General features: G+C 45.1%; 1 protein-coding gene across 7 annotated transcripts; it reads right to left on the bottom strand.

Annotated features, from left to right (window-relative positions):
* Positions 1 to 5,839: 5,839 nt before the first annotated feature.
* LOC137375453 (rho guanine nucleotide exchange factor 26-like) lies at positions 5,840 to 231,664 on the bottom strand. 7 transcript variants are annotated; one of them, XM_068042725.1, is made up of 15 exons: positions 231,265 to 231,664; positions 227,960 to 228,773; positions 200,431 to 200,479; positions 194,471 to 194,637; positions 177,723 to 177,779; positions 175,739 to 175,899; positions 102,296 to 102,448; positions 101,155 to 101,284; positions 96,117 to 96,191; positions 89,908 to 89,997; positions 59,067 to 59,221; positions 34,708 to 34,917; positions 14,993 to 15,063; positions 11,612 to 11,716; positions 5,840 to 6,183 (listed from the first exon to the last, which is right to left on the bottom strand). In XM_068042725.1, exons 2-15 carry the CDS (start codon positions 228,674 to 228,676, stop codon positions 6,041 to 6,043), a joined length of 2,283 nt encoding a protein of 760 aa, XP_067898826.1. In that variant the 5' UTR covers positions 228,677 to 228,773; positions 231,265 to 231,664; the 3' UTR covers positions 5,840 to 6,040. The 7 variants fall into 7 exon arrangements, with proteins under 7 accessions (XP_067898826.1, XP_067898828.1, XP_067898827.1 ...); XM_068042727.1 differs by having other exon boundaries at positions 227,960 to 228,769; XM_068042726.1 differs by lacking the exon at positions 231,265 to 231,664 and adding an exon at positions 231,066 to 231,184.
* Positions 231,665 to 239,857: the final 8,193 nt, after the last annotated feature.

Genomic DNA, 239,857 nt, shown 5'->3' with positions numbered 1-239,857 from the left:
AGGAACACGCTGGTCCTGGATTCAAATCAGCTGACGTTTGAAAGACTCCCACATGTCAGATGTTGATTTACCCTCAAACAGCCGCCCCCAATCTAAATTCTTCAGTTCCTGCCTAATATCGTTATAATTAGCCTTCCCCCAATTTAGCACCATCACCCGAGGACTACTCTTATCCTTATCCACAAGTACCTTAAAACATATGGAATTATGGTCACTGCTCCCGAAATGCTCCCCCACTGAAACTTCGACCACCTGGCCGGGCTCATTCCCCAATACCAGGTCCAGAATGACCCCATCCCTAGTTGGACTATTTACATGGTAAAGTATCCAAAGGTGCTTCACAGGAGCGATTATCAAACAAAACTTACTTCATGCTTTGTGCAAGACCAATAACAGATCATCTCTTTCGTTCCACTGAAAACGGTCACAATTTTTCCCCAGGTTTGTCTTTGGACTTCCTCATACCAGGCAGTGCCGAGCTACACTGCGCTGTACTCTCTCTATTTACCTCAACACCCTTTGTAGAACGGCGACCCTGGAAAGAGCAACTTTGACCCACTTCAAAGGCGAGCCTTTGAGGAAGAACTGTATCTCAATAACTCTGGGTATTTGAATGGTGATCTCAGAGATGGGACATATGTACATCAGCCTGTTGTTAACCTTTTGATAAGAGGCCACCTTCGCCTCTTGAAGCTGCAGGATATTACTTAAGTAATTTAAACAATGGACTTGCAGTTAATTCCTTCATATAAACTCTTCAATGGAGTATGTGTGCATATTTCCAATAAAAGTATTTGGGGAGATGATGGGTTGAGGCCTACATTCAAATATTATCGATTATAAATATACCCTAAGGTAGAATTTTCATAGTGGTTCACCCGTTTTTCCACCATTGCCTCAGCAAGAGATCAGGAAAACCCCTATGACAATTCCACCCCGTCAATTCCGAGATCAGTCCCATCTTTGCTGGTGTGATTCTACTTGGTGTTCAAGGACAGCATTGCCCCAATGCTTCTCAAGGTTCCACAGACAACAGAAAGTTCCTTCATACCTCACTGGCTAGAGTAACGATCTGCCGACATGAATTCAAATCACACCACTGCAACTGGGGAATTTCAATTCAATTAGGGTCATAGGTCGGAATTTTATGTTGGGTGGGAGGCCCCGCCTACTGGCCAAAAAGTCGGGGCGATCCCCGTCTCTGCCGGGCCTGGGAGCCATGCCAGGATTTTATGCTTAATTGGACTTGGGCGGGACTTCTGCCCATCTGAGGCAGGAAGTCCTGCCGAATGGAGCCGCCGGGCAAGCAGCGGGCTAGAAGCTCTCAGTCCCAGCAGCACCACCAAGAACGGTGACCACTGTTGCGACTACACCCAGCCACTGCAGGATTGTGGGTGCTGGTGCAGAGAAAAGGTATGTCTTTGGGGCCTTGTCAGGGACAATTGACCAAGCCCCGGCGAGGCAAGGGGGTGTTGGTTGTGGGTGGGGGGATGGTGGTGGTGGGTAGTGCTGTGCAGTGGGGGTGGTTGGGCAATGGGGGAAGGGCCTTCATGGGGCACAGGGTGCCACATCAAGAGTGGCCCCCTCCCCAGCCTACAGGCTCCTGGAGAGCCTAAGCCACCTGCCCGCCCATGGGTAAAATACCAGCAGCAGTGGGAGGAGGCCCTTAAGTGTCAGTTAATTGGCCACTCAAGGGCCTTGATTGGCCTGGGGAGGGCGGGCTGTTTCTCCCCACCATTGACCAGAAATTGAACTGGAGCAGCCTTATAAATACTGTGGCTACAAGCGCAGGTCAGCGGCTAGGAATCCTGAGGCAAGTAACTCACCACCTGACTCCCCAAAGCCTGTCCACCATTTACAAGGCACAAGTCAGGAATGTGATGGAATACTCTCCACGTGCTTGGATGGGTGCAGCTCCAACAACAGCTCAAGAAGCTCGACACCATTCAGAACAAAAGAAGCCCGCTTGATTGGCATCCCATTCACAAATATTCACTCCCTCCACCACCAACACACAGTGGCAGCAGATACACTGCAGCAACGCATCAAGGCTCCTTGGACAGTACCTTCCAAACTCGCGACCTCTACCACCTAGAAGGACAATGGCAGATGCATGGGAACACCACCACATGCAAGTTCCCCTCCAAGCCACACGCCATCCTAACTTAGAACTATATCACCGTTCCTTCACTGTTGCTGGGTCAAAATCCTGGAACTCCCTTCCTAACAGCACTGTTGGTGTACTTACCCCACATGGACTACAGCGGTTCAAGAAGGCAGCTCACCACCACCTTCTCAAGGGCAATTAGGGATGGGCAATAAATGCTGGCATAGCCAACGACGCCCATATCCCATGAATGAATTTTTTAAAAATTACTCAGTCTCTCACCACAGGACAACCCTCTCATCCCAAGAACCAATCTTATGAACCTTTGCTGCCACCGAGGCAATTACACCCTCCCTTAGATATTGAGACCAAAACTGCACACAGTAATCCAGGTGTGGTCTCACCAAAGCCTTGTACAATTGTAGCAATACTTCCTTATTCTTGTACTCCAATCCCTTGCAATAAAAGCCAACATGCCATTTACCTTCCTAATTGCTTGCTGTATCTGCATGCTAACATTGTGTTCCTTGTACAAGTTCACTCAAGTCTCTCTCAACATCAACATTTAAAAGTTTCATGCCTTTTAAAAAATATGCTGCTTTTCAATTCTTACTACCAAAGTGAACAACCTCATACTTCCCCACATTATACTCCATTTGCTACCTTGTTGCCCACTTACTTAACCCGTCCATATCTCTTTGCGGCCTCTTTGTGTCCTCATAGCTTCCTACTGGCAGCAAACTTGGATATATTATTCTTGGTCTCTTCATCTAAGTCATTAATATAGACTGTAAATAGCTGATGCCCCAGCACTGATTCTTGCGGCACTCCACTTGTTACAGCGTGCCAACTTGAAAGTATCTTGTTAATCCCTACTCTCTGCTTCCTGTCCATTAACTAATCAACCAATCCTCCATCCATCTAATATATTACCCCCAACACCATGAGCCCTTATCTTGCGCATTAAACTTTAGTGTGGCACCTTATTGAATGCCTTTTGGAAATCAAAGTATATTATGTATTAGTTCCCCTTTATCCGCCCAATCAGCTACTTCCTACTCTCAATAATCAGCAAAGTGATGGAAGAGAACATCGAAAGTGATATCAAGTTGCACTAACTCACGAATAAACTGCTCCCTAATGCTCAGTTTGGGTTCCGCCAGGACCGCTTGGCTCCAGGCCTCATTACAGCCTTAATCCAAACATGAACAGAAGATTTCATTTCCAGCAATGAGGAGAAAGTGACTGCCCTGACATCAAAGCAGTATTTGACTGAGTGTTGCATCAAGAAAGTCCTAGTAAAATTGAAGTCAGGGCAAAAACTCTCCACTGGTTGGAATCATACCTAGCACAAAGGTATGATTGCAGGAGGCCAATAATCACAGCCCAAGGATACTGCTGCAGAAGTTCTTCAGGGTAATGTCCTCAATCGAACCATTTTCAGCTGCTTCATCAGTGACCTTCCCTCCAACATAAGGTCAGAAGTGGGGATGCTCACTGATGATTGCAATGTTCAGTACATTCACTACTCCTCAGAGACTGAAGCAGCCCATCTCCATATGCAGCAAGTCCTGGACAATATCCAGGCTTGGGCTGATAAGTGGCAAGTAACATTCGTGCCACACAAGTGCCAGGCAATGGCCATCTCCAACAAGAGGGAATCTAACCATCTTGACATTCAATGGCATTACCATTGCTGAATCCCCCACTATCAACATCCTGGGAGTTACCATTGACCAGAAACTGAACTGGAGGAGCCATATAAATACCATGGCTACAACAGCAGGTCAGAGGTAGGGAATTCTGCAGCGAGGAACTCACCTCTTTTTTTTATTCATTCATGGTATGTGGGCGTCACTGGCTAGGCCAGCATTTATTGCCCATCCCTAATTGCCCTTGAGAAGGTCAGCTGCCTTCTTGAACCGCTGCAGTCCATGTGAGGTAGGTACACCCACAGTGCTGTTAGGAAGGGAGTTCCAGGATTTTGACCCAGCGACAGTGAAGGAGCGGCGATATAGTTCCAAGTCAGGATGGTGTGTGACTTGGATGGGAACTTGACTTCCCAATGCCTGTCCACCATCTACAAGGCACAAGTCAGGAGTGTGATGGAATACTCTCCACTTGCCCAGATGACTGTGTCCCCCACAACACTTAAGAAGCTCAATGTCATCCTGGACAAAGCAGCCCACTTGAATGGCACCCCATCCACCACCTTAAACATGCAGTGGCAGCAGTGTGTACCATCTACAAGATACTTCACTGTTGCTGGGTCAAAATCCTGGAACTCCTTTCCTAACAACATCGCACAGACTAAAGCAGTTAAAGAAGGCAGCTCACCACCACTTTCTCAAGGGAAATTAGGGATGGGGACAACAAATGCTGGCCTTACCAGCGATAGTCACATCCCTTGAATAAATATTTTTAAAACCTCCTGGCAACAGACGAATGTGTTTTCACTCACACACTAAACCGGCAATTCTTGCTAGATCCTCTCCCTGCTGGGTCTAGATATTGAAATGTACATTAAGTTGTTTCTTGTATTATAGGAAGGAAAAATGCCCTGTTCTTCCTCTGGCACATACACTTCTTCAACGGGCTGACATTTAGGGAGCGCGCTTCAATGAGGCAACAGTCTAGGCAAGACTGCCGGTTCCTGTGAAGTCAATGCAAGGCGTCGGGCACTCTGCCTCAGTGAACAGCACTCTGGCAACTGGATCATGGGTTGAAGCCTCTCTCAGAGGCTTTAGATAAAATCCAGGCCGACACGCCCAGAGCAGGACTGATGGAGCGCTGCGCAGGTGTTGTCTTTTGGATGAGATGTTAAACCGAGGTCCCGTCTGCCCTCTCAGGTGAACGTAAAAGATTCCATATCACTATTTGGATCAAGAGCAGGGGTATTTTCCCTGATGACCTGGCTAATAGCTATTCCTCAAACAACATCATGAAAAAAATGATCCAGTAATTATCACATTGCTGTCGTGGAAGCTTGCTGTGCACAAACTGCCTGTCACATTTCCTACATTGCAACAGTGACTACACTTCACTGGCTGTAAAGCTTTGGGATGTCCTGAGGCTGGGAAAATGCTGTATGAATACAAGTCCTATCTTTTTGAATGGGTTTTTGCATTATACAGCAGAGCCCATAGTTTGAAATATATAAAACAGGCTGATTGGAACTTGAAGCTCACTCTCTCGTCAGGAACAATCAAGTGTAAAAGCACCTTAAAAGGGGGCAACAAACAGGGCTGTAAAAACATCAGTAACCTTCCTCCTCCCACACCCTTGGTACAACTTTTCTGTAATAAACTGCATCTTTATTCAGTGCAATGCAATTACATTAACAGTACTACAGAGCAACTCATAGTGGGGTCTTCCCCGTAGGTGCCTTCATTGTTTGGTTTGTATTTAAGAAAAGGTCCAGCAGCAATATTTTGGCTTAAAAAACATCCATTATTTACATGAAGAAATTCCGATACTCGCCCAATCGATAATTGCTGCTTTCAATAAAAAGTGTTAACCTCTTGCTGCTCCATTCAATGGTCCTTGGGGGTATCATTCCTTATTTGTCCTCATTAACAACCCCCCCCCACCCCCCACCAATTCATCACTGGGCAGTGTCAGACATGATTTGCTGAGGTCCAAGTGCAATATCGGACAGGCCATTCATCCTGGGACTTTCTTGACCATGTTTTATTTATGACCCCCCCCCCCCACCCCCACCACCCACCCCCATGGTCCTTTCAAGTGGTGCGGCCCACATTACAGAGAATTCTCTCAGACGACTTTGTCCTAAGACTTGACTTGGACCGGGAAGGCGATGCAAAGATCTGGGACCGACCCTCCGTGAGGCCTCAAGCACGTCCCCTCCTCAGCAAATGGCGGATGGGAGAATGCCGAGACTCTCGGAACTTGTGTCCGCTTCCTCTCCCTTTCTCAGACGTTTGTCTCCAGTCCCAGCAGGCGGCCCATACGTTGCATGTTCTTGCTGATTGTGGCTTGGCAGGTGATGATCTTGGCGCACTCCATCGGAAACCAGCCTATCTCACCGTCTCGCAAACGCTCGCCTTCATACCAGCCTGCAAGAGGTCAAGAGGTACTTTAGTGTCCATTTTTATAAAAATTTTTTGTGCATGTAAGTGTGTATGTGTATGTGTGCGTGTGTGTATGTATGTGTGCATGTGTGCGCGTGTGTATATTTGTGTGCGTGTATGTGTGCATGTATGTGTATGTGTGCGCGTGTGTATATTTGTGTGCGTGTATGTGTGCATGTATGTGTATGTGTGCGCGTGTGTATATTTATGTGTGTGTATGTTTGTGTGTGTATGTGAGGTACCTTAACTTTTTTTCTTTTTCCCCTCTCTGAATATTGACTTCAGAATGGCATCATGGATTATAGGACTGGCATGTGGGACATGAGCAATTGATACAATGTGATTCCAAAGAGAAATGCTCTAAGAATTGGTGGTGGAGGAGGTATCGCTACAAAATCAGAAAGTGTGCTTCCGACAGGGAGAGAGAATGGTTACAGAAATTAGGATTATATGGATATACCAAAGAATATAGGCTGATACAAATCGGTTATTAATTGTACAAGTTTCTCAAAGAACAAGGGAAGTTAGATTTAAACAAACAAGTCAGGATACAGTGGAACCAGTGGAAGGCGAATGTGTCCAGGAGGAACAGACAACACTGCTACAGATAGAGACTCATCACTAGGATAAGGCTCAGAATGCAAAGACTATCCTCTCAGGGAAATCATGTAACCCTACAATACAGAAGACCATTCGGCCCACTGAGTCCATGCTGGCTCTCTGCAAGAGCAATTTAGCTAGTCTCACTCCCTCACCCTTTGCCCATAGCCCGACAATTTTTTTTCTCTTCAGGTGTTTATCCAAATCCCTTTTGAAAGCCATGATTGAACTTGCTTCCACCACACTCTCAGGCAGTGCATTCCAGATCCTAACTACACGCTGCAGAAAAAACCTTCTCCTCATGTCGCTTTTGGTTCTTTTGTCAATCAACTTAAACCTGTAGCCTCTGGTTCTCGACCCTTCTGCCACTCTCCTGCACTGTTTTCCTTTTCAAGTACACATCCAATTTCCCTTTGAAAGTTCCTATGGAATCTGATTCCACTGCTCTTTCATGCATTCAAATTCTGGAAACAATGCTAATTACTAGCATGTAGAGTTCAATCTATTCAATAGGCAGGCTATCTAATGCTCTTTACTTATCAGCAGTCACAGGCATCTAAGCTTAAACTAACCTCAAAAATTTACATCAATCTCAGACACCGTCCCAACCGTAAGTTTACAATCAGGAAGCAATTACTGCTGAATTACTGTGGTATAACTTTGTAACCTCCGTTATTTATTTCATCAGTTAACGCCATCTAGTAATTATTTTGACATTCAATGTTTAAATTTCAAAGCTGCTAACCATATTTCTATGGTTAATAATTGTTAGTTCATAACTTTGTTGTCTGACTTTCTCCTTTGATAACTGGCAAGTAAGGGTTAATTTGATTACTTGGTAGCTTGTGTGATGGGAGGTCAGTGGTATAATGGTTCCTCGAATCTGAACTGGTTGATGTAAAAGCAGATCGACCACATCATTAACACCCAGACACAGACTGGATGGTCCACTCTCGGAGGGTCCCTGACATGGAGTTAAGGTGAAAGGTTGCGGATTACTCTGGTGCCCTTGATCAATATTATTGTCAGTGTTTCAATCGCAATGTTCTTACAGGATGTCATGCCAAGGGTAGTTTGGGCTTTTTTTTTCTATTTGTTCTTGGGATGTGAGCATCACTGGCTAGGCCAGCATTTGTTTCCCATCTCTAATTGCCCTTGAGGAGGTGGTGGTGAGCCGCCTTCTTGAACCGCTGCAGTCCATCTGGTGCGGGTACACCCACAGTGCTTGGTGAGTTGCTGCAGTGCATTTTGTAGATGGTACACACTGCTGCCACTGTGCGTCGGTGGTGGAGGGAGTGAACATTTAATGTGGTGGATGAGGTGCCAATCAAGCAGGCTGCTTTGTGCTGGATGGTGTCGAGCTTCTTGAGTGTTGTTGGAGCGGCACCCATCAAGTGGAGAGTATTCCATCACACTCCTGACTTGTGCCTTGTAGATGGTGGACAGACATTGGGGAAACAAGAGGTGAGTTACTCGCTGCAGAATTCCTAGCCTCTGACCTGCTCTTGTAGCCACAGTATTTATATGGTTGCTCCAGTTCAATTTCTGTTACCTGGTAACTCCCAGGATGATGATTTGGTTGGGGGTGGGTGGTGAGATTCAGCGATGATGATGTCGTTGAATGTCAAGGTGAGAGGGTCAGATTCTCTCTTACTGGGGATGTTCACTGCCTGGCACTTATGTGGCACGATTGTCACTAGATATTTCTTTTATAGTCTCAGAAATGAGATTAGCCAGATATTCAAGACTTTTGATTGATGTACCTTGATGATAAAAAAATGACATGCTGCCAAATTTTCCTTCAGCGGATTAAATGGGTTGTATAGAGTTTAAGATGAAGTAGATTGTCTACAGATTCCTGTGGAATAAATAGGCTTGATTGGCAGAATGGGTTTTCCTTATTCCTTGGGCACATACCCACCCTATACCACACACCATGCAGCAACTGGGAATGTGTATGGGTGACTCCTTTCTCACCCTCTGTTAGTGCTACTCTAGAAACAGCATGGAAGTGGCCTGAGTAAGAATGAGTGAATGCAGGAAATCATGCATCGCCTATTGACTTCAACATGACTAAGATACAGGGAGGAGAAGGAAGACAACATTTTCAGAGCTAAGAGTGTGCAGGAAAAGCAGGCTCAATAGGAACAGGAGAAGGCCATTCAGCCCCTCAAGCCTGCTCTAATCCATCCAATTGGATCACGGCTAATTTGTACCTCAACTCCATTTACTCGCCTTAGCTCCATATTGCTTGATACAGAAATGTATCGAACTCAGTCTTGAAAGTTCCAACTGACCCCCAACTTTCGCAACCTTTATCTGGGGGAGAGAATTCCGGATAAATTGGAGTAAGGGTATAGGAAGAGGGGAGGAGGGTGGGAGTGACACTGGGGACAGGAAGGAGGGGTGGGAGTGAGACTGGGGACAGGAAGGAGGGGTGGGATCGCCTTTTTACCCCGGTTGCTCTCAATGTGGTTGAAACTGGCAAGGTTGCACCTATTGTCCGTCTCTAGTTAACCTGAGCAGTTGGTGATGGGCCTTCAACTTGAACTGATCCAGTTCTTGTGGTGATGGCACACAACAATTATTTTGACACATGACTGGCTTGCCAGGAAGCATTTTTTCACATGACGGGTAGTGGAAGTATGGAACTCTATCCACCATCCCCCCCACCCCGTGCCAAAAAACTGTTGAAGCTGGGGGGGGGGGTCCATTGAAAATTTCAAAACTGAGTTTGACAGATTTTTGTCAGGTGAGGCTATTAGCGATGATGGAACCAAGGTGGGTAACTAGAGTTAAGATACAGATCAGCCGTGATCTAACTGAATGGCAAAACAGGCCCAAGGGGCTGAATGGCCTCCTCCTGTTCCTATACTGGGAATCGCAGGTCAGAAAGGAGTGGCAGTTTCCGTCCCTGAAAGAGAATGAGGAACCGCATTTAAGATTTTTTTGAAGGCAATCTACCGCCTTGTATAAATTACATCCATAGAACTCTGTTGTGACCTTATGACCTCTTGGTGTTCTTGGTCTTACACCATAACTGCCATGCTACCACATGCAAACTTTTTCTCGTATTGTATCCTGCGCAGCATTTACACCAGAACTGAGAGGTTTTAAATATCAGGAAAGACTAAACAGGATTAGGATCTTTTCTCTAGAGAAATGAAGACATAGACACCAAAACCAGGGGCCATAAATAGTGTATAACAGTAATAAATCTAGTAAGGAATTCAGGAGAAACTTCTTTACCCTGTCATGCAGGCCCCCACCTGCCAAGAATGAGGCACATTAATTTTGCCACATGGACATTAAATTTCAAATGGTTGCTGGGAAGAAGAGAAGGCCTGTTACAAGGGATTGCAGGCCCCTGGCTGGAAGGACATTTTTGCATATTAACAGACATTGCTTGGAACAAAGGAGCTATCCCCTGACCCACCCAATACACAAAGCAGTTATACCAGTCATGTGACTACCCTGCTGGCCAACTTGGGGAGTTTTAAATTGCAGAGACAGTTTTTGAACTGGGAAAGCAGAATGCTCCTGGATTGAAAAGACCTGCCTGTCTGCTCCCATCTTTTTCTCACGGAACTCCAAATCCCCTGAAGTCACATGAACCCCAAGAGAGAGAAAAGTCTCCTACAGTGGACAAGGTTTAAGAAGAATACTGGGCCCCAACAAAAAGCAAGACCATATCTTCAATCAAGGACACTCCAGCGAGCTCGAAGCACAGTAACAAAAAAACGCTCCTCAGAGATTGCCTCAAATCTTTCCACTTTATTTTTTCTTCTGCTCTTTTCTGTCCCTATCTGCATGTGTGTATTGCATATGCATGCTAGTGTGGGCGCATCGTGTATCCATAGGCATTAACCGAATTAGAGTTTAAGTTTAATAAATTTCACTTTTCTTTAAACCTAAGAAAGCTTGTTTGTGCTCGGTTCTTTGCCTTATAATTGGAAAGCGGTGAATAAGGATTCATCAAGGGGAGCTCAAAACACAATGTGTTTAAAAATAAAACCTTGTTACGGTAAGACCAGGTGAAGGCTGAGAGGGACCCCTAGACACCTTTCTCACCAGGTCGTAACAACCCAGAGAGTGGTGAGAATGTGGAACTTGCTACCACTGTAGCTGAGGTGAATACCTTAAATGCATTTAAGGGGAAACTAGATAAGCATATGAGGAAGAAAGGAAGAGAAGAATATGTTGATAGGGCAAGATGCAGAAGGGTGGGAGGAGGCTCATATGGAGCATAAACCAGCCCCTGGTGCACATAGGCATGGATCAGTACAGCTGAATTGTGTGTTTCTGTGGTAAATGCTATTTGGTAGGTACAAAACACCGGGAATTTCCTCGGAGATCCTTCTGTTCTGCCAATGCAAGATTGGTGGAAATTTGGAAGAAGATCCCGCCGCGGTATACAGTGCACATTCACCCATCTCCGTGGTCGCTGACCGACATTGGCTCCTGGTTCAGCAATGCCTCGATTTTAAAATTTGCAAACTTCTTTTCTAATCCCTCCGTGGCCACACCCCTCCCTGTCTCTGTAATCTGCTCCAGTCCCACAACCCTCCAAGATATCTTCACTCCTCCAATTCTGGCCCCTTGATCTTCCCCAATTTTAATCGCTCCACTATTAGTGACTGTGGCTTCAGCTGCCTGGGCCCTAAGCTCTGGAATTCCCTTCCTAAACCGCTCCGCCTCTCTACCTCAATTTCCTCCTTTAAGGGGCTCATTAAAACTTAACTCTTTGACCAAGCTTTTGGACAGTAGCCCTCAATCACCCTATATCCACAAGTGCACAGGGTAGAATACTCACCATCCTCTACACTCTGGTACAGCAGGACCACATCAGCTACCTGGAGGGATAGCTCGTCAGGCTGTTTGGCTGGGTACGTTCTGGTGATCTCCACCTGGGTCAAGGCTGCCAGGAAGAGAAAGTAAGTGGTCAGGTTCCATTTGGCTACTGAGTTGTTTAAACCCTTAAATACTCAACTCTTGTGTGGCGGTTTGGACGAAACCGAATCTGGTCAGCTGGGTTAGAACCCAAAAGCAGTGAAGTTGTGTTAAACTTGTACTGACACTTGGTTAGACCACACATGGAGTATTGGGCACAGTTCTGATCTCCTTTAACAAACAGAATATAGAAGGACTGGAGATTTACAAGGATGATACCCAAACTGCTCAGGTAGGTATATCAGGAAAGACTGAACAGACTGGAGCTTGTTTCTGTAGAAAAGAGAAGGCTGAGAGGTGACCTGACAGAGGTCTTTAAAATTATTAATGAGTTCATTAAGGTAAATGTAAAGAGGATAATTCCACTGGTTGGGGAGTCCAAAACTAGGGGCCATAAATATAAGAATAGTCACCAATAAATCCAACAAAGATATAATTCTCTACCCAGAGCAATATACTGTGGATGCTGGAAATCTGAAATAAAAACAGAAAATGCTGGAAATACTTAGCAGGTCAGGCATACCTGTGGATGGAGAAACAGAGTTAATGGGCTGAACTTTACTGCAGGCTTCAGGACCGAGGTCGGGATCGAATGGGGGTCCTGAGCCCTCACTTGACGGCCGCAGGACCTGCTCGGCAAGTTTCCTGGAGGCTGCCTCTGAGTCTGCCCTCCAATTCAGGCTGGCAGCTTTGAAGCCTCAGCAGTGCCAACGAGAGGTGGGTGTTGCTGAGGCAGGTAGATGTAATGAGAAGCTTCCAGTCTCTTCGGAGGCGTGGGTTCAAATTCCACTGCTACCACCATATAACGAGAAGCTTTTTATGTTGTCTGATACAACATTAATGGGATGCGTGGAGTTCAGTTGATTGAAGATCTCAAACAGGTTTATTAACAACTAACAAGTATACACAGTACAGAGCAATCTAGTAACAGGTCTTGCATCTTGGTGTTCCAGGTACAGAATGTGACTGGCATGAGGAAGTGACAAAGTTGAAGACAAAGGGCTGTAGATGTCATATACATGGACTTCAGTAAGGCGTTTGATAAGGTTCCCCATGGTAGGTTGATGGAGAAAGTGAAGTTGCATGGGGTCCAGGGTGTACTAGTTAGATGGACAAAGAACTGGCTGGGCAACAGGAGACAGAGAGTAGCAGTGGAAGGGAGTTTCTCAAAATGGAGACGTGTGACCAGTGGTGTTCCACAGGGATCCGTGCTGGGACCACTGTTGTTTGTGATATACATAAATGATTTGGAGGAAAGTATAGGTGGTCTGATTAGCAAGTTTGCAGACGACACTAAGATTGGTGGAGTAGCAGATAGTGAAGGGGACTGTCAGAGAATACAGCAGAATATAGATAGATTGGAGAGTTGGGCAGAGAAATGGCAGATGGAGTTCAATCAGGGCAAATGCGAGGTGATGCATTTCGGAAGATCCAATTCAAGAGTGAACTATACAGTAAATGGAAAAGTCCTGGGGAAAATTGATGTACAGAGAGATTTGGGTGTTCAGGTCCATTGTTCCCTGAAGGTGGCAACGCAGGTCAATAGAGTGGTCAAGAAGGCATACGGCATGCTTTCCTTCATCGGACGGGGTATTGAGTACAAGAGTTGGCAGGTCATGTTACAGTTGTATAGGACTTTGGTTCGGCCACATTTGGAATACTGCGTGCAGTTCTGGTCGCCACATTACCAAAAGGATGTGGATGCTTTGGAGAGGGTGCAGAGGAGGTTCACCAGGATGTTGCCTGGTATGGAGGGCGCTAGCTATGAAGAGAGGTTGAGTAGATTAGGATTATTTTCATTAGAAAGGCGGAGGTTGAGGGGGGACCTGATTGAGGTGTACAAAATCATGAGAGGTATAGACAGGGTGGATAGCAAGAAGCTTTTTCCCAGAGTGGGGGATTCAATTACTAGGGGTCACGAGTTCAAAGTGAGAGGGGAAAAGTTTAGGGGGGATATGCGTGGAAAGTTCTTTACGCAGAGGGTGGTGGGTGCCTGGAACGTGTTGCCAGCGGAGGTGGTAGACGCGGGCACAATTTTTAAGATGTGTCTTTTAAGATGTATCTAGACAGATACATGAATGGGCAGGAAGCAAAGAGATACAGACCCTTAGAAAATAGGCGACATGTTTAGATAGAGGATCTGGATCGGCGCAGGCTTGGAGGGCCGAAGGGCCTGTTCCTGTGCTGTAATTTTCTTTGCTCTTTGTTCTTTGTATCACTGCATCCTGATACTCAGTTCATTAGCATACTGAGATCTTAAAGGGACATCGCTTTTAAAGGCAGTCACACAACTGGAGATCGAAAGACCTCGGAGTAAGTTAAATAAAAAAATTAGTAACGCCTGGGGGCAGAAGGCCCGCAGGTTGGAGGGGAAAGCCCTCCAGGGAGATTGTTGAGGCTCGTGCAGGAGCTGCTCGATGTGTTTCACCGCTAATTCCTGCCCCACCTCACCACCATCACTGCCGCCTCAATTCCCGGCAACAAGGAGCTGGTAAAATTCAACCCAATGTTTCAGGTCGATGACCTTTCATGAGAACTGGGAAAATTTAGAGATGTAATGGTTTTAAGCAAGTGCACAGGCAGTAAAAAGGGGGAGGCATAGAAGAACAAAAGGAAAGCTCTGTGATAAGGTAGAAGGCAGGGGGGATTAAATGACAAAAGGTTTAATGGTGCAGGATGAAAGGGAGTGGCACTGGGATAAGGAAAGAAACAAAATGGCTGTCCAGAAAAGGTGTAAATGGCAGAATCGTGAATCACTGCCATCGCAAAAAGCAAAAATAAAAACAAAACCAGGGAAGAAAATAGGAACAAAATGGGAGCGGAGGTTACGATCTGAATTTGTTCAGGTGGAATACAAACACCGGCATAGACCTGTTGGGCTTGAATGGGCCAATTGCTGTGCCATTAAATTCTATGTAAAATGTAAAAAGAAATCGCTAATGTGGAGGCTTGAAGAGCTCCAGAATTCCATAGCCTTTCTGGTTTGCTCTCTGATATGAGGTTCAGCTGGGGTATCCCCCGTGAGTTAACTGAGAGCCCCACCAGAAATGTCAACCATTCTCACTTGACAATAACATGTGGCTGGCAGAAATGAAGAAGCTGCAGCTCTCCTGGTGTCCAGCTGGTGGCAGTGCGTGCGCAGCAATCACTGGTTCCTTCTCTGCAATCATTCTCCACCCACCACCTCCCCATCCCCCACCCTTCAGCTCTGTCCCACAACCCCCACCCCCGGCCACTCACTTACTTGTCCTGTCTGGGTGTTGTCTCTCAGCGCTCTTCTGTCCCAGGGCTGTGAACCAACGGGCACGGTCGCTCCTGCACATAACCAACAAAAACAAATGAAATTCCATTCCCTCCCAAGTGACCTTTCAGTAGCTGCACTTCCCAACTTGTTCCTGGGCCTTTAACCAATTTGCACAATTTTCCTAAAACTCATTTGACTTGCAAGCATGCTATGTTAGACAACGATGTATTGTTAAACATCCTCACAGAAAGCTGCCGATCCCTTTAAGTGCAAAACATTTTACGTCATGTGCATTACTCGGTTTAAGAACCTCCCTTTGCCTCAGTTCCTCGTGAATTTTGTTTTCCCATTGTCCTTCCCCTCCCGTTAGTACTGGCTTTGTGCTGGGATATGATAACCCTCATCAACCTGAGAGGCCTGGGTGAGTCTAGGCTGCAAGGTTATTTATTCAACTATGGGGGCATCACAGCCAAGATGATGACAAGTTATTACGATCTGGAATGCGCTGCCCCACAGGGTGGTGGCAACAGATTCAATAGTAACTTTTGGAAACGAATTGGATATATACATGAAAAGGAAAAATTTGCAGGGCTTTGGGGAAAAAGCAGGGTGTGTAGGACTAATTGGATAGCTCTTTCAAAGAGCTAGCACAGGCACAATGGGCCGAATCGCCTCTTGTTGTGCTATATGATTCTATCAATGAAATGGTTCCTGGGAGGGAAATCTGAATATTACGGTAACATGTTCATTTTTCAAGAGCAGGCAAGTTCTCCCCAGTGTCCAGGGCCATTATTTATCACTAAAACAGATTATCTGGTCATTATCACAATGCTGTTTGTGGGAGCTTGCTGTGCACAAATTGGCCGTGACTACACTTCAAAAATAACTTCATTGGTCATAAAGTACTTTGGGACATCCTGGAGCCTGTGCAAGGTGCTACAGAAATGCAAGCATTTATTTTGTGGTCTTACTAAGGTTTTATACAGATTTGCCATTTACATTTTGACTTGTTAGCACACAAGAAATAACGGCTATGAATTCAAGCACAGAACGCCCGTTTCTCAGTTGTTCATGATTGTGCAATGCCCAAAAACATCATGGGTCGTCAGTGCAAGGATGAAATGCTCGGACTCCCATAGTTTGTAGTCAGTCTATTGGAAGACCGGTTACACATTAGTCAGAAAAACAGCAGTGTAGTTAGCTCACTACCCAAGACCTGGGTTGCAATATACAATCACTAACTTTTAAACACAAGAACATACACATACAGAGATACACCACAGACATTTTCTGCCAGTTTCTGAGTGACTGCCCTGTGGTGGGCACCAGGAAAAGCTAACTCAGTATTAACATGTGATTTGATCTCATATATGCTGAGAGTGCATTGGAGGTTCAGTGCTGAACAACATAAAAGTTGATTGTGAAGCCAAGGATTGTACTGTGAGATCGCTGAATGGATTATTTCAGCTCTCCTGCCATTTCTGGGCTTTGAGCCATTTTTCATTCACTTCTTTCCACAGGAGACTCGCCTTGCTGTGGGACTGTGTGCAGATTCTGTCACGCTATGTATCAGAAGGCAAGGGCTTGGTACTTGGAGCTCGCTGGGAAGCTGCAGGCTGCTTTGGCACCTTGTCTTCTCACTCCCAGTCTCTTTACTAATTACAAACAGCATTGTCATACTGAAGCTTTGTAAAGCTGGTGCCTTTTGTGTTCGTTCAAAGTTCTGTATTAAATTACTCAACCCCTCCAATATTTTCCCCTCCTCTTATGTACAAAGAGCTTGCATTTATATGGTGCCTTTCATAGCTTTAGAACATCCCAAAGCGCCTCACAGTCAATGAATAACGCAGGAAACGCAGCAGCCAATGCACGCAGCAAGATCCCACAAACAGCAATGTGATAACGACCAGATAAGCTGTTTTTAATGATGTGGTTTGAGAGATAAATATTCTCCCCAGGACGCTGGGGAGAACTCCGCCTGCCATTCTTTGAAATAGTGCCATGGGATCTTTAATGTCCATCTGAGAGGGCAGACGGGGCCTGGCTTTGACATCTCATCCAAAAGGCAGCACTTCTGACAGTGAAGCATTCCCTCACTACTGCACTGGATTGTCAGCCAAGAGTGTGTTCAGGTCTTGAGAATGGGATTTGAACCCACAACCCTCTGACTCAGGCAAAAGTGCTAGCCACTGTGCCAAGGCACACTGTACCAACTTAAACTATAACTTAAAATGGATAGTTCAGTGTGCTTATTACTTTGGCTGGTACAGAAACTGGAACTATGCACAATGCCAACAGAACAGGAGGTACACTTTAGGGACACTGGCCATACATTTTATGTAAAACATTTTCAGCTACACCCTCTAGTTGGCCCTCATGCACTGGTTACATCACCCTCATTATCATGTGGCATTTTATTGAGGATGAAGGGTTTTAATAGAGCCAATAAGGAGAAACTATTTCCACTGGCAGGAAGGTCGGTAAGCACGAGGCACAGATTTAAGTTAATTTGCAAAACAACCAGAGGAAGAGATGAGAAGAATTTTTTTATGCAGTGGGTTGTGCACCGCCTGAAAGGGCAGTGGAAGCAAATTCACTAGTAACTTTCTAAAGGGAATTGGATAAATACTAGAAGGAAAGAAAATTTTCAGAGCTATGGGGAAACGGCAAGGGAGTGGGACTGATTGGACAGCTCTTTCAAAGAACCGACAGGTGGGACCTGTACAAGAAGGACGGGTTGCATCTGAACTGGAGGGGCACCAATATCCTGGGCGGGAGGTTTGCTAGAGCTCTTCGGGAGGGTTTAAACTAGTTTGGCAGGGGGATGGGAACTGGAGCCACGGGATCAGTGGATGGGGTAGCTGTTGAACAGGCAGATACAGAGTGCAGAGAGTCTGTGAGGAAGGTTAGATGGTTGACAGGGCAAAGTTGCAGCCAGTATGATGGGTTGAAGTGTGTCTATTTTAACGCAAGAAGTGTCAGGAATAAGGGTGATGAACTTAGAGCATGGATCAGTACTTGGAGCTACGATGTTGTGGCCATTACGGAGACGTGGGTATCACAGGGGCAGGAATGGATGTTGGATGTTCCGGGGTTTAGATGTTTCAAAAGGAATAGGGAGGGAGGTAAAAGAGGTGGGGGAGTGGCATTGCTAATCAGGGATAGTATCACAGCTGCAGAAAGGAGGTCGTCGAGGAGGGTTTGTCTACTGAGTCATTATGGGTGGAAGTCAGAAACAGGAAAGGAGCAGTCACTTTGTTGGGAGTTTTCTATAGACCTCCCAATAGCAACAGAGACACGGAGGAACAGATTGGGAGGCAGATTTTGGAAAGGTGCAGAAGTAACAGGGTTGTTGTCATGGGTGACTTCAACTTCCCTAATATTGATTGGAACCTCCTTAGTGCAAATAGTTTGGATGGAGCAGTTTTTGTCAGGTGTGTCCAGGAAGGTTTCCTGACTCAATATGTAGATAGGCCGACTAGAGGGGAGACTATGTTGGACTTGGTGCTTGGCAACAAACCAGGCCAGGTGGCAGATCTCTCGGTGGGAGAGCATTTCAGTGATAGTGATCACAACTCCCTGACCTTTACTATAGTCATGGAGAGGGACAGGAGCAGATGGGATGGGAAAATATTTAATTGGGGGAGGGGGAATTACAATGCTATTAGGCAGGAACTGGGGAGCATAAATTGGGAACAGATGTTCTCAGGGAAATGCACGACAGAAATGTGGAGGTTGTTTAGGGAGCACTTGCTGCGACTGCTGGATAGGTTTGTCCCGATGAGGCAGGGAAGGGATGGTAGGGTGAAGGAACCTTGGATGACAAGAGATGTGGAACAGCTAGTCAAGAGGAAGAAGGAAGCTTACTTAAGGTTGAGGAAGCAAGGATCAGACAGGGCTCTAGAGGGTTACAAGGTAGCCAGGAAGGAACTGAAGAATGGACTTAGGAGAGCTAGAAGGGGACATGAAAAAGTCTTGGCGGGTCGGATTAAGGAACATCCCAAGGCGTTCTACACTTATGTGAGGAACAAGAGGATGGCCAGAGTGAGGGTAGGGCCGATCAGGGATAGTGGAGGGAACTTGTGCCTGGAGTCGGAGGAGGTAGGGGAGGTCCTAAATGAATACTTTGTTTCAGTATTCACTAGTGAGAGGGACCTGGTCGTTTGTGAGGACAGCGTGGAACAGGCTGATATGCTCGAACAGGTTGAGGTTAAGAGGGAGGATGTGCTGGAAATTTTGAATGATATGAGGACAGATAAGTCCCCGGGGCCAGACGGGATATACGCAAGGATATTACAGGAAGCGAGGGAAGAGATTGCTGCGCCTTTGGCGATGATCTTTGCATCCTCACTGTCCACTGGAGTAGTACCGGATGATTGGAGGGTGGGAAATGTTGTTCCCTTGTTCAAGAAAGGGAATAGGGATAACCCTGGGAATTATAGACCAGTCAATCTTACGTCGGTAGTGGGCAAATTATTGGAGAGGATTCTGAGAGACAGGATTTATGATTATTTGGAAAAGCATGGTTTGATTAGAGACAGTCAGCATGGCTTTGTGAGGGGAAGGTCATGCCTCACAAGCCTTATTGAATTCTTTGCAGATGTGACAAAACACATTGATGAAGGAAGAGCAGTGGATGTGGTGTATATGGATTTTAGCAAGGCGTTTGATAAGGTTCCCCATGGTAGGCTCATTCAGAAAGTAAGGAGGCATGGGATACAGGGAAAGTTGGCTGTCTGGATACAAAATTGGCTGGCCCATGGAAGACAGAGGGTGGTAGTAGATGGAAAGTATTCAGCATGGAGCTCGGTGACCAGTGGTGTTCCACAAGGATCTGTTCTGGGACCTCTGCTCTTTGTGATTTTTATAAATGACTTGGATGAGGAAGTGGAAGGCTGGGTTAGCAAGTTTGCCGATGACACGAAGGTTGCTGGAGTTGTGGATAGTGTGGAAGGCTGTTGTAGATTGCAACGGGACATTGACAGGATGCAGAGCTGGGCTGAGAAGTGGCAGATGGAGTTCAACCTGGAAAAGTGTGAAGTGATTCATTTTGGAAGGTCGAATTTGAATGCGGAATACAGGCTTAAAGACAGGATTCTTGGTAGTGTGGAGGAACAGAGGGATCTTGGGGTCCATGTCCATAGATCGCTCAAAGTTGCCACCCAAGTTGATAGGGTTGTTAAGAAGGCGTATGGTGTGTTGGCTTTCATTAACAGGGGGATTGAGTTTAAGAGCCGCGAGGTTATGCTGCAGCTCTATAAGGCCCTGGTTCGACTACACTTGGAATATTGTGTTCAGTTCTGGTCGCCTCATTATAGGAAGGATGTGGAAGCTTTAGAGAGGGTGCAGAGGAGATTTACCAGGATGCTGCCTGGACTGGAGGGCATGTCCTACGAAGAAAGATTGAGGGAGCTAGGGCTTTTCTCATTGGAGCGAAGAAGGATGAGAGGTGACTTGATAGAGGGGTACAAGATGATGAGAGGCATAGATAGAGTGGATAGCCAGAGACTTTTTCCCAGGGTGGAAAGGGCTATCACCAGGGGGCATAATTTTAAGGTGATTGGAGGAAGGTTTCGGGGAGATGTCAGAGGTAGGTTCTTTACACAGAGAGTGGTGGGTGCGTGGGATGCGCTGCCAGCGGTGGTAGTAGAAGCAGATACATTAGGGGCATTTAAGCGACTCTTGGATAGGTACATGGATGATAGTAGAATGAAGGGTAGGTAGTTAGTTTGATCTTAGAGTAGGTTAAAGGTTCGGCACAACATCGTGGGCCGAAGGGCCTGTACTGTGCTGTACTGTTCTAATTTCTATGACACAGACATGATGGGCCGAATGGCCTTCTGTGCTGTATCATTTTATGTTGCTATGAGTTGGAAGAATTTAGATTTGTCTTTTGACATCCAGTATATAAAGTTTCCAGAAATCCAATGATGGGCCAACACTAAATCACTGAACTGGATGCTGAGTGTAAACTGCTGAGGGGCATCCAGAATCCTGTGTTGGGGTGAGCTCAGAGTTTGCGTGACCTCATTAAAAAACAGCAATCATTCCTTCTTGGGTCACATCTGTGTTTGTGCGATTTGGAAACAATTTTACTGCCCTCTGGGACCATTCGACTTCAAATGATCTGAAACCCAGGCATGTACACAGGAATTTAATATCCTGCAAAATCATAAAGAACATGGAAAGGGAGGGTAGCACACAGAAGACTGAGGGGTGACCTGATTCAGTTCCTAAAGATCATGAAAGCATTTGATAGGGTGCACGTAAAGAAGATGCTTCCACTTTTGGAAGGAGACTAAAACCTTGGGGTAATAAATATAAGAGAGTCATCAAGAAATCCAATAAAGAATTCATGAGAAACTTTTTTAAGCAAGAGTGTGGTTAGTATCTGGAACTCACAACCACATGAAGTACTTCAGGCGAATAGCACAGATGCATTTAGGGGGAAGCTGCATAAATACATGAGGTGGAAAGGAATATAACATAGGAACATAGGAGCAGGAGTAGGCCATTCAGCCCAGTGGGCCTGGCCCGCCATTCAATACGATCATGGCTGATCTACCACTTCAATGCCTTTTTCCCACACTATCTTCATATTCCCTTATGTCATTTGCATTTAGAAATCTATCAATCTCTACTTTAAATGTAAAAAGATTTGTCAATTGGGTTAGATGACGTAGGATAGGAAGAGGCTTGTGTGGTGCATAAATACCGGCACAGACTAGTTGGGCCTCTTTCAGTGCTGTAAATTCTATGTAATTCTGTGAATTGCTTTAGCCACTATTAGATAGAAATCCCTATTCAGCACCCAAGCATTAGAGCTTGGTGGGATTTGTCGCAGTGAGTAGCTTGGCTTCTGCCTCAACAAACTCTTACACCTCAACACCTGACACCATCAAAGCTTAAAAAAGAATGTGTTCCAGATTTGACTACACATAGTGGGCTGAACAATTTCTTCACCAACTTAACGTCCAACAACAATTCCTTCCTTGGCTTGCCAAAGCACACCTTATAAATCACCAAGCCCTGGGTTCCAGTTTCGCTCAGCCCGTGCTAAGTTGAACACAAGAAATTGGAGCAGGAGTAGACGATATGGCCCATCAAGTCTGCTCTGCCATTCAATACTATTATGGCTGATTTTGGGCTTCAATTCCACTTTCATGCCTGCTCCCCATATCCCTTAATTCCCTGCGAGACCAATAGTCTATCTATCCCAGCCTTATCGAATGGCGGGGCAAGCTTGAGGGGCCAAATGACCTACTCCTGCTCCTATTTCTTATGTTCTTAAATGTATTCAATGATGAAGTATCTACAACCCTCTGGGGTAGAGAATTCCAAAGATTCACAACCCTTTCAGTGTAGTAATTTTTCCTCATCTCAGTCCTGAATGATTGATCCCTTATCCTGAGACTGTGTCCCCATGTTCCCTGACCAGTGGGAACAATCTCTCAGCTTCTACCCTATCAAGCCCTTTCAGAATCTTGTATGTCTCAATTAGATGGCCTCTCATTCTTCTAAACTTCAGAGAATATAGGCCCAAGTTGGCTTGAGAGGGGGTCATTTTAACATTAACACCAAACAGGAAACCTACAGAATTGGGCAGCACAGCAGTTTTATACTTCAGTGTTTCACTGGAAGCTGCTGCCTGGTTTTTTGAGCTGTTATTTCTGGAGTGAGGACTTGAACCCACAACCTCTGCCTCAGAAGCAAAGTACTACCCACTGAGCCACATCTGGCACCTCACTGCAACGGGCAGGTTTGTGTGAAGTAGGTGGCACAGAGTCATCAGCTCGGCTGGCATCTTCTGATGAGACACACAATGAGCCGTGTATAAAAGTCCGCTAGTGGAACTCGGGACAAACGAGAATTAAGAATTGGTTTGCGTCATGTCCATTTTTCCAGGCGTAAAATAGATGCAGTGTGCAATTCTGGGCTGCGAAGTCTTTGGTCCGATCTGTGCCACTGGTGTGGCTGCCAGCGTATTGGTCTTTTGCTGCTTTGGGCATCCTTCAGAGCTGCCTGAAAGCATGGCAAAGGGTCCTGCACCAGATTCAGGCCCACTCTGCAATATTTGTCAGAAACTAGGCAGAACGGCCACAGAGTCCTTTGGTAAGAAGCTGATTTCTACAAACGTCTAACCTTAAAGGGACTGCCAGAGGCCAAGGTAATCGGCGAGTAAATTTATTTTAACTTACCTTTAATGCGGAGTCAGGGGGGGAGAGCGTAAGTATTAGTTCTGCGGGGTGTGTGGTGAACTGCCTCTGGAGACACAGCATTCCCTGACAACTTGCCACATGCACCAATTACTGTGATGAGGTTAGAGGACCAATTTGCAAGGGGGTCTTTAGACTGCCATTTCTGGGAGTTAACCCATTTTGACCCTACCAGTTAATACCTGGAGCACCACTACTGGGCAACTAGTGCGTCAAGTGCTGTCAAAATAATGTTTTCTCAATGAGAATGCTTCAGGTATCCATTTACTAGGTAGGGCATTGCTCTAATATCTGCCACTGATCACCAGTTAGTTTACATCAAAAGCTTGTTTCAAATGGGTTGCAATTGTGCTGTGTGATATTAGTAATAAAGACTCAGAAAATTGTTCTACTCACTGTTTAACAAAGCGATTTTAGAAAAGGGGAAATTCATGAAAACATGCCAACAGATCATTACGAATATCACAAGGGCCAGTTTCACCCTCAAGGGCACAGACTGAATTCAGCCCTTCATTACTTCATAAATGCACCATTTTAACAAGTGATTAAACATGAACCTTTGTGTGTCAATGAGTGTCCCTGTCCTCTAGTAGAAGAAAAATGAAATGGGATGTCTTGGTTTCCATGGCACTGCAGCAAATAGTTGGATACTGTTGCCTGGTGTTGGAGGCCTCTCTCCAAGCCAGCAAATGGCTGCCCTCAGGAAATAGGGAACATCCACAACAAAAATGCTCATTTCCTGCACAGATGAAATGATAAGAATCTGAGTGTTTTGAATACAAGAGCACTGTTCTGCTTTTGCCAGGAGTCTGGATGTTCTTGCTAAAGCAACAGAACAGTTTGTCCTAGGCAGTGACCAGACTCGGCCTTAACTTGTCTGACTTGTCTGAAGATCACTCAAATCCATCGCATCTACAGCTACAGCGTGTAAGGAAAGCTTGTGCTGAATCTGACCTGAGGGTCCTGCCACTCAAATGGAGATTGAGCCAATGCTGAAGAGGTGTAGTCAAGAATTTCGGGGAATTCTAAGGCTGGTCTGGATCAGCAGAATCTTTCAGTTGTTGCAAACCCCTTTATCGTGTCTGACGCTAAATATAGCCGTGATTTTTTTCCCCCCATTCATTCTCAGGATGTGGGCAGTGCTGGCAAGGCTGCCATTTGTTGCCCAGCCCTAACGGCTCTTGAGAAGGCGGTGGACGACCTTCTTCTTGAACCACTGCATAATGTGGAATTACATAGAACTTTAAAGCAGAGCAACGGGCTATTTATCTCAACTAGCCCATGCCAGGGTTTATGTTCCACAGAAGCTTCCTCCCATCCTATTTCATCTCAGTCCATCAGCAGTATGTATGGTGAAGGCACTCCCATAGTGCTGTTAAGTAGGGAGTTGCAAGATTTAGACCCAATGTAGATGAAGGGATGACTAATATTTGTCCAAATTGAGATGGTATATGCGACTTGGAGGGGAACTTGAAGGTGTTGGTTTTCCCATGTACCTACTGCCCTGGGTCCATCTTGGTGGCGGAGGTCATGGGTTGGGGAGAAACTAAATTAATGAGAGAACAATTTGTGCAGAAAAACACCTCTGACCACAAGTTTATCAGGCAGTGGTCCGCAATTAATATCCTCGGACCACACAGGAAAAGAAGATAGAGGATACTGTCGGATGGTTCCTGGAGCAGACTGTCAAAGTCATTTGGCATAATGCCTAATTGCCAGAACTTTCAAACAAGCAACAAGATGTAGCTTGGCTGGGGGTAAGATGGGCCCTCCCCGTCACATCCTTCATGCACATCTGGAGTCTCAGCACCACCACACGTTACCCTTGAGGCGGCTGCGGTGGGAAAGAGACCACCTCTCACCTCTTTCTGGAATGTGCCTTTGCAAAGGAGGTCTGGAAAGAGATAGTTTAGAGATACAGCACTGAAACAGGCCCTTCGGCCCACCGAGTCTGTGCCGACCATCAACCACCCATTTACACGACACTAATTCCATATTCCTACCACATCCCCACCTGTCCCTATATTTCCCTACTACCTACCTATACTAGGGGCAATTGCTAATGGCCAATTTACCTATCAACCTGCAAGTCTTTGGCATGTGGGAGGAAACCGACGCAGACACAGGGAGAACTTGCAAACTCCACACAGGCAGTACCCAGGATTGAACCCGGGTCACTGGAGCTGTGAGGCTGCGGTGCTAACCACTGCACCACTGTGCTGCCCCTGATGCAGTGCTTTCTTTTGAGGTTTCTCCTGAGCAGCTCCGGAACGCAGGACTCTGTGCTCTATGGGTTGTTCTCAGGGACACACACCGAGATTAACATCAACAGCTGCTGGAGGACCATCAGCTTGGTAAAAGATGCTTTTTGGTCTGCCTGAAACTTGGTCTTCCAGTGCAAGGAGCTGACCACAACTGAATGTTACAAACTGGCACATTCCAAGATGCAAGACAACGTGCTGAGGGACACACTGAAGCTTGGGGCAGCTGCTGCAAAGGCTCAATGAGTCAAGGTAACAATCTAAGGCCCTCCTGCCACAAAGTAAAATCTCAAAATTTGCTGACGACACCAAACTTGGAGGTGCGGCAAACAGTGAGGATGATATGAACTGCCTGCAACATAGATAGGCTAGCAGAATGGGCAGAGATGTGGCAGGTGGAATATAATACTGACAAGTGTGAGATGATGCATTTCAGCAGAAGGAATAGGAAGAGGCAATATAGACTTAATGGCACAGTTCTAAAGAGTGTGAAGGAACACAGGGACCTGGGGATGCATGTGCATCGATCTTTGAAGGCCACAGGACATATTGAGAAAGTAGTTAGTAAAGCATATGGGATTTTGGTTTTCATAAATAGAGGCATAGAGTATAAAAGCAGGAAAGTTATGCTGAACCTTTATAAAGCTCTGGTTAAGCCCCAACTGGAGTATTGCATCCAGTTCTGGTCACCACAGTTCAGGAAGGATGTGAGGGTCCTTGAGAGGGTGCAGAGGAGATTTACCAGAATGATTCCAGGGATGGAGGATTTTAGTTACAAGGCTAGGATGCAAAGGTTAGAACAAAGGAGATTGAGGGGAGATTTAATAGAGTGTACAAGATTATGACAGGCTTAGATAAGTTAGACAAGGAAAAGCTGTTCCCATTAACAAATGGTACAAGGACGCGGGGATACAGATTGAATGTTTTGGGCAAAAGATGCAGGGGGAATATGAGGAAGAACTTTTTTATGCAGCGGGTGTTAATGACCTGGAACTCGCTGCCCACAAGGGGTGATGGAAGTGAAGACAATCAATGACTTCAAGAGGAAGTTGGATGGCCACCTGAGAGAAATAGACTTGCAGGGTTACAGGGATTAAGCTGGGGAGTGGGATTGACTGCATAGCTCTGTGGAGAGCCGGCATGGACTTGATGGGCTGAATGGGCTCCTTCTGTGCCGTAAATGACTCTGTGACCTCTATAATTCAATATCTGAAAGTTGATGTCTGAGTTGTTTTGCGTAAACAGGATTTCTCTGTCTGCCTCACCAATGAAATGTATTGAATGGGTGAAGTTTCAGTATTTACGCAATAGATTCAAATCAAAGTCAGTCTCATTATTTCAATTGTAAATTCCCGTTAAAATATGTGATAGTTGTTAATTACTGTCAATCAACCTCCCTGGTACTGAAAACTAACTATTACAAGTGTGGAGACTCATTCCTTCAGGTATTAATTCTTGTTGGAGATTTTAAAATGTAAAATTTAAAAATGTTTAACTTTTCCTTTCTGTCCCTTCTGCTCTCTATTAATCTCATTATTTCTTTCCCAATCTATCTCTATTTCTGTACCTAATTTGACACACTGAATTCACCCATTCTACGTTACACTTCCTTCTCAGTCCTTGCATGGTTAATTCCACCAACTTCAATCTGATTGGTTAAGGAGAGCAGTTACTTACCCAGCTCACAAGAACACAAGAAATAGGAGCAGAAGTAGACCATATGGCCCATCGAGCCTGCTCTGCCATTCAATATGTTAATGACTGATCTTGGGCTTCAATTCCACTTTCCTGCTCACTCCCCATATCCCTTGATTCCCTGCAAGGCCAAAAATCTATCTATCTCAGCCTTAAATGTATTAATGATGATAGAGAATTCCAAAGATTCACAACCCTGAGATCCTTATCTCAGTCCTGAATGATTGACCCCTTATCCCGAGACTGTGTCCCCATGTTCTAGATTCCCTGACCAGTGGGAACAATCTCTCAGCTTCTACCCTATCAAGCCCTTTCAGAATCTTGTATGTTTCAATTAGATCGCCCCTCATTCTTCTAAACTCCAGAGAATATAGGCCCAATTTACTCAGCCTCTCATCATAGGACAACCCCCCTGATCCCAGGGACCAATTTAGTAAATCTTCTCGGCACTGCCTCCAGTGCAAGTATATCCTTTCTTAAATGTGGAGACCAAAACTTCACACAATATTCCAGATGCAGTCTCACCAAAGCCCTGTACAATTGATTGTAGTAAGACTTCTTTATTCCTGTACTCCAATCCCCTTGCAATAAAGGGAAACATGCCATTTGTCTTCCTAATAGCCTGCTGCACCTGCATATTAACTTTGTGTTCACTCAGGTCCTTCACTGCACTATCATCATGTACTTCCAGCAACTTGCTATGCAATAAATTTAAAACTTAAAACAACATTGTTAGACCCTGCTACAGCAAAATCTGGCCTGAGTTTTTTGCTCAGAGCTATGAATCTTTTGAGTTGAATTTGGATTGTGCATTCTGAGTATGTGCAGTGTAACTAATCTTCCAGGATTAGTCATTACCATTCAATCAGCTCAACTGATAAAATATTGTAACACTTTCTACTGAAACATTTTTCCAAGATTACTTGAATTAAAGCTTGCAGGCAAATTTCAAAATCTTTATATATTCAGGTTTATAGTATTTTTTGTGTGGGTGTGCAAAAATGAACCAATTGCTGCAATGCTCCAATGAAGCTCAATGCAAGCTCGAAGAGCAGCACCTCATCTTTCGACTGGGCACTTTACTGCCTTCTGGACTTAACAATGAGTTCAATCATTTTAGATCATAACCCATGCCCCCATATGTTTCATTTTTCTTTGTTGTTTTAGTTCCTCCTCTCCTTTCTTTCTTTTTTCCATTACTTTGCTTTTGGATGGCAGCGATTCAGAATTCCACCATTCATGCCTCCTCTAAAAGCATCTTTTGTTTCTTTACTTGTCCATTAACACTCCATTTGGCCTTGCATCATGAAACCTTTGTCATTTAATCTCTCCTGCTTTCCACCCTATCACAGACCTTCCATTTTGTTCTTCTTCCCAATGCCCCACCCCCCCCTTTTCACTTGCTCAAAACCTATTACACTTCTAACTTTTCTCAGCTCTGTTGAAGGGTCACAGATCTGAAACATTAACTCTGTTCCCCTCTCCACAGATGCTGCCAGACCTGCTAACTATTTCCAGTATTTTCTGTCTTTATTTCAGATTTCCAGCATCAGCCGTATTTTGCTTTTGTTTCAAATGATCACACATCTATTATTTTTATTATTTATTTATTATTTATTTAGAGATACAGCACTGAAACAGGCCCTTCGGCCCACTAAGTCTGTGCCGACCAACAACCACCCATTTATACTAATCCTATATTAACCCTATATTCTCTACCACATCCCCACCATTCTTCTACCACCTACCTACACTAGGGGCAATTTACAACGACCAATTTACCTATCAACCTGCAAGTCTTTGGCTGTGGGAGGAAACCAGAGCACCCGTTGAAAACCCACACAGACACAGGGAGAACTTGCAAACTCCACACAGGCAGTACCCAGAACTGAACCTACTCCTCACATTCATACAGATACACACACACTCAAGATAGAGATTATAAAGGTAACACGCGTTAGGTCTGATGATTTTTAGAGTTCTCTGTTACATTTGCTTTCCTCCGGGATAAAGACTTGAAATGGTGCAGGCCCCTAATCTTTTCCCTTGCTCAATGAAGAAAGACTTGAGCGATTCGGAAAGGTGGATGAGCTGTTGCGGACTGCAAAATGTCAATGGCGAAGTCCAGGTATGATTTCTCAGGTAGGGAGTTCAAGGCCAACTCCAGTTGCTGCTTACATGCAGTCAAAGCTGGTAATCTCTTTGATGGCATTGATGAATCTCCTTCGTCTGCCCAGAATATACATTTATTAAAGCTCCTTATCAGAAACCTAGTTTCTGTCATGTGACTATAGTTTCTCCTTCCATGGCTCTAAGAAATGGTTTCTGACAGTGAGGCTATTGTTAGACAATGGAGTCTGAGTGTCATTCATCCTCAGCTCACCTTGATAAATTAGGGTTTTTCAAACCTTTGGAATTTGAATTTGGAGTCAAAAAAGCCTGCAACAGTATTGTTAACCCAATCAGTTGGAGAGAAGCAGTCATTACCACAAAGAGCGTCATTTGTATTTTAATGATTTCCCAAGGATGTGTCCAGAAAGGTCATTTGTATTTTAATGACTTCTCCATGACGTGTCCAGACATGAAAATTAACTCAGGGTTCTTGTAGTTCTTTGTGTATTGGCAGTAAAGGAAAGGTCACCTGACCTTAACTCCATTTTGTTTTACAAGTGTCTGTTTAGGGTTTATTGCATAAGTTCACTTAATAGTTCACAAGTTTGGATTGCGTGGGCATGACAACTCAGATTTCCTTCCAGCTGTGAGAGACGGAGGGTGCGAGTGAGAGGGACATGGAGATACCAGTCCAACATGAAAAAAGCATCCTGAAGTTCTTGTACTTCTTTCTCAGTCTCCAACTGCAGATTAGATAGACACAGATACAATGGATTTCAATGCTGCAGTTTGAGGCGCACTGGCAGACATGAGGGAACTGAAAATACTAGCCAACAGCTTGCGATTTTTATCACAGCCTGAGAGTCAGTTGCAAGCAGCATCTTGAAAATGACATATCATTTGAAGAGCCAAGATTCATACCTTGCCTTGTCCTCGCACAGCCAGAAGCTGCTAAATCCTGTGGCTACTGGATCACCTTCCCCACTCCATTCGAAGAGTTTCACCTTCCAACTGCTTCCAGTCCTAATGAAAGGTCATCAACTATTTCTCTCACTCTACTGATGCTGCCTGACCTGCTGAATGATTCCAGCATTTCTTCTTTTTAATCACAGTTTCACCTTATCTGAATAATTACCTGATGGAACAATCTTTCTCACAGCCATCTCAGGACTGGTTTTAAGCTGATACCCTCATATTAACTAGAGATAGTTAAAAATTATACATTTTTGTTTTTAGAAAAAGAGCCCATGACAAAGCACAATTTTATCAGCTACAATCACACAAAAATTCTTTACAATCCATGAGTTCATATATAACGGCAAAAGGGAATTGAATAAATACTTGAAGGGAAAATAAATTACAGGGCTATGGGGAACGGGCAAGGGAGTGGGGCTAATTGGATTGCTCTACCAAAGAGTGGGAACAGGCACAACGGGCCGAATGGCCACCTTCAATGCTGTACGATTCTATGAATAATAGGCTCCATATTTCTAGAGAGTCTAGAACTAGGGCTCATAGACTTTGGATAAGGGATCGGCCATTTAGGACTGAGGTGAGGAGAAATTTCTTCACTCAGAGGGTTGCGAATCTTCAGAATTCTCTACCCCAGAGGGCTGTGGATGCTCAGTTGATGAGTGTATACAGGGCTGAGAGCAACAGAGTTTGGTCACTAAGTGAATCAAAAGATATGGGGATAGGACAGGCGAAGTTGAAGTCGAAGATCAGCCATGATCTCAGTGAATACTGGATCAGGCTCAAGGGACTACTCATGCTCCTATTTTTTATGTTGATTTACGCTCTTGGCCTTACTATCCACGTTGGTCTCAAACACAACACCCTTATCCCCACAACTACCTAAAAGAAGTTGGGTTTCTTGGATAATGCGGGATATTGTGAGCCTCGTCAAAAAGAAAAAGGAAGCATTCATAAGGGCTGGAAGGCTAGGAACAGATGAAGCACTTGAGGAATATAAAGACAGTAGGAAGGAACTTAAGCAAGGAGTCAGGAGGGCTAAAAGGGGTTATGAGAAGCAATTGGCAAACAGGATTAAGGAAAATCCCAAGGCTTTTTATACATATATAAAGAGCAAGAGGGTAACCAGGGAAAGGGTTGGCCCACTCAAGGACAGAGAAGGGAATCTATGTGTGGAGCCAAAGGAAATGGGCTAGGTACTAAATGAGTACTTTGCATCAGTAATCACCAAGGAGAAGGACTTGGTGGATGATGAGTCTAGCGAAGGGAGTGTAGATAGTCTCAGTCATCTCATTATCAAAAAGGAGGAGGTGTTGGGTGTCTTGCAAAGCATTAAGGTAGGTAAGTCCCCAGGGCCTGATGGGATCTATCCCAGAATACTGAGGGAGGCAAGGGAAGAAATTGCTGGGGCCTTGACAGAAATCTTTGCATCCTCATTGGCTACAGGTGAGGTCCCAGAGGACTGGAGAATAGCCAATGTTGTTCCTTTGTTTAAGAAGGGAAGCAAGGATAATCCAGGAAATTATAGGCCCGTGAGCCTTACGTCAGTGGTAGGGGAATTACTAGAGAGGACAGGATTTACTCCCATTTGGAAACAAATGGACTTATTAGCAAGAGGCAGCATGGTTTTGTGAAGGGGAGGTCGTGTCTCACTAATTTGATAGAGTTTTTTGAGGAAGTGACGAAGATGATTGATGAAGTAAGGGCAGTGGATGTTATCTATATGGACTTCAGTAAAGCCTTTGACAAGGTCCCTCATGGCAGACTGGTACAAAAGGTGAAGTCACACGGGATCAGAGGTGAGCTGGCAAGATGGATACAGAACTGGCTCGGTCATAGAAGACAGAGGGTAGCAGTGGAAGGGTGCTTTTCTGAATGGAGGGGTGTGACTAGTGGTGTTCCGCAGTGCTGGGACCTTTGCTGTTTGTAGTATATATAAATGATTTGGAGGAAAATGTAGCTGGTCTGATTAGTAAGTTTGCGGACGACACAAAGGTTGGTGGAGTTGCAGACAGTGGTGAGGATTGTCAGAGGATACAGCGGGATATAGATCGGTTGGAGACTTGGGCGGAGAAGTGGCAGATGCAGTTTAATCTGGACAAATGTGAGGTAATGCATTTTGGAAGATCTAATGCAGTTGGGAAGTATACAGTAAATGGCAGAACCCTTAGGAGTATTGACAGGCAGAGAGATCTGGGCGTACAGGTCCACAGGTCACTGAAAGTGGCAACGCAGGTGGATAAGGTAGTCAAGAAGGCATGCGGCATGCTTACCTTCATCGGTCGGGGCATAGAGTATAAAAATTGGCAAGTCATGCTGCAGCTGTACAGAACTTTAGTTAGACCACACTTAGAATATTGCGTGCAATTCTGGTCGCCACACTACCAGAAGGACGTGGAGGCTTTGGAGAGGGTACAGAAGAGGTTTACTAGGATGTTGCCTGGTCTGGAGGGCATTAGCTATGAGGAGAGGTTGGATAAACTCGGATTGTTTTCACTGGAACGATGGAGGTGGAGGGGTGACATGATAGAGGTTTACAAAGTTATGAGCGGCATGGACAGAGTGGATAATCAGAAGCTTTTTCCCAGGGTGGAAGAGTCAGTTACTAGGGGACATAGGTTTAAGGTGAGAGGGGCAAAGTTTAGAGCGGATGTGCGTGGCAAATTCTTTACACAGAGGGTGGTGAGTGCCTGGAACTTATTGCCGGAGGAGGTGGTGGAAGCAGGTACCATCGAGACGTTTAAGAGGCATCTTGACAAATCCATGAATAGGATGGGAATAGAGGGATACGGACCCCGGAAGTGCAGAAGGTGTTAGTTTAGGCAGGCATCAAGATCGGCGCAGGCTTGGAGGGCCGAATGGCCTGTTCCTGTGCTGTACTGTTTTTTGTTCTTTGTTGTTCTCTTTGTTCTGTGTCATGTGTGCCTTTTCCCTTCTATAACCCTTACTATAAAACTGAAGACTATCCAAAACTTGAATACTGCTCCCATCTCACTGAGCTTCTACTCATGTCGGAAATAAAAAAAGTATTTTAGACTCATCTTGAATCTAGCCTCCAACCTCTTTCATTGCTATAAAGTATTACAAAGCATTTACAGCACAGAAACAGGTGAGTCAGTCTATCTGGTCCTCGGTGGTGTTTATGACCCACATAAGCCACCTCCAACTCTTCTTTACCTAATCCCATCAACATTTCCTATTCTTTTATCCTTCGTGTGCTTATCTCTCGTCTCCTTCAAGTCCCACGCCAGGACTTGAGCACAAAAATCAAGTTTGAGACCCCACTGCAGTACTGAGGGAGTGCTGCACTGTCACAGGTGCCTGGCTTTCAGACGAGTTGTTCAACCAAGGCTTCATTTTCCTTCTCAGGTAAATGTGAAAGGTCCCATGACATTATTCTGAAGAACCGCAGGGGAGTTCTCTCCAGTGTCTAGCCAATATTTACCCCACAATCAGCATCACAAAAACAGATGATCTGGTCATTATCGAATTGCTGTTTGTGGAAGCTTTCTGTGTGTAAATTGGCTGCTGCATTTCCACATTACAACAGTGACTACTCTTCCAAAGTACATTATCAGCTGTAAAGTGCTCTGGGATGTCCGGTGGTCCTGAATGCAAGTCCTTTTTTCCCTTGAATTTCTTCTGTGATAGCTCACAGGGATTATAAAGTCGGCAATCCAATGTGCTGCTCCCCTCACCTCCTCCAGTTGCATTCCAGATCATCATACCTCACTGTGTAAAAAAAGTATCTCCGAAAAAACGTATTGCGAAATACCTTAAATCTGTGTCCTTTAGTTACTGACCCTCCTGTTATTCTTTTGTTTTACGATGGCAGGGTAGGGATGGGGAGCGTGAGGTGGTGGCTTTTCCAACCATTTTCCTGTGTTAAGTAGGTGCGTTGGGGGAGTGGGGAGACAAGACTACCCCAGAATTACGGCCTTAAAAGGTCTCAGCAGAACTCTTGCCGGCTGAGAGTTGCCGAGGCTTCAGAGAAGGTGCCAGATCTTGGGCAATTAATCCAGTTGGACTGGAAGATATCTTAGGCCTCTTCTCTCCTTGGCTGGGAAGGACACTGTGGGTCCTACCTATTGGAGTGATTGGGTGATCCACCTGCCCCAACTAACCAGCCCTGCAATTCGGGTACAGGATTGACAGATGTCACTCTGCATCGCCACACTTGCACAGGGTGAGTGAGACGCTTGAAACTTCTGTTCCATATAAGTGCAGTGCTGTCCTGCACTATAACTTGCATAGTAGTAGTATCTTTAATGCAGTAAAACGTTCTCAGGGCACTTCACAGGAGTGCTGTTTAACAAAATGTGGTACTGAGCCACATGAGGAGATATTACGACATATGACCAAATGCTTCATCAAAGATGAAGGTTAGAAAAGGATGCGAGAGGGGTTGAGAGGCTCAGAGAGGAAATTACAAAATAAAATCCAGGAGGAGTGTACTCACGGCGATTCTGCTCCAAACACCATCACTACCTTCTCTCCGGCATGATTACTGAGCATGGTGAGCCTAAAAAGGTGGTTGACGGAGCTCTGCCGGGAGTATAACATGCCAGAAGCAGTCTTCATGGGTGACAGGTTCAGTTCCTCAGCCTCACAGGGCTCCACCTGTAGCTGATCCCTCATTGCGTAATCTGTCACACTATAACTGTCCTCACTGGAACAACATAACAAAAAAACAAATCATTAGAGGCAAAAAGCAGCAACAAAATATAAAATACAATTTATTTCCCCCTCATTTCCCGAAGTTCCTGACTCTCAATGAGGTGGAAATTCATAGCAGCCTGTTGCTTTCTGATACAACGTCCTATTTAGTTTCCAGTTTGGTTCATTTGGTAAGACACCCACCTCTGACTGAGTAGCAAGTCTGAGGATTGGGAATACTTTAGAAACCAGTAAAGGGCCAAAAAGTTGATAAAAAGGGAAAAAGTAGTACATGAGCATAAACTTGACAGCAATATAAAAACAGATTGTAAGAGCTTTTATAAGTACATAAAAAGGAAGAGAGTAGCTAAAGTAGCCATTGGTCCCTTAGAGGCAGAGACAGGAGAAATCATCATGGGGAACGAGGAAATGGTAGAGGCACTGAACAAATATTTTGTGTCTGTCTTCACAGTAGAAAACACAAGTTCCATACCAGAACTAGGCAGTAACGTAGGGGCTAAAAAGTGAGTAAATTAAGGAAATTGATATCAGCTGAGAAAAAGTATTGGAGAAACTCGAGGGACTAAAATCTGACAAGTCCCTGGGACCAGAAGGCCTACATCCTAGGATTCTAAAAGAGAAAGCTACAGAGACAGTGGATGTGCTCGCTATGATTTTCTAGAATTCCTTAGATTCAGGAATGGTCCCGTCAGATTGGAAGTTGGCAAATGTTATGCCGCCTTTCAAGAAAGGAGGTAGAGAGAAAAGAGGGAACTACAGGCCAGTTAGCCTAACATCAGTCATTGGGAAGATGCTGGAAACTATTATTAAAGAAGTCGTAACATTGCACTTGGAAAAGCACAGTATGATTAGAACAAGTCAGCTTGGTCTTCTAAAGGGAATTCCTGTTTGACAAATTTGTTAGAATTTGTTTGAGGATGTAACTAGTAGGTTAGATAAAGGGGAACCAGTAGATGTAGTATACCTGGATTTCCATTTGGCATTCAATAAGGTGCCACATAAAAGATTAACAGGCAAGATAAGAGCTCATGGTGTTGGGGGAAAGATACTAGCATGGATAGAGGATTGGTTAATAGACAGGAAGCAGAGAGTGGGCATATTCAAGTTGGCAACAGTGAATAGTGGGGTGCCACAAGGATCAGTGCTCAGGCCTCAGTTATTTACGCACTATATTAATGACTTGGCTGAAGAGACAGACAGTAATGTATCTAGGTTTGTTGATGATACAAAGCTCGGTGGAAAGGTAAGCGGCGGGAAGGACATAGAGAGGCTGCAAAGAGATATAGACAGGTTAAGTGAGTCGGCAACAAGATGGCAATTGGAGTATAATGTAAAGAAGTGTGAAGTTGTTCACTTTAGTCGTAAAAATAGAAAAGCAGAATATTTTTTAAAAGGTGTGAAACTGGTAAGTGTTGATGTTCAGAGAGACTTGGGGGTACTCGAACAAGGAACACACTAAGTTATCATGCAGTTGCAGAGGGCTATTAGGAAGGCAAATGGCATGTTGGCCTTTATTGCAAGGGGATGGAATAAAGAAGTCTTACTGAAATTGTACAGGGTGTTGGTGAGACCCCACCTGGAATACTGTGTGCAGTTTTGATCTCCACATTTAAGAAAGGATACACTTGCACTGGAAGCAGTGCAGTGAAGATTTACTAAATTGGTCCCTGGGATGAGAGGGGGTTGTCCTATGATGAGAGGCTGAGTAAATTGGGCCTATATTCTCTGGAGATTAGAAGAATGAGAGACGATCTAATTGAGACATACAAGATTCTGAAAGGGCTTCTTGATAGGGTAGAAGCTGAGAGATTGTTCCCACTGCTCAGGGAATCTAGAACATGGGGACACAGTCTCAGGATAAGGGGTCAATCATTCAGGACTGAGATGAGGAGAAATTACTTCACTCAAAGGGTTGTGAATCTTTGGAATTCTCTACCCCAGAGGGTTGTAGATGCTCCATCATTGAATTCATTTAAGGCTGGGATAGATAGATTTTTTGTCTCGTAGGGCATCAAGGGATATGGGGAGCGGGCAGGAAAGTGGAATTGAAGCCCAAGATCAGCCCTGATTATATTGAATGGCGGAGCAGGCTTGATGGGCCATATGGTCTACTTCTGCTCCTATTTCTTGTGCTCGTGTGTTCAAAATAGGTCATGGATTCACAGCTCATCTCAGGATTTTAGACCAGGGTTTAAGGAATTAAATTAGGACAGGTTGCATAAACTAGGTTTGAGTGTAGGAGATTAAGGCGTTATCTAATTGAGACATTTAGAGAGGAACTATTTCCTCTAGTGGGGGAGTCTACAACAAGGGGGCATACTGAAAATTAGGGCCAGGTCATTGATGTGAGGAAGCACTTCTTCACACGACAGGTAGTGGAAATCTAGTACTATCTCCCAAAAGGCTATCGAGGCTGGGGAACAACTGAAAATCTCAAAGCTGGGATTGATAGATTTTTGTTAGGCAATGGAATAAAGGGTTACAGAACCAAGGTGGATAGATGGAGTTAGGATACAGATCAGCCATGATCCAGCTGACTGGGGGAGCAGGCTGGAGTAGCTGAATGACCTCATCCTATGTTGATAGACAGAAACACCAGTGCAGCACTGAAGTCACAGGTACCTTTCTTCAAATGAGGCCCCATCTATCTGTTCCTCTGCTAAAGATCTGAAGGCAGTAATGCAGGAGTGTCCTACAACTAAAACACTGGGGACACCAAAGCCATTGTCTTCAGTTCCCAGCACAAAGTCCCTTCCCCAGACATGGACCCCATCCCGCTCCCTGGTCTCTGTCTGGGGCTAAACCAGACCCTTTGCAACCTTGGTGTCCTGTATGACCCTGACTGCACTGTGGATGTACCTACACCACAAGGACTGCAACGGTTCAAGGTGGTGGCTCACCCACCACCATCTCAAAGGCAATTACGGATGGGCAATAAAGCTGGCCTTGTCAGTAATGCCCACATCCCTTCAAAGAAAGTTTAAAAAGATGAGCTTCCAATCCCATATCCGCTCCATCACCAAAGCTGCTTACTTCCACTTCTATAACATCAGCCATCCCTGCCCCTGTCTCAGCCCATCTGCTGTTGAAACCCTCATCCATGCCTTTGTTGCCTCTAGACTTGACTATTCCAATGCTCTCCTGGCTGGGCTCCCGCTTTGCACCCTCTGTGAACTTGAACTCATCCAAAATATTGATGCCCGTATAGTAACTCGCACCAAATCCCATTCACCCATCACCCCTGTGCTCGCTGATCTACATTGGGTCCCTGTCCTACAATACCTGGATTTTAAAATTCTCATCCTTATTTTCAAATCCCTCATGTCCTTATCCCTCCTTATCTCTGTAACCTCCTTAAGCCCTACAACACTCTGAGATCTCTGTGCTCCTTTAATTCTGGCCTCTTGCGCATCCCTGGTTTTAATCGCTCCACCATTGAGAACTGTGTCTTCAGCTGGCTGGACCTAATCTGTGGAATTCCCTCTTAATACAATCTTTTTTTTCCCTCTCTTTGTAACCTATTTGACTCCAAATCACCCTCCTTTTCAGTCATTCCTCTGTTTAGTTCTCAATCTTTTAAAGTTATCGGTTAAGGAGATAAGACTGTTGGTTCTGTCGCTCACTAAGATCTCAGTTGCCCTGGTGCCCTTGCAGCACCGTGGTCAGCTCGCAATCCCAGCAAGTTACAGGACAAAAAAATAAATAAACTGAAGGAATCAGCAAAAAGTCTAACTAACCGGGCACACAGTGCGATGCCTCGTTCCATCAAATTCTGGACTAATAGAAACAGAAATACATCAGAAACCAGTTATTACAGAGCTGTAAGAACAAGTACATTTATAGCTGTATCCCATCCCCCCTCCAAATGGTTAAGAACTTTCCAAATCTTTAAAAACACAGCTCGCTGAGTTGGCAATCAGTCTATGTGACAAGAGAAGCCCAACAACATGTAAAGGATGGATGAGCAATTGAGAATCCCAGCGCCTAATTTAAAAGGCGTGCAAACAGTTGAGTGGGTCAGTTCATCCAATCGGCACATCCCACCTAAATTCTACATTGCACCGGACAGGCAGGTTTGCAAGTGCACGGATGGGATGCTGGCCAATTGCTGGACACCCTCACACTAGTGGAAGAAAAGTGGAGAGTTCCAATTGACTATATTCCTCCCTCAACTAATACCGCCAAAACACAGGTTAAACTGGAAACTCATTTCATAGCTGTTTGTGGAATATTGCTGTGTGCCAAATAAAGTTCCCGAAGCACCATAAGCCAGGCCCTTTTAGAATCACAGAATCATAGAATGGTTACAGCACAGGAGGCTGCCAATTAGTCTGTTGTGTCCACGCTGACTATCTGCAAGAACAACTCAGCTGGTCTCACTCCTCCACCCTTTCCCGGTAGCCCTGTAAATCCTTTCACTTCCCTTTTGAAAGCCGATTGAATCTGCCTCCACTCCACACTCAGGCAGTGTGCTCCAGATCATAACCATAAAAAAAGCTTTTCCCCATTTCCCCTGTGAAAAACCTTGGGATACTTGACAAAGGCACTAAATGTAAATTGTTGTTGCTTTTATTAACTGCTTTGGGATGTTTTATAACATTGAAGACGCTATATAAATGCAAACTGCACTGATTGTCACCGACCACAACAAAAGATCATCTCTCAGGTATTTTTTCATGAAGCCTGGGCCACTTTTGAGAAAATAAAATCACTGAATAAACCAAACAACTTCGGCCTTAATTTCTTGTAGTAACACATCGGTTAACTGCTTCATGCAAAACCCCTCAAACACTGTCAATTGCTTATTCATGAACTAAAGATCACTTTAAAGCACTGCACTGATGAGTGGACAAATTAACCAGTGCGTTACCAAAACACAGCTGACCACAGTGCGACAGGGCAATTCCTCCTTTATAAACTTCCGTGTTCACCCACAAAACTGGTAAGTATAAAGGCAATTCACCTCCTGTATTCAACTTAGGACAAAATCAGTGGAGACCCATCAATAATTAAACATTAGGTAAACTTTTAAAAAGTCTAGTGCATAACATTACGTGACAAGTGCGCAGATCAGGTATTTGGGTGTGGAGATCAAGACAGCCATTTTTGCAGCCCACATAATTTTGCCTCCATTGAAGTGTGCTCCTACCACTCAAAGATCTGCATGAGGAACTCTTGTTCATAAAATTTACCCATCGACGTTTTTCGTATTTCAAGGGTCTGAGCAGCGTAAGTCATTTACATTGTCAGCCATAGCTTAGTGGGTCCCGCTCGCGCCTCCGAGAATGAAGATCGTGGCCTCAAGTTCTACTCCAGTGACACGTCAGTGGAGTGCTGCACTGTTGGAGATGCTGTGTTCAGATGAGATGTTAAGCATCTGCCTTCCCAAGTGGACATAAAAGATCCCGTGTCATTATTTTGAAAATGACTTGGGAGTGACCTGAACAATATTTACCCTTGAACTCACTCACTACAACAAATAATCTAGGCATTTATCTTACATGCTATTTGTGGGATACTACTGTGCACAAATTGGCTGCTGTCTCTCATAAGAACATAATAGGAGCACGAGTAGACCATACAGCCCCTTGAGCCTGCTCCGCCATTCAATACAATTATGGCTGATCTTCTGATCAACTCCACTTCCTGTCTGCTTCCCTCGATTCTCTGAAAGACTAAAAATCTGTCCATCTCAGCCTTAAATATACTCAATGATGGAGCATCCGCAACCCGCTTGGGTAGACAATTCCAAAGATTCACAACCCCTTGAGTGAAGTCATTTCTCCTCATCTCAGTTCTAAATGTTGAGACTGTGGCCCCATGTTCTGGATTCCCCAGCCATGGGAAACAACCTCTCAGTGTCTACCCTGTCCAGCCCCTTCAGAATCTTTTACTTTTCAATGAGATCACCTCTCAATCTTTTAAACTACAGGGAGTACAGGCCCAATTTACTCAGCCTCGCATCATAGGACAACCATCTCAGCCCAGGAACCAATATAGTGAACCTTCGCTGAACTGTCTCCAATGCAAACATCTCACACACCGGAAATGTGACAGTACAAATTATGGACTAACTCTGAAGAGTTATGAAAAACTGACTTTGTCTTTTAAAAAAATGAACCTTTATTTTAAAAAGGGAACAATGGTCACAAAAGAAAAAGGGATTGGCTTTTGTGTACTCAAATGGTCTGACAAAGATAAAGGACAAATCTTCAAAGGGAGGTGTCAATTGCACCCCATCCTAAAAACATTCCACAATTGAATGTCTTCTTCTGAAACAAAGAAGGTGTGAAGTAGCCACATCCTGGGCCATTGTGGATCACCATGGGAAAGAGATGAGAACATCTCCTACCAGGAGGTGTGAGGTGACACAGTCTTACCTTTAAAAAAGACAGAGGACAGAGAGAAGCAACATCCTAGTTGCTTGTTCCAACCAAGCCAGAAGGCACATGCCCGGCTGCAGAAACCTACATCTACATTATACAGCAGTGAGAGCTAGAAGTGACCCACCATCTTCAACTGAACCTTCAATCAAGAGAGAAATCTACAATCATCTCAGGCCTGCACCCATCAAGGACTTGATTTCCAAGAGAATCCAACAGGTTTATCGTGGCCTCTCCCCCAATAAAAGTTACCTTCCTTTTTTCCCTCTCTATCTGTCTCTTGTGTGTGCATGCAAGTGAATGCGTGGGTGAACGCAGTTGCGGTAATTCCGGGATAAGGCGTATTGATCAATAAACAATTGATTTTCTGTTTAAAAGCTACAAGAAAACCTGTCGCTGTCTGTTTGTTTGTAAAATAAAACACCAAGGGGCTAAGATCTAATAAAAAATACACTTGCTGCGGTCAGATGGGGAGTTAAGCAGTGGGAATCACCCACGTCACACCATGTAGCCATCCTTAAATATGGAGACCAAAACTGCGCATGGTACACCAGATGTGGTCTCACCAAAGTCCTGTACAATTGCAGTGAGACTTCCTTATTCTTGTACTCCAACTCCCTTGCAATAAAGGTCAACATGCCATTTGCCTTCCTAATTGCTTGCTGTACCTGCATGCTAATTTTCTGTGCTCCTTGTACAAATACACCCAAGTTCCTCTGAATGTCAACATTTAGAAGTTTCATACTTTAAAAAAAATTCTTTTCTATTATTACTAACACTAATAACCTCACACTTCTCCACATTATGCCTCATCTTCCACCGCCTTGCCCGCCTCTTACACTACATCAGTGCGAGTCTTTCTCTTTTTAGGAGCGACACCGAGATGACTCAGTTCTCAGCTAAAGTTCTGCAAAGGAAACCCGACCGAGCCCGAATGCCGGACCCAGAATGCGACCCGACCCGAACCCGACACGTCATCGGGTCCCCTCTGGGTCGAGTCAGGTAGCATCATTACATGGGTAAAGGCCTGCTACTCGACCCAACCCCGAATGGACCCGATGACGTGTTGGTTCGGGTAGGGTTAGTCGCAATTCCCGGTCCGGCATTCGGGCTTGGTCGGGTTTCCTTTGCAGACCTTTACCTCACATATAAGGCTATCCAACAGGGCATTGCAGTCCTTCATTGTCAGCTACACAGACCCCAGGCGTGTTGTGAGGCAGCCAATCTCATCCACACAAGAGCCTCAACGCCCCTTCATTCAAACCACACCACCCAGATTAACAGATTAACTGCTCATTTGCCATAGGGGGACCTTGTTGTGTCAAAATGACTGTGTTTTATACATAACAACAGTGACTCCACTTCAGAAGTAGTTCATTGGCTGTCATGTGTTTTGGAATATCCTCAAGATGTGAAAGTCGCTATATAAATGCCACATCTTCCTTTCTTGACCGCTAATGGAAACAACCGGTGGAATTGGTAGACCAGGCTGGCACCAATGCGACGACTCAGCTTGTCAATCAGTAAGATTTAGAATCAAATGACTGGTAATGGGTTAGGAGGACAAAACTCCCGTCAATATTGAGTCTGTATTTCCACAAAAAAACACCCCATAGGAATAGGAAACACTGTACTTCTATTACAACTACACATAGTGTGCGGAATTTTATAGGGCTGGCAAGGGCAGGCTGGGAGGCTTGGCAAAGGGGGGGGGAATGGAGGAGGTGACGAAAATAGCGAGGGAGTGTGGAGGGTGGCGTGCCCGTCACCTTCCTGCCACTATGGCATTTTACCAGCAGCGGGTGGGCCCTCCACTGCGTGGTGAGACTGCCTGGTGAATCCTTGTGGCCACCCTTCAGGCTGGCGGAGTGGGCTCCCCCCCGCTTAAGCAGGCATTCTGTGGCCCAGGCAGGGGCAACACCCCACCCAGCCTCACCAACCACCACCCCTACCCCCTCGCCAGGACCTGCCTGTCTCCGGTGACGCTCCCCGCACCCCCCCACCCCCACCCCAGCTCACTATCTTGCTGCGAGTCTGGCATTCATTGATGCGTCTCGCAGTTGGGTGCCGTCCCAGCAGTGGCCACCGCTTCCAGTGGCGCTGCTGAGACAAAAAGCTGCCAGTCTTCCGATTGGCCGGCACCTCTTAGAGGCAGTGCCAGTCCCTTAAAGGGCCAGGAGCCCTGACAGCAGCTGCTAGATTGGCAGAAAATCCTGCTGGGGCTCTCCCAAACATGCTGAGGTGGGGTTTCCGACAGCTTTCCTGCCCATTGTTGGGGTCACCGCTGCCCTGGAAAGATCCAGGCCATTGTGTACATTGGCTGCCATGCTTCATGCATTACAACAATGACTACACTTCAAAACATACTTCACTAGCTGTGAAGCACTGAGACATCCAGAGGTAGTGAAAGGGGCTATATCAATGCAAGTTGCTGTTGTTTTCTTCAGAGATGATGATGGAACTATGGGTTTTGCGTACTGGATTTCCCTTTGCTACAGAAATTAAATTGCACCCAACCCATTTTGCTTAGGACCATCACAATGAAGGTTTCTTTTCCTCAATCTTAGAAACTCTGGTCTAAATTTGGGCCGTGGTTCCAGAGGAGAATTTATTGCTCCACTCACCCACACTCCCCCAACGCCCCCGACCCCTGGGTGACATACACCATTTTCCAAACAAGACACCAGTGTTTAAAAAAAACTGCAACCTCCATTCAGCTGTTCCCGCATTCAGCAACTCCTCTGTATGCAAACTGTCAAGAGTTAAAGGAGCTGTCAAATGCTCAGTACAAGACAAACATTGCCACAGAGATAACAAGGCCTCCTTAACAACATTAATTCTCTTCCTGCTGTTGATTTCAGGCAACTGTTGGAACTTCCCTGACACAAAGACAATTCCAAGACTTCAACGCTCACAGACTCACCCTCCATCCCAACCCCCTTAACCACTGCAAGCTGCTTTTAATCAACGCGCGTCTGTTTATGCTCGCAAACCCTCAAGTCATTCTTAATTGATCAAAGAGGCCCAATTACAGGAGTCTGAGCATTTGGAAAGGGACATAGATGAAAGCTTCAGGTTGCTCAAACCAATAGTACATAGAATTTTAAAACACACAGGCCATTCGGCCCATCTGGACTGTGCTAGTGTTTATGCTCCACGAGAGTCTCCTTCCACTCTGACTTCCTCTCACCCTATCAGCATTTCCTTCATATTTGACACCTCAATGGACTTACTCAGCACATTCAACAATTGCAGAATTTATGATGGTCCTTTAAAGGTACAGAGCCACTGAAGAGTGTCAAGTCTGAAACTTTTTACGCCGTTAAATTTATTCAGTTTTTATTTTTAAAAAACTTTAATCCGACATGAGAATGACACACCATTATAAATTCCTCTGCCCGTATTTAAGATGGAATCTGCCCTAATAAACTTGTCCAAGTGTAATTTTGGGAGTCAGAAGGAAAATTTGAATTGGATGCTCAAAATAGGGAATCCTGGCTTTTTGTAGGGGAGGCACCAAGAAAATTCTTTGAACGTTTTTCACCTTCCATAAATGTGAGGTGATCCAACACTCTGCTGTCTATATCCTAACTCGCACCAAGTCCTGTTCACCCTTGTGCTCACTGACCTACATTGGCTCCCAGCATGGCAATACCTCGAATTTTAAATTCTCATCCTTGTTTTCAAATTCCTCCCTGTCTCTATAACTTCTTCCAGCCGTACAAAACTGCAAGATCTCTGGGACCCTCCAATTCTGACATCCTGTGAAACTGCAATTCCTATCATCACTTGACCACTGGTGACGTGCTTGCAGCTTCCTGGGTCTTAAACTCTGGAATTCCCTCCCTAAACCTCTCCACATCGCTCTCCTCTTTTAAGACTCTCCTTAGAACCTACTTCTTTAACTAAGCTTTTGGTCATTCCTCTGTGGCTTGTTGTCAAATTTTGTTTGATAATCCTCCTGTGATGCACCTTGAGATGTTTTACTATGTTAAAAGCGCTTTATCAACACAAGTTGTTTTTGACGTTACCTCAGGGGCTTCCTGTTAGGCCCTGGGGTCGGAGGCCAGCAGAGTAGAGTGCAGGGGGTCAAAAGTGAAGGGGGGGCTCCCAGGAAGCGCAAGAACTCTCAGATAGACCCGCAGGGGAAGATTATTTTATTTTTCAATGAGCAACTCTCCAGTCCCTGCAACAGGCTTCGAAAGCCAACACCAGTCTCCAGCCAGTCACCTCCTGCCCAGAAACACAGCCGGGGTCAATATGGAGGCAGGGAAATGTGCCACCCCTCTGGGAAATATGCCCCAATGAAGGGGGAAACCAGCTATTTGCTAGTTTGCACAAATTGCTTTCTGCACATATTTCAGCTAATGAGAAGGTTAAGGGGACATTTAAGCGAGGCATTTAACATTATGAATAGTTTTGAAAGAGTAAATAAGTAGAAGCTGCTTCTACTAGAAGAATGGTTGGTACCAGAGGACGCGGAATTAAAAGAGTTGACAAAAGAACCGGAGGGGGGGGACGGGACATCAGGAGAATTTTTTTACCCAACGAGTTACGATGATCTGGAATGTGCTGCCTGAAAAGGGGGGGGTGGGTGGAAGCAAATTCAGAATTGGATAAATACTTAAAAAGGAAAAATTGCAGGGCTTTGGGGGAAAGAGCGCGGAAGTGAGACTATTTGGATAGCTGTTTAAGAGAGCCAGCACAGGTCTGTGGGGCTGAATGGTGTGTTTCGGTGCTGTAAAGCCACTATAATCTACATCAGTGACCAGCTGCTTCTCTGATTACTGATCAATCCAGGGCTTGCAAGGACTGTGCAGAAAGCTGGAAACCAACGTAACCTGTTGCAAATGAATCCTTTCAGTTGCGTCGAGACTATATATATAGGGCAGAATTTTCCGTTTGGGGTCGGGACCCCAACATCAGGTTCAAATGTGGGTCTTGACCCTGCACCGTGTCGGGAATAGTAACTGACAACGATTTTTGTCGAATTGGCCAATTAGTGGCCAGGGAGCATGCTCGACGTCCAATTAAGGACGGTGGGTGGGCTCTCGGGGCTGGAGGAGGCCCTTTAGCGATGACACATCAGCAGCCCTGTAAGAGGTGCGAGTTGCTGCTGATGCCTGCAGAGAGAGAGTACATCCACGAAAATTTGATTGAGAAAAGGCCACAGCTGCCGGGCCGTGATTGTGGATGGGCAGCTGTGGTCCAACAGCCATGACGGGCACGGGGTGGAGGTATCCCTAGCGGGATGAAACGCAGCCTCCTCACCTCACCTCCTGCCTGCAGGCCCCTTTGTTTAACTGGCTGTGTTTCGGCCACTGTGTGGGGCCCGCCTGACAACTGGAAAACTCCAATCGGTCTGGGAGAGGAGCCTATAAACTACCCTCTGCTTGTGCCTGCCCATCTCAGTTTCCATCGATATTCGCCTTGGAAAATCCTGCCCATAGCTCCTGAAGAGAATGTCTCTAGGATATTTACCAAGATTTCTGTCTCTCTACATTCTTTTTTTGGTATGTGTAATGAAAATAATCTTCCAACTGTGTGGCATCTATTTCACCAGACTGGCCGTGATACCACGGCATTGCTTGTGAATGGTGTAGGACCCCTGCAGCAGCAGACATGATGTTTAGCTGTCTTCATCTGGCCTGTTTCTGTAACTAGTGGAGTGACACAAGGATCAGTGCTGGGGCCTCAGCTATTTACAATCCAGATTAATAACTCAGACAAAGAGACCGAGAGTAATGTATCTAAGTTTGCTGACGATACAAAGCTAGGTGGGAATGTAAGCTGTGAGGAGGAAACAAAACGGATGAAAAGAGATATAGACAGGTTAAGTGAGTGGGCAACAAGGGCTGGGATTTTATCCAGGCAATGGGGGTCTTGACTTAGGCCTGCTGGATCAAGTGCCAATTAGGCACTTAAGTGGACAGTGTCGAGCCTTTCCCGGGATCAAGAACCCTGGCAACGGATGCCTGGCAGTAGTGTACCACAATTTAATACACTGACAGACATGCCCCACCAATACTATACCCAAGTGTTATACAGTGAGACCTGTACCCCCAGCATTATACAGCAACAGACCTGTAACTACCAGCATTGTAACACAGTGTTATACTGTGACAGACCTGTACCCATCAGTACTGTACCCCAGTGTTATTTCGGAGGCCGGTAGCAGAGGCAGTGGCTGCTGCCAGTGCAGCACTCACCTGAGACGCTGGGCTCAGGCCACAGGTAAGTCAGGGTGGGAGGGGTTTCGCAGGGTGGGGGTCACGTGGGAGCGTGGTTAAAAGGGGCGGCAGCAAGGGTAGGGGGTGTGGGTGGTTATCAGCAGGATCCCTTTTTCCCGATGCCGGGTCCTGCGTTCGGGCAGTAAGTGCCTTTTAATGAGGGAACCCGCCTACCCAACACCACCACCCCCGCCTGACCACACCCAACAAACAACCCACACGGTTTGCTTTGCGTGCTCCCTGTGCGGCAACAAGCCCACTCGCTGCTGGGCTAATTCTGGCAGTGGCAGGATGAGGCCCTTAACTGAGCATTAATTCACAGGCCTTCCTTCCCCAGACTTCATTTGAGTCGAATCGCAAAGGCGGCAGGACCACACCCCCCCCAATTCCACCCGATTACATGCTCTCCCCGTCTCCAAACCCGACACAGGAGAGAGCATAAAATTCCCCCCCCGCCCAAGGTGTCAGATGGATTAGCATGTGGGGAAGTGTGAGATTATTCACTTTGGTCGTAAGAATAGAAAAGCAGAATATTTTTTTTAAAGTGTGCAACTTTGAAATGCTCAGAGAGACTAGGGGGTACATGTACAAGCAACACAAAAAGTTAGCTTGCAGGTACAACAAGCAATTCGGAAGGCAAATGACATGTTGGCCTTTATTGCAAGGGGATTGGAGTACAAGAACAAGGAAGCCTTGCCACAATTGTACGGGGCTTTGGTGAGATCACACCTGGAGTACTGTGTGCAGTTCTGATCTCCATATCTGAGGAAAGACACACTTACATTAGAGGTGGTACAGCGAAGGTTCACTAGATTGGTTCCCAGCATGAGAGTTTTGTCCTATAGTGAGAGACTGAGTTAATTGTGCCTATACTCTCTGGAGTACAGAAGAAAGCAACGCAATCTCATTGAAACATACAAGATCCTGAAGGAGATTGACTGGGTAGACACTGCCTGGGGAATCTAGAACACAGAGGCACCGCCCCAGGATAAAGCGTCAATCATTTAGGATGGAGATGAGGAGTAATGTCTTCACTCAAAAGGTTGCGAAATCTTTGGCATTCCCGACCCTAGAGGGTTGTGAAGGCTCCATCATTGAGCATATTCAAGGCTGGGATTAATTAATGTGTAATTGTTGAGGAAAGTTTCGTTTAGGTTGGTATCTGCTTGCACTGTTGGAGCTGCCATCTTTCAGATCAGACATTAAATCAAGGCCCTCTCAGGTTAAGATCCCATGGCAATATTTTGAACAGCAGGGGAGTGATTGGCAAAAGAACCAGATGCGAAATGGAGATTTTTTTTTACTCAGCAAGTTGGGCTACAAGATAAGAGCACGGGGGTGAGATTAATTGGATAGCTTTACCAAAACAGCCAGTACAGACAGGGCAGGCTGAATGGCCTCATTTCATCCTCTATCTTTCCACGATTCCATGAAGTCCTAGAATCTGAATGGAGATTAAATTTACTAAATGTTATGCAGGGATTTCACAGGAAAGAAAATGAAAAATTGGCAGTCAAGCTGGTTAGACTGATGGTCTTTTCCTGCCAGGAATGCACTAGAATTGCAACAACATAGTTGGAAAATTTATCGATGTTCCCTTTCTTCAGAAAGTGGGACTGTTCCCCTCAATTCAAGCGTATAATTTAGAAACGTTCCCTTAAACTGTGAATGAATTTGCCAACTGATTTTTGATCCTAACTGCAATCTTCAGGATGGAACCCCTGATTTTTTTGTCGTAACTTTGGCAGACCATCTCGCGAAAGGTGTGAAGGCCATTGATGCTTTCACAGAGGTCCCACACTGCCCTGCCCCATGGCTATGTTGGCAGATGACGAAACCAATTTTTAGAATAGAGAAAAATTGGAAAGAAGTAAAACTGACTGTCGACTCGCACAAAGTCAAAACCTACCAAACTGTCTTTTGGAACTTACAGCAGGAAATCTCCAGCAGGAAAACTGCTGACATTTGCTGAGGTCCTCACTTGGAAAGGTTCAAAAACCAATTCTCTGAATGATATTGATTGATTTATGATACCACCGTACAAAAAAAGACAGCAACTCCCTGCTGCCATAACCCCGAACACATTCTACCCAGACACAGATCCAACTTATGCCCTGATGTCTAAGCATAAAGAAAGAACTTGCATTTATATAGCACTTTTCACATCCTCGAGATGTCCCAAAGTGCTTTACGATCAACGAAGTAGTTTTAAAGTGCAGTCACTGTTGTAATGTAAGAAATGCGGCAGCCAATTTGTGCACAGCAAGCTCCCACAAACAGCAATGTGATAATGACCAGATATTCAGTTTTTAGTGATACTGGTTGAGGACATTAGGAACTCCCTTGCTCAGTAACCTCATCTCACCCTATAAACCTCCAAGGACTCTGCATTCCTCCAATTTTAGCCTCTTGCACATCCCCTATTTCCTCTACCCCACCATTGCCAGGCATGCCTTCAGCTAGACACGAAGGTCTGGAATTCACTCCTTAAACCTTTACATAGAATATACAGCATAGGAACAGGCCATTTGGCCAAACCAGTCCATGCTGGCATTCAAGTTCTAGGACAGTGGAAACAACCATTCGCTCTATTGTAACATGGAAAAGATCCCACACAAAGTTTTGCAGGAACTGCTAGGATGCTTTCAAAAACTCTTTCCACTAGATTGGAGTTACACCACAATTTCAGCTGTCATCCAAGATGACAATCTTGTAGATTGTTTCACTTCACCTGGCTTTAGGGTAGAACCTGCTATTTGAGTGATATCATCGCTTTTTCCAGAACTGAGCATTGGAACTGCTTTGGCTCAACACAACAGCACAGTATAACAGCACCCTTCATCTCACTGCATTGCTAGTTGAAGAAACATCTTTACCTGGAGAGTTGTTAGAATGTAGAACTCACCATCACAGGGAGTGTGGAGATGAACAGCGTAGATACATTTAAGGGGAAGCCAGATAAGTACATGACGGAGAAAGGAATAGAAAGATATTTCAATAGGACAAGATGATGCAGGGTGGAAGGAGGCTTGTGTGGACCATAAACACTGGCTTAGAATAGTTGGACCGAATGGCCTCTTTCGGTGCTTTAAATTCAACATAATTCTATAAGTAATGAATGTTTCCTCCTCTCTGTGCTGATTCCGATTAGATTAACAAATGAAGTTAATTATTTCCAAGATCTGAACACAGTTGTATTAGAAATACAGTGTTTCCTCTTCCTGTGGGCTGTTTTTTGTGGAAAGTTGAGACTCAATACTGACGGGAGTTTTGTCCTCCCAACCCATTACTAGTCATTTGATTCTAAATCTTACTGATTGTCAAGTTGAGTCGCCACATTGGTGCCAGCCTGGTCTCCTGATTCCACTGACTCCATTAGAGGTCAAGAAAAGAAGCTGTGGCATTTCTATAGCGACTTTCACATCCTCAGGACACTTCAAAACGCTCGACAGCCAATTAATTACTTCTGAAGTGTAGTCATGTCATTATGTAGGAATACACAGTCAAGGACCCACAATTAGCAAATAAGCCATTAATCTGTTATGGTGGGTGGTGTGGGTTGAGGAAAGGGTGTTGAGTCTCTTGCCTGGCTCAGATTGGCTGCCTTGTATTACACATGGGGTCTGTATAGCTGAGAGCTGAGTCATCTAGCTGTGGTTCCTAAAGAGAGAAAGACTTGCACTAATGCAGTGTAGGAGATACAGCAGCCAACTTGTGCACAGCAAGATCCCACAAACAGACATGCGATAAATGACCAGATAATATGTTTTAGTAATGTTGGTCGAAGGCTTAATATTGGTCCTGGATACTTTATAGTGTTAGGTATCTTTTACATCCACCTGAGAGAGCAGGCAGGGATTCAGTTTAACTTCTCATCTGAAAATATTAAAGTGTACCGCTCTGCTAAGACCAGACAGAGACAGTAGAAGCTTCCTCACTCTCTACATCCCTTCTCCAATTATTGATGATCAGTGTACTTCTGGTTCCCAATCTCTGCACATGGAATGTAGCAGCTCCTGAAGCTACGTCTGCCCATTTCATCACGTGACTTGCACATGACTCAGTCACATTCTTTACCTTGCTCTTGATCTATTACTGTGAACTTCTTCAAACAGGAACAACCTCAACAACTGCGTCATAATGGGTCTATTTTAACCGACAGGCGAGAAATAATAGGGATGGTTCTCCCTTTTTCACCTCTTGACTGACTGTTGTTAAAAAATGTGCTTTATCTCCTGAGCATTTTAATGTTCAACAAATAGACAAATGACAGGTTTCTTCGAGTAAGTTTAAAAGAAAGATATATGTTCAATATACAACACGTGAGAATGTACACAAACACACACACACACACACACACAGATTAAAAGATATCATTTAGGTCTGATGGCTTTAAAGTGTCCTCTTTTTAACTTGCGTTTCCCCGGGGAATGGTGCAGGCCTGCATTTTTTCCCTTGTTCAGACTTCGGAGGTTTAGGAAGATGCATGTGTTGCTGCAGACTACTTTTGTTATATTCCAGTCAAAGTTCACTGGCAAAGCCTGTATGATTTCCCAGGTAGGGGGTTCAAGGCCAAACTCCAATTACTGCCGAGATGTAGTTCAAAGATGGTGTTCTGAGGCAGGGCCCTGTCACTTCAATGGCACAGATGGATCGCTCTCTTTTCCTTCTGACTTTGCCTGCCCAGAATATCTCTTATTAAAACTCCTCATCAGAAACCTGGTTTCTGTCATGTGACTAGAGTTTCTCTCTCATTCTTCTCATTAATGGTGCTGATGGCGAGGCCATAGTTAGACAATGGGGGCCAGACCAGGTAAGGACAGAAGATTTCCTTCCCTAAATGGGGTATCACTCATCTTCATTCCATCTTGATAAAGTGGAGATTTTCACACCCACTCTCTCAAGTTTGAATGAGGAATTACCAAATTTGCAATGCCATTGTTAACCCAATTCGTTGGAGAGAAGGAGCCATGAGCACAGAATGGGTCATTTACCTAGAAAGTCATAGAGTTATTTACGTCACAGGAGGCCATTCAGCCCATCGAGTTCATGACTGTTCTCCATGAAGCTATGCTGACAGTCCCACTTCCTGACCCAATCCCCGTAGCCTTACAAGTCTATTTCCCTCAGGCAGCCATCCATCTTCCTCTTGAAGTCCTTGATTGTCTCCGCTTCCACCACCCCTATGGGCAGTCAGTTCTAGGTCATTACCACCTGCTGCATGAGAATGCTTCCTCATATTTTCCCCTGCACCTTTTGCCCAAAACTTTCAATCTGTGTCCCCTAGTCCTTGTACTACTTGTTCATGGAAACAGTTTTTCCTTGTCTAACTTAACCTAAGCCTGTCATAATCTTGTACACTATTTTTTAAATTCATTCATGGGATGTTGGCGACGCTGGCCAGGCCAGCATTTATTGCCCATCCCTAATTGCCCTTGAGAAGGTGGTGGTGAGCTGCCTTCTTGAACCGCTGCAGTCCATTTGGGGTAGGTATACCCACAGTGCTGTTAGGAAGGGAGTTCCAGGATTTTGACCCAGCGACAGTGAAGGAACGGCGATATAGTTCCAAGTCAGGATGGTGTGTGACTTGGAGGGGAACTTGCAGGTGTTGGTGTTCCCATGTATTTGCTGCCCTTGTCCTTCTAGTTGGTAGAGGTCGCGGGTTTGGAAGGTGCTGTCTAAGGAGCCTTGGTGCATTGCTGCAGTGCATCTTGTAGATGGTACACACTGCTGCCACTGTGCGTCGGTGGTGGAGGGAGTGAATGTTTGTAGATGGGGTGCCAATCAAGCGGGTTGCTTTGTCCTGGATGGTGTCGAGCTACTTGAGTGTTGTTGGAGCTGCACCCATCCAGGCAAGTGGAGAGTATTCCATCACACTCCTGACTTGTGCCTTGTAGATGGTGGACAGGCTTTGGGGAATCAGGAGGTGAGTTACTCGCCTCAGGACTCCTAGCCTCTGACCTGCTCTTGTAGCCACGGTATTTATATGGCTACTCCAGTTCAGTTTCTGGTCAATGGTAGCCCCTAGGATGTTGATAGTGCTGGATTCAGCGATGGTAATGCTGTTGAATGTCAAGGGGAGATGGTTAGATTCTCTCTTGTTGGAGATGGTCATTGCCGGGCACTTGTGTGGCGCGAATGTTACTTGTCACTTATCAGCCCAAGCCTGGATATTGTCCTGGTCTTGCTGCATTTCTACACGGACTGCTTCAGTATCTGAGGAGTCATGTTATTAATCTCCTTTGTTCTAAGGACAACAAAACCAGTTTTTCTAACCTAGTAACTAAAATCCTCCATCCCATGAACCATTCTGGTAAATCCCCTCTGCAACCCCTCAAATCCTTCCTGAGGTGAGGTGATTTTTAAAAATTCTTTCATGGGATGTGGGAGTCACTGTCAAGGCCAGCATTTGTTGCCAATCCCTAAATGCCCTTGACAACTGAGTTGCTTGCTAGGTCATTTCAGAGGGCAGTTAAGATTCAGCCACATTTCTGTGGGTTTGGAGTCATATGTAGGCCAGACCAGGTAAGGACAGAAGATTTCCTTCCCCTAAAGAACACTGGTGTACCAGGTGAGTTTTTATGATAATCAATGATCATTTCATGGCAATATTACTGAGACTAGCTTTCAATTCCAATGTTTTATTAATTAATCAAACTTAAGCTCCACCAGCTGCTGTGCTGAGATTTGAACTAGTGTCTCCAAGGGCTCTAGGTTACTAGTTCAGTGACATTACCACTGCGCCACCATGTCTCCCAGAGCTGGACTCTTTTAATGCCTTTGCCAAGATTCTTACAGTTTCCATGTGTATTAGCGGTACAGGATAAGGTCACCTGACCTCTTGACTCCATTTTGTTTTGTAGGAAAAGTGCCTGTTTTGGGTTTACTTCACCAGTTCATTATATGGTTCATAGTTTCTCCTTGCATGAGTGCGACAATATAGAATATCATCTTTCTCAGCATAGATCAGTCTCACTGCCTGCCTCTGTTCTTGTGCCAGTTGAAGGACCCTCTTATTAATTATTTTGCAAAGGAACAGTCAGATGAGAAACCCCTTTGGGCCTAACCTTATATGACTCCGAAGAAGGGTCACTGACCCGAAACGTTAACTCTGCTTCTCTTTCCACAGATGCTGCCAGACCTGCTGAGTGATTCCAGCATTTCTTGTTTTTGTTTCAGATTTCCAGCATCCGCAGTATTTTGCTTTTACTTATATGACTCTTGATGGTTATCGATGGTTAACTTTCTACTTGTAAACTATCAGCTCTGGCCAGTGGTAACACTCATGTCTCTGAGGCAGGAAAGTTATGGGTTCAAACCCACTCCAGGAACTTAAGCACATAATCTTCTCTGAAACTTCAATGCAGGAGTACTGCACTGTTGGAGGTGCCATCTTTCTGATGAGACACTAAACTGAGGCCTTTGTCTGCTCTCTCAAGTAAAAGATCCCATTCCACTATTTCAAAGGAGAGGAGTTCACCTTGGTACCCTAAACAATGTTTCCCCTCAACCATCATTAATAAGAAAAAGAGTATTGGGTCATTATCACATTTCCCTTTTGGGGAGCTTGCTGTGCACAGATTGACTGCTGTTTCCTACATTACAACAGTGACTGCACTTTCAAAGTACTTCATTGGGTATAATGGTCATTGCAAAGTCCTGAGGTTGTTGAAAGGGGCTATATAAATGCAGGTCTTTATTTTTTTTGACTAACAAATGTGACATGGCTCCAGACAATATACAGAAGGGAATGGAGAGTGAACATATGAATTAGGAGCAGGAGTAGGCCACTCGGCCCCTCAAACCTGCTCCGCCATTCAAAAGATCATGGCTGATCTGATTGTAATCTAGACTCCGCATTCCCGCCTACCCAGATAACCTTTCACCTCGTTGCTTATCAAGAATCTATCTATCTCTGCCTTAAAAATATTTAAAGACTCTGCTTCCAACACTTTTGAGGAAGAGAGTTCCAAAGACTCATGACCCTCAGAGACAAAATTTCTCCTCCTCTCTGCCTTAAATGGGTGACCCCTTATTTTTAAACAATGACCCTTAGTTCTAGATTCTCCCACAAGGGAAACATCCTTTCCACATCTACCCTGTCAAGACCCCTCAGGATCTTATATGTTTCAATCAAGTCACCTCTTGCTCTTCTAAACTCCAGCGGATATAAGCCTAGCCTGTCCAACCTTTCCTCATGAGACAACCCGCCCATTCCAGGTATTAGTCTAGTAAACCTTCTCTGAATGGCCTCCAATGCACTTACATCTTTCCTTAAATAAGGAGACCAGTACTGTACACAGTACTCCAGATGTGGTCTCACCAAAGCCCTATATAACTGAAGCATAGCCTCCCTACTTTTGTAATCAATTCCCCTCGCAATAAACTATAACATTCTATTAGCTTTCCTAATTACTTGCTGAACCTGAGTACTAACCTTTTGCGATTCATGCACTAGGATACCCAGATCCCTCAGCATCTCAGAGCTCTGCAATCTCTCACCATTTAGATAATGTGCTTCTTCTTTATCCTTCCTGCCAAAGTGGACAATTTCACATTTTCCACATTATACTCCATTTGCCAGATCTTTGCCCAATCACTTAACCCATCTATATCCCTTTGCAGACTCCTTATGTTCTCTTCAATAGTTACTTTCCTACCTATCTTTGTGTCATCAGTAAATTTAGCAACCATACCTTCCGTACCTTCATCCAAGTCATTTTATATAAATTGTAAAAAGTTGAGGCCCCAACACTGATCCCTGTGGCACTCATTACATCTCGCCAACCAGAAAATGACACAATTATGCCGACTCTCTGTTTCCTGTTAGCTAGCCAATCTTCTATCCATGCCAATAGGTTACCCACTACACCATGAGTTTTTATTTTCCACAATAACCTTTGATGCAGTACCTATCAAATGCCTTCTGGAAATCTAAGCACAGTACATCTACCTTTCTCCACAGCATATGTTACTTCTTCAAAGAACTCTAATAAATTGGTTAAACATGATTTCCCTTTCACAAAACCATGTTGACTCTGCCTGATTACCTTGAATTTTTCTAAATGCCCTGTTATACCATCATTAATAATATCACAGGGCGGCACAGTGGCGCAGTGGTTAGCACTGCAGTCTCACAGCTCCAGGGACCCGGGTTCGATTCTGGGTACTGCCTGTGTGGAGTTTGCAAGTTCTCCCTGTGTCTGCGTGGGTTTCCTCCGGGTGCTCCGGTTTCCTCCCACAAGCCAATAGACTTGCAGGTTGGTAGGTAAATTGGCCATTATAAATTGTCACTAGTATAGGTAGGTGGTAGGGAAATATAGGGACAGGTGGGGATGTTTGGTAGGAATATGGGATTAGTGTAGGATTAGTATAAATGGGTGGTTGATGGTCGGCACAGACTCGGTGGGCCGAAGGGCCTGTTTCAGTGCTGTATCTCTAATCTAATCTAATCTTCTAACATTTTCCCTAAGACAGATGTTAAGTGGTTGGAGGCAGGGGAATACAAATACTTCTACCTTACTGCAACTTAATTAACACAGTTAGGAACCCTTACTGATTTGTTTACAGATGCTTTTTTGAGAGAATTTATTTTAATTACAAATGGATGGACCATCAGTCTGTCGTCACAGCAGCCATGATAGTTTTCCGCCCTCGCCTTTTTCAACAACTTTTCTACAGGGAATCTATTTAATCTGTTGGGTGAATCAAAAACGAAGGAACGTAATTTTAAAATTGGAGACAGGTGACAGGTCATTTAGGAGGGAAATCAGGAAACATGTCTTCATGCAAAGGGCAGTAGAAATCTGTCCCTAAAATGTCTGTGGATGCTGAGGAGAATTGGAACTTTCAAGGTTGAGATGGATAGATTTTTATTAGGTACGGGTATCAAGAGATATGGAGCTAAGGCAAAGTTGAGGTACGGATCAGCCATGGTCCAACTGAAAGGCGGAGCAAGCCCGAGGGGTTGAATGGCCATCTCCTATTCCTAATATCCTGCAATTCCCCACCTAACAGCATTGCATTACCTCAAGGACTGCAACAGGAACAAGGAGAAGGTTCATCACCACCTTCTCAGAGCAAATGGAAATGAGCAATCATTCCAGCCTCGCTTGTGCCGCCCACACTAATAAACAGCAGCAGAGAATCTGAGCAGATCACAGGCAGTGAGTCAACAACCACGAGAGAACCTGGTCCTTACAAACCCAAGTCTGCTGTAATGTTTGTTATAGTTTGGGCAACATCAGCATGCAGCACTGACAAGGACAATAAAGCCACATACATCTGTCAGCTTTCTGAGTCGCTGCAAAACATCTGGTTCTGATCTACGTTGGATGTTTACAGCATCCACTTGAAAGCAGGCCAGCAAATTATGAGCAATAGCAGCCTTCCCCTCGATGTGTTTTGGGTATTTAAAACTAACGTGACAAAGGCCCTTTTAACCTCCCACTTCCCAGCAGCATTTTCCCTTCTCTTTGAAAGGCCAGAAACTACATTAGCAAGTAAACAATTCCTAAAAACATCCTCAAATTCTAGGTCCACTATGTACTGAACATAGTGTGCGTGCTTCTTACTATTCCACAAGTAGCAGCAATTGAGAAATATTTCTGGGAAATCAGAGTTCCAACAATGCTAAGTCGAGATAAACATTAAGTGATTTCCCTGTTTAACCCTTTGTTCTGTGGCATCACACAACAGTGTGATTTGTTTGAAAGGATTGGTTTTGGAATTCCAATCAGGAAGTGAACAGCTGAGCCATACAACCCTCTGAGATCTCTGCGTATCTTGTAAATCCCCGATTTTAATCGTTCACCAGTGACAGCCTAGGCTCTGGTTTGCCCTCCCTAAACCTCTCCACCTTTCAACAGCTCTCTCATCCTTTAAAACACTACTTAAAACAAAGCTCTTTGACCAAGCTTTTGGTCACCTGCCCCAAACAGTGTCACATTTTGTCTGAAAACGCTCCTGTGAAGCCCCTTGGGATGGTTTACTATGTGAAAGGCATTATATAAATGCAGTATTTTGTTGTGGTGCATCTCACATTCGATCTTTGATCGGTGCTGAACTGGGTGATCTCAACCAAAGTAATGGGAGAAACTTCAGTGACCTTTAAATAAGGTTGTTATCAGGATCTTTTAAAAAAATTATTTGTTCTCAGGATTTGGACAACCTGGTCCTGCAGTTCTGATAAGCTGGTGGTGGTGGACCTTCCGCTTGAACTACTGTGAAGGAGTGAGAGACAGGAGGAAGGAGAGAGAGAGAGGAGGGGGAAGGAGCGAGAGAGGGGAGGGGCAAGCAATGAGAGGAGAGTGGAGGGAGACAGTGGCATGGAAGGGAGAGGAGAGTGAAGGGAGAGAGGAGAGTGCAGGGAGAGAGGAGAGCGAGGGAGAGAGGAGAGTGAGGGAGAGAGATGAGTGAGGGAGAGAGAGAGGTGATTGAGAGGCAGATAAAAGGCATAGAGAAAGGAGAGAAGAGCGAGTAGAAAGGGGGGGGGTAAAGGAAGAGTGGGGTAAGAGATGCCAACTCACCTTTTCTTCTTTGTGACAATAAGGACATCATTGAACAGGAAGAAATACACTTGCTGCCTTGACGTGCGTTTGGAAAAAATCCCTGTGTCCTCGACGAACCCCATCAGCTCACCTCGCTTGGATAACCATCGAGAGGAAGACACCAGGGGAAATGGCTGGGGAGAGAAAATACCAGACTGTCAGAATAGAGAGTGTGTGTGCACAGGACAAGTAGCGGGTGCCAACTGATGGTCGCCAACTTGACTAAAAATAGAATATTTCAATACATTAACTCAGTCAAAATGTCCACAGTAGGACAACAGGATTTAACAGGAGCACCTCCTGATTGAGCCCAAGGCCGGAATTTTACACAACCCCAACGAGCGGGATGGTGGCGGGGGGGGGGGCGCAAAATGGAGCGGGAGGCTCTGGGAGGCCTTCCCAACCCGCTCCTGCCTCCGCTGCCCTTTACATAGGGCGGGGGGGGGGTGTGAGAAACAGCGTGGCCGCCCCAGGCCAATCAAGGCCCTTAAGCAGATTTTACCCGTGGCAAGCGGGTGTCATGGACCCTGGGAAAACCAGGCCGGGAGGGGTGCCTGCTCATCGGGCACAGGGTGCCCTATGGAGGGCTGCCCTCGCTACCCCAACCACCCCCAGCACCCAACATGCCCCCTTCCCCCCAACTGACCACACTTGCCTCGCCAGGGCCCAACCGATTACCCCCAGCGAGGCAGCCAAAACTTACCTTAACTTCCGGCTTCCTCTGTCTTCCTCTGTGGTTGGCTGAGCTGCAGTACTAGCAGTGGCCACCACTCCCTGTGGCGCTGCTGGGACTAAGAGCTGCCGGCCCGCTGATTGGCCGGCAGGTCAATGAGGCGGTACTTCTGCCCTCAAGCGGGTGGAAGTCCCGCCTCGGAACAATTAAAGCCTGGGGACCCATAAAATACGGAACAGATCCCCAGGTGAGACGGAAGTGGGTTTGCCAATGACTTCTCAGTCAGTGGCCAGCTCCCATCCGCCCAACGTAAAATCCCGGCCCAAGTGTCTCTTGTTGATTTAATTTACTGTGACTCCACTCTAGAACAGAGGAATTCATGATCTGTTCAGACCACCAATTGATAGAGCAAATAATTTTAAATTCAAAATAATTTCCTCTGGGAACATTATGAAAAACGGTTTCCCAAATGAGCAAATAACACCTTGTGCAGCTTGCCACTTAACATAGGATTTTGCTGTGACAATCAAACAGTTTCCCCACACATCAATCCAATTAAACTCAGCAGGTAGGCGCAGAGCTTCTCATCATTAATGGACAGAGTCAACAGAATGGAGAATAGAATCGTTCAACCTGCCTGCGGAGATGTAAAAAAAACCTTGCATGCACATGTCACATAATCATTGTTAAAATAGCTTTTTTTCAAAAAAAAATCATTCTTGTGACATATGGGCATCACTGGCAAGGCCGGACTTTATGCCCACTCCCTAGTTGTCCTCGAGAAGGTGGTGGTAATCTGCCTTCTTGATCCGCTGCGGTCTGTGCAATGAAGGTACTCCCACAGTGCTGTTAGGTAGGAAATTGCAGGAATTTGACCCAGTGACAGCGAAGGAATGGCCGATATGTATTCGTGATGGTGTGAAGCTTGGAGTGGAATGTGGAGGTGGTGGTATCCCCATGCGCCTGCTACCCTTCCCTTCTAGGTGGTAGAGGTCACAGGTTTGGGAGGTGCTGTCTAAGAAGGTTTATCTTCACAATAGATAAAAACTGTTTTTCTTTACAATAAAATGCACTCTTTGCATTATTAAGAGCACCAGCAATTTAAATTACAGAGCGTGCTTAGACCTTAACCTATTCAAACTTTGTAACAGCTTAGGGGTAATTTTAACATTCAGCAATGATGTAAAATGGGTGACACTGGAACGATTGCCAATTATATACTAGGCCTAACTGTGCTTTTCATTCATTTCAAAGAAGTTGCATTTACAATTAATAGAGGACCTCAGACAGCTTAGTTCTGGATCTGAACTCAAAACAGTGACAGAGGGACACAGATACAATCTGACTACGGGCACATTTATATGGGCACTGATGCAAGGAAACTCCTCCTCATTAAAACAGTGAGCGACATTTGGAATTTTCTGGGGTAGAGTAATGGAGGCAAGCACCTTGGTTAGGGGACAGTAGGGTTATTTTGGATGGATGAACTAGAATGGACCAAATGGCCCTTCTCATTGCAAACCCATGACCTAGAAGGACAAGGGCAGCATGTGCAATGGAAACACCATCATCTCCAAATATCCTCCCCAAATAACACACCATTGACTTGGGATATACATTGCTGTTCCTTCATCGCCTCTGGTCAAAATTCTGGAACTTCCTATCTAACAGCACTGTGGGAGCATCTTCCATCTTCTCAAGGGCAACTAGGCATGGGCAATATCGGCCTTGCCAGTGATCCCCATAACCCCAGAATGAATTAAAAAACACGCGACTTTGTAACTTAAACTGGTTGCATCATCCTCTCTTCATCCCAGTACCAACAGCTGATGTTGTACAATAAACTTGGAGCTGCCACACTAAATAATGGGGAAAACACAACAACTGTCTGCATTTATATAGTGCCTTTATCATAGGTGCATAACAGGAGCATTGTTGAGCAAAATTTGATACTGAGCCACATAAAGAGATATTAGGATAGGTGAGCAAAAGCTTGGTCAAACATGCAGGTTTAAGGAACGACTGACTTAAAGGAGGAGAGGTGGAAAGGTGGAAAGATTTAGGGAGGGAATTGCAGGCAGCTGAAGGCACCGCCACCAATGGTGGAGTGAATAAAATTGGGAATAGGCAAGAGGCCAGAATTGGAGGAGCGTAGACCTCTTAGAGGGTTTTAAAGTTGGAGGAGGTTACAGAGATAGTCAGGGGTGAGGTCACAAAGGGATTTGAAAAGGAGCATGAGAATTTTAAGACTGAGGCATTGCTGGACTAAGAGTCGATGCCAATGAATGATGGGTGAACAGAACTAGGTGTGGACTAGCATACAGCAAGCAGAGTTTTCAATCGTGAAAGATAGGAAGTCAGCCAAGAGAATCCGACAACAATACAAATGCTTGGTGAAAAGAGCCCAAGTGAAGGTCTTTGCAAAACAAATCCCTTTTCTCCCACTGTGTATTTCCTTTGCCAGCAATGGCATCTTTATTGAATAAAATGTGCTGCTTATGCCAAACATTCAAGAGCTGCTTCCTAGTATCGCAGTTTGAATAAGGGCAGCTGTGGGAGGCTGAATTCCTTCCCCCGTACAAAAAATAACGAGATAGGTGAACACAAATTAAAGGCCTGGCCTCTATAGCAGGTCCCGATCAATGAGCAATCTGGATAATTGGCTGTGATTAGCTTGTTGACAATGATTACCTTGGCTGTTCAATGACTGCAGTTATGTACAAAGTACAGAAATAAATGGACAACTAGTGTGCAGGTCAATATTTCGGGAAGGTGCAGTTAGCGTGACAAAGGCACGTGGATGGCTGTTAGAATAGGTTGTGCAAGAAGGATGGTAGGAGAATAGAGTGAAGTAATAACAAGTGATCTGCATGTTATAGACAAAAGAGAATTTTGCATTTACATAATATTTGCATTTATATAGTACCTTTCACAAACCCAGGACATCCGAAAGTGCAGTCACGGTTGTAATGTAGGCAATTGTGGCGGGCAATTAGTGTACTGCAAGGTCCCACAAATAATGACTAGATAAACTGGTTTGGTAGCATTGGCTGAGACTTAAATATTGACGAGGTCAAGAGAACACTCCTGGCCTTCAAATAGCAGCATGGAATTTTTATTTCTTGTGTCCACCTGAAAGGGCAGACAGGACCTCCTTTTAACACCTCACATCAAACTCACAACTGACAGTACAGCCCAAATGATCTGCTCAAGTCTCCAGAGTAGAGGTGGAATCCATGCCCTCATCACTCAGGTTCCCGAGTGCTGCCCTTTAGCCAGGGTTAACATCATCAATGCCCTCTGAAGAGCAGTGTGTGCAGGACAGAAATGGGCTTTTGTCGACCTGTGCAATCCTATGTTCTCATTTGCTTGATTGCTCTAGGGAATAAATAGACATTTTCCAGAGCTTTTCCAGAAATTGACGACAAATTGTTTTTTTCCAGGAGTTGGCATTATTGGAGCACTTCCCCTGGAAAAAGTTGAAAAATCTTGAAACAAAAATTCAAGTGAGGTACAACAGCCTTTCTGAAAAATAAAGCATTAATTGGCCCCTCTCTGCTCCCATCACAACACTGAATGCTAAATGTGAACAATCATCCCTTGTTCCCTGCATTGCTATGGTGCGAATGATGGGAATTACGTCAGATAATGTATTTCCCATAGTTTGGGTATCGCTGAAATATGTCCGACCAAATATGAAGACTTATATTTATATAGCACCTTTCACAACCACTGTGGCACAGTGGCGCAGTGGTTAGCACCGTAGCCTCACAGCTCTAGGGACCCGGGTTCAATTCCGGGTACTGCCTGTGTGGAGTTTACAAGTTCTCCCTGTGACCGTGTGGGTTTTTGCCGGGTGCTCCGGTTTCCTCCCACAGCCAAAGACTTGCAGGTGATAGGTAAATTGGCTGTTGTAAATTGCCCCTAGTGTAGGTAGGTGGTAGGGAATATGGGATTACAGTAGGGTTAGTATGAATGGATGGTTGTTGGTTGGCACAGACTCGGTGGGCTGAAGGGCCTGTTTCAGTGCTGTATCTCTAAATAAAATAAAATAAACAACCCCACGAAGTCCCAAAGTGCTTTACAGCCAATGAAGTACTTTTGAAGTGTAGTCGCTGTTATAATGTGGGAAACGTGGCAGCCAATTCGTGCACAGCAAGCTCCCACAAACAGCAATGTGATAACAACCAGCCAAACTATTTTAGTGGGTTTGCTTGAGGGAAGAACTGCTCTTTTCTTCAAAACAATGGCATGGGATCTTTACATTCACCTGAGAGGGCAAATAGGTCCTTGGTTTAACTACTCATTTGAAAGGCAGCACTCCCAACAATACAGCTCTCCCTCAGTGCAGCACTGAAGTGTTAGCCTCGATTCTGTGTTCAAATATCTGGCAAAGGGCTGAACCCACAACCTGCTGACTCAGAGGTGAGCAAGTGACCCACTGAGAACTAGGACACAGGGAAATTACATTTATAATGAAAGGTTTTCTGTGACCAATTCACCTGCCATATAACTCAGTGTTGTGATGGAATGACAGGCCTGTTTAGGTAACATTATTCAGCGCTGAAGAAATCTGTGATGGAGACATGCTCTAGTGCCTCTACTGATAACCAGTCTCCTCAGTAATTCATTTAGTTAACAGCAATTTTTTTTCTTTTAAAAAAGCTATTAAAACTGCTGGAAACAGTCAGTTCCAGCGTCGTATTTCTTTCTGCAACAAGTGTTGTCAAATTTAAGTTTGGCTCAAAGCATGAAAAGACAAAGGATTGAGAACAGAGTGGCCTTTCAACAAGACAGTTTCCAATCACTCAACTGATGTCAAGAATGCAGCCATTTCAATTGAGTTGTTTACACCACCAGTGAATTTGAACTTGCTGTCCTTTTCTTTTCTGCCAGATGGTCATTTAGCAACACTCTTGATAAAATGAAAGCCTCAGACCCAGTGGCATTTTGATGTGGCAAATGAAATATAGAAAGGCTTTAGTGTAAGATTGAGAACAGCAATGCCAATTTGCACTTGGCTGAGAAAATCTCAAGTCAATGGCTACTGGCAGGAATTTAGGAACAATCTCCTTCCAATCCTGGCCCAATGAGCAAATGGTTCATGAAGCCTCAGCTTTCGATTTCAAGTCTGTAGCATCTCCACACCATGTGCATCAGTCACAGAATCACAGAATAATAGTGCAGAAGAGGCCCTTCGGCCCATCAAGTCTGCACCGATGCATTAAGACACCTGACCTGTCTACCTAATCCCATTTGCCCGCACTTGGCCCATAGCCTTGAATGTTATGACGTGCCAAGTGTCCATCCAGGTACTTTTTAAAGGATGAGAGGCAACCTGCATCAGCCACCCTCACAGACCGTCACCACCCTCTGGGTAAAAAAGTTCTTCCTCAAGTCCCCCTTAAACCTCCCGCCCCTCACCTTAAACTTGTGACCCCTCGGAACTGACCCTTCAACTAAGGGGAGCAGCTGCTCCCTATCTACCCTGTCCATGCCCCTCATAATCTTGTACGCCTCGATCAGGTCACCCCTCAGTCTTCTCTACTCCAGCGAAAACAACCCAACCCTATTCAACCTCTCTTCATAGCTTAAATGTTCCATCCCAGGCAACATCCTGGTTAATCACCTCTGCACCCCCTCCAATGCAATCACATCCTTCCTATAATGTGGCGACCAGAATTACACACAGTACTCCAGCTGTGGCCTTACCAAAGTTCTGTACAACTCCAACATGACCTCCCTGCTTTTGTAATCTATGCCTCGATTGATAATGGCAAGTGTCCCATATGCCTTTTTCACCACCCTATTAACCTGACCCTTCTGCCTTCAGAGATCTATGGACAAACACGCCAAGGTCCCTTTGTTCCTCGGAACTTCCCAGTGTCAGCCCATTCATTGAATACTTCCGTGTCACATTACTCCTTCCAAAGTGTATCACCTCACACTTTTCAGCGGTAAATTCCATCTGTCACTTTTCTGCCCATTTGACCATCCCGTCCATATCTTCCTGTAACCCAAGACACTCCATCTCACTGTTAACCACTCGATCAATCTTTGTGTCATCCGCTAACTTAGTGATCCTACCCCCCACATAGTCATCTATGTCGTTTATATAAATGACAAACAATAGAGGACCCAGCACAGATCCCTGTGGTACACCACTGGACACTGGCTTCCAGTCACTAAAACAGCCGTCTGTCAGCTGAGGTGACGGTGAGAACGTCACATTGAAAGCAACGGAAGAGAAAGGTCACCATGGAGGTGGAAACAGTGGGCAAATAAAAGGAGTAAATATGAGCAATGGCAGGGAACTTTAGGCAAGAAGAAAGTACTGACAGGAACATTTATTGGTGTACACAACAATTAGGAAAATAATTGGGAGCAGTTTTATGAACTGGCACATGTCAGCGTGAAGCTCCGAACAATGAAAGCAGGTATCAGCAGCTCGAGCATGGAGGCTCGGAATTCTGTGAACTGGATTTTGTGGCACTGGCGGGGTTCCCGACGCCAAAATGAAAAGGCGGGGCAAAAACCGCCTCGGCCTTTTCAAGACCCCCGGCACAATCCTATGTTGTTCTGGAACCTAAGTGCCTGCCGCCCGGATCCCTGTCCCTTTAAAGACGGGGATCCCGCCCCCAAGAGCTACCGGCCAATGACAGGGCCAGCAGCATCAGCATTGTCACCAGGAGAGGAGGCCACTCCCGGTACTGCAGAGGTCTTGGCTAGGCCCAGCACTGGAGCCCGGACCTCAGGTTAGTGAGGTGGGGTTACCGAGGCCAGTCCAGAAGGCCCCGGCGAGGGGAGTGGGTGGTCATGACGTGTAGGGGGAAGGGTCCAGGGAGGTGTGATTTTTGCCAGCAGGGGTCCTCCGTGGGCCAGAGATTGCCCACCGAGGAGAGACCTCCTGTCCCCACAACAAGCCCGCAGGGAGGATGCCTCATATTTAGAGGTGATCCCCCCCACCCCCACTCGCAATAATAGGCCACTTAAGGGCCTCAATTGGCCTCTGGGTGGGAAGACCATTGTTGGAGAGGAGATTCACCAGGATGTTGCCTGGGCTGGAGTATTTCAGCTATGAAGAGAGATTTGATAGGGTAGAGTTGTTTTCCTTAGATCAGAGAAGGCTGAGGGGCACCTGATTGAGGTATACAAAATTATGGGGGGCATAGATAGGGTAGATAGGCAGAATTTTTTTCCTTTAGCGGAGGTGTCAATAACCAGGGGGCATAGTTTTAAGGTAAGGGGCAGGAGGTTTAGAGGGGATTTGAGGAAATAATTTTTCACCCAGAGGGTTGTTGGAATCTGGAACGCCCTGCCTGAAGGGGTGGTAGAGGCAGAAACCCTCACAACATTTAAGAAGTATTTAGATGAGCAATCGAAACGCCATAGCATACAAGGCTATGGGCCAGGTGCTAGAAAATGGGATTAGAATAGATAGGTGCTTGATGGCTGGCATGGACACGATGGTCCGAAGGGCCTGTTTCTGTGCTGTATGACTCTATGACTCTATGGCCGTTTCCCTCCCACCCCCGGACAAAATTGCTTGGTAACGGGGAGGCAATGGGCCCTCCGAACCCTGCTGCGAATCTATGGGCACCACCGCCTCCAGCCCATAAACTGCAGACCTATGTGTGTGGCATTGACAATTTCCCACAGGGATCATGCTTTGGGCTGCTGACTGACCCCGGTTAAGTTACAGATGCACAAGGCTGTCACCCAAAGCCCTGTATAAGCAAATCTCAAACGTGCGAGATTTACTCCAATAGGATGTGCAAAAAATACCATAGAAAAGTGAAAAATTAAAATAAAAGCAAATTATTCTCGTTACAACCAGGTGAGAAGGGGTTCCCTCTCACCCTTTGCTTGGTTTAACCGTAACAGGGTTTAATTTTAAACACTGTGATTTTAGCTCCCCCCTTAATGGTCACTGCAAAGAAATCAAACAGGTTTCCTTCGATTTAAAGTAGGTAGAAGTTTATAAATCTTAAACTCTAACCTGGTTAACAACTATGAATATGTGAGGTGACCACACTAGCTCGCATACACGATAGACACACATGCAGATAGAGACAGAAAAAAGTAGAAGGAATAAAGGGGAAAAGTTTGAGGCAATATCTGGTAGTTACAGTCCTTTAAGTTCAATGTGGCGTCTTTGGTTGCCAGTAAGTCTTGCAATTCGTTCGGGCCAGTTCACGCTTCAACTTGTTCCAATGTAGGAGTCCTTTCTCCCTTCAGGTTTATGTGTCTTCCGTGGCTCCGGTGGCTTGGGAGAAAGTGAGAGAGACAGACAGACAGACAGGCGAGAGACTTGCTTGTTTCAGCTTTAGTTGCAAAACTGCCTCATGAATTCAAACTGCCCTGTGGCTAGTTCAAAAAACCTGGACCAGCCAGTTAGTCATGTGACCAGCTGGTTTAACCAGCCCTGGCTCTGTGGATTGTATCATCTTAGCAGGGTCTGGAATATGCTTCCTTATACCTTCAGTGTCTGGTGATCAAAATCCATTTGGGTTAATTGGAGCAGGGAATAGCTCTTTGTCTCCACAAGCAGCATCTCTTAGTATGCAAATATCCTTCTAGCCCAGTGTCTGGTGATCTTTAAACAAATCATTTCTTCACTCCAGCAACAGTTTAAAATCAATGTTCATATGACAAAATTAATGTATTTTATTCTTGGCAGTTGGGGGTCTGCATGACATTCTAAAAAAAAGTTGAATATCCATCAATACCAAACCACTGAATCTGGGTCTACTTTTCATTTATTCTGACGATGGGTATCTTGGTCCCAACATATAATTTAAATAATTGTTACTTGGATTAAATTTTTTTTTAACTCTTCAACCCTTAAGACTCCTCAATCCCATAGATGCCATTTTGTGAAGTGTCTTCCTGTTGAGTACATCTGTTACGACCAGGTGAGAAAAGGGTTTAGGGTTCCCTCTCAGCCTTTACCTGGTTTTACCATAACAAGGTTTAATTTTAAATACACTATTTTTTCAGCTCCCCCTTAGTGAATCCTTGTTCACTAACTTCCAATTATAAGGTAAAGAAACTAGCCAAATAGGTTTTCTTAAGTTTGAAGAAAAAATGTTGAACTTTATTAAACTTAAACTCTAATTCCATTAACACCTACGGATACGCAATGCGCCCATGCCAGCATGCATACGTGATACACACATGCAGATAGAGACAGAAAAGAGAAGAAATAAAATGGAAACGTTTGAGCCAATATCTGAAGATGGGTTTGGTTACTGTTCTTCGAGCTCACTGTAAAGTCCTTGATAGTAGGTGGGTCCTGCTTTTCGTTGGGGCCCAGTATTCTTCTTTAAACATTGTTCGATGTCGGAGACTTTTCTCTCTTGAAGTTCATGTGCCCTCAGTTGGTCCAGAAGCTTGTGAGAAAGAGATGGGAGCAGAGAGGATAGGTCTTCTCACTCCAGGAGGAAACAGTCTTTTTTCAGTTCAAACTTTTTGTACAATTCAGAAAAACCCAGGTTGCTAAGCAGATTAGTCAAGTGACTAGCTGGTCCGACCACGTCTGTTTGTGGATTCTCTTGTCTTAGCTGACCCTGGAATGTCTCTTCTTACATACAATACCTGGTGCTCAAAGTCCATTGTGGGTTAAATTGGAGCAGGAAATAGCCCCTTTTGTCCCTCCAAACACTGTCTGTTAGTATGCAAAAATGTTTTTCCAGCCAAGTGTCTGGTGATTTTTTTTAACAAGTCCTTTCTTCACTCCAGTAACAGTTTAAAATCAATGTTCATAAGACAAAATTAATATGCCTCATTCTTGGCAGGTGGGGGCCTGCATGGCAGCATCTTACTGTTCAATTAGATTGAGTTGCTGAGTGGATTAAACAGGCGGGTTGCAGACAGCACCAAGATTTTGGGGAATTGGTGATTTTAACTTCCAGTTTTATCACCAACCTGAACCAAGCATAATCCCAATCCAAACACAACCATCCTTTACAAAGGACTCAAGCGGTTACTGACTGAACTGTAGAACGCGGGGTAAAAAACGCAGGCCTTGGAAAATGACTTGGAGCTTGGTGTAGTTTAGAAATACAGCACTGAAACAGGCCCTTCGGCCCACCGAGTCTGTGCCGACCATCAACCACCCATTTATACTAATCCTACACTAATTCCATATTTGTACCTGTCCCTATATTTCCCTACCACCTACCTATACTAGGGGCAATTTATAATGGCCAATTAACCTATCAACCTGCAGGTCTTTGGCATGTGGGAGGAAACCGGAGCACCCGGAGAAAACCCACGCAGACACAGGGAGAACTTGCAAACTCCACACAGGCAGTACCCGGAATTGAACCCGGGTCGCTGGAGCTGTGAGGCTGCAGTGCTAACCACTGCGCCACTGTGCCGCCATTCCTTCATCGTTGCTGGGTCAAAATCCTGGAGCTCCCTCCCTAACAGCACTGTGGGTGCACCTACACTCCAAGGACTGCGGCGGTTCAAGAAGGCAGCTCACCATCACCTTCTCAAGGGCAATTAGGGATGGGAAATAAATGCTGGCCTGGCCAACGATGCTCACATCCCAAAAACAAATCGGAGTGATCAAAGGCTAACAGCAATCTAAGCATGGAGAGAAAACTAAATATCAAATAGAAAAACAAAATAATTACAGGGAAAAAAGGAAATCAGACAATGAGGTTTTGTTTTAAAAAGCAGGACTTGCATTTAAACAGTGCCTTACATGACCTCAGGATATTCCAAAGCATTTTACAGCCAATTAAATAGTTTTGAAAGGTAGTCGCTGTTGTTTTGTAGGTAAAAATGGGAGCCAACTGGTATTTGATAAATCACTGGATAATTTGTTCTATTCATGCTGGTTGAGTGATAAATATTGTCCAGGACACCGGGAGAAGCCCCCCACTTTTCTTTGAATAGTACTGTGGGATCTTTAATGTCCACCTGAGAGGGAGGGCTAATGGGGCCTCAGATTAGTTGAATAAGAACTGAAATGACAATATTTAATTACAAGGGATCAAAGGACAATTAGTAAGGAGCAATAGCTAGAAAAAAAAGCTAGAATAAATGGAGGAAAGCAGTAACACCAAGCCCACTATCACATAAATCATGAGAAGAGCTCTTAAAAATTAAGAGATTCAGGATTAAAAACATGAGTTGCTTTTTTTTAAAACATAAACCAATATAGAATGACAGTTGGTTTATAAGCCTCATTGTGGCTTACTCAATCTTTTGAAAAATCATACCTGTTTTTCCCACACGTGTTAAAGAAGGATCCGCCCTCCCATGACAGTCACTATTGGCTGAAACAGCTGCCTCGTCATAGAATGAAATCTAACCCAAGGGCTGGATTTAGTCAAGGAGGTGGAGATAGGTTTGGAGGCGGAGGGAGGTTTGGAAGCAGGCATGACAGCAATTTCTCACTACTGGCTGGCATACCAGTCTGTCGCCATGTTCCCACCTCTGGCCTATTTTCAGGAGGCGGCTCTGGGGGATGATAGCTAACCGCCCACCAGCAGTGGGTAGTCAGTTAGACTAATTAAAGTAATTGAGAGCACTTTCATACACCATCTGCAGTTTCCAGATGGTGGATGAGCTCTCTGATGAGGCTGGAGCCCATAGACGGAATAGTGGCAGCCTCCTGTTCAATTTTTCAGATGGCGCATCCATGTTCAGGCACCCTCGCGATCCCTGATCTGGGCAAGGCCCCCTCTCCCAGTGGGACTGCCGAGGCTCCAGAGTTGCCAGCTCTCTGATTGGGCTGGCAGCATTTTCTTTTTATTCTTTCACAGGATGTGGGCATCGCTGGCTAGGCCAGCATTTGTTGCCCAACCCTAACTGCCCTTGAGACGGTGATGCTGAGCCGCCACCTCAAACCGCTGCAGTCCTTGTGGGGTAGATACACCCACAGTGCTGTCAGGGAGGGAGTTCCTGGATTTTGACCCTGTGACAGTGAAGGAACGGCGATATAGTTCCAAGTCAGGATGGTGTGTGGCTTGGAGGGGAACTTGCAGGTGGTGGTGTTCCCATGCATCTGCTCCCTTGTCCTTCTAGGTGGTAGACGCTGAAGGTTTGGAAGGTGCTGTCGATGGATCCTTGGTGAGTTGTTGCAGTACATCTTGGAGATGGTACACACTGCTGCAACTCTGCGTCGGTGGTGAAGGGAGTGAATGTTTAAGGTGGTGGATGGGGTGCCAATCAAGTGGGCTGCTTTGTCCTGGATGGCACTGAGCTTCTTGGGTGTTGTTGGAGCTGCACCCATCCAGGCAAGTGGAGAGTATTCCAACACATTACACATACTAATGCTTTGTCTTTCAACACACCATTAACATATTTTTTGCCTTTGCTCCATGACCTTCTGGTCGGTTATTCTCTGTGACCTTGTCCTTGCTACACCTTCTCCTTTGTTATCACTTGCCCCACCCCCCCCCCCCCACCCCGCTTTACTTGCTTAAAACCTTTCACATTTCTAATATGGGCTAGTTCAGAAGAAGGGTCACTGACCTGAAACGTTAACTCTGCTTCTCTCTCCACAGATGCTGCCAGACCTGCTCAGTATTTCCAGCATTTCTTGTTTTTATTCCATCACACTCCTGACTTGTGCCTTGTAAAAGGTGGACAGGCTTTGGGGAGTCAGGAGGTGAGTTACTCACTGCAGAATTCCCAGCCTCTGACCTGCTCTTGTAGCCACAGTATTTATGTGGCTGTTCCAGTTCAGATTCTGGGAAATGGTAACCCCAGGATGTTGACAGTGGGGGATTCATCGATCGTAATGCTGCTGAATGTCATGGGGAGATGATTGCATTCTCTCTTGTTTGAGATGGTCATTGATTGGCACTTGTGTGGCGCGAATGTTACTTGTCGCTTATCAGCTCAAGCCTGAATGTTGTCCAGCTCTTGCTGTATCAGGACAAGGGCTGCTTCAGTATCAGAGGAGTCGCGATTGGTGCTGAATATTGTGCAATCATCAGCAAACATCCCCACTTCTGACAAGATGGAGGGAAGGTCATTGATGAAGCAGCATTTATATCCTGCCTAAGAACAGCAAGCTTGGAGGCGGCCATCCAGCCTGTCCCACACAATTGCAATGCCTTGTGTATCACTACATATACACTCCCCACCCATAAAATTTAAAATTTCAATAATCAGTTTCAATGATCAGTTTTAATCATTATTTTCATTTGCAATATCCTGAAATAATTTAATGTAGCAAATGGACATGGTCATGTGGAATAACAGATACTTAGTGAACAATGCAGCTGTGCTGTTCTTTTAGTAACAATAGACAACAATTTGCAATTCTACAGTACTCCTTACACAGGGATACAGCTCAAAGTGCTTTACATTGAAGAATGCAAGATAGTGAACAATGCAAGGCACAATAGAAGAAAAATTGTGTTTTTTTATAAGCAGAGAGGGTGGAAAAAACTGAATGGAGAGGGCAGGATTGTAGGGGCTAAATGAGGGGCCATCAATCGTGACAAAGTGTAAAACAGTACGAAGCTTGAATTAAAGTCAACTCCCAAGGGCTTTCATAGTGCCTGAGCCGGGAGAGAGAGAGAGCAAGAGAGCAAGGGGAGAGGGAGGGAGGGAGAGAGAGCGAGACGTTAGCACTCCAGTCGGCTCACTGTCCCCAGCCTTTCCCCTGTGGGATACTTAATTTTTTTTTTAAAGCCAGGGGCAGTTTCAGGGCCTTGCCGAGTTGCTGTCTCTAACCAAGGTCGCCGCTCAGCAGACAGAGATTCAGCAACCCGGTCCTGATCCAGCTCTCCGAGCAAATGTCAGCAGCAGAAAAATCTCGAGATCTCACAGCCTTCTCGCGAGATCAGGAGTGACCTGGAATTTGACTGGGACATCAAGCATCTCACAATAAATTCACAAGAACTGGCGTGTCTGCTTGTATTGGGAAACTGCAGGTGCACTGGCCCCAATTTGTCATTCATTCCAGGGACACACTAATGGCTAGTCTGCCCGATTCCTGACATGTGCAGGAGGCAGTAGCCCCTCTTCACTGCAAACTCAGAAAATTACCTCTTGGAAACTCAGGGGCCATGGTTGCCTCACACAGGACTCACCGACTCTCAACAATAACAGAAACTTGCATTCATACAGCAGCGTTAACACACAAAAACATCCCAAGGCGATTCACAACTGAATGAATTTCATCAGATCCAAGCAGGACCACAAGATGGAGCACCAGCTGAATGGTGGCGAACTACATTCCAGGCTAGAAGTGGACCTGAAATGAGTGTTTGGTTTAGCGGACGGACTTAGCTTGGAGAGTACGGAGGGAGTGCTGCACTGTCAGAGGTTCCATCTTTCAAATGAGACGTTAAACTAAGGCCCTGTTTACCCTCTCAGATGGATGTAAAAGATCTGATAGCACTGTGTTGAATCAGGACAGGGTGAGTTCTCCCCAGTCTCTTGGTCAATATTCATCCCTCAACCAACATCATTAAAAAAAAATGACCAGCACAGGCAAGTAACTGGACAATTCAAGTAATGGGTTGAGTTAACAATGTACATATCACAGAATGATACAGCCCAGAAGGCGGCCATTGTGCCTGTGCTGGCTCAGGCTATACAAATAGTCCCACTTCCCTGCTCTTTCCCCATAACCCTGCATATTTTTTCCACTTCCAGTATTTATCCAATTCCTTTTTAGAAGTTACCACTGAATCTAATTCTACCATGTTTTCGGGCAGTGCATTCCAGATCATTGGTAAAAAAAAAGTCTTCTCATCTCTGGTTCATTTGCGAATTGCCTGAAATCTGTGTCCTCTGGCTACCAACCCATTTACCACTGGGAACCATTTCTCCTTATTGAATTCATGATTTTGAACAGCTCTATGAATTGCCCCTGAACCTGCTCCTAGGAGAACAATTCCAGCTCCTCTAGTCTCTCCACATAACTGAAGTCCTGCATCCCTGGTATTATCCTCGTAAATTTCCTCTGCACCCTCTCTAAGGCATTGCCACCCTTCCGAAAGTGTGGTGCCCAGAATTGAACACAATACTCCAGCTGGGGCCTAACCAGTAATTAATCAAGCTTTAACATAACTTCCCTGCTTTTGTACTCTATTCCCCTATTAATAAAGCCAACAATCGTGGATGCCTTTATAATAGCCTTCCTATCTTGGCCTACTGCCTTCAAAAATCTATGTATATACACCCCCGCAGATATCTTATATATATTACTGGTGAATGGACGTTTTTAAAATCCTTCTAATTTTCCTAGAATCAGGAGGAATATCAAAAACATTTAGGAAGAAAAATATATTTTTTTTTTAAGAGGTACAAAGACGCAGGGACATCAGATGTTGAAAAATGTGCACTCCGACACAGCACACCCGCATATATTCAGCCAAGCAAGACATGCTATTAATCTGACTCTGGTCTATCTGTCTGAAAATCCCTCCCACTCACTTCCCACTGTTGGAAGTTCCCTGGTTATGGACTAAATGGCTTGCTGGTGCCAAGAGTCTGTCCTTTCTGGGCCAGGAAGATTCACTGAGTGCCAGCACTTAAATAATACAACTGCAGTTGCTTTTGATATATTTTCTTCTATTCATCTCTCTCTTTACCAATTTAATATTTCTTTCTATAGATCGATCTAGCTATCTAATTTATTTTTGTCATCTAAGTATTTATCTATCTCTGTATCTAAAGTATGAGGGACTAATGGCCAAGAATAATATATTGAAAGTTAGCTGTGGAATCTTTCTGGCAAGTGCCTCAATGAATGTTGGATATCATATAATGCAAATGTTACAACAAAGCTATTAATCCCAATATATTTTCCAACCAAATTATGAATAGTTTTCTCAATAAACTGCGCTTGCCAGCATTGGCATCAGTTCTGCCCATCTGGCACCCCATGTGGTTGGAGCATACTCTTGATATTGTCAAGCTGGAGCTACGTTGCAAATTGAGAAACCCGATTGAAAAGCCAAGACCTGAAAGACAGGATAACACTGAGGTTGAGGAGAAGAAGAAAGAAGATGAGATAAATCAGCAATTGAGTGAAACAACTTGTTTACCACTGCACTTGTGTCAGCTCTGCCTCAATTGGCAGCACTCTTGCATCTGAGTCTGAAAATTACATACTCAGTCCCTCTCCAGAGACTTGAGCACAAAATCCGGGCTGACAGTCCATTGCAGCACAAAGGGAGTGCCGCACTGTCAGAGGTGCCATCTTTACAAACATACGAATTAGGAGAAGTAGGCCATTCAGCCCCTCTAGCCTGCTCTAGCATTCAATAAGATCATGGCTGATCTGTGTCTCGAATTCCACACTTCCATCGACCCCTGATAACTTTTGATTCCCTTGCCTAACAAGAATCTATCTACCTCCACCTTAAAATTGTTTAATGACCCCGCCTCCAGCACCTTCTGAGGCACAGAGTTCCAAAGTTGCACAACCCTCAGAGAAAAAACTTCTTCTCATCTCTGTCCTAAAAGGGTGACCCCTAATTTTAAAACGTGCCCCCTAGTTCTGGACTCACCCACAAGAGGAAACATCCTTTCCATATCCACCTTGTCAAGACTGTTCAGGATCTTATAAGCTTCAATCAAGTCTCCCCTCTTCTAAATCCCAGCGAAAATAAAGCCCAGTCTGTCCAACCTTTCCTCATTTTACAACCCGCTCATTCCAGGTATCAATCTAGTAAACCTCCTCTAAACCACCTCCAATGCATTTACATCCTTCCTTAAATAAGGAGACCAAAACTGCACACAGTATCTGAGATGTGGTCTCACCGACCTCACCGACCTCTACCTTGCAGAAGCTCAACACCAACTCACAGACACCTCTTCCTACCTCCCTCTGGACCATGACCCCGCCACCGTCCAAAGGACTGTCACTGACCTCATCTCCTCTGGAGATCTTCCCTCTACAGCTTCCAACCTCATAGTCCCGCAACCCCGGACAGCCCGCTTCTATCTCCTTCCTAAAATCCACAAACGGGACTGTCCCGGCAGAACCATTGTGTCAGCCTGCTCCTGCCCAACTGAACTTATTTCTTCCTATCTAGACTCTATCTTTTCTCCGCTGGTGCAGTCTCTTCCCACCTACATCCGTGACTCTTCTGACGCCCTACGTCATTTTGACAATTTCCAGTTTCCTGGTCCCAACCGCCTCCTCTTCACTATGGACGTCCAATCGCTCTACACCTCCATCCCCCACCAGGATGGTTTGAGGGCTCTCCGCTTCTTCCTGGAACAGAGGCCCAACCAGTCCCCATCCACCACCACCCTCCTCCGCCTGGCTGAACTTGTTCTCACATTGAACAACTTCTCCTTCAACTCCACGCACTTCCTTCAAGTAAAAGGTGTCGCTATGGGTACCCGCATGGGTCCTAGTTATGCCTGTCTTTTTGTGGGATATGTCGAGCATTCTTTGTTCCAGTCCTACTCAGGCCCCCTCCCCCAACTCTTTTTCCGGTACATTGATGACTGTATCGGTGCCGTTTCCTGCTCCCGCCCCGAACTCGAAAACTTTATCAACTTTGCTTCCAACTTCCACCCTTCTCTCACCTTTACATGGTCCATCTCTGACACTTCCCTTCCCTTCCTCGACTTCTCTGTCTCCATCTCTGGGGATAGGTTGTCTACCAATATCCATTATAAGCCCACTGACTCCCACAGCTACCTCAACTACACTTCTTCACACCCTACCTCCTGTAAGGACTCCATTCCATTCTCCCAGTTTCTCCGTCTCCGACGCATCTGCTCTGATGATGCTACCTTCCATGACGGTGCTTCTGATATGACCTCCTTTTTCCTCAACCGAGGATTTCCCCCCACTGTGGTTGACAGGGCCCTCAACCGTGTCCGACCCATTCCCCGCACCTCTACCCTCACCCCTTCCCCTCCCTCCCAGAACCGTGACAGGGTTCCCCTTGTCCTCACTTTTCATCCCACCAGCCTCCATATCCAAAGGATCATCCTCCGCCATTTTCGCCACCTCCAGCGTGATGCCACTACCAGTCGCATCTTCCCCTCCCTTCCCCTGTCAGCATTCCGAAGGGATCGTTCCCTCCGCGACACCCTGGTCCACTCCTCCATTACCCCCACCACCTCATCCCCGTCCCAGGGCACCTTCCCTTGCAATCGCAGGAGGTGTAATACCTGCCCATTTACCTCCTCTCTCCTCACTATCCCAGGCCCCAAACACTCCTTTCAGGTGAAGCAGCGATTTACTTGTACTTCTTTCAATGTAGTATACTGTATTCGCTGCTCACAGTGTGGTCTCCTCTACATTGGGGAGACCAAGCGCAGACTGGGTGACCGCTTTGCGGAACATCTCCGCTCAGTCCGCAAGCAGGACCCTGAGCTTCCGGTTGCTTGCCATTTCAACACTCCCCCCTGCTCTCATGCTCACATCTCTGTCCTGGGATTGCTGCAGTGTTCCAGTGAACATCAACGCAAGCTCGAGGAACAGCATCTCATCTACCGATTAGGCACACTACAGCCTGCCGGACTGAACATTGAGTTCAATAATTTCAGAGCATGACAGCCCCCCACTTTACTTTCATTTTTAGTCATTTTTAGTTATTTTTTCTTCCCTTTTTTTTGCATTCCTTTTTACATTTTTTACAATCTTTTTTTGCATTTATTTCATTTCATCTTAGTTTGTTCAGTTTGCTTACCCACTGTTTTTTTCAGGTTGTTTTTCTTCAGGTTTGCACTTGCTGATGTTCAATATTCAGTCTATTCACACCTATTCTGTACTAATGCTTTGTCTTTCAACACACCATTAACATATTGTTTGCCTTTGCTCCGTGACCTTTTGGTCAGCTATGTGGCCTGGTCCAATCTGCACCTTCTCCTTTGTTATCTCTTGCCCAACCCCCACCTCACTTGTTTATAATCTGTGACTTTTCTAATATTTGTCAGTTCCGAAGAAGGGTCACTGACCCGAAACGTTAACTCTGCTTCTCTTTCCACAGATGCTGCCAGACCTGCTGAGTGAATCCAGCATTTCTTGTTTTTGTTTCAGATTTCCAGCATCCGCAGTATTTTGCTTTTATGTTAAACTGAGGTTACAGCTGCCCTTTCAGATGGGTGCAAAAAATCCCACGGCACTATTCGACGAAGAGCAGGGTAGTTTCACCCCCACATCCTAGGCAAGATCCTTATCACTCATCCAACATCACTAAAAACAGTTTATCTGGTTATGTATTTCATTCATATTGTGGGACCTTGCTGTGTGCAAATTGGCTGCTGTATTCCCCTACATTACAACAGTGACGATACATCAAAAGTACTTTATTGTGTGTAAAGCACTTTGGGACATCTTGAGGATGTGAAAGGCACTGTATAAATGCAAGTCTTTTTTCTTTCTATATCGCACCTTTAACTTAGTAAGACGTTCAAGATGTTTCTACAGGAGTGTAATCAGACAAAAAGACTGGCTAACATTTCAGGCACAGAAGCTTTATCTAAATACAAAGAAGGTTCACGGGTAAATTTTATAAACTAGAGTTCCTCCTTTGAGTGCTAGAAGTAAACTTCAAATAGAGGGCAAATCGTGTGGACCACAAAATTGCCACCTTGATCTTCACACTCGAACATTTGATGCATGCTCTTGTTGTGTGATGTTCTGTATTAGAAGTTGTAAAGTTTACCTAATGGTTAATTATTGATGGGTTTTTCATTGATTTTGTCCTAAGTAGAATACAGTTTGTGAATTGGCTATTTGTCTATCAGTTTTCAGGGTCAACATGGAAGTTCACTGAGGAGGAATCTCCCTATGGCATCGTGGTGAGGGAGTCGGGGGGGGGTGGGTGCGGTGGGGGTGTGCGTGGGATGGTGGAGGGTGGTGGGGTCAGGTGTGTTCTGGTAATGCACTGGTTTATGTTATGTGTCTGCTCATTAATCAGCCCTTTAAACTATTCATTCCTCTTAATGGTTTGAGTGCAGTTATCCTGTCGATCTTAGTCAGAACTCTGCAGCGGGCTCACAATCTGACTCCAGAGTGAGTCGTGAGAGATATCCTTAGGGACTAATACCTAATCCCATCTGGGCTAGACGATGTGTGCTGCACAACTCCTGTGTGTTCTAATGTTTATAAAACACTCAGGAGGTCCTCTCGGCCACCTTGGTACTTTGCAAACAGAAACAAGAATCTATAATAATGATACTTGGTTTTTGTCGGTCTGGACTGTTTTGATTGGTGGGTTTACTTAGTGAGCAATGCCTGGCACACAGGGAAACACCTGGGGTACATGGAGGACAGGAGTGTGACTCACGTGCGGCTACCAACAGTTGGTGGTGGCGACAGGGTGGGGGGATTGGTGGAGAACAAAAACAGCGGGAGGTAAGGAGAACCCAACAATAAAGTTATTCTGGCTGGAGAGATTGTTTCCGTGAGGGATGGGATAGGATTGCTGGGAAGTTTAGGGAATGCATAGGAGGGATGGATTGAATGGGATGGGGATGACATGAGAGGGGTGGAGAAGATGGAATTGGTTAAACTATTCAAAAGCTATTCTTTGTGCTAAAAATGAACATTCACTAGATTTGAACATAAAAGTTTTAGAAATGCTGTCAGGTAAATTAAAAGATTACATCAGTGTTGATTCTATAAAGGTATAACAGTCTATACCCTTCAGAGTTTCTACACAGTCTAACTCCAATAGCATGCTACTGCACAAAGTTAGACTCAAGGCAGGAGCAGTTATAATGTTGCTTCGAAACTTGAGTCCTAAACAAGGACTTTGTCATGGAACAAGATTGGTATTTAGCAAGTTGTATTCTTTGATGATAGATGCTGAAATTATAACAGGCAGATTGCAAGGAAATAGAGTGTTTATTCCGTGAATAATATTGAGCCCATTCGATGTAAACCTGCCTTTTCAGCGCAGGAGAAAACAGTTCCCAATTAGACTTTCACATTCTATGATTACAAACAACTCACAAGGCCAAACTCTTGACACAATTTGTATTTATATCCCTCGGCCTGTTTTCACACATGGACAGCTTTATGTAGCTTTTTCCAGAGTGAGAAGTTCTGATTCTGTTGAAGTCTTTGGTGAAAGAATAATAGATATCCTGTATTTAAAGGGGAATTGCAGTAAAGATACTAATTTGACCACAGATGTTTTGTGGGTCTCGACTAGTTGATTTTTTTTTAAAATCATACATTTTGAGAAAATAGATGGCTGTTTTGGGAAAAGCAAATGCCACTATCTGTGCCAAAGGGGAAGTGGTCTTGTGGAGGAGTGGCAGGGGAGAAATTGTGGGAAGGACTTACTTTACATCGATGCTTGATGCTGACACTGGCTGTAAACAATGGGAAACTTTTCCACTCGCTAGCTGGGCAGCTTGTGCAGTGCATGGGCATAACACAGTACATGGAAACTGTGTTTGACCAATTGAAACAATATGTTTGGATCAAATTATGCCTGGATCAGAAATGAACTTACTTGAAGTAGATTCAGCTGAACAAAGAGACTGGCTGACCAACAGCCCTTTAAGGGATTATTCTTTCAGTGTTAGCTTGCTTCAATTGGTAACTTCAGACCGATTAGCCTGACATCTGTAGTAGGGAAAATGCTAGAATCTATTATGAAGGATGCGATAACTGGACACTTAGAAAATCATGGTTGGATTGGGCAGAGTCAACATGGATTTATGAAAGGGAAATCATGTTTGACAAACCTGTAGTTTTTTGAGGACAGAACTAGCAGAAGACTTTCGGAAAGGTCCCACACAGGTTAGTAAGCAAAATTAGAGCACATGGGATTGGAGGCAATGTACTGGCATGGATTGAGAATTGATTAATGGACAGAAAACAGAAAGTGGGAATAAATGGATCATTCTCAGGTTGGCAGGCTGTGACTAGTGGAGTACTGTAAAGATCAGTGCTGGGGCCACAGCTGTTTACAATCTATATCAATGATTTGGATGTGAGGACCAAATGTAATATTTCCAAATTTGCTGATGACACAAAACTAGGTGGGAATGTGAGTTGTGAGGAGGATGCAAAGAGGCTTCAAGGGGATTTAGACAGGCTAAGTGAGTGGGCAAGAACTTGGCAGATGGAATATAATGTGGAAAAATGTGAAGTTATTCACTTTGGTAGGAGGAACAGAAATGCAGAGTATTTCTTAAATGGTGAGAGATTGGGAAGTGTTGATGTCCAAAGGGACCTGGATGTTCTTTCTCATAAGTCACTGAAAACTACCATGCAGGTACAGCAAGCAATTAGGCAGGCAAATGGTTTGTTGGCCTTGATCGCAAGAAGATTTGAGTACAGGAGGAAAGAAGTCTTGCTGCAATTATATAGAGCCTTGGTGAAACCACAGCAGCAGTATTGTGCAAGGTTTCATCTCCTTACCTAAGGAAGGATATACCTGCCATAGAGGGAATGCAACGAAGGTTCACCAGACTGATCCCTGGGATGGCGGGATTGTCCTATGAGGAGAGATTGAGGAATGTGGGCCTGTATTCTTTAGAGTTTAGAAGAATGAGAGGTGATCTCATTGAAGCATACAAAATTATTACAGGGCTCTACAGGTTTGCTGCAGGAAGGATGTTTCCCCTGGCTGGGGAGTCTAATCCGGGGACCCAGTCTCAGAATAAGGGGCAGGCCATTTAGGACTAAGATGAGGAGCAATTTCTTCACTCAGGACGGTGAATCTTTGAAATTCTCTACACCAGAGTAAAGGCCTGCTCAAGTCACAAAAGTTTCCCCCGAGCCCGAGCCGACCACCGCAATGTTCCCTTTACTTACCTTCCGACTCCCAATCTTCAGGAAGCTGCAGCATGAGCGTGATGATGTCATAGAGATGCTCACATGCTCACTGCACAGACTCAGAGATTCCCTGCTTGACATCCTGGACTCGCAGCTCAGGCAAGTTTTTAACTTTTAACACTTACCTGCAATTCGTGCTGTGTGTGTCCGACTTGGACCTGGCCTGACCCGGACCCGGCCCGACTCGGACCCGGCCCGACCTGACCCAAGCCTGAAGGCCAGACCCGGAAGAGCGGCCTGACCCGACCTGAACCCGACACATGTCGTCGTGTCCCATCAGGTTCGGGTCAGGTAGCAGGCCTTTACCCCAGAGTGCTGTGGATTCTCAGTCATTAAGTATATTCAAGACAGAGATCAATAGATTTCTAGATATTAAAGATATCAAAGGATATGGGGATAGTGCGGAAAAATGGCGTTGAGGTAGAAGATCAACCATGATCTAGTTGAATGGTGGAGCAGGTTCGAGGGGCCGAATGGCCTACTCCTGCTCCTAGTTCCTATGTTCCTTTGCTTCCGATGGCTAAATTATGAGGACAGGTTGCACAGACTAGGCTTGTAATCACTTGAGTCTGGAAGATTAAGGAATGATAATTGAGGTGTTTAAGATGATTAAAGGAGTTTATTTGGATGATAGAGAGAAACTATTTCCTCTGGCGGGCGAATGCAGAACAAGGGAGTATAAGCTTAAAATTAGAGCGAGGTCATTCAGGGGTGATGTCAGGAAGCACTCTTTCACAGAATGGGTAATGTGAATCTGGAACTCTCTTCCCCCAAAACGCTATTGAGGCTAGGCCAGGGATCTGCAACCTGTGGCTCAGTAAAGACTCATATTCAGCTCTTGACCTTGATCAACTGAACACATTTTAATAGTAATTAAATGGCCTGTTTCGTTTTTTAAAAATCTTATTAACATTGTTCTTGTGAAAAAGTATCCTTCAATTGTTTTGTCAAAACAGTTAAAATGTTGAAATGTGTCTCCGTTTTGTTTTTCATTATTATTGGCATTTGAGTAATTGCATAGCGCCTCTGAAGATACTGTGTTTTTGAGTGAATTTAAAAATCACAGTGACTCCTGCCAACACAGAGCATGCTCAGAGCAATCGGGGCCATGATCAGTGCGTGCAAACGTTTGCCAGTATGAACGTGTGCATCTGCGCACTAACGTCACCACACAATGATGTCCTCATCCCTCAATAGGCGCAATCGCCACCTCCATTCCCCTGAACAGTACCCCGCTCCCTCCCGACATCCCCACTTCAATCCCCGCGTTCCCCCGCACCCCCCCCCCCCCTCGGTCACTTGCTCCCCGCCTCGCTGCTGCCTTCCCTCAGCTACTTGTTCCCGCCTTTGCTGCTTCCACCAACCCCGCCCCTCCCAAATCACTCCGGCCGCTTCCCCCTTTGGCCACTCGCTCCCGGCCTCGCACTCCCCCCCCCCCCCCCACCCCGGCTGATTGCTCCTCCCACGCTACCCAAAGAAAGGGAATGAGCCCGAAGTGTGCGGCTGAGGGGTGACGCGGGAGCGAGTGACCGAGAGGAGGGACACAGTGTGACTGGGAGCGAGCGGCCCAGGGGGTGAAGCAGGCAGTGAGCGGCCAGTGGGTGGGGGGGGTTGGGGGGATGTGGCGAGGCCGATGGGTGGAAGGGTGGGAGAAGCGGGGAGCGAGTGGCCGAGAGGAGGCAGTGACGAGGCCGGCAGCGAGTGGCTGAGGGAAGACAGTAGCAAGGCGGGGAATGAGCGGTGAGAAGATGTTGTGAAGTGGACATAAGGAGTTTACAGACCGATATAGATAGGTTGAGTGAGTGGGCAAAAATGTGGCAGATGGAGTATAATGTGGGAAAATGTAAAGTTGTTCACTTTGGCAGGAAGAATAAAAAAAAGCAGAGTATTACTTAAACAGAGAATGACTGCAGAATTCCGAGGTACAGAGGGATCTAGATGTTCTAGTGCATGAGTCACAAAAAGTTAGCCTGCAGGCACATTAATAAAGAAGGCTAATGGAATGCTATCCTTTATTATGAGGGGAATTGAAAACAAAAGTAAGGATGTTATGCTTCAGTTATACAGGGCATTGGTGAGACCACATCTCGAATACTGTGTGCAGTTTTGGTCTCCTTATTTAGAAACATAGAAAATAGGAGGAGGAGTAGGCCATTCAGCCCTTCGAGCCTGCTCCGTCATTCATTATGATCATGGCTGATCATCCAACTCAGCAACCTGTCGCCGCTTTCGCCCTACACCCTTTGATCCCTTTAAACCCAAGAGCTATAGAAACAAGGGGGTCAGCAGCACAACAGCAGAGGGACTCCAGGCATGGCGGGGGGGGAGGTCAGCAGCACAGCAGCACAAACGCAAAGCAGCAGCAGTAAAGTCAATCAGTGAAGCAGCAGTTTAAGCAGGGATGGCAGTGTTTTAAATATGGCACCAGCACCTGTGTTTGTCTCCACTGGCAATGCCATCGGGGTCCCACACCCCCACCCACCCGTTTTCCAATGGGACAGGCCCTGCGCCTCCTGCATTCAAATAGCCTGGCCGACACGTGACAAGTGGCGATGCTCCTCTGGTCCTGCCACCAGGACCTGCGACGGGCTGATATAATTCAGCCCTATGTGTGGCAAAGGGCACTGTTAGGGTTAGGCTATGATATATCTTGCTAACCTGGAGAAAAATACACCCAATGGCTCTGTTGCTGATTTAAAACTGATTTAAGGATGAAAATGCGTTGGAGACAGTTCAGAGGAGGTTTACTAGATTGATGCCAGGAATGAGCGAGGAAAGGTTGGACAGACTGGGGCTTTTTCCACTGGAGTTTAGAAGAGTGAGGGGAGACTTGATTCTTGATAAGATCCTGAACGGGTCTTGACAAAGTGGTTATGGAAAGGATGTTTCCTCTTGTGGGTGAGTCCAGAACTAGGGGGCACTGTTTTAAAATGAGGGATTGCCCTTTTAGGACAGAGATGAAGAGAATTTTTTTCTCTCTGAGGGTTGTGCAACTTTGGAACTCTCTGCCTCAGAAGGTGGTGGAGGCGGGGTCATTGAATAATTTTAAGATGGAGGTAGATAGATTCTGGTTAGGCAAGGGAATCAAAGATTATCAGGGGTAAATGAGCATGTGGAATTCGAAACACAAACAGATCAGCCATGATCCTATTGAATGGCGGAGCAGCCGCAATGGGCCGAATGGCCTACTTCTGTATGTTGGTAAGATGGGCGCAGGAGGGAGCGGTAGAGAGAAGCGCGATGGCAGGAGGGAGCAGGATACTCTTGGGGTGGGATGAAGGCGGCGATCACAGCCATTCAGGAGATTTGGGTTAAAAAAATTTTTGTGATAAATTGAGCAGCACCATCTTTATTACTGGCAGCTGCCTGAGACATCACAGACAGTGACGCTTCAGTGGATGAGGCTGCATTTGCGCATGTGCCAGTACTGCACCACCTAGTGGTTGCGTTGTCAGCAAACGCAGCCTTTTAAAAAATGGGTCGTCTTGTTATTAAGGTTGCCGATGGCTGGGCTAGGCCAATCACGGCTTAATAAAGTTAGGTTAGACAATGGTATAAAGAGTTATCAAACTAAGGTGGGTAGACAGAGTTAGGATACAAATCAGCCACGATCCAGGAACAGAGCAAATAGGAGCAGGAGTAGGCCATTCAGCCCCTCAAGCCTTCTCCGCCATTCAACTAGATCATGGTTGACCTTCCACCTCAATGCCATATCCCTTGATACCTATAGGAACATAGGTAAAATATCTAGGTAAGATCTAATTAAATGCTGGATGGGCTCGAGGGGCTGAATGGCCTACTCATGTTCCCAGGTTCCCAGATTGTGGGCTCAAACCCCACACCAGGACTACTGCACATAATGTGACACTTCAGTGCACTAAGGGACTGCTGCATTATTGAAGGTGACATCTTTCAGATGCGATTTTAAACTGAGAGCCTACCTGCTTGTTCAGGCAAACCCATGGCACAACTGAAAGAACAGCAAGGAATTCTGCGAGCCAATATTCCTTCCTCAAACACCATCAACAAAAACAGGTTATCTGGTCATTTACCTCACATGCTGTATTTGGAAACTTGCTGTAGACAAATTGGTTGCTCTGTGTGTCTAGGAAATGACAATAATCACACTTCAGAAGTAACCCATTGTCTGAAGTGATTTGCAGTGTCCTGCAGACATGAAAGGGGGTGAGATTGGTCTTTGGTAATAGTGAATTGGCAGTTCTGCTGCACTACCAACTAAAAGCAATTTCAGCCCCAATAATACAACAACTTGCATTTATATTGCACCGTAGTGGATGAGAAGCGTCCCAAAGCACTTCACAGAACCGCAATCGAAATTAATGAAGACCAAGCAGAAGACGGCAATCTTTGGAAGTTGCTTCATCGAAGATATGGGTCTTAAGAAGTGTCTTGAAGGAGATGAGGGAGTGAAGAGGTTTAGGAAGGGAATGTGAGAATGTGGACCGAGCTGAATGAAGACATGGTGGCCCACACAAGTAGTCTTAATCCACGTACCTGCGCTGTTCCCAGATCCAATTATCTCCCTTTCCTTTAACCACCCATCTAAGCTATTCTTAAATGTTCATATAGTCTCTGCTTCATTGTGCAACTCTGGTGATAGGGTATAAAAACAAGAAATGCTGGAACCACTCAGCAGGTCTGGCAGCATCTGTGAAAAGAGAACAAAGAAGGACAAAGAACAAAGAAAATTACAGCACAGGAACAGGCCCTTCGGCCCTCCAAGCCTGCGCCGATCCAGATCCTCTATCTAAACATGTCGCCTATTTTCTAAGGGTCTGTATCTCTTTGCTTCCTGCCCATTCATGTATCTGTCTAGATACATCTTAAAAGACGCTATCGTGCCCGCGTCTACCACCTCCGCTGGCAACGTGTTCCAGGCACCCACCACCCTCTGCGTAAAGAAATTTCCACGCATATCCCCCCTAAACTTTTCCCCTCTCACTTTGAACTCGTGACCCCTAGTAATTGAATCCTCCACTCTGGGAAAAAACTTCTTGCTATCCACCCTGTCTATACCTCTCATGATTTTGTACACCTCAATCAGGTCCCCCCTCAACCTCCGTCTTTCTAATGAAAAATAATCCTAATCTACTCAACCTCTCCTCATAGCTAGCGTCCTCCATACCAGGCAACATCCTGGTGAACCTCCTCTGCACCCTCTCCAAAGCATCTACATCCTTTTGGTAATGTGGCGACCAGAACTGCACGCAGTATTCCAAATGTGGCCGAACCAAAGTCTTATACAACTGTAACATGACCTGCCAACTCTTGTACTCAATACCCCGTCCGATGAAGGAAAGCATGCCATATGCCTTCTTGACCACTCTATTGACCTGCGTTGCCACCTTCAGGGAACAATGGACCTGAACACCCAAATCTCTCTGTTCATCAATTTTCCCCAGGACTTTTCCATTTATTGTATAGTTCACTCTTGAATTGGATCTTCCAAAATGCATCACCTCGCATTTGCCCTGATTGAACTCCATCTGCCATTTCTCTGCCCAACTCTCCAATCTATCTATATTCTGCTGTATTCTCTGACAGTCCCCTTCACTATCTGCTACTCCACCAATCTTAGTGTCGTCTGCAAACTTGCTAATCAGACCACCAATACTTTCCTCCAAATCATTTATGTATATCACAAACAACAGTGGTCCCAGCACGGATCCCTGTGGAACACCTGGTCACACGTCTCCATTTTGAGAAACTCCCTTCCACTGCTACTCTCTGTCTCCTGTTGCCCAGCCAGTTCTTTATCCATCTAGCTAGTACACCCTGGACCCCATGCGACTTCACTTTCTCCATCAGCCTACCATGGGGAACCTTATCAAACGCCTTACTGAAGTCCATGTATATGACATCTACAGCCCTTCCCTCATCAATCAACTTTGTCACTTCCTCAAAGAATTCTATTAAGTTGGTAAGACATGACCTTCCCTGCACAAAACCATGTTGCCTATCACTGATAAGCCCATTTTCTTCCAAATGGGAATAGATCCTATCCCTCAGTATCTTCTCCAGCAGCTTCCCTACCACTGACGTCAGGTTCACCGGTCTATAATTACCTGGATTATCCCTGCTACCCTTCTTAAACAAGGGGACAACATTAGCAATTCTCCAGTCCTCCGGGACCTCACCCGTGTTTAAGGATGCTGCAAAGATATCTGTTAAGGCCCCAGCTATTTCCTCTCTCGCTTCCCTCAGTAACCTGGGATAGATCCCATCCGGACCTGGGGACTTGTCCACCTTAATGCCTTTTAGAATACCCTACACTTCCTCCCTCCTTATGCCGACTTGACCTAGAGTAATCAAACATCTGTCCCTAACCTCAACATCCGTCATGTCCCTCTCCTCAGTGAATACCGATGCAAAGTACTCGTTTAGAATCTCACCCATTTTCTCTGACTCCACGCATAACTTTCCTCCTTTGTCCTTGAGTGGGCCAATCCTTTCTCTAGTTACCCTCTTGCTCCTTATATATGAATAAAAGGCTTTGGGATTTTCCTTAACCCTGTTTGCTAAAGATATTTCATGACCCCTTTTAGCCCTCTTAATTCCTCGTTTCAGATTGGTCCTACATTCCCGATATTCTTTCAAAGCTTCGTCTTTCTTCAGCCACCTGGACCTTATGTATGCTTCCTTTTTCCTCTTAGCTAGTTGCACAATTTCACCTGTCATCCATGGTTCCCTAATCTTGCCATTTCTACCCCTCATTTTCACAGGAACATGTCTCTCCTGCACGCTAATCAACCTCTCTTTAAAAGCCTCCCACATATCAAATGTGGATTTACCTTCAAACAGCTGCTCCCAATCTACATTCCCCAGCTCCTGCCGAATTTTGGTATAGTTGGCCTTCCCCCAATTTAGCACTCTTCCTTTAGGACCACTCTCGTGACCCTTCTTCGGAACTGACCCGAAACGTTAACTCTGCTTCTCTTTTCACAGATGCTGCCAGTCCTGCTGAGTGGTTCCAGCATTTCTTGTTTTTGTTTCAGATTTCCAGCACCCGCAGTATTTTTCTTTTATTCTGGTGATAGGGTGGTGAGGCTGTGGATTCCACTCTGTACAAAACAGGTCCTACTGCTCTCCATCCACAACTCTTACATTTAATTTATATCAACGCCTCTATTGCTTCGAGTCATTAAATAATGGACTCATCTACCACCTTCTCAATGGTAATTAATTCCAGTCGGTTGAATCATCCAAACTGGTAATCAGATACCTGTGAATCAGAGAGCCATTGGTTGAAGGAAGGACAAAGAGGAAATATAAAGTAGAGGTGATTTAATTCAGCAGACTAGCTGGAATTAGCAGAATGAATGGCCCTTGTGCATTCCTCTCTCCTCAGACCGCACCCAAAGACATTGTAAAACATTTACCTTTATTTTGAACTCCAGCTGACTGTTGATGGTGTACATCATCTCTGTTCGTTCCATTCGCCTTGCTCCTTCATTGCACTTACGCACCAGCTAACACAAAGCACAGGGAAAAGGATTACTTTCTTCCACTGGCAGGAGTTAACTTTAAGTATGGTTAGGTAATCCTGTTCATTTAATACATGATGTCAATCCGTCTTTCAGATGATATGTCAAACCGAGGCTCCGTCTGCCCTTTTCGGTGGGCGCAAAAGATCCCATGGCATTACTTCGAAGAAGAGTAAGGGAGCTATCCAGTGGCCTGGCTAATATTTATCCCTCTACCAACATCACAAACACATGTTATCTGGCCATTATCATATTACTATTTGTGGGAGCTTGCTGTGGACAAATTGGCTGACGCATTTTCTACATTACAATAGTGACTACACTTCAAAAGTACTTCATTGGCTGTAAAGTGCTTTGAGACATCCAGTGGTCGTGATAGGCGCTATATAAATACAAGTCTTTTCATTCACATTGTTGATATGTTCCACAATTCCCATTGTTTCAAGGTACCAGCCTTGGCTCAGTGTCAGCCCACTTGCCTCGCCAGAAGGATTCAAACTCGACTCCAGAGGCTTGAACACATAATCTGTGCTGTAACCCCAATGCAGCACTGTGGGAGTGCTACACTGTCGGAAGATGCTGTCTTTGCAAAGAAATGTTAAACTGAAGCCCCACCTGCCCTCTCAGGTGGATATAAAAGATCTCATGGTACTACCTGCAGAAGAGCAGGAAGTTCTTCCTGCTGTCCTGGTCAATATTTATCCCTCAATCACCCTCACTAAAACAGATTACCCTGTCATCCACCTCATGGCTGTTTATACACAATCTGTTGTCATGTTTGTCTAAAAAACAGCAGTGACTAATCTTCAAAAGTACTTCATTTACTATTCAAAATTTTGGGATGTCCAGAAGACATAAAATATACCATATAATTGTATGTTCTAAGTAAATGGCCTTTTCTTCAAATGCTTTTATCAAAGACAAATTGGTATCATTGCAGTTTGAGAGATCAGCCGCCTTCTGTGGAACTTCAACAAGAGTCAAAATCCTTCGAACAAGAGGGGAGAATTTGGATTTTATTTGAAAGAAACCAGACACAAATGTACAAACTTGCAAAGGCAGTGTTGCGTTACAGAACACTAAATGTCCCATTGGAGTCTGTGCACTGTATTTCAAAATCCCACTGCTGAATGTGCAAAGATTGTGGAATGACACAACAAAGAAAAAGGTCATTCGGCCCATCGTGTCTATGCCAGCTGAGGTTTGTTATATTCTTTCATTGGATGTGGGCATGACTGGCAAGGCCAGCATTTGTTGCCTATCCCATGACAACTGAGTGGCTTGCTAGGCCATTTCAGAGGGCAGTTAAGAGTCAACCACATTGCTGTGGGTCTGGAGTCACATGTAGGCCAGACCAGGTAAGGACATTGGTGAACCAGATAGGTTTTAATGATAATCGATGGTAGTTTCATAGTGCCTTTACTGAGATGAGTTTTCAATTCCAGATTTTTATTTATTGATTGAATTTATTAATTAATTGAATGTAAATTCCACCAGCTGCCAAGGTGGGATTTGAAACCTTGCCCCAAGGGCATTAGCCTGGGCCTCTGGATTACTAATTCAGTGGTATTACTACTGCACTGTCTCCCCCAAAAAGAGCTATTCAATTAGTCTCACTGCCTTGCACTTTCCCCATAACCCTTCAGCTTTTTCCCCTTCACTTATTTATCCAATTCCCTTTTCAAAGTTACTATTCAATCTGCTTCCACCACTTTTTCAGGCAACACATTCCAGATCACAACAACTCACTGTGGGAAAAAAAGTCTCATCTCCCCTCTGCTCCTTTTGCCGTTGTGCCATCTTCCCTCATCACACAGTAATCTCACACCCCGGCAGCCGTGTTTATGATCAGGACACCAGAGTCACAGGCTAGGAAGTTAACATGACCTCTCACCCTGCCCCAGTCTGCTGGTGGGATCTAATCCTGGAGGTTTCATCCTCCCATCTCCAATCACTCTGTCTGGTCAAATGGCCTTTCCCTCCATCTCCGATTTTTTTATTAAACTAGCAAAACAAGAGTTCATAGAAAATGAAAAAAGAAACACAATTTTTAATGCCCCTATGATTTTTTCCCCCCAGTTTTTGCTTGCAAAAGTGTCCAGGGGAACAATCTTGAAATCCGGGAGAGTCCAGGCCAATCCTGGGGGTTGACAACCCTACATCCTCCATGCCACAAGACTTCGGAGGATGTGGTTGGTCTAATTCTGTGTGCGTTCACTGTCGGCGACTGGTGAAGATCTTTCTCTGTTTCAAGGCAGCACTTTCGGATAGTTTCCCTCGAGAAGGTGGTGGTGAGCTGCCTTCTTGAACTGCTGCAGTCCTTGCGGTGTAGGTACACCCACAGTGCTGTTAGCAAGGGAATTCCAGGATTTTGACCCAGCGACAGTGAAGGAGTGGCAATATAATTCCAAGGCAGGATGGTATGTGGCTTGGAGGATAATTGCAGGTGGTGGTGTCCCCATGCATCTGCTGCTCTTGTCCTTCTAGGTGGTAGAGGTTGCAGGTTTGGAAGGTGCTGTCAAAGGAGCCTTGGTGAGTTGCTGCAGTGCATCTTGTAGATGGTACACACCGCTGCTACGTGCGTCAGAGGCAAATGGAGTGAATGTTAAGGGTGGTGGATGAGCTACCAATCAAATGGGCTGCTTTGTCCAGGATGGTGTTGAGCTTCTTGAGTGTTGTTGGAGCTGCACCCATTCAGGCAAGTGAAGAGTATTCCATCACACTCCTGACTTGTGCATTGTAGAAGGTGGACAGTCGTTGGGGAGTCAGGGAGATGAGTTAGTCATCGCAGAATTGCCAGCCTCTGACCTGCTCTTGTAGCCACAGCATTTATGTGGCTGGTCCAGTTTAGTTTCTGGTCAATGGTAACCCCCAGGATGTTGATATGGGGGGATTCAGCGATCGTAATGCCAGTGAACATCAAGGGGAGAGGATTAGATTCTCTCTTGTTTGAGATGGTCATTGCCTGGCACTTGTGTGGTGCGAATGTTACTTGCCACTTATCAGCCCTTGTCCTTCTAGGTGGTATCCTCCAGCAAATTGAATACAAAAGTAGGGAGGTTAGGCTTCAGCTATACAGGGCATTGGTGAGATCACATCTGGAGAACTGTGTACAGTACTGGTCTCCTTATTGAAGGAAGGATGTAAACGCATTGGAGGCAGTACAGAGGTTTACTAGGCTAATACCCAGAATGGGTGGACTGTCTTAGGTGCAAAGATTGGACAGGCTAGGCATGTATCCGCTGGAATTTAGAAGAGTAAGAGGCAACTTGATTGAAACATATAAGATCCTGAGGGGTCTTGACAGGGTGGATGTGGAAAGGATGTTTCCTCTTTTGGGAGAATCTCGAACTAGGGGTCACTGTTTAAAAATAAAGGGTCGCCTATTTAAGACAGAGATGAGGAAAAAAAATTTCTCTCAGAGGGTTGTGAGTCTTTGGAATTCTCTTCCTCAAAAGACAGTGGAAGCAGCGTCTTTGAATATGTTTAAGGCAGAGGTAGATAGATTCTTGATAAGCAAGGGGGTGGAAGGTTATCGGGGGTAGGTGGAAATGTGGAGTAATGAGTTCAGCCATGAACTTATTGAATGGCGGAGCAGGTTCGAAGGGCCAAGTTGCCTACTCCTGCTCCTAATTCATATGTTCGTAAGCTTAGATGTTGTACAGGTCTTTCTGCATCTGGACACAGGCTGCTTCAGTATCTGAGGAGTCGCGAATGGTGCTGAACAATCAGCAGAGAACATCCCCACTTCTGACCTTATGATTGAAGGTAGGTCATTGATGAAACAGCTGAAGATGGTTGAGGAACTCATGCAGTAATGTCCTGGGACTGAGATGATTGACCTCCAACAACCACAACCATCTTCCTTTGTTCTAGGTATGATTCTAACCAGTGGAGCATTTCCCCCCAATTCCCATTAACTCCAGTTTTGCTAGGGCTCCTTGATGCCATAATTGGTTAAATGCTGCCTTGATGTCAAGGGCATTCACTCTCACTTCACCTCTGGAGTTCAGCTCTTTTGTCCATATTTAGACCAAGGCTGTAATGAGGTCAGCAGCTGATGTACCTGGCAGAACCCAAACTGAGTGTCAGTGAGCAGCTTATTACTGAGCAAGTCCCACTTGATGGCACTGTCGAGGACCCCTTCCATCACTTTGCTAATGATAGGGCAGTAATTGGCTGGGTCAGATTTGTCCTGCTTTTTGTGCACAGGACATAGCTGGGCAATTTTCCACATTGCCAGGTAGGTGCCAGTGTTATAGCTGTACTGGAACAGCGTGGCTAGGGGCACAGCTAGTTCTGGAGCACAAGTCTTCAGTACTATTGCCGGAATGTTGTCAGGTTCCATGGCCTTTGCAGTATCCAGTGCTTTCAGCCGTTTCTTGATACCACGTGGAGTGAATCGGATTGGCTGAAGACTGGCATCTGTGATGTTGGGAACCTCAGGAGGAGGCCAAGATGGATCATCCACTCAGCACTTCTGGCTGAACATGAATGCAAATGCTTCAGCCTTGTCTTTCGCACTGATGTGCTGCTCCCCCATCATTGAGGATGGGGATATTTGTGGAGCCACCTCCTCCTGTCAGTTGTTTAAATGTCCAACACCATTCATGACTGGATGTGGCTTCTCAAGACCAGCCCTAGTACCCGTGCTTTCAAATAATGCCCACTTGTTGTAGAGAGAAAGAGACCAACTGTTCAAAGATACCGCAACTAGTGACAGGACTTCCCCTCATATTTTTCTTTCCAAGTAAAATCTTATTCTTTCTCCCACATATTTTTCTCTCTTCCCTACTTGAAGGTTCTGGGTCACAGTTCCACAGAGCATTACACTTCTCCAAGCATCGTGTTCATGTGACCAGCTGAAAGTTGTTGCACCAGTCCTGCCAAACCATGAGTTCATTCCTACCAGTGTGTGTCAGACGAGACTGCATTTCCTTTCTAAAAAAAGAATTTAAGAGCACTGATCTCTAAATAGCAACATCACCTTTGTGCTACAAGAACCATGCCCTTCACATTCAATTTTTCATGACGAAATGCTCCTGACAACAGCCCTTCCACATTCCACCACACCACTCCTGACATGGGTAGGGGAATTACAATTCGAGCAGTTGTGTGGAAACCATCATTTGTGGAATCTAACCTGGCCGGTGTGCCTGCAACTAGTGAAACAGCAGACATTCCTGAAGGAATGACTCGAACAATCCACTCAGGGACCGACTGACGCTGTTTCCTGTACAGGTACTTTATTAGAAGGGCTCCTGCCCAAGAAGATAAAACGTCCACTTCCCTTGTGAGGCGCTGTGGAGTCCAACTTGACATTGGCTATATTTGCATAATTCTTTGGAGGTCTCACAAACAGCAATGTGATAATTACCAGATAATCTGCTTTAATAATGTTGGTTATGGGATAAATATTGACCAGGACAGCAGGAAGAACTCAAATAAAAACAAGAAATGCTGGAAACACTCATCAGGTCTGGCAGCATCTGTGGAGAAAGGTTTGAAACGTTAACTCTGTTTCTCTCTCCACAGGTGCTGCCAGACCTGCTGAATGTTTGCAGCATTTTCAGTTTTTATTTCAGATTTTCAGCAGGTACAGGATTTTGCTTTTGCACCAGGAAGAACGCCCCTGCTCTTCTTCAAAATAGTGCCATGGGATCTTTAACATTCACCTGAGAACAGACAAGCCCTCAATTTAACATCACATCCTCCAACAATGCAGCACTCCCTCGGTACGGCACTGGAGTATCAGCCTGGATGTTGTGCTCAAGTCTCTGGAGAGGGACTTGAACCCGCAACCGTCTAACGGAGAACGTGCAACCCACTGAGCTATAGCTGACACCTAAGTACACAACTTAAACTGCATACACAGCTTCGGAGGCTCCATTATATGCACCTAAGCAGCCCACAAAGAGTAAAGGCATGGAAATCCTGGAATAGACTGAGAAGGCATCGGACTCTTTTGAAGACTGATCTCAATGATTTCTGTTGTGAACACAACATACATAAGACACAAATGTCCTTCCTTGTAATAAAATAGCTGTTCATATCTGAAGCCAGCTGTTTAGTAGGCTTACCAGGAAAAATATAAAGGTCCTCACCTTGCTAACAGCTTGCAACGCTTTCTTAGCACATTCATACTCTGGGGATTCTTTAGATGTTTTCTGGCAAATGGTCTGTAAAGAAAATTTCAGGATATGACACACGAGGCAGACTTGTTTTCTCTTTCTGAATGATCGCTGTGTTTCAAAAGACGTATCTTATACCGGAAAATCAAAGACTAACAGATCATGAGATATTTATTCATTAGGAACTCCATCTGGCTCATCAGAAAAAAACCTACTGCCCTCTAGCACAATGACGATTTGGTTTTGAAATGGTTCCTGGGTTTATGCCTCCACTGCTTTATCTGGGATTCCACTGATGTGTTAACCATTATTTGCATCAAGAAGAACTTCCTGATATCAGTTCTAAATTTTCCGATAACTAGTTCGAACCTATGTCTCCTTAGAATCATAGGATGGTTATAGCACAGAAGGAGGCAACTGGCCTGTCGTGTCAATGCTGGCACTCTGCAAGAGCAACTCAGTGAGTCACTCCCCCGTAGCCCTGCAAATTCTTTCTCTCCAGATAATTACCCAATTCCCTTTTGAAAGCCATGATTGACTCTGCCACCTTAGGCAGTGCATTCCAGATCCTAACCACTTGCTGCGTCAAGAGGTTTTCCCTCATGTCGCCTTTCATTCTTTGGCCAATCACCTTAGAATGGTGTCCCCTGCTTCTTGACCCTTCCGCCAATGGGACCAGTTTCTCCCTATCTACTCTGTCCAGACCCCTCATGATTTTGTGTGCCTTGTCCGACTCTCACAGATTTAACTTTTCCATTTTATACATCAGTGCTTAAAGCCACTCTCAGGCTTCAGTTGACTGCATCAAATTTTAACTGAAGAAATGTTTTTTTTCAAAAAGAATTAATTCTCAGGATATTGGTGCTGCTGGCAAGGCTGGCATTTATTGTGCAACTCTAGTTAGAACCATAGAAAAATTACGGCACAGAAGGAGGCCATTCAGCCCATTGTGTCTGCGCCGGCCGAAAAACCTAGCCACCCAATCTAATCCCACCTTCCAGCACCTGGTCCATAGCCTTGCAGGTTATAGCACTTCAGGTGCACGTCCATGTACCTTTTAAATGAGTTGAGGGTTTCTGTCTCCACCACCGTTCCTGGCAGTGAATTCCAGATACCCACTGGGTGAAAAAGTTTTTCCTCATGTCCCCTCTAATCCTTCTACCAATCACCTTAAATCTTTGCCCCCTGGTAATTGACCTCTCTGCTAGGGGAAACAGGTCCTTCCTGTCTACTCTATCTAGGCTCCTCATAATTTTGTTCACCTCAATTAAGTCACCCCTCAGCCTCCTCTGTTCTAAGGAAAACATCCCTAGCCTATCCAATCTTTCCTCATAGCTGCAACAAGTTGTCATTGAGTAGGTGGTGCCCTCTCGAACCGCTGCAGTCCACGCGGTGAAGGTGCTCCCACCGTGCTATTAGGGAGGGACTCAACAACAACAAAGCAACAGATTGTAAATGTTTGTCCTTTGTGCTGGTTTGTGTAGACTCTCATTAGTTACAATGGCAGTTCCACCCTATTTTGCCTGGAGCTTCTTTAAAGTGGAGCAACCCACAATCATTGTGAAACTGCATTCCTGAGAGCTGGGTGTTGGGGTGAGAGTATTATTGGGAATGATGGGGAAATAGAGTTGGATGAGAAAATGGGCCTTGATTTGGGAAAGAAACAATAACTTGCATTTATATAGCAGCTTTAATTTAGTAAAATTAGCCAGCGAGTTAATATCCGTAGCACTTAAAGCAGCCAGAAGCACTGCACAAAGAACAGCCAGGCGCTGCGCAAATGACTACTGGCAACACCTATGCAGTCATATTCAGTTGGCCTCTGACACCAGAAACACAGAGGAATGTATGATGGCATTAAGAGAGCTTTTGGGCCAACCATCAGCAAGATTGCCCCCCCCCCCACCTCAAATCAACATCAGGGGACACAATCACGGACCAATGCAAGCAAATGGACCGCTGGGTTGAGCACTACCTAGAACTGTACTCCAGGGAAAATATTGTCACTGAGACCGCCCTCAATGCAGCCCAGTCTCTGCCAGTCATGGATGAGCTGGACGTACAGCCAACAAAATCGGAACTCAGTGATGCCACTGATTCTCTAGCCAGTGGAAAAGCCTCTGGGAAGGACGGCATTACCCCTGAAATAATCAAGAGTGCCAAGCCTGCTATACTTTCAGCACTCTATGAACTGCTTTGCCTGTGCTGGGACGAGGGAGCAGTACCACAGGACATGCGCGATGCCAATATCATCACCCTCTATAAGAACAAGGGTGACCGCGGTGACTGCAACGACTACCGTGGAATCTCCCTGCTCAGCATAGTGGGGAAAGTCTTCGCTCGAGTCGCTTTAAACAGGTTCCAGAAGCTGGCTGAGCGTGTCTACCCTGAGGCACAGTGTGGCTTTCGAGCAGAGAGATTCACCATTGACATGCTGTTCTCCCTTCGCCAGCTACAGGAGAAATGTCGCGGACAACAGATGCCCCTCTACATTGCTTTCATTTATCTCACCAAAGCCTTTGACTTCGTCAGCAGACGTGGTCTCTTCAGACTACTAGAAAAGATCGGATATCCACCAAAGCTATGAAGTATCATCACCTCATTCCATGACAATATGAAATGCACCATTCAGCATAGCGGCACCTCATCAGACCCCTTTCCTATCCTGAGTGGTGTGAAACGGCTGTGTTCTCGCACCCACACTGTTTGGGATCTTCTTCTCACTGCTGCTCTCATATGCGTTCAAGTCTTCAGAAGAAGGAATTTTCCTCCACACAAGATCAGGGGGCAGGTTGTTCAACCTTGCCCGTCCAAGAGCGAAGACCAAAGTACGGAAAGTCCTCATCAGGGAACTCCTCTTTGCTGACGATGCTGCATTAACATCTCACACTGAAGAGTGTCTGCAGAGACTCATCGACAGGATTGCGGCTGCCTGCAATGAATTTGGCCCAACCATCAGCCTCAAGAAAATGAACATCATGAGACAGGACGTCAGAAATGCTCCATCCATCAATATCGGCGACCACGCTCTGAAAGTGGTTCAAGAGTTCACCTACCAAGGCTCAACTATCACCAGTAACCTGTCTTTCGATGCAGAAATCAACAAGCGCATGGGAAAGGCTTCCACTGCTATGTCTAGACTGGCCAAAAGAGTGTGGGAAAATGGCGCACTGACACGGAACACAAAAGTCCGAGTGTACCAAGCCTGTGTCAGTACCTTGCTATACGGCAGCGAGGCCTGGACAACGTACGTCAGTCAAGAGCGACGTCTCAATTCATTCCATCTTCGCTGCCTCCGGAGAATCCTTGGCATCAGGTGGCAGGACTGTATCTCCAACACAGAAGTCCTCGAGGCGGCCAACATCCCCAGCATATTCACCCTACTGAGCCAACGGCGCTTGAGATGACTTGGCCATGTGAGCTGCATGGAAGATGGCTGGATCCCCAAGGACACATTGTACAGCGAGCTCGTCACTGGTATCAGACCCACCGGCCGTTCATGTCTTCGCTTTAAAGACGTCTGCAAACGCGACTTGAAGTCCTGTGACATTGATCACAAGTCGTGGGAGTCAGTTGCCAGTGATCGCCAGAGCTGGCGGGCAGCCATAAAGGCGGGGCTAAAGAGTGGCGAGTGGAAGAGACTTAGCAGTTGGCAGGATAAAAGACGGAAGCGCAAGGGGCGAGCCAACTGTGTAACAGCCCCGACAACCAATTTTATCTGCAGCACCTGTGGAAGAGTCTGTCACTCTAGAATTGGCCTTTTTAGCCACTCCAGGCATTGCTCCACAAACCACTGACCACCTCCAGGCGCTTACCCATTGTCTCTCGAGACAAGGAGGCCAAAGAGAGAATTTAGTAAAACAGCTCTAGGCTGTTCACAGGAACATGATCAAACAAAACAAATTTGGCACTGAGCCACATAAGGAGATATTCGGTCAGATGACCAAAAGTTTGGTCAAAGAGGGAACTTTTAAGGAGTATTTTAACAGAGGAAAGCAAGGCGGAGAGGCGGAGAGATGTAGGGAGGGAATTCCAGAACTTAGGACCTAGGTAACTGAGGATACACCATAAATGGTGGAGCAATTAAAATCAGAGTTAGCAAGAGACCAGAATTGGAGAAGCACAGATATCTCAAGATAGTTTCAGGGCTGGAGGAGGTTATAGAGATAGACAAGGGTGAGGCCATGGAGGGATTTGAAAACAAGAATCAGAATTTTCAAATCGAGGTGTTGCTTAACCAGGAGCCAATGTAGGTCAGGGAGCACCGGGGCGATTGATGAATGGGACTGGTGTGAGTTAGCATATGGACAGCAGTTTTGGATGAGCTCAAGTTTATGGATGGTGTAAGATGGGAGGCCGACCAGGAGTGAAAGAAATCCATGAGCCCCTCATACATCTGGTGTCAAGGTGAAGACAGGGAGTGTGGGGAGGACGAGGAAGCACCACATGTCAGGGGAGTAAAACATTACACTGAAAGAGGTCAAGTTAGTGAATAACCCAGCCAAAACATAAATCCAATCCTGAGGAGTTTAGCCACTTCTCCAAAACATTCAGTCAGCTAACCGATGTGAGGAATTCCTCGCAAAATTTCCCCGGGTAGGCTATTCAGCTCCCTGAATCTATTCTGCCATTCAATTAGATCATGGCTGATCTGTATCTTACTTCCATTTGGTCCCATAACCTTCTAACACCATTACCCAACAAAAATCTATCTGCTGAAAGGTCATCGACCTGAAACATCAACTCTTGTTTCTCTCGTCACAGATGCTGCCTGACCTGCTGAGTATTTCCAGCATTTTCTAATTGTATTTTAGATTTCCAGCATCCACAGTATTTTGCTTTTGTAAAAATCTATCGATCCTAGTTTTGTCCTTTACAATTGAACCCCCAGCCTCAACAGCTTTTTAGGGGAAGAGAGTTTCTGATTTCCATTACCACAGGGTCAGGAATATGTTTTTCCTCTGTAGACTTTCCTTTTAATTAAGGCAGGGAATATTTCAGTTGTTCTTACATCCATCAGCAGAGGAAGCCGTGTGACTCGCTGCATCGGAAGGATGAGAAATGAGATCATGGGCAGGTTCCTGCACTCAGGATGGGCTTCAATCTTAGTCAAGATTTCTTTAAAGTTTGGATTTGTATTTCTGGAGAAGCAAAAGAACAAGAAAACATTACAACTGTGAAGAGGGTGCAGGGCTCAGTATGGCAATGGACATGAAAACACATCTCAAACTAAAACGTAACAATTATATTTCAATGTAAAAATGGCATGCATTGCTTTGAAATACTCTAGCAGTTTCCCTGTAAGGCTTTGCTCCTGCTATGTAACCTGTGTAAATCTAAGAGTATTTGAGTTACAATCCACCTGTCAATAGCACCTTTAATGAAATAAAATGCCCCAAGGTGCCTTACAGGAGCATTATAAAACAAAACAGGACACTGAGCCACAAAATGAGATATTGGGTCAGATGACCAAAAGCTTTGTCAAAGAGGTAGGTTTTAAGGGGCGTCTTAAAGGAGGAAAGCGAGGTGGAGAGGCAGAGAGGTAGAGGGAGGGAATTCCACAGCATGGGGCCCAGGCAGCAGAATGCACGGCCACCAATGGTGCAGCAATTAAAATCAGGGATGCACAAGAGGCCAGAATTAGAGGAATGCAGATATCTTTGAGGTTTGTGGGGCTGGAGGAGATTACAGAGATAGGGAGGGGCTGAGGCCATGGAGAGATTTGAAAACAAGGATGAGAATTTTAAAATCAAGACGTTGCTTGACCGGGAGCCAATGTAGGTCAGCGAGCACGGGGGTGAGAGGGGAACTGGACTTGGTGCGAGTTAAGACACGGACAGCAGAGTGTTGGACTACCTCAAGATTATGCAGAGTAGAATGTGGGAGACCAATCAGGAGCATGTTGGAATAGCCAACTATAGGAGGTAACGAAGGAATGAATGTGGTTTCCGCAGCAGACGAGCTGCGACATGGGCGAAGTCCCAATTGGCTCGACCCCCATCCGTTCTACGCAACATAACTAACATCTTGCCACACTATCTCAACAGACTAAAACTTCCTCCAGTCTAACCCAAATGATTTCCCAAATAATGCCAATCTTCAATGACCCACCGACGATGAAGGAATGATGACAAATTTCTTTGCATACTCACAGGAGTTTCTGAAGTGTACGTTGCTGGTAGACCTCATTCGAGCAGTACGTTACATAGGGGTCAAATGTGGATGTGGCATGCTTCTCCACAATGTCGCTGATATCGGGTATCACAGCATTCTGTTGGTGTCTGGCTTCAAGTTCCTTGAAGAACCTGTCAAAGCAACACAACAAAAGAGCTCAAATCTAGAAATTCAATGGCTTTCTTATCTCTTGTGTAAACACTAAACAGTCACTCCTGCATCAGTTTAAGCATCATTCCTGCCATCCCATTTAAACAACTCCAGCCACCGTTTAATATGCATTCTCACAGCCCTCACTTCCCTCCCCCTTTCCAGTCTCAATTGGGACAACGCAGAATCTTCAGTGGCTGATGATACTTCTGGTCCCTGGTACTATATGGGGAACAGGGACAGAGGTCCCAGACAGTGACAAGATACAGGTCCAAAACTGTGGCCCTGATTGATCAGGTTATACTGAGAAAAACAAAGACAATTTGCTATAGTGAGCAAAGAGTGAAGATAGGAAGAACATATCAACTGGACACCCTCTCGTAATACCGCACTAAATTCTAATTTAGGTGTTTACTGTGACTCAGCAGTAGTACTTACTCTGTCTGAGAAAGCTTCAGCCAAAATATTCACTGATGACAGCATTACATTTGAATCCCATTCCCCCCAGTTGAATTCCTTCTGATGGCTGACCAGACTTGCATCTGATCACTGGCTACTTATCTCTCCTCTTATTTAAATCAGCGCCCTTTTTTTATTGCATAGCTAGTGCAATTTTGCACCAGAAGGGAATGCTAATATTTCAGGAAACTTCAACCTTTTTCTTAAAGAACAAACATGAACCTATTTTGTCAACTTCTTTCTCTACTTCTTTAATGCTGTGTTATCCTGACAAATCATTCAGAAATGTGTCAATTACAGTAGCTATCAAAGGGATGTGGGAATCAGCATGGAGACAAGACTGATTAACATTTGAAGTAATTGTCAAATAAACCAAAGATGAGAGGTAAGGATTTTTTTTAATGCAGTGCGTTGTGATCTGGAATGCGCTGTCTGAAAGAGCGATGGAAGCATGTTCAGTATCAATGTTCAAAAGGAAATTGGATAAGTGTGCAATGCTAAGGGAAAAGAGCAGAGGAATGGAAGTGATCAGATACTCTTTCAAAGAGCCAGCACAGATGTGAGGGGCCAAATGGCATCCTTTTGTGCTGTGATTCTAAATAAAGCTGATCTTTAACCTGCTTGACTGACATTCAAGAACAATGGTCCTAAACTGCGTGAGTGCACGGCCACATGGGGAACAGACAAGCCAAGCACAAACAATCTTCCCTTTAAGGTGCACACATGCAGAGCCGCACCTCAATCTTAAAGGAGCCGCGCGGTGCAACAAGCCGGCCACGCACAGCAAACATAAATCAGAGGGAACGTTGGTCACGAATCATCCATTTGATTAATCAAGAGGCGGTTTGCTTCTTAATTGGCCATGGGAAGGTGGTGTACCTCAAAGATGGACATGTCAGATGACCAATTGTAGAAGAGGGAGATAAGGCAATTGCAAATGAGAAGGTCATGTGATGATGCCTCCAAGATTACATCCAACCAAAATTGGTAACCCTAATATGGCCAAATTTAGAGATTGATTGCCTCTCCCTAGTGCAATCTCCGAGTCTTTACTCAGCCCTAAGGGGAACTCAATGCAGCTCTCAGCTTGCAACAGTTCTTTAGGCTCATCAGGGAGAGGGGAGGCATCAGGAATTTTGCAGGATGCACCAAGACATGACGAGTGTTGGGGGAGGGGCGAAAAAGGCTCAGCCACTCCCCCCCCCCCCCCAACCCACCCAATTGGATTTCCAACGTTGCTTCCATGGGGTGAATGAAGTCGATCTTAGTTATGAATGTAAGGACGAAAATTTTAAAATCCAGGCATTGCCGGACATGGGAGCCAATGTAGGTCAGTGAGCAAAGGAATGGTGCACGGACGTTACTTGATGTGAGTTAGGATACAGGCAGCAGAGTTTTGGATGAGCTCTAGTTTATGGAAGGTGAAAGATACAATCGGGAACACAATGGAAAGATACCCATTTGGAGCATGAGACTGCCAAGGCTACGCATACACGGAAGGTGGGCTGCAAGCAGCAATCAGAGTTCAAAACCTCCAGTATTGCCCTGGAGTCTCTGGAAATGGAAGATTAATCTCCTAGACATTGCCAAAAGCAAAATGAGAGAAATATCACACAGGCATTGAAAAAAGTTTTGTTCAATTTCTTTGAGCATTATCATTTATTAGATACAGAAATATCAGAGAACATAAAATCATAAGTAATAGGAGCTGGAGTAGGCTATTTTGCCCTTTGAGTCTCCTCAGCCATTCAATAAAATCATGGCTAGTCTTCTACTTCAACTTCACCTTCCCACACTATCCCATATCCCTTAGTACCCAAAAATCTATTGATCTCAGACGTGAGTGTACACAATGACGGAAAAGCCACAGCTCTCTAAAGTACATAATTCCAAAGATTCACAACCATTTGAACGAAGAAATTTCTCCTCATTTCAGTCTTAAATGGCCGACCCTTTAGTCTGTGACCCCGTGTTCTGGATACCCCAGCCAGGGAAAGGGGAAAATGTAATTAAATATACGGGGCAGCTGGAGGCAGAGATCATGTAATGAAACCTCTAGGAATACGTCCAACCAGAGCTGGACCAAATAACATTTGTGTCACACAAGTGCCAGCAATCACCATCTCCAACAAGACAGAATGCAGCCATCTCTCCTTGACGTTCAATTGCATTACCATAGCTGAAACCCCCATCATCAACATTGCATCATTGAATAGAACAGCACAGAAGGAGGCCTTTTGACCCATCATGTCCATGCTCTCTCTCTGCAAGAGCAACTCACCTAGTTACACTGCCCTGCCTTTTCCCTATAGCCCTGCAATTTTTTTCCCTTCATATAATTACCCAATTCCCTTTTGAATGCCTCGACTGAATCTGCCTCCACCACACTCAGACAGTGCATTCCAAATCCTAACCAGTCGTTGTGTAAAAAGGTTTTTCCTCATGTTGCCTTTGGTTCTTTTGCCAATCTTAAATCAATGTTCTCTGGTTCTGGATCCTTCCATCAATGGAAACATTTTCTTCCTATCTACTCTGTCCAGACCCCTCATGATTTTGAACACCTCTATGAAATCTCCTCTCAACCTTCTCTTCCCTAAGGAGAGCAACCTCAGCTTCTCCAATCTATCCAAGTAACTGAAGTCTCTCATCCCTGTAAATTTCTCCGAAATCTTTTCTGCACCCTCTCTGAAGCCTTCACATCCTTTTTAAAGGGTGGTGCCCAGAATTCAACACAATACTCCAGTTGAGGCTGAACTATTGTTTTATAAAGGTTCACCATATCTGCCTTGCTTTTGTACTGTATGTCCCAGTTTATAAAGCCCAGGATTATGTATGCCTTTCTGAACCTGCCCTGCCACCTTCAACCATTTGTGCACATTTACCCCCAGGATCTTCTGCTCGTGCATCCCATTTAGAATTGTACTCTTTATTTTATATTGCCTCTCCTCATTCTCCCTATCAAAATGTATCACCTCACACTTCTCTGCATTAAATTTCATCTGTCACATGCCCGCCCATTCCACCAGCCTGTCTATGCCTTCTTGAAGCTTATCATTATCCTCCTCACAGTTCACAATACTGCCAAGTTTTGTGTTACCTGCAAATCTTGAAAATTGTGCCCTGCACACCTGGGGGTTTACTACTAATCAGATACTGAACTGGAGCAGCTATATAAATACCGTGGTTACAAGAGCAGGTCAGAGGCTGGGAATCCTGCAGTGAGTAACTCACCTCCTGACTCCCCAAAACCTGTCCACCACCTCCAAGGTACAAGTCAGGAGTGTGATGGAATATTCTCCACTTGCCAGGATGATTGCAGCTCCAAAACTCTAGAGGCTTGACACCATCTAGGACAAAGCAGCCCACTTGATTGGCACCCCATCCACCAACTTAAACATTCACTCCCTCCAACCTCCACCTTCGATACACAGTGGCAGCAGTGTGTACCATCTTCAAAATGCACGACAGCAACTCCTCAAAGCTCCTGAAACATTTCAAACCTATGACCTTTATCACTTAGAAGGACAAGGGCAGCAAATGCACGGGAACATCACCACCTACAAGTTCCCCTCCAAGACACACACCATCCTGGCTTGGAACTACATCGCTGTGCCTTCACTGTCGCTGGGTCAAAAAACCTGGAACTCCCTCCCTAACAGCACTGTGGATGTACCCGCACCAGATGGACTGCAGCGGTTCAAGAAGGCAGCTCACCACCACCTTCTGGTGGGCAATGAATGCTGCCTTGCAAGTGACACCAATATCCCATGAGCGACTAAAAAAAGCTGGTAACATTACTCGGGCCTAATTGAATAAAACTCCGACAGAAAATCAAAGAGTTGAGGTTGCTAACCCACAGACTCTGAAAACTTTTTTTTTTTATTTCCAAAATATACTTTATTCATAAAAATCTGTAAAAATTACATTGCCAAACAGTTTCCAAACAGCACCAAAAAATACAAACATTGCAAGGGAGATCAGTTTCCTTCAATACTGTCATGAGTTTCTTCCCAACCCTTCCGTTTCACAATTGTCATGTCAATTACAGTTTTACATTTACAGCAATTAAGAATATTAACGATACAGTTCGAGGGGTTTCCCATGGATCCAGCCCCTCAGTTCAGCTTGGTGGGGGAACCTTACACTGTGGTCTTTCCCCATTGAGCCTTTGCTGCGGCTGCCCCAAGCTTTAGTGCGTCCCTCAGCACGTAGTCCTGGACCTTGGAATGTGCCAGTCTGCAACATTCGGTGGTGGACAACTCTTTGCGCTGGAAGACCAGCAAGTTTCGGGCAGACCAAAGGGCGTCTTTCACCGAATTGATAGTCCTCCAGCAGCAGTTGATGTTTGTCTCGGTGTGCGTCCCTGGGAACAGCCCGTAGAGCACAGACTCCTGTGTTACAGAGCTGCTTGGGATGAACCTTGACAAAAACCACTGCATCTCTTTCCACACCTGCTTTGCAAAGGCACATTCCAGGAGGAGGTGGGCGACCGTCTCTTCCCCACCACAGCCAACGCGGGGGCACTGTGCGGAGGGGGCGAGACTTCGGGTGTGCATGAAGGATCTGACGGGGAGGGCCCTTCTCACCACAGACTCTGAAAACATCATGCCACAGTATAACCTAGGGTCAAGAACTTTGACAGGAAGTCAGGCTGAGTTACAAAGGTCACTGCAGCCAGACCACATTACAGTCACTGTGAGGCTTGTTGGTCAACTGGGGCCTGGAATTAAAGCGATATCTTCCCTACTTCAGGGAGCAGGTGCAGCCTGATGAGGGCCTGTAATGAATTTTTCGAAAAGCAGTAGGGAACTGTCAATGGTATTCATTATGTTACTGGTGTAATAGTCCAGAGAACATGTGTTCAAAAATCATGGCAACTTGAGAACTGGAATTCATTTTTAATTAAGCTTTTTTCCTGGTTCCGTGTCTTCGGTCATTCTTGAAGGTAAGGCTGTAGTCCTAATGTTATGGAGAATATCTTTATTATTCTCAAATATCTCAGCACACTATCAGTAATGTGCCTGAGGTAACAAACTGCAAACCACATCTGTTAAAAAGCGGCTGTCAGTAAAAGTGACCACCAAAGTGTTGCATAGTCACAAAAACCAACTGGCTCACTGATGTCCTTCGGAGAAGGAAATCTGCCGTCTTTAGCCAGTCTGGCCAAGTTATCAGCTGTGGCTCAATTTGTATCACTCTTGCCTTTGAGTACAAAGGTTGTGAGTTCAAGTCCTTCTCCAGAGACGTGAGCACAAAATCTCGGCCAACAACCTCGGTGCAGAACTGAGAGAGTGCTGCCCTGTCAGAGATGCTGTCTTTTGGATGAGACATTAAACCAAGGCTCTTTCAGCCCTCTCAGAACACAAGAAATAGGAGCAGAAGTAGACCATTGGGCCCATCGAGCCTGCTCTGCCATTCAACACGATCTTGGCTGATCTTGGGCTTCAATTGCACTTTCCCGCCCGCTCTCCATATCCCTTGAATGCCTGCAAGACCTATTTCTGCTACTACTTCGTACGAGTCAAAAAATCTATCTCGGCCAGCCTTAAATGTATTCAATGATGGAGCATCCACAACCCTCTGGGGTAGAGAATTCCAAAGATTCACAACTCTTTGAGTGAAGTAATTTCTCCTCATTTCAGTCCTGAATGATTGGCCCCTTATCCCTTATCCCGTGTTCTAGATTCCCTGACCAGTGGGAACAATCTCTCAGCTTCTACCCTATCAAGACCGTTCAGAATCTTGTATGTCTCAAATAGATCGCCTCTCATTCTTCTAAACTCCAGAGAATATAGGCCCAATTTACTCAGCCTCTCATCATAGGACAAACCATCTCATTCCTGGGATCAATTTAGTAAATCTTCATTGCACTACCTCCAGTGCAAGTACATCCTTTCTCAAATGTGGAGACCAAAACTGCACACAGTATTCCAGGTGCAGTCTCACCAAAGCCCTGTACAATTTTAGTAAGACTTCTTTTTTCCTGTACCCCCATTCCCCTTGCAATAAAGGCCAACATGCCATTTGTCTTCCTAATAGCCTGCTGCACCTGCATGCTAACTTTGTGTGTTCCTTGTACAAGTACCCCCAACTCTCTCTGAACATCAACACTTACCAGTTTCATACTTTTAAAAAGATATTCTGATTTTCTATTTTTATGACCAAAATGAACAACTTTGGATGGATGGATGCTAACGATCCAGGGGCACTTTCAAAGAAGAGCAGGGGAGCTCTCCCCAGCGTGCTGGCCAATATTTATCCCTAAACCAACACCACTAAAAAAAAGATTATCTGGTCATCATCACATGAAACTGGTGGGCGTTTTCTGCGTGCAATTTGGCTGCCACATTTCCTAAATTACAACAGTGACTTCAAAAGTACTTCATTGGCTGTCAGGTATTTTGAAACATCCTGAAAGATAGTGTTCCAAATGCAAGTTCGTCTTTATATGTGGCTCAGTCTCACAGCAATGCTATTAACTCTTAACTCTTCTCTGTCACTCACTTGTCAGGGCTACTAAGCATGGACATGCCCCTGCCTGCAATGCTCAAATCATCAAGGATTGCCGAAAGCAAAAGTCACACCTTGAAGCTTCCTGCCTGCGGACCTTACTCTACAATCTTTTTTTTTGAGTTGACCTCTGACCACCCTGTGAAGTGAAGGTCAAAAGATGCTGGAAAATCGAATGGCCAGTGGGACACACTGCAGCTCTTATTGAATAATGAATTAAAGGTGACCGTATCAAAGGCTGTTTATTTGAAGGCTTCAGACAATGGCGGGGCCTAAACAAACCACCATCTTGGACATAGGGTCCCTCAATAAATAAACAAACACTGCAAAAAAACGATCTGTATAGTACAGTTAATGTATATGTCAGCTGCGGCTCAGCTGGCAACTTTCTCCCCTCTGTATTGGGGAGTTGTGGCTTTATAACTCACTCCAATGTACCGCAGGGATCGGTGCTGGGACCCTTGCTGTTTCTAGTGTACATTAATGATTTAGACGTGAATATAAGAGGTATGATCAGTAAGTTCGCAGATGACACGCAAATTGGTGGTGTCGTAAATAATGAGGAGGAAAGCCTTAGATTACAAGGCGATATAGATGGGCTGGTAAGATGGGCAGAGCAGTGGCAAATGGAATTTAATCCTGAGAAGTGTGAGGTAATGCATTTTGGGAGGACTAACAAGGCAAGGGAATATGCAATGGACGGTAGGACCCTAGGAAGTACAGAGGGTCAGAGGGACCTTGGTATACTTATCCATAGATCACTGAAGGCAGCAGCACAGGTAGTTAAGGTGGTTAGGAAGGCGTATGGAATACTTGCCTTTATTAGCCGAGGCACAGAATATAAGAGCAGGGAGGTTATGATGCAGCTGTATAAAGCGGTAGTTAGGCCACAGCTGGAGTACTGTGTACAGTTCTGGACACCACACGATAGGAAGGATGTGATTGCACTGGAGAGGGTGCAGAGGAGATTCACCAGGATGTTGCCTGGGTTGTAGCATTTCAGCTATGAAGAGAGACTGAAAAGGCAGGGGTTGTTTTCCTTCGAGCAGAGAAGGCTGAGGGGGGACATGATTGAGGTATACAAAATTATGAGGGGCATTGATAGGTTAGATAGGAAGAAACATTTTCCTTAGCGAAGGGGTTAATATCCAGGGGGCATAGATTTAAGGTAAGGGGCAGGAGGTTTAGAGGGGATTCGAGGAAAACTTTTTTCACTCAGAGGGTGGTTGGAATTTGGAGCACACTGCCTGAAGAGGTGGTAGAGGCAGGAACCCTCACAACATTTAAGGAGTATTTAGATAAGCACTTGAAACGCCATAGCATGCAAGGCTACGGGCCAAGTGCTGGAAAATGGGATTAGAATAGTTAGGTGCTTGATGGCCAGCATAGACACGATGGGCCAAAGAGCCTGTTTCTGTGCTGTATAACTATGACTCTACAATAGGGATGTTACAACACTTCAAAAGTACTTAATGGCTGTAAAGTACTTTGGGACTTCCTAGGCGGAATCTTACCATCTTTGAAATTTTTCTAACATCGGGAACAAATGTGGGGCCAACCCCAACAGACTCCACGACAGAGGAAATAGGCTGGAATTTTACGTTGAGGCGATGGCCCCACCCACCAGCTAAAAATTCAGGAGACAGCCCACCTCTGCCGGGCCCGGAAGCCACGTAGCAATTTTACATGGTCCAGGCCCTTAATTGGCCTCGGTCAGGGTCTCCGTCCCTCTGAGGCAGGAAGTCCCACCTCCAAGAGCTGCCGGTTAATCAGACAGCTGGCAGCTCCTCAGTCCCAGGAGTGCCACCGGGAGCGGTGGCTACCACTGGGACTGCACCCAGCACGAAGGGAATGATTGACGTCGCCCTTCAAAAAGCTAAGTGGGGCTAGGGCTTCAGTGGGGACTATCGGCTGGGCCCTGGCGAAGGGAGTGGGGGTCTGAGTTTAGGGCAGCGGGATAGTTTTAGCATGGCCAGCCCATGGAGGAGCTCTCAATGGGGCACAGAGTGCCCTATCATGAGGGTCTGATCCCTAGCCAGCAAGGAGGCCTCCAGGTATTTCTGGTCGGTCTTCTCAGCGGCTGAAGTATTTTTTAATGCTTTCATTGCCCTTGACAACTGAGTGGCTTTGTCAGCCAATTCAGAGGGCAGTTAAGAGTCAACCACATTGCTGTGGATCTGGAGTCACACGTAGGCCAGACCATGTTGTAACAGCAGATTTCTTTCCCTAAAGGACATTAGTAAACCAGATGGGTTTTTATGACAATCGATGATCATTTCATGGCACCATTAACTGAGACTAGCTTTCAATTCCAGATTTTTATTAATTAAGTGAATTTGAATTCCACCAGCTGCCATGGTAGGAATTGAACCCGTGTCCCATGGCATTAGCCTCGGCCTCTAGATTACTAGTTCAGTGGCATTACCACCACTACGCCACCATCTCCCCTATACCAGCAATGATGGGAGTAGCCTCTTAGGTGGCAATTAATTGGTCACTTAAGGGCCTAAATTGGCCTGGGGCGGGTGGGTCCTTTGTCACCTCCCCTGCTGCTGGTAAACAGCGGGTAGGTGACGGGAACAGAACCCCTGCCTCCGACTCGATTTTTTTGCCTCCACCCCCGCCCCCGCCTCTCAACCCACTCCAACCATAGTTTCTATTTACCCATCAAATCCTTTAACCATTTTAAGCATCGCAATTAGGTCACTCTTTATTCCTCTATTCCCATTCATATTCTGTCCTTTCAAGTTTGAATTCTCTGCCTCAGTCAGCACTGGTCATAAGGCAGCTCGTGGTCCAATAACGGAGTGAAAACGCCAGCTTGCAACTTTCCTCGTTGTCCTTCAACTGGTAATTCTGCATTGATGTCACTTGTGAGTTCATGTATTTTGTTACCATTTCGCCAATCAGTGCAAATCACCATTCACTGATTATTCTCCTACGACACGTTATAACTTGCAAAACATTGATTGGAATGAACATTGGAATGAGGCACACCAGAGAAACAGCAGGTGTTGTAGGTGACTTCAAGGAACAGGAAGGCTTTAAAATGATCTACAATTAAATCTACCCTTCAATCAAACACAGTAAACTCCTCCCAGTAAACACAGTAAACTCCTTCGTCAGATACAGGAGAAATGCCGTGAACAACAGATGCCCCTCTACATTGCTTTCATTGATCTCACCAAAGCCTTTGACCTCGTCAGCAGACGTGGTCTCTTCAGACTACTAGAAAAGATCGGATATCCACCAAAGCTACTAAGTATCATCACCTCATTCCATGACAATATGAAAGGCACAATTCAACATGGTGGCTCCTCATCAGAGCCCTTTCCTATCCTGAGTGGTGTGAAACAGGGCTGTGTTCTCGCACCCACACTTTTTGGGATTTTCTTCTCCCTGCTGCTTTCACATGCGTTCAAATCCTCTGAAGAAGGAATTTTCCTCCACACAAGATCAGGGGGCAGGTTGTTCAACCTTGCCCGTCTAAGAGCGAAGTCCAAAGTACGGAAAGTCCTCATCAGAGAACTCCTCTTTGCTGACGATGCTGCTTTAACATCTCACACTGAAGAATGCCTGCAGAGTCTCATCGACAGGTTTGCGTCTGCCTGCAATGAATTTGGCCTAACCATCAGCCTCAAGAAAACGAACATCATGGGGCAGGATGTCAGAAATGCTCCATCCATCAATATTGGCGACCACGCTCTGGAAGTGGTTCAAGAGTTCACCTACCTAGGCTCAACTATCACCAGTAACCTGTCTCTAGATGCAGAAATCAACAAGCGCATGGGTAAGGCTTCCACTGCTATGTCCAGACTGGCCAAGAGAGTGTGGGAAAATGGCGCACTGACACGGAACACAAAAGTCCGAGTGTATCAGGCCTGTGTCCTCAGTACCTTGCTCTATGGCAGCGAGGCCTGGACAACGTATGCCAGCCAAGAGCGACGTCTCAATTCATTCCATCTTCGCTGCCTTCGGAGAATACTTGGCATCAGGTGGCAGGACTATATCTCCAACACAGAAGTCCTTGAAGCGGCCAACACCCCCAGCTTATACACACTACTGAGTCAGCGGCGCTTGAGATGGCTTGGCCATGTGAGCTGCATGGAAGATGGCAGGATCCCCAAAGACACATTGTACAGCGAGCTCGCCACTGGTATCAGACCCACCGGCCGTCCATGTCTCCGTTATAAAGACGTCTGCAAACGCGACATGAAATCGTGTGACATTGATCACAAGTCGTGGGAGTCAGTTGCCAGCATTCGCCAGAGCTGGCGGGCAGCCATAAAGACAGGGCTAAATTGTGGCGAGTCGAAGAGACTTAGTAGTTGGCAGGAAAAAAGACAGAGGCGCAAGGGGAGAGCCAACTGTGCAACAGCCCCAACAAACAAATTTCTCTGCAGCACCTGTGGAAGAGCCTGTCACTCCAGAATTGGCCTTTATAGCCACTCCAGGCGCTGCTTCACAAACCACTGACCACCTCCAGGCGCGTATCCATTGTCTCTCGAGATAAGGAGGCCCAAAAGAAGAAAAGAAAAGAAAAGAAACTCCTCCCCACATTCACAGCAACAGGGCTTGTGATAAAGAGCTTTGTAATGGCCGAGCATTCACACAGTGGTGCCACTATTCGATGGTGGGGGAGCTCCTGAATAATTAAGGTCCTGCTGTTTGAAAACCAGAGTTTTAGAGTGGGAAGTGCAGAGATCTGAGAGACTTGAATTTTACCCATTGCTGGGAGTCACAAACATTGAACAGAAAGGTCTGAAACCTGAGCCAGATGCGAGAGCATCTGTGAGTAGCAAAAGATAAAGAAAATTCAAAAACCTTCTGCTCCAGTGATGCGGGACATCAGTTATGTGGAGAGACTAGAGAAGCTGGGACCATTTGCCTCAGAGCAGAAAAGATTATCGGAGATTTAATAGAGGCTTTCAAAACAAGGAGAAACTGTTTTTCACTGGCGGGAGGGTCAGTGACCAGAGGACCCAGATTGAAGATAACCGGGAAACAAACCAGAAATGAAACGAGAGTAATTGTGTTAATGCTGCAAGTTACGATGACCCGGAATGCACTGCCTCGATTTTAAAATTCTGTTCCTTGTTTTTAACCCCCTCCTTTTCCCACCTTATCTCTGTAACCTCCTGCAGACAAACAACCCTCTGAGACCTCTGTGCTCCCTCCAGTTCTGGGTTCTTGCGCATCGCCGATTTTAGTCGCTCCACCATGGTAGCTGTGCCTTCATTTGTCTGGGCCTTAAGTTCTGGAGTTCCCTCCTTAAACCTCCCCACCTCACTACCTCTCATGTCCTTAAGGTGCTCCTTAAAACCTACCTCTTTGACCAAGCTTTTGGTCACCTGTCCTAATGTCTCATGTGGCTGGATGCCACATTTGTTTGATCGCATCTCAGCTCCGGGACACCGGGAGCAAAGACACGTCTGGCGCACCTGAGCTCCGGGAGACCGGGAGCTGTGATATTTTCGAGGAGGAACAGATGGAAGCAGCTGAGGACAACCCAATCCTCTCTGCCTACAAGACCCCCCCGATGTCACCCGAGCGGCACAAACTCTGCATGAAAAATCAGGAGGGGTTTCTGAGCCCAACCAACGTGAAACTGCTTGCGCATACGATGGGTATGCAGGAACATCCCGAAGGGGAAGGACTGGGACTAGCGAGGACAAATGGTATGGGAAGCAACAACTAATTTTTAGTAAAAAATGGGTGTAAGAATTGCTTCCATTAATGTGCGTAGCATTAAATCGACTACGCGATGTGTTTCAACCTTGGATTACCTTGCCAAGGTCAAAGCTGACCTACTGTTTCTGCAGGAGTGTGGAATACCACACCTCAGCACCTACAGGCAGTGGTCGCGATGGTGGTCCCACGGACCATCGATCTGGTCGGGGGGTAATGACTGCCGTTCCTCCGGCCTGGGTATTCTGCTGCGGGGAGGTAACTTCACCATCTCCGAAGTTAAGGAGGTGGTGGGCGGCCGCCTCCTCGTAGCAGACGTGATGTACAACAACGCTCCGCTCCGGTTGATCAACGTGTACGCCCCGGTACAACGCAGCGAGCGGCTGACCGTCTTCCAGCAGCTCCCACTGCTGCTGGCGACGTCCAGGCCGGTCATCCTAGGCGGTGACTTCAACTGCATCATCGATGCGGCTGGACGATCCGGCAGTAACGACAGCAAACTGGACGCTACGTCCAGATTCCTAATAGAAACAGTTAAAGATGCCAAACTGCACGACGTCTTCAGCAAACCTGCAGACGGAGCGCAGCGCAGATACACATGGTCAAGATCGGACGGGTCTGCCCGTTCCAGGATTGACTTCCTGTTTGTGTCCCGTGCTGTCACGGTCGGATCCACCGACGTCAAGCCGGTGTTCTTCTCCGACCACTGCCTCTTACTGGCCGACTGTCACTTACAGGACGACCAGCGGGTTGGCAGAGGGACGTGGAAGCTCAATGCGACACTGCTGACCCCAGAGAACGTTGAGGAACTCAAAAGGGATTACAAAGGTTGGAGGACCGTGAAACCCCTCTTTGAGTCTCCAGTTCACTGGTGGGAAGCGATAAAGGAGAACATCAAGAGGTTCTTCATCCACAAAGGTGTTCAGAAGGCGAGAGAGAGACAGAGGGAACTGTCCCGACGCCAGAAAATTATGCAAAATCTACTCCGGTTGCAGTCAATGGGGGTCGAGGTCAAGGAGGACCTCCAAGAGGTGAAGAGCCAGCAGGCCTCGCTCTTTGCCAAGGAGGCCTCCAAGATCATCTTCCGGTCCAGAGTCCGCTCCATCGAGCAGGATGAGACGTGCTCGCGTTACTTCTTCCAAAAGGTACACAGAGAGAGCTCTGTTATCAGCAGCCTGAAGGAAGAAGATGGCTCGGTAACGTCTTCGCAGTCCGACATACTAAGGATCAGCAAATCCTTTTATGCTGGGCTGTATGACGCGAAGCCCACAGACAGCAGAGCCTCCCAGTCCTTCCTGTCATCTATCACAGAGGTCCTAGATGACAGCAGGAGGGAGAGACTGGACAAGCCGCTAATTCTGGACGAGCTGACAAAGGCCGTCGAGTCTTTCGAGACGAGTAAAACCCCCGGGAGCGACGGCTTACCGGTCGAGTTGTACTCGTCCCTGTGGGACTGGGTCGGCCCGGACCTGCTGGAAGTATACGAGAGTATGCTCCTGGCCGGCAGCATGTCAGAATCCATGAGAAGAGGCATCATCACCCTCATTTACAAGCAGAAGGGGGAGAGGGCAGAAATCAGAAATTGGCGGCCCATCTCACTGCTTAATGTTGATTACAAGATTCTGTCCAAAGTCATAGCCAGTCGAGTCAAGTCTGCTCTGGAGCTGGTGATTCACCCCGATCAGACCTGTACTGTACCCGGCAGGAAGATCTCTGATAGTCTCGCGCTACTCAGGGATACGATCGCCTACGTACGGGACAGGAGGGTGGACACCTGCCTCATCAGCCTGGACCAGGAGAAGGCTTTTGACAGGATATCGCACACCTACATGATGGACGTGCTTTCCAAAATGAGGTTTGGGGAGGGAATCTGCAATTGGATCCAACTGCTCTACACAAACATCAGTAGCGCAGTCTCAATCAACGGGTGGGAATCTGAAAGTTTCCCGATCAAATCTGGAGTCAGACAGGGCTGTCCTCTTTCCCCGGTCTTGTTTGTTTGCTGTATTGAACCCTTTGCTGAGTCTATTAGGAAGGATGCGAGCATAAGAGGGGTGACAATCCCAGGCAGCGGAGGCACTCAGGTCAAAACCTCCCTGTACATGGATGACGTCGCCGTCTTCTGCTCGGATCCGCTGTCCGTGCGCAGACTGATGAGCATCTGCGACCAGTTCGAACTGGCCTCGGGAGCCAAAGTTAACCACGGCAAGAGCGAGGCCATGTTCTTTGGGAACTGGGCTGACCGATCCTTTGTCCCCTTCACCGTCAGGTCAGATTACCTGAAGGTGCTGGGGATATGGTTCGGAAGTGCCGGGGCGTGCACCAAAACATGGGAGGAGCGAGTAGCCAAGGTACGACAAAAGTTGGGCATGTGGGGGCAGCGATCTCTCTCCATTGTGGGTAAGAACCTGGTCATCAGGTGCGAGGCGCTCACATTGTTGCTCTACGTGGCGCAGGTCTGGCCCATACCCCACTCCTGCGCCGTGGCAGTCACCCGAGCCATTTTCCGCTTCGTCTGGGGATCTAAAATGGACCGGGTCCGGAGGGACACGATGTTCAAATCTCTGGACATGGGCGGGAAAAATGTACCCAACGTGGCCCTCATCCTGATGACCACCTTCGTGTGCGGCTGCATCAAGCTATGTGTAGATCCCCAGTACGCAAACTCCAAGTGTCACTACGTGCTGAGGTTCTATCCGTCCCCGGTGTTGCGAAGGATGGGCCTGGTCACATTGCCGCGGAACGCTCCGTGCAGTTGGGACGTGCCGTACCACCTATCCTTCGTGGAGCAGTTTCTGCGGAAAAACACCTTTGACCACCGGTCCATCAGGCAGTGGTCTGCACGGAATGTCCTCAAGGCCCTACGGGAAAAGGAAACGGTGGATCCTGTCGGATGGTTCCCCGAGCAGACCGTCAAAGTCATTTGGCGGAATGCCTCATCACCAGAACTTTCAAACAAGCACCAAGACGTAGCTTGGCTGGTGGTGAGAAGGGCCCTCCCCGTCAGATCCTTCATGCACACCCGAAGTCTCGCCCCCTCCGCACAGTGCCCCCGCGTTGGCTGTGGTGGGGAAGAGACGGTCGCCCACCTCCTCCTGGAATGTGCCTTTGCAAAGCAGGTGTGGAAAGAGATGCAGTGGTTTTTGTCAAGGTTCATCCCAAGCAGCTCTGTAACACAGGAGTCTGTGCTCTACGGGCTGTTCCCAGGGACGCACACCGAGACAAACATCAACTGCTGCTGGAGGACTATCAATTCGGTGAAAGACGCCCTTTGGTCTGCCCGAAACTTGCTGGTCTTCCAGCGCAAAGAGTTGTCCACCACCGAATGTTGCAGACTGGCACATTCCAAGGTCCAGGACTACGTGCTGAGGGACGCACTAAAGCTTGGGGCAGCCGCAGCAAAGGCTCAATGGGGAAAGACCACAGTGTAAGGTTCCCCCACCAAGCTAGACTGAGGGGCTGGATCCATGGGAAACCCCTCGAACTGTATCGTTAATATTCTGAATTGCTGTAAATGTAAAACTGTAATTGACATGACAATTGAGAAACGGAAGGGTTGGGAAGAAACTCATGACAGTATTGAAGGAAACTGATCTCCCTTGCAATGTTTGTATTTTTTGGTGCTGTTTGGAAACTGTTTGGCAATGTAATTTTTACAGATTTTTATGAATAAAGTATATTTTGGAAATAAAAAAAAAAAAGTTTGATCACACAACCTGTGACGTTAAAGGCGCTATATAAATACAGGTTATTGGAAGGATGCTGGAAGCAGATTCAATAGTAACTTTCAAATAAGAATGAATAAATTGTTGAAAAGGAAAAATTTGCAGGTTATGGGGAAAGAGCAGGGGAATGGGTCTAATTGGATAGCTCCTTCAAAGAGTCAGCAATGACATGAAGGGTTGAATGGCCTCCTTCTGTGCTGTATGATTCTATGAAAGGGTGGATATTGGAGTTTGCAAAACACCATGTTGGTTCCATCAAGGGCACTACTAAGTGATGTTATCCTGCACACAGTAATAACACATGCTGGCTTGTGTGCAAGTATTCTCCTGAAAAGGGCACACGATGGGTAGCAAATATAATCCCAGATATTGGGAGCTTCATGGAACAGATAAAGGAAACTGGGCACCTGTTCTCTGGTAAAGAAAATTCAAGATGAATTCATTAAGATTTGCGATTATGATGGGAATGGCATTGAAAGTTTACACTAGGACAGAGGATTCAAATGCCAGGGGGTTCAGGATTAAAATTAGCAAGTTAGAAATGAGAAGGAAAGTCAGGCGTCACCTTTTCACCTAAAGGTATTAAAGTTGTGAAACAATTTCCAAGTGAAGGGTAGTGACGTAGACAATTAGAGGGTATACCAGGCAATGAGATGTGCTTCTGGAGAAATAGAAAGGATCTTTTATAGTGCAAGGCATCACACGGAGCTCTGCAAATCAGAAAACGACTCATTACTAAAAGAAAACTGAAGTGCAGGAGTGATGTAACGGCTGTGCCAGGAAAAAAACCTGTGATTTTGTCTTTGAAAAACCAAGGTCCGTTTAACAAGAGTTAAAGAGAGTAGAAAGACAAGAGGAGGTAATTCAGAAAGTAATGATGAGGCAGTTCGACCTGGGGATATAGAATCGTAGAATGCTACAGCACAGTAGGAGACCATTCAGCCTATTGTGCTTGTGCCAGCTTTTTCAAGGAGATATCCAATTAGTCCCACTGATCCATTCTTTTCCAATAGCCCTGCAGGTTACTCCTTATAACAGAGTTGCTGGCAAGGCCGGAATTTATTGCCCATCCCTAGTTATCCTCGAGAAGGTGGCTGTGGGCCCTTCTTCTTGAACTGCAGTCATCTGTGCCATGGAAGGGGCAGTGGTTGCTGTGGAGATCAAACACTTCCCCATAGAGAATAGTACATAAAAATGTGGCAGCAGATTTGTCACAAGGTTTTCTCCCAGAAGCCTCTTTCAGCCCACAGCATTTATTTTAAAAATGGGAGCCGCAGTGCAGACGAACAGCAAGATTCGTCTGAAGAAGCAGAAACCGATGGACCTTAGGAGGGGGAACAGATGTAGGGTAGCATATATACAGCACAGAACAAGTGAGACATTTAAGCACAGAGCAGGTGGAGGGGGTGGAATATGATGCTTGCAAGTAGTATACAGCTGTCCCCAGTCATCAAAATAAGCTGTACCCCCACTTCGGAACACAGTCCAAGCATTTTATATATGCATCAAACATACACTGAGCTCTCTGTTACAGTGGCAGTTGTAGGCCGTAGCATGTAACATAATAGGAATGAATTCCAAGGCAAAGTCCAGTGGATTTATGAAAAAAAAAGCTTGGAGAAAGGGAGGGACAGCTCATAGAGGTAGGGTTACCATGGAGATACTGCTAACAATGGAGGGAAGTGTCCAAGAGATATAGATAAGATAGGAATGATTTAGTAAGGGAGGAGCTTAAAAGCAGAGACAGTTCTCATAACCAATATTATGTTTAGTATTTAAACTGCCTTTGGGATTTGGTATCTTTTACATTTGAATTTGGCGCCAGTGTTTCTATTGGTTTAATTTTGATGGTTTGCAAGCTGTCAAGTGTGGGACAGAATGGCTGCCTCAGTCTTCCTGTAGCTGACCGGTCCTCAATGATGTTATACAGCCTGTTTCATGGAACCCAGTTGAACAAAACAGTTTTAAAATGTGGAGTTGAAATAAATAGTAATTTTTGTTTCCTTTCGGAAGTGGAGTTGACAGAGCTGTTTACTGACTAAACTCTAAATTAGTCTACATCTTGGAACAGCATTTGCCAACTCTCTAGGATTGCCCTGGAATCTGCACGAATTAAAGATCAAACTCCAGGCTACTGCTGTGAAAAACCGTAGGGGCAGTAAAAAAGTGTTTGTTTTCTTCATTTTTTTGGGAACACTTTCAGCTTCCTAGCTATAAAAGTATTGGAAATGGGGAAGAAATGCTGTTGGGCTAGGAGGGTCAGTCGGAGGTATGACCTTGTGTGATGCAACCTCCTGGAATATGTCCAAACAGGAGTTGGTGACCCTAACTTACATGGGACCAGACAAGGGTGGTATTTTATGCAGGCGACAGGGTCTCGGCCACCGGCGAGAGTCCTGCATCTCCTATTTTCGGGACGACCCGCCACATCATGTGCCTATCAGGCACTTAACTGGGCAGCAGTGGGCCTTCCCCGGCATTAAGGACCCCAGCAATGGAAGTCCCACCCACAGAGCTGCTGGCCAATCAGCTCTTTTACTCAGCAGCACCACTGCGAATGCTGCTACCAGTAATGCACCCACTCAAGGCCTAGGATTGTCGAGGGACCCAGGCCACAGTTCAGTCATGGCAACAGGGGTTTTGCGAGTTGGCAGTGAGAACAGGGGGTGGCTCTCAGCAGCACCCCTGCCCCCTTCCCAATGCTGGATCCCTCGTTCAGACACGTGAGTGCCTTTGAACGAGGGACCCCTACACCCACACACCACCCCCCCACCCCGGGAGGTGGCGAGCAACCTGCAGGGGTTTGCTTGTCGTGCTCCCTGTGTGGCAACAGTCCAGCCCCCTGCTGGGCTAATACTGGTGGCAGTGGGATGAGGCCCTTTATTGGGCATTACTTGTTCACTTAAGGGCCTCAATTGGCGGCGGGTGGGAAGGCGGTCTATGGGCCTTTCCGCCACGGATAAAATTGGGGTGGAAGTGGGAGGTGACGGGGTCCCCGCCCGCCACCATCCTGCCCGATTAAATACTCTCCCTGCCTTCAAACTCTCCACATGAGAGAGCATAAAATCCAGCCCCAAGAGTTCAGAACGACTGAATTTCTCCACTTCTCCAAAACATCCCATTCTTCAACCGAGCTGTCAGCCATACCCCCTAATCCCTCCTCACCTGGCTTGCCATCATTTTCCTTATGCCAATTTGTGAAGCATATTTGGGCGTGTCTTTACCTTAAGGTTGCTATAAAAATTCACACTGTTGTTGTTGAATGCCAGACTCAGAAGGTGTGGCGTGTGAACCTAACACTTGTTCAGAATGCTAAATTATGTATAGTATAAAATTGACAGCACAGAAATAGGCCATTCGGCCCAATGACTCATGGCAGTGTTTACGCTGCACATAAGCCTCCTCTCACCCCTATTTCAAACAATCCTATCCTTTCTTCCTCATGTTTATCTAGCTTTTCCTTAAATCCCGACAGGAAGCAGCGTCAGTTGGTCCCTGAGTGGATTATTCAAGTCATTCCTTCAGGAATGTCCTTCTGCTGTTTCACTTGTTGCAGGCACATTGGCCGGGTTAGATTCCACAAATGACGCTTTCTGCCCAGGAAATCGACTGTTCGAATTGTAATTCACCTACCCGTGTTAGGAGTGGTGTGGTGAAATGTGAAAGGGCTGTTGTCAGGAGCATTTCGCCAATGGAAAATTGAATGTGAAGGGCATGGTTCTCAAAGCACAAAGGTGATGTCGCTATTTAGAGATCAGTGCTCTTAAATTCTTGTTTTTAGTAAGGAAATGCGGTCTCGTCTGACACACACTGGTAGGAATGAACTCATGATGTGGCAGGACTGGTGCAACAACTTTCACTGAGGGAGAGGCAAGGGAGGTGAAACAGGTTATATCTGTCATATTCCCCAAGCACAATAACACAATCTATTTAAAGAGTAAGAGGGAGTTAACCATCAGTTTAAATAATTTGGCAGTGTGCATCTATTTTTGATTGCTGTTTGATAGGTCAGGGGTTGGATTCATCTGAACCATGAATAAGAAAGAGAAGTTAGCATTCATATAGCGCCTTCAGGACGTCCCTAACGCTTCACAGCCAGTGACTGCCTGGCAGTGAATAGGGGACAGTATATAGAGAGCTTGGTCACATGAACACGATGCTTGGAGAAGTGTAATGCCCTGTGGAACTGTGACCCAGAACCTTCAAGTAGGGAAGAGAGAAAAATATGTGGGAGAAAGAATAAGATTTTACTTGGAAAGAAAAATATGAGGGGAAGTCCTGTCACTAGTTGCGGTATTTTTGAACAGTTGGTCTCTTTCTCTCTACAACAAGTGGGCATCATTTGAAAGCACGGGTACTAGGGCTGGTCTTGAGAAGCCACATCCAGTCATGAATGGTGGTGGACATTTAAACAACTAACTGGAGGAGGTGGCTCCACAAATATCCCCATCCTCAATGAAGGGGCAGCCCAGCACATCAGTGCAAAAGACAAGGCTGAAGCATTTGCATCCATGTTCAGCCAGAAGTGCTGAGTGGATGATCCATCTTGGCCTCCTCCTGAGGTTCCCAGCATCACCGATGCCAGTCTTCAGCCAATCCGATTCACTCCTCGTGATATCAAGAAACGGATGCAGGCACTGGATACTGCAAAGGCCATGGACCCTGACAACATTCCGGCAATAGCTGACTTGTGCTCCAGAACTAGCTGTGCCCCTAGCCAGATTGTTCCAGTACAGCTACAACACTGGCATCTACCCGGCAATGTGGAAAATTGCCCAGCTATGTCCTGTGCACAAAAAGCAGGACAAATCCGACCCAGCCAATTACCACCCTATCAGTCTACTCCCAATCATTAGCAAAATGATGGAAGGGGTCCTCGACAGTACTATCAAGTGGTACTTGCTCAGTAATAACCTGCTCACTGATGCTCAGTTTGGGTTCCGCCAGGGCCACTCAGCTCCTGACCTTATTACAGCCTTGGTCCAAACAAGGACGAAAGAGCTGAACTCCAGAGGTGAGGTGAGAGTGATTGCCCTTGACATCAAGGCAGCATTTGACCGAACATGGCATCAAGGAGCCCTAGCAAAACTGGAGTCAATGGGAATCAGGGGGAAAAGGCTCAGCTGGTTGGAGTCATACCTAGCACAAAGGAAGATGATTGCAGTTGTTGGAGGTCAATCATCTCAGTCCCAGGCCATTACTGCAGGAGTTCCTCAACCATCTTCAGCTGTTTCATCACTGACCTACCTTCAATCATGAGGTCAGATGTGGGGATGTTCTTTGATGATTGTGCGGCACCATTAGTGGCTCCTCAGATACTGAAGCAGCCCGTGTCCAGATGCAGAAAGACCTGTACAACATCCAAGCTTACGAACATATGAATTCGGAGCAGGAGTTGGCCACTCGGCCCTTTGAACCTGCTCCGCCATTCAATTAGTTCATGGCACATTTCCACCTCCCCCTGATAACCTCCCATTCCCTTGCTTATCAAGAACCGATCTACCTCTGCCTTAAAAATATTCAAAGACTCTGCTTCCACTGCCTTTTGAGGAAGAGAATGCCAAAGACTCACACCCTCTGAGAGAAACAATTTCTCCTCATCTCTGTCTTAAATTGGCGACCCTTATTTTTAAACAGTGACCGTTAGTTCTAGATTCTCCCACAAGAGGGAAACATCTTTTCCACATCCATCCTGTTAAGACCCCTCAGGATCTTATATGTTTCAATCAAGTCGCCTCTTACTCTTCTAAATTCCAGCGGATACAAGCCTAGCCTGTCCAATTTTTCCTCGTCAAACAGCCCGCCCATTCCAGGTATTAGTCTAATAGTAAACCTTCTATGTACTGCCTCCAACGCATTTACATCCTTCCATAAATAAGGAGACCAAAACCGTACACAGTACTCCAGATGTGGTCTCACCTAAGCCCTGTATAGCTGAAGCATAACCTCCCTACTTTTGTATTCAATTCCCCTCATGATAAACAATAACATTCTATTAGCTTTCCTAATTATGTGCTGTACCTGCATACTAACCTTTTGCGATTCATGCACTAGGACACCCAGATCCCTCTGCATCTCAGAGCTCTGCAATCTCTCACCATTTAGATAATATGCTTCTTTTTTATTCTTCCTGCCAAAGTGGACAATTACACACTTTCCCACATTATACTTCATTTGCCTGGTCTTTGCCCACTCACTTAACCTATCTATATCCCTTTGGAGCCCCCTTATGTCCTCGTCACAAGTTACTTTCCTACCTATTGTTAACCTACCTAGGACAGCACAGTGGTGTAAGAGCGGTGCAGTGGTTAACACTGCAGCCTCACAACTCCAGCGACCTGGGTACTGTCTGTGTGGAGTTTGCAAGTTTTCCCTGTGACTGTGTGGGTTTCTGCCGGGTGCTCCGGTTTCCTCCCACTGCCAAAGACTTGCAGGTTGATAGGTAAATTGGCCATTGTAAATTGCCCCTAGTGTAGGTAGGAGAATAGTAGGGAATATGGGATTAATGTAGGATTTGTATAAATGGGTGGTTGATGGTTGGCACAGACTCAATGGGCCAAAGGGCCTGTTTCAGTGCTGTATCTCTCTATGACTCTATCTTTGTGTCATCAGAAAATTTAGTAACCACACCTTTAGTCTCTTCATCTAAGTCATTTATATAAATTGTAAAAAATTGAGGCCCCAGCACAGATCCCTGTGGTACACCACTCGTTCCATCTTGCCAACCAGAAAATGACCCATTTATGCCTACTCTCTGTTTCCTGTTACCTAGCCAATCTTCTATCCATGACAAAATCTTACCCCCTGCGCCATGAGTTTTTATTTTCTGCAATAATGTTTGATGTGGCACCTTATCAAATGCCTTCTGGAAATCTAAGTACAATACATCCACTGGTTCCCCCTTATCCACAGCAGATGTAACTCCCTCAAAGAACTCCAATAAATTGGTTAAACATGGTTTCCCTTTCACAAAACCAGGTTGACTCTGCCTGATTACCTTCAATTTTTCTAAATGCCCTGTTATAACGTCTTTAATAATAGCTTCTAACATTTTCCCTAAGTCAGATATTAAGCTAACTGGCCTCTCGTTTCCTGCTTTCTGTCTCCCTCCCTTTTTGAATAAGGAATTACATTTGCTATTTTCCAATCTAAAGGAGCCTTCCCCGAATCGAGGGAATTTTGGAAAATTAAAACAACGCATCAACTATCTCACTAGCCACTTCTTTTTACACCCCAGGGTGAAGTCCATCAGGAGCCGGGGACTTGTCAGTCCGCAGCTCCAATAATTTGTTCAGTACCACTTCCCTGGTGATTGTATTTTTTTTCAGTTCCTCCCTCCCTTCTATTTCCTGATTTACAGCTAATACTGGGATGTTACTTGTATCCTCAATAGTGAAGACTGATGCAAAATATCTGTTCAATTCATCTGCCATCTCCTTACTATCCATTATTAATTCCCCAGATTCACCTTCTATAGGACAAACACTCACTTTGTTAACTCTTCTTTTTTAAATATCTATAGAAATTCTTATATCTGTCTTTATATTTCTAGCTAGTTTTCTCTCGTACTCTAATTTTACCTTATCAATCTTTTCGTAATTCTTTGCTGTGTTTTATATTCTGTCAAATCTTCTGACCTACCTCCCATCTTTGTGTAATTATAGGCTTTTTCTTTAAGTTTGATACTACCTTTAACTGTTTTAGTTAACCACGGATGGTGGGTCCCACCCTTGGAATTTTTCTTTCCCGTTGAAATGTATCTATTCTATGTATTCTGAAATATCCACTTAAATGTCTGCCATCGTATCTCTATTGACCAATCCCTTAACCTGATTTGCCAGTTCAGTTTAGCTAACTCTGCTTTCATGCCCTCATAATTGCCCTTATTTAAGTTTAAAATACAAGTCTTGGACCCACTCTTCTCTCTTTTAAATTGAATGTAAAATTCAAACATATTATGATCGCTGCTACCTAGCGGCGCCTTAACTATGAGGTAATTTGTTTGGCAATTGCTCATGTGAAGCGCCTTGGGACGCTTTACTACGTTAAAGGTGCTTTACAAATGCAAGTTGTTGTTGTTAAATGCTAATGTCCAATCGCTAGTGTGATAGAAATACTTGTACTGCAGTCTTGTCAAACTGTCCATTTGCTTGTTCAGGAAACTGCAGACAAGTTGCAAAATGACAAAAGCTTCCTTAGTTTTGAGTGAGGTCTCAGCAATAACCGTGACTGTCTACAACACTGACAGCTACAATGGCCCCTTTATTGCAATTCACAATGACTAAACATCCCTCGAGCTCCCCTACACCTCCCCTCACATACACAATGTTTTCTTTCCTCTTTTCTCCACTGAGGAATTTGACTCTGTTGGGTATTAAATTCCACAGGCTCCAATTCCACTACTGTCTCACTCAAATGGCCATTCTTCACGGGTGAGCTATGAAGTTACAATATGGGAACAGCGCATTCGATGCAACCAGTCCGTGTTGGTGTTACCCTTCCATGAAAGCAAGTAGTCCGCTTCAATTTTCCGCACTCAATTCATCCCCTTTTCTTTCCTCCACCTATCCAATCTAATCCTGATTGGTGACCTAGTTTCTGCCTTGATCACTATTCCACAGCCTCACAACTCCATGTGAAGATGTCCCACCCCACCCCCATGGTGCACCAAAGTGTCAACCATGGTTGGCTGCAATCTCACCTCTGAGTCAAAAGGTTGTGGGTTCAAGTCCCACCCCAGGACCAGAGCACAAAAAGCCAGGCTGACACTATAGTGCAGTACTGAAGGAGTGTTGCACTGTTAGAGGTGCCATCTTTCAGACCAAAGGTTAAACTGAAGTCCGTATGCCAACCAAGTGGAGGAAAAGATCCCATGGCACTGTTTTGAAGATGAGTGGGGGAGCCATGCCCTGGCCAATATTTATCGCTTAATCAACATCACTAAAATACCATGATCTGGTCATTATCACATTGCTGTTTGTGGGAGCTTACTGTGTACAGGTTGGCTGCTGCATTTCCTACATTACAACACTGACAACACTTCAAAATTACATCATTGGCTGTAAAGGGCTTTGGGATGTGCGGTGATCATGAAAGGCACCATATAAATGCCAGTCTTTTTCTTTTAAAACCTCTTACCTTTAACCTTGGGCTGAATTTTATCAGTGCGCTGCGCTCCGCGGCGGCGCGCTGTGAACTCGACGGCCTTCCGACACGGAACTGCCGCTGCAGAGCCACTACGATATTAAGCGCGGGGGCTCATTTAACTGGAGGGGGCAGAGCGGCCGCCCCCTCTACGTCATCGGGGACGGCCGCCACGTCCACAGCAACGGCATCGGACGCCGCCATTTTTAAAGGGCTTCAAGCCGTTCAGGATATATTAAATATTTAAATGTGCTGGTGTGATTAAAAAATTAATAAACATTTAATTTAACATTGAATCCCCTCTCCAACCCCCCACTGAGTCCTCAATGCATAAATTGACCCATCCCCCAAAAATAACTTTTCGAAATTCTGAACCTCCCCTCCCCCGCAACGAACCTCAGTATCTTTGACCTTCAACCCATTCCCAACATCCCCACAACCAATAGGAATATTTTCCTCGCTCCCCCGCCACCCTGATAATTTTAATCCACCACACCCTCCCCCCCCCCACCCCCCGCACCAGTGTCTCGCCTCGGAACTCCAACAGACTTCTGAAGGCATGCGAGTTGCGGCCAGTTGGCCGTAAAATCCGTGTGGGACAGCCGGCGGCACCGCTAAGTTCATTTGCATGCGAATGTATCTAATTTCAATATTTTAATGAAGGCCCCGCAGCTTTGCGGCAGGGGTGCCGCACTGAGGTCACCGTCACCGCTAATATCCGGCGGGGCCTTCTCGGCGCATGGATCGTGGCGGGCAGCTCCCGCTAGCATTTTACAGGCCTCCCGCCACAACCTGCGGCATTGAGGGGCTGGTAAAACTCAGCCCCTTATACCTAAAGCCTCTAAACTACTGGAAACAATTAGTTTGTTTACTCTGTCCCATCCTTTCATAATTCTATTATATCATCACCTTCTTCACCACCTTCTCAAGGGCAATTAGGGATGGGCAATAAATGCTGGCCTAGCCAGCGATGCCCAAATCCCATGAATTAATATTTTTAAAATCCCACAATCTGCGTTGTTATAGTGATAAAAGCCCTAAAATATTTCTTCACATTCGTATTTTCTCATACCAGGATACAGCTAGCGAGTCTGCACTCAACCCTTTCAAAACTCCCAATATACTCCCTACAATGGGCTGAACCTTTAGCCCCTGATGGGGGCAGGCAGGGAGGGAGGCTGGCATTGACCTCTGTGCTGCTGACTGGCGTGCCGGTTCCCAGGCTCCATCCACCTGGAGGCAGGATGATGGGGAAGGTCGGGGGCAGATAGAGGCACTCAAAGGCCTATTAAGGCCTAGTGGCGAAGGCCAACTTGATTTTCCAGTCGGTCTCCAGTTCCCCGTGGGTGGTGGGGAAGAGTGCAACTGCCTGGTGGCTGCCTCCTAGTGACAGACCGGGGAGCCACGGCTCCAGGCAGGCTTCGAGGCCCTCCCTGCCTGCCTCAGTTCAGCTGCAGTCGGAGGCCGTCCTGTGGAGGGAAGCCCCCTCCACAGAGGTTTAAAGATACAGCACTGAAACAGGCCCTTCGGCCCACCGAGTCTGTGCCGACCATTAACCACCCATTTATACTAATCCTACACTAATCCCATATTCCTACCACATCCTCACCTGTCCCGATATTCCCCTACCACCTACCTATACCCATTTATAATGGCCAATTTACCTATCAACCTGCAAGTCTTTTTTGGCTGTGGGAGGAAACCCACGCAGTGGCCCGAATGCTAAGGTCCTCTGGCCATTAGTTGGCCAATTCTGGGATAATCACAGGTCACTGACATAGTGCAGGATTCTGAACCCCATTTGAGCCTGACAACAGGGTCCTGAAGCCCACAGGGAAAAATACTACACAAAATACAGCATAATTTTTATATAGGCTCATCATTAACTCCTTGTGTTTACATACAATATCTCTTGTGATTAAGAAAAAAGCTAACGGAATTCTAGGTTTTAGCAGCCTTATCAGACACAAGGTGGTGTCTTTAATGTCGTGGAACACTTTTCACCCAATCCTTCTGCTCCCCTGCAGCATCGAGCCTACTTCCATTCACAGTATAACAACTAATTCTTAAACTTACTGACAATGAATTCTATCTGCCATTTTATAGCATATTTCCCATCCTTTCCATATGGAATCATGGAGTCATTTTATGGCACAGAAAGAGGCCTTTTGACCCATCGAGTCCACGCTGGCTCTCCAGGTAGCACCCCAGTCAATTCCACTCCCCCGCTTGATCCCCGTAGCCCTGCAATTTTATTTCCTTGAAGTGTCCATCCAATTTTCTTTTGAAATCATTGATTGTTTAGTTTAGTTTAGAGATACAGCACTGAAACAGGCCCTTCGGCCCACCGAGTCTGTGCCGACCATCAACCACCCATTTATACTAATCCTACACTAATTCCATATTCCTACCACACCCCACCTGTCCCTATATTTCCCTACCACCTACCTATACTAGGGGCAATTTATAATGGCCAATTAACCTACCAACCAGCAAGTCTTTGGCATGTGGGAGGAAACCAGAGCACCCGGAGGAAACCCACGCAGACACAGGGAGAACTTGCAAACTCCACACAGGCAGTACCCAGAATTGAACCCTGGTCGCTGGAGCTGTGAGGCTGTGGTGCTAACCACTGCGCCACTGTGCCGCCAATCTGCTACCACCACCCTCGTGGGCAGCAAGTTCTAGGTCATTACCACTCACTGCGTCAAAAAGTTCCTCCTCACATCCCCTCTGCCCAAAACCTTCAATCTGTGTTCCCTAGCTCTTGTACCATCAGTTAAAGGTAACTGTTTTTCCTTGTCTAACTTATCTAACCTGTTATAATCTTATGCATCTCTATCAAATCGCTCCTCAATCTCCTTTACTCCAGGGAGAACAAACCCAGCTTTTCCAACCTAATCTTGCAACTAAAATCCTTCATCCCTGGAACCATACTGGTAAATCCTCTCTGCACCCTCTCATCTTCCAAAGTGTGCTGACCAGAACTGGATGCAATACTCTAGCTGGGGCCTAACCACAACTTTATAAAGGTTCAGCATGACTTCCTTGTTTTTAGAGTTATAGAGTAGAGTTATACAGCGCAGAAACAGGCCCTTCGGCCCATCGTGTCTATGCTGGCCATACAGCACCCAACGTTCTAATCCCATATTCCTGCATTTGGCCAGTAGCCCTGTATGCTATGGCGTTTCAAATGGACATCTAAATACCTCTTAAATGTTGTGAGGGTTCCTGCCTCTACCACCTCTTCAGGCAGCGCGTTTCAGATTCCAACCACACTCTGGGTGAAAAAATGTTCCCTCAAATCTCCCCTAAACCTCCTGTCCGATACCGTAAATCTATGACCCCTGGTTCTTGACCCCTCCGCTAAGGGAAAACGTTTCTTCCTATCTAACCTATCACTGCCCCTCATAATCTTGTACACCTCAATCATGACCCCCCTCAGCCTTCTCTGCTCCAAGGAAAACAACCCTAGCCTTTTCAGTCTCTCTTCATAGCTAAAATGCTCCAGCCCAGGCAACAACCTGGTGAATCTCCTCTGCACCCTCTCCAGTGCAATCACATCCTTCCTATAGTGTGGTGACCAGAACTGTACACCGTACTCCAGCTGTGGCCTAACTAGCATTTTATCTCACTCCATTACAACCTCCCTGCTTTTATATTCTATGCCTCGGCTAATAAAGACAAGTATCCCATATGCCTTCCTAACCACATTATCTACCTGTGCTGCTGCCTTCAGTGATCTATGGACAAGTACACCAAGGTCCCTCTGACTTTCTGTACTTCCTAGTGTATCCCTTGTGTATTCCCTTGCCTTGTTAGTCCTCCCAAAATGCATTACCTCACACTTTTCAGGATTAAATTCCATTTGCCGCTGCTCTGCCCAACTTACCAGCCCATCTATATCTCCCTGTAATCTAAGGATTTCCTCCTCACTATTTACGACACCACCAATTTTCGTGTCATCTGCGAACTTACTGATCATACCTCCTATATACACGTCTAAATCATTAATGTACACTACAAACATCAAGGGTCTCAGCACCGATCCCTGTGGTATACCACTAATCACAGGCTTTCAATCGTAAAAACAGCCCTCGACCATTACCCTCTGCCTCCTGCCACTAAGCCAATTTTGGATCCAATTTGCCAAACTGCCCTGAATCCCATGGGCTCTTACGTTCTTAACCAATCTCCCATGCGGGAGCTTATAAAAAGCCTTACTGAAATCCATGTATACTACATCTACTGCTTTACCCTCATCATCATATCTAGTCACCTCCTCTATGCCTCTATTTATGAAGCCCAGTGCTTAGTGGAAAGAATCCTTGTTTATAAGTCCAAACGTTGTGGGTTCAAGAGTCACTCCGGAGACTTGAACATTATGTCTTGGCTGACATTTCCAATGCAGTACTGAAGAGATGCTGCATTGTCGGAAGTGCTATATTTTGGATCAGGGCCTGCCTGCACTCTTAGATGGACGTCAAAGATGATACCATTACCAATACTACAACAACAAACAATTTACATTTATATTATGCCTTTAATGCAATAAACATCCCAAGGTGCTTCACAGAAGTGTTATAAAACAAAATATGACACCAAGCCAGATAAGGATTAGGTCAGATGGCCAAAAGCTTAATCAAACAGCATGCTTTTAAGAAGTGTCTTGAAGAAGGAAAGCAAGGTGGAGAGGCAGAAATGCTTAGAGAGAGTATTCCAGACCTTAGGGCCGAGGCAACTGAATGCACGGCCATCTCGGGGTCAAATGTGACATCAAGGTTATGAACAGATTGACTTAATCTTAGATTGTTGCCAGGGAGAGGGATGGAATCGGTAGCTAGGGAATGGTTGTACCGTTTCAAACTCAAATTCTGTTCAACAATAGGGTGTCAAAAAATTGCAGAGTGCCACACCTATTCAGATTCACATCAACTGCTTTTGTTTGTATGGCTGTATTGAAGCCCATTTGCTGTAAAGTATTCACATTCTGATAACCTGGGTGAAAATTTCTATTCTTCTTTTAAACTTTGAATGAGGTGAGTTTTTGCCCTTCCTCCTGTGACCGATTCACCAGAGAAAATAAATTTTCAGTATTTACCCTCTTCATAGGCTGTGAAGCATGTTAGGACACCCTCAGGTCGTGAAAAACGCTATATAAATACAGGTCTTTCTTTCGGAAAACCTTTCATATTCTTTTATACTTCAATTAAAGCTTCCCTTGATCCTTCTGAGCTCAATGGGAGCAGTGACCTCGTTTTTCCAAGTCTCTCATTATAACTGTGTTTCCTACATTACAACAGTGATTACATTTTGAAAAGTACTTAATTGGCTGTAAAGCACTTTGAAACATCCTGAGGTTGTGGAAGGTGCTATATAAATGCAGGTCTTTCTTTCAGATGTTTGCATCCCTGGTATCATCCCAGTGAATCTCTGTTGTACCATTTCAAAGTGAAATTCTGTTCAGTAATGGGATGTCAAAAAATTGCAGAGTACCAAACTATTCACATCATCAACTCCTTTTGTTTGTATTTTTGAATATAAAGAAAGCAAACACCTAATTGCCAATGGCTCCCCACGTTCATACAATTTCTTTCTGTTGTACTCCATGATTAGTAACCTATCTGCAGGGAGACTCACCCCTCCCCCAAACCAAATAAGACAGCAAGAGATTTCTGGGGACCCGTCTCTGTGTGATGCTAATTAGGGTAACACTTGGAAATTCTGCTGTGAAATTCAAACTCTCAACTGTCCCATATACAAAACTCTTCCCACTTCCATTCAGATAAAATGAGTAGGAGGGCTTGAAAGATAAAAGGAACATCTTTGGAAAAAGCAATTATTTTAATTCAACGTTTGCATTCAATGTAATCCAACTCCTCTTTTCAACCTTTGCGTAAATGGGACTTCTTAAGACTTAAATCACGAAATAAGTACAATGGAATAAAGGCGGGTAATTGGAATTACAATACAGATCAGCCGTAATCTAACTGGATGACAGAACAGGCTCCAGGGGCCAAATGGCCTCCCTCTGTTCCTCTGACTCTTAGGCACTGAAAAAGGCTCCTCTGTGACAGGAGAGATTCTGCACCACAAAGAGTTAATTGTGTGCCAAAAGCACTTTATCTTTGTATGCTCAATTGGCCCTTTGCCAGGATCACTCTTAAATGTTCAATTCGAATAGCTCTCCAGCAACTAACAGGTGGTTCACATGGTCTGGTTTCAAGTGTAAATCAAACTTGTGCTCTGCATTGAAAATGCCACTTCCAGCATCACGAACTGAAAGCGCACTCTGAGAATGCAACTACTTGGATTACACATTAATGACAGGCTCAGGACAAACACAACATGAAGACATACATATAAATATAAATCTTTCCTATATTACAATAGTGACTACACTTCACTAGCTCTAAAACACAGACAGAAAAGCACTATAGAAATGTAAGTCTCTTTCTCTCCACAGCAATAGCTTTGAATTAGAAACAAATTAAAGGGGTGGTGTAGTGGTATTGTTACTGGATTAATAACCCAGAGGCCCAGGGTATTGCTCTGGGGACATGGGATCAAATCCCACCACGGTAGAGGTTGGAATTTTAATTCAATTAATAAATGTGGAATTAAAAGCTAGTCTACCATGAAACCATTGTCGATTGTCATAAAAACCCATCTGGTTCACGAATATCCTTTGGGGAAGTAAATCTGCTGTCCTTATCTGGTCTGACCAACATGTGATTCCACACTCACAGCAATGTGGCTGACTCTTGAGTACCCTCTGAAATGGCCTAGCAAGTTGTAGTCAGTTGTATCAAACCGCTACAAAGTCAATAAGGAATGAAACCGGACAGACCACCCCGCATCGGCCTGGGCACCGGAAACGACAATGGCAAACCCAGCCCTGTCGACCCTGCAAAGCCCTTCTTACTAAACCCGTGACCTCTACCACCTGGAAGGACAAGGGCAGCAGATACATGGGAACACCACGTGGGCGGCGCAGTGGTTAGCACCGCAGCCTCACAGCTCCAGCGACCCGGGTTCAATTCCGGGTACTGCCTGTGTGGAGTTTGCAAGTTCTCCCTGCGTCTGCATGGGTTTCCTCCGGGTGCTCCGGTTTCCTCCCACATGCCAAAAACGTGCAGGTTGATAGGTAAATTGGCCATTATAAATTGCCCCTCGTATAGGTAGGTGGTAGGGAAATATAGGGACTGGTGGGGATGTGGTAGGAACATGGAATTAGTATAGGATTAGTATAAATGGGTGGCTGATGGTCGGCATGGACTCGGTGGGCCGAAGGGCCTGTTTCAGTGCTGTATCTCTAAACTAAACTAAACCACCACCTGCAAGTTCCCCTGCAAGCCACACACCATCCTGACTTGGAAATATATTGCCGTTCCTTCACTGTCGCTGGGTCAAAATCCTGGAACTCCCTTCCTAACAGCACTGTACATGGACTGCAGTGGTTCAAGAAGGCAGCTCACTACCACCTTCTCAAGGGGATTTAGGGATGGGCAATAAATGCTGTCCTAGCCCGCGACGCCCACATTCCATGAATAAATACAAAGAAAAAAAACCTTGTCTCCCTGCAGGATATTCCTTCCTTTTACCATGTCAGTAGGTAGCACTCTCACCTCTGAGTCACGCATTTAAGTCCCAGTCCGGGGCTTGAGCACAAAAAAAATAAGGCTGACACTCCAGTGCAGTACTAAGCGAGCACTGCACTGTCAGAGGTGCTGACTTTTGGATGAGATGTTAAACCAAGGCCCTTTCTACCCTCTCAGGTTCATGCAAAAAAAAAACCCATGGCACTATTTTGAAGAGCTGGGGAGTTCTCCCCCATATCCTGGGCAATATTTATCCCTCAACTAACATCACTAAAAAAGAGATTATCTGGTCATTATCACATTGCTGTTTGTGGGAGCTTGCTGTGCACAAATAGGCTCCTGTGTTTCCAATATTGCAACAGTGACTATACTTCAAAAATACTTCATTGGCTCGAACAAGCTTTGGGACTTTGTGGTTGTGAAAGGTGCTATATAAATGCAAGCCTTTCTTTCTTAAAAAGGGCTGATTCCGCAGTAGGACCCTCCAAAAAAGGAAGTGCTGGTTAGATAATCACCTGATCTTCCATTGTGTACCCGCAATTTCCTGACCTGCATTCTACATGCTAGAACATTTAACTAAGATATATTGAGGTATGGTGACCAAAACTGACATCCAGTAACTCCTGCAAATGCTCACTCAGTAGTAATCTCAGGTGGATGTGAAAGGGGCTATATCAATGCAAGTTTTTCTGTTTCCTTTCTCATGTGAAGCCTAGACAATGCCAATTTTCATTTACATTCTGCTTCTAACATAATAAATATAACCCAAGGTGCTTCACAGAGGAGAAATTACAACTGAGAAATAGTGCAAAAAGTAGGAGTGATGACTTAAAGTAGTAGAAGGTCAGCTTACAGGTGGTGTGAGATCTGGCTCCCCATCACTGAAACCTCTTCCACTCCTACAACCTTCTAAGAGCACTGCCTTCCTCCAACCTGGCCTCTTGTGTGAGCCCCACTCCCTTCACCTCACCATTGGTGGCTATGCCTTCAGCTGTCTAGGCTCTGGAATTCTGTTCAAAAACCTCCTCCTCCTTTAAGACCCTCTCTACAGCCTATCTGCTAGGCCAAACACACATAATGCTCCTGCAAAATGCTTTGGGCCATTTTACAATATTTAAGGCTCTAGGTGCAAGCTGTTGTTCATTTAACTCCTTCAGAAGATGATGGGGGTGGGGGTGGGAGGGGAAAACGGAAACAGTTTAAGGATGGCTAAGTGCGTTGACGCAATTCCTCACTCAAGTATTCAACTGCACTTCTTGGCTGCCAAACTGGTGCAGTCTGGGGTCCAGCCAAACTTTTAAACTGAATGAAACTATGTATCTGAAATCTTGGCTGTCTCGCTCATTCCTAATGAGTGAATCGGGTCGAGTGTGGGCCAGGTTGGGCTGGAGCCCTGAAACCACACCTCGGGCTTTTTGTTTTTTTACTGGCCTTTTCAAAATGCATGTGGCTGATTCCAATTTTCTTTTTTGAATATGAATCTGAATTGAGAGAAGTAGGAGTCAAATTTTCTGTTTTGACCCTCTCTTCTCCCTGGTTATAAAACAACAACAATGTGCATTTATATAGCACCATTAACAGACTGAAAGGTGCTTCACTGGAGCAATATCCAAAATTTGACACTGAGCCACATAATGAGACATTAGGGCAGATGATCAAAAGCTTGTCATTGAAGCAGCAGATTTTAAGGAGCATCTTATATGAGGAGAGCTGGAAAGTTTAGTGGGGTAATTGCAGAGCTTCAGGTCTAGACAGCTGAAGGTACAGCCACCAATGGTGGAATGATTGAAATAAGTGATGCGCAAAAGGCCAAATTTAGAGGAGCACAGAGATCTTGGATGGACATAGGGAAGGATGGGGTTACAAAGAAAGGGAGGTTCAGTGTTTTCCTTTTCCTTTACTTCTACTACTCAGTTGATTCCAGAAAGTGCCAGCCTGATTCAGATGGTACCAATATGCCTAGTGGCAACAGCGGTGCTGCTGACTTTTTAATGTCCTGCAGATTGCGTCGTATGCTGAATGTAGTTTCTGTGCAACTAAGCAGTGACTTAATGGAGGAGAGGTTTAGGGGGGTTATTCTAGAGCTTAGGGCCTAGACAACTGAAGGAGTGGTTACCAATGGTGGAGCAATTAAAATTGGGTCAGAATTAGTTTAGTTTAGTTGAGAGATACAGCACTGAAACAGGCCCTTCGGCCCACCGAGTCTGTGCCGACCATCAACCACCCATTTATACTAATCCTACACTAATTCCATATTTCTACCACATCCCCACCTGTCCCTATATTTCCCTACCACCTACCTATACTAGGGGCAATTTATAAAGGCCAATTTACCTATCAACCTGCAAGTCTTTTGGCTTGTGGGAGGAAACCGGAGCACCCGGAGGAAACCCACGCAGACACAGAGAGAACTTGCAAACTCCACACAGGCAGAATTGGAGGAGCATAAAGATTTTGTAGGGTTGTAGGGATGAAGGAGATTAGAGATTAGGAGGGGGGAGAGATGGAGGGATTCAAACAAAAAGGTGAGAATTTTAAAATCGAGGCATTGTTGGACTGGGACTCAATGTAAGTAAGTGAGGCTACGGTGATGGGTGAATGGGGCTTGGTGTGAGTCTCGATAGCAGCGTCAGGAATAATTGGGCTCAGGTGTGAAGAATGCCCTCTCCCCCAAGGTAATCAGTTGTCCTATTTATCTCTTGAAGATTGCCTCTCCTTTGTGCCATTTCCCCCAAAGAGAGACAACAGGCTCTTTGTCCCTGCACTGTCTCACGTTATTGATTCCTTCCATGACAACCTGGAAACACTACAAAGAAACATACTTTGGCGCAATGGCAAGATGCCACAGCACTGAAGACTGGTTCACTTTATCAGGTCAATCGAGTTCCGGTTCAGTGCACTTGGCACAGCTCGGGTATAAGGGAACTCGACACTATTCATTCAGGTCTACAGTCAGCTTCCACTATGATAGCTTCAAAGTACAAGTAGTATAAAGCAGAAGGCATTCATTACCTTGGGAGAGGTCAGAAGCATTAGCAGTCCTGGCCTCACCTGGACAGTCTGTTTGCAAGATGAATCTCAACATTCAGTCAATGCTTGACTGCTCTGATTTAAGCCCCAATTTCTGGGAATGTTCAGGGTGCAGGGAGTAGGGGGTTAACATGGCCGCTGGGTGGAACCAGCAGAGCTCCTGTGATTTTAACTTCTGGGCATTCGGGGGCATTGAGGCTACTCATCAAAGACAGACAGGGAGCTCAAAATTAACAAACTGCATTCATATAGTGCCTTTCCTTCACTGTCGCTGGGTCAAAACCCTGGAACTCCCCTCCTAACAGCACTGTTGCTGTACCTACACCCCAAGGACTGCAGCAGTTCAAAAAGGCGGCTCACCACCCCTTTCTCATGGGCAATTAGGGATGGGCATAAACGATGGCCTTGCCAGCAATGCCCACATCCCACAAATGAATTTTAAAAATGTAATAAAATGTCCCAAGGTGCTTCACAGGAGTGTTACCAAACAAAAGTGTGACACCAAGCCACATGGCGAATGTTAGGGCAGAAGACATATGGAGGCAGAGTTGAAGAATTGACTTAAAGGAGAGGAGAGAGAGAGAGAGAGAAATGGAGAAGTTTAGGGAGAGAATTCCACAGCTTACAGCCTTGGAAGCTGACGGCATGTCACCAATGGTGGAGATATTAAAATCGGGGATGTACAAGAGGCCAGAATTGGAGGGGCACAGAGATCTTAGTTTTAGTTTTAGAGATACAGCACTGAAACAGGCCCTTCGGCCCACCAAGTCTGTGCCAACCATCAACCACCCATTTATACTAATCCTACACTAATCCCATATTCCTACCACATCCCCACCTGTCCCTATATTTCCCTACCACCTACCTATACTAGGGGCAATTTATAATGGCCAATTAACCTATCAACCTGCAAGTCTTTGGCATGTGGGAGGAAACTGGAGCAACCAGAGGAAACCCACGCAGACACAGGGAGAACTTGCAAACTCCACATAGGCAGTACCCAGAACTGAACCCGGGTCGCTGGAGCTGTGAGGCTGCGGTGCTAACCACTGCGCCACTGTGCCGCCCTTGGGCGGCTGTAGGGCTGAAGGAGGTTTATAGAGTTGGGGTTGGGGGCGGGGGTTAGGCTATGAAGGGATTTGAACACAGGGATTAAAATTATAAAATTGAGGTGTTGCTGGACCGGCAGCCAATGTAGAACAGTAAACACTGTGGCGATGGGGAATGAGTTAGTATGTGGGCAGCAAATACTTTGGATGAGCTCAAGTTTACAGATAGTGCAAGGTGGGAGGATAGATAGTACAGCACTAGAATAGTCATGTCCAAAGGTAGCAAAGGCCTGGACTGGGGTTTCAACAGTAGATAAGCTGAAGCAATTGCATCCGGAAATGCCAGAGCCTGATGCTGTAATGTGGACTGCATCCCAACAGAATAGCAACTCTGAAGTGTGCGAACTGTGCACAGTCTCCTTGCTGCCAGCCAAAGCTTACATAAGAACATATAGGAGCAGGAGTAGACCATTCGACCCCTCAAACGCACTCCTCCTTTCAATAAGATCATGGCTGACCTGATTGCAGCCTTAACTCCACTTTCCTGCCAGCCCCCCATAACCCTTGACTCTCGTGTAGATCAAAAATCAGTCTAACTCAGCCTCCACTGCTCACTGGGTAGAGAATTCCAAGCATTAACAACCCTCTTAGAGAAGAAATTCTGCGTCATATGCATCTTAAATAGGAGGCCCCTTATTTTGAAACTCTGTCCCCTAGTTCTAGGTACCCCAAGGAGAAACATCCCTCTCAGCATCTACAAAGACAGATAGAGGAGCACAGCCCGAGGAGCGGAGGTTTAAAAAGCGCGCCAAATCACAGAGTCGGAGACCGGAGACAGACAGAGAGAGAAGCAGCGGAGCAGGGGAAAAATGACATCATAATCAACAGGGACAGCAGGGAATAAGCTACCTGTTTGGTGAGTATCTTTTTTTTAGATACAGCACTGAAGCAGGCCCTTCGGCCCACCGAGTCTGTGCTGACCAACAACCACCCATTTATACTAATCCTACCATATAACCCGCAATTCCCCTACCATCTACCTACACTAGGGGCAATTTATAATGGCCAATTTACCTATCAACCTGCAAGTCTTTGGCTGTGGGAGGAAACCAGAGCACCTGGCGAAAACCCACACAGTCACAGGGAGAACTTGCAAACTCCGCACAGGCAGTACCCAGAATTGAACCCGGGTCGCTGGAACTGTGAAGCTGCGGTGCTAACCACTGCGCCACTGTGCTGCCCATTGGTAAGTGATTGAAGTCCATTCTAATCCTAACGTTTTAAATAGTAAAGGAAATAGTGGTACACTTAATAAAATATATTTTAAAAAGGAAAATAAAATATAAAATTGAATAAAATTATTAAGTAGTCTATTAAAACACATTAAGGATGGCAGGACAGGTGATGTGTCACGGCTGCAGCATGAGTGAGCTCCTAGATGCCAGTGTGATCCAGGGCAAACACGTCTGCTGTGTTTGCGGCTCTAAGAGCTTCGGTTCGGAGTCATTGAACTGGAGTCCGAGCTGCAGACACTGCGACACAACAGGGAGGGGAAAAGTTACCTGGACATTTTGTACCAGGAGGCGGTCACACCCCTTAGGATAGGGTCTTCTGATTTGGTCAGTGGTCAGGGACAGGAGAGTGTGGCTGCAGCTGAGGCAGGTAAGGGCACCCAGAGGGCAGGAGTGCAGGAACCTTAGCCTTTGCGATTATCCAACAGGTTTGAAGTTCTTTCAGCTTGTTGGGATGAGAGTGGGGGCTGCAGGGTGGATGATCAACCTGACCATGGTACAGGAAGCCATTCAAGTGCAGGGAGAAAAAAGGAATGTAGTGGTAGTAGGGGACAGTATAGTTAGGGGGATTGACACTGTTCTCTGCAGCAAAGAGCAAGAGTCCAGATGGCTTTGTTGTCAGGGTTCGGGACATCTGCTCAGGGCTGGAGAGGAACTTACAGTTGGGGGGGGAAGGATCCAGTCGTCGTGGTCCATGTAGGTACCAACGACATAGGCAGGACAAGGAAAGAGGTTCTGCATAGTCAGTATGAGGAACTAGGCACCAAATTAAGAAGCAGAACCTCAAACGTAATAATCTCTGGATTATTACCTGAGCCACATGCAAATTGGCATAGGGCAAATAAGATTAGAAAAATGAATGCGTGGCTCAAAGACTGGTGTGGTAGAACTGGATTCCAGTTTGTGGGGCACTGGCACCAGTACTGGGGAAAGTGGTGGCTGTACCATTGGGAAGGTCTACACCTAAACAGTGCTGGGGCTGGTGTTCTAGCAAGCTATATAACTAGGGAAGTAGGGAGGGTTTTAAACTGAGTAGTGGGTGCAAGGGATCAAATTTGAGAAGGTATGGTAAATCAAGGAGCAGGGACAAGGCAAGAGAGCATGGTATTAATATAGAAAATGATAGACTGTGACAGGAAAGGACAGAGCGTACAAATCTAAGAGTAAATCAACAGATAAGGCTAGAGGTTACAAAAATAATAAAAGGACAACGAAAGGCGCTGTATCTGAATGCACATAGCATTCGAAACAAAACAGATGAATTGAGAGCACAAATAGAAATAAATAAGTACGATCTGATAGCCATTACAGAGACCTGGCTGCAGGACGACATCGATTGGGACCTGAATATTGAAGGGCACATGGCACTTAGGAAGGACAGGAAGCTAGGAAAAGGAGGAGGGGTAGCTCTGTTAATTAATGACGGTATTAGCGCAACAGAGAGGGATGACCTAAGTTCAGGAGACCAGGATGTAGAAGCATTTTGGGTAGAGATGAGAAATCATAAAGGCAAGAAGTCACTTGTGGGAGTGGTGTACAGGCCACCTAACATTAACCATACTGTGGGATGGGGTATAAAGGAAGAAATAATGGCAGCTTGTCAGAAAGGTACAGCAATAATTATGGGGGATTTTAACCTACACATAGACTGGAAAAATCAGATGGGCAGAGGTAGCCTAGATGAGGAGTACATAGAATATTTTCAGATGATTTCTTAGAACAATACGTTCTGGAGCCAACCAGAGAGCAGGCTATACTAGACCTGGTATTGTGCAACTAGATAAAAATAATTAATGACCTCATAGTTAAGGCACCCCAGGTAGCAGCAATCATAATATGTTTGAATTTTACATTCAGTTTAAGGGAGAGAAGAGTGGGTCCAAGACTAGTACTTTAAACTTAAATAAGGGCAATTATGAGGGCATGAAAGCAGAGTTAGCTAAACTGAACTGGCAAATCAGGTTAAGGGATTGGTCAATAGAGATGCAGTGGCAGACATTTAAGAGGATATTTCAGAAGACACAGAATAGATACATTTCAACGAGAAAGAAAAATTCCAAGGGTGGGACCCACCATCTGTGGTTAAAGATAAAACAGTTAAAGATAGTATCAAACTTAAAGAAAAAGCCTATAATTGCGAAAAGATGGGAGGCAGGTCAGAAGATTGGACAGAATATAAAAAACAGCAAAGAAGGACTAAAAGACTGATAAGGAAGGTAAAATTAGAGTATGAGAGAAAGCTAGCTAGAAATATAAAGGCAGACAGTAAGAGTTTCGATAAATATTTTAAAAAGAGTTAACAAGGTGAGCGTTGGTCTTATAAAAAGTGAGTCTGGGGAATTAATAATGGATATTAAGGAGATGGCAGATGAACTGAACAGATATTTTGCATCAGTCTTCACTATTGAGGATACAAGTAACATCCCAGTATTAGCTATAAGTCAGGAAATGGAAGGGAAGGAGGAACTCAAGAAAATTACAATCACCAGGGAAGTGGGACTGAACAAATTGTTGGAGTTGCAAGCTGACGAGTCCCCGGGTCCTGATGGACTTCATCCTAGAATATTAAAAGAAGTGGCTAGTGCGATAGCTGATGCGTTAGTTTTAATTTTCCAAAATTCCCTAGAATTGGGGAAGGTTCGTTAAAATAGCGAAGTTAACGTCTTTATTCAAAAAGGGAGGGAGATAGAAAGCCGAAAACTGCAGGCCAGTTAGCTTAACATCTGTCTTAGGGAAAATGTTATTATTAAAGATGTTATAGCAGGGCATTTAGAAAAATTCAAGGGAACCAGGCAGAGTTTTAGTTACACAGCACTGAAACAGGCCCTTCGGCCCACCGAGTCTGTGCCAACCATCAACCACCCATCTATACTAATCCCACATTCCTACCACATATCCCCACCTGTCCTTATATTTCCCTACCACCTACCTAAACTAGGGGCAATTGCTAATGGCCAATTTACCTATCAACCTGCAAGTCTTTGGCTTGTGGGAGGAAACCTGAGCACCCAGAGGAAACCCACGCAGACACAGGGAGAACTTGCAAACTCCACACAAGCAGTACCCGGCATTGAACCCGGGTCACTGGAGCTGTGAGGCTGCTATGCTAACCACTGCGCCACTGTGCCGCCCTGAGTCAACATAGTTTTATGAAAGGGAAATTATGTTTAACTAATTTATTGGAGTTCTTTGAGGGAGTTACATGTGCTGTCGATAAAGGGGATCCAGTGGATGTACTGTACTTAGATTTCTAGAAGGCTTTTGATAAGGTGCCACATCAAAGGTTATTGCAGAAAATAAAAGCTCATGATGTAGTGGGTAACATATTGCCATGGATAGAAGATTGGTTAGCTAACATGAAACAGAGAGTTGGGGCATTTTCTGGTTGGCAAGATGTAATGAATGGTGTGCCACAGGGATCTGTTCTGGGGCCTCAACTTCTAACAATTTATATAAATGACTTAGATGAAGGGACCGAAGGTGTGATTGCTAAATTTTCTGATGACACAAAGATAGGTAGGAAAGTAACTTGTGAAGAGGACATAAGGAGGCTACAAAGGGATATAGATAGGCTAAGTGAGTAGGCAAAAACCTGGCAAATGAAGTATAATATGGGAAAGTGCGAAATTGTCCACTTTGGCAGGAAGAATAAAAAAGAAGCATATTATCTAAATGGTGAGAAATTGCAGAGCTCTGAGATGCAGAGGGATCTGGGTGTCCAAATGCATGAATCGTAAAAGGTTAGTATGCACATAATTAGGAAAGCTAATAGAATGTTATCGTTTATCGCGAGGGGAATTGAATACAAAAGTAGGGAGGTTATGCATCAGCTATACATGCCTCCAATGCATTTACATCCTTCCTTAAATAAGAAGACCAGTACTGTACACAGTACTCCAGATGTGGCCTACCCAGCATTTTATACAGCTCCATCATAACCCCCCCCACTCTTATATTCTATGCCTCGGCTAATAAAGGCAAGTATCCCATAAGCCTTCCTAACCACCTTATCTACCTGTGCTGCTGCCTTCAGTGATTTATGGACAAGTACCTCAAGGTCCCTCTGACCCTCTGTACTCCCTAGGGTCCTACTATCCATGGTATATTCCATTGCTTTGTTAGACCTCCCAAAGTGCATCACCTCACACTTAGTTCAACCGTAAACGTATTGAATGGCGGAGCAGGCTCGAGGGGTCGAGTGGCCTACTCCTGTTCCTAATTCGTATGTTGTTAAGCCCCCTCCGAATCTATTTCATCAATAAGATCAACTCACATTCTTCTAAACTCCAACGAGTATAGGCCCAACCTGCTCAACTTTTCCTCATAAGACATCCCAGGAATCAGCCTGGTGAACATGCTCTGAACTGCCTCTAATGCAAGTATTTACCTCCTTAAGTAAGGAGACCAAAACTGTACGCAAAACTGTGCTGTAGTCTCACCAACGCCCAGTACGGCTGTGGCAAGACTTCCCTACTTTTACACTCCATCCACCTTGCAATAAAAGCCAACTTTAAAGAACAAGCCACACAAACCCCAGGTAACTATGGAAAGGAGAAACATTCGCAAGGTTCACCAGCAAGGAACCTTCTCAACTATGACCCTAATCACGATTTCTTTCAAGGTAAAAATTAGAGGGAACTAGGTCCAGCTTTTTCCATCATGCTGCTCAATTTGACATACGACCCAACTGAGATTTTCAGCAAAACATGAAGAAAAGCAGTTGAAATTATGCCTCGGGCAGCAGTTAGACTTCAAATCGGGCAGAGTGGTTTTTGGCCTTGACTACTGTTTACATTTGAGAAGCGAGATAAAGACCCGTACAAAAAAAACACAGCTCACTCCTTTCACCACTTTGCTCCGACACTGTGCCAAGGTGAATGGACGTTGCTACACAAAATAGTATTGAGGAGTTCACTATCAAGTTGCTTTGTTGCACACAAGAAAAATTAAACCTTCAGGTTCTTTTATTCCTTGAGCCACGCTGTGATAGAAAGAACTTTCATTGATATAGCGCCTTTCACCATCGCAGGACGTCCCAAAGAGTTTTACAGTGAATGAAATACTTTTTGAAGTCATGTCACCATTGTAGGAAACGTGGTAATCAAATTGTGCATATCAAGCTCCCAGAAATGGCAATGTGAGAATGACCAGATTTCAAAGGTGATGTTGTTTGAGAGTGAAATATTGGTCAGGACACTGGGGAGGAGTTTGCTGCTCTTCTTTGAATATTGCCACAGGATCTTTTACATCCAATTGAGAGGCCTCGGTTTAACATCTCACTCAAAAGACAGCACCTCTGACAATGCAGCACTGCCTCAATACATCACTGAAGTGCCAGCCTAGATTTTCTGCTCATGTTGCTGGAACAAAGAACAAAGAACAAAGAAAATTACAGCACAGGAACAGGCCCTTCGGCCCTCCAAGCCTACGCCGATCCAAATCCTCTATCTAAACCTGTCGCCTATTTTCTAAGGGTCTGTATCTCTTTACTTCCTGCCCATTCATGTATCTGTCTAGATACATCTTAAAAGACGCTATCGTGCCCGCGTCTACCACCTCCGCTGGCAAAGCGTTCCATGCACCCACCACCCTCTGCGTAAAGAAATTTCCACGCATATCCTACCTAAACTTTTCCCCTTTCACTTTGAACTCGTGTCCCCTTGTAATTGAATCCCCCACTCTGGGAAAAAGCTTCTTGCTATCCACTCTGTCTATACCTCTCATGATTTTGTACACCTCAATCAGGTCCCCCCTCAACCTCCGTCTTTCTAATGAAAATAATCCTAATCTACTCAACCTCTCTTCATAGCTAGCGCCCTCCATACCAGGCAACATCCTGGTGAATCTCCTCTGCACCCTCTCCAAAGCATCCACATCCTTTTGGTAATATGGCGACCAGAACTGCACGCAGTATTCCAAATGTGGCCGAACCAAAGTCCTATACAACTGTAACATGACCTGCCAACTCTTGTACTCAATACCCCGTCCGATGAAGGAAAGCATGCCGTATTCCTTCTTGACCACTCTATTGACCTGCGTTGCCACCTTCAGGGAACAATGGACCTGAACACCCAAATCTCTCTGTACATCAATTTTCCCCAGGACTTTTCCATTTATTGTATAGTTCACTCTTGAATTGGATCTTCCAAAATGCATCACCTCGCATTTGCCCTGATTGAACTCCATCTGCCATTTCTCTGCCCAACTCTCCAGTCTATCTATATTCTGCTGTATTCTCTGACAGTCCCCTTCAGTATCTGCTACTCAACCAATCTTAGTGTCGTCTGCAAACTTGCTAATCAGACCACCTATACTTTCCTCCAAATAATTTATGTATATCACAAACAACAGTGGTCCCAGCACGGATCCCTGTGGAACACCACTGGTCACACGTCTCCATTTTGAGAAACTCCCTTCCACTGCTACTCTCTGTCTCCTGTTGCCCAGCCAGTTCTTTATCCATCTAGCTAGTACACCTTGGACCCCATGCGCCTTCACTTTCTCCATCAGCCTACCATGGGGAACCTTATCAAACGCCTTACTGAAGTGGAAGTTGAACCCACAACCGTCCAACTCGGAGGCAAGAGTGCAAGCATCGCGGCTGAAATGACTAAAGCAACAGCACCCATGTCCAAAATACCATCCAAGGAAGCTACAAGACACGACACCCTTTCACAGTCACAGACCTGAAATTGCTCATTTATTAGCTTCCACCAATGCAGCACACAACAGAGAAATTTAAATTAGTTGCCCTGCATTTTTTTTGTTTGAGTTGATTGAGCATTTAGCCAGACCTGGAGCACTGCCAACACACCAAGCTCAGTTAAGCCAAGAACAGTAGATTAGACATTATCCCAGAGACTATAGCCTGCACAATACACACATGAAGGAACTCTCAGGGCTGAAAGCTGCACAACATTCCTGTGACATGCAAACAACATCTGGACGGTGCCATACATTGTACAGTCAGGATTACAAGCCACAAGTGGCACAAAACACTGAGCATGGAGCTGTCCCACAGAAAGTTGATTGATGTGGTGTCCTCTGGTTCACACTCGTGAGTCTTGCCGTGGGGAGCAACAAAGCTCTCACCATCAGTTGTCTTGGCAACCAAGTGTTTCTAGTGATGATGCAACCTGCTGTCTCTCCTCCTTCCCCTCGCTCTCCTTTCCCTCCCCCTGCTATACATGTGGCTTGGGAAGCCCAGCCTGCATTCTTTTCAACACCCTGCACAATGTTTAACCAATCGAGTGCTGCACTCCCTGTCAATCTCTGGGAACGCGCCGAGCTGTGGGGCACAGTTAAAGCTTGCGATTGGGAGCTCAGCCACTGGGATTTAAAGTCCACCCTCCAGCTTAAAGAAGCAGGCAAACTGTTTGTTAAATGTTGCAGCACGGCTAGACTCTGAGGCCACAAATGTCTATGAGTAGGAGTGCAGGCCAAGGGACAAGTCAGAGGGCAGGTTAGGAGGCTGACCAAAGAGCAGGCCCAGTGGGCAGGACAGGGGGCTAAGACAAGGGCAGGGAGGGCAAGCCAAAGGAGGGGGAAAGCCAGAGGGAAGAGCAAGAGGGCAGATCAGAGGGATAGACGAGTGGGTCAGGTAATAGGGGGACAGGTCAGCTGCCAGGCTGGAGAGCAAGCCAGGGGAGAAGGCCACAGAGCAGGCCGAGCACAAGCCAGGGAGCTGATCAGTGAGCAGGCCAGGGGTCCCATACAGCTATGTCAATTCTTCTGATAGAAGTGAGGCTCTCTTCAACACTGCAGTCTTCCAAGAAGAACAATCCAGAGGGTAACAGAAGCAAGTGTCTCCCACACTGCACACCTGGGAGCAATATAGGTCAGCCAAAGTAGGAGAATCCACCAGGACCTTACAAGGATGCTGTGCACTTGTTTGGCACTTGCAGTTACCTCTCTCTCTCTCACTATCATAAAGCACTTTAAAACCTTAACACGAGTGCCCATTATCCAGCTTTCACATTCCCAACCTTCATCTCGAATATTCCTTCATGCACATCCTCAAGTCCAATATGGGCTGTCTGCTGATGCCTGGGTTTCCTTTTGGTCACTAGATTTTCTCACTTATTAAATGGGCGGCACAGTGGCGCAGTGGTTAGCACCGCAGCCTCACAGCTCCAGTGACCCGGGTTCAATTCTGGGTACTGCCTTGTGGAGTTTGCAAGTTCTCCCTGTGTCTGTGTGGGTTTCCTCCAGGTGCTCCGGTTTCCTCCCACATGCCAAAGACTTGCAGGTTGATAGGTTAATTGGCCATTATAAATTGCCCCTAGTATAGGTAGGTGGTAGGGAAATATAGGGACAGGTGGGGATGTGGTAGGAAAATGGAATTAGTGTAGGATCAGTATAAATGGGTGGTTGATGGTCGGCACAGACTCGGTGGGCCGTAGGGCCTGTTTCAGTGCTGTATCTCTAAACTAAACTAAACTTTATTTGCAGAAGAAGACAGCCCATAACATCAGAAGAAGACATTCATCAGGGCTTTGAAACTCTGATCCTATGTGAAAAATCCCTCCAGATCCTTGAAAATGAGACCATTGTAAATGCAGGAGATTCGGAATAAGGAGGTTTACCACCAGCTCTAGTTTCATAAAAAATATTTTCATTGCCATTCCCACTCATTCCATTCACTACTTTACCTACTTGAATGAATACATAATGTTACTCTGTAGGAAAAGAAAGAAAAAGGAAAAAATACGATAATCTGTTTTAGTGATGTTAGTTGAGGGGATAAATATTGCCCAGGACACCAGGAAAAATTCCGCTGCTCTTCTTCAAAATGCTGTCTTGGGAGCTTTTACTTCCATCTGAGAGGGCAGACACTACTGAGAATTTTAAGATCGAGACGTTGTTTAATTGGAAGTTAGCTTAGCTCAGTGAGCGCAGGGTGAATGGGACTTCGTGCAAAGTAGGACACGGGCAGCAGAATTTTGGATGACCTCAAGTTTACAGAGGGTAGAATGTGGGTTACCAGCCAGGAATGCATTAGGATTAGTCAAGTCTAGAGGTAAAAAAGATATGGATGAGGATTTCTGTAGCAGATGAGCTCAGGCAGGGCTATTAGTAAGGTGCAAATAGGCAATCTTAGTGATGGGGCAGATATGTGACAAGCGCATTACAGTCCAAGTCATTGAGAGATGGTCGGCTTCATCCACAGTGCAGAGAAGCAGTGGAAATCCTCTCCCTTTAACATACACACTGCACATCTGAACCAATTCTGTAAAAGCATCTGGATGGGCATATCCAAGTGATTGGGTTATCAGAGGAATAGCTCATTGATTTATTTCCCATTAGTGCCTTAGCAGTACTGGTCATCAGGAAGGTGTAATGTCCATATAGCTTAAAAAATCTAGACTGTAAGTTGTCTGCATTCTCTGATACCAGTTCAATCCTGCATCATTTCCATTTGATCCAACACTATTACAATCAGTCTGCATGATCCAACTGCCCTAAAAGAGATATAGTTGATATCAGAGGATACATTTTCCAATTGCAATATTACAGAGGGCATAAAAGGTGATGCCAGGAAATCCTAGAAGTGGGCACTGACAGGGGTTACTCCCTCACCTACTGTGAGGGCAAGTGGATATCAGGAAATTTCACATGTAGAGTCCAACGTCCTGAAATACGCTCCCAGAGAACGAGATTCTGCACAGGAAGCAGGCAGTCGGAGAATTTACCCTCTTGATATTTAAATATTATAATGGCAACCTTAATGCCGGTTCTGTCTGGTGTAAACCCAGTGTGTCTTACAAATGTCTGGTGCCCTTCCCGAAGTCAGGACAATGTAGAGTTACTGGGCAAGGAAGTGAATGCGTTATTCAGATTTTTTTCATTACTGACAAGACAGACAATTCCGCTCCAGTATCAATGCCTGACTGGAATGTGTTTGCCTGAATTCTGCACTAGACAGTGGATGCTTTGTAGAGATCGGCATAAAGGCCTAAGTTGTTTAGAGATTCAGCTTCTGACCTTTCTGGGGATATTTCTGCACCCCCCCCCCCCCCCCCCAACAAACAAATGAACTCACAGTGAAATCCTTACATCAACAATAGGAGCAAGGCATCTATCAGTATTCAAAGGCCATCGTGCTACAACAAATCGTGCACAGGATGAATGAATCCTTGGTGAGTGCAATCAGCAATTTGATGAACGAGCAAAGGAACAACCTGCATTTATATAGCATTTGTGACCACCTCAGGATATCCCAAAGCACTTTAATGCCAATGAAGAGTAGTCACTGTTGTAATGTAGGAAATGCGGCAGCCAATTTGTGCACAGTAAGATCCCACAGCAATTATATAATAACCAGATATTCTGTGTTAGTGATGTTGGTAGAGGGAGAAATATTGTCCAGGACACCAAGGAGAATTCCCCCTGCTATTTTTTAAAATAATGATGTGGGGCCTTTTACTTCCACCTGAAAGGGCAGACGAGACCTCTGTTTAATGTGTTATCCAAAAGAACACCACTAGCCCACTAGCCGGCCTCCAAGTGGCACTCAGTACCTGCTTTGAGATTTTTTGATTCAAAAAATTGCGCACAATTTGCTGAGCGAGTCATGAAAGTGAGCAAGTGTGGAAAATCCATAGGATTTGCTGTGGAATGTTGCACCTTATCAAATCACTTGGTGTCACCGTGTTGGTATTGCCACTGCTGGGTGTGCTGTGTCAGCTGTGGCTCAGCACTACCACTCTTGCTGCCAAGTGAGAAGGTTGCGGGTTCCAGAGACTTGAGCTGACACTCCCAGTGCAGTACTGAAGGAGTGCTGCACTGTTGAAGGTACCGTCTTTCAGATGAGACATGAAACCAAGGCCCTGTCTGCCCTCTCCGGTGGATGTAAATGATTCCATGACACTATTTCAAAGGAGAGCAGGGGAAATTCTCCTGACCAACATAGATTAATGGTCACTGTCTCATTGCTGCTCATGGGACCTTGCTGTGTGCAAAATTGGCTGCCATGTTTCCTACATTACATAAATCACTGTGTGCATTGGCTGTGCAGGGCTTTAGGCATTCTGAGCTCATGCAAGTTCTTCCTTTCACTTTTAATTACAGCGATTGTCACCATTTGAGAACAATTGATCATTTATTCTCCTGATTGTTCTGGTTTGCATAGACCGTTGTGGGAACCCTTCAACTGAAGTATTTTTTTAATTTAAAAAAGGCAGCAGATGTACTTTTGATGAGTGAATGCCTGCATGTAGCTGCTTTCTTGAAATCCAATAAAATCTTCTGCGTAGGAGTAAGGGGAAAGATTGGACATGACACAGAAGGATGTGAAACTCATCTGACTTCTGCCAGTTCCAATTTGCTTCAGCAGTGCCAGAAAAGAGCACTCTGGAGGAGATAAGAAGGAAGCCAAAAATGTTGGAAATCTGAACGGACAGGCAATATTGTAAAAGTTGCAGCAGTTATTTTTTTATTTGTTTCATGGGATGTGGGTGTCGCTGGCAAGGCCAGCATTTATTGCCCATCCCTGATTACCCTTGAGAAGGTGGTGGTGAGCTGCCTTCTTGAGCCGCTGCAGTCCATGGGTGTAGGTACACTCACAGTGCTGTTAGAAAGGGAGTTCCAGGATTTTGATCCAGTGACAGTGAAGGAACGGCGATATAGTTCCAAATCAGGATGGTGTGTGGCTTGGAGGGGAACTTTCAGGGGGTGGTGTTCTCATGCATCTGCTGCCCTTGTCCTTCCAGTTGGTAAAGCTCGTGGGTTTGGAAGGGGCTGTCGAAGGAGCCTTGGTGCATTGCTGCAGTGCAACTTGTATATGGTACACACTGCTGTCACTGTGCGTTGGTGGTGGAAGGAGTGAATGTTGAAAGTGATGGATGGAGTGCCGATCAAGCAGGCTGCTTTGTCCTAGATGGCGTCGAGCTTTCTGAGTGTTGTTGGAGCCGCACTCATCCAGAAAACTGGAGAGTATTCCATTACAGTCCTGACTTGTGCCTTGTAGATGGTGGACAGGCTTTGCGGAGTCAGGAGGTGGGTTACTTACTGCAGAATTCATAGAAACATAGAATATAGGAGCAGGAGTAGGCCATTCAGCCCTTCGAGCCTGCTCCGCCTTTCATTATGATCATGGCTGATCATCCAATTCAGTTGCCTGTTCACGCTGTCGCCCCATACCTTTTGATCCCTTTAGACCCAAGAGCTATATCTAACTCCTTCTTGAAAATGTACAATGTTTTGACCTCAACTGCTTTCTGTGGTAGTGAATTCCACAGACTCACCACTCTCTGGGTGAAGAAATTTCTCCTCATCTCAGTCCTGAAAGGTTTACCCCGTATCCTGAGACTATGACCCCTGGTTCTGGACTCCCCCACCATCGGGAACATCCTTCCTGCATCTACATGTCAAGTCCTGTTAGAATTTTATAGGTTTCTATGAGATCTCCCCTCACTCTTCTGAACTCCAGTGAATATAATCCTAACTGACTCAATCTCCCCTCATATGTCAGTCCCGCCATCCCAGGGACCAGTCTGGTAAACCTTCGCTGCACTCCCTCTATAACAAGAACATCCTTCCTCAGATAAGGAGACCAAAACTGCACACAACATTCCAGGTGTGGCCTCAACAAGGCCCTGATTAATTGTAGCAAGACATCCCTGCTTCTGTACTTGAATCCTCTCGCAATGAAGGCCAACATACCTTTTGCCTTTTTTACCGTCTGTTGCACCTGCATGCTTACCTTCAGCGACTGGTGTACGAGAACATCCAGGTCTCGCTGCATATTCCCCTCTCTCAGTTTATAGCCATTCAGATAATAATCTGCCTTCCTGTTTTGCTACCAAAGTGGATAACCTCACATTTATCCACATTATACTGCATCTGCCATGCATTAGCCCACTCACTCAACTTGTCCAAATCACCCTGAAGCCTCTCTGCATCCTCCTCACAACTCACCCTCCCACCCAGTTTAGTGTCACCTGCAAATTTGAAGATATTACATTTAGTTCCCTCATCTAAATCATTAATGTATATTGTGAATAGCTGGGGTCCTAGCACCGATCCCTGTGGTACCCCACTAGTCACTGCCTGCCATTCGGAAAAAGACTCATTTATTCCTACTCTTTGTTACCTGTCTGCCAACCAATTTTCTATCCATCGCAATACACTACCCCCAATCCCCTGCACTTAATTTTACATGCTAATCTCTTATGTGGGACTTTGTCGAAAGCCTTCTGAAAGTCCAAATAAACCACATCCACTGGCTCCCCATCATCAACTCTACTACTTACATCCTCGACGAATTCTAGTAGATTTGTCAAGCTTGATTTCCCTTTCGTAAATCCATGCTGACTCTGCCCGATTCTACCACTGTTCTCTAAGTGCTCTGCTATAAAATCTTTGATAATGGACTATAAATCCAAAAGCTATAGTCAGTGCATCTCTTCTAAGCTGCAAATATATAGTCTTCCCCTTCCTTATGTCACTACTGTGTTGAAATCAAGATCCTGTTTATGGTATTCTATGCAACTCTTACTTTGGTAGGACCTATGTAACTCCTTTCTTCATTACATCTTCTCTTCCTTCAACACTTTTGAAAACCTGACTTGCTTCACTAAATAGCAAGCTGCCGATTTGCCTCATCTCTTTTTACTCTTCAAACTCGGTGATGCTTATGCTCTGGCCCTTTAGGTTAGGCACTCAGTAGAAAAGCCAAAGTTACGATTTTTAGATCATTGGCATCTCGCTCACTGAGAATTTGTGCGAAAACAGGCCAGTCAACTGTGGCAGCTCAAAGGTTAATCAGAACACTTTACTCCAATACACAGTGGAGCATAATTCAGATAATATACAATCATAAATTTGATAGCAAGATTCCTCAAGGTTGTGCTGAACTGTGTTATGTGGTGTTGATAGAAGCCAATGAAGGAGACATTTCTTTACTCAGAGTGGTTAGAATGTGGAACTCATTACCACAGGAAGTGGTTGAGGTAAGTAGCTTAAATGTTTTCACAAGGAAACAACTTGCACTTATATAGCATCGTTAACTAGGAAAATGTCCCACAGCTCTTCACAGTAACGTTATCAAAAAAATTGATACTGAGACACACAAGGAGATATTAGGGCAGATGACCAAAAGTTTGGTTCAAAGAGGTTTTAAGAAACAATTTAAAGAAGAGAGAGGCAGGGAGTTTTAAGGAGGGAATTCCACAGCTTAAGGCCTAGGCAACTGAAGGCAAACAGCAATGGTGAAATGATGGTATCATGCTCAGAAGCAGCTGTGGTGAAATAAACAATGAATTGGAGGAATTATGAAAATAAAAAGTCATCTGTTAGACTTAACCACAAGAACATGGACAATTGTAACACAGACAAAATGGAGTAGGGGTCACGTGACGCCTCCTGTATTGATAATACACACTTCCATCAGTTGAGGATGAAACTCGTTAACCTCGTCTGAAGTAGCTCTTTGGAGAACCCAGCGAAACTGAGAGAAGCACCAATGCATATTCTGTAATCTGTTATAACTCCTATCTACGTGAACGATCTAACAAAATGTTCTGGAGACAGACTTGACTCACAGCCCAAACTAAAATGAACAGGTGTGAAGTAGTACCATTATAACAGAATGGTCCCCATTCAGACATCAATAGACAGCCATGGGTTCCATCTCCTGGTCCATTATGTAGTCACACCAGGGGAGAGGGCCATCTGTCACCTAAGAGAAACTAAAATGTGATGGATTTTACCTTAATAAGGTAGCCCTCTAGAAAGAGAGGGGGGATCAAGACAAGACCACAGAAAGCCCATTTCCAGCCAGAGGCTGTGTGAGAGATCCAGCTAAACAGAAGAACCCTGCTGAACAAGAGCTTGAACAACCAGCAGAGAAGTAACAAAGTGACTTTGAGACTTTCCATCTGTAAAGGTAAACCAAATTCACATCAACAATTTTAGGCTGAATTTTAACCATGAGAACTCTACAACCGATCAGCAAGTTCATGACTGCAAACATCCAGGCCTGTATCTTTAAAAAAAAGACTTTCCTCCTGAGAAGATTCGACAGTATTCTGTAAACCACGAACTCTTATATCACCTTGGACTTTAATTGCATCCTACCCTGTCTCTCTATCTATCTTTTCTTGTGTACGCATGTGTGTGTGTGAAGGTTGCAACAATTTTGGGAATTGTTTTAAAATAAATAGTTATCTTTTTTTAAAACCTACAAAAAAAACTGTCATTTATCTGTTTATTTGACCCTAAAAACACTCATGGATTAATGCACCATTTTAACAAAACATGATTACAGCCAGTTGGGAGGTGAAAAGTGGAAGCCACCCACACCACTTACCACCTGTCCACAACAACGGCAATCAGAGACGCATGAGATGCCAGAATTGGAGGAGCACAGAGATCACGGAGGGTTGTAGGGCTGGAGGAGGTTACAGAGATAGTGAAAAGCGCAGCCATGGAGGGACTTGAACATAAAGGTTGAGAATCTTAAAGTTGAGGCTTTGCCAGACCAGAAGCCAATGTAGGTTAGAGAACACAGGGGTGATGAGTGAACCAGATTGGTGCGCGTTAGAATAGAGGCAGCAGAATTTTGGATGAGCTCAAGTTTATGGAAGGTGGAGATGGGAGAATGGCCAGGAACGCACTGGAATAGTCGAGTCTAGAGGTAACAAAGGCGTGGATGAGAGTTTCAGCAGCAGACGAGTTCATGGGAGAAAATTAAAGATACACTGAAAAGCTGAGATGAGGTAGGAAGGATGAGCAGAGACTTGTGTTGAGTATAAACAGCAACACAAAACAGTTGGGCTGAATAGTACTGTATATTCTATGTAATTCCACGCAATTGCCTGAATCACTCCACCAAACTCCCAGCACCACCATTCTCATGCCGACACTGTACAGGAATCGGGATTATGACCAAGGCTGTGCAGGAAAAGCCCAGGTTCCACTTACTAGTTGATCTCACAAAGCCTCAAAAACATGAATAATAAAAATAGGAAATTCCAAACAGGGAAAACGTTAAACCTCAAGCTACGAATCTGCTCAGGTACAATCCTATCGTCCATGGTTGCCGACCCACAATCACTTGAAATTCACAGCACTGCTGCAGACAAGAGGCAAGAGAGAGTTCAACTCACAATGTGTCACACCCACAGATAAGGAATCTACTCTTTTTTTTAAATAAGCAACAAATGCTCCTCATGTTTCGTGTGAGCGTGACATTTTTCTTAATGCTCTCATTCACTGCATAATCATAAAAACAGCAAACACTATGAAGGCATCATTCTCCAAACTGACACACCCAATTCATAAGACCAGGGATAGCTTCGCAAGGAGGAAGTGTAGGAGAGGCCATCAGCGGCCTTGGCTAGAGTCACACTCAGGGACTGGTGTTTAAAACTTCTGCTGAGCATCAATATGCAAAACGGATGGAAAGACCCCAAAATACAGCAGCTTGCAAAGTACCAGAATTTTTTTAAAAACATATATAAAAGTGAACTGAAGGAAAAGCAGTAACTTCCACATAAAACAAGGTTCTCAACACTTCCTTTGCTATATTGTATTTAAAAGCATGGTCTCCCATGATAATCTATAGACCATGCTGGTAAAACAAGGGACCCACGTGAACTCAAGATATCAACAACACATAGAGGTATTCAGAGAACAAGCCTCTCTTGTTATTGCATATGAGACAAAGTACAAGGACATTTTCTCCTAACATTAAATACCGCCCCTTCCATGACAACATGCAATGCACTGTACAGTTTGATGGGTCCACTTCCGACAATTGCGGAGTGAAGAATGGAGGAAAACAGGTTGTGTCCTGGCCCCCACTCTGCTTGGCATCTTCTTCTCCATGCTTCTGACCTTTGCCTTCCCTGCAGATATGGAAAGAGGCTAATTGACAGAGGGCACATAAGATTATTGAAATGAATATTTGGCTCAAAGATTGGTGTGGGAGAAGTGGGTTTCAGTTCATGGGGCACTGGCACCAGAACTGGGGAAAATGGGGTCTGTACCGTCAGGACGATCTGCACCTGAACCGCGCTGGGACCAGTGTTCTAGCAAACCATATAACGAGGGAGTAGAGAGGGCTTTAAACTAAACAAGGGGGGAGAGGGATCAAGCTTGGGTAGATGTAACAAATCAAGGGGTAGAGTCAAGGCGGGAGAGCAGAATAGTAATATGGGAAATGAAGGTCAGAGAATGGCAGGAAGGGACAGAGAAAAAAAAACCTAAGAACACACCAATAGTCAAGACTGGATGTTACAAAGATAATAAAAAGACAAAACTAAAGGCTCGGTATCTGAATGCACGTAGGATTCGTAACAAAGTAGACGAACTGATAGCTCACATTGAAGTACATAAATATGATCTGATAGCCATTACGGAGACATGGCTGGCAGATGACAAGGTCCTGAATATTGAGGGGTATATGACGTTCAAGAAGAATAAGAAGCTAGGTAAAGGTGGAGGGGTAGCGCTGTTAATCCAGGATGGCATTGGTGCAATAGTAGAGATGACCTTGGTTTAGGAGAGCAGGATGTAGAATCGGTTTAGGTGGAGATGAGGAATAGTAGGGGAAAGAAGTCATTAGTGGGAGTGGTCTCCAGGCTCCCTAACAGTAACCACAATGTAGGGCAAAGTATACAAGAAGGAATACTGGGTGCCTTTGATAAAGGGATGGCAATAATCGTGGGTGATTTTAATCTACATGTAAACTGGAAAAATCAGATTGGCAATAGTAGCCTGCGTGAGGAGTTCATAGAATGCTTTCAAAATAGTTTCTTAGATCAGCAGGTTCCAGAACCAACCAGAGAGCAGGTTATATTAGACTTGGTATTGTGTAATGTGACAGGATTCATTAATGAACTCAGAGTAAAGGCACCTCTAGGTAGCAGTGACCACAATATGAAAGAAAGAAGAGTGGCTCTAAGACTAGTATTTTTAACTTAAAAAAGGGCAACTATGTGGGCATGAAAGCTGAGCTAGCTGAAGTGAACTGGGTTACCAGGCGAGGAGACAGATCAATAGAGAAGCAGCGGCAGACAATTAATGGGATATTTTAGAATACTCAGAATAAATATATTCTTACTATAAAGAAAAATTCTAAGGGGAAGACCCACCATCCGTGGTTAATTGAAGAGGTTAAGGAAAGCAGCAAACTTAAGGAAAAATTACGCAAGGGTGAGTGACAGGTCAGATGATTGGTCTGAATATAAAGGCAGAGAATGACTAAAAGGTTAACCAGGAGAAAAATTAGAGTTATGACAGTAAGCTAGCTAGAAATGTAATAACGGATAGCAAGAATTTCTACAGGTATTTAAAAAGGAAAAGAGTAAGTAAAGTGAATGTTGGTCCTCTAGAGAGTGAGAATGGGGAGTTAATAGTAGATAATAAGGAAATGGCGGATAAAAGGAAAAAATATTTTTTGCTTCTGTCTTCACTATGAGGATACAAAAAACATTCCAGTAATAGCTGTAAATCAGGACTTAGAAGGGAGAGAGGAACTTAGTGAAATTGCAATCACCAGGGAAGCGGTACTGAGCAAACTGATGGAGCTGTGACCTGACAAGTCCCCTGGTCCTGATGGACTTCATCCTAGGGTCTTAAAAGAGGTCCGTTGGTGTTAATTTTTTCAAAATTTGCGAGATTCTGGAAAGGTTTAATCAGAATGAAAAGCAGCAAATATAATCCCTCTATTCAAGAAGTGGGGGGGGGGGGGGGGCGGGGAGGCAGAAAACAGGTAACTATAGGCCAGTTAGCTTGACGTCTGTCGTGGGAAAGGTGTTAGAATCGTTCATTAAGGAGGTTATAGCTGGGCACTTAGAAAAACTCAACGTAATCGGGAATAGTCAGCATGGTTTTATGTAAGGGAAATCATGTTTAACCAATTTTTTGCAGTTCTTTAAAGGAGTAACATGTGCTGTAGATAAAGGGGAGCCCGTTGACATACTGTACTTGGATTTCCAGAAGGAATTTGACAAGGTGCCACATAAAAGATTACTGCGCAAAGTAGGAGCTCATGGTGTAGGGGGTAACATATTAGCATGGATAGAAGATTGGCTGGCTGGCAGAAAACAGAGAGTATGCAAGTGGCAAGTAACATTCTCGCTACACAAGTGCCAGGCAATAACCATCTCCAACAAGAGAGAATCTAACCATCTCCCCTTGACATTCAATGGCATTACGGTCGCTGAATCCCCCACTATCAACATCCTGGGGGGTTACCATTGACCAGAAACTGAAGTGGAGTAGTCATATAAATGCCATGGCTAAAGAGCAGGTCAAAGGCTAGGAATCCTGCAGCGAGTAACTCACCTCCTGACTCCCCAAAGCCTGTCCACCATCTACAAGGCACAAATCAGGAACATGATGGAATACTCTCCACTTGCCTGGATGGGTGCAACTCCAACAACACTCAAGAAGCTCAACACTATCCAGGACAAAGCAGCCCGCTTGATTGGCACCCCATCCACAAACATTCACACCCTCCACCACCGACGCACAGTGGCAGCAGTGTGTACCATCTACAAGATACACTGCAGCAATGGACCAAGGCTCCTTGGACAGCAACTTCCAAACCTGCAACCTCCACCAACTAGAAGGACAAGGGCTACCAATGCATGGGAACACCACTACATGCAAGTTCCTCTCCAAGCCACACATCATCCTGACTTGGAACTCTATCATTGTTCCTTCACTGCTGCTGGGTAAAAATCCCCCTTCCTAACAGCACTGTGGGTGTACCTCCCCCACATGGACTGCAGTGGTTCAAAAAGGCAGCTCACCATCACCTTCTCAAGGGAAATTAGGGATGGGCAATAAATGCTGACCTCGCCAGCAACACCCACATCCCATGATCGAATTTTAAAAAAATGCATAAAAGGGTCCTTTTCTGATTGACAGGAGGTGACGAGTGGAGTCCTGCAGGGGTCTGTGCTGGTGCCTCAACTTTTTACAATTTATATCAATGACTTAGATGAGGGGAGTGATGGCATGGTAGGTAAATTTGCAACTACCACAAAGATAGGTCGGAAAGTATGTTGTGAAGAGGACATAAGGAGTTGGAAGACCAATATAGATAGGTTGAGTGAGTGGGCAAAAATCTGGCAGATGGAATATAATGTCAGAAAATGTGAAGTTGTTCATTTTGGCAGAAAGAATAAAAAAGCAGAGTATTACTTAAATGGAGAACGACTGCGAAATTCCGAGGTACAAAGTGACCTGGTGTTTTAGTGCATGAGTCACAAAAAGTTAGTATGCAGGTATAGCAAGTAATAAAGAAGACAAATGGAATGCTATCCTTTATTATGAGAGGAATTGAAAATAAAAGTAAGGATGTTATGCTTCAGTTATACAGGGTATTGTTGAGACCACCTCTCAAATACTGTGCGCAGTTTTGGTCTCTTATTTAAGGAAGGATGTAAATACGTCGGAGGTGATTCAGAGGAGGTTTCCTAGATTGATACCTGGAATGAGCTGGTTGTCTTATGAGGAAAAGTTGGACAGACTGGGGTTGTTTTCACTGTAGTTTACAAGAGTGAGAGGAGACTTGATTGAAGAATACAAGATCTTCAACGGTCTTGACAAGGTGGTTATGGAAAGGATGTTTCCTTTTGTGGGGGAGTCCAGAACTAGGGGACACTGTTTTAAAATTAAGGGTTGCCCTTTTAGGACAGCGATGAGGAGAAATTTTTTCTCTCAGAGGGTTGTGCGACTTTGGAACTCTGCCTCAGAAGATAGCGGAGACAGGGTCATTGAATATTTTTAAGGGGGAGGTAGATACATTCTTGTTAGGCAAGGGATTCAAAGATTATCAGGGGTAGACGGGAGTGTGGAATTCGAAACACAAACAGATCAGCCATGATCTTATTGAATGGCGGAGCAGGCTCAATGGGTCGAATGGCCTACTTCTGGTCATAACTTGTATGTTCACAGGCTATTTGCACACTAGGTTAGATAGCAAGATCTACAATCTATCAAGGTTGAAAGCAAAGACAAAATCACATTGCATCCTGATCAGAGAACTCCTCTATGCTGATGATGCTGCGCTAGTAGCTCACACAGAAATTTGGCTACAAAGACTAATGGACTGTCTCTCCCATGCCTGTAACTTGTTCTCCTTGACTATAAGTGTCAAGAAAACTGGTCATGGTACAAGGTGTTGTATCTCCGCCCTGATCGCACTAAATAAGACTCCACTGGAAGAGGTTAGCAAATTCCTCTACCTTGGCTCCACAGTGACAGACAATCTGTCGTTTGATGCAAAGCTCTATACACGCATAGGGAAAGCAGCTACCACCTTTAGCCAACTTGTGAAACGCACATGGTATAACACCAAGCTAACCGTTAGGACCAATTTGATGGTTTATAAGGCCTGTGTTCTCAGCACCTTGCTGTATGGCTGTTAAACATGGGTGATTTACAGCTACCAGGAAAAGAAGCTCGATAATTTCCATCTTCGCTGTCTGCGATGCATTATGGGTATATTCTGGCAGGACAAAATCACAAATGTAGCAGTCCTCTCAAAGGCACAGCTCCCATGTGTGTTGGCACGAATCAATCAGAGGCGGTTTCTGGTGGATTGGACACGTTAGGAGGATAGAAGACGGTCATATACCCAAGGACCTTCTGTATGGTGAGGTAGCCGGGGCCAGACAACCAGTGGGGTGCCCAAAGCTCTGCTTCAAGGATGCTTGCAAGCATGACATGAAGGCCCTAAATGTATACTATCTAACTTGGGAGTCACTAGCTGATGAAAAAGGGAAATGGCGACACATCCTGTGGACTGGTGTGCATTACCATGATGACCAGTTGCTACAGCAGCTTGGCAACAGGTGCCAATGTCAAAAGCAACAACTCACAGCATCACTTGGCAGCTTCACATTATTCACTTATGGTAGAACCTGCCTCTCAAGGATTGGCCTTCACAGCCATCAGCAAAGGTGCACCAAGAGAAGACACTCCACCTAAATGGATTGTTTGCTGTGTGTCCATCATTTTTCGTAGATGGAAGGATACCAACCCAACCCAAGGTTATGTTGCCACATGAAGTTTTATCCTCCAACCAACAGAGGGCATCTTTGATAGTGCAAAACTTCCTGAGTACTGCACTGGGAGCACCGGCCTAGATACTGAGCTCAGATCCCTGAATTGGGAATTGAACCCATGGGAATATTCAGAGGCTAAAGTGCTACCCGGTGAGCCAGGGCTGATACTTTACAATCCTTAAAAAGTGTACATTCCATGGCAAGGAATCTGAAGGACATGGCCCTATTCCAGGAGCCACAGCATTCAGCATCTTTGCAACATCTGAATTTTATGGGCACTCTTGGGATGGGAACAGAGGTGGTGGAGGCACATAAAATTGTGCAGGAAGATGGGCGGGCAGGCCATCCTCAGCCTTCCAATTTAGTCTGGGACGGGGAAGGCCGAGGATGGCCTTCCCACTCCAGGTCAATTGAGGCCCTTAAGTGGCCAATTAATAGCCACTTAAGGGCCTCTTCCTACCTCCACCTCAATTTTGTGGAAGGTGAAGGGGCCCTCCACCATGGGGAGATGCTGCTAGGTAAAACCTGGGGCCTCCTAGCAGGATGGGGGTTCCCTTCCTTTGGGGAAATCTGGGGCCCCCATAGGGCAGCACCAGCAGTGATCGCCGTGCCCCCAGACGACCCCACACCCACCCTCCCCAACTCCCCCCACCACCCTGTCGCCGGGAGCCTGTCTGAATGGCCCCGGGGACCCTGACCCCACCCACCCATCCCAGGGTCTTCTCTCTCCCAGTGGCGCTGCCAGTACTGCTGAGCTGCCGGCCTTCCGATTGGCCTGCAGCTCTTGGAGGCGGGAGCTCATCCCTTAAAGGGACAGTGGACAGTTAATTGCCTGCCCGCCGTAAAATCGCAACGGGGCTCCGACACAGTAAAGTTCAACCCATTGATTCAGCTACTGACCAAGATATCAAAGTAGTCAAAATTACTCGGGGCACATTCAGCATTTCTTTCAATAACTGTCTCCTTCGACAGCATCTTGTAAACGCACAGCCTCTACCACCTAGAATGACAAGAGCAGCAGGTGCAATGGGAACACCACCACCTCCAAGTCACGCACCATCCTGATCAGAATTAAACTCTGGGTCAAAAATACTGGAACTCCCTTCCTTAAAGCACTGTGGGTGTACCTACCCCACATGAACTGCAGCCGTTCAAGAAGGCAGCTCACCACCACCTTTCTCAAGGGCAATTAGGGATGGGCAATAAATGTAGGCCTTAGTAGCGACAGAACCAGTGAACAAATAATAAAAACAATGGATATTTTAAGAGGATCACCGCTGAAGGGCAGACTACAATTAACGAGGAGCATATAACCTCAGATGAAAGGTCATTGACCCAAAATATAATAAATTTAGTTAACCCTGTTTCACTCTCCACAAATGCTGTCTACCTACCTTCCAGAAAATGACAACTTTTAACAGAACTATAACAATATGTATTTATCTAGCATCTTTAACATGGTAAAATGTCCCATGGTGCTTCACAGGAGCATGGGCGGCACAGTGGCACAGTGGTTAGCACCGCAGCCTCACAGCTCCAGCGACCTGGGTTCAATTCTGGGTACTGCCTGTGTGGAGTTTGCAAGTTCTCCCTTTGTCTGCGTGGGTTTTCGCCGGGTGCTCTGGTTTCCTCCCACCACCAAAAGACTTGCAGTTGATAGGTAAATTGGCTGTTATAAATTGCCCCTAGTAGAGGTAGGTGGTAGGAGAATATAGGGACAGGTGGGGATGTTGTAGGAATATGGGATTAGTGTAGGATTAGTATAAATGGGTGGTTGATGGTCAGCACAGACTCGGTGGGCCGAAGGGCCTGTTTCAGTGCTGTATCTCTAATAATAAAAAAAAAATATTATCAAACAAAATTGGACGTCAAGCCTCATAAGTAGATATTAGAGCAGGTGGCCAAAAGCTTGGTCAAATAAGCAGGTTTTAGAAAAATGTCTTAAAGGAGGTGAGAAGTCAAAAGACAGAGAGCTTTGGGAAGGGAATTCCACAGCTTCGGGCCTTGGCAGCTGAAGGCACAGTCACCAATAATTGAGGGATTAAAAACTGGGGGTGCTCAAGAATTCGAGGAGTGCGGCAACCTTGGAGGGTTGTAGGGCTGGAGGAGATTACAGAGATAGGGTGGGGTGAGGCCAAGCATGAATTTCAAAAGAGGTATGAGAATTGTAAAATTGAGGTTCTGCTGCTCTATGGACATTCACTCTGCTGAGGTCAAATTTCAGATAGGAACTAGTCAACTGATATTGCACCCACAACAGATTATAAACCAAGAAGAAGGGTCACTGACCCGAAACGTTAACTCTGCTTCTCTTTCCACAGATGCTGCCAGACCTGCTGAGTGATTCCAGCATTTCTTGTTTTTGTTTCAGATTTCCAGCATCCGCAGTATTTTGCTTTTAGATTATAAACCAATTTCTCTTGCTTGTAGAGCAAAGTCTGACTAATCCCCAAGTCTGTCAGCAGGCCAGTCGCTTGTCCATCTCTCAATATCTCTCTAATTGTCCCTTCAGCCAATTTTACAACATCTTTTCCAGTATCAGACACTGGGAACTTATTCCTCAAATCTATTGCCCATTGGGCTGGAACAAAATTCTACATGACACCCTTCCTCCTCTTAGCTTCCTAATTTAGAATTTAGATTTAGAACATTACAGCGCAGTACAGGCCCTTCGGCCCTCGATGTTGCGCCGCCCTGTGAAACCATCTGACCTACACTATTCCATTTTCATCCATGTGTCTATCCAATGTCCACTTAAATGCCCTTAAAGTTGGTGAATCTACTACTGCTGCAGGCAGGGCGTTCCACGCCCTTACTACTCTCTGAGTAAAGAAACTACCTCTCACATCTGTCCGATATCTATCACCCCTCAACTTGAAGCTATGTCCCCTCGTGTTTGCCATCACCATCCGAGGAAAAAGACGCTCACTATCCACCCTATCTAACCCTCTGATTATCTTATATGTCTCTTGTGAGTCACAATTTTAAGTACCATTCATCATTCTTCTCCCCAGTTGCTAAGTACATTTAGATTTTGTATGTAGAGCGATGCCAACCCTCTCACCCATTCTGATATCATCCATCAACTCTGACGCTCTTCATTGCTCGCTCCCCAACTCAAAGCCATTCAGGCCAAATGTGGCATGCCAGCTTTTGCACTGGCTAGACACCACACTCACTGGGAATGGTATCTGGGACTGTTCATGTGCATGTGTGTGTGGTTCAGAAAAAGTCAATTGAATTGCAAGTCATGCTTTACTCTTCCTGCCCAGTAGGTTTCACTTCAAGCTAGATACACAAATCACTCCAAGTTGTGGCCCAGGTTAATAAATAAGCCATGAAGAAACAGCAATGAAAGCACTGGGGTTCATTCCAGAAGTGATAAGAATTGAAAAACAGGGAAGTCATGTGCCAAAGTCCAAAACTAGGAGCCATAAAAATACAAGAGAGTCACTAATAAATCCATGAAGGAGTTTTAGGAGGAATTTTACGTACAGAGTGGTGAGAATGTGGAACTCACTACCACAGGGAGCAGTTGCGGCGAATAACATAGATTCATTTAAGGGGAAGCTAGATACATTTTTTTTTAATTCATTCATGGGATGCGGGCATCGCTGGCCAGGCCAGCATTTATTGCCCATCCCTAATTGCCCTTGAGAAGGTGGTGGTGAGCTGCCTTCTTGAACCGCTGCAGTCCAAGTGGGGTAAGTACACCCACAGTGCTGTTAGGAAGGGAGTTCCAGGATTTTGACCCAGTGACAGTGAAGGAATGGAGATATAGTTCCAAGTCAAACTGGTGTGTGACTTGGAGCGGAACTTGCAGGTGGTGGTGTTCCTATGCATTTGGTGCATTGCTGCAGTGCATCTTGTAGATGGCACACACTGCTGCCACTGTGCGTCGGTGGTGGAGGGAGTGAATGTTTGTGGATGGGGTGCCAATCAAGCGGGCTGCTTTGTCCTGGATGGTGTCGAGCTTCTTGAGAGGTATTGGAGCTGCACCCATCCAGGCAAGGGGACAGTATTCCATTATGCTTCTGACTTGTGCCTTGTAGATGGTGGATAGGCTTTGGGGAGTCAGGAGGTGAGTTACTCACTGCAGGACTCCTAGCCTCTGACCTGCTCTTGTAGCCATGGTATTTATTTGGCTACTCCAGTTCAGTTTCTGGTCAATGGTAGCCCCTAGGATGTTGATAGTGGGGGATTCAGCAATGGTAATGCCATTGAATGTCAAGGGGAGATGGTTAGATTCTCTCTTGTTGGAGATGGTCATTGCCTGGCACTTTTGTGGCGCAAATGTTACTTGCCACTTATCAGCCCAAGCCTGGATATTGTCCAGGTCTTGCTGCATTTCTACACGGACTGCTTCAGTATCTGAGGAGTCACAAATGGTGCTGAACATTGTGCAATCATCAGCGAACATCCCCACTTCTGACCTTATGATTGAAGGAAGGTCATTTATGAAGCAGCTGAAGATGGTTGGGCCTAGGACACTACCCTGAGGAACTCCTGCAGTGATGTGCTGGAGCTGAGATAATTGACCTCCAACGACCACAACCATCTTCCTTTGCGCTAGGTATGACTCCAACCAGCAGAGAGTTTTCCCCCTGATTCCCATTGCCTCCAGTTTTGCTAGGGCTCCTTGATGCCATACTCAGTCAAATGCTGCCTTGACGTCAAGGGCAGTCACTGTCACCTCACCTCTTGAGTTCAGCTCTTTTGTCCATGTTTAAACCAAGGCTGTAATGAGGTCAGGAGCTGAGTGGCCCTGGCGGAACCCAAACTGAGCATCACTGAGCAGGTTATTGCTAAGCAAGTGCCGCTTGATGACACTGTTGATGACACCTTCCATCACTTTACTGATGATTGAGAGTAAGCTGATGGGGCAGTAATTGGCCAGGTTGGACTTTCCTGCTTTTTGTGCACAGTACATACCTGGACAAATTTCCACATTGCAGGGTAGATGCCAATGTTGTAGCTGTACTGGAACAGCTTGGCTATGGGCGCGGCAAGTTCTGAAGCACAGGTCTTCAGTACTACTGCTGGACCCATAGCCTTTGCAGTATCCAATGTCTTCAGTCATTCCTTGATATCATGCGGAGTGAATCGAATTGGCTGAAGTCTGGCATCTGTGATGCTGGGGATTTCAGGAGGAGGCAGAGATGGATCATGAACTCAGCACTTCTGGCTGAAGATTGTTGCAAATGCTTCAGTCTTATCTTTCTCACTGATATGCTGGGCTCCCCCATCATTGAGGATGGGGATATTTGTGGAGCCACCTCCTCCAGTTAGTTAATTGTCCACCACCATTCACGGCAGGATATGGCAGGACTGCAAAGCTTAGATCTGATCCATTGGTTATGGGATCGCTTAGCTCTATCGCCTGCTGCTTACGCAGTTTGGCTCGCAGCTAGTCCTGTGTTTCCTGTGTTGTAGCTTCACCAGCCTGGTGCTGCTCATGGCATGCCCTCTTCATTGAACCAGGGTTGGTCTCCTGGCTTGATGGGAGGAGTGAGGCGATGGAGGGATTTGAAAACAAGGATGAGAATTTTAAAGTCAAGACATTGCTTAACCGGGAATCAATGCAGGTCAGCGAGCACAGCGGTGATGGGGACACAAGTTGATGCAAGTGAAGACAGGAGTTTTGGATGCCCTCAAGGATCTGCTGATAGTGTGAGATGAAAGGGTGGGAGGAAACTCAAGTGCTGCCTAAGCACCGGCATGGACCACTTGGGCCGAAAGGACCATTTCTGGCCTGTGCATTCTTTGTAATTCTTCTATGTAATTGCAAAGAGCAATGGATCTGAAAACAGAGCCCTGGGAGGAAGGGGGAGGGGTGTGGACAAGGCAGGAATGCACAGCTGGTCTCAGCTGCCCAATTAGTACTGTTCCCATTACTAACTTCCCTCTGCTTCATGTCACTATTCCAATTAATAATGCAATTTATAATTCAATTTTGAATCACCTCACTCATCAATTTTGCACTGAAGGCCCTTTCCAAACAGAGTCAAATAACCTTCCAGCTAACTTTCATCCACTGAGTGGGACGTCCTCATATACTCCATTTAACTTTATCAGGCACAATCTGCCTCTCATAAACTCATGCTGGCTTGATTTCATGGCTTTTCATCTCACTTGAGTTTCCGTTCTTTATTAGAGATGAATGGATTTCTTACCGTCGATTCAAACAACTTCAAACAGGCTAATAATATCCAGAATGTGCTAACCATTTAATTAAAAAAAAACTTCCTGATTTCCTCCCTTTCCTGAAGGCCCTCGGTGGGGTTACAATTCTGCAGGTACCTCTCCAAGCAATCGTTCCTCCTGCATAAGCCTATACTTTGGGTGTCAGCCATCGTGTAGTGGGTAGCACTCTCACCGCTAAGTCAAGTGGTCATATGTTCAAGTCTCACTCCAGACTGACAGCCCAGTGTAATAATGAGAGAGTGTTAAACTGTTGGAGGTGATGCTTCTCAGATGAGAGGTTTAACCAAGGCCCTGCCTGCCTTCTCAAGCAATTGTGAAAGATCCCATGACATCATTTGCAGAAGAGCAGGGGAGGTTTTCCTGTTGTCCTGGCCAATATTCATCCCTCAACCAACATCATGGAAGCTGATGATCTGGTCATTATCACATTGCTATTTGTAGGAGCTTACTGTGTGCAAATTGGCTGTCTCATTTCCTACATTATAACAGTGACTACACTTCATTGACTTTGGGATGTCCTGAGGTTGTGAAAGGTGATATATAAATGCAAGTCTTTCTTGACACAATCAGGATCATCGGGCTTTTGACCAGTGCACCATGTCCAAGCCTGTCCTCACTTTTTGTCCAAACACAAACAGCGTACAGCAGAGATCACTGAGTGGCAAAATTAGGGTCAAAAGCCATGATTGCAAAGCAGTTACATAAATTGGAGAGGAATATTTGTATGTTTGTTGAGCAACTGATGATCAGCAATTCTTGCACTATCAATGACAGGGGTATGGTGCTAAGGATCCGGAGATGAGTTCAAATCTCACCACAGCAGCTGGGGAATTTAAATTCAAATAACTAAATAAAAACTGGAATTAAAAAGCTAGAATCAGTCAATGGTAACCACGAAACTACCAGATTATTGTTAAAAACCCATCTGGTTCACTAATGCCCTTTAGAGAATGAAATTTTCCATCCTTATCTGGCCTGCATGTGACTCCAGACCCACAATAATGTGGTTGATTCTTAATTGCCCTCTTAAATGGGCTAGCATTGTATTGAAGAAGACAGTTCACCACCACCTTCGCAATAGGGATAGGCAATAAATGCTGGCCTTGCCTGTTACACCCACATCCCGTGAATGAATGAATAAAAAAAAGCACGTCTCTGATACATCAGAGATACCAGCCCAGGATCACCTTGGAATTAGAAGTTCATGGGTTCAAGCCCAACTCCAGAGACTTGAGCATAAAATCTCTACTGATGGTTCAGTGCAGTACTGAGGGAGTGCTGCACTATTAGAGATGCTGTCTATCAGATGAAACCTTAAACCCTCTCAGGTGGCTGTAAAAAGATTCCATGGTGTTATTTCAAAGAAGAGCATGGGGTATCCTCCAGGGTGTAGGATTTATCTATGTAACACTTCTCAAAAATTGGACAATATCAGCCACAAAAGACACTTTTTCTCATGGGCTAATCTACAATTTACAATTATTTATAGATGCAGGTAATACAGTGAGATATTAAACTCAATACAGTGCTAGGGTTTGCAGGGGTTAATCAAATAACCCAACTCACTAATCTCTCTGTAATTCCATGTTGGGAGACTCAAAGATAGAAGACTTCTTAGAACGAAGTATGCAATCTCCCTCCTCAGTGAAAATAAAGAATGTCTTTTAGGAATTGGAGAAGCACAAACTTCCAGTGCTTAGCATGGTCCCCATCACTTATAGTGGGCGCTGTCATGCAAATGTGATTTGCATGCTTTTCACGGTGGCTGGTATAATGGGGCAGCATTAATAAAATTTAAAATCACACTGTCTAAAAGTGACATCCTCTGAAAGCTGCTCCTATTATTTATTCTTTCTCAGGATTCTAAATTGTGTTATTTGAGACCAGGCAGGTCCCAGGATTGATCCCTGATCTAATCTTGCTCAGTGCTGCTTTAGGGGTACTCCAGTCTGCCTCCTTCCTCCTCCGCCCTCTATCCTTATTCTGTTAAAGTCTAAATCATAGGATGGGTTCAGTTAAAGAATGCACTTCAGTCCAGTTGAAAAGCAACCTTATCATCTGCCCATTACAGGATCCTCCTATTTTCTAAATGAGTCCAATGTCCTGAGCCTTAATCTCTCTTTCCAGCAATCTGTTCCAGTTGTCACTAACCCTCTGTGCAACGAAACACGCAAGAAACCTGTCACAGCTGTGGCTCAATTGGTAGCGCACTTGCCCTTGAGTCAGAAGGTGATGGGTTCAAGTCTGAGTCAAGGACTTAAACATAAAAATCAAGGCTGTTATTCCAGTATGTTAATCAGGGAGTACAGCACTCTTGGAGGTGCCATTGTTTGGGTGAGATGTTAAACACAGGCCCCATCTACCATCAAAGATCCCATAGCACTATCTCAATGAAGAGCAGGGGAGTTATCCTTGGTGTCCTGGTCTATATTTATCCCTCAGTCAACATCATAAAAACAAACTGGTATTTGTGGGAGCTTGCTGTGTGCAAATTGGCTGCTGCATTTCCTACATGACAAAAGTGACAACACTTCAAAATTACTTCACTGGCTCCAAAGTGCTTGGGGATGTCCTGTAGTCCTGAAAGGTGCTATATAAATGCAAGTCTTTCTTTAAACTTCTATTATATAACGCTGAATTCGCACCTTTTTTCTTTACTGGTCTCAACATATGTAACCATGTTATTCTGGGTTACCTTCTCTAACCCATTTAAGTTTTTTTCCTTCGATGAGGTCCCCTTCGAGGCTCCTCTTTTTTAAGCCAAAGAGCCCCGCTGGTCAGAAACTTATCTTTTGTCTTGACCCGTGGGTTTAAAAGTGATAGCAACTCAGTCTTTCAAATGGCAACTGTGCATCCTGAGACTTCAAAATGACAGTTAGCATCACCTTGGCTATAAAAACTGTGCTGCATGCCTTTGATCAGTGACCACTTCAGTTAAGGATGCTGGAAATAACACATTTATGATGCTGCTACATACAGTGACCAAAGGAATGCTTCTCTCCGAACCCGCCAAGACTTTTATACATCATCGAAGTGAAATACAATCTGTGCTGGTTTCCACAGAGTCTGAAAGATTCCAGTACCTAGCCCCAGATTTTCCTTTAAAAGTGTGTTGCCCTTTGAAGCAGCCTCACCCAAACTCTCCTACAGTGGAATATTAATTTTCCCTAAAACTATGACGCGGAGAATCAAATAGGTGCCGCACAGTAATTCTGCTGTTTTGGTCCTTGGGTCAGACTGTCCCGATTACAGAACAAACTGTTACATCAAACAAAAAGCCACAAGATACAATGTGAAGGCTACATTATTTTAATGATTACATAAAATGTTTTAATGATTCTGCTGCACAACTTTTAATCAATTAAAACCATAGCAAATGAGAACACAAGAAACTTTAGAAAGAGGAATTTCTTAAGATGATTAAAGGATTTGTTAGAGTAGATACAGAGAAACTATTTCCTTTCAAGGCAAAGGAAAGACATAACCTTAAAATTAGAGTTAGACCGTTTAGGGCTGATGTAAGGAAATGTGGAACTCTCCCCCCACCCCAAAAAAAAAGCTGTTGATGCTGGTGGGCGTGTCAAATGAAAATTTCAAGACTGAGATTGAAAGGTTTTTGTTAAGTAAAGGTATTAAGGGTTATGAAACCAAGGTGGGTAGACAGAGTTAAGACACAGATCAGCCACGATTTCAATGAATGGTGGAACAGTTTTGAGGGGCTGAATGGCTTCCTCCTGTTCCTACGGGAAAAATTACAATGGAAATTAAAGTTAGCAGAGATGTAAATCGGGCTGCCAACTTGCTGTGTCCCACTTTACACTATCACCCAGAGTCAAGATCTACCCCAAAGTTTCCTCCTCGGAATGCAAAGTCACAAAATGAACCCTATAATGTATCCTCTTTGTATAACTAAATCTAAAGGGGGAGGAAAAGGATACTGAAGTTAATTGGAAGCTGAATTTCACAAGGAACCTTGACGGAAACATTTCCCTCTTTAACCGATTGAAGGTGCAAGCTTTTTCCCACAGTAATCATTAAGGATATATTTGATGATCTCATTGGCATTCATCACCCATGATCATAGGCACAAGGACAAGGGAAACATTGTAAGACCAGCACCAGAATGTTAATGAACACTATTCACATCAATGTTGCAGCCAAAAGGATTATTGATGAGTGCAATGAGCAGATCATAAGCCAATAAATCCCTGTTGTATTCCAGAGCTGAGCCTTTTGGACTTTATACTTTCTACAAAGGCCAATTGCTTAAAGTAACTCTCTCACGGTTAAAGACGCACTTTCACACTTGCTGCCGCAGTTACTAAGAATCGGTTACAAAGAATTATGATTAACTTTAACGTTTTAATTTTATTTTTGCTTGTACTTGTAACTCATTTCTTCCTCCTCCTCCACAATGCATGATAATAAAAATATGATTGGCAATCTGTGGGAAATTTAAACCCATCACGACAATAACTCTGAATGAGCCAACATGAAAATCTATGACGACACTCTATCCTCACTGCTATAAAACACCACGGCACATCACCTTAGAGAGAAGGCCACAATGATGTGAGAAGTCAGATACAGGAATAAGCACAACCAGCCCCTCTGCATCTTAAGACAAGGTAGAGAGTGGTCACTGAAAGCCCCATTTAATAACCTCTGACATCATGAGCACCAACAAACAGAACCCCTTCACCTGAAGTCAGTAACATTGCTGGAATTTTCACAACTACGTTAACATCGTTGGCTTGATAATATATGGAAGTCAATGTATTATTCTTCAGCAGGAGCACACATCAGGCAATAGATTGCACACTGTCTGATTTTCTGAGATGGGCCACTTTCAGAACCAGGGGCTACGATGCAATGTAAATAGGACACAAAGCATTCTACTACTGTCAGCTAGCTCCATCACCCTATCAGGTGGGCTAGCTATCCTTTTATATATGCTTCCAGCAAGGGAACCAGTCAGCCTGGTACTTTTTCCATCTCAGACTAAGATCGAGTATCGCTCTCTGTGAAGCATTAACTAAATACTGCAACTATGATTAAATGGTATGGTCGAGAAAGGGAAAATACCAAGTCCTTCCTGCCCCACATCTGGTCAAAATTGTAATTTTTCATCTTGAACACTGTCCACCTGTGTCATCATTACTGCTCTTCATATGCTGCTGAAACCCTCATACATACCTTCCTGACCTCAAGAATTGATACCTGAAATGTAGTAGAAGTGATCTGCCCAAGGGCAGGACCTCTGCTTATTTCTCCACGCCTCATGGACCTGCACTTTCCTCTTCAGTTGCTAAGAGCCATTTTTTTTAAGCTTCCATGAGAAATGAGCAATATGACCAGGGAAAAAGTACATGAGGTGGTTTCCAGTTGCCTTCCTCATGTGTGCTTTAAAGGACACGAGTCCTCTTCCTGAAAGATCCTCCCTGTAAGCAGCTGTTGTCCCTCGAGGTTCTAGCTCTCTCGCCATCACCACCAAAAATTCGCTGGTTCCGCTGTTGGCCATGGCTCGTAACCCTGAGCCCTTACCAGGGCCTGGGGCAACTCAGAAAAGGGCAGGGACGACCATCCCCTGAGATCTCATATGATCCTGCTACCTGAAATGCGCTCCTGCCAATTTCCCCAGCCCAACCTTTCACAAACTCCTGTGAATTCCACACAAAGTGTTGCACATCATCTTTGAGGTCCTTCTTTTTTCCATATCCTTCCATAGCCTCATCCATATTTCAGCCTACACATTTCTATCAGTTATATCCTGCAAACTGCAGCCCTTTCTCCTCCAATGCCACACTACATCTCCCACATGTTAGTTCTGCTCTTTCATTAATGGCCAATCTCCCCATACCCCTACTCTTTGGCACTCTCTTCCAAAACCACTATCTCTTAATACCTCTCATCCCTTCCTGCAAATGCCTCTTGGAGACCAGGCTCTTCAACCATGCCTTTGATGCCCACTTCATGATGCTTTCCACCTCAGTGTCCTCCACCCCCTTGGAAGTTGAGCACTCGGTAAAGTTCTCCAATGCATGATGCATGATATGAATGAGAGTTGCTGATGTAGTCCTAGAGTTTAACAATAATGCAATTTGCAGAACTAATCCGTGTAAAATGCGAGCAAGATCTGGTTAAGAGCTCCGACTGCATACCTTTGACTACATGCCTCAGCTATAAGCTCAAGAACTTAAGCAAATTTCAACAGCCAACATTCCCAAACATCAATGCTAAGACTGTATCGCTAACCTCCTCCAGCTCTGCAGCCCCTTTGAGATTATCTCGGCTCCTCCGATTCTGGCTTCTTGTGCATCTCTGATTTTAATCGCTCCACCAATGGTGGTCATGCCTTCAACTGTCTCGGCCCTAAGCTCTGCAATTTCCTCCTTAAACCTCTCTGCCTCTCCCTCCTCAATTAAGACACTGTTTAAAAGGTAAATGCGTAGTCGAAAGTCATAACGGTGCAAAGCAAACAAAACAAGGTACAAACAAAACGATAAGCAATTGAGCACTGGAAACCACAACGAGTGCAACTCACTTGTTGCTGGACCTGTAGACATCAGCAATGTTGGAAAACAGATGATGCCTCTCGGTTTTGGTCATGGTTAAGTTCAGTGCTTCAGAGTTCTTAAACATGCGGATCAGGATTTCGAGGCTCAGCATGTAGGAGTGTTCTGATGAAATCACTTCAAAAATAGCCTGTTGGCAAAGAGAGAGTTCACAGTTCAGTGGAACGGTGAAGGGTCAGACCTGCGACTTCATGCTCGATTTCTCCAATGTCTTCCTTGCCATCATCCCATCCTTTATCCTCCATATCAAGACAGGAACAGGAAGAGGCCATTCAGCCCCTCAAACCTGTTCTGCCATTCAAATAGGTCATGGCTGATCTGTATCTTAACTCCATTTACTTGTTTTAGTTCTGTAACCCTTAATATCCTTGTCCAACAAAAATCTACCAATCTCAGTTTTGAAATTTTCAATTGATCCTCCCCAGCCTTAACAGGTTTTTGGGGGAGAGAGTTCCGGATTTCCACTACCCTTTGTGTGAAGAAGTACTTCCTGACATCACCCCTGAATGGTCTAGCTCTTGTCCTGGACTACCCCACCAGAGGGAATAGTTTCTATCTACCCTATCACTTCCTTTGATCATCTGAAATGCTCGCACATCTGGTTTTGGTCAGATGCCAGTATTACACCAGGTCCAACGTTACTGTCCAGTGATCTGAACCATTCTTGTTCCAACTCGACGAATTAGGTTAAAAATCAGAGTTTAAGTCTGAGGACCATAATCTGAAAAAGGCATGTGCTGGATAAATACCCGAGCTTTACCCTTTGAATATTGCCTTTCACTCGGTCCTACTCCTTTATCCTAAGACTGATATGTTCGCCCAACTCTAACAAAGGGCCATTTATAAAACCCCAACCGCTACCCCAACCATATGAGATCTTCGAATTCAGCACTGAGCAGGGCCTTCCTGCTCTACGCAGCTTAATACTAAACAACATAGCGTGTTTATTGATTGAGCTACGGACACGCTGAAATCAATCTAAATTATGGACTTGCGAGCTAGTTTTGGATACCAAAATATTTTCTCTCTTTGGTTGACAGGGAAGGGGAAGTGAGAGTGTCTTCAAATGAAAGTACGTTCCCCAGAGAAACATTTCCCTTTCTAACTGCAGCCTAAATAAGGGGAATTCATTCTTGGCCCAGAACCATAAACCATAATATGCAAAGAATACTGTAGCCAACTGGAAGGCAGTTCTGGTTTATGTTTCTGGCTGCTCCAGTTTAATTAGTAGTTTGTAACACACAGTGATGGCAAAAAGTTGCTGTGAATCCATATATAAGGAAATAAAATAGTTCTGTCAGATTGTTTACACTAAACATTACATGAACTTAGGGGCTGGATGAAAAAAAGCCCAAAATCCATCCAGTTCACCTTCAATCATCCCGGTAGTCACCTAGACACAACAATAATGGAGGTGCTGGCTAATCATAGCAATCAGTCTCTATTAATTAATCTACAACAGACCCAGAACTAAGGCGAGGAAAAACCCAGTGGAGGAGAGCTTTGGGAACCAAAGGTTCAAAGTCAATTAGTTCCTTCCAAACATGCTACACTTATATATGTAATTTAAGGCATGGCATGTGATATGTATCACAAAATGTTATTTTCTGAAAGGAATCAATCTAATTTGTATTTGAATGGACCAGTATTATCTGCTTCCACCATCTCCTTAGGGGATCCATTCCAGAGGTTGACCACTCACTCACTGAAACATTGTTTCTGCCAGTTATTTTTGTATTTACCCCACTTTAAGCACAGACCACATCCTCAGGTTCTACAGTTGTGAACAAGGTGAAACAGCTGCTCATGGCCTACATTAACTAGTCCCTTAACAAGCCTGAAAACAGTAATCATATCACCGTGCCAGCTTCTCCTTTCCAGTTATCTCATGGGCTGTCAGAATCTGACCCAGTTTCATTCAATGCTGACTCGTGAACAAAGAATGTAATGTACCTCCTGCCTCTTCTTTTCTTCCTGGGTGACGGTCTGTAATATTCCACTCTTCTTCACCTGAAAGGTAGAAGCGCATCCATTATTTCTAAACACTGCATCAGTCAGGAAAAAGAAAAGAGAAAACTTAGCAATAAACCTGTTTCCTCAACTTCCACTTGCCTGGATGAGTGTAACTCCGACAACACTTAAGAACCTCAATGCCATCCAGGACAAAGCAGCGCTCTTGATTGACACCCCATCCATCACCTTCAACATTCACTTCCTCCACTCCCGCTGCACAGTGGCAGCAGTGTGTACCATCTACAAGATGCACTGCAGCAACTCACCAAGGCTCCTTCGACAGCACCTTCCAAACCTGTGACCTCTACCACCCAGCAAAACAAGGAAAGCAAACACATGGAAACACCACCACCTCCCAAGTTCCCCTCCAAGTCACACACCATCCTGACTTGGAAATATATTACTGTTCCTTCAACGTCGCTGGATCAAAAGCCCACAGCACCACACAGCCTGCAGTGGTTCAAGATGGCAGCTCACCACCACCTTCTCAACAGGAATTAAGGATGGGTAATAAATGCTGGGCTGCCAGTTACATCCACATCCTGTGCATGAATTTAAAAAAACACACCTTTATTTAAATGAATAAAATCTCTAAGAGTTGTTAAGATATACACACCACTTGATCACAAGGCGTGAAGCACATTATAGCATCAGGTGAGTTTTGCAAGGATTCACTCCCAGCACAGAGCCTCCTAACGATGGCAAACAAGACTCAATGACACAGGTGCGATGGACCAAATGGCCTCCTTTGCAAGATTCTCTGACTCTATGATGGTGCACCCTGATTTGAAACCTGAGATGGGGGACACACCTTGTTACAGGATTTCATCTAAGTTTAAACTATTAAGAAATAAGCCAGCGTAAACCAAGAATTATTTTTCCATTCGCTCATGGGATATGGGCGCCGTTGGCCGGGCCAGCATTTGTTGCCCATCCCTAATTGCCCTTGAGAAGGTGGTGGTGAGCTGCTTTCTTGAACCATTGTAGCCCATCTGGTGTAGGTACACCCATAGTGCTGTTAGAGAGGGAGCTCCAGGAATTTGACCCAGTCACAGTGAAAGAATGGCAATATAGTTCCAAGTCAAGATGCGTCTCCTGCCCTTGTCCTTCTAGGTGGTAGAGGCTGATAGTTTGGAAGATGCTTTTGAAGGAGCCTTGGTGACTTGCTGCAGTGCATCTTGTGTGTGGTACACACTACAGCCACTGTGCACCAGTAGCAGAGGGAGTGAATATTTAAGGTGGTCCAATAGAGTACCCGACCTTTGGTGGCTAACAGATGCCATGCTCAGGTTTAGAATGCCAGTAGTTTTAGGAAGAAGGGAAAAGTGAGAGGCATAAGGAGTTCTGCAGATTTGCCCACATTTCATGGTGATCTGCAGACCATGACAGAATGCTAAAGGACTCTTGGAGCTAAGAATTGAGCAGAATGCATGATAGCATTTTACCCAAGAATGTGCTACTGATGGGGAAAGGCAATGAGTTAATACCTTCAAGTAATGCACACACTGGGGCTGCAAGTGTGAAAGGAAGGTATAAAGTTGTCAGCTGGCCATGGTTCCAGCAGCACATCCAGTCCAGGTTTTTGAAATTGCTGCTCTGCTTTCCATTTGGGGACACTTTGTCACCAACACTAAGGGTTTTGAAATTGCTTCCAGATTGCAGTCTTTATTGGCAATACAGTGAATGGTGGCCTCTTATACTTAATATTGTGTGTTGAAAGGCAAAAAAGCAGCCAGCTAGAAATACTGATGGTAATTTCAAAAACCTGAAGTGATCAGGCAAAAATGAGAGTGATCTGGCAGCTGCCAATCCAAGGGAAGTCCAAGTTAAACGATAATTACCTATGATGATTAGAAAGCTAGCTCATGAACATGTTACACTCAATTAGATGGAGTTCAAACAAATTTTCAGATACATTTTGTAGCTAAATCTATTCACGAATTTATGAACCTCAAAACTTTTAAACTTAACTTTACCCATGCGTTATCTGCATGTTCAATAACAAACATCTCAAATTCTGTTCTATTAGTAAGACAGACCTCTATTTATATAGCATCTTATCACATCCCTCAGAAATAGCTTAAAGCAGAAAGTTGGGGGGGGGGGGGGGTGGTGCGTCCTAGAAAGAAAGACTGACTTGCATTCATATAGCTCCTTTCATAACCTCAGGGTGTCCCAATGTGCTTTACAACAACAACTTGTATTTATATAACATTTTTAATGTAAATAGTCGTTTGATAGTACAGAACTTGAGTACTACTGAAAACAGAGACATTTTGTTGAAGTTTTTTGTCTTGCACTCATCAGGACCAACCGCAAGAATACCAATGTAAGGGAAAGCAACAAATTTATACTGTATGAGAAGACAGTGCTGACTGCTTGACAAGTGGACGCTGATTAGTAGAGGCATCGCCATGGAGAATGCACCAGTTTATGGTGACTGACAGTTAACTGTCAAGCTTTGTTTGAAATTAAAACAGGCAGCCTGACTCTGATTGGTCAAGGCATTGCCCTGAGGAATGAACCAGCGAATGGTTGTCACTTATTTTGTCTAGCTGAAATAGGCACAATGTGTGTACAGGTTCTTTCTGTCTGCGAAGAACAGGGCCCTGTGTATTAAAATATGTAGCTTCCAGTACGTGCAAATACGCCACACTGCGAGCCTGACTGACAATCTTAAATTGGTTGACAGCGTAATCCTTAGCACAGTGAGGATTATTTAGCAAATGTTGTCCAATCGTGGAATCACACCTAATGTTGGACACTGTGTTTTGAGTTTTGCAAGCATGGGCTGGTTGAGAACAGCCTGTACCTTGCCCGTTGCAAACAGCAGAAGGGACATGTTGTTTGATACGATCCGCCAGTCTTTGGGACGTACATCCTATAAAACTAGCATTACACGGGCATTGAAATTGTTAATGTAGTAAAACATCCCAAGGCACTTCACAGGAGTGTTATCAGACAAAATTTAACACTGAGCCACATAAGGAGACACCCAAAGCTTGGTCAAAGAGGGTGGTTTAAATAACACCTGAAAAGGAGGAGAGAGGGGAAAAGAGGCGGAGAGCTAAGAGAGGGAATTTCAGAGCTTAGGGCCCAAGCAGCTGAAGGCACGGCCGCCAATAGTGAAGTGATTAAAATCGGGATGTTCAAGAGGCCAGAATTGGAGAAGCACAGAAACTTCGGAGGGGTGCAGGGCTGCAGGAGATTACAGAGATAGGGAGGGGCGAGGCCATGGAAGGATTTGAAAACAAGAATGAGAATTTTTAAATTAAGGCATTGCTTAGCGGGAGCCAATTTGAGTCAGCAAGCAGAGGAGTGATGGGTGAACAGGACTTTATGCAAGTAAGGACATGAGCAGCAGAGTTTTGGATGTCCTCAAGTTTACAGAAGGTGTAATGCAGAATGCTGGCCAGATGTGCATTGGAACAGTCAGGTCGAGAGGTAATAAAGGCATGGATGTGGGTTTCAGTGGCAGAAGAACTGTGGGAGGATGCAGTCAGGCGATGTTATGGTGGTGTTAATAAGCTGTCATAGCGATGGCATGGAAGTTCTTCTCAGGATCAAATACAACAAACTGGTTCAGCCACAGACAGTTGCCAAGGAGAGATAGGGGGCTGAATTTTCAAAACAAGATCAGGAACCCAACGCCAGGATGAGCATCAGACAAGCTTAGAGAGCTAATCAGTGCAGGACCGCAGCAGGCTGTCTCTCTCTCCAGGTAATACTGCATGTTTGGTACCCTGTCTGTGGACTGCAAAACATACAAGTCTATCATTGCTATACCAAGACTCTGAGGAGAAAGCCATCTACATCATTGTCTCTAAGAAAACCCTGAACCAAGGGGGCTACCTCTACCAGCTAGAAACTTCAGGACCATGAATTCAGCCAGAAGACAATGTATAACCAGACCCCACAGACTCTTGATTATTTTTATTTGTTCTGGGCTCTAATCCAACCAAACTATTAGAGTCATAGAGTTATACAGCACAGAAACAGGTCCTTCGGCCCACCGTGTCTGTGCCAGCCATCAAGCACCTATCTATTCCAATCCCATTTTCCTTCACCTGGCCTGTAGCCCTGTATGCTATGGATTTTAAAGTGCTCATCTAAACACTTCTTAAATGTTGTGAGAGTTCCTGCCTCTACCACCTCTTCAGGCAGTGCATTCCAGATTTCAAACACCCTCTGGGTGAAAAGTTTGTTCCTCAAATTCCCTCTAAACCTCCTGCCCCTTACCTTAAATCTATGCCCCCTGGTTATTGACCCCTCCACTAAGGGAAAAAGTTGCTTCCTATCCATCCTATCAATGCCCCTCATAATTTTGTATACCTCAATCATGTCCCCCCTCAACCTTCTCTGCTCTAAGGAAAACAACCCTAGCCTATCCAGTCTCTCTTCATAGCTAAAACGCTCCAGCCCAGGCAACATCCTGGTGAATCTCCTCTGCACCCTCTCCAGTGCAATCACATCCTTCCTAAAGTGTGGTGACCAGAATTGTACACAGTACTCCAGCTGTGGCCTAACTCGCATTTTATACAGCTCCATCATAACCTTCCTGCTCTTATATTCCCTGCCTCGGCTAATAAAGGCAAGTATCCCATATGCCTTCCTAACCACCTTAACTACCTGTGCTGCTGCCTTCAGTTATCTATGGACAAGTACACCAAGGTCCCTCTGACCTTCTGTACTTCCTAGAGTCCTTCCATCCATTGTATATTCTCTTGCCTTGTTAGTCCTCCCAAAATGCATCACCTCACACTTCTCAGGATTAAATTCCATTTGCCACTGCTCCGCTCATCTTACAGCCCATCTATATCGTCCTGTAATCTAAGGCTTTCCTCCTCACTATTTAAAACACCACCAATTTTTGTGTCATATGCGAACTTACTGATTATACCTACTATATTCACATCTAAATCATTAATGTACACTACAAACAGCAAGGGTCCCAGTACCGATCCCTGCGGTCAACCATGGAAAAGGCTGCAGACAGGTCAAGAAGGTCGAGGAGGGATAGTTTACCTTTGTCACAGTCACATATGAAGTCATTACTGAGTGTAACAAGAGTGGTTTTGGTACTATGGCAGGGGCGGAAACCTAACTGGAGGGATTCAAAAACAAGAAAGATTGGGATTGATTTGGAATGCGACAATATGTTCAAGGACTCAAGGGAATATAATCCTTGTCTATGCAATCTGTCCTCAAAATGTAACCCTCTACGGCCCCATGCCCCAGGTGAATCTGTGCTTAAACCCCTCCAAGATCAATATATCCTTCCTGAGGTGAGGTGCCCAGAACAGAACACAGTATTCTACATGGGATTTATCAAGGCTCTGTACAACTGAAACATTCGAGAGGGTGCAGAAAAGATTCACAGGAATGGTTCCAGGGATGAGGAACTTCAGTTACAAGGATAGATTGGAGAAACTGGAACTGTTCTCCTTGGAGAAGAGAAGATTAAGAGGAGATTTGACAGACGTGCTCAAAATCATGAGGGCCTGGACAGAGCACATACGGAGAAACTGTTCCCATTGGCAGAAGGATCTAGAACCAGAAGACACTGATTCAAGGTGACCGGGAAAAGAAGCAACGGCAACATGAGGAAAACATTTTTTTGCAGCGAGTGGTTAGGATCTGGAATGCACTGCCTGAGAGTGTGGTGGAGGCAGGTTCAAATCGCGGCCTTCAAATTAGAATTGGATAACTATGTGAAGAAAAAATGTTTGCAGGGCTACGAGGAAAAGGCAGGGCAGTCGGTCTAGGTGAGTTGCTCTTGCAGACAGCCAGCACGGACATGTTGGGCCAAATGTGTTGCATGATTCTATGATTCTCTTTGTATTCCAGCCCATCATCGCTGTTACTGCTGGCCTACACTGGCTCCCAGAAAGGCAATGCCTCAATTTAAATTTTTTCACCCTTGTTTTCAAATCCATCTGGGGCCTTGCCCACTCCCAGTCCTACAACCCTCTGAGATCTCTGTGTTCCTCCGATTCTAGCCTCTTGTGCGCTCCTGAATTTAACCATTCCACCATTGACAGTCGTGCCTTCAGCTGCCCAGGCCCTAAACTCTGACGATCCCTCCTTGACCTTCTCCGCCTCTCTCTCTCTCTCTCTCTCCTTTACGACCTTAAAACTTGCCTTTTTGATCATGTTTTTGATCACCTGTCCTAATATCTCCTCATGTGGCTCAGTATCCAATTTTGTTTGATAATGCTCCTGTGAAACGCCTTGGGACATTTACCCACATTAGAAGGTGCGATATGAATGCGAGTTGTTGTTGCTGTATTCCATTAACCATTGCCGGGCTGATGCGTGCAAATTGACAACTTGAATTGAGGTACCTATTGGCCATCAGCTGCTATGGAGCCACAACCACTACATGCAAATACAGGAGAAGGGGTTGGATGCAGGGGTTTGGTTGGAAGGAAAAATTAGTGGAAGACCAAAGAAGCTGCATTTTGGAGCAAAAAGAGAATTCAATATCAAATATCACCACCCAGGATCCTAATCTGAACTCCCTAGTGCCAGCAGCACAAATATTGTAGCTGCACAAAGCTTGGGTCTGCGAATCTGCCGCAAGATTGGCGGAGTTGGAATTAGTAGCGGGAACGAAGAGAGCAGGCGCAGCAGGTCCCCAGGATTGGGACTGAACACACGTTGAAATAACAATAGCTTGAGGCGCTACACGAGGTGAAGGGGATATTGCACGAGGAGGAGCAGAAGGGGACCTGAAAATCCAGCCACAGAGCTCCAGTGGAGGATTTTAAATTATGGTTGAGGAGTGGCGGGGGAGGGAGGATGCAGCAAGGCAGAGAGATTTGAGGATGGGCGAGGAGAGGAAGGGTGAGGGAAGGGTTGCGCAAGGCAGAGGCATTTAGGGATAGAATTCCAGAGCACAGGAGCTGGATGGGTGTAGGGTTGTGAGGGGGAACTGTTACTAATGGTAGAATGGAGGTCTATGAGGGGCCAACTGATAGCCTGGAGAGTGGAAGATGGGAACTAGGTCATAGGACTGGAGGAGGCTGCATAACCAGGCCAGAGGGAGGCCGTGGAAGAATTTGTGAAGAAGGAGTTTAAAAATATCCTTCTGCCAGTGCACACAGGAAACATGTAGCCACTCCTGGGGAGATTCACCAAGGTTTTAGCATTACGTTCACCCCAGAGAATCTGAGGCAGTCCCATCAGCCTGATTAAGAAGTATGCCTGGAATGCTTGTAATCTGTAACACACTGCAGCTGTAAACAGCAAAGCAACGATCAGTATGCACTCCACCAAGTGTTACTGCATGGCTGTCACCAGTGGTGACTGTGATGGATGCAGGCTTCTTTTTGGAGGGTGGAGGGTTGATCAATGCCAGCTCCGTATCCCTGCCACTGTTTAAAAATCCTGCTCACACTCTCTACCCTCACGTAGAGAAGACGCTCCTTTCAACATTCATGGTCCTTTTACACTACTCCAGCAATTTCAGGAGTGATATGACAGCCGCAGGCAACAACTTCCACAACTGCGAGCACTGGGAAGGGGGCGAATCAAAGACTCATACATCACAAAAGGCCATTCAGCCCATCATGTGTATGCCAGCTCTTCGAAAGCTCTTAACTCGTCTAACTCCCCTGCACGTTCCTCAAACCCCTGCAATTTAATCCACTTCAAGTGTTTGTCCAATTCCCCTCTTGAAAGTTACGATTGAATCTGCTTCCAAAGCCCCTTCAGGCAGCGCATTCCAGATTGTAACTCACCGTGGAAAAAAATTCTCATTTCATCTCGGACTTTTTTGCCAATTATTTTAAATCTTTGTCCTTTGGTTACCAACAGTTCTGCCAGTGGAAAAAAGTTTCTCCTTATTCATTCTAAGAAAACCCTTCATTATTTGAAATGCCTCTATTGAATCTCCCCTTAACTTCTCCGCTCCAAGGAGAATAATCCCAGCTTCTCCAATCTCTTCACGTAACTGAAGTCCCTCATTCCTGGTATGATTCTAATAAATCTCACCGTAACCTATCCAAGGCCTTGACATTCATCCTAAAGTGTCAGCATGGCTCAGCGGGGAGCATTCTTACCTCAGAGTCTGATGATTATGGACTCAAGCCCCACTCCAGAGGCTTGAGCACAACACCATGCTGACACTCCAGTGCAGTATTGAGGGAGTGCTACACTGTTGGAGGTGGGTCTTTCAGATCAGATGTTTAACTGGGGCCCTGTTTGCTCTCTCAGGTGGATGCAAAATATCTCATGGCGTTATTCTGAAGAACAGAAGGGGAGTTATCCCCAATGTCCTGGCCAATATTTATTCCTCACCTCAACACCACAGAAACAGGTGATCTGCTCCTTCGCACATTGCTGTTTGTGAGACTTTGCTATGTGAATTTGGCTGCCAGGTTTCCTACATTATAACAGTGACTACACTTCAAAAGGTACTTCATTGGCTGGAAAGCACTTTAAGATGTCCAGCAGTTGTGAAAGGCACTATATAAATGCAAGTTTTTTTTCTTTCTTTAGTGTATGGCCTAGAATTGACCGCAAAACTCCAGTTGAGGTCTAATGTGAGTTTTATAAAGGTTGAGCATTACTTCCTTCCTTTTGTAATATATGCCTCTAATTCAAAAGCAAAAGACCCCTTATGATTTTTTAACAGCCTTATCGGCTTGTCCTTCCACCTTCAAACATTTTCATACGTAAACCCCCAGGTCGCTCCACTCCTGCACCCCCTTTAAATTACCATTTTGTTTATAAGGGGGACTACTCCCATTTTTAAAAAAAAGGAATAGTTATTTTGAAATAAAAACAAGAAATGCTGGAAATACTCAGCAGGTCTGGCAGCATCTGTGGAAAGAGAAGCAGAGTTAACATTTCGGGTCAGTGACCCTTCTTCGGAACTGTGATAGTTAATAGTTATTTTGAGTTCAGTTAGTATTTGTACAACACATCTTCAGGATATCCCAGATGCAATAAACAAAAGAACAGGAGTCAGTTGTTCAGCCCCTTGAACCTGATCAGCCATTCAACAAGATCATGGCTGTATCTGCACCTCAGACCCATTCACCCACCTTTGCTCCATATCCCTTGATACCCTTACCCTAATGAATTACTTTTGAAGGGCAGGCACTATTGTTAAATGGACAGAGTCAGTGATGAATTTGTGCATAGCAAGATCTAACATTCCAACTCACTGAGTTCATTCTGCATTCCAAGACTTGAATAGATAATGTACCCAAACACTTCTGTGTAATACTGAGGAAGTCTTGCTGCATTGGAGGTTGCGATAATTTCTTCAGATTGGCTATGAGCCAGGTATGGAGCTATAACCTATAAAGGCCATGGAGATTGCCTGGGAATGAGGCCAGGAGGTGGCTATGTAAGTAAAAGGCACTTAAGTGTAGCATGCAAATATGTACCAGTTTATACAAAGTAGTGTAAGAGGCATCAACGCAGCATCCAACAGTACAAGAGAGGCACTGCGCAGAAGCCAACTTTGTAAGAGGAGATCTATAAACCCAACAGAGCAACCTCTGTGTTGATAACAGCAGTGCCAGCACTGAGCCTAACTAATATGCCATGACAAATGTATACCAAGCACGTGCCACTCCTTGCTGGGAACTTCTAGGCAATTCCTTCCCCCACTAGACTGAGGCGACACTGCAACACAAGGCATTCAGACAGAAGGACACAGAGACATGGAACTACTAGCTACTGGGGAAACACATGACCAAAACAAAACATAAAACTCATGTGGGGAACTGTAGAATAATTCTCTTCCAGTTACCCATGCCAACCTTTGGTATTGAGGGGAGACATGGAAATGCTTGCTGCAGCTTTCCAAATGGCACGACCCATGCACAGATGTGTAAAAACACCCACATGTAAAGTGCAACATGATTCGCATTTTTATTATGAGGTCTTTCCAGCTCTGAATGGACCCCATCAGAAAGAAAAAGGGGATGAAATTGGTCTTTGACGATCATGCTAAGCAGGAGATAGCGAGCAGGCCGCCCATTTTACACCCCAGCTCAATTTTCATTTCCACTGAAGTCCCAAAACACTTCACAAACAATGGATTGCTTTCAAGTGTAATCACTCCTGTTACGTAGGGAAAGGTAGTGGCTATTTTTGCCCACAGCAAGAACCCACGAACAGCAAAGAAATTAACAACACACGAACGTACTGGTACAATTTGGATCTTTTTCTTCTATTACCCGAATTTTGATGCACTTCAAATTTGATTTGCTATGCATGCACCCCTCAGCCCACTCCACCCCACACCAGTAAATGCAGAGGAACTCAAAAGACCTTGTTGGCTGATGGCCTCTGCATTAAAACTATCAGCAGCAGTGCGCCTTAAATCAGAGCAATACTCCCATTTAAACTGTATCTGAAAACAAAAAACATCTGCCGGGGCAGAAGATGAAACTCTTTGGGAGTCTCCTTTTAACAGCCCCATACAGCAGATCTGCTCCAGTTACTGATAAAGATTAATGCAGGCACTGAGGCCTTCCCCGCTATGTTTAAATCAAAAATGACTGTTGAGGAATCGCCCCCTTAACCAGTTACATTTCTGCCAGTACTAACAGCAGCACATACAGTAAAAGCAGAGAATCTGTAAAACCATTACCTTCTTTGCTGCCCTCATCTTGAACAGCGTTAGAACTGTCAGCGGGTCTATCTATCAAGGCAACTAGACAGTGCTCAGAAAATGCATGAGTACGGAGGGGCCAGCTGTCTCGTCTCTTTTTCACGTGTTCTCTCCTCCCTCCTTGCTCTCTCTCTCTCTCTCTAAATTCCAGTTCACAAAAACACACAGAGTCCCGAACACACCGACTCCATCCACTGCACCGCACTGTTTATTTCGCTCTTTCTCTTTCAGAGATGGTGCAAAAAGACTAATCATTCAACCTCCAAGTTATCTCCCGAATCCTGAATCACTGCAACGTGGAAAAAAAAATGACCCTAACCTCACTTTCCTGCTTGTTTTCCTGCCCACCAGCCTGCTCTGAGAGGAGAAGGAGCACAATATCAGAGAGGTTGTCCATTGTTTTATCCCATTCGCATTTTACTGCTGTTTTGTAAACTGCATGGATCTATTTCTTTATCTGAACTCTTTCTGGCATTTACACAGGCTCCTGATTAACAAGCTTCTAAAAGGTCTTGCAATCTCACAAGCCCTTCGTTTCAGTCAGTTCTTGCTTGACTCTTTGTTTCACCTTTTGCCATGGAGCGATCTTTGATTCCTAGCAGCTCGTCTTTTCGATGTTGCCGTGGCTACCTTAATGCCTGCCAACATATAGCAGTCTGATTCACAGCCACGTCTACAACAACAGCAACAACCTGCACTTGTATAGTGCCATTAATATTGTAAAACACCCCAAAGTCTACGGAAGCACAAGATTTAAGGGGGCAATCCCAACATCCTATTCCCCTTCCCAAAGCTCTTGGGATATCTAATCCTCTGCTATTATTTTCTATTTGAGCTGGGATCTGTTCCACAGCTGATCAGTTTCGTCCCAGTACCTCCCTGACAGTAAGTGCCCTCAGACGATTCCTCAATGTATCCTGTTTGCCTATATAACGTCAGCTGTGGTTCAGTGTGTATTTCTCTCTCGCCTGAAGATCATGGGTTCAAGTCCCACTCCAGTGATTTAAGTACATAATTAAGGCTGACACTTCCAGTGCAATACTGACAGAGTACTGCACTGTCAGAGGTGCAATCTTTCAGATGAAACGTTAAACCGATGTGCCAGTCTGTCCTCCCAGGAGGACATAGAAGATTCCATGGCACTATTTTGAAGATCAGCAGGAAAGTTCTCCCTGGAGTCCTGGCGAATATTTCGCCCTCAACACTAAAAAACAGATTAATTGGTTACTATCTCATTGCTGCTTGTGGGATCTTGCTGTGCACAAATTGGCTGATGTGTCTCCTACATTACAACAATAACTACACTTTAAAAATCTACTTCATTGTCTGTAAAGAGCTTTGGGATGTTCTGAGTTTGTGAAAGTTTACCTTGAATTCTTCAGTTATAACAAATGTGACTGCACTTCAAATTCATTGTTGCTATAGAAATGCTATGGGATAGTCAAAAATCTCCCTTTCTTTTTCTAGCCCAGAGGCACAGAAGCCAAGGGAAATAAATGCTGGCCTTGTCAGTGATTCGCACATCCATGAACAAATAACAATTGCTATGGCTTATCACCATTCAGGCTAAAGATAGTCAATTCTGTGCAAACAAGGACTCAAACCTATCATACTCACTCACACCAGTGGCCTCCAGCAACAACAACAAAAAGGAGCAAATTGCATTTATATAGCGCCTCTAACACAGGAAAACATTCCAAAGCTTTTCACAGGAGCGTTATTCAACAAGATTTGACACCGAGTCACATGAGAAGATATCAGGTCAGGTGACCATAAATTTGGTCAAAGAGGGAGATTTTAATGACGTGACTTAAATAGGAGAGAGAGGTAGAAAGGTTTAAGGAAGGAATTCCAGTGCCCTTTGCTCAAATTAATTTACATACTGAGTTACTGAGGTTATATGGCGCCCACAGTTTTTCATAAGAACATAAGAAAAAGGAGTAGTTCTAGGCCACTCGCCCCTCGAGCCTGCTCCGCCATTTGATAAGATCATGGTTGATCTGGTTGTGGTCTCAACTCCTCTGAAGAAGGAATTTTCCTCCACACAAGATCAGGGGGCAGGTTGTTCAACCTTGCCCGTCTAAGAGTGAAGTCCAAAGTACGGAAAGTCCTCATCAGAGAACTCCTCTTTGCTGACGATGCTGCTTTAACATCTCACACTGAAGAATGCCTGCAGAGTCTCATCGACAGGTTTGCGTCTGCCTGCAATGAATTTGGCCTAACCATCAGCCTCAAGAAAACGAACATCATGGGGCAGGATGTCAGAAATGCTCCATCCATCAATATTGGCGACCACGCTCTGGAAGTGGTTCAAGAGTTCACCTACCTAGGCTCAACTATCACCAGTAACCTGTCTCTAGATGCAGAAATCAACAAGCGCATGGGTAAGGCTTCCACTGCTATGTCCAGACTGGCCAAGAGAGTGTGGGAAAATGGCGCACTGACACGGAACACAAAAGTCCGAGTGTATCAGGCCTGTGTCCTCAGTACCTTGCTCTACGGCAGCGAGGCCTGGACAACGTATGCCAGCCAAGAGCGACGTCTCAATTCATTCCATCTTCGCTGCCTTCGGAGAATACTTGGCATCAGGTGGCAGGACTATATCTCCAACACAGAAGTCCTTGAAGCGGCCAACACCCCCAGCTTATACACACTACTGAGTCAGCGGCGCTTGAGATGGCTTGGCCATGTGAGCCGCATGGAAGATGGCAGGATCCCCAAAGACACATTGTACAGCGAGCTCGCCACTGGTATCAGACCCACCGGCCGTCCATGTCTCCGTTATAAAGACGTCTGCAAACGCGACATGAAATCGTGTGACATTGATCACAAGTCGTGGGAGTCAGTTGCCAGCATTCGCCAGAGCTGGCGGGCAGCCATAAAGACAGGGCTAAATTGTGGTGAGTCGAAGAGACTTAGTAGTTGGCAGGAAAAAAGACAGAGGCGCAAGGGGAGAGCCAACTGTGCAACAGCCCCAACAAACAAATTTCTCTGCAGCACCTGTGGAAGAGCCTGTCACTCCAGAATTGGCCTTTATAGCCACTCCAGGCGCTGCTTCACAAACCACTGACCACCTCCAGGCGCGTATCCATTGTCTCTCGAGATAAGGAGGCCCAAAAGAGAGAAAGATGGCGCCCACAGTTTTTCATAAGAACATAAGAAAAAGGAGTAGTTCTAGGCCACTCGCCCCTCGAGCCTGCTCCGCCATTTGATAAGATCATGGTTGATCTGGTTGTGGTCTCAACTCCATTTTCCTGCCTGACCCCCATAACCCTGACTCCCTTGCAGATCAAAAATCTGTCTAACTCAGCCTTTAATATATTCAATAACCCAGCTTCCACTGCTCGCTGGGACAGAGAATTCCAAAGATTAACAACCCTCTGAGAGAAGAAATTCCTCCTCAGTTCCATCTTAAATGGGAGACCCTTTATTCTGAAACTGCTCCCCCTCAATCTAGATTCCACAAGAGGAAACAGCCTGCCTGAAGCTATCCTGTCTTGTCCCCTCAGAATCTTACATGTTTCAATAAGATCACCTCTCATTCTTCTAAACTCCAATGAGCATTGGTCCAACCTTCTCAACATTTCCTCATAACACAACCCCTTTATTCCAGGAATCAACCTAGTGAATGCAGTATAAGGGTCTGAAAGGGTTAATCGAGAATGTGTAAAGAATACCTATCATGATGATGTAAGAGATCATGTGAGAGAGACTTGAAGCTAGATGCAGTGTGGCTTGTGGTGGAGTCACACAGACTAGTGCAAAGATGCAAATAGTTCTTATAATAAATATCAATATTCGAAACAACTCAGACTGAAGTATCTCTATGCTAGACTAAGTAAGGTGACAGCGTATCAAACCAAAATACAACAGCGAACCTTCTCTGAACTGCCTCCAATGCAAGTATATCCTTCCTTAAATAAGGAGACCAAAATTGCATGCATGACTCGAGGTGCAGTCTTTTACTCAACCTATGAATGTTGGGATAGTTCCACTGCCATAGCAAAAGAAGGCAGCATAAAGACTCGCCAGTCTTCCTTTCAACAAAAAAAAACACCAATCTGGGTTTACCAGCGGAGCTGTGGGAATGCGATCTTTGTGTAGACAGGAGTGATGTTGCTGAATTCAGGTGAGTCAGTTGACTTGGCAGCAATGATGCATTTTGGATTTCTGCCAAGCCCAGCTTTAGGATGCAGAGCAATTTAATGACAAGCTTAGTTTCCTCCAAAGAATGAACTTCTATTTATATAACACCTTTCACATCCTCAGGACACCCCCAAAGCATCAGGTCTCTGCCACGCCCATGCAACACAAATTCCCTTCACGTGAGCCACCCTGACACAACTTCATTAACTACTTCACTCTTTTTTCTTTCTACCTTTAAACAAATGAAAGACTTGCACTTGTATTGCATCTTTCAAGACGTCAGGATGCCCCAAAGCGCTTTACAGCCAAAAAATACCTTTGGAGTGTAGTCACTGTGGTAATGTAGCAAATATGGCAGCCAATTTGCACAGAACAAGGTCCACAAACAGCAAGGTGATAATGACCAAATTATCTTTGTTTTTAGTAATGTTGGTTGAGAGATAAATATTGGCCAGGGTACTGAAGAGAACTCCCCTGCTCGTCCTTGAAATAGTACCATGGGATTGTTTACATTCACCTGGGAGGGCAGATGGGTCCTCGGTTTAACCTCTGATTTGAAAGACAGCACCTCTGACAGTACGGCACTCCCTCAGTGCTGACTGTGAGCCTAGAATTTGTGCTCAGGGCTCTGCAGCAGAGTTTGAACCCAAAACCTTCTGACTCACGAGCAAGAGTGCGCACTCCACCATTTCCCTCCTCTCTCCCCCTTTCCTGTCACATGATCATGCCACTAATATAAAACATTGCCCCCACTGACTCCAGCTGCCAGCTTTCTGATAGTCAGCACACAAAGGTTTATGCCCACCCTTTTTTTTATATTCGTTCATGGGATGTGGGCGTTGCTGGCTAGGCCAGCATTTGTTGCCCATCCCTAACGGACCTTGAACTGAGTGGCTTGCTAGGACATTTAAAAGTCAACCACATTGCTGTGGATCTGGAATCACAAGTAGGCCAGACCAGGTAAGGATGGCAGATTTCCTTCCCTGAAGGACGTCAGTGAACCAGATGGGATTTTACAACAATCGACAATGTTTTTTTATCTAGATTTTATTAATTGAGTTCAAATTTCACCATCTACTGAGGTGGGATTCGAACTCGTGCCCAGAGCATTAGCCTGGGGTCTGGATTACTAGTCCAGTGACATTACCATCAAGCAATGGCCTCCCCTATGCAGGCAATGTGGTTTTCCCAGTCACTGGCATTGCCAGATCTTTCCCAGTTATGTGAATAAAGGTGGTCTATCATGATTTTGAAGTAACAACAACCTTGCATTTATTTAGCACCTTTAATGTCGGAAAAAGTCACAAGGCGATTCACAGGAGTGTTAGCAAAGAAAATTGGACACCAACACACAAAAGGAGTTATGAGGAGAGGTGACCAAAAGCTAGGTCAGAACAGTAGGTTTCCAGGAGTGTCTTCAGAGGAGAGAGCGGTTGAGAGCTGAGGAGGTTTAGGGAGGGAATTCCAGAGCTTAGGGCCTAGGCAGCTGAAGACATGGCCGCCAACAAATGATGAAAATCACGCTGTACAGGAAGACAGAACTGGCTGAGCGCAGGGATCTTGGAAGGTTGTGGAGCTGGAGGAGGTTACCGAGATAGGAAGAGCAAGGCCATGGAAGGATTTGAAAATATCACCAAACCGGGAGCAAGTTTAGGTCAGCGGGCAAAGGGATAATGGTTGAATGGGATGGTGCAAGTTTGGTCACGGGCAGCAGAGTTTGCAATGAGCTCTAGTTTATGGAGGGTGAAAGGTGGGAACCCGACCAGGAGAGCATTAGAATGGTCATGTTTAAAGTTAATAAACCCATGGGCAAGTGTGCATAATCATGCCAACCCCTGATTATCTGAGACAGCCACAAGCTCTACTTAAACATCATAGTTACAATTTGGAAGATTTTGTCTTCTCTTACCACAGAAAGCTGGCTCCAGGAGGACCTGATCGGTTTGAACTGCACAATTATTCTATCGTTCAGTTTCTGCCCTTCTGTTTGCACATTCTGATCTGAATCCTCATCGGAATCTCCATTATTCAGTGTCAGAGCCTTTTCCTTATAGTTCTGATAAAGAACCGCATTTTCTGTAATTAAATAAACAATCCTTTGTAAATAGAAAGACTTGCATTTCTATAGCACTTTTCACAACTTCAGGATGCTCCCAAAGCACTTAACAGCCAACAAAGTACTTTTTGAAGTGTAGTCACTGTTGTAATTGCGCATAACAAAGCAGGCCCACAAACAACAAGGTGATAATGACGAAATATTCTGTTTTCCTGATGCTGGTTGAAGAATAAATATTGGCCAGAACACCAGGGATAATCCCCTGCACTTCAAAATAGTGCCATGGGATCTTTACGTCTACCAAAGAGGGCAGACTGTTTAACGTCTCATCCAAAAGACAGCACTGTACTGTATCAGCCTCGATTATCTGCTCAAACCTCTAGAGGGGGATTTAAATCCACAACCTTCTGACTCAGAGGTGAAATGCTACCCAACCGAGCTACACTCTTGAATCACTCTACATTAATGCCATTGTGCCTTCCACCTCTGGGGACCCTCCAACGTCCGATGCATGACTAGAGTGAAGAAGATACTATTTCCCATCAAGATATAGCCCTGGGAATTATTGTTGCCATTCCCTGCTTTGATAGCCAGAAAAGTTTGTCTGGCATTTCCACTGTCCGTTATCTCTTTGGAGGTATTAACTCATTTAAAGCAAAAGGTTTAGCACCATGGAAACGCATGAGCTAGTCTCAACTATACAGTTGCCAACTCTAGTTGAATCCATTCCTGGAGATTTTATGACAAACCTCCTGCCTCCAACTAGCACCTCCCCCCACACTCCTGCCATGGATCACCTGACATCTCCAGCCCCAGAGTGCCCCGCCTTCCCACAGTGAATTGGAAATCTAAAGGACTCTGATTGGCTGATTCCAGACTGGAAGCCAAACAACCTTTTTTCCTATCTCCAATATTTCAGAGCTAATAAACAGAAGTGTTCAAAGAAAACTAAACGCACCATTTGTTTTACTGCCCGTATGATTTTTCTCCAAGGTTTTACTTGCAGCAGTGCACTGGCGATTAATCTTCAACTCCTGGAGACTCCAGACCAATCCTGGAAGGTTGACAACCCTACTCCACTGGTATTGGAGCTATGATTTTCCAGGTGAATATGTCGACGGCAGGCAGCAGAAAAGTACATGCCAATTCGGCCCATTAGAAAAGGGAATGAAGGCAACCAGGATAGACAATACGATCAAGTATTCCATAGTTCATGTAGGATGGATTCTGTAGCACTGGGATGACGAAGGAACGGAGCAATGGGAACGGGGGAATTTTATTTGATAACCTTTTCAGTTGTGCAACTGGAGAGATTTTCCTCAGGAAAATTAAATGGGTGAGGTAAGGTGCGTAATAGGATGAACAGGAATTGGCCATTGAACTCTCCAGCCTGTGCTCCACCATTCAAGATGATCGTGGCTGCTCTATAACTTATACATAATGATGTAGTGGAAGTGGGCCGATAGGCCAAATTGCCTCTGTTAATTCTATGCTTTCTTATGTTGTCCATGGTAACATGCTTGGGTGAGGATTATGTCAGCCACCAACATATTGGGAAGCGGACCTAAGGGATTGCGAAGTAGCCACACTAACCTGGTCAATCCCTGCTTGAATGAACTTTATCCATATTAATATTAAAAGAAAACTTCTATGTTTTAGTGGGTATTTTCAGAGCTGAGCCATACAGATCCTGAGGTTGGCCCCAAGTGTCTGAACAATTCACTGATATCTGCCAAGGCATTAGTTGACATTCTACAGTTGACTCAATAGTCCTGAATTAGTGAAGGGAAAATTAAGCAGGATTCCTGCTAATGATCACTATCCATTATGGAGGTACAGTCACGCAAGTTAAACGAGGACGAGATCAGGCACAGGTTTGATGCCACATGGGGTGGAAACGTTTGCCAATTGTCCTTATAAGGTATAGCCTCTTGGATGAGCTATCAGAAACCAAGGTCTTGAGGGCAAAAACTGAAGAAATAAACTCAATAGCCTCTTTTTCACGAATGCTTCACCGATGCCTTGGAGAGGGTGCGGAGAAGATACTAGAATCATACCAGGGATGAGGGATTTCATTATGTGGAGACACTACAGAAACTGAGATTGTTGTCCTTACAGCAGAGAAGGTTAAGAGATTCAACAGAGGTGTTGGAAATTACGATTGGTTTTTGATAAGAATAAATAAGGAGAAACTGTTTCCACTGGCAGGAAAATTAAGAGCAAAAGAACATTAGAAATAGGAACTGGGAAGACCGTTCGGTGCTTTGAACCTGTTCCGCCAATCAATACGATCATGGCTGATCTACCGCAACTCCACTTTGCTGCCTTCTCCCCATATCCTTGATTCCCTGAGCAATCAAAAATCTGTCTATCTCAGCCTTGAATATAATCAACAACGGAGGAAACAGAAGCCTCTGGGGTAGATAATGCCAAAGATTCACAACCCTATGAGTGATTGGTAACCAGTGGATACAGATTTAAGATCACTGGCAAAAGAACCAGGGACGAAATGAAAATTCTTTAACGCAGGGTGAGTTCCACAATCTGAAATGCACTGCCTGAAAGGGCACTGGAAGCAGATTCAATAGTAAATGTCAAAAGGTATAATTACCTGAAAAGGAAACATTTAAGCATTTGCTGGGCCACAGGATAAAAGCAGATGCAGGGGGGGCATGAGGCAGGAGTGGGACTAATTGCATAGCTCTTTACAAGAGCTGCCACAGGCATAATGGGCTGAATGGACTCCTGTGCTGTAAGATTCTATGTCTGTTCGTCAGCAACAGCAAACAGTGTAAATAATCAGTGAATGACAAAGGGCTGTGCTGTCTTGAAGAGGGAGCTATTTGCTTTAAACCCAGCACTGATGAAATGATAAGAAATGAATTGATGGTTGGCACCAGAATTGGAGGTGTGCCCAGTGTACTTACTACATAACAATTACATGGATCGTTAAGGTTCTTATTGAACCAGAAGGTAATTCTGGAGAGAACAGAGTGTGCCGAACTTCTGGACTCGACCTAGATAGGCATCACTTAGAGTAAACCATTGACCAAGTTTTGCCTTTCATAAAGAGCGGAACTTCTCCTTTAAAACAGTCACTCCTTCCAAAATAAGTCAACACCAAATCTTTCTTTTTGCTTGGAGAAGCAAAATGAGGCACAAGAGTCATGTCAGTGCTATCACGACTGCATCACCTTGAAGTGAGGTGTCGATACATTTTGAAACTATGCCACTTAGTTTCATTTCATCTCGGTGAACTTGCTGCTGTGTACCATTCCAAAGCAACAATTCATCTCATTGAAACACCCTTCATACAAACACATGAAACAAAGGAACTCAAGAGCATAGCAATAGGAGGAGGCTATTCAGCCCTTTGAGCCCGTGCTGCCATTCAATTAGATCGCGGCTGACCTGCGCCTCAATCCCATCAATCCGCCTTGATCCTGTAACCCTTAATACCCTTACCTAAAAAAAAAACTTTCACTCTCAGTCCTCAGGTTTTCAAATGACACCCAGCCTAATTAGCTTTTAGGGGTGGGGGAGATAGGTCCACTTTTCCATCACCCTTTGTGTAAAGAACTCTTCCTGATATCACCCTCGAACCATCCGATTCTAATTTTACAGATTTTTCCCTCTTTGTTCTGGACTCCTCTAGCAGAGGGAAAAGATAGATTCTCTCTATCTAACCTATCAAATTCTTTAACTACATTAAACATTTGATTAGTAGCAGTCTACCAGAACAAGCAAAGCCTGATAAGCACAAATCCATTGGCAGTACTCGCAGCAAATGGGCTGATACGGGGGGAGGGGGGAGTTTGGGTGAGGGGAAGGGGTGGATATTATAAACTGCACCACTCATGTGGGTCTTTTGCTGGAGCTGATCTCCTGCCCGTCCACTTTTAGGACTTGTCTAATTTTTAATCCCATTGAAATTAATAGAAATTACATTCAGAGGTGTTTGATAACAGGCGGGTGATCCATATCCACCGGATTACTGCCCAGGTAGGTGAAGTTAAAAATTGGTCCCATGCAAATTGGCGGCAAGCTTGGAAAGCGTTATGTGCAATGTATCTAGGGACGCTTTACGTGAATTTGCATTTGTACTGCATGCCATCACATCCTCAAGTCATTTCCTGCTGGCTTTTCTTGTTTCTCTTGCTTTTATTCCAATGATTTCCTTCCGAAGTGTAGTCACTACCGTTCCAACTAAATGAATGCGCAGCTAGCATGGAATCATATAGCACAGGAGGAGGCCATTCAGCCCACTGTGCCTGAGCTGCTTCTTTGAACTATCCTATTAGTCCCATTTCCCACCTTGCTCTTTCCAGCCAACATGACTAACAAAACCCAGACTATCTGGCCATTATCACATTCCTGTTTGTGGGATCTTGCTATGCACAAATTGGCTACTGCATTTACCCCACTGCAACAGTGACTACACTTCAAAAGTAAATAATTGGCTGTAAGGCACTTTGGAATATCCTGAGGTTTTGAAAGGTGCTATATAAATGCAAGTCTTTTTTTATATTTACAAACACTTTTAAAGTATTTAAAAGCAAGACTTTTTAAATCTGCTGGCAAATTTCTCCTCAGCTTCTCTTTCTTTGAGGCACAGGCTACGCTGTTACGTAAGGGAGGCAGATGTTCGGCAATGAAGTTGTCATAGGGGTACTGTTGTTATAGTGAAAGCTTTTGGAAAGGAATTTGCAAGCAATTCCCCCCCACTCCACCACCCCCCCCCCCTCACCCCACCCCCACCAATCCCCTGCCGACATGGTAAATCAATTTGGATCGGTTCCTGCAAAATAAATTGTAAGTCCTTCATTAATCTGCTGCAGTTCGGTAAATGAACAACTCGTCCCTTCACAAATGTAAATAGATCACGGAGCGAGCAACTCCTTACCTTTACTGCCCATCCACTAAAATGACTGGGTTCCGGCAATGAGAGCCAAAAACCCGTAAAATCTAAGCAAAATATTAGGTACATCCTGAGGTCAATTAGATCAGCTAATTAATAGGTACATCCTGAGGTCAATTCGACTGTAGCTAAATCATAGGTACATCCTGAGGTCAGTAGCAGTTCACCTGGCGATGTGACGCTTCAAAGCCTGGAGCGATGTTGATAAACTGAAATGCATAAGATGAGCAAATAAGAACAGAAAGTGCTGGAAACACACAGCAGGTCAGGCAGCATCTGTGGAGAGAGAAGCAGAGTTAACGTTTCAGGTCTGTGAGCTCTCACCAGAACCTGAATCAGTTCTGATAAAAGGTCACTGACCTGAGACGTTAACTCTGCTTCTCTCTCCACAGACGCTGACAGACCTGTTGAGTGTTTCCAGCACTTTCTGTTTTTATTTCAGATTTCCAGCATCCGCAGTATTTTGCTTTTAAAATTAGCAAATGTTGGTGTGAAACCATGTTCAGGCCAACAGTTCTCTTGAGGAGTTTCACGTCAACTTTTTCCAACAGAGCTGGCTTGGGAAGAACATCAAAAGGAGAAGAGGGAAAATTACCTTTTATGCTCTTTCCTCAAGGGACTTTTGGCCTAAACACTGTTTCACATCCTCATGTGCTAAATTTATGGATTTATGTTTGTCAACAGCCTGCCATGAAGTGAGTTCAAGTGACTGCTTCACACTGGCTCCTGCAGAAGTACTACTATTCTCTATGAAAGTCAGGTTCACATTGTGAGCAGTCACTTCACACGTGTCACCCTATTCTCAGTCACAAACCGTTCTCTTGGATTTCTACCACAATGAATCTCGCGTCATTAATTCAGAAAATTCAATACAAGGAGTGAATCCAACAGTTACCTTCGCCATCGAACGGTCCCTGGCTTGGCAGCTGCTTCTTCTCATACTCCTTTCCGCAGAAGAAGAGAAAAATAAAAACGAGTTAGTGCTTGTATTAACCTTTCTGCCAGTAACAGTTCACTACACTTCGGAGAAAGCATTCTCTGAGGGACAGACAGTGAGAAGGAGGGGCAGGAAGAAAGGCAAATGCACAAAGAGCGCAGCATGGAGGAAAAGAAAGAGCCTCCATTTATATAGCACCTTTCCACAATCTCAGGATGTCCCAACCCAATGAAATACTGTGCAACGAATGCTCTATACTATAATGTGAGAAATGCAGCAGCAAGCTCTCACAAACAGCAATGTGATGAAGACCAGATAATCTATTTTTATAATGATGGTGGTCAAGGGCCAAATCTTGGCCAAGCCGCCAGAGAGAACTCCCCTTTTCTTCTTCGAAATAGTGCCAAGGGATCATTTACATCCACCCAAGAGGGCCAACAGAACATCAGTTAAATATCTCACCAGCATCTCAGTCAGTGCAGCATTCTGTTGGTACTACACTAGGGGTGTCAGCCTAGACTACATGCTCAAGTACCCAGACTGGGACTTGAACTCACAACCAGAGACCTATCGTTGAGCCATGACTGACACGTAAGGAAGGAAAAAAAGGGAGAGAATGGGAAGGAAGAGCTTCAGGAGGTTAATGACACTGAGGAAGGACAGTGGTGACAAATATATTACCTAGTTATACTGGCAGATGTCCCATGTCAATGCTTAAGAGGAGTGGTGACAATGGGATACTCTCAACATCATCAGCACAGACTGGCAGCAATGAGAGAACCAGTGTGCAGGAGAGCCATGTATGGGTGGAAAGTATGGTTGCCAACTCTATTTGGATGTATTCCTGGAGATTTCATCATATGACCCCTTGTTGCCAACAGCCCCACCTCATGCTCTCACCACTGATCACCTGACATGCCCGTCCACACTGTGCCCCAGTTCCCTCATAGAGTCATAGAGTCATACAGCTCAGAAACAGGACCTTCGGCCCATCGTGTCTGTGCCAGCCATCAAGCACCTACCTATTCTAATCCCATTTTCGAGCACTTGGCCCGTAGCCTTGTATGCTATGGCGTTTCAAGTGCTCATCGTCGCACAGTATTTCATTGGCTTGGGACATCCTGAGATTCTTAAATGTTGTGAGGGTTCCTGCCTCTACCACCTCTTCAGGCAGTGTGTTCCAGATTCCAACCACCCTCTGGATGAAATTTTTTTTCCTCAAATCCCCTCTAAACCTCCTGCCCCTTATCTTAAATCTATGACCCCTGGTTATTGACCCCTCCACTAAGGGAAAAAGTTTCTTCCTATCTAATCTATCTATGCCCCTCATAGTTTTGTATACCTCAATCATGTCCCCCCTCAGCCTTCTCTGCTCTAAGGAAAACAACCCTAGCCTATCCAGTCTCTCTTCATAGCTGAAATGCTCCAGCCCAGGCAACATCCTGGTAAATCTCCTCTGCACGCTCTCCAGTGCAATCACATCCTTCCTATAGTGTGGTGCCCAGAACTGTACACAGTACTCTAGCTGTGGCCTAACTAACATTTTATACAGCTCCATCATAACCTCCCTGCTCTTATATTCTATGCCTCGGCTAATAAAGGCAAGTATCCCATATGCCTTCCTAGCCTCCTTATCTACCTGTGCTGCTGCCTTCAGTGATCTACGGACAAGTACACCAAGGTCCCTCTGACCTTCTGTACTTCCTAGGGTCCTACCAGCCATTGTATATTCCCTTGCCATGTTAGTCCTCTCAAAATGCATCACCTCACACTTCTCAGGATTAAATTCCATTTGCCACTGCTCTGCTCATCTTACCAGCCCATCTATATCGTCCTGTAATCTAAGGCTTTCCTCCTCACTAGTTACGACACCACCAATTTTTGTGTCATCTGCGAATTACTGATCATACCTACTATATTCACATCTAAATCATGAATGTACACTACAAACAGCAAGAGTCCCAGCACTGATCCCTGTGGTACACCACTGGTCACAGGCTTCCACTCGTAGAAACAACCCTCGTACATCACCCTCCGCCTCCTGCCACTAAGCCAATTTTGGATCCAGTTTGCCAAATTGCCCTGGATCCCATGGGCTCTTACCTTCTTAACCAATCTCCATGCGGGACCTTACCAAAAGCATTACTGAAGTCCATGTAGACTACATCAACTGCTTTACCATCATCTACACATCTAGTCAACTCCTCGAAAAATTCAATCAAGTTAGTTAGACAAGATCTCCCCCTGACAAAGCCATGCTGACTATCCCTGATTAATCCCTGCCTCTCCAAGTAGAGATTAATCCTGTCCCTCAGAATTTTTTCCAATAGTTTCCCAACCACTGATGTTAGACTCACCAGCCTGTAATTACCTGGTTTATCCTTGCTACCCTTCTTGAGTAATGATACCACATTCGCTGTCCTGCATTCCTCTGGTACCTCTCCTGCGGCCACAGAGGATTTGAAAATTTGTGTCAGAGCCCCTGCTATCTCCTCCCTTGCCTCACATAACAGCCTGAGATACATTTCATCTGGGCCTGGGGATTTATCCACTTTTAAGCCCGTTAAAACAGCTAATACTTCCTCCCTTTCAATACTAATATGTTCAAGTATATCACAATCCCCCTCCCTGATCTCTACACCTACATCGTCCTTCTCCATAGTGAACACAGATGAAAAGTAATCATTTAAAACCTCACCTATATCCTCCGGCTCCACACATAGATTGCCACTTTGGTCTCTAATGGGCCCTACTCTTTCCCTGCTTATCCTCTTGCCCTTAATATACTTATAAAATGCCGTAGGATTTTCCTTCATCTTGTCCGCCAGTGTTTTTTCATGTCCCCTCTTCGCTCTCCTAATTACTTAAGTACCCCCCCTACACTTTCTATATTCCTCTAAGGCCTCCGTTGTTTTCAGTGCTCTGAATCTGCCATGCGCCTTCTTTTTTTTCCTGATCCATTCCTCTATATCGCTTGACATCCAGGGTTCCCTGGATTTGTTGGTCCTATCCTTCAGCATTACGGGAACATGTTGGCTCTGAACTCTCACTATTTCCTCTTTGAATGACTGCCACTGGTCTGATGTAGACTTTCCTACAAGTCGCTGCTCCCAGTTCACTTTGGCCTGATCCTGTTTTATCAAATTGAAATCGGCCTTCCCCCATTCAGCACCTTCATTTCCGGTCCATCTTTATCCTTTTCCATAACTACCTTAAATCGTACAGAGTTATGGTCACTATCCCCGAATTGCTCCCCCACTGCCACTTCTACCACTTGTCCCGCTTCAATCCCCAGGATTAGGTCCAGTACCGCCCCTTTTCTTGTAAGACTTTCTACGCAAAAAGCTCTCCTGTATGCATTTTAAGAATTCCGCCCCCACAGCCAATGGGAAAGCGAGTAGACTCTTCATCACCAGTTTGGATGATTGTTGACTGACAGTCAAACCATACCCCAGGCCAATATTTTATAACTATTAAACAGAAGTGTTCAAAGAGATTTTTTTTTTAAACTATTTTTGTAAATGCCTTGTATGATTTTTCTCCTGGATTTTGCTGATAGCAGTGACCTGGAGATTGGTCTTTAACTCCTGAAGACTCCAGGGCAGTTCTGGAGGGTTGGCTACATTAGGCCGAGAGGCTGAGAAGCAGGAAGGGGGAAAGCAATGGAGAGGGAAAAGCAGCACGGAGGGGCACAGAGTTAGTTCCATAGCAAAGGGTGAAGTCTGGAAACAAGATGAGGAGACATGGTCAAACCTGCCTTATTGAAGAATGTAAAATGTACTGGATAACTGTCAGGGACACTTTCCTCGCGTATTGTGTATGGAATAAAAATGGAGCAAATGTTTTATAAACTATTGGCAAGCTTTGTATTAGATTGCTGAATTCATTTTTATATCTTTATTGCGTTATACACGTTTGTAAGGGGATATAGTATGGTGCTTATAGTTGGGTGTTGACTATTTGGAGCAATCAGAAAAGCATGACTTTTTTTTTTACAGCACTTGCACATTAAAATGTGATATCCAACCAAATGCAAGATCTTGAAGTAGTTTCCAAAACCAAAGGAAAGACAGATAAGGCAAAAAATAAAACAAAAAGACTGACATATGCAGAAAGATAGAAAGAGAGACAGATAGAGCAATAAACAAATAAATAGATGCATAGGCAGATCCAGAGACAGAGAGAAATCTGAATGGATAGGGAAATAGGAAGAGCAATGTTGTGTTGATATTCTGTTGATCTTGCTCAGTGCTATGTCAGTTTGTGTGTCAGACATGATACCCAAGGTATGCTGTGTCACATATGATAATGAATGGAAAAATGGAATTGAAGTGCAGATCAGCCATGATCTAACTGAATGCAAACAGGCTCAAGGGGCTGAATGGCCTCTTCCAGTTCCTATATTCCTAAGTGAGCTTTAACCCTTTTATTTCACTCTGGCTATTTCTGGAGCACTTACTGATGTTCCACAGTCTCTAATAGAAAAACAGGTAAGTAGACAAAGACTGCACACCCTCGGACTGTTCATAACAAGTTATCTTTATTCTTTCCCATAACTACCTTAAATTTTACAGAGTTATGGTCACAATCCCTGAATTGCTCCCCCACTGACACTTCGACCACTTGTAGGGTGGCACAGTGGCGCAGTGGTTAGCACCACAGCCTCACAGCTCCAGGGACCCAGGTTCGATTCTGCCTGTGTGGAGTTTGCAAGTTCTCCCTGTGACCACGTGGGTTTTCGTCGGGTGCTCCGGTTTCCTCCCACAGCCAAAGACTTGCAGGTTGATAGGTAAATTGGCCATTGTAAATTGCCCCTAGTGTAGGCAGGTGGTAGGGAATATGTGATAACTGTAGGGTTAGTATAAATGGGTGGTTCTTGGTCGGCACAGACTCGGTGGGCCGAAGGGCCTGTTTCAGTGCTGTATTTCTAAATAAAATAACACAATAACTATTGTCCTCCTTCCAATACCAAACTGGAAACATTTCCATTATTTAGCCAATTCCATCGATACCACATTTACCCTCTTTATACTGTAACACAATTTTAAATTAACTCGCAGTTAGAATCATAGAATGCTTTACAGCACTGAAGGAGGCCATTCAGCCCATCGTGTCCAAGCCGGCTCTCTGCAAGAGCAACTCACCTCATCCCACTCCCCCACCTTTTCTCCGTAGCCCTGCAAATTTTCTCTCAATATAATTATCCACAATTAAATCTGCCTCCACCACACTCTCAGGCAGTGCATTCCAGATCCTAATCACTCGCTGCATTAAAGAGTGTTTCCTCATGTTGCCATTGCTTCTTTTACCATTCACCTTAAATCAGTGTCCTCTGGTTGTCAATCCTTCTGTGAACCGGAACAGTTTCTCCCTCACTACTCCATCCAGACCCCTCTAGATTTTGAACACATCTATCAAATCTCTGCTTAATCTTCCCCAAGGAGAACAGCCCCAGCTTCTCTAATCTATCCACATAACTGAAGTTCCTCATTCCTGGATCCATTCTCATGAATGTTTCCTGCACCTTATCTACTGCCTTCACATCCTTCCTAAAGTGTGGCGCCCAGCACTGGACACAGTACTCCAGTTGAGGCCGAACCAGTGTTGTATACAGGTTTATCATAACTTCCTTGCTTTTGCACATTATTTATAAAGCCCAGGATCCCAAATGTTTGATTAATGGTTTTCCCAACCTGCCCTGCCACCTTTAATGATTTGTGCACATATACCCCCAAGGTCCCTCTGCTCCTTTAGAATTGCACCTTTATTTTATATTGCCTCTCCTCATTCTTCCTACCAAAATGAGTCACTTCACACTTTCCAGCATTAAATTGCATCTGTCATGTGTCCGCTCATTCCACCAGCCTGTGTATGTCCCATCGAAGTTTATCACTATCCTCCTCACAGTTCACAGTTAGTACAGGGGAGCAGAGGGGAGGCTCCGTTTAAGCAGGCAGTGCCAAACTCCACCCTGCTGGGCCATATGAGGCAGCTGTGAACTCTGCCTGCCTGCAACCAGAGCCTCAGTGGCCAATCCGATACTAACAGGAGCCATTCAGCTGTGCTATGAGTCACCGCTTGCCATTGGAAGGACCCAGCAACACCCCTCCTCCTGAAGAAGCTTCAGTGCCTCCCATCCGCATCACCACCAGTGCTGGGCTGGCCACATAGGGAAGTGAATGTCGCAACACACGGTGGGATTAGCTGCAGGATAGAAGGAAGTCAACTGGCCCATCATGCCTGTGTCAGCTCTCATTAGTCCCACTCACCTTGCTAATTCCCCAAATCTTTTCCCCCTTCAAGTATGCATCTCCCACTCTTTCATGCAGTGCATTCCAGATTATCATCCTCAGTTCAGTGCGTTAGATACTTACTGCCATTGCGCAATCAACCTCTTCTGTTAATCTTAGTCAGTGCTCAGTCAGTTTGACATGAAACCCCAGGTATGCCATGTCACACGTGATAAATGAAGCAACAGGAAATTGGAACGGAGGTGCAGATCAGCCATGATCTGATGGAATGGTGGAACAGACTCGAGGGGCTGAATGGCCTCCTCCTGTCCCCATGTTACTACATCAGCTTTAACCCTCTTTATTTCAGGGAATAGTAGCATTGTGCTAATATTACTGTACGAGTAATCCAGAGGCCCAGACTAATGCTCCGAAGACATGATTTCAAATCCCTCCAAAGCAGCTGGGGAATTTAACTTCAATTAATTAATTAATTAAACTGGAATAAAATGCTAGTCTCATTAATAACAATCATGAATCTACCGGATTGTCATAAAAAAAACCATCTGGTTCACTAATGTCCTTTAGGGGAGGAAATTTACTGTCCTCACCTGGTTTGGCCTACATTTGATTCCAGACCCACAGCAATGTGGTTGACTCTTAACTGCCCTCTATGTGGCCAAGCAAGCCACTCAATTGTATCAAACCACGACAGAAAGGAGCACTGTGGGTTAAAGGCCTGCTCAAGTCACCAAATAAACCCGACCCTAACCCGACGGAACCACATCGGACCCGAGCCCGACCCTGCCTGAGTCCCTCTATTTTCCCCCCGCACCCGACCCAAGCCCGACCCAACCACCGCAATGTTCCCTTTACTTACCTTCCGGCTCCCAATCTTCAGGAAGCTGCAGCATGAGCGTGATGACGTCATAGAGACGCTCACTGCGCAGCCTCAGAGTTTCCCTGCTTGACGTCCCGGACTCGCAGCTCAGATAAGTTTTTAACTTTTAACACTTACCTGCAATTCTTGCTGACCTGGACCCGGCACGACCCGGACACGGCCTGACCGGGACCCGGACCGACCTGGACTCGGCCCGACTCGAACCCGAGCCCGAAGGCCGGACCCGGAAGAGCAGCCCAACCCGACCCAAACCCGACACATGTCGTCAGGTCCCGTCAGGTTCGGGTCGGGTAGCAGGCCTTCACTGTGGGTGTACCTACACCATATGGATTACAGCAGTTGACGAAGGCGGCTCACCGCCACCTCCTCAAGAGCTGTGGCCTGGCCAGCGATGCTCACATCCCATGAACGAATAAAAGAAAACTCACTCACTGATGTAGCACAGGCACTGATTAAAAACCAAACCCCTCTCTACAACTGCAGGTTCATTTTGTATGACCCTGAAAGGCATAAAAGCTAATACTGAGGGATTTTTTTTCTTTCAATACAGCTTCTCGCTTCAAATAAACATATTTTAATAAAAAGTCTCTTTCAAAATTGACAGCAAAAATAAAAATGATTCCAGTCGTCAATCCAGTGATAAATATTCATGTCCTGCTACAGCTTCGCTGAGATTGAGGATGCCTCTTGACCATTCGGCATAGGCTGCTGAATCCGATTGATTTTAGCAAATGTCAAGCAAAGTGAAAAGTCAATGTGGAGAGCCTAGAGAAGCTGGGATTGTTCTCATTACAGCAAAGAAGGTTAATGGAAGATTTAATAGAGGTGCTCAAAACTGAGTGAGTAATTAAGGAGAAACTGTTTCCATTGACAGGAGGGTCAGTAACCAGAGGGCACAGATTGAAGATAATTGGCAAAATCATCAGAGGAGGGATGAGGACAATTTTTCTACGCAGCGAGCTATTGTGATCTGAAACACATGGGTTATGGAAGCAAGATCAATAATAACTTTCAAAAGGGAATTGGATAAATACTTAAAAGGAAAAAAATTGCAGGACTGTGGGGAAAGAGCAAAGGAAGTGGGACTAATTGGATTCTTCTTTCAAAGAGCTGGCATAAGCACGACAGGCTGTCTGGCATCCTCTGTGCTGTATTATTCTAAAGATCAATATCGCGAAGCAAAACGTGATTCAGCAGGAGTGCAACGCAAAGAATTGGGTGCTCCCAATTTTCAGACAATTCACAAAAATCAGGAGGATCCCGAAGTGGGAAATCTAACTCCGCTTCCCAATTCTGCCTTCTGTTTGAGAAAGGAGTAAAGTTTCGTAAAAATTGCTCTCTGAAGTAAAAATAAAATGCCATGGGATACCCCTGGTGATTCTAGTGTAGCAGAGAGACATACTGAGAAGGTCAATCCCAGTATTAATCCGGTTGTTCATTGTAAGAGTTAACACAGATGTTAACAGATTGTGCTGTGAGTCACAACTCAGTGGTTCTGACTCTTGACTCGGGGTCACCATGCTGTGGGTTCAAGTCCCACTCCAGGGACTTGGGCACCTAATCCAGGCTGACATCCCCGGTGCAGTACTGAGGGAGTGCCGAAAATGCTAAACCGAGGCCTCGTCTCCCCGTCAGGTGGCCGCAAAAGATCTCGTGGCATTATTTCAAAGAAGAGCAGGTGAGTTATCCCCGGTGTCCTGGACAATATTAACTGCACATTATCTCATTCTTGTTTCTGGGAGCTTGCTGTGCTCAAAAATTGGCTGCCATGTTTCCTTTACTACAACACTTCAAAAAGTACTTAATTGGCTGGGAAGTACTTTGGGACATCCCAAGGTGATGAAAGGCGCTATATTAATGCACGTTTGTGTTTCCTCCTAACGCTAGCACAAACACTGCTCAACTACTTGACCTCAGTCCAAACAGGAGTAGGGACAATGGTCGATCACAGCGAAGCCTCGCAAAGAGAATAAAAAACAGGCAGGGTTTCCATTCTTAACCATGATTCAGTGACCCATGCTGACGAGCGGTGCGTGCAAGTGACCTTTGCTATTTTGTCATGGGGAACAATTGCAAGTGATCCTGTTCTCACCCAATTACAGATACAGATTATCTGGTCATCATCTCAATACTGTTTGTGGGAGCTTGCTGTGCACAAATTGGCTGCCGCATTTCCTACATTTCAACATAAACTACACGTCAAAAGTATTTCATGAGCCATAAAGTGCTTTGGGATGACCTCAGATCGTGAAAGGTGTGATAGAGATGCGAGTTCCTTCTTAGCTCAGGCCCGATCTGCATCACAACTGCATTTTCCCACCTTTGTTCCACATCCCTCGATGCCCTTGGCAAGTAAGAATAAACTGCACTCCACCTGACTTGGGAAGCCGACATAAGAACATGAGAAATAACACTGTGTGTAAAGAATGAAAGTGTTCATGAACTGACTTTATCAGCCATCAAAAACACATGTATGCGTGTAAACAAAGCCAGATTTCTTTCATGACTTCGTTAAAGAATCTTATTACTTTAATGAGTGCTGCTGAATGCGAGTTAAACGGATGGGCTGTGGCTTTTACAAGTTGAAGGATCCCAGGGAGCTGGCAGTGAGCACTCCCTCCACCCCTTGGCACTTTGCCCAGTAAAGTGTTCACAGCGTAGCACACTCAAAGCAGGCATTTTGCCGAGGCAACGCCAGCTCCTCACAACATCTTTGAGACTGCAGCTTGTGCCAAATTCAAACTCCCGTGCTCAGTCGTGCCAGGCCAGTGTGGGAAACCTGTGCTCCTGCCACATTTTTGGCTCAACTTCCTGCAGTAGTATTGCTCGAATCGATCTTGTTCAGTGAAAGAGGAAGAAAGCTGGTGATGGGAGAGGTCAGAGGTCAGGAACACTGTGATTATCATTATCACGGAGAGGCCCCTGGGAAGTGTGTCCTCCCGCAGTACATTGTCTTCGTCAGCATCATGCCCAACCTGAGACTTTCTAAAATAACTCAAACCCTTTGGCACAGCGCTAGTTATAATATCAAAGAGTTCCAGGCAGGGCTTGGCACCAACATGTTGCACCACAGACATTTGACAAAATTGACAACCACTGACATGGGGGCAATTAATCTGTATCTAAAGTGTATAGCTAACCTAATGCCATAAAAACACAGTCCCACTTAGAACACATTGCTCCCTATTTAGTGAGTACCTGGCATTGTTTTAGCTTGCACAAGTAGTCAATGTCTGCCCACACACCTGATGTAGCGGAGAATCCGAATAGATTTCCATCTCTCAGGTTTGATCTTGATCTCTTTCTCTCCCCTCTCGCACTCTCTATCCCTCTCTGTGTCCCGCTCTCACCCCTCTCTCTCCCCCACCTGTGTCCAGCTTTCTCCCCCTCCTCCCTATGTCCATCCATCTCCCCTCTTTCTCTTTCTCTCCCCCTCCCTTCCTCTCTCTCCCCTCCCTCTCTCTCTCCCTGTTTCTCCTTCCCCCCCCCCCCCCTTCTCTCTCTGTCTCTCACAGTTACAGAGAGCAGGAACTCTCCCCAGAGCTGCTTTGTGATTGGGCAGTTTTTTAAAAAATTCACCGTCAGTTTCACAACTGACGTGTCGGGAGCGGGAACAGCAGCTTCCGAACTCAGGACAAGTTCAGGGTTTTCGGCAGGCTTCGGAGTTCAAAAGCCACTGTTCCTGCCCTAAGTACCTGTCAGCTGTGAAACTGACGGCTGTGAATTTTTTTTAAAGTCAGACTGGTCTGGAAGAAGAAGTAAATGGGAAATTTCTGATCCCTGAAATTACCAGTCACAGACCTCAAAATTTCTACCACGGACACTGGTGTTGTCAACCCCTGTAAAGACCGGATACTCGACCCAAACCGGACGGGACCCGACGACGTGTTGGGTTCGGGTCGGGTCGGGTTGCACTTCCGGGTCCGGCATTCGGGCTCGGGTCGGATACGTTCTTTCACAGGTAAGTGGCTCCAATGATAATTTAATTTTTGGATTAGAAAGTTGGTTTCGTTACAGTGATTTTAAGCTTGTGCAGATCAGCAAGAAATTGAAAAACGAAAGGTAAGTTAACTGATGGTCGGGTCGAGCTCGGGTCGGATGTGGTTCTGTTGGGCTCGGGTTGGGTTTTTTTTTGCAGACCCAAGCAGGCCTTTAATACCGCAGGTCCCAGACAAGATTTAAACACAAATTTCTCAATTTCTTTTCCAACTTTCTCGCCCCGTCACATGCTCCTCCTGCCGGCCTATTTGCTCAACAGGTGCTTGCAGCCCTCTGGGACCTTACTCATGAAGTATTTTTGACGTGTAGTTTATGTTGAAATGTACGAAACCCAGCAGCCAATTTGTGCACAGCAAGCTCCCACAAACAGCAATGAGAGATAATCACCAGACAATCTTTTTTAAGTATTTAGCTGAGATAAATGTTGGCTAGGACGTCATCTAATTGCTTAGCAGAGCAGGGTCCGAGGGGTTGAATATCCTCCCCCTGTTCCTAATGTCACCTATGTTACCATACTTAGAATCACAGAATGATACAGTGCTGAAGAGGCCATTTGACCCATTTTGCCTGTGTCTTTTCTGTCTTTGATGGCACATCTTGAGACCCAAACTCAGAAGAGCACCCCCTCCTCCATCAGTGTGACGTCTCACATTTACAATCCAGATACTCTGTTGCATTGTCAGACAAAATTCCCAGTTCCATCCTAAATTGGGGCAATTTCATTCCTTGCACTTGTGCCCACAAGGAACTGAACTCCAGCTACATGATCCAGCACCCACCCTTCCAAATCTGGCTTGTTGGGACACGCGCCCCTTCTCTATTCTTCCCACCAACATACCTGCTCGATCTCTGGTGGCAGAACTCCCCATGGTCACAGCCCTTTGTACTGACATTCTCCTCTAAACCCTTCATCATGCCATCGCTCTCCTCAGCTTCAAAAGCCTCCTCACAACTTACTGTTTTGACCATAAAGTCATCTCCCCCAAACTCTCCTAATTACTAGTTGGATCCCAACTCTCCCACTCTGACTTGGTGCAGGCCAACCTGATAGCCTCTCGATCACCCAAGAAAGCCTACTTCCACCACCACAACATTGCCCATCTCCACTCCTGCCTCAGCTCATCTGCTGCAGAAACCCTCATCCATGTCTCTGTTACCTCTAGACTTACTATTCCAATGCACTCCTGGCTGGCCAGCCTCCCATTTTCTACCCTTTGTAAACTTAAGCTCATTCAAAATTCTGCTGCTGTGTCCTAACATGCACCAAGACCTGTTCACCCATCGCCCTGTGTTCGTTCCCGGTTAAGCAAGGTCTCAATTATTATATTTTAATCTGGTGTGCAAATTCCATTATAGACTTGTCCCTCCCCATCTCTAAAAACTTCTCTCACCCTCCCAGATTCCTGCACTCCTCCAGTTCTGGTCTTCTGTGCATCCCCGATTTCCATTGTTTCACCATTAGTGGCCGTTCCTTCAGCTGCAGAATTCCCTGTCAAAACTTCTCCGCCTCTCTATCTCTCTCTCCTCCTTGAAGACCCTCCTTAAAACCTACCTCTTTAGCCTGTCCTAGAATCTCTTTATGTGGCTCGGTGCCAAATTTTGTTTGATAAAGCTCTTGCGAAGCACCTGGAGAAGTTTTGTTATGTAAAAGGCACCATCTAAATGCAAGTTGCTGAAGGTGCTATATTAACCATTACAGTTGTTGAGACTGGCTAAACTCCTTTAACCAATAAGTCTGAGCTTACCTTAGTGCCAGTACTCTCACATAAAGGCTGGCTCGGGTCTGCAAATGAAACCCAACCCGAGCCTGACAGAACCACATCCGACCCGAGCCCAACCTGGCCAGAGTCCTTTCATTTTTCCCCGCACCTGACCCGACCCGACCCGACCACCAGAATGTTCAGTTAACCTAGCTTCCGTTTTTCACTTTTTAAGTTTGTGCAGATAAGCAACAAAAACTGTAACTGGACTTGAAAGGTTGTTTAAAAAGTACATTAAGATTGGAGCCACATAACGGAGGTGGTGATAGAGTGTGTCCGACCCGGCCCGACCCGAGCCCGAATGCCCGACCCGGAAGAGCGACCTGACCCGAACCCGAATCTGACACATGTCGTTGGGTCCCGTTGGGTTCGGGTCAGGTAGCTGTGCTCTACTCTCACATCTGTGCCAGAAAGCTTTGGGTTCAAGCCGACAACAGACTTGAGTGTATAATCCAGGCTGATACTACATTGCAATACAGACGGAGAGCTACAGTGCCACAAGTGTTCCCTTTAATCAAAAGTTCCACCTCCTTGTTTGGGTCAGTGTAAAAGTTCCTACTGGACCAAAGAAGAGCATGGGAATTCTTTAGCCGTCCTGGCCAACATTCATCTTTCCATCGACATCACCAAAAAGCCACGAGAGGAAACTTGCATCTCTTGGCGTGTTTAGCGTGAACTCAGGGTCCAGCTAAGAAAGAGTAAAATCTCGGTCGGAGGTGGGGGAATTAATTTATATAGCTCCTTTCATGACCCGAGGACATCTCAAAGCACTTTAGAACCAATGAATTACTTTTGAAGTATAGTTACTGTTGTAATGTTGGAAACACAGCAGCCAATTTGTGCACAAGGAAGCTCCCACAAATAGCATTGAAATAAATGCCCAGATAATCTGCTTTAGCTGAGAGATAATTGATGGCCACCACACCAGGAGAAATCCCTTGCTCTTCTTCAAATCCACCTGAGATGCCAGACGAGGCCTTGGTTTCACTTCTCATCTAAAAGATGGCACCACTAACACTGAAGCTCGCTCAGTACTAGCAGCTGGCTGGAACTTTCTGCTCAAGTCCCTGGAATCCACAACCTGCTGAGTCAGAGGTGAATGTGCTAACAACTGAGCCACAGACAGATACCAGTACATGGCCCCAACTTCTCAGAAGTCAATTCTCTGTGTCTGCCAGTGCGAGAGGCTATGCTGTATGGTGCTGTGCCACCTCCATCCCTCTAACATCCTACATGCAGTTTTAATGATAACTCACGTCCTCTTTATCTCATAACATTATGCTGGTCACAGCCTCTGTTTCTGCTGCATTTTATAAATAAGGTGACACCAATACACAGCAACATGTCAAAAAATGGTTCCCCCTGCAGTCATCATTTGCTAGCAATGGAACGCCTCCAGCTGACCCCAACCAAAGGGTCAAGGTGCTCTCATTACAGAGATAGAGAAAAAAGAGAGACAGAGAGTGACATTGAGAAGCTAAGAAAAAGAAAAAGAGAGAGAAAAAGGCGAGAAACAGACAGAAAGAGATGGATAGAGACTTAGAAAATGAAAAACAGTGCTAGAGGGAGACTGAGAAAACGAGACAGAAGTGAAAAAGAGAGGCAGAAGTAAGGATTGGAAAAGAGAAAGAAAGGTCAGTAGAAACAAAGAAAGATGTTGTTCTGTGCAATAGAAATAAGACACGAGGTGAAAACAGTTGCATTTCCCAAGTTTCAGCTCCAGCGCAGATCGCACCTGCAGCGAACCTCATTTGCCAACTCAGGAGCATGCTGTGGCACCAGCTGTTCCAGAAACTCAGCATGTCCGGAAAACTCAGCCAAAAACCAGCACATACCACGTAACTACTCAGTATCACGACGAAGTAAACCCATAAAAACCCCTACAAAAACTCTTTGCTCCTGGTACTATGCTATCCCCGTAGTCCAGCAGGCTGTGGGAGACTGAGAAAAAGAGAGAAACAGGGGCCGAGAGAGAGAGAGAGAGAGAAGGGGACAGAAAGAGAAAGAGAGAAAGAGAGAGAGAGAGGAGAAAGAAAGAGAGAGGAGAGAGAAAGAGAAAAAAACAGAGAGAGAAAGAAAGAGAGAGAGAAAAAGAGAGGGAGAAAGAGAGAGGGAGAAAGAAAGAGAGAGAGAGAAAAAGAGGGAGAGGGAGAAAAAGAGAGAGAAAGAAAGAGAAAGGAAGAGAGAAAACGAGAGAGAAAGAGAGGGGGGAAGAGAAAGAGAGAAAGACAGAGAAAGCGAGAAAGAGAGAGAAAGAGAAGAAGAGAAAGAGAGGAAGAGAAAGAGAGAAAGAGAGAGAAAGAGAGAGGAGAAAGAAAGAGAGAGGAGAGAGAGAGAAAGAGAAAGAGAGAGGAGAAAGAAAGAGAGAGGAGAGAGAGAGAAAGAGAAAGAGAGAGAGAAAGAAAGAGAGAGAAAAAGAGAGAGGGAGAAAGAGAGGGAGATAGAAAGAGAGGGAGAGAGGGGGAGAAAGGTAGAAAGAGAAAGAGAGAGAAAGCAAGAGTGAGAGAAAGAGAGAGAGAGGAAGAGAGAGGAGAAAGAAAGAGAAAGCGAGAGAGAGAGAGAAAAAAAGAGAGATAAAATGAGAGAGGGAGAGAGAGAGGGAGAAGGAGAAAGAGAGCAAGAGAAAGAGAGAGAGAGGAGAGAGAAAGAGAAAGAAAGAGAGGGAGAACGAGCGAGAGAGAGAGAGAGAGAAAGAGAGGGAGAGAAAGGGAGATAAAGAGAGAGAAAGAGAAAAGGAGAGAGAGAGAGAAAGAAAAAGACGGAGAAAGAGAGAAAGAGAAAGGGAGAGAAAGAGACAGAGAAAGAGAAAGAAAGAGACGGAGAAAGAGAGAAAGAGAGAAAGCGAGCGAGAAAGAGAGAGAAAGAGAGAGAAAGAGGAAGCGAGAGAAAGAGAGAGAGAAAGAGGGGGGAAAGAGAAAGAGAAAGAAAGACAGAGAAAGCGAGAGAGAAAGAGAGAAAGTGAAAGGGAGAGAAAGAGAAAGAGAGAGAGAAAGAGAGAGAAAGAGAAAGAAAGAGACGGAGAAAGAAAGGGAGAAAGAGAGATAGAGAAAGAGAGAAAGCAAGAGAGAAAGTGAGAGAGAGCGAAGGAGAGAGAAAGAGGAAGCGAGAGAAAGAGAGAGAGAAAGAGAAAGAGAGAAAGAAAGACAGAGAGCGAGGAGGAGAAAGAAAGAGAGAGAAAGAGAAAGAGAAAAAGAGAGGGAGAAAGAGAGGGGGAGAGAAAGAGAGGGAGAGAGAAAGAGAGGGAGAGAGAGGGTGGAGAAAGAGAGAGAGAGAAAGAGAGAGAGAGAGAAAGAGAAAGAAAGAGGGAGAAAGAGAGACTGGGAAAGAAAGAGAGAAAGCGAGAGAGAGAAAGAGAAAGAGAGAGAGAGGAGAAAGAAAGAGAGAGAAAGAGAAAGAGAGAGAGAAAGAAAGAGAGAGAGAGAAAGAGAGAAAGCGAGAGAGAAAGAGAAAGAAAGAGAGGGAGAAAGAGAGAAAGAGAAAGAGAGAAAGCGAGAGAGAGCGAAAGAGAAAGGGAGAGAAAGAGGGAGAGAAAGAGGAAGCGAGAGAGAGAAAGAGAGAGACAGTAAGAGAGAGAGAGAAAGAGGAAGTGAGAGAAAGAGAGACAGTAAAAGAGAAAGAGAGAGAAAGTGACAGAGAAAGAGTGAGAAAGAGAGAGAGAAAGAGTGAGAAAGATAGAGAGATAAAGAGAGAGAGAGAGAGAGAGAAAGAGAAAGACAGAAAGAGAAAGAGAGAGAGACAGAGAAAGAGAAAGGGAGAAAGAGAGAAAGAGAAATAGCGAGAGAAAGAGAAAGAGACAGAAAAAGAGAAAGAGAGAAAGAAAGAGAGAGAACGTGAGAGAGAAAGAGGAAGAGAGAGAGAGAGAAGGAGAAGGAGAGAAAGAGAGCGAGAAAATGAGAGAGAAAGAGAAAGAGGGAGAAAGAGAAAGAGAGAGCTAGAGAAAGAAAATGAGAGAGAAAGAGAGAAAGAAAGAGATAGCGAGAAAGAGGGAGAGAGAAAGAAAGAAAGAAAGAGAGAGAAAAAGTGAAAAAGAAAGATAGAAAGATAGATTCCTCATGCTGCCACAGGATCTGAGGATCACTGGAAACCTTCACGACAGTCAGCCGTGTACTGCAAGCATTAGCCCATTGTAGGGGTGTCCAGAGCTGTAACCAACTGTACCCTGTCCATCAACTGCACACTCGCACTTCTTAGAGTAATTGGGAACAGGAACCCGAAGCAATTATTCCCGTTCCCTCCCTCAGCTTCTCCAGGAAGATGAATAACTTTCACAGTGGCGATCGGCCGAAGGATTGCAGCTGGGATCTTCCCGATCCGCTATTACACATTGCATTCAGCCAACATGCCATCAGGTTGCACAAATAAATGTGGTGCATGACTGAGACAAAGCTGACTAACTAACCAGCCCCTGTGATAAATGCCCTTAAGGCTACGAAGCATTGCCATCGATATCGTACCTTTCAGAATCACAGGACACTCCAAAGTGCTTTACAAGCAATGAAGTAATGTTGAAGCGTCATCACTGTTATAATGTAGGAAATATGACAGCCAATTTGCACACAGCAAGATCCCACAAACAGCAATGTGATAACGATCAGATAATTTGCTTTTTATTCGTGATGTTAAGTGAGATATAAACATTGGCCAGGATAGCAGGGAGAGATTTCCAGTTCATCTTCGAAATAGTAGCATAAGATCCTTTACTTCCAATAAGACATGGCCTCAGTTTCACTTCTCATTTGAATGACAGCAGCTTCAACAGTGCGGCACTCCCTCAGCACTGCACCGGGAAAGTCTCAAGCCTCTTAAGTGGGATTTGAACCCACTGGATTACAGATCAGAGTGTTACCAAACAAGCCACAGCCAAAGGTCGGCCTCAGCTTCCAACGAGTCCTGAGCAGCTAGCAGCAAACCGGGCTCGTTAGATCTGTGGTTTTGCCAGGTCGTTCCGGAAGTCAAAGAACAAAGAACAGTACAGAACAGGAACAGGCCATTCGGCCCTCCAAGCCTGTGCCGATCTTGATGCCTGTCTAAACTAAAACCTTCTGCACTTCCGGCGACCGTATCCCTCTATTCCCATCCTATTCATGTATTTGTCAAGATGCCTCTTAAACGTCGCTATCGTACCTGCTTCCACCATCTCCCCCGGCAGCAAGTTCCAGGCACTCGCCACCCTCTGTGTAAAGAACTTGCCTCGCACATCCCCTCTAAACTTTGCCCCTCGCACCTTAAACCTATGTCCCCTAGTAATTGATTCTCCCACCCTGGTAAAAAGCTTCTGACTAACCACTCTGTCCATGCCACTCATAACTTTGTAAACCTCTATCATGTCACCCCTCCATGTCGTCGTTCCAGTGAAAACAATCCGAGTTTTTCCAACCTCTCCTCATAGTTAGTGCCCTCCAGACCAGGCAACATCCTGGTAAACCTCTTCTGTACCCTCTCCAAAGCCACCACATCCTTCTGGTAATGTGGCGACCAGAATTGCATGCAATATTCCAAGTGTGGCCTAACTAAGGTTCTGTACAGCTGCAGCATGACTTGCCAATTTTTATACTCTATGCCCCGACCGATGAAGGCAAGCATGCCGTATGCCTTCTTGACTACCTTATCCACCTGCGTTGCCACTTTCAGTGATCTGTGGACCTGTACGCCCAGATCTCTCTGCCTGTCAATACTCCTAAGGGTTCTGCCATTTACTGTATACTTCCCACCTGCATTTGACCTTCCAAAATGCATTACCTCACATTTGTCCAGATTAAACTGCATCTGCCATTTCTCCGCCCAAGTCTCTAACCGATCTATATCCTGCTGTATCTTCTGACAATCCTCATCACTATCCGCAACTCCACCAACCTTTGTGTCGTCCGCAAACTTACTAATCAGACCAGCTACATTTTCCTCCAAATCATTTATATATACTACAAACAGCAAAGGACCCAGCACTGATCCCTGCAGAACACCACTAGTCACATCCCTCCATTCAGAAAAGCACCCTTCCACTGCTACCCTCTGTCTTCTATGACCGAGCCAGTTCTGTATCCATCTTGCCAGCTCAACTCTGATCCAATGTGACTTCACCTTTTGTACCAGTCTGCCACAAGGGACCTTGTCAAAGAATTTACTGAAGTCCATGTAGACAACATCCACTGCCCTTCATTCATCAATCATCTTCGTCACTTCCTCAAAAAACTCGATCAAGTTAGTGAGACACGACCTCCCCTTCACAAAACCATACTGCCTCTCGCTAATAAGTCCATTTGTTTCCAAATGGGAGTAAATCCTGTCCCAAAGAATCCTCTCCAATAATTTCCCTACCACTAACGTAAGGCTCACCAGCCTGTAATTTCCTGGATTATCCTTGCTACCCTTCTTAAACAAAGGAACAACATTGGCTATTCTCCAGTCCTCTCCAGTACCTGTAGCCAATGAGGATACAAAGATTTCTGTCAAGGCCCCAGCAATTTCCTTCCTTGCCTCCCTCAGTATTCTGGGGTAGATCCCATCAGGCCCTGGGGACTTATCTACCTTAATGTTTTTCAAGACCCCAACACCTCCTCCTTTTTGATATCGACATGACCCAGACTATCTGCACTCCCTTCCCTAGACTCATCATCCATCAAGTTCTTCTCTTTGGTGAATACTGATGCAAAGTACTCATTTAGTACCTTGCCCATTTCCTCTGGCTCCACGCATAGATTCCCTCCTCTGTCCTTGAGTGGGCCAACCCTTTCCCTGGCTACCCTCTTGCTCTTTATATACATATAAAAAACCTTGGGATTCTGCTTAATCCTGTTTGCCAATGACTTTTCATGACCCCTTTTAGCCCTACTGACTCCTTGCTTAAGTTCCTTCCTACTTTCTTTAGATTCCTCAAGGGCTTCGTCTGTTCCCAGCCTTCTAGCCCTTACAAATGTTTCCTTTTTATTTTTGACTAGGCTCACAATATCCCTCGTTATCCAAGGTTCCTGAAACTTGACAAACTTATCCTTCATCCTCACAGGAACATGCCGGTCCTGGATTCTAATCAACTGACGTTTGAAAGACTCCCACATGTCAGATGTTGATTTACCCTCAAACAGCCGCCCCCTGTCTAAATTCTTCAGTTCCTGCCTAATATTATGATAATTAGCCTTCCCCCAATTTAGCACCTTCACCCGAGGACTACTCTTATCCTTATCCACAAGTACCTTAAAACTTACGGAATTATGGTCACTGTTCTCGAAATGCTCCCCTACTGAAACTTCGACCACCTGGCCGGGCTCATTCCCCAATACCAGGTCCAGTACTGCCCCATCCCTAGTTGGACTATCTACATATTGTTTCAAGAAGTCCTCCTGGATGCTCCTTACAAATTCTGCCCCATTCAAGCCCCTAGCACTAAGTGAGTCCCAGTCAATATAGGGGAAGTTAAAATCACCCACCACAACAACCCTGTTGCTTTTACATCTTTCCAAAATCTGTCTACATATCTGCTCCTCTATCTCCCGCTGGCTGTTGGGAGGCCTGTAGTAAACCCCCAACATTGTGACTGCACCCTTCCTATTCCTGAGCTCTACCCATATTGCCTCACTGCATGACCCCTCTGAGGTGTCCTCCAGCAGTATAGCTGTGATGTTCTCCTTAACCAGTAATGCAACTCCCCCACCCCTTTTACATTCCCCTCTATCCCACCTGAAGCTTCTAAATCCCGGAACATTTAGCATCCAATCCTGTCCTTCCCTCAACCAAATCTCTGTAATAGCAACAACATCATAGTTCCAAGTACTAATCCAAGCTCTAAGTTCCTCTGCCTTACCTGTTATACTTCTCGCATTGAAACAAATGCACTTCAGACCACTAGTCCCACTGTGCTCAGCAACATCTCCCTGCCTGCTCTTCCTCTCAGTCTTACTGGCCTCATTCACTAGTTCCCCCTCAGTTATTTCACCTGCTGACCTACTGCTCTGGTTCCCATCCCCCTGCCACACTAGATTAAACCCTCCCTAGTGACACTAGCAAACCTCGCAGCCAGGATATTTGTGCCCCTCCAGTTTAGATGCAACCCATCCTTCTTGTACAGGTCCCATCTGTCCCTGAAAAGATCCCAATGATCCAGATATCTGAAACCCTCCCTCCTACAGCAACTATTTAGCCACGTATTTAGCTGCAGTATCTTCCTATTTCTAGCCTCACTGGCACGTGGCACAGGGAGTAATCCCGAGATTACAACCCTAGAGGTCCTGTTTTTTAACTTATTATCTAACTCCCTGAACTCCCCCTGCAGGACCTCGTCACTCTTCCTGCTTATGTCGTTAGTGCCAATGTGTACCACAACGTCTGGCTGTTCACCCTCCCCCTTCAGAATGCCCCCTGTCCATTCAGAGACATCCTTGACCCTGGCACCAGGGAGGCAACATACCATCCTGGAGTCTCTTTCACGTCCACAGAAGCGCCTATCTGTGCCCCTGACTATAGAGTCCCCTATAACTATTGCTCTTCTGCGCTTTGGCCATCCCTGCTGAACAACAGAGCCAGCTGTGGTGCCACTGCTCTGGCTGCTGCTGTTGTTTTCCCCTGATAGGCCATCCCCCCCCAACAGTATCCAAAACGGTATACTTGTTAGAGAGGGGGATAGCCACAGGGAATTCCTGCACTGACTGCCTGCCCCTTCTAGCAGTTACCCATCTATCTGCCTGCACCTTGGGTGTAACCACATCTCTAAAACTCCTGTCTATGATGCTTTCCGCCACCTGCATGCTCCTAAGTGCATCCAATTGCTGCTCCAACCGATCCATGCGGTCTGTGAGGATCTGTAATTGGATACAGTTCCTGCAGATGTAGTTGTCCAGAACGCTGGAAGCGTCACGGACCTCCCACACTTCACAGGTGAAGCACTTTACCCCTCTAACTGACATTTCTAGCACTAAATAATAAATTAATTTAAAATAAATATTTATTAATTCCTTACTAAATTAAGTTACAATTAACTATATGGTCCGTAGCGCTAGATTTCTGCTATAAATATTAAATGCTAAATACAGTAATCTCCTCCCTCCGGTTTAGTTACTCCTCTACTTATTAATTAATTAGTTAATTAGGGTTAATTAGTTTATCAATGTTTTATACTCAAATTCAGTGCAGATTCCCTACCAGCCAATCAGATCACAGTTTTCCTGTGACATCACTTTTTCCGGGTTTTTTTCACCCGAGGTAAGTTACTCCGCCCTCCGAGTCTTCTCCAATCACCTTGCAGCTCCCCTCTGACCTCACTGTTTGCCTTTTTTTTCAAAACTCCAGTGCGCTGCAAGAGCTCCAGGAAGGTCAGACATAATGAATCTGGCAATTTTACACAGTGATTGCCAACAGCAATGAGTCCCACACTTCCAACAACAACTTACATTTATACAGCACCTTCAACAAAGTAAGATTTAAAAAACACAAGGTAGAAGAAGGAGGCTTCCCTTCAAAGCCCATCAACAGGTTTGTTTTTTTTACATTTAGATTTTAATTGGGAGTAAACCCCAATGCACCACAGTGATTTATGCTGACTTTGTACTTGCTAGACACTTCACAGGAGAATTATCAGACAACAGAAGGAGACATTAGGATAGGTAACCAAAAGCATGTCAAAGAGTTGGGTTTTAGGGAGTCTCTTCAGGATAGAGATTTAGTGAGGGACTTCCAGCACTTAGGGCTTGGGCAGCTGGAGATAGGCCTGCCAAAGGTGGAGTGAAGGATGTTGAGGACATGCATTTGGAACCCCCTGACTCTTTTGCCAATTATCTTAAATCTGTGTTCTCTGGCTACCGCCCCTTCTGCCATTTTCCTTAATTACTCTATCAAAACTCTTCAAGATTTTGAACACCATTATCAAATCTTCTCTTAACCTTCTGTCCTCTAGTATTTCCACGCAACTCTAGTCCCTTTCCCTGGTACCATTCCAGTAAATCTCTTCCGCACCCTTTTGAAGGCTTTGACGTCCTTCCTAAAGTCTGGTGCCCAGAATGGAACACAATATGCCAGCTGGGCTTCACTTCATATCACCAGGCTTGGTTCACGAGATTTTAGTGCATGATACTGGCAAGAGATTAACAGGCTCACATGACTAGCAGGTGCAAAGTCAACATAAATCAAACACCAGCACCTGTAAGTTCCCCATCAAGTCACACACCATCCTGACTTGGCAAGATAATTCCATTCCATCATTGTCACTGGGCCAAACTCCTGGAACTCGCTCCCTAACAGCACTGTGAGTCTACCTACAGCACACTGAGAGCAGCGGTTTAAGAAAGTGGCTCACCACCAACTTCTCAAGTGCAATTACGGATGGGCAGAAAATATTGACCTTGCCAATGACACAATGAATAAAAACAAACACTGTGGTACACTGGAGTGGAAATGTAATATTCCTTTCACCAAAAGAGTTTGTTCTCGATTGAAATTTAAATGTAAAAATAAACCTGTTCATGGGCTTTGAAGGGACCTTGTATTTTTTAAGATATTCTTTTTTAAATGATTTATTATTTGTATTGCTCGCTGCCTGGACATCATACCCACCCCCTGGAAAAGATGGACAGGTCAATAGCAAAGAGCCATGCATGAATCAATGGGATTTATAACTGCCTGCTAAAGTTCAGACTGGGCTACCTGCACCTTCAGAATCACATGGCACAGAAAAAGGCCATTCAGCCCATCTGTTTGTGCTGGCTCTTTTCAATTAATCCTACTAATCTCCTGATCTTGCCCCATAGCCCTGTAATTTTTCCAAGTATATCTACACAATTCCCCTTTGAAACCCAACATTTTAGTTGAGAGCAAAGCTCAGTTGCATGCTTCCTGAATTGTACTGGGTAATTCATCAATCAATAAATGATCAAGTAATCTGACATTCAAAGGTGTTGGTTGAGGGATCAATCTTGGTCAGCAGAGAAAGAGAAGTCCCGTGCTCTTCTTCAAATAGTGCCATGGGATCTTTTACATCCACTTGTGAGGACAGACAGGACCTCATCTCACGAGAGGCGGCGCCACCCAACAGTACTGCCCTGGGGTGCCAGGCAAAACTTATGTGTTTAAGTCTCTGGAGTGAGGCTTGAACCCACAACACTCTGATTCAGAGGTGACAGCATTATCCACTGCGCTACAGCTGACAACTTAGCAATTAGCTGTTGTTAGATGAGACCAAATAGATAAGAACCTATTAGAGCAGCAGCTCATACAATGAGTTCTGATTTCAATGTAGACTACCCTTAGTTCAAAGCTGCTTAATTCAAATGATCTGATTATCAATTTTTCCCCACAATGGAACACAGACATCAAGCCAGATTTTTTCACGGGCTTTGGGACCCCAACGGTGCTACCAAATGGGGATCCCGAGCCCACACTTACCAGCAGTGCACAATCTTCCCAGAGGCAGGATCCACTCTCCATACTGTCAGTCCAATCAGAGGCTGGCAGTTCAGCAGCCCTACCAGGAGAGGTGGACGCTGCTGAAGCAGGTTGGGAACCACGAGGGCACCTCAACTTGAGGCACCTTCGGAGGCATGCATTTAAAATTAGAGATTGGCGGGGGGGGGAAGCCACCAGGCTCCTTGGATCGGAGGGGAAATTGCTCCGGGCGCATCGTTTGGGTCGCAGGTGTGGCCGTTCCTGGCTGTGGCCTCCTCTTTGGGGCATGGAGCCTCCAGCTCCGATGAGCCCCAGGCCTGCCACAGGGAGACTGCCTCCATTGCGATGGTGGCCTCCATACATGGAGGGCAGGGTTGGTGGGGCCACTCCACCAGTGGCAAAGTGCCAGCGCGTCTGTAAAATGAGACCCAATTGGGTCCGATTAAATGAATTGGTTGCCTTCCTCCACAGTGCAGGGAGTCGATCCAGGCCCCCACCCGCACATGGGAAACGTCCTCGGCAAAAGGAATGCATCGGGGAGCCATCCCGACACAGCTCCTTATTTTCACAGACGCCCTGGGAGCAAAGGATTGATGAATTTACACTGAAATCTTCAGAGGCATGTTTACGATAGTGCTACGCCCAGGTGACCAGAGCAATTTTGATCCCCATTTGTTTCTGAACCACTTATTAGATTGTTGTTGGCACGACTTTATGACTGCATCTATTATCCACATCAAAGTAGTCACCGAGCCTAGTGGCACCAATGTGCCATCGGGCAAACTGTACTTGACCTCGTACATAGAAGCCATGTATTCCAGTCATTTCATTAGCAAGTCACTAATTACAGAGTAAAGGGGGGATTCTCTTGTTTTTCATTAAAATTTGGGGCATGATTCACTGCTTCAAAGCCAGGATCTGTTAATAGTGAGGATTATTCAGTCCAGGCCCTCAATTAGTAGCACTGTTACCATGGGCAACAGTCCAGATATAGAGAACTCTGTGGAACAGGAGGATCGACATAGCAACATGCTCATGCCCTCTAACCTGGCAGACTAGTTTGGGTTTCTGCCAGTGGACGTTGGCAGGACCAGCAGTGACATATAGATGACAACTCAGTCAATCTATAATTAAAAGGGCACTATAGCTCAAAAGGACAGCTTTCAGACAGACTGGATATAGAATCATACAGCCCCCACCAACCAAAAGGGAGGCCATTCGGCCCATCGTGCCTGTGCCAGCTCTTCGAAAGAGCAATCTAAATTCCCGGTCTTGCCCCACAGCCCTGCAAAATTTTTCCTTTTCAATATATATTCACTTCCCTTTTGAAAGTTATTGTTGAATCTGCTTCCACCGCCCTTCCAGGCAGCACTTTCCAGATGATTAAAACGCGCCGTGCAAAAATAAACTTTCATCTTCCTCTTTGGTTCTTTTGCCAATTACCTTAAAACTTCTACGATATTGTATTCCGAAGACCCCACTCCTGTGTTACAACATTCGTACATTATAGCACACGGCCAATTTCATCTCCTGAAGTATCAGTAGTCAGTCTGCCAGCAGGTGGCCTTGACATCGAGGAAAGTGGTGGACAGGTAAAGCTCGGCTCATAGAATCACAGAATAGCACAGCACAGAAGGAGGCCATTCGTCCCATCAGGTCTGCGTCAGCTCTTCCCGGACAGCAATTCAGTTAGTCCCACTCCCCCACTCTTTCCCCATCTTCCTGCAATTTAATCTCTTTCAAGTATTTAAACAACTCCCTTTGAAGGCTGCTATTGAATCTGTATCCAACACCCTATCCGGCAATGCATTCCGAATCCTAACCACGCGTTCCCTTTTGGGAGTTCCCAGAAAACCTCAAGAGGCTTTTGTCTGTGGATAATATCATCACCAAAGTGTTGAGGGAGAAATCATCGGTGAAGATGTGCTGGGACAGGTAAATCAAACTCAGATAAAGGTAAAATACTACAGATGCTGGAAATCTGAAATAAAAACAAGAAATGCTGGAAATACTCAGCAGGTCTGGCAGCATCTGTGGAGAGAGAAACAGAGTTAACATTTCAGGAAACGTTAACTCTGCTTCTCGCTCCGCAGATGCTGCCAGACCTGCTGAGTATTTCCAGCATTTCTTGTTTTTAAATCAACCTCACAGTTGGATGATTATGGGTTCAAGCCACACTTTCGAATCTAAGTGCATAATCGAGGCTGACACACCAGTTGCATTTTCCCAACTCTCAGATAGATATTAAAAGTCCCCATGGCACTCATTTAAAACAGAATAGAGTGGAAACTTCTCCAAGTGTTCTTTTTCAAGCAACAGCACTCGAACAGATTAATAAGTCATTCACTTCACACAATGGAACATTGCTGGTCAATCAGCTCACTGTGGGATCTTGCTGTGTACAGATTTGCTGCCGTACTTGCCTGTGTAACAACAGCTCATAAACCACTTTGGGGCAACCTCAAAGATGTGCGAGTAACACTTATGGAGTAGGGGTGGAACTCTCTGTACTGGACATTCCCGGGGTGGAGAGGTAGTGGAGGAGGACAGCATTGCCGCCATAGCAGATGTAAATGAAAAAAAGCATGTGTGAAATCCGGTCACATAACCATCGTTGATTCAATTGAATAATGCACGATTATCACCATAGTTACAAATAAATACAAAATGCACTGGGAATTCTGAATGACCCCAAGTACGTAGATGGATTAAACACTGAGGTCGAACAATAATCTGTGTGCTCCTGGCATGGAGCCTGACCCACTGAGAGCACGTAATGAGCTGCACATGTGCGGTTTCTCCAATATGTGCTCCCAGCGGGTGCGGCTCCTCTCCTGGCACAATTGGATAATGTACAATGAAGAAACACTCTCAGACAAGTAAAGCTCATCAAAGCCCATCCCAATAGTAATTCAATTTATCCAGCCTAGCCCTCGAATGCACCTTGAACATAGGTAGCCATTCAGCCCTTCGAGCCTGTTCTGCGATTCAATTAGATCACAGCCAATCTGCATCTTAACCCATCAACCTGCCTTGGTTCTATATCCCTTTAATACCCCTACTTAACAAAAATCTACTGATCTTAGTTTTGACATTTTCAATTAAACCCTCAACAACTTGTTTGGGGGAAGGCAATTTCCTGATTTCCACTACCCTTTCTTTGAACTATTCCTTACTTGGTAGATTATTCTAAAAAGCTTATTCAACAAAGCTTTGATTCAACAAACACTTACTTTCCCTTTGCCCAAGCTGAAGAACTTCTCTTTATCCTCCAGGACGGTCTTAAGATTGGGTTGGGACCTGCGATTGTTATTTTTCACACTTGATGCGTTGTCAAAATGAATCCCGCTAACCACCGCTCTTCTGTACGAGGTGGACCTCAGCCCCCGGCGGAGCAGTCCTGGGCTGTCCAGCTCAGAGTCCATGTCTCCATCCATCTCTAGTTTCGGTATAAGCAGGGTGCTGCGGGTCTCTACCATACTCTGCACCCGCCGACTTCTCGCACTAAACTCCAGATTCTGGTTGTTTTGATGATGGTTCTTGATTTTAATTCCCGATGCCAAGTCCTTGGGAATGATCTGCTGCGTCCCGTTCTTCAACGAAACAGCACTGTTGGTACTCAGGACAAGGTGCTGCTTTTCAGGTGTCGGAAGCGACTGGGTGGAGGGCTGCCTCTGGAGCAAGAGCCTGCCATCCGGAGAAGGGGTAAGATTCCCGTTACGGGTAGGGACAGCAGACACATTGCCATCCACTGGGAAATCCGTCACTAGGACACCATCAATTTGGTAGGAGGATGGTCTCGCCTTGCTGCGACGATTCAAAGTCCTTGCATTGGGCGATTTGGGAGTTGATCTTCTCCTCCGCCACAGTGGTGTTATGGCAAGATTGGACAGGTCAACTTCACTTTCCTGATCCATCTTATCTGTCGTGCTTACACATGAACTTGACATAGGCGATGTCCCACTCCACAGAACTCCATCTTTGTAACTCCTTTAGTACTTCAGTGTGGAGCTGGAGTCATATGTAGACAAGAACGGAATGACCTGTCTGACAATGGAAGAAGTTATGTTTAAAACACTTCACCCAGCTCTAACCAACAGAATATTACAGCAACCATTATTATCTCAGTTGTTAGTCAAAAGGCATTATAGGGTAACAGCACTCCATTTATTTTTCCATCCTTCTTGCTTCAGAATTAATAAAAAAGGACTGAAAAAAAACTGCAAATCTGAAACAAAATCAGAAAATGTTGGAAATGCATTGGGGGTCAGTCTGTGGTATAGGACCAGTGAGCCAAAGGTCATAAGTTCAAATGCCACCATAGCAAACCATCTTAGAAGCTGCCAGATTATCACAAAAACCCAACTGGCTCATTAAGGCCCTTCTGGGCAGAGAACCTGCCAACTCTATCCATTCTAGTCTACATGTGAAGTGGCCTATCCATTATCTATTTGGGTCTAACTCTTCAGAACAGTTACACAAGTCATATCGGAAACATGAAACTGTCTTATCTCCCTATACTGACTGACCTCTTTGGTACTCTCAGTATTTTCTATTTCAGAAATAGTTCTCCTCCCACCATCCTATAAAAATAACAAAGTTTGTATCTGTACCAATTCACGCCCAACTTTTCTTTTCATTCATTCACAGGATGGGAGAGTCAGTGGCAAGGCAAGAATTTATTGTCCATCCCTAATGGTGAGTTTCTCTCTTGAACACAACTGAGTGCCTTGCTAGGCCATTTCAAAAGGGCAGTTAAGAGTCAACTGCATTGCTGTGGGTCTGGAGTCAGATATAGGCCAGACCGGGTGAAAACAGTGGATTTCCTTCCTTAAAAGAACATTAGTAAACCAGCTGGGCTTTTATGGCAGTCTGGTAGTTTCATGGTCACCATTACCGAGACTAGCTTTTTATTCCAGATTTATTTAATTAACTGAATTTAATTTGCACCAGCTGCCACGGTAGGTTCTGAATTCATGTCTCCAGTCCAGGCCTCTGGATTATTAGTCAGCAGCATGACCACTATGTTACGGTACCCCTGACTCCCTGCTACATTTTTGTCTCAGATTAACATTAGATGGATGCTAGTTATTTTCATCTCAATTTGTTTTTCCTGTTAACAGACCATACAGCACGACAAACCAAACAGAATTAGAGGTTTTTTTTTAAATGAGCAGCCAGTAAGATGTCACCTTTGAACCAGATGAAATGACGTTTTCAGTCCCATCCTTCTGAATACCAAGGTTACTGTCTCCCCATCGCAGCATTCACCTGACCAGCAGCCTAATATAAAGCCTTATTTGAAGGATGGCATCTTAAGGAATCTCAGTACTGCACCTGGAGTCCCAGCCTTCGTTATGTACTGAAGCCCTGGTGCGGGGCCCAAACCCACATGCAACCGATTTTCCAAGAGCCTTGAATGTTACCTTACTGAGCCAGGCTGACACCCCTACCAACTGAGCTTCAAAGAATGTTCAGAGTAAATAGCCCCGATCTCACTGTCCCCTACTCTCATGGTTTGCACATCACCTTTTTCTAAAATCCATTCTGGGAATGCAGGCATTGCTGGTCAGACTGGCATTTTATTGCCCATCCTTAGTTGCTCCGAGAAGATGACGGTGACCTTCTTCCTGAACTGCTCCAGTGTTCTTTGGAGCAGTTTGACGCACACTTGCTCAGTCACTTCTGAGGGCAGTCAAGAGTCAACCACACCCGACACCTAAAGACATTTAAGTTTTCACAACCTGCACGCAATCAGTAACAAATGTTCTGTTTCACGATCAATAGAATTTGTTTTCATCATAACCTACAACAGGAAGAAAAAGAGGTGGGAACGCTGCCTTAGAAACTAGACTGAAGAATTAAGTCCACTTTATAATCAGACATTCAATCTGTCTCACACAAAAAAAGGACATTCTGTTTTTTTAGCTGTTTACTGTACCCCAGTAAAACCTTGAATTGCAGATAGGAAAATAACGTGGATTATATACATACAGTTTCTGCATTCCATGCTTGTTACCAATTGGATCTCAGAGTGGAAACAGCCTCGTTGCCAAATGATATGCCAGAAAGGGTTAATTAGAATCATCCCTTAAAAGTTCCAGATAAGAATTTTTTAAGTCCCCTATCTGCCCAAGAAAAACAACGGATAAAGACATCGCCTGGTAGCCTCTATAACGAACACTTACACAATATTGTGCAACTGACATTTTTTGCATGCGTCAAAATATTGATTAGGTAGAAAACCAGATTTCAGTGTCAAATATATAGTTACACAGGGGCAAAAAAAAAAGTTTTTTTTAAAAAAGGAACAACTTAGATATTGCAAGCGAAACTTACTCTTATAAAATAAACTTTGCAACGTGCTACAAGCAGCTTGCAGTCTGAAAATGAATGATGTTCGTTGCATCTGAGAGATTTCACCACGAAGAAAGCGACCAGGCTTCTCTCCTGGAGAGTCTCTCCTAGATTCGAAACAGCGAAACAAGAGAAATATAAAGAATCCCCCGCTTCCTGAAACATTAAGCATGAAACTCACCCTCTCTACATTCCCGCTGTTGCAATCGGGGTCATTGTCTTCCAGAACTTGCGGCAGGTTCCCATTGCATAAACTTCTGGGAACACACGGCGTTTGATCGGGGGACTTTCGTTAAACTTTTCCTCTCCTTCTCCTGCTGTTCCTTAGCACTGACCTGCTGCTCTCCGTTTTGCACTAATTCCAACCCTCTTGTTCTCAGTTGAGTTGAGCTTCGCCGCGCTTGCCAGGTTTAAATTGAGATCTTGCTGTGTCCCCGGGAGAGACTGAATGAACCGCTCATTCAATCTTGAGCCAAGTTCAAAGTGACGCAATGTAAATCCTGCAGATTCCCCCTTCATCTCCCAGCCCAGTGCCAATAGCTGGGGCTAGCTAGCCAACAAAACTTAGTCTCATCTTCACCAATTAACTCCCTTTCTTTTTCGAAGTTTTGAACTTTGGGAGTAACTTTTTTCTCGATGAAGTCAAAAACTTTTCGCTGGAATGGCGCGCCTCCTTGTGGAGTCTTTCCGAATAGGTTCACCTGCTGGGTTTTCCAAAACACACACAAATTCATCTTGCGCATTGCTGTCAAGCAATGGTTTTACTTTGAAGACAAATTACTTCCTTACCCTGTAATTAGATACATCCCCGAGCTCTAAAGCCTTATCATAGAATGATAACCCACAGAAGGAGGCCATTCGGCCCATTGTGTCTGTGTCAGCTTGTTGAAAGAGCTATCCTATTAGTCTTACTCCCCTGATCTTTCCCCATAGCCCTGCACTTTTTCCCCTTCGAGTATTTATCCAATTCCCTTTTGAAAACTATTATATAATGTCAATAACCGTGAAGTGATCCACTTGGTAGGAAAAACAGAAAGACAGAGTATTTCTTACACGGTGAGCAGTTGGGAAGTGTTGATGTCCAAAGGAACCTGGGTGTCCTTGTTCATGAGTCACTAAAAGCTAGCATGCAGGTGCAGCAAGCAACTAGGAAGGCAAATGGTATGTTGGCCTTCATTTCAAGGGGATTTGAGTCCAGGAGCAAAGATATCTTGCTTCAATTGACCAGAAACTGAACTGGAGTAGCCCTATAAATACCGTGGCGACAAGAGCAGGTCAGAGGCTAGGAATCCTGAGGCGAGTAACTCACCTCCTGACTCCCCAAAGCCTGTCCACAATCTACAAGGCACATCAGGAGTGTGATGGAATACTTGCCACTTGCCTGGATGGGTGCAGCTCCAACAACACTCAAGAAGCTCGACACCCTCCAGAACAAAGCAGCCCAGTTGATTGGCACCCCATCCACCACCTTCAACATTCACTCCCTCCACAACCGACGCACAGTGGCAGCAGTGTGTACCATCTACAAGATGCACTGCAGCAACGCACCAAGGCTCCTTAAACAGCACCTTCCAAACTCGCGACCTCTACCGACTAGAAGGACAAGGGCAACAAATTCGTGGGAACGCCACCACCTGCAAGTTCCCCTCCAAGCCACACACCATCCTGACTTGGAACTATATCGCCGTTCCGTCAATATCGCTGGGTCAAAATCCTGGAACTCCCTTCCGAACAGCACTGTGAGTATACCTACCTCACATGGACTGCAGCGGTTCAAGAAGGCAGCTCACCACCACCTTCTCAAGGGCAATAAGGGATGGGCAATAAATGCTGGCTTAGCCAGCGATGCCCACATTCCATGAATGAATTTTTTTTTAAATCGTATAGAGCCTTGCACGTGGAGTATTGTGTACAGTTTTGGTCTCCTTATCTAAAGAAGGATATACTTGCCATAGAGGAAGTGCAATGGAGGTTCATCAGACTAATCCCTGGGATGGCGGGATTGTCTTATGAGGCAAGATTGCAGAAACTGGGCCTGTATTCTCTAGAGTTTCGAAGAATGAGAGGTGATCTCATTGAAACTTACAAAATTCTTACAGGACGTAACAGGGTAGATGTGGATAGGATGTTTCCTCTGACTGGTGAGTCTAGAACCAGGGGACAGTCTCAGAATAAGGGACAGGCCATTTAAGGCTGTGATGAGGAGGAATTTCTTTACTCAGAGGGCGAATATTTGGAATTCTCTATCCCAGAGGGCTGTGGAAGCTCAATCATTGAGCATGTTCAAGACAGAATCGACAGATTTCTTCATACTAATGATATCAAGGGTTATGGGGATTGTGGTGAAAAATGGCATCGAGGTAAATGATCAGCCATGATCTATCTGAATTGTGGAGTAGGCTCAATGGGCCAAATAGCCTACTCCTGTTTCTATTTCCTATGTTCCTTTGTTCCTATTGAACTATATCCAACACCTTAAGAGGAAATGCATTCCAGATCCTAACTACTCATTCCCATTTGGGAAGAACTTTTTTTATCAGAGTCCACTCCTTTCTCAAATGGAAAGCATAATGAGGGAGCGCAGGCGCAATTTCCAACTCATGATCTTCCTGAATTTTTTGAATCACCCAAAAATTGGGGAGCACCACAAAACAGGTCCGATGACCATCACACCATTCTCTGCTTCACATTCCTGTTGAATCAAGCTCTGCACTTGGTGAACCTTGCCTCACAACATTGATCCTTTGAATCATGCAGCATAGAAGGCCAGTTGGCCCATCATGTCTGTGCTAGCTCTTTGAAAGAGCTATCCAATTAGTCCCACCCTCCTCTGTTCTCTCCTCATAGCCCTGCAATTATTTTCCTTTTAAATATTTATTCAATTTTCTTTTGAACATTATTACTGAATCTGCTTCTGGCACCCTTTCTGCCAGTGCATTCCAGATCATAAAACTCACTGTAAAAATAATTTCTCATCGTCCGTCTGGTTCTTTTGCTAATTACCTTAAAGTTGCTTCTTACAATTTTGTCATTTATTTTCTGTCGCATTATAGTTAGCGCTCTACCAAATTCACGGCTGTGAAAAATGCATCACGGATCATGAAATCTCAGGTCTTCTGTGAAATCGACCATTTTGCGAACATTTTACTGGTTGACACAAGGCTCAACTCGCTTCCGATGCAGTTTTGAGAGTAGCAGTCTCAAGCGTTAGCAGACAATTTAGAATGCCAAACTGAGCAAATCAAAAATGGCCACAACCATTACTGCAGCACATCAAGTGAAAGAATTTGGAAGCCAAATTCTGCACGCCGATGGTGGAATACAGTTTTTGTACAAGCGGCAAAGTTACGTTGGATCACACACGGTGGGCAATGGTTCAGAACCACTCGCAGCAGAAAGAGAGCATCCAACACCGCACTGCTGGAAAACAAACACACGAGAAAACAAGCAACGATTTCAACTCTTTTTAGGAAGTTGTCAGAGAGCTCAGAAACCAGTCATTGGTTACAACTGAACTTGTGGATGCTTTTGCAAGCCCCAACATACCATTAGAAAAACTTGATTACCCAAAGCTGTGGGCATTCATTCAACGAAATGTGCAAACAGGTAGTTGCTTGTCAAGTGCAAATAAACTATGATAAAACTACTTACTGAAGGACAATTCCAACAAACTCTGTTGACGCGGAGAGCGCAGTATCTAAACACGGACAGGTCTTCACAGCGCAGAGACAGAGAAGGAAGAAAGAGACAGTTGTAGGTTGCTCCATGATCCCATTCAACCACTGACTTCAGTGAGTAAAGAATGTGACCTGTTTATAGTCAGCTTTTTACAAAGTTTTTGTGTATACAATAAATGCCATTTGAAACCAGAAACCTCCTTTGTCTTTGTTTGTTTTAAATAGATCATTTTCATGATTTGTTGTGGCAACATGAAATTTACAATTTAAATACGGGAAATGGTGAAATTCACGATTCTTAAAGTGGTGCGACTATAAAATTTGAAAAATTTGACTGTGAATTTCGTAGGGGGCTAAATTATAGATAAAGCAGCGATTGTTGCAGCAAAACAAGGGGTGAAATTCACAAGGAAATCTGTATAAGAAATAAATCAAAAGCTTTTCTTCTTTAATGCTTTTTTATACAGCTCTTACAAAGGCAGGGTAACGAGGAATTGTTACTTTATGATTGCAGTCTTAACTGCGAGTCCAGAAGGTTGTGAGTTCAAGTCCCACTCCAGAGAGTCAAGCACAAATGCTAAATGACCTTTCCAGTGTAATACTGATGGATTGCTGCACTGTCAGAGGTGCCGTCTTTCAGATGCGATGTTAAACCAAGGCTCCGTCTGCCCTCTTGAGTGGATGTAAAAGGTATCATGCTGCTATTTTGAAGAAAAAAGTTATCCATCAACCCACATCACAAAGAAGACAGATTAACTGGTCATTTATCTTACTGCTGTTTGTGGGAGCTTGCTGTGCACAAATTGGCTGCTGTACCTCCTACTTTACAACAGTGACACTTCAAAAGTACTGCATTGGCTGTAAAGGGCTTCAGGACTTCCTGAAGATATTATGAAGATACAAGCCTTTCTTGTCTTTATTGTCCAATGGTGTGAACAGCAGCTAGTTTCAGGATCCTGATAGTCAGACCACGATGACCTGATAGTCTAATGATCTGATGGTCAAGCTTTATCTGATGGCTAATAATATTAATTCAATTTATATCAGGTTGGTATAGAAATTATAGGATTGGCCAGGTATAAATTTTCAACTTGCTGAACTGGCATGATTGTGGATTAGTAACCCGCTACAGAAATTTGCCCAATTTTTATTTTGATTGATTTCAGTGGTTTTTAAAATTGGGCGTTTTTTTAAATCTCAAACAGTCAGTGCACAATGACTTTCATTCCTGGTCAGCAAGATCTAAATCTGTCCCTCATTGCTCCAGCTTTTGGAGTGCATAAATACTATGGGGAGGTTTTAAGAACATAAGAATATAAGAACATGAAAACATGAGAAATAGGAACAGAAATAGACCCTTTGGCCCTTCGAGCCTGCTCCATCATTCGTAGAATCATAGAAAGTTTAAGGCACAGAAAGAGGCCACATGGCCCATCATATCTGTGCTGCCCGAAAAACGATCCACCTATTCTAATCCCACCTTCCAGCATTTGGTCCATAGTCCTGCATATTACAGCACTTGAGTTCAATATCCAGACTCCTTTTGAATGAGTTGAGGGTTTCTGCCTCAACTACCCTTTCAGGCAGTGAGTTCCAGACATCACCACCCGCCGGGTGAAAAAGTTTCTCCTCATCTCCCCTCTAATTTTTCTACCAATCATTTTAAATCTGTAGCCACTCGTCACTGACCTCTCTGCTAAGGTTAATAGACCCTTCACCTCCACTCTATCCAGGCCCCTCAAAATTTTGTACATTTCAATCAGATCTCCCCTCAGCCTTCTCTGTTCCAAGGAAAGCAACCTCAGCCTATCCAATCTTTCCTCGTAGTTGCATTTTTCCAGTCCTGGCAACATCCTCGTAAATCTCCTCTGTACCTTCTCTCGTGCAATTACATCCTTTCTGTAATGAGGTGACCAGAACTGCACACAGTACTCAAATTGTGGCCTAACCAATGAGTTATACAGTTCCAGCATAACCTCCCTGCTCTTATATTCTATACCTCAGCTAATAAAGTAAAGGATTCCATATGCCTTCTTAGTGCAGTGGTTAGCACCTCAGCCTCACAGCCTCTAGCAACCCGGGTTCAATTCTGGGTACTGCCTGTGTGGAGTTTGCAAGTTCTCCCTGTGTCTGTGTGGGTTTTCTCCGGGTGCTCCGGTTTCCTCCCACAGCCAAAAGACTTGCAGGTTGATAGGTAAATTGGCCATTATAAATTGCCCCGAGTATAGGTAGGTGATAGGGAAATATAGGGAAGGTGGGGATGCGGTAGGAATATGGAATTAGTGTAGGATTAGTATAAATGGGTGGTTGATGGTCGGCGCGGACTCGGTGGGCCGAAGGGCCTGTTTCAGTGCTGTATCTCTAAACTAAACTTAACCACCTTATCAACCTGCCCTGCTACCTTTAGAGATCTGTGGACATTCACTCCAAGGTCCCTCACTTCCTCTACACTTCTCAGTATTTTTCCATTTCTCATGTATTCTTTTGCTTGTTTGACCTCCCCAAATGCATCACCTCGCGCTTCTTCAGGTTGAATTCAATCTGCCACTTTTCTGCCCAACTGACCAGACCATCCTGCAGCCTACAGCTATCCTCCTCGCTATCTACCACATGGCCAATCTTTGTGTTGATTGCAAAATTTTTGATCATGCCCCCCTACATTTACTTCCAAATCATTAATATATACCACAAAAAGCCAGGGACCCAGTACTGAGCCCTGCAGAACGTCACTGGAAACAGCCCTCCAGTCACTAAAACAGCCGTTAACAAATACCCTATGTTCCCTGCCACTCAGCCAATTTTGTATCCACCTTGCTGCATTTCCCTGGATCCCATGGGATTTTACTTTTTTAACCAGTCTGCCTTGTGAGACCTTGTCAAAAGCCTTGCTAAAATCCATGTAGACCACATCAACTGCACTACCCTCATCTATCTTCCTTGTTACTTCTTCAAAAAATTCAATCAAGTTGGTCAAACAAGATCTTCCCTTATCAAATCCATGCTGACTATCCTTGATTAACCTGTGCCTTTTGTATGTGAGAGTTTATTCTGTCTCTCAGAATAGATTCCAATAATTTGCCCACCACTGAGGTTAGACTGATTGGCCTGTAATTATTCGGTCCATCCTTCGTTCCTTTTTTAAACAGAGGTACAACGTTAGCAGTTCTCCAATCCTCCGGCACCACACCTGTATCCAGTGAGGACTGGAAAATGATGGTCAGACCTTCTGCTATTTCCTCTCTTCCTTCTTTTAACAGCCCAGGGTACATTTCATCTGGCCCCTGGTGATTTATCAACTTTCAAGAATGCTAATCCCATTAATACTTTCTCTCGCCCTATGTTTATCACATTCAATATTTCACACTCCTCTTCCTTAACCACAATATCTGCACCACCCCCCCCCCCCTTTTTGTGAAGACAGACGCAAAGTATTCATTAAGAACCATACCAACATCTTCTACCCCTACACATAGGTTACTTTTTTGGTCTTTAACACTCTCCTTATGGGCCCTAATCTCCCTCTTATGGATGATTTTCTACCTCAATTCCACCTTCCTGCACTGTCCCCGTACCCCTTAATTCCCTTAGTACATAAAAATCTATCGACCTCTGTCTTGAATATATTCAACGACTGAGCATCCACAGCCTTCTGAGGTAGCGGTCGATCCAACTCAACTGAGTTGAGACCAATATTGAGGCAGTTCTTGTGTCTGCATGAAACATCCATCAAACCTTCAGCATTTTTCTTTAATTATTCTTGGGATGTGGGTGTCGCTGGCATGGCCAGCATTCATTGTCCGTGAGAAGGTGGTGACGGGCATTCTCCCTTTACTGGGTTTGTTTAAACCAGTATCTCAGATTGTTACCACAACCAATAGTAACTGAAATCATTTCAAAAGCATGCACTGTATGAGGAGGTCATTCTAATCCTTATTTAAGATGGATATGTGACTCTTTGAAATTTCACCTATTGGCACATATCATGATACTTCATTCCTGACATGCCATTCCTTTATGACTCCTCCACAGACATGGGGTATATTTAGAAACAGTATTAAAGGTTTATGGGTTAAATGTCAGGACTCCAGACGACTGTACCAATGTACTGTTCACATCTTCATTGATCCATTGAGCTACACATGCCTTATATCAAGTTCTTCTCCATGTAGAAATCCTGCTGCTGCAAAATAAGGTTGGAGACAGTTCCCAAAGATGGCAATATTTAAGATGTCATTTCTTTCCTGCAGCTTTTACTGAAAGTCTGTACCTGTAAGTCATATACTGTACAATGGACACGTTTATACTGGAAAATCTATTCCGCAACACATTGACTGGGGACTGTAGAGGTATTTTTCAGATCTCTTCATTTGGAACAGTAAGATGGGTTCACTGATGATCACATATAGAATGATGTGGCACAAAAGGAGGCTATTCAACCCATCATGCCTGTGCCAGCTCTTTGTAAAAGCTATCCGATTATTCCCCAGCCCCCGCTCTTTCGCCATTGCCCTGCAAATTTTTCCTTTTCAACTATTTATCCAATTGCCTTTTGAAATTCACTGTTGAATCTGCTTCCACCGCCCTTTCAGACAGCGCATTCCAGATCATAACAACTCGTTGAGTAGAAACAAAAGTTCTCCTCATCTCCCCCTCTGGCTTTTTTGCCAATTGTCATGAATCTGCATCCTCTTGTGACCAACACTCCTGCCAGTGGAAGTGCTTGCTCCTTATTTCTCCTGGAGCTTGGACTGTGTGGATAGCTGTAAATTGCTCCTTACAGCTACCAGTCTCTGACCAGGACCAGAATCTGACCGCTGATTCAAGAGGAACACTTCTAGTTGTTGTCAGCTATGGCTCAACAACAACAGCTTACATTTATAAAGTGCCTTTAATTTAGTAAAAATTCACAAGAGTGTTATAAAACAAAATTTGACATGGAGCCACATAAGGAGATACTAGGGCAGTTAACCAAAACCTTGACCAAAGAGGTAGGTTTTAAGGAGCATCTTAAAGGAGGAAAGAGTGCTTGAGAGGCGGAGACGTTTAGGGAGGGAATTCCAGAGCTTAGGGTATAGGCAGCTGAAAGCACAGCCATCA

Source organism: Heterodontus francisci, chromosome 11, assembly GCF_036365525.1.
Source record: "Heterodontus francisci isolate sHetFra1 chromosome 11, sHetFra1.hap1, whole genome shotgun sequence".
NCBI lineage: Eukaryota > Metazoa > Chordata > Chondrichthyes > Heterodontiformes > Heterodontidae > Heterodontus > Heterodontus francisci.
This window is presented reverse-complemented; position numbering and strand designations above follow the sequence as displayed.

Coding starts and splice junctions, on each gene's coding strand:
- LOC137375453 (XM_068042725.1), bottom strand. CDS start 228,676: ATGTCAAGTTCATGTGTAAGCACGACAGATAAGATGGATCAGGAAAGT. Junction 177,780..194,470: donor CCTGGAGCCAGCTTTCTGTG/GTAAGAGAAGAC, acceptor TCTACCTTTCAG/GTGAAGAAGAGTGGAATATT. Junction 34,918..59,066: donor ATTGTCACAAAGAAGAAAAG/GTGAGTTGGCAT, acceptor ATGTTGTTCCAG/TGAGGACAGTTATAGTGTGA.